This window comes from Onychostoma macrolepis, chromosome 22 (genome assembly GCF_012432095.1).
Source record: "Onychostoma macrolepis isolate SWU-2019 chromosome 22, ASM1243209v1, whole genome shotgun sequence".
Taxonomy (NCBI): domain Eukaryota; kingdom Metazoa; phylum Chordata; class Actinopteri; order Cypriniformes; family Cyprinidae; genus Onychostoma; species Onychostoma macrolepis.
This window is the reverse complement of record NC_081176.1, coordinates 13,872,693-14,132,908: the sequence shown is the minus strand read 5'-3', so window position 1 is coordinate 14,132,908 and position 260,216 is coordinate 13,872,693. Positions and strand designations below refer to the sequence as shown.

Below are 260,216 nucleotides of genomic sequence, written 5' to 3'. Positions count from 1 at the left end.
CAAATGACACACAGACACACTGTGCCTGCAAGTGTAAACTGAGAGGTTTTACACACATATTAGGCTGCTTTGGACTGCATATCTTATATAAATACACAAATTGTGAAAATTCTTTCACCAAAATATTAGCTTTAGCATCGCTGGAATGATGTAAAGCTGCAGTCTGTAGCAACAGATGCTATTATGCAAGACTTTGCAATGATCTGTCATGCGTTTACTTTGAAAAAACTCTCAAAAGTCAGTACTTTTCCATACTTAAAAGTCTTGTGTGTTTTTCACCCCAAACACTCCTCCCTCTGTTCCTCAAATCCCACCCCGTCCTGCCCCCCAACTTCTCAAAGAGGACTTGTTTGGATCTGTAACTATTACTGTTCACATCTAAGCGTAGGGCTCGGATAACAGCGGCGTCTTCCACGATAGGACGATGCTAATATGAGGGGCTGTCATCAACGGCCATTTTAAAGGCTTCCTGCTCTCTGATTGGCTGTTGCTTTGGCTAATCAGGTAAGTGTGTGACAACAGGAATGTCTGTTTTTGCACTGAGAGAAATCAAAATACCCCTCTTCCAACCCTCCTTAGTTTTACACAAACACAAATATGAGCTATGGGGCAAAATATAAAAAAAAGAAGGAAAGGGGATGTGTCGACTGGCACTAAAATTAGCAGTGTTTTATTATGCTTGTTGCAACAGGCTGAGTTTTATTTACTCAAAGGCATATAGTTAGTTAAGGGGTGTGTCACTGTGCGGGTGGATCTTGTTGCTCAGTAACAGTTAGAAAATCTGCAAATGTCTTCACTTCAAGCTTTAGTCTTTGGTTTCATGTGTATTTGTAGTGTAGTTCTCAATGTAAAAGCTTAAACTTGAAAGACATGAGGACGATTTCGTAAAAGCTGTACTGAATTTTAATGTTAAAGATGCAAACAGTGTGTTCCAGAAGTTTGAAACTACTAGTAAAAATTCTTCTATTTTGCATCGTTTTCATGATGAATCATATTTTAACCATACAGTTTTAGTAAAAAACTGAATTGAGTTAGAATTTAATTTAGTTTCTTTGTATTTTGTCATATTTTACTTTACCTTATTTCCAAATAATTACCCTTTTTATTTAATAGCTATTCATTAGTGATGACAGTGAATCTAGTAAAGATACTAGTGCTGTCAAATGATTAATCGCATCCAAAATAAAAGTTTTTGTTTGCATAATAGGTCCCACTGTATATTAGGTGACCTTAACTGCTATGTAATTACATTTAAATTAATAATTTGGTACAATGTGCTTATTGTGTACATACATGTTTTTACATTTGTACTGATATTTTTTAAAATACCTATATGTAATTACATCTGTAATTAATTTCTGTAATTACATTTATAATTACACTGTTGACCCATCCCTTACACCTTAACCCACCCTTAAACCTACCCATACCACCAAACCTGTCCCTAAACTTACCCGTATCCCACCTCAATAGCAGCAGAAGTGTTTTGCAATACAATATGACCACAATGTTTGATGTAAGAACATAGTAGTTAAGGCCACTTAATATAAAGTGCGACCGCATAATATATGTGTGTGCACTGTGTATATTTATTATGTATAAATAAATACACACACATACAGCATATATTTTTAAAATATGTACATGTATTTACATGTATATATTTATATTCATATAATTTATATTATATTATAAATATATTTAATATATAAACATATTTTTCTTAAATATATACATGCATGTGTGTGTATTTATATATACATAATAAATAGACATAGTACACACATATATCATGTAAACAAAAACTTTTATTTTGGAATGCGATTGATCACGATTAATCATTTGACAGCACTAAAAGATACTCAAACTTTTTACTACAAAAGGCCAAAAATTTAGGGCTGTGGGTTGAAATGTTGCATTGTATCTAATGGTATTATTGTATTTAACCTTTTTTTTTTTAAATTAAATCTCAAATTCTCTAAATTTCAATGCAAAAATTAAAAAGAAAAAAAATGATGATCTTGCAAGATCATCCATGCACACTTTTGATGTTTTACTGTAAACTTTCATAAATGTGTTACTTTACAATTTTACTGTAAACTGTCCAACCCATTTGTTTGTAAGCATTTAAAAGTGTTTAAATGCCTTTAAATTGATGCTGATTTACTGTGCAGACATCGTAATTGTACTCCTTTGAATGACTTTAAATAATTGTGATGATCGTAATAAAGCATCTGTTTCCTGTGGAAGACATTAGATGAGTCATTTTGAAAATGCCTTAAATATCCAGGAACCACCTAAAATAATACAAACACTGGCCTGTTAGTGAAACCATTTACATTAAAACCAGTTAGCGAGCAGTAATGCAACGAAATGTATCAATTTACTCTCCAGATGTACAGAAAATGTTCTCCAGCCATGATTTAACTGTTTTGTCCATGTAAAATTTGCTTTCTCAATGCTGTACTGTGTTGTGGTTTGTTACCAGTATTGCTATATGCAGCTGCTAAGATGTTCTGAAGGTTTTTAGCATGTTGCTACATGAACCATGTGGTTTTTAGCTCTGTAGATATGGCTCAGGCCAAATCAAACTAAATATGAGAAATGGAAACAGTGATGCTTCCCTTAACACCGCCTAGGGAAACACCTAGAAATATTAAGGATTCACCTAATAATACTATTGATGCCGTCAGATTGTCTTCTTGGAATCAAAGTGGTTCATTTATAGAAGTGAGAATCACATCCATAAAATGACGTCAACCGTAACTGCAGCTGGGTACAATGTCACAGAGGGAGAATCCAAAATAACAGTGTTGACACGACAGAGGTATTGTTACACAACAGTGTTATTGTTAGTGAAACTATTAAAAAATCTGTTTTTGTTTTTTTTGGTAATTGAAAATTACAGCATTTTTTTTTTTTTTTTAAATAAATTACAATAAAACAAAAAAGATCAAATTAATTTTAAATAAAATTAAAATTACTAAAACTAAAACTGAAATAAAAATTAATTAAACTACATATTAAATATAACACTTAACAAAATTGTTGCATTTAAAACTAAATCTGAAAATAAAAAATAAAAGCTAATTCAAAATATTAATAAATACTATTGCTGTCAAACGATTAATAACGATTAATCGCATCCAAAATAAAAGTTTTTGTTTGCATAATATATGTGTGTGTACTGTGTATATTTATTTTGTATCTATAAATATACACACATGCATGTATATATTTAAGAAAAATATGTAACGTTTATATATTAAATATATTTATATATGATAAAAATTATATGAAAATAAATATATACATGTAAATATTTTCAAAATATATGCTGTATTTGTCGTATTTACAGTATATATACATAACAAATATACACACACACATATATTATGTAAATGGGGAAGCTGTGGCCTAATGGTTAGAGAGTCGGACTCGTAACCCAAAGGCCGTGAGTTTGAGTCTTGTAGGTGAGGGGAGTGAATAACCACCTCAATACCACGAGTGAGGTGCCCTTGAGCAAGGCACCGAACCCCCAACTGCTCCCCGGGTGCCGCAGCAAAAATGGCTGCCCACTGCTCCGGGTGTGTGCACTTTGGATGGGATAAATGCAGAGCACTAATTCCGAGTTACCATACTTGGCCTCATGTCACTTTCACTAAACAAAAACTTTTATTTTGGATGCGATTAATTGTTTGACAGCACTAATAAATTCTATAAAAATATGACCCAATGCCAGGACACATTTTTTCTATGGATTTTTTTCTTACAGTGTATAAATAATTGTAAAATAACACAACTTCAGGAAAACAGACCTGTTGTAATGTATAAAGCCTACATTTTTGGATATCTCTGTTTTATTTAAAGTCATATAAAACGTTTTTTTTAATCAGTGTTCATCAATCTAATATGATATTTAATAGGGGATGCCCAAAGCTCAACAATTTCTTCCTCTCTGACAATGAAAAACCCCATTTTACTTTCAAAAGCTGGTGCATTTCTGACTAAAACAGTCCCGTTGGTCAAACACCAGCACTCAAACCACTTCAGGCTGACAGAGACAGATCATCGGCATGACACAGGGCCGTTTCTGTCGCATGATTTGCTCAAAATTGGGTGTAGGAGGCACTTTATTGTCAGAGACGTCTGTGAAGGAGAGGAGAGGATATAGAGGGAAAGGGAGGGGGCGTAAAACATGAAGCGCAGCCTTTGGGCCTGTTAGGAGATTAAGCTACGTGCGAGAGGAAGAGAGCGAGCCAGCAGGAGGGAGAGAGTCGATTGGGATTGAGTGTTCTCTTATATCATTATCTTGCTGAATAATCCTGCTCGCAGCGTCTTTGGCAGCGGGGGAAGGGAACGGACCCACACATTCACAGCCTATGGGTCGTGCCTTCACCTTATCTGCTGCGGTTGCTCTATGCTGCTTTTGTTGCTATTTTAGAAAAACAGACGCTGCGTGAATGTTGTTCAGCTAAAGTCATTCACATTTATGTATTTGACAGACACTTTTATCCTAAGTCATTGGGTTGAGTCATTCACAGTGCATTCAAGCTATGTTTTTAGCAGTTCATTAGCACTTAGAGTTAACAGGGAAATAATCTTAAAATGCAAAAGTCATTGATTTAAACAATAAGGTACATTTTTCCATGCTGAGAAAAAAAACTGCTAAAACTAGTCATGCTGGTCGGTTCATCTTGTTGGTTCAAGCTGGTCAGGTCAGTGTTCCACTGGTTTTAGCTGGTTGGTCAGCTGGTCTCCCGCTCTGACCAGCTAAGACCAGCTTGGCCAGCAAGTGGTCAAAAGCCTTCTAAAACCAGCCTGCAAACCAGCTATGACCAGGCTGGAAGACCAGCTGTTTTTTTCCAGCAAGTTAAGAATGTAGTTAAAGGGACAGTTCACCCAAAAATGAAAATTCTGTCATTTATTACTCACCCTCATGTCGTTCCAAACCTGCAAGACCTTTGTTCATCTTCGGAACACAAATTTAGATATTTTTGATGAAATCTGAGAGCTTTTTGACCCTCCATAGACAGCAAAGGAACTGCCACGTTCAAGACCCAGAAAGGTAGTAAGGACATCATTAAAATAGCCCATGCTAATTTAATATAATGCTATGAAGCTACAAGAATACTTTTTGTGTGCAAAGAAAATAAAAATAGTGACTTTTTTCAACTATTTATTTTCTTCTGTTTCAGTCTACGCCACTCATTCACAAGAGTATCATGACACATGCTTGTGTTGCTGCTGACGCAGGAGCTGGTGTTCTGACGTAGAACATGCATGCGCTGTGGCTTGTTTTGAATCAGAAGAATGCCCACATATGTGTCATGGTACTCTTGTGACTGCACATCGAAGACTGACACGGAAGAGAAGAAATTGTTGAATAAAGTAGTTTTTTTAATTTGTTTTCTTTGTGCACAAAAAGTATTCTCGTAGCTTCATAACATTACGGTTGACCCACTGATGTCACATGGACTATTTTAATGATGTCCTTACTATCTTTCTGGGCCTTGAACGTGGTAGTTGTGTTGCTGTCGATGTAGGGTCATAAAGCTCTCGGATTTCATCAAAGATATCTTAATTTGTGTTACCAAGATGAACGAAGATCTTACGGGTTTGGAACAACATGAGGGCGTATAATTAATGACAGAATTTTAATTTTGGGTGAACTCTTTAACAACTGCTTTAGCTATAATAATTCTTACAATGGTATAGTGCTAACTTCTAATGAACTGCTAAAAATGTATCTTGAACGGTCTTTTTTTTATAAAAGCGTCTGTCAAATACATAATTGTAAATGTCCACTTTAGCACAGCAACTTCTATGCAGGGTAAAAACAAACAAACAAACAACCAAACAAAAAGTTACTGATTTAAGCAATAAGGTACATATTTATGGTTAAACGAATGTAGTTAACTACTCCTTTATCTATGATTATACTCACAATGGATGTAGCATCAAATGCTATAGTGATAACTGTTAACAAACTGCTACAAACATAGCTTGAACACACTGTAGGTGCGTCCCAAATCGCATACTTATGTACTATTTTATGGCGTTTTGTAGTATAAATAGAGCAAATAGTGCGTTCACACTGAAAATCCCAAAAAGAAAAAGTGCACTTAGAAATGGCCGGATGATGTACTTAAATAACCAAACAAACTAAGTGTGGAAGGAAAGAGGGGAAGGGCTATCAGACTCTGATGATGAATGACAAAATAAAATTCATACACTACACAGTTGAGTACATAGTACATAAGTACATAGTATAAGTGTATAGTGTGTCATTTGGGACACACCTTGTGAGTCAATTTGGATAAAAGTTCTGTCATATACATAATGTAAACGTCAACGACTTCAGTGCAACAACATCTGCACAGTGCAAACAAGAAAAGATTACTGATTTCAGCAATAAAGTACCTATGTATGGCAAAAGGATGTAGTTAGCAACTCCTTTAGCTGTGATTATACTCACAATGTAGCATAGCCTCAGATGGCACTAACTGCTAATGAACTGCTAAAAATGTATTGAATGGTCTGAGAGTCACTTTTCATAAAAGTGTCTGTCAGATATATAAATATAGATGTAGACGTCAATGACTTTAGTGCAACATCTATGCAGTGTGAAGAAAGGTTACTGATTTAGGCAAAATACATGTATTTATAATGTTAAAAATATATCTTCAATGTACTGTGAGTCCTTTTGGATAAAAGTGACTGTCAGATACGTAAATGTAAATGTTAATGACTTTAGCACAACAACATCTATTTTTGACAGAAACTTATCCAAAGTGTGTTTAAGATACATTCTCAGTAGTTTATTAGCAGTTAGCGCTATACCATTTCAAGCTATGCTGCATTGTGAATATAATCCCAGCTAAGGGAGTTGCTAACTTCACTCTTTAGCCATAAATATGTACCTTACTGCTTAAATCAATAACTTTTTCATCTCCAAACAATCATATAGCCATTTTCAAGGAAAAAAAGGTGGGTTACTTTCTAAAATGCTTTGTTTTTAAAGCACACGCTTACATTGCAGGATGATTCAGTGACATTTGATGGTGTAAAAACACTCTGGATCATGACAACGTGCTAGTTTGTATTGATAACTCGCTCGGCCTGTCAAACAATTATGAGTCAGTCTGACATGCCTCTGGTCTTGCATGTAATGACATGTCATTGAGAGAGAAAAAGAAGACGTGACTGTGCACCTCTTCCACCCAAAGTTTACACCATGGGTCACAGATTTGTTTCTATTGCAAAGGCCTTTGAGAGGAACCCATCCCCCACAAAACACACACATCCACCCCAGCCCTCAACTGTAGCCAGGCTCTCCAGCATTTAAAGGTACAGCGCACATTTTAGTTTGCATGTTAGTAAGCATGTAAAGTTTTTTCCATTTTTTCGGTAGTATTAGCCTGTGCAGATTTTTGCATTTTCCAGTCTTGACCACTGTTGGAATTGACTGTAATTGATCTGTTTTTTAATGTTTTATATGCAACCAAAGTATAACTAATTAGGATTTATTCAGCATCAATCTCCATTGTGGCTTGTTTTGCTTTTAATTCGTTGTTTATTTAATCATTTTTAACACATACAATATTTTTGCCAATGACAAGTGTCTCATCAAAATCTAGACACATTTATCTAGACATGTGATTAATGTAGGAGATATTGTTATCTAAAGCAGCTTATTAAGGATTTTTACAAAATTTGATGAAATTGCACAAAGTTTACAAAGACATTTTTTTATTTGAGTAATGTGTACTGATTAACCATGCACAATAGCATGAGGAACGGGTATTAAATAAGGTCATTGTTCATGCAACGTTGGCTTTCATAGGTATTTCAGTATATAAATATGAAGTACTTTTATAAAAGATAAAGAAAAGGAGAACGAGGCATGCATGGAGAGCCAGGTTTAACATTACTGACAGAATCTTGTGTTTACTAAAGTTCCAGCTTGACTGTTAGCAGTCGTTATTCTGTTCTTCCCCTCCTCCCACCATCAGTGTCTCATGATCAAGATCTTCTGCTTCTTTGGTACCTTATCCTTCCTTATTTGAGAGTTTCAGTTTGAATTCTATATTGGAATTATACATTTCCTCCCAAAATGTCATTGACATAATGCATATGAAATAATGATCTTTTTTTATTAACTTTGTCAAGTACAAGTATTCCATGCAGTTTCTGAATCAGTATGTGGTCATAATACCAATGTGAGGTCATTATAATTATACATGAATTATGAATATGATGCAAGACACTGCCCAGACATGTCATGCCATCTGCCCATTTTCAGAATGGGAGTGTCCTTTCTTACAGTGATCTAGATGTTATATCATGTTCATTTTACATTATGAGTTTGATGTTAAACCGCTTTGTTTACTGATTAACTCCTCCGCCAACCTTGATAACAAGCCACAACACACATTTGATCTAACACCTTAAGCTCTGGTCCAAAGGGCGGCTTTGCCTCATTCGACACTTGTCCAGTCCCAAAATCTTGTTCCTTGCATAAAGCGTGTTTAATCTTGAACCAGTTGGATAATGTGCATGTGTTTGAATAGAACAATAGAGGTAAAAAGTTCAATGCACTGCACTGAGAAAGTGTTCTTTTATTACGGTTTAAGATTGAAATGATATTACTGTTTAAGGGAAAGTGTGCAGTTTTTAGGTGCTGTAACTGGCCACCAAATTTACTTTTTTTTTTAAACTATTTTAATTACTAACAAGAGTAAAGTTCATGAAATCTGTCATGAATGCCCATGCCACATTTAATCACATCTATCTATGCAAGTTAACACATTTCTTCACAATCTTATGACTGTAACGAATAAAATATAAAAATATTTATACACAATTTCATATTATAGTATTTGTTATACTGTCCTTTATTTGTGCAGATTGCAGTAAAATCTTTGTATTGTATTTTTTTTATTTCACAGTACAAAAAATGCAAAATTACAATTATTTTAGTATTGAGATATTGTAGTATTTACTAATATTTTAAATTATTATTATTTATTTTCCCCTTTTTAATTTTAGTTAGTTTTAGTAACTTTATTGTGTATTTTGTCTTTTTTTCATTTTTTATTATTACTATTTTTAAATGTCTATATAATTTTTATTTATATTATTTGGGTTTTAGTTATTCATTATATTTATTTTCAGTTAACATTTATTTCAGTAAAATAACTTTTTATGGTTTTGGTTTTAGTGAACTATAATAACTAATGAGTAATAATGAAATGAAAATGTCTTTCTGAAAATAATGTAAAAAAAAAAAAAAAAAAAAACTCTTAATGATCGATTATAGATCGGTTGTAGATAGATAGATAGCCTATATGTGTATGTGTGTGTGTGTGTGTGTGTGTGTGTATATATATATATATATATATATATATATATAAAAGCGTAGAAATATTACATGAATATTAGAAACATTTCTCTCAATTAATGTGAGGTCATAAAAATAATACTTATACAAGAATTGTATTAAGTTTTTTTTAAAATATATATATATATATATATATAGTTTTAGATAGATCATGCCACACCTGCCATGTTAACTACTCAGAAACACTCTGAAAATCCATCTGAAAGTCTCTTTTCCCATCTCAGTAAAATCTTTATTTCATTTATCGGCAGTTAATGGGCTAGAAATGAAGCCAGGGGATTGAACACACAATACTGCTGGTTTGGTCGAAGAAGTTGCACCACAATTATCTGACATGCAGTTGGCAAGCTGCACAGGAAAGGGGCTGAACCGCTGCTGATCAAAACACTCTGGGCTCTATTCACGAGAATGATTTCACTGGAGCCTTTTTGTCGAACCTTTTGCATTTTTATTGACTAGTGGGGCTCTAAATTTCCTTATTAACATCGATATCTTGTCATGTACAAAGACCAGAGATGATCATAGGTCTCCTTGTGTGCTGTGAAAAAGGAAACCCAATTAGTGACGCAGATAATACGGTTATATAGACTCTTTTGCACACACACACACACACACACACCTTGTCTCATGAGCTTTGCTATTGTTCTTGTGTCAGATCTCAATAACCCAGCACTGCTGTACTAGAAGGGTGTGTATGTGAAGGCTCTTAAATGTTACACAGGCATCATATTTCTGTTACGCATCTCCTTCTTTTGTGACCCCAACATATTTGGATTACTGTGCCATTCTTTGTAATGTTATAAGACACAGTATATTGATCTACTATTCAGTTTCAACATCATTACAAACATAAGCCATGCAAAGGTTGAGAATAATTATCTCTGACAAGTCATTCTATACATTTTATAACTGCAGGTCATTATTTATTGTGCAAAGTACATCCAAAACGAATCACGTAATAAAAAAAATCTAGACCAAGTGTAGCAAAATGTCGATTTATTATGAAAAACATTCACATAGGATTTAGTTTTGCAGTACAAACCGCTGCTATGTTTGTCAAGAGCGAGCAAATGAGCTCGATGGTGATTGGCTGGCTGGTCACACTCCTACTCTGGACCCTTTCCCCCCCCAATCATAACACATCACAGAACAAACAAACAAAGAAATGCCTCTCACATTGCAATCAACAGATTTAGTTGGTAAAAACAGTTCAGAAATCCACCGAAGTGATGTAAACACGTTACCTGTGGCAGGTGTCTAAATACATGGTGCCACAGTGTCACAGAATTCTTTGAAGTCCCTTTGCATGAAGTCTTCGCTTTGCATCATATCGTCTTCTGATGGGAAATACTGCATGCTTTCCTCTTGATTGAAGCTGAAGAAGGAAAACGGCTGGCATTGGTTCCTCTGTCGAGCGTAAAATGTGGGTGGCGAAGGCAGATCTGGACTGTCCAAAAGTGCGCCTCTAGCGTTCTCCAGAACGCCCAGGTACGAGTCCATATCCGCAAAGTCCATTTCGCAGTCGGACCCGCTGTCGGTGCCAACAGAGTCCGATCGCATGTGCATCATCTGGTATTTCTCGTGCATGAGGAACTGGTTGGTGTTCCTGGGCGCTCTCATGCCAGGCGCTCGGTTGCCTTGAACGTTGGCAGGACGCAATGAAACCAGAGTGCCAGACCACCGAGACAATCTTGCTCGATTTCTGCGCATTTCTGGATAGTGCGCCCTTCTCCCAGGCCTCCTTCCCCATTTTTGCCACTTCTGTTTAGCGCCGCCGTTGGTTCTCCTTGACACGCTCTTGGGTTTCTCCGTCTCCTTGATGGAGGGTCTATTGCTGTAGACCTCCCATTGGCATATCATGCCCCTTCCGCACATTTTCTCAGCGTCTAGCATCAGCTGTAGTGCGCTCTCACATAATCTGGAGGGCAACAAAGGCTGTTTCTTCTCCTTGCTTAGGGGTTTTGGTTACTCGTGCCTCTCTACACGATTCACCCCCTCGGCCGTCTACCTTTTTACAATCTTTTCCGATTTTTTCTTTGTCACTGGCTTTAGATGGCACATAGCCTGGCGCAGTGACCTCTGTATAGGCAGCTTGACGCGCGTGTGGCTCTGATCTGAGATCAGTCACACCCCTCCTCAGCTTTTCCGAGTAACCAGTGTCTTTTTTGCTTCAGATTAAAAGCAGAATCGTTGCCTAAATGTCTGAGGAGTGGAAAGATATGTTTGTAGTTCGTTTTACTTTGGATAAGTGCCAACAAACTACGTTTTCTCTCCGTCTCAGACTAGCGTCTATCTCGAAATGACAGTTGACATCTACAGAAATCCGCGTCTAGTGGGCTATTTATAGTGTTGGGGCGAGTCGAACTGCTTCGAAGGGACAGGGGCGTTTCATTCTTTCTTGAGGTGGAGTATTTAAAATATGACTAAAGTATTATCTGACAACATCATGTATATACTAATTTAGATTTATATTTGTTATACTTTAGGAAAAAAAAATCTCCTTTTGCCTGAAGAGCAGCGACAACGCCGTTTTTTCGACCCCCCTCCGAGAACAGAATGGTTTGTTCCATCTCCTCTTCGCAGCTGCTGTTCCAGGATCAGTTTTTTCAGTCATAATCCGCGTCTCTTTCATATATGGTCAAGAAAGCACAACTGCCCTTAGATCAGCTGAGAGACGACACCACGACAAAGAGCGTGAATACGTGATGTATGTGAAAGATGCGAGGAGGACAACAAACTAATGGCTGTTCTGTGAACGGTTGTTATCTTTTAGTCGGTTTGTTTATGTCTCAGTTCAGTTTTAGGCTTACGCTAAGACGCACGCTCGATTACCTTATTAAGATATGAAATGCACTATAAATGTATACAAACTCAATCTCTGTTTATTTATCCGTGATGACTAAGATTTTCCGTCGATGTGGCATTTGTTAAATCAAGTCTAAAAGCGTGAACGGCATGAACGATTATCATTTTAGCTGAGACACACACAAACAATAAAAAAATGCTTATTTATGACATAACAGCATAAACACACCTGTCATTGTGCTGGATGAAATTGCACTTTTTCCATGCAACCCGCCTCGGAAAATCCTTTGAATAACAATTAAAGAGATATGTGTTCCTTTAACACAAGCAATGAGTTGCATTGCTCTTCTGTATTAAATAACGAGATTAGAGAACCGTGTAAAAGATGGTTCCCTTCATAAAATAGCCTGACTTGAATAAATAAACAAATAAATGAACGAGTGAATGCATTTAATACGCTTTCACGTGTAGCAGGAAAGTAGTGAGGAATGAATGAACTCCACATAGATAGATAGATAGATAGATAGATAGATAGATAGTACATATAAGTCTCTTTTAACTTGTGGAGAATAGATCATCCCAGCAAACACAGAACGTGCCCCTAATGTTCCCATATGGTTCGCATGCTTTTTGAAGGGAACCAAATAAGAACGTTTGTGGGAACCAGAAACTAACGTTTCCGAACATTCTGAAAACCAAAATTTGTGATTTGTGTCCAATGAGGTTTACCAACCCTCCATTACTGAATTTACATATGTGAGCCTATTTATTTATTTCATGTAAGTTACATCTTTTGTGAAACAATTAATAGCATTCTTTCTCGCAGTCATTGTAGCTAAATTATTATAAATATTTATAATAATACGTGACCGATAATTTATTTCATTTATATAGGCTATACCCATACATAAATAGGCTACATACGTATAATTAAAATTAATTCATTATAATCTAATTTACAGAATTGTTACAGTTTCTATGGTACAATTTGTGTTATTTGTGATTATTTATTTAGGTTTTATTTATTTATTTTCTAATGTATAATTAGTTACAATCTATTACTTGTCTCTGAAGCCCCTAGAGGTTCATTGTGAAATTTCAAGGGTTTTGTGGGATTGTGATAAAAAGACTAACATTGCCCTATGTTCTGTATACGTATGCATTTTGTGAATATGTATTTGTATATGTGTAGCCTTTTTAAAAATGTTTAATAAAATACAAAAAAGCAATATATATATATATATATATATATATATATATATATATATGTGTGTGTGTGTGTGTATATGTATATATATATACACACACAGGTGCATCTAAAAGAAATTGAATATTGTGAAAAGTTCTTTTTCTTGTAATATTTCAAAAAGTGAAACTTTCATATATTCTAGATTCATTACATGTAAAGTAAAACATTTCAAAAGTTTTTTATTTTAATTTTGATGATTAGAGCTTACAGCTCTTCAAAGTCAAAAATCCAGTATCTCAAAATATTACAATATTTACATTGGAGTTTCATTAAATGACCATCCCTTCAGTATAAATTCTGGGTATCTCTTGTTCTTTGAAACCACAATAATGGGGAAGACTGCTGACTTGGCAATGATCCAGAAGACGAACATTGACACCCTCCACAAAGAGGGTAAGTCACAGAGGGTCATTACTGAAAGGGGTGGCTGTTTACAGAGTGTTGTATCAAAGCATATTAAATGTAAAGTTGACTGGAAGGAAGAAATGGGGTAGGAAAAGGTGCACAATCAACAGGGATGACTGCACGCTTGAGAATACAGTCAATTACAGCTGATTCAAACACTTGGGAGAGCTTCACAAGGAGTGAACTGAAGCTGGAGTCAGTGCATCAAGAGTCACCACGCTCAGACGTCTTCAGGAAAAGGGCTACCAAGCCACTTCTGAAACAGAAAGAGTCTGGAGGAAGACTGGAGAGACACAGAATTCAAGCTGCTTGAAGTCCAGTGTGAAGTTTCTGAAATCAGTGATGATTTGGGGTGCTGTGATGTCTGCTGGTGTTGGTCCATTGTGTTTTGTCAAGTCCAAAGTCATTGCAGCTGTCTGCCAGGAGATTTTGGAGCACTTTATGCTTCCATCTGCTGACAAGCTTTATGAAGATGCTGATTTCCTTTTCCAGCAGGACTTTAGCACCTGCCCATGGTGCCAAAACCACTTCCAGCTGGTTTGCTGACCATGATATTACTGTACTTGATTGGCCAGCCAACATGCCTGACCTGAAACCCATGTGGAATCTATGGGATATTTTCAAGAGAAGGATGAGAAACAGTCGATCCAACAATCCAGACGAGCTGAAGGCTCAATAGTCCCTCAGCAGTGCCACAGGCTGATCGCTTCCATGCCACGCCTCACTGATGCTGGAGTTTGTGCTAAAGGAGCCCCGACCAAGTATTGAGTGCATAAATCAGCATCCTTAAAAGAACTTGAACTTTTCTGTTTTGCAAATCCTTTTTTTGATTGATCTTAGGAAAAATTCTAATATTTAAGTAATATTTAAGGTAAACATTTCTTGTAAATGCAGATCAGTCCTGCACAATAACATCAGGTTTCCTCCTTTGAACTGCTTGCTTCAAGTCCTTCCACAACATTTCAGTTGGATTAAGGTCTGGACTTTGACTCAGCCATTCCAAAACATTAACTTTGTTCTTCTTTGACCATTCTTTGGTAGAACGACTTGTGTGCTTGGGGTCGTTGTATTGCTGCATGACCCACTTTTTCTTGAGACTCAGTTCATGGACAGATGTCCTGATGTTTTCCTTTAGAAATTGCTGGTATAATTCAGAATGTATTGTTTCACCAATGATGGCAGGCTGTCCTGGCCCAGATGCAGCAAAACAGGCCCAAGCCATGATACTACCACCACCATGTTTCACAGATGGGATAAGAGTCTTAAAGCTGGAATGCAGTGTTTTCTTTTCTCCGAACATAATGCTTCTCATTTAAACTAAAAAGTTCTATTTTGGTCTCATAAATGTCCACAGAACATTTCTCCAGTAGCCTTCTGGCTTGTCCACATGATCTTTAGCAAACTGCACACGGGCAGCGATTTGTTTTGGAGAGCAGTGGCTTTCTTCTTGCAACTCTGCCATACACACCATGGTTGCTCAGTGTTCTCCTGATGATGGACTCATGAACATTAACATTAGCCAATGTGAGAAAGGCCTTTAGTTGCTTAGAAGTTACCCTGGGGTCCTTTGCAACCTCGTGGACTATTACAAGTCTTGCTTTTAGAGTGATCTTTGTTGGTCGACCATTCCTGTGGAGGGTAACAGTGGTCTTGAATGTCCTCCATTTGATTCACATACTTTTGCCACTCACAGATATGTAATATTGGGTCATTTTCCTGAATAAATAAATGACAAAGAAATATTTTTGTTTCATTTGTTTGATTGGGTTCTCTTATAAAAATCGGATTATGTTTTGGGTCATACTTATGCAGAAATATAGAAAATTCTAAAGGGTTCACAAACTTTCAAGCAGTACTGTATGTGTATATGGACAAAACATGTCCAGCAATTGTAACTGTAAGGTTTAAACTATAAGGTTTAAAAATAAAAAATATATATTTTCAATTGTAAATGTTATGGGGATTAATAATATAATGTATTTAACACAACTATCCCCTTCAATTTAATTTTATCATTATTATGTGAAATCTATGACACTTATTGTCTTCTCACTACATCTAAAACAGTGTGTCCACAGAGAAGGGCTCAATCATTCATATGCTATAAAATGGATAAAAATGTTTTTTAATGATGAAAAAGACCTTGTTTTATGAAACGCAACACTTAATAATATCTCATATCAAAGCAAGGTTGTTTTTCAGTGACACATGCATGTTTCATAAGGTTTCAAAGTTGTGTCCCCACTTTTTGTCAACACTGTCAGGCATTTATTAAAATGTAATAAAATCAGGTTATATCAGGGGCAGCTGTCACTCTAAAGGCCACAATCCACCTCTGCAGAGTATATTAATGTCAGATAATTTAGACAATTTAACCTGCTCCTGAAGCAGGTTCCATTAGCATCTAGCATCAACAGAAAAAACAAAATGGCTACTATTTGATAGTTAAAAAGACTACAAATTCAGGTTTTCGTCACCGCTGTCAGATGTGTCAACTCCGTCAGTTGAATATTTTGATAATATTTCATTATGATATTTTATATTTGTTGTGGAATTGTTGGTCACATGTGAAAGTGTAATCTGTCTGCTAGCATGAGAATGTGTTTTGAAATGTTAAAAACATCTTGAATGCTATTAAAGATAAATTATATTACACAGTCCAAGATTTTTACACAGTTATATTTTTTTGTGAATTTTTTAAATAAAAGATCAAAAGGATTAACAATGCAGATTATATATATATATATATATATATATATATATATATATATCAGTCATTCTTGAGAAGTGGGACAAAACAGGGTGCTAAATTTAAAAAATAAAACCTTGTACTCAGACAAATAAAACTACATTTATGTATCTTATATGTACTAAGCTATATGCTTTGATACAACCTCCCAACTTTTCTCTTGTTTTAACAAAATGTGCTTTTTACCTTGGACTGTATATATAAAGATTAGACCATTACATGAAATATCAGTGGGTAGACCTACTTCATAAAGTAAATTGTATACTCTCACTGAATTCACCCTAATTTAGATCACTGAAGTGATAGTGTTGATATCTGTAACTGAAGATCTGCTGAGGATATAATTCATCGAGTAGTAGGCTCCGCATGCGGTAGGGGGCGATAAAGCTCTCTCTGCGCGTGAGCGCCGCGGTGCGTGAGAAATACGAGAAGGCGCTGCTTCGCTCCAGTTAAACCACAACAAAGATGGAGGCGCTACATGACAGCTAGGTTTGCATTTTTCATGGCGACGCTCTCAAACTCGCGCTGAAGTGAAGATGGACGCGCCGCATCTACCGGAGCCGAGCGCGGAGAAACGCGTCCGTATCGTCGGATCCGAGCTGGTGGAGAATTACACGGTCAGTTTGATGTGGTTCGTTTTTAGTCGCTTGTTCGGTGCATATTCATATTCGTGATACCAGTTTTTGAATAAATTGATGAAAATGATTTATATTATTAGTTTTGGCGGTCAAAATATATTTAGTGGATTAATAGATTAGTTGTGTAAGTTAACCTTTAAGATAAAGTAGACGGTTTTAATAAAGCATTTGTGTTGCATAAGAGTGAACGTTTGTTAATAAAAAAGAAGGGAATTATGTATCAATGTTTAAAGGAATCGCGTGTTAAATTGTTAATAATAATAATAATAATAATAATATAAGCGGTTAATACAGTGACAAATGCCACTTTAATTATTTGCATGCTTATTTGCATAATGCACAATATGAGTTATATATTGTTTGTATGACAAAGTGGAGAGGTGTTTGTTGGTTTGCAGAGATTACCCATAAATGAATAAATCCATATTAATTATGAAAAACAAATTTTTAAACAAAAATGTGTTTTTCAGGTTTACATCATAGAGGTGAATGTTGGAGATCACAGTTGGACTGTGAAGCATCGATACAGCGACTTTCACGATTTGCATGAAAAAGTAAGTCACATCGCCTAAAACAACAGATCAGACCACAGATATTGACATTTTGTTCATAGTTCAGAGGGAGTGACTGATAAAACTGATGAAATGTTGTTGACTTCAGCTCACTGTGGAGAAGAAGATCGATAAACATCTGTTGCCACCCAAGAAGATCATCGGCAAAAACTCCAAAAGCCTCGTGGAGAAGCGACAAAAGGAGCTGGAGGTTTATCTCCAAACGCTCCTGAGCAGATTCCCTGCATCGACCCCTAAAGTCCTGTCTAACTTCTTACTCTTTCACTTATATGTAAGTTTTTTTTTTTTTTAATGTGCTTTGTGTTTGATAAGAAGCAGAAGATTGTAAACAGAAGATTCTTCTGCTTTATATCTGTCACATGCTGGTTAAATGTTAACCGGAGTTTGTATTCATCCAAAGCAATTGCATGCAACTCTTACTCTTTTGCTTACTTTCATCCTGTGAAGATGAATCGTGTTGCACTGCATTCTCTCATCTCAGCCGTATAAATGGTTCTAGGAACCAGCAGGGCCTGTTATCTGGCCATCAGCGATGTTTTCGGCCTGACAGTAGTGGTATTGATATTGATCTCTGAAAGGCTTTTGTCTGGAATAGGCATATGACCGGACTGAGTTGTTTTGGAGAGCTGAAGTGCTTTATGTTTATGCATTTGTCCTTGATTAGCATTTTTGTTGAATTTGTGCACATCAGCATGCATTAGAACTAATTTACTCAGAATATGTAGAACGAAAAACAGGGTCTCATGAGGAAATCAAGAGTTATTTCTGCATTTCTGGTGAGATCGTTCAGGAAATGAGTTGAAGAAGCACCAGCAGTAGTTCGCCCAAAATAAAGATTTGCAGAAAATGTCCAGATGTAGATGAGTTTGTTCCTTCCTCGGAACAGATTCGGGGAACTTTAGCATTGCATCACTTGCTCACCAATGGATGTGAATGGGTGCCGTCAGAATGAGAGTACAAACAACTGATTTAAAAAAACAATTCAACAGTTAATCCACACCACATCAGTCCATCAGTTAACCTCTTGTGAAGAGAAAAGCTGCATGTTTGTATGAAACAAATCCATCAAGACATTTTTCATTTCAAACATCCATGTCCATGTCCAAAATGTGAGTCCTCAATCCATAATATTGCTTTCTCCAGTGAAAAAGTTGTCTTTTCTGAATCAGGAGAGAAATATGCACAGACGAAGCACCGTTTGCAAGCCAAAAACAGTCCTAAACAAATATGTTGTGTGGATTATTGCTTAGTTTTTATCAGCTGTTTGGACTCTCATTCTGACGGCACCCATTCACTGCAGAGGATCCATTGGTGAGAAAGTAATGCTAAATATATCCACATCTGTTCTGCTGTGGAAATAAAATCATTTACAACTTGGATGGCCTGAGGGTGTGAACATTTTCAGTAAATTTTCTTTTTTGGGTGAACGCTTCCTTTAGACAGGATGTCATGAGGAAATCAGAGTTCTGCATTCCCCTGGTACAATCTTTCAGGAAATGAGTTGGCGAAGCACATGCAGATCATTAAACTCATTCCAGTGATGTTGCTGTTTTGGCTGAAGCAGTTGTTGCACTTTAGTCAATGAACAAGGACACTGATTATAATTTGTGAACGTTTAAAATGAGCAAATGTAATAGTTGAATAAGGTTTGTTGTGAGAGTTTCCGTCTTTGACTTGAACTTATTATTTTCAGGAAATCAATGGAATTGCTGCTGCGCTGGCTGAAGAGCTCTTTCATAAGGGTCTGTTGTTATTCATTCCTTGAGTTGTTATATGCATGAAACATTTAATGTATTGGCAGAATAACAATGAAATGGGCAGTATTATGAATCTATACTATTATAATAATGCTCCAAATGAAACTTTGGCATGCTTAAAGTGAAATCAGGTGTCAAATATTTGAATGTACAAATGCAATCTGATACCTTTTAAAAATTGTGTTATTCATATTGGGCTCACAATAATATGTTATAAAAAATGATGTGAACTGATTATAAAATAACACTAGATGCATTTTCTACAGTCCCCATGTCCATCATTTTTAATTTGCATAATACATTAATATGAGCAGTTTTACACTACACCGTTTAAGTTTGAGGTTGGTAAGATTTTGTAAAGTTTTTTTTTTTTTTTTTTTTAAGAAATCAAACAAAGGCTGCATAATTCACTCCCGTGATGCAAAGCTGAATTTTCAGCATCATTACTCCAGTCTTCAGTGTCACATGATCCTTCAGAAATCATCCTAAAATGTAGTAGTTCTGTCTTTTCCTCTAGGTGAGCAGTTGTTGGCTGGAGGCGAGGTGTTTCTCCTCAGGCCGATCCAGTTGTACGCCGTCACACAGCAGCTGAAACTCGCCAAGCCAACCTGTGCCAACGGAGATGCCAAAGCCGACCTCGGACACATCCTGGACTTCACCTGCCGCCTCAAGTACCTCAAGGTTCGAGTCTATCACTTTACTAAAAGTCATGAAATACTATAGTGCCAATATCAGTTTATGTATAAACTCGTTCACTGTTGGTATCTCAACTTTTAGATTCTCTATTGAAAATATAGTAGTGGAAATAGAAAAAAATAGCAGAAAAAGTGTCATGTTTTAACCAGTGTTGACATTAAATCTTCACACTCAGATCCCTGGAATGAAAGCAGCGGTGGGGACGAGTAACATCGAGGAGAAGAACCTCCCGTTTGACCTGTCCATCTTTAAATCGCTGCTTCAGATCGAGGTGAAGAGACTCACGGTTTGTGTTTTGTGAGGGTCCGTGGAGGGCGAAGTTTCTAACACTTAATGTTCATTCTCAGATCAGCGATTGTGATGATGAACAGATCAAAGGTCTGCCTTCCCTGAAGCCCACACTGGCCACGCTCAGCATCCATCTCTCCGCCAGCAGCATGAAGGTACGCTAGGTGATTTGTTAGAAAATAACAGGTTTTTGAATCTCAAGAAATAAAAACGGATGGTTTTAGGGTCTGTTAAAAGGTTGCGACATTTTAGTTTTTGCAAGTAAGAATTCTTAAAACCAACAAACTTCTAAACCATTTCATTGGTGCTGAAAGTTATTCGAATGACTGTGTGTGTGCTCCGTCTTCAATAGGAAATCTTAGTTCCTGAAGCATCCGAATTTGCGCAGTGGGAACCTGAGGGTGTTGATACAGACAGTCCTGTGACGGCGATCATTCCCACGTGGAAGATGCTCACTACTTTGGACATGAGCCGAAACTTCATACGCTGCATTGATGAGTCGGTGGTGAGCCACAGTTGTACATTATATGAAATACATACCAGTTTTCATTAATCTTTCCTTGTTGGTTGTAAAAGTTGAGCTTTTCCTGATCTTTTTGGTACAGAAACTGATTCCTGAAGTCGAATTCCTTGATCTCAGCCATAATGAGTTGTCTCTAGTGGAAAACCTTCAGGTGTGTTGTCTCTAGATAATTTCATAATATTATTTTTAAAGTGCAAAGAAGGTTTGACGATGGATTTTCATGATTTCTTATTATTTTCACTGCAGCATTTGTACAACCTGGTTCATCTGGATCTGTCCTTCAACAAACTCAAGGTGCTGGAGGGAGTTCACACTAAACTGGGGAATATCAAGACTTTGAATCTGTCTGGGAATCAGCTGGAGACACTTTCCGGCCTCAGTAAACTCTACTCATTGGTTAACTTGGATTTAAGCAGGAACAGATTAGCACAGGTAGTTTATTACAGTGTTTGCTTAGACGTTATTTTCTTGACTCCAACGTACTGTAATTCTCTGTCCTCTGTATTTTTTGTAGCTGGATGAAATTAAACACATTGGCACTCTTCCCTGTCTGGAGAAACTGTCTCTGGCTGATAACCCCATGTGCATCATCCCAGATTACAGGACTAAAATTCTGGCCCAGTTCTGTGACCGGGCCTCCGAGGTATAGAGCTTTTTGGTCTGTTTGCTGCACAGTTTTGCAGTATTATTACACCAAGAAGAAAAAAGATTTTTCTGGATTATTTCAATTTTCTGGATTTGTTTCTAATTGATATATATATAAAAGTATAATTCATGCTTGTCATGCAGGTGTGTTTGGATGGTACAACCACCACAGAAAAAGAGATCGACACGGTGGAGGTGCTAAAAGCCATTCAGAAAGCTAAAGAGGCCAAAGACCGAATGGCAAACAATGAGAAAAAGGTATTTTGAAGATTTTATATTTGTTTTTATTTTTTAAAATGTAAATTAAATGAATAAAGTATAATTTTGTTCTATTATTATTATTATTATTATTAACAGCATTATTATTATAATTATTACAATATAACAACATTATTACTATGAACATTTTTGCTATTAACATATTATTATTTGTCTTTTTTGCTTTTGTTTGGAAGGAATTAAAGAAATAAAAATTACATAAAGTCGGTTGACAATGGAAACAAATTTACGTAAAAGCCCTGCTGAATGAAAAGTTATGTAAGAGGTTCTAATTCAGTCTGTTTTATCTGGCAGGTTAATGGTTTTCTGAGTAATGTGATTACATTTGTGATGTATTTATAGTGTTTTAAAGGAGTGTGCTGATGGCTTTCTTTGAATTCATTGTGACAGTTTTTTAGGTGTGAATCGACCCAAACCTTGATATCAAGACATGAGAAATCAACAAAAAGATGATTCATTTTCTGGCTTTATATGCTCACATTGATGCATTGTCATGTCAGCATCTATTACATAACACAAATTTTCCAGTGGCAAGACACGAGTTGTGGCGCCTTCTCCTGGCCAGACTCTGATAGTGACTGGATATCATCGACACTTCACATGTCTGCAGTCATGCTTTGTTAAATAAATGTGATTATGCATTAATTTAAAATGTGCATATGCTATTGTAATATTATAGTATATCTTAAACATTGCAGTGCACTCATGACTCTACTAGAAGATGCTTACTACATCAATAGAGCTATTCAGGTTTGAGTCTAAGGATTTGTATTTATTTATTGTTGATTTAAATAGTTATATTATTTATGTATTTAAATAATTTTCTTTAAATTTAATTTTAAAATCAATAAAGCATATCAGGCAGAATCATCTATAATAAAATGGCATGTAAAATGGTTCCAAATATAATAAAATGGCAGTGAAGCTTTGAACTGTTATGGGGGGAAAAAAGTGCTAAAAGTCTGCGCTTTTATTAAATTAAATTGTAGTTATGGTAATAACACGAATGCACTACTTTGCAAGAACTAACATTGTGTCCTAACCAGGCATGACATTTTGAGCATCAAGTAAGTGAAATTTTGCATTAAATCCACAGCCAATCAGCAGTAAATATGTGATGTTTTTTTATAGAGCAGGATTTGGACCAATGAAATTTCAGTGTGGGTGGAAAAACTGATTAAACATGGCGATTTATGGCTCATCGTTCTGGTTTGGACATGTTATAAAATTTTAAATGAACATTAAGACGTTTACGATCCCTCACACCCTTTACATTGACCTCCAGGGGTCTTGAATTAGTCACACTGTGTTTTTGGCTAAAGAGGAGCCTGATGTTATCGTTGTCAGGTGAGTGACGTCCTGGGACAGGCCGCGGGTGGGCCACAGTCCTCTTCGTCCTCTCTCGTGGCGCCGCCCTCCTCTTCCTCCCCCTCTCTGTCTCGTTCCACCTGCTCCAGTCAAGGTAATCATGTATGTATCGCGCTGCTGGGACGAGGGGGGGACACAAATGGAGAATTAAAAGTGAAGTGTGTTGTTTGGATAAACATATAGTCTCACCTAAACTCGTTGTGTCTGCATATTAAGATGGGAGAGGAGAATACACACTTCACCTTTAAAATGAAAAAAAAGGCATGTCGTGATTAGATAATTAGCATGCTCTCTTTGTTGCCATCATGTGATATTCTTTATGATTGTAAATGAATAATCAGACAGTATTGAATCCTTTTCTTATGACAATCTGAAGCTATTGAATTGGATGGATGGTTTTCTTTGCACCAGTGATATCTAAATCTCATTTCATTTACATTTCTGTTCAGTAACTCCTGCATACTGACTTATTGCAGCTCTGCCGCTCGTAATTGCGTTTCAGAGATTTGGTGCATCCGTGTCTGCATTGCAGATGAAATAAATCAAGTTTCATCAGCGTTCCTCAATGATTTTTTTCTCATATCTTTGCTTTGAATGAGTATAATGGGCATCCATTTCTTTCCTGTGCAGTGTCAAACTAGCTTAAACATTGAATTTTGTGGTGTTTAATTTGCATGTGTTGCTCTAATAGCGATTGGGCCTGATTTATAAAGCATTTGATCTCCATATTTGTCTCTTGAGTGTTAGTTACTAAGCAACAGCCTTGGGTGCTTTGATTGATTTTACGTTTTTTGCAAACAGCATCTAAATATTCAGCGTTACGCACGCCTAAAAATGTGATTTAAATAATGTTTCTCAAATATTAATGGAATATTATTATACTCTGTTGTAATCGTAATAATTTATACATCAGTTCGTAATCTATACATTCCATTTCATTTATATATAAAACAGAACGCACACATTATATGGAATTGTATAGCGTTTAATAGTGTAACTAATATACAGTGGGTACGGAAAGTATTCAGACCCCCTTAAATTTTTCACTCTTTGTTATATTGCAGCCATTTGCTAAAATCATTTAAGTTCATTTTCTTTCCTCATTAATGTACGCACAGCACCCCGTATTGACAGAAAAACAGAATTGTTGACATTTTTGCAGATTTATTAAAAAAGAAAAACTGAAATGTCACATGGTCCTAAGTATTCAGACCCTTTGCTCAGTATTTAGTAGAAGCACCCTTTTGATCTAATACAGCCATGAGTCTTTTTGGGAAAGATGCAACAAGTTTTTCACACCTGCATTTGGAGATGCTCTGCAGATCCTCTCCAGTTCTGTCAGGTTGGATGGTAAACGTTGGTGGACAGCCATTTTTAGGTCTCTCCAGAGATGCTCAATTGGGTTTAAGTCAGGGCTCTGGCTGGGCCATTCAAGAACAGTCATGGAGTTGTTGTGAAGCCACTCCTTCGTTATTTTAGCTGTGTGCTTAGGATCATTGTCTTGTTGGAAGGTAAACCTTCGGCCCAGTCTGAGGTCCGGAGCACTCTGGAGAAGGTTTTCGTCCAGGATATCCCTGTACTTGGCCGCATTCATCTTTCCCTCGATTGCAACCAGTCGTCCTGTCCCTGCAGCTGAAAAACACCCCCACAGCATGATGCTGCCACCACCATGCTTCACTGTTGGGACTGTATTAGACAGGTGATAAGCAGTGCCTGGTTTTCTCCACACATACCGCTTAGAATTAAGGCCAAAAAGTTCTATCTTGGTCTCATCAGACCAGAGAATCTTATTTCTCACCATCTTGGAGTCCTTCCATGCGGGCTTTCATGTGTCTTGCACTGAGGAGAGGCTTCCGTCGGGCCACTCTGCCATAAAGCCCCGACTGGTGGAGGGATGCAGTGATGGTTGACTTGCTACAACTTTCTCCCATCTCCCGACTGCATCTCTGGAGCTCAGCCACAGTGATCTTTGGGTTCTTCTTTATCTCTCTCACCAAGGCTCTTCTCCCCCGATAGCTCAGTTTGGCCGGACGGCCAGCTCTAGGAAGGGTTCTGGTCGTCCCAAACGTCTTCCATTTAAGGATTATGGAGGCCACTGTGCTCTTAGGAACCTTAAGTGCAGCAGAAATTTTTTTGTAACCTTGGCCAGATCTGTGCCTTGCCACAATTCTGTCTCTGAGCTCTTCAGGCAGTTCCTTTGACCTCATGATTCTCATTTGCTCTGACATGCACTGTGAGCTGTAAGGTCTTATATAGACAGGTGTGTGGCTTTCCTAATCAAGTCCAATCAGTATAATCAAACACAGCTGGACTGAAATGAAGGTGTAGAACCATCTCAAGGATGATCAAAAGAAATGGACAACACCTGAGTTAAATATATGAGTGTCACAGCAAAGGGTCTGAATACTTAGGACCATGTGATATTTCAGTTTTTCTTTTTTAATAAATCTGCAAAAATGTCAACAATTCTGTGTTTTTCTGTCAATATGGGGTGCTGTGTGTACATTGAGGAAAAAAATTAACTTAAATGATTTTAGCAAATGGCTGCAATATAACAAAGAGTGAAAAATGTAAGGGGGTTTGAATACTTTCCGTACCCACTGTATACACACACACACACGCATGGAGGGGGGGGGTTTAGTGTCTGACTCCAAGCTTATTTTATTTTTAACAGCAAAAACCTTGATTCAACATGCAACCATATGTGGTCTGAAATTAAAATCTGATTTATTTTTCTTCAAGCTGTTTCTTCAGCTGCTGCCAGTTGTTGTCTGCCAGTCTCTTGGCATCATCCTGACATTTGCATTGTTACTATATCACCCAACATGGATACAACAGGCAATATGCCTGAACAAACAAATCAGATCATCACCATCCAGTTTCATCATCACCGCATCGAATTGTGCTGTGTGAACTAAACTAGTGACTAAAGAATGACTTTTTGCTTTCCGTCTATCTCCCTTTCAGAAATAACTACTTGTAAAGAAAAAGCTTTTATTACCAAAGAGATATTAACTCCTGTGGATTCTACACTTACCCAGAGATGCTATGATGTTTACAGCTCTACCTGTGATGTCATTCCACAGGTTGGTTTGTATTATAGCACAATTAATTAATTAGTATTTTAGTTTCAGCAACAAACAAGAACACAGCACTGGTCCTTTTTTTGCAGGTGGAAACTCAAATTGATTCCAGTTTGTCTTCGGAGGTCACCTTTGAAAGCAGGTTAGTTCTTATATTCATGTTTTGTTTCTGCTATGCCAAAACATACTTGTATCCGATAAATGTGGAGACTCAATGGAGTTGACCTAGCCGTTTTGTCTATGTTTATATCCTTAAGTAGAGTACATTTTTTGGCCTTATAACTTTTTATTGACTTAGGTAGTAATGAAAATGAAGTTACTAAAACATTAAACTTCCAGTCTTTGAAGAGTAAGTACAGGTGGTTGCTGGTGTTGAAGTGCTAAAAGGATGAGCAGTTATGGTTTTGTGTTTTTAAGACTCCAAAGCTAAACCAAAAACGTTTCATTCCTCTTTAGCCCCTGTTGCTGTGAAGAGGAGTGGAAACCTTGGACCTCAAGTCTGTTAAATCTATTTGTACCTCCTTCCTTACTGTCCTACACTACCACCAACCAGGAGTTTACCAACCAGCTTTCTGCTCACATCAGCCAGACTAATAGAGAAGAATCAACTCCGATACCTTGCAAAACCATGTCTCTTGAGGGCACAGACCAAGGCAGTCCTCAATCTGGAGATGGGTACTTTGAGATGACGATAGATGACACCAACGAGATCATGGGTTGTTCCTCCTCGTCTACCATTCAGGAAAAGATGCCAGATGATGTGAAGAAGGAATCTGCAATTGATAATGTAAAAATGGTGGTTTGGTCTCTTTGCATCAGTGTTGGAGAAGGTTTGAGTCAGCGGCCATCTTGTTTGGTGGCAACGGACAGCTCGCTTGTGGTCTTCCACACAAGGTCAGAAGAACCAGTGAGTAACTTGGAAGAACTAATGGAGAACCTTGAGACAGACTTGGTTGTGCCATACACCAACATCGAGACCTTTCAGTTTGATATTCCAGAGGTTTGTTTCTCCTTGAAGGCCAAGTCAAGCAATACGCGATGGTTCTTTTTCTCAGGCGCCCAAAGTCTGAAGGAGATGCACTCTTGCATTGTTCCACATGTGGACCAAACTAATGAGCAAGTTTTGAACTCCTCTAACACTCAAGTGTTTATCCGACAGTTTCTGAGCTCTTGGGACTTTGAGGAAAGTGAGGGCATCGTTAAAGGCGGACACTTGATCCATTTCCTTGATCTAGACTCATCTACCTCTGACAAGAACGTCGCAAACAACCCACAGTTTCCAAAGAACTCTGCAACCTTGGATGTATTATCCCAAATCGGCTTGTTTGAAAGCAGTCAGAACCAAACCTCAAATCCCATGATTCTTTTCCTGACCTCTCGGCACCTCTGCATTCTCAAGGTAGACTTTGTAACTCTGGCATCCCGGGACCCTTCGGAAGCAAGTGCGATGCGGAGCTGCTCCAAAGTAACCCGTATCCCACTCTCATTCACACTTCTCGACCCAAAGCAGTGCCGTTCGTGTAGGGCTGTCTCAAACTCTCGGCGCTTCTATGATGAGTATGTTGTAGAACTGATGGCGGGTCACGAACGTCTGACTGTTGTTTTTGCCCTTCCACAAGACAAGTTCACATTCCTGAGAGAGTTCACACAGCTTCGGTCCAATCTGAGGGAAATTAAGACCATCGCTCTCCAGCGCACCAAGAAAGGACACTCAAAAATCAACAGTTGCCCCACTCCTGCTACAGCCACGGAAAGAATACCTACCAGCAGGTAATGGGGCTCATTCATTACCAGTATTTTCAAAGATATGTATAGATGCCATTATAACTCCAGTCCTAAGCTGTAGACTGGAATGTTTCTGAAATGTTTTAGGTTCAAACCTGGCAAAGACTATCAGCATTTGTGCCTTTTAACAAGACAATTTCACAAAGAATATACTGGACTACATGTGGCTACAGTAGCTTTCTACTGGCAATAACTTCAGTGTCCGCCAGTTAGTGTTGGGATTTGGCACCATCATATTGTTTAAATTGCAGCTATAGCTGTTAGCATGAGAATTGTCAATAAATCTTAACCAGAAGTTCATCGGACTAGACAAGAAATCCCAGCTCAAAAATGTTAATTTTTAAGACTTTACTATCCCTAACCAGTCTTTTAATTTACCCTTCGCCGGTAGTTTGACTGGCAGGTGTTCTGACCAATCATAACGCCGAATCTTCCATTTTGTTTGACAAACAGACCAGACAGGAAAATAGATTAACATTGGTGGACTTGAACTTGAAAAATGGTGTCTATATTGACTTCTTCCCGTGATTGAAACAAGATACCTTCTGACGGTCATTCATATGTATTTTGTGCTATAACTAGTAAAGAGAAAGAGATGGTCCTTTCATGTTGTGCTTGAAATAAGGCGCTTTAGCGATCTGTCACAACACATTAAAGAGACGCAAAATGGTAATTACTGGTACTGCAACAGTAACTAAGGGGGGCCGATCTTTGCAGATGGTTAAATCTAATCCCTGATCCTTAGTTTACAGAAGAACCATTTTTACCACCAAATGCAGCAGAGGAGATAAAATGCATCTGTTTAATGACTACTCATTTTTCCTAAGGCAGCATTTGTTAATTAGAAAAACCTTAATGCTTCTTCTTAGCTGTTTTAACAGCAGATATACTGCACTGTTTTTTTGTTTTTTTCCACAGCGTCCCTCAGGAGGTGCCAAGGCCCCATCTGACCCTGTCTCTGCTGTATCCAGCCAAATCCCTCATTCAGCAGCTGATGGAGGACAACCAATGTCCCTCACACCTCTCGATCTCCTCCTCATTACTCCTCATCTCGTCTCTCAAGGGAGACCAGCTCGTTCACTTCTTCCATGACAATATTGCAGAGGCAAGTTGTTTGCGCATTTTGCAGATTTAGATCCTACGAGGAAATTTCCTGGATGGTTGTGCTGTAGAATGTTCCCTACGGAAGCAATCTCTTGGGTTTTTCTTGTGGTTCTGTTGTTGTCGTCGTCACACTGTATATTCCTCGATTTGTCCTTCCGGTCAATCCCTCTCTTCCTGTGTACGCTCTTGGCTCCTTTGCGTTCGTTTATTTACTTTGACTCTGTTACATTTGGCCAGCTGCCTTGTTTTCAAGACGGCTATCTGAGCCTCTTTCCACTCATTCCTATTCAATCAGCGTCTTGTTTTTACAGGATATCCTGGACTGAATTTAAACTGTAAACAAACACGCCTAACATTTGAAGTTTGTGACATGATCAGTATCCCTCACTAGAATCGTTAATGCTCTACACTTCATTTGAGGTGTTTATAGAGTATGTGGCTGTTTTCCTGGACATGTCCTGTATTCTTCAAAACGATAAATTGCGTGGTTCAAGGTATCATTCATGTTCATAGCACAAAATGCATGGAAGATACAATTCTAACCCTACATTTGAGCAATTGTAATCCTTGGCTAAGCAAACACTGCTAAATAAACTGCAGTATTATGCAATGAAGAGACAGAACACTTAGGGTGTTTATCTCACCGTTTGCATGCAGATGGAGAATGAGGAGCTGAAACACATCCTGTGGACATCGGTGCTCTTCTACAGATCTCCTGATGTGGAGACGAGCGCCTGTGTCCTGCTGTCCACCAAAGCCATCTACTTCATCCTGGACGATACAGCATCCTCACTCACGAACCAATCAAGTGGGCAAAAATTTACTTTACATTTGGAGTGACAATTTTATTCTAATCTCATATTCAGTTTTGTTGTTCATTTGATATACTAATTTATATTTATTTACATACGCTATTCTATATTCTGTTCTAGTCAACAGTCTAGATAGAACATTAAAATTGATTCATTAAATTGATTGATCTTGCAGTGATGTGGACCTGGCAGCCGTCCGAGCACAAGGACACTGATTTCCTCTTCTCCTTCTGCTTCACCCTAAAACTAAAAGACCTGCAGAGTGTCAATGTGGGCTTGTTCGATCAGTACTTCAGAGTCGTGGGTGAGTTTGTTTTTACCATGATCAATTCTGGTCAAATTTTCCATCCAAAATGAGTCAAAGATATATGTGATTGGATGATTATTATGGGAGTGACCTAATCCTTTAAACAAAAGGACTGCCAATATATAATATATACAGTGGTGGCCAAAATTATTAGAACACTAGTATTTTCACCAGCTGAAACATGGTTTGACGTCAGTTATTTCTATCTTTTGCTGTAGTGTGTCAGTAGGAAATATCAGTTTACTTTTCCAAACATTCATTTTGCCATTAATTGTAATAATCCAGTGAGATTTTTGTTTGCACAAGGAGTCTGACAACAGCCAGTGCTCCACACAGAGATCTGATCTGATCATCATCCAGTCTGTCTGGAATCACATGAAGAAACAGAACAAACTGAGACAGACTCAATCCAGAAGAACTGTGGCAACGTCTCAGATCAGATCTCTGTGTGGAGCACTGGCTGTTGTCAGACAAAAATCTCACTGGGTTATTATACAATTAATGGCAAAATGAATGTTTGGAAATGTAAACTGATATTTCCTACTGGCACACCACAGCAAAAGATAGAAATAACTGACTTAAAACCATTTTTTTGCTGGTGAAAATTCAAGTGTTCTAATCATTTTGGCCACCACTGTGTATAAGTGCACGCCGTTTAAATTTTCACAAGTCCATTTCGACGTCAGAGTTTGGCTGGTTTGTTTTGTGCGAAAGCTCCATGAATTCAACTCTGCTAAGGAACTAAATAGCATTTCATAGTGTTGCTTCTCTCTGGAGAAAATGTGAGATCACATTTTTGGCATTTGTTGTTTGGTTATACAACCCAAAAGAGTTTCCAGTTTTAACTTCTTCTCTGAATTAGTTGATGCTGTAATGAAACTGAGATTGAAAACACTTAAAGTTTAACCTTTCTCTTCAAAGGGCCCTCGGCTGATCACATCATATCCTGTCTGACCCGTGACGGTTACGGCACACATCGGTTCCTGCAGCAGCTGATGATGGTTTTGTCCTTGCTTGAGAAAGTTCCCTCTCCTGAACCTTCTGAGCTGGATTTCTACTCGCAGTTTGGAAACAAAAGCACAGGTTTGACTACTTACACTGAATATTCAATATATCGCTCATGCTTACCTGAACATTTTGTCTGGATGTTTAGCAAACAATATTTGATGTTAAAATAGTTGTATGTCCCCATAATTCAGGTAAAATGGAGAACTACGAACTGGTCCATTCCAGCAAAGTGAAGTTTGTATATCCAAGCGAAGAAGAGATCGGAGACCTCACCTTCATCGTAGCGGAGAGGAAGACCCCTCAGGCACAGTCTCACTCCTTCAACATCCTTTTGTATGTACTGGTATTCCAGGTCCACGTCATTCCAGGCCAGACTGCTCAAAACCAGACTGTCCTACAACCCAAGACTCTTATACTCACCAGCACAGACGTCTTCCTCCTGGATGAAGACCACATCAGCTACCCGCTACCCGAATTTGCAAAAGAGCCTCCGCAAAGAGACAAGTACCGCCTCACGGATGCCCGACGAATACGCGACCTGGACCGTGTGCTAATGGGCTACCAGACTTACCCACAAGCCCTAACGCTGGTGTTCGACGACGTCCCTGGACCGGATCTTTTGTGCCACCTTACCATGGACCATTTTGCAGAGAGTGATGGGAGGGGCGACAGGACGCAAGGGGTCGGAGGAGCCGAGGGGGAAGTGCAATGGTGTATTTTTGTACCGGGAGCGGACAGTAGAGAGCGGCTAATATCGCTCTTGGCTCGCCAGTGGGAGATGTTGTGTAGCCGAGAACTGCCGGTTGAGCTAACAGGCTGAAGTAGGAAAAACATTGATAATTTGCAGTATTCACCTACACAGTATGATGATCATTTCTTTTTACGAACGTTTTTTACAGTTTTGACACAATGCATCCTGGGAAGCTGTATTGTAGAGTCCACACGAGTGTAATATATATATATATATATTTTGTCTCAGGCTTCAAACTTTGCTTTTTTTGCTGCTTTTCATACATATTTATCCGCTGCTGTGTACAATCGGCCGTGCATCATGAAATGTGAAACGTCTGTTATACAGTTTTGTGCAGTTCAGTGTTATTTTAAGTAAATTTGTTGTTCTGTGGCAACAAAATGATTTTCAGATGGCTTTTAATGAATGGAAAAAGAGATGTATATAATCTTTTGTGGTTTTTTTGCTGGTTTTAACGTGTTATTTCAATTTTAGAAAGTATTCCCGAGACTAATCTGTGCATTTATTTGTACAAATTTGTACAGATATTCAAACGGAAGACCACCGAGCACATGTTTACAGAGCGCTTTTAACTTCATGAGATTATTCACCATGGGAATTCAGACTGATTATGCACTTTGAATTTTTTAAAATAAATGTGAGTAGATGTAAATGCTTTTTTTTTTTTTTATCCCTTTTTTCTCTTCATTTAATGTCCAAATATTTCGTCTCATCCATAAAATGGAACAAAATGCTAAAGCAGAACTAAAAGCCAGTCTGGAAAATCTCCAAAACAAAATCTGGAGAGAGGTATATATTCAAGCTGTGAATATAAAAACAGTTTTTGTTTGTCATGTGTTTGTAAAAATAATTTCGGTTTCTATAATATCTGTTTAAATAATATTTCTTTGTTGTCCTGTCAAGAACACAAATTTTACATCCATAAACACACACGCACATACAGTTAGGTCCATAATATATATTTGGACACGGGCCCATTTTGTTTTTGTTTTTTTAGCTGTTGACCAAAATGTATTCAAGTTACAGCTATATAATGAATATGGGCTTAAAGGGGTACTCCACCCCAAAATGAAAATTTTGTCATTAATCACTTACCCCCATTTCGTTCGAAACCCGTAAAAGATTTGTTCGTCTTCGGAACACAATTTAAGATATTTTGGATGAAAACCAGGAGGTTTGCGACTGTCCCATTGACTGCCAAGTAAATAACACTGTCAAGGTCCAGTATGAAAATTATGAAAAGCATCATCAGAATAGTGCATCTGCCATCGGTGGACGCAAACTGCGTACACTGTTCTGTGTCAGCCGCGCCACCGGATACGTTTTCTACGCTTTGATTTGAACGAAAACAGCGTATCCTTGTGATGCGGCTGACACAGAACAGTGTACGCAGTTTGCGTCCATCATATATTCTCCAAAATGGCGCTACGCTGACGCAGAGGAGATGATTGTTGGATAAAGTCGTTATTTTTATTTTCTTCGCATACAAAAAATATTCTTGTCGCTTCATAAGTCAGATTGAACCACTGATGGCTGATAGACTATTCTGACGATGCTTTTCATACTTTTCTGGGCCTTGACAGTGTTATTTACTTGGCAGTCAATGGGACAGTCGCAAACCTCCCGGTTTTCATCCAAAATATCTTAAATTGTGTTCCGAAGACGAACGAAGCTTTTACGGGTTTGGAACGACATGGGGGTAAGTAATTAATGACAAAATTTTCATTTTGGGGTGGAGTAACCCTTTAAAATGCTCACTCTGAGCTTTAATTTGAGGGTATTCTCATCACAATTGGAGGAAAGGTTAAGGAATTACAGCTCTTTAATATGTACCTGCCCCCTTTTTCAAGGGACCATAAGTAATTGGACAGTTGACTCAAAATCCATTTCATGGACAGATGTGGGCTATTCCTTCATTATTTCTACATTAATTAAGCAGGTAAAAGGTCTGGAGTTGGTTCTAAGTGTGCCATTTGCATTTGGAAGCTGTTGCTGTGAACCCACATCATGTGGTCAAAGGATCTTTCCATACAAGTGAAACAGACAATTGTTAGGCTTCAAAAACAAAACAAATCCATAAGAGAGACAGCAGGAACATTAGGAGTGGCCAAATAAACAGTGTGGTACATTCTGAGAAAAACGAATAACGCACTGGCGAGCTCAGCAACATGAAAAGGCCTGGTGGACAACAGTGGTGGATGATAGGAGGATCCTCTTCATGGTAAAGAAAAAACCCTTCACAATATCCAGCCAAGAACAGGTAGACGTGTCACTGTCAAAGTCTACAATCAAGAGAAGAGTTCACCACATGCTGCAAACAAGGCCAGATTAGACTTTGCCAGAAAACATCAAAAAAAAAAAGAAGCCAGACCACATCTGGAAAAGCATTCTTTGGGCGGCTGAAATTAAGATCAACCTGTACCAGAATGACGGGAAGAAAAAAAGTATGGAGAAGGCTTGGAATAGCTCCAGATACAAAGCATACAACATCATCTGTGAAACATGGTGGAGCAGTGTGATGGCATGAGCATGCATGGCATCCAGGTGTTTATTGAAGACATGACAGAAGACAGAAGCAGCCGAAAGAATTTTGAAATGTACAGGGATCTACTGTACTCTATTGAGCATGCATTTCACTTGATGAAGACAAAACTAAAGGCAGAAAAACCCACAAACAAACAACAACTGAACTGAACAGCTGCAGTAAAGGCCTGGCAAAACATCACAAAGGAGGAAACCCAGTCTCTGGTAATGTCCATTAGTTATGATTTAGATTATGGATTATCGGATGGATTATGATTTATTTGTCCAATTACATTTGAGCCCCTGGAAATGGGTGGACTTTGTGTAAAAATGGTTGTAATAACCTTTTTATGTTATACAGTCATGGCCAAAAATATCGGCACCCTTGGTAAATATGATCAAAGAAGTCTGTGAAAATTAATCTGCATTGTTAATCCTTTTGATCTTTTATTTAAAAAATTCACAAAAATCTAACCTTTCATTGGATAATAAGAATTTAAAATGGGGGGAAATATCATTATGAAATAAATGTTTTTCTCTAATACACATTGGCCACAATTAACAGCACCCTTTTATTTAATACTTTTTGAAACCTCCATTTTTCAGTTTAACAGCTCTGAATCTCCTCCTATAATGCCTGATGAGGTTAGAGACACCTGACAAGAGATTAGAGACCATTCCTTCATCCAGAATCACTCCAGACCCTTTAGATTCCCAGCTCCATGTTAGTGCTTCTTCTCTTCAGTTCACCCACTCATTTTCTACAGGGTTCAGGTCAGAGGACTGGACTGGCCAGCAGAAGCTTGGTTTTGTGCTCAGTGACCCATTTTTGTGTTGTGTTTGAGGTTTGTGTTTGGATTATTGTCAGTCACTTATTGATTTTTTATCTGTTGGTATTTGATAGAATCCATGATGCCATGTGTCTAAACAAGATGTCCAGGACCTCCAGCAGAAATATAGGCCCACAACATCAAAAATACAGCAGTATATTTCATTGTACACATGGGGTACTTTTTATCCCTGTGTTCACCAAACCCATCTTGAGTGTTTGCTGCTAAAAAGCTCATTTTTTAGTTTCATCTGACTAGAAGCCAGTCCCATTTGAAGTTCAGTCATGTCTGATAACCAGGGGTTAAATTGCGATTTGTTATGTGGGGGGGCTCTATCGTATCGAGCATATATATATATATATATTTATATATTTACATTTAGAAATGTAACAATTTAGCAGACACTTTTATCCAAAGCGACTTACAAATGAGGACAATGTATTATGTGTGTGTTTGTTTTTTTTGCAAATATGATTTATTCTAATGCAATATTCTCATCAGCTGTGACATAGGCTATACATCTGCATGTTTTGTTTTATATTTTATGCAAGGGCATTTTTTTTTTTTTTTACCTTTTATAGAGAGCATTTTCCCACTAATCTCATTTACTTTCCTTTCAAATTCTTACATTTGATCTATAAATTAAATTATAATACTGTGATTGTTATTATCTATACGTTATAAAATTAAATAATTTACACTGAAAAATACAACTACATTAAACTATGAGATTCTTTAAAAACAAAAATTGAATATAGCTGCAAGCAGCGATGGCGGGCCCAAGCCGTCAGTGCAAACGCCACCCTGGTGGCATCAGGAAAACTGTGCCCAGCGGGCACATGCATTACAGTAACCCTCTGGCAGTCTGGTTTTGATGGATACAGCAATGAAAGGGTTAATCCAAACTATCAAGACTGTGAGAGAGAGAGAGACACACACACACATACACACAACAATATATACAATTTTGGTAACACTTTCAATAAGGTTTCAGTTATTAACATTAACTATATTAATTAATATGAACAATAATTATATAGCTTTTATTAATGTTAGTCTTTCTCTATCCTCTCTCTCTAACACACACTCTCTCTCTCTCACACACACACACACACACACACATAAAGAACAATATGTAAATCTTTTGTAACACTTTTCAACAAGTTTTTATTTTTTAACATTATATAAGTTAAAGTTAGCATGAACAATAATTTTATAGCATTCATGAATCTTGGTTAATGATATGTTCAAAATTGACTACTACATTGATGTACATTAACAAGAAATTTTAATTAACAGTTACTGTACCATGAACTAACATAAATATTTTTTTTACTAACACAAAAATATAGTAAAACATATGTTGTTCATACTTAGTTTGTTAGTTTTGAATTAACTAGTGTTAAAAACTATATTATTAAACTATACCAGTTAGCATGAACAATAATTATATAACATTTATTAATGTTAATTAATGTTAAGTTAAAAATGTATTAATATATTATTAAAATTTAAAGTTGTATCTTAACATTAGTTTATGTTCTGTGAATTAACATAAAATTAATATTTTTAATGTTAGTATTAACTAACATTAAATGAGATTAATAAATAATTTTAAAATATATTGTTCCTTTTTAGTTCATGTTACTTAATGTAATAACTTATGTTAACCAAAGAGACCTTAATGTAAATTGTTACCAATACTTTTAATATTCTATAACTATTTAAAAAAAATGGCCTCCATCTGGTGGTCATCCTTGGTAATACACTCTTCACCTTTAAACCAATTTCAGTGATATTTTTAATTGTTTTGTGGCCCCTGAGCATGATACATTTTTGAAACTAAGCATGTTTCCTCAGAATGACTTGTTATATTTATGTAAAAAGTTTTGAAGTGTTTGGAAACTGCACTTCAAAGATATAAGAAAATTACTGCTATTTTTTTTTACTATTACTTTAATAAATCACCATTGCCACACCGTTCGAGATATCCTAAATCCGTCCGCAATTTAAAATCTTCAGTATATTGGCATCATGTTGACAAAGTTTGGTGTGAACTACTTGTTTCTGCTTGGAGGAGTATGAATTTATTTACAGCCTGTTTTCTCAAAAAACAAACATTAAAATAAAAATAGCCGACTTCCTGTTGGTCGTAGCTAATGACTGTAAATTAGAAAGTTGTCCAGCTTAATAAGAACAATTTATGTACCGAGTTTGGTGTCTGTAGCTAAAACCAAACCCCCCCCCCACTTTTGTGATAATGACACATTTCCTGGTGCCAGTTGGTGGGGCTATAACTTTTACTCATAATAGTCACATCTATTCGATCGGCATCGTACAACGAACAAACCCCTGAAGTTTGATCAAAATCAGACAATGTATGTGGCTGATATTAGACTTTTTGTCTCTCATTTTTCGCCATAATTTCATCGCCTCGCCACGGGCAAACCGTTCGAGATATCAAAAATCCCTCCGCAATTTAGCATCCTCAATGTCTTGAGATCATGTTCACCGAGTTTGGTGGCAATCGGATGGAATTCCTCAGAGGAGTATATCAAATTCCAGAGCATACGCTTTTTAAACAACCCTGAATAGCCGACTTCCTGTTGGGCAGAGCCTATGACATGCAGTGCGAAAGTTGTTCGGCTCAATGAGATCTATATTTGTACCAAGTTTCATATGAATAAGTGCAAGTATGTGTGAGCTATACATCATGTTTTCAGACTGTGTTCTAGGGGGCGACGTAGAGCCCCTGTGCCACGCCCGGGTCCCAGCCTCGGCGGTGTCCTAATGGCCGCGGATTCCAACGTGTGTGCAAATTTTCAAGAGTTTTTGAGCACGTTAAGGCCCCCAAAACCCCCGGAAAGGTTGAAAAAAAATAAATAAATAAAAAATCCTTAGAAAAACAATAGGGCCCTGCGCCATTCTGGCTTGGACCCTAAATATACAAACAAGAAATGATGGTGGAAATTATACTTTTCTGAACGAAATTAAAACGCGACTAGGTGCCAGTAGTGAACGTTTAATGAGTGAGTCATTGAGTCGTTCATTCAAACGATTCGTTCAAACGGCAGATTCATCAGATGTTTATGCATGGGCTAATGAAACTTTGACTAAACCAATTCATTCAAAACACTGAATCATTCAGCAATGAATCGGATGGTTGCTTTGAGATGCGCTGTGGTTCCGCCAAAAATGTAAGTGACCTAATATTATTGTATTTGCTCATTGAACTGTTTATAGAACTATTAAACAGTCGTAATGGTGAAAACGTTGAGTGATGTTGCCTAACTAACTGTATTTTAAATATAAAAACTTTCCATTTTGAATTTTTACCTCAGTATTCTGAGTTTCTTAGTGTTTGTTGCATGTTTTGATTTCTCCTCGAGAGGCTGCGTGAACCTCGCCTCAGCAGCGCAACCTTATACTGTCAATAGATGCATTATATATAGTAGCTATATCCAGTATTCGCCACTTACTCTAAATGTAATAAAATCAGAATAATACTTGCATTTTGGTGTTTACATAGTTATTTTTGGTTAGTGATGTTTTAATCATGTTACTTGTCTGGTGTTAATGAAGCGTTAATGGCCCCGGACGGCCCCGGCCCAATTTAAACCCTGCTGATAACTGAATATGCTGGAGTTTGTTTTTGGATGAGCGAGGAGAATTTTTCTTGAAACCCTCCCAAAGAACATGTGGTGATGTTGGTGCTGTTTGACAATTTTTTTTTAAGGTTTTCTGACCCCGAGACCCAACTATTTTCTGAAATTCTCCAGCTGTGGTCCTTGGAGAGTCTTTAGCCACTCAAACTCTCCTTCTCACCGTGCATTAGGACGATATAGACACACGTCCTCTTTCAGGCAGTTTCCTAACATTTTATCTTAATTATTGCCCTGATAGTGGAAATGAGAATTTTCACTGCTCTAGCTCTTTTCTTAAAGCCACTTCACTAATTTGTGAAGCTCAATTATCTTTTGCTGCACATCAGAAATATTCTTTGGTTTTTCTCATTGTGATGGATGATTAAGGGAATTTGGGCTTTGTTTTCCCTCCTATTTATATTTCTGTGAAACAGGAAGCCATGGCTGGATGATTTCATGTTCATAATCACCCTGGAGTGGTCAAAATTGTGAATATGAATGGAAATATACTTCAGAGATATTTTACTCACAAGAATTTCTAGGGGTGCCAATAATTGTGTCCAACGTGTATTTGAGAAAAACATTTATTTCATAATGATATTTCCCCCCATTTTAAATTCTTATTATCCAATGAAAGGTTTTATTTTTGTGAATTTTTTTAATAAAAGATCAAAAGAATTAACAATGCAGATTAATTTTCACAGCCTTCTTTGATCATATTTACCAAGGGTGCCGATATTTTTGGCCATGACTGTATTTTTGTTCAACCCCTTGAATTAAAGCTTATAATCTGCACTTCAGTTTCATCTTGATTGTTTCATTTTAATTCTGTGCATACAGAGCCACAATTATGAAAATTGTGTCAGTGTCCAAATATATATGGACCTAACTGTATAAATATATATAGAGAGAGAGAAAGAGAATTATAAAATCAAAAGTTTAAAAAAATTTGAAATATAGTATTCATATAGATAGAATTTATTTAATTTAGGAAGAACAATTGTAGTCCTTGGAATTTGGTAGTAAAATTGGACTTATTTGTCAAAATTTGCAAAACCAAAAGAAAAAGAAAATCTTAAATGTTTAGGACTAAAACTAAGATTCACTTTTCAGGTATTTGGTCGACAATCTTGTCCAAAGAGTACTTAACTTTTTAATGTAAATTTTTGTTTATTTAATTTTTTTTGATGTGACAGTGCTGATTATAAGTTCAATGAAGGAATATGTTCATATATGGCACTAAATCTACAGTGAGGAAAATAAGTATTTGAACACCCTGCTATTTTGCAAGTTCTCCCACTTAGAAATCATGGAGGGGTCTGAAATTGTCATCGTAGGTGCATGTCCACTGTGAGAGACAATCTAAAAAAAAAAATCCAGAAATCACAATGTATGATTTTTTTAACTATTTATTTGTATGATACAGCTGCAAATAAGTATTTGAACACCTGTCTATCAGCTAGAATTCTGACCCTCAAAGACCTGTTAGTCTGCCTTTAAAATGTCCACCTCCACTCCATTTATTATCCTAAATTAGATGCACCTGTTTGAGGTCGTTAGCTGCATAAAGACACCTGTCCACCCCATACAATCAGTAAGAATCCAACTACTAACATGGCCAAGACCAAAGAGCTGTCCAAAGACACTAGAGACAAAATTGTACACCTCCACAAGGCTGGAAAGGGCTACGGGAAATTGCCAAGCAGCTTGGTGAAAAAGGTCCACTTTTGGAGCAATCATTAGAAAATGGAAGAAGCTAAACATGACTGTCAATCTCCCTCGGACTGGGGCTCCATGCAAGATCTCACCGTGGGGTCTCAATGATCCTAAGAAAGGTGAGAAATCAGCCCAGAACTACACGGGAGGAGCTGGTCAATGACCTGAAAAGAGCTGGGACCACCGTTTCCAAGGTTACTGTTGGTAATACACTAAGACGTCATGGTTTGAAATCATGCATGGCACGGAAGGTTCCCCTGCTTAAACCAGCACATGTCCAGGCCCGACTTAAGTTTGCCAATGACCATTTGGATGATCCAGAGGAGTCATGGGAGAAAGTCATGTGGTCCGATGAGACCAAAATAGAACTTTTTGGTCATAATTCCACTAAATGTGTTTGGAGGAAGAAGAATGATGAGTTCCATCCCAAGAACACCATCCCTACTGTGAAGCATGGGGTGGTAGCATCATGCTTTGGGGTGTTTTTTGCACATGGGACAGGGCGACTGCACTGTATTAAGGAGAGGATGACCGGGGCCATGTATTGCGAGATTTTGGGGAACAACCTCCTTCCCTCAGGTAGAGCATTGAAGATGGGTCGAGGCTGGGTCTTCCAACATGACAATGACCCGAAGCACACAGCCAGGATAACCAAGGAGTGGCTCTGTAAGAAGCATATCAAGGTTCTGGCGTGGCCTAGCCAGTCTCAGACCTAAACCCAATAGAGAATCTTTGGAGGAGCTCAAACTCCGTGTTTCTCAGCGACAGGCCAGAAACCTGACTGATCTAGAGAAGATCTGTGTGGAGGTGGGCCAAAATCCCTCCTGCAGTGTGTGCAAACCTGGTGAAAAACTACAGGAAACGTTTGACCTCTGTAATTGCAAACAAAGGCTACTGTACCAAATATTAACATTGATTTTCTCAGGTGTTCAAATACTTATTTGCAGCTGTATCATACAAATAAATAGTTAAAAATCATACATTGTGATTTCTGGATTTTTTTTTAGATTATGTCTCTCACAGTGGACATGCACCTCGATGACAATTTCAGACCCTCCATGATTTCTAAGTGGGAGAACTTGCAAAATACTTATTTTCCTCACTGTAAATATGTATTCATATATATTTGTTTTATGGATTTTTAATATTCATTTGTTTATTTATTTGAATATATTTATTTCAATATATTATTATTATATTAATATAATATTATTATTGTAATATATTTCTTATTATTTACTGGTTTTATGTTTTTGTTTTAGTTTTTTTCCTATTAATTCAATTAATAAAATCTTTAAAATGCTAGGTAAATCTGGCTGTAACTAAGTTCACATCTTTAATGCTAGCTGTGTAAATAACAGAAAGATTTGGACAATCAAAAACTAAAGTGTCGTGTGACCAATCACGCAAAGGCCTAGTTGAGCAAACGAAAACGAAAAAAAAAAAAACCTCTTCTTCAATCTCCAGCCCATGTTGTTCCCTCGAAGACAGAGAGTCAGCAATATTAGATCCTGCTTTGAAACCCAGTGTGCATGGGGCCTGTTACTGAAACATTGACGGTCTGATTGTTTGACCACTAGCAGATCACTTACGAGCACGCACACATGGTCATGCAAAAAAAAACAGTGCTTCGGGGAAACTGACGAAGCTGGTATTTTTCAGCACTGTAATTTAAAACACTGCATGTCGTACAGAAGTCAAAAAGGGCAGGAAACATTTGCTCTGTGCTTGCTGAATTAATGTATCCAGCGCTGGTATTGTCAGTCTGACCCCTTCACTTCCTGTTATTTCTTGGTAGGCAAACTCTGGCCTGAGTGAAGGTCATGCTGGATTCACTTAATGCTTTGTTTCTGGGGCATTTTCAGTTTTAAAATATTGTCCATTGTCTTTGTAGCACTCTACAAGCCTTGTGACTTTGTAATGTTTTCTGCCTGTTATGTTTGTGTGCAGCTGAATGAGTTTGACAGATTAACCCATCTGTAAAATATGGAAGCCCATCTCCTTCACTTAAAGAAAAAGGTGCAACATTTTACCTCGCAATACGGGTTATGTGCAACAGACTTCCATATTCTGCTACATTTACATTTACATTTAGCAGACGCTTTTATCCAAAGCGACTTACATTGCATTCAAGTTACAGTTTTTACATTTTATCAGCTCTTGCTTTCCCTGGGAATCGAACCCATGATCTTGGCGTTGCTAGCGCCATGCTCTACTATTTGAGCTACAGGAAAGCTAACCAGGTCTCGTTGCTTCCGGTTCACATGTTTTGCAAGTGCCCGTTAAATATGAAGCTTTTTTACTCAAGATGCCTTCAAAGTAGACACTAAAGATAATCATAACCAATGTCCATCACATATGTGGATTGATATATAAATGTTTACAATTTTTATTCTTTTTAATAAGATCTATATACAAAAGTCGAATAAAACGTCAACAATAAAAACAGCTAGCTGATTTAACTGATTACCTTAAAAGTCCATTGATATCGCCATTTTTTAATACTGCTATTAATACGTTCTCCGACAAGCGGAAGCGATGAGACCTGTTTTCCGGGTTTGGTTAGGTGACGTTCGACATATACCCAATTATGACTTTTTCTTGCGTGATATAAACCCGTAGTTGTAAGTTTAAAAGTCAGAATTGCAAGATACAAACTTGAAATTGTGAGTTCATTAGAGCCCGTAATTTAGATTTTTTATTTATCACTGAAACATGGTTAAACGCTGGGGATATGTCTGTTTTTGGAGAAGTGGCGCCAAGTAACTTTGCAGTATTTAATACTTCCCGAGAAACGGGAAGGGGAGGTGGTGTGGCCTCTATTTTTAAGGATACTTATATTTGTACCAGACTCAAATTTGAGGTTTTCTCAAGTTTTGAATTCCAAGTTTTTGAAGTCCGGCTGTCAGCTCCTGTGCTATGTGCTGTTGTCTATCGACCACCGGGATTTAATAAGAATTTTATTCCAGAGTTGTCTATGTTTTTAATGGACATTGTTGTGAGATATGACAAAATATTAATATTAGGGGACTTTAACATTCACATATGCTGTCCGACAAACTCCTTTTCAAAGGATTTTTTAAATCTCATTGATTCTGTTGGCCTTCAGCAAATGGTTAATGGTTCTACTCATACCTATGGTCACACGCTGGACTTGATTCTGTCACTTGGTTTATCAGTCAGTGACATTATCATAGATGATCTCCTGGTGGCTGATCACAATCCTGTTCTATTTACTGTCTTCCCTCGATGTCAGCTGAAGAAAGCTTGTGCCATAAAGAGGTTGGCTCGTTCGATAAAGCCAACTACATATGTGGACTTTAATGAAACTTTTATGGTTTCTCTGCAGAATGTAAAAATGGACCTCTTATCACATTACCTTAGCGTGGAGGAGGCGGTAAATAGTTTTAATTCTGTCTGCCTGGATACACTAGATCAAGTGGCGCCTCTAAGGCAGGTGCATAGAAAGCACAAGTCAGCTCCATGGTTAAATGAATATATCAGGTCCCTAAGAAGGGATTGTAGAAGATGTGAACGGAAATGGAAGAAAGATAAACTACAAATCTCTTATGAAATTCTGAAAGAATCGTTGTCTAAATTTCAACGGGCTGTGAAATCTGCTAGAACAAGCTATTTTGCAAATGTTATTGAGAAAAATCGCCAAAATCCAAGAGTTCTTTTCTCAACGATTGACTCTGTTTTGAACCCTAAATTAGAGGTGTCTGCCGATACGTCTGTGGAATTATGTGAAAGTTTTTTACAATTTTTTGTCAGTCGAATATCAGAGGTTCGAAATAATATTCAGCAGTGTACATATGTGCCTTTGAATGCACCAGAGACCCCTGCTATGCTATCTGAATTTGAGCCTATCTCCATATCTACTTTTAATGACATTATTTTTAAATTGAAAGCTACATCTGCCCCCCAAGACATTATTCCAACAACTTTGTTAAGGCAAATTATCGGCACGGTTGGTCCATATATACTTTCTATAATAAATAAAAGCTTACTCCTAGGGATCGTTCCCGAGTACTGCAAACACGCTGTAGTTCAGCCTTTGTTGAAAAAAGAAAATTTGGATAAGAGCGTTCTTTGCAATTATAGACCAATCTCTAAACTTCCATTTCTGGCTAAGATTTTAGAGAAAAGTGTTCTTATTCAACTGGAGTCATTTCTTGATGATAATGATATCTGTGAAGTGTTTCAGTCAGGTTTTAAAAAGCACCATAGCACAGAAACTGTATTATTAAAGGTTTTAATGACATTTGTTTGGCAACCGATCAAGGCAATATGACAGCACTTTTGCTTTTAGACCTCACAGCAGCGTTTGACACAATTGACCATCATATTCTTATTTCCCGTCTTGAAACTTGGGCAGGCATCTCTGGAAATGCCTTAAACTGGTTTAAGTCCTATCTGTTAAATAGTAGTTTTTCTGTTTGTTTGGGTGAGTGTACATCAACTTCCTCACCTTTATCATGTGGTATTCCTCAAGGGTCCGTTTAGCACCGCTCCTCTTCTCACTCTATATGCTCCCTTTAGGTTCGATCCTGCGTAAATACTGTGTGTCCTTTCACTGTTACGCAGACGATACTCAACTATATGTACCATTTAAGTCAAGTGATTACACTGCCATGGAAAGATTGCTGGCTTGTCTTGATGATGTCAAGGCATGGATGTCTATGAACTTTTTGAGCCTAAATGAATCGAAAACGGAATTGATTGTCTTTGGTCCCTCTGAACTTGATAATGCGTCTCAAACTAAGTTGGGTCCCTTGAGCCAAGTTAGGAAATATCATTTAAATAATTTGGGGATGATTTTTGATAGCGCACTTAAATTTGACAAGCAGATAAATGAAATCGTCAGAAAGAGTTTTTTTAAACTGAGGATGACTTCTAAGATTAAGCCTTTTTCTGATCTGGAAAAAGTTATTCATGCGTTCATCATCTCGAGATTAGATTATTGCAATTCATTATATTATGGTACTCAAAATAAAGTTTTAGACAGATTGCAGATGGTCCAAAATGCATCTGCAAGATTGCTCACAGGTACGCGTAAATTAGATCACATTACCCCGGTGTTAAAAGCATTGCATTGGTTGCCCATTTCTCTTAGGATTAACTATAAAATCTTATTATTTGTTTTTAAATCGCTACACAGTTTAGCTCCGTCTTATATTGCTGATCTAATCAAGGAACAAAGGACAACGAGATCCTTACGATCCCAATCACAGAAATTTCTTGTTGTTCCTCGGTCTAAGCTGAAATCTAGAGGGGATCGTGCGTTTGCGGTCGCCGCACCTAAATTATGGAACAGCTTGCCGCTTTATATTAGGGATGTACCGACACTTGGTCAGTTTAAGAGCCATTTAAAAACATACCTTTTTATGATAGCGTTCGATCTAAGATAAGTGCGAAGGTTGCTAGTGTTATATATGGTTTTTCTGATCTTATTTAAAATGTATTATGATTGTTTTAAGGTCTCTGCTATATTATTCATTTAGATGGATATGATCCCTTTTAAATGTTGTCTCCTGTTCATTGTGTTACTGTTTGTACAGCACTATGGTCAACCTTGTTGTTTTATTCAGTGCTTTAGAAATAAACTTGAATTTGAATTTGAATTTGAGTTATAAAGTCAGAATTGCAGGACTTTTTTTCAGAATTGTGAAATAAATTCGCAGTTCTTACTTTTTTTCTCAGAATTGCGTGATGTAAATTTGTGATTCTGAGTATTTTTCACAACTGCGGGTTCATATCTTGGAATTATGATTTTTTTTTTTACTCAATTCTGACTTCTTTTCGCAGAACTGTGAAATATAAACTCGCAAATCACCCTTCACATAAACCCGCCCTCCTTAGTTACTGTATCTATCTATGGTTGCCCTACGTGCGTCCTGAGTTCGAATCCGGGCTCGTGGACCATTTCCGATCTCGCCTCCTCTCTCACTTGCTGTCGTTATACTGTCCTATCTAAATAAAGGCAAAAACATAAAAAAACATCTTTAAAAAAAGAGTGGTTTAATTGCATTGCTAGGCATTTTAATATGGTTGCCAGGTTGTTGTTATGTAGTTGTAGTAATGAGCTTTGAGTGGCTTTTAGCACGTTGTAGGGGTGCTGTTGGAAAGCGGTTGCCAGAGCAGTACTTTATTGTTGCTAAGGTGTTTTGTGGTTTCCAGGGTGTCCTGATTGTTTTTTGTACATTGCCAGTGCTGCTGCTAAGGTGTTGTGCGTTGTTGCTATGGTATTGTTCTGCTGGAGCATTCCAATTATGTGAACTGCTGTGTAGTTGCTAGAGGTTTTTACATGGTTGCTAAGTTGCTTTTAACATGTTGCTGGGGTGCTGTGAGTGGTTGCCAGGGCAGTGCTTTATGGTTGCTAAGGTGTTCTGTGCATTGTTATGCAGCTGATAACACATTGGAGGTGGTTGCCAGGGTGTTCTGCGTGTTTTTAGGTCTTTGCAATGTGTTTACTATGATGTTGCTATGCCGTTGCTAAGGCTGTGTGTTTTTTATGCACTGCTAAGTAGCCTAATTGATAAATTGTTAATGTGTTGTGATGTGATTGAAGTGGTTGTGGGTGGTTGCCATGGTGATGTTCTAGGATCTGCTGGAGTGTTTGGATTGGTTTTTAGCGCATCCTTATGTGGTTCCTAGGGTGTTGCTTGCTATGAGTGACTTTTCATGCTTTGCTAAGCTGGTGCTAGGCTTTATAGCTGGTTTCCAGTGTATTCTGAATAATTTTAGTGCACTGTTATGTGGTTACTAGGGTGTTGCTATGCCGTTGCTAAGGTATTCTAAGTGTTTTTTTTTTATTTTATGTATTGTTATACAGTTCTGAAAACGAATGCTTTCTGTCTCATTTTTAGTGCATGTCTAAGGAGATTTTAAAGCATTATAGGTGGTTTCCAGGGCGTTCTAAATAATTTTTAGTGCATTGCTAGGTATTCTGAGGGGTTTTTCATGCATTGCTAATGGGTCGCAACGTTTTCTCTGTGATTTTTAATGCATTGCTAAGTAGTTGCTAAGGCATTGTAGGTGGTTGCCGGGGTGTTGCTATGTGGTTGCAAATGTGTTCTCAATAGTTTTTAGTGCATTTCTGCCAGTTGCTAAGGTGTTATGACTGTTTTAAGTGCATTAATTATTAATTTGCTAAGGTATTCTGGGTGGTTGCATACTGACATAGAGCTCAAATTCAAGAACTATGTAATATTCTGGTCTCTAGATATGGCCTGAGTCCCTTTTTCTGTCTGTTTTATCATTTGCCATTAAAGAGTTCCGATACAATCATTTAGAAAAGTAAAAAAGCTAAACTATTATATGTCAGGACAGGTTGATATAAAATGAGTTTAATATTTAGCAAACATCCCAAATTATTATGTGGCACAAATAACAGTTAACTAAATAGTGATAACAAAAAGCAATATAAAAATAATGACCATTTTAAACCTGATGCCCTCATAATTTTGTGTTCTTTAGTAAACTTTTTTTTAAATCTCTGTCAATAGTATCACAATTCAGCAGACAGACAATAGCAGGAACTCTCAAAGTCTCAAACTGATGACACAGCAGTGCTGCAGGGTGAACGCAGCTGTTTTTTTCCTAACTATATAGAATGTCTGCTTTCCAATTTCTATCTACTGTAATCTAACTGAATTTAGCCATTCAAATTACATTTGTTTGTTTTTTCAACAGCTGCATAAAATAAAATTGTACAAAGAATAATTTTCTTCAAGGTAAAAAGGAGATATAAAAGTTTATGATTGTTCAAACTTCATTTTATCATTCCTGTGGCTCAAATGATAGAGCAACGCACTAATGACTTAAAGGTCATGGGTTCGATTCCCACAGAAAATGTCAACTGATAAAATATTTTAGATAAATGTGCTATTAAATGTGTGAATGTCACTCTGTAAATATCTTGTTTTTTTTTTACAAGTTTCTCACTTTTAATAAGAAGTCAACCACAACTCTAACCCTAGTGGTGCTGGCACTATTTATGTGACCCTGTGAAATAAAAAAATAAAATAAAAAAAGTGCTAATTCTCAGTGTTCCATTTTCAAATTCTGCTGATCTTGTCAGCTGACAAACATGGACTTCCCAAATCATCACTGAGGCAATGTGGTAGAGGAAATCCGGTGATTTTCCTGTCAGGAAAAGATGTTTTTCTCACCCTTTCTCTTGCTTGAAGCTGCTGTGTAGTCACATCAAACCTCTCTCACTCAGTGGCAAGCTGTTCAACATGCAAACCCTTGAAAGTACATGAGTGACAACATCTGAAGAGGTTTTTCTGGAGATGTTAGAAATCGAGATGTCCTGTTGTGTGCATTGACTGGAGATAGTGGCTGGTCTCGGGAGAGGCAGTTCTGTTTGTGTTGCATGTTTATCTGACGACTTTTCAGGATTTTTTTACTGGCTTTGGGGAAGCAGACATGTCTTATCTTCTCATTTTGGGACTCATGGTACTGTGGACTTCACACATTCAGGTAAGTTGCATGAAAACTGTTTGCTTACGTGTTTAGGTAACTTTTTACATGATTTGTTAAAAGTTTTTTTGGACATGTACTGTGGTAATACCAAGGTATTCATTGAAAGACCATGTAAATACTATACTATGTGAATATGGACTAAAAAGTACTACGGTATTGCCATTACAAGTACTGCCATAGTGTCCAAAACAAATTAATACTGCCATGGTACCATGTCTACTTTTTAGTATTTTTTTGTGATTGATCACTGTACCATGGTACTGACCCATTACACTTTTGTAAGTGTCATATAATTTTTAATTAATAATACTTTTTTGGACATGCACTATGGTAATACCGTTGTATAATATGTAAATGCCGTGGAAAAAGTGGTGGTACCATGGTACATTGCTGATATCAGATGGTAATACAATGGTACTTTGATTCATAGTATAGTTATTTACTATGATAGATAGTATGCCAGATACATTCAGGAAAGTTGCATGACGTTGTTTACGTCTTTAAGTCAGTATTTATATGATTTATTAAAAGATTTTTGTACATGCACGGTGGTATTTATTTAAGGGCCATGTAAATACTATACCATATAAATATGCACTTTAAAAAAATACTATGATATTTTTGTATTTGGACTTTGGTAGTACAAATTATAATGGTATTTACATGGTACTCCAAGGTACTTCCATGAATACGTTACACTAATACTACATGCCCAAAACAAATCGAAATAGTCTTAGTCCCATGCATAATCTTTGGTATTTTTTGTAACTGATTGCTGAACCATGGTACTGGCCTAGAATGTTTTTGTAAGTGTGGTATAATTTTTAAATATATAATACTTTTTGGACATGTACTGAGTGGTTTTCTTTGAAATGCTAATCAAATGCCTAACAAAAAGAGGTGTCACTCCTCACTAAAAATGGTAGGCTACTTTACCACAGAGTAGCCTATATTCGTGTTTAAAGAATAGTTTTCCGCTTACGTTTTTAATACATTAATGATTTTTCTTAATGTTTTACGTGAATTTTGCACAACATTTTGCGATATGAAATGCATGTTCTCGAGCCACCTTTTGCTTTTTTTGTCATTCCAGGCCATTTCTAATCGCTGCGATGCGCCCGTTACAGTCCGTCACAGTACTCCCTGCACATCCTGCGCCGCTTCCGCCGCCATCGTTTGCCCGCGAGGGTTCAGGAAGATCACCCAGAACCCCGATATCTGCAGGTGTGTGATTATCCAGGCTTTTCCTTTCTGTTCGCTCAGAAAGTTTGTGTTCAATGCGTTCTGTGCTGTTTCAGATACGTTGTGGAGATCGGCAGTCACCAAGTAGAGCTGTCAGGGTGCTCTCATAGCTGTCAGGGCGTTACGACAGTCCATCACTGCTGTCCTGGCTTCTGGGGGCCCCTGTGCTTGCGTGAGTTACCATGGCCTAAAAAAGTGTTTCTGCACTTGAGATTTTAATTAGTGCTGTCAACGATTAATCGCATCCAAAATAAAAGTATTTGTTCACATATGAGTGTGTACTGTGTATATTTATTATGTAGGCCTATATATAAATACAAACACATTCATGTATGTATTAAAGAAAAATATGTTATGTTTATATATTAAATATATTTATACATAGTATAAAATATAATAATATAAATATATCAATGTATATGCATGTAAGTATTTTCAAAATATATTTTGAATGTGTGTGTATTTATATATACATAATAAATAAACACAACACACATAAACGTATATTATGGAAACAAAAACTTTTATTTTGGATGCGATTAATCACGATTAATCGTTTGACAGCACTCATTTTAATATGTCATCTCTTTATATCCTCCTGGGGCAAGGAATAAACTTTTGTCCTCAGACGCGCAGTGACGAATTAGCGCTGAAAAGGAGTGGACACAGTCATCTTTGCACCTGACCTTACTGAATATGCATTTCTAGGAGTTTCCCTTTCAGAAGCAAAATTTATGGGAGGAGAGTATTAAAATGAATCACGCAACGAGATTTACTAACGTTTGCGCACGGCATTTGCGATATTATTTAACGCTCAAAAAAAGCATGTCTTAATCTATTTTGCGCTTGAAATGGATGCAATTTGTTGCTAGGAGGAGACAACGCAGAGAACAGAGAGCGCGTAGAAGTGAGAGGATTTTTTCCTCATGTATTAATTTATTTTGAATGCCAGAATTATCCGAACATATCGTTTGCCAAGCCATGTTATTTTTAATTTTCTTCAGGAAATAAAAGTAAACTTGGAACCCTCAACTAGAGTCATGCAATACCAGGTCTATCAAAACTGTTGCCCTTGATTTTTTGGCTTCTGGTTCTTTTCAACGTACTGTGGCTTATTTCTTTATTGTTTATTCGTGACTATGCTAATTTGCACTGCGCTTGGTATATTGTGTTGGTCAATATGTAAATGAAATGTTGCCTGTGCGCGTTGTTAGTAAATCACCCGCAGAAATTTCCCCTCCCATCGGCGCTGTTTTGGAATTGCGTTCTCGCGCCAATTTGCCCTGTTTACCAAAGTCCCTTTAAGGCAAGTCATGTCACTCGACGGCCATCTTTGAAATGCCTCTCGGGCATGGAAGTGCAACTCTTATCTCTTTGAATGGGGGGAAATGCGCATGTCTCAGAACGCTGACTGTTTCTATAGCAACCGGGACTTCTAACGGCAGCTGCAGTGACATGCTGACTTTACCGATTAGCGATTGGCTCTTTCATTCAGAAGGCAGGGCTTCCTGCAATAGAGCAGCCATATTGAACATTACATTTTTCCCCATTCAAATCTATACAAGTGACACGTCTTGGGTATTGTATAGTAAAACTGACCCTTAAGCTGGGCTCACACTACAGGATTTTTAAAATCCTAACCGATTATGAAATCTGGTTGCAGCACACACATAAGGAAAATCTTTGCAGATTGTCTTCCCTCAAATCTTAAACATGCACACACTACAAGATTTGAAAATCGAGGCGCATCGCACACTGCAAGATATTATTAAGAGTATCATGCCAGAAGGAGCGCCTCAAGTGATCTCATGCGGCAGATCGTCATTGATATTTCAGCGATGTTTACATATGTTAGCTAGCATGCTAGAGGCTTTCTGCACTCACCCGGTACATTCAAAACTGAGGTCACCCCAGCGCTTCTCTTTCTCCTTACGGTTGTGATACGTTTTTGACACATTACAGACAGCCGTGTTACTACAAAATGTCAAGAAGCATTTTCCTCCATCTCCACTATCCAATGGAGCCATACAGCAGCTGTTTTGCGGACGCGCACTGGCTATTGTGAAAGTACAGATATAATCATATAGCCGTCATCAACATGTTTGATATGATCGGGGTGGCCCCGATTTGTGTACTAGCAGATCGGGAGGTACAAGAGTCGATCGGTGAACACCTCACATTACCAGATAATCTGCGCCGAACATCGGGACCAATCGAGGTGCTCGACAAGATTTTTCCTGCGATTTTCAGGAGGGGAAAGTAGTGTAGAGTGAGCCCGGCTTTAGTGATCAAATGTAATACTCTAAAGCCGGGCTCACACTGCAGGATTTTTAGCCCCGATTTAGCCCCGATTTTCCCCTCCCGAGAATCTTATAATTTTACACACATATTTCATAAAATGAAATGCCATGAACAAAACTTTTTTTCCCCGGGTTCAGGAGGATATGAAATATAATTTATTATGACAAATTAATAAGAAATTTAAAATACATTAAAATCTATATGCTGTAATTGTCCTAACAGTTTTTAGTATATGCAGTTTCTTCTGAACTAGTTAAGTATGGTTATGGTTAAATGTATGAACAGGAAACCCAAAGATTGCTGCTTTAAATGTACTTTGCTTTAGGTGAGAAAGTATCTACTAAATGATGAATTTTCTAATCAGTCCTGTTTGTTTTTCCAGCTTGCCCTAGCTGGTCCGGAAAGATGTGTAATGGTTATGGTACATGTGACTCTGCAAATGGCACCTGTGTTTGTAATGTAAGTGTATATGAGTTCTTTTACTGAAAGTAAACTTATTCATTCATTAATTCATTCATTCCAAATAAACAGACAATATAAATAGATTATACTAATAATGTAAAATAGACTTACTTTTAAAAAATATATTATGAAAAGCAAAAAACAAATCCCGCACACTATCTACGCAAAAGGTATCACAATATTTATTAACAATGTTACAGAAATGTTGTTAATAAATATTTTGATACCTTTTGCATAGATAGTGTGCAGGATTTGTATTTTGCTTTTCAGTTTTTGACCTGGCTGGACTTTGTCTCCAACGCACCTATCGATTGCCGTCAGGCGTGCGGAGATTAATTGTTAATTGAAAAAATATATTATGAAATATTATGTAAATTCAAACATTTTTGTTGAAATAGATACATATTTATTAAAGTTTTATTAAAGTGATATAAAATTAAGTTTTACTTTGACATATTTTACAAAATTCTGTAATTCTGGTTTTTGATTTCACAATTTTTTAATCTATTATGTATTTAATAGTGCTGGGCAACGATTAATCGCGATTAATCGCATCCAAAATAAAAGTTTTTGTGTACATAATATATGTGTGTGTATTGTGTGTATTTATTATGTATATATGAATACACACCCATGTATGTGTATATATTTAAGAAAAATGTGTTATGTTTATATATTAAATATATTTATATATCATATAAATTATATTAATAAATATATACATGTAAATACATGTAAATCTTTTCAAAATATATACTGTATGTGTGTGTCTTTATATACACATAATAAATATACACAGTACACACAGATATATTATATAAACAAAAACTTTTATTTTGGATGCGATTAATCGCGAATAATCGTTGCCCAGCTCTAGTATTTAAGCATTGTTGTGGCAAGTAATATCACAATTAAAAATAGTAATAAACAAACAAATAAATATATAATATGTTCTTTTACTTTAATTTTATGTTAATTCAATAGTTTTTCATGAAATATATGTTCATTTATTTATTTAAATCAGCTTTATTCAATGACATTTGTATCTAATACTATCTGTATTACTACTACTACTACTACTAATAATAATAATAATAAACAATTTTTCAGGAGGGATATACAGGTTTTGCATGCCAGAATTGTTTGAATGAGAACACCTATGGAGACCACTGCCGTTCAGGTCTGTTATTTGTAGTGATTTCTGATATCACAAGCTTATAATCACCATGTTTGGAGATAAAATTGTCTAATTGTATAACTGCTGTAGAGTGCAGCTGTGTGCATGGAAAGTGTAATTCAGGACCAGACGGAGATGGCGAATGTTACTGTCAGCCGCCATTTTCAGGACCAAAGTGTGATAAAGGTAAATTAGGGACAATTTCTTTAAGCTTATCTACCCATGGTGCAATAAATATCCAGTTATTCCTAGTAAATATCATCATGTTGATTTTGTTAAATCACACTTACTGTTTCCTTTGCAGTTTCTTCATCTTGCTCAAACTGCCTGGCCTATTCGTACTGTAAGGGAGACAACACAAACGCTGTGTGTGAATGTATACCTGGATACAAGAAGATTGGAAATACATGTATAGGTACTTCTAATGTTTAGCGACATGTTAAATATTACATTATATGTTTGTTTTGTGCCACGTTTTGAAAATGTAGGTTAATATTCCGCTAATTTTAAAGCAGGACGTCCCAGGTGAATAGGGTAAAAAATCAACTTACAGATAGCACCATATTTCCCCAGCTGATTGATTACAATGAGAGTTTCAAGCATTTTTTATCTTGCAAGTTTTCAGAAATTTTATGTTTAATGAAATATTTGCTTACATTTTCCAAAACAGTGGAAGATGCCAGGTTCAAAATAGATGTTTAATTTTATTGACATATTAGAGTTAAAGCTTTTTACTGAGGGGATTTTAGATATCTCTTTTTATCACTTCATAAATCAGAAAATACTGTCGACAGCCAGAAAATATACATTTTAACCATGTTTTTAGGAATAAAATGTTGTATAAAACCAAGCGAATGATATATGAACAAACCCCACAGTAAAATCCTTCAGAATATAGATGGGAATAAAACTGTAAGTTTTGGTGCGCACAAGTGCTACTGAAGTGGAAGAAAAACTTTTTTAGATAAAACGGCTTTTAATATATGTACTGTAACAGACACAAATAGATAAACTGCAATTAAATAAACACTCAAAAGTATTTTTTTGGATGTTTTCTTTCCTTTAGCCTGAAACAACTTGTTATGAAAAGCCAAATAACCCAAAATCTCAAAATTGAAAACAAAGTTTTTTCCTGTAGTGTCTTGACTTCAAGTTTCTCAACCCTTTTAGAGGCCAGTTCCTATCCATCATCTGTTTCTATTCTGTTCCAGGCGTGTGTTCGCCTGGAATTTGCGATGCTAACGCGAAGTGTTCATTTAGCGGTGGGAAGTTTCAGTGCAAGTGTGAAGAGGGATTCAAGGGAGACGGTAAACACTGCCTTCCCATCAACCCCTGCGACACTAATAATGGGGGCTGTCCTGCAGAGTCCACTGTCTGTGAATTCACAAGCCCAGGGAAGGTGAGCAGTGCACTGTGGGATAGAATCTGAAACTAATGATGAATTCAATGCATAATTGTTATATGAGTTTTGTGTGTGTTTCTCTCCAGTCAAAATGTGTTTGTTTGCCTGGAATGGAGTCGTCCGACCCGTTGAAGGGTTGTACGCAAAAATCGGCCTGCACACTGGGTTCATGCCACGTCAGCGCCCGCTGCGAGACCAACTCAGACGGCACACCCAGGTCTGTCCCGGTGCTTCCCTCATGACAAAGGCAACTTTCACTTCCTTCAACACCACCACTGTAATGACTGAGAGAATCTTACAAAACCTGTCCAAGTCCATCTGGGTCACATTTCACCCCCAACAATAAGAATATTGAAAATTAATCATATTCTTGGACCATTTCAATTTTCAAATTTTTTAATGATATTTAAAAAAATTTTTTCACACAATCCAAAAAGGGTCCTAAAATAGACTTAGAAATTATATTTAGTTTAATGAAAATGAAGCTTATTTTTTAGATTATTGCAATGTTTGGAATTGGTTTAAATATAAATCAGCATAAATTAAGATTAATTTGTTTATTAATTTTGTATGCATTGTAAAAATATTCATTAGAATTAAGCACATTTCCCACTAAATTCTAATCACCATAATGCAGATAAATCTAAATTTCATTACTGTAATTTGAAACACATTATTTAAAAAAATAAAACATAAAATAAAAATTAAAGTATCTAAATGCATGTGTGTAAAAATTATTTACACACATGCATTACGCTAACATAAAAGGATAAGAATATAGAAGAAAAAAATGTTTAATTGCAATTTTGAATAAGGTTGCAATGCTCACCTATGTTTGTCTATAATCTCAATTGAAATGATCAGAAATGGGGCTTTATTGCCTTTTAAGTACTAAATATTAAAAATGCATGTTTTTAATCAAACTTCTTCTTAAGGGAAGTTTCTTAAACATCAAAAACTGAACAACACTCCCCTGAACATTATGAAAATGTTATGTAGACATTGCATTAACTACTCAGTGGCTCTCCCTTGGGAGAAACACTCGTGTATGGCATCTTTAACAAACATCTGTGTAGTAATATACTGAATTGTGTTAATTATGAAATCATTGGTAGAAAAACATCTGAATCCCTTATGAAAATTAACCATGGTTTTATTAAATTAAAAGTGTAGTAACCATGATTTTTTCTGGCATATTGATTACCATTTGTATAACCACAGTTTTACCACAAATACCATGGTTAAACTATGGTTAGTGTAGCAAAACCATGGTTAATTTGGTTTTACTATAGTAACCATGTTTTTTTTTTTTTTTTTGTAATAAAACAAGGTTAATTTTCAGGAGGGATGACCTTGCAAAGAGATCAATAATGAGAGATTCTGTTGCGTCATGAATAGCTGAGATGCTTTGCTCAGATGCTCACAGAAGGCCAGGGGTATAAACCGAGACGTTTCATTCTTTCAGCTGCCGCTGCAATGCTCAGCAGATCAGCGATGGCAGACGTTGCTATGGTAACCTCATGGAAAGAGTTCTGGAACTGGACAGAGAGGGCAGTCAGGCAGGAAACCTCACTGGAAGCGTTCGGTTCTTTGGTGGGTCCGCAGAGATCACCAGACCTGCTTTCCCGCTCTTTTTTCTCATCCAACATTGAGTGAACAATTTAATTTGTTTTATCAGTTTGAAAGCAGCCAGCACTGACAGTGTGTGGTGTTTTTCAGAGCAAGCGTGTGAGTTCACACTCAGCCAGCATGGCCCGTTCACTGCGTTCATTCCTGCGGGACAGAATCCTTTCCAAGTGGGTTGAAGCAGACTGAAAAACACCCAAACAGTGGCCTGGCAGTTTGTGTTTCACGTCCTCATAATGTTTCCTGTTTTTTTGTGTGACAACTTCCTGTTTGTCGCGACCAGATATTTACATATGCTGTGCTCTTCAGACGCTTGCAGGAAAATCCTCGAGCAGTGTCCTGAACACAGTGTGCAAAAATCACCTCATCCTCGGACAGAAACTCTACAGTGATCTGGAGGGGAAAGACATGTGGATGTATGGAGGAGAAAAGATCAGATTCAAAACAAAAAAGGTGTCCATCCATCCATCCATCCATCATCTATCTATCTATCTATCTATCTATCTATCTATCTATTTATTAGGGGTGGCACGGTACACAGATGTCACGATTTGGTACGTACCTCGGTTCGGGGGTCACGGTTCGATACGATTTCGGTACAACGGGGGGAAAAAATGTATTTGTTTATTTTGAACAGACAGTAGTACAAATTACTATTTTTTTCCACTTAGATGTGAAAATAATAGTGTCAACGTTAACGCATGCGAATAATCTAAAAAATTGTAACGCATTAATATTTTTTTTAACGCAAATTAATCGTTTGATAAGGTTTGACCCCAATTTCTTGCCGTCATCTCAGCGCGGAAGGTCATCTATCATTGTGTGATGAGGGTACAGCAAACCAGTGTTGCCAGGGTAAAGACAAGTGGGCTATTTTGAAAATACAGTCGCGGGAAAAATTACAGAGCAGTGGGTTACGGTTTTTTGGGCTACTTTTATAATCTACCACGGCCGCCCAAGGTGTATATAGACAAATAAAAATTTAAATAGATCCTTTTACTAATGTGTATTATACTTGAAATGTATACCTGGCAACTTAAGAACGGAGAGGCGGTAACATCACAAACAAGTTTCAGCAGAGCAGCAGAAATAAACATGACAACAGCCACTATAGATTATATAAGATAATAAACACACGATTACTGTAGGATTTTTGTGTACATCTGAAATGCTAATTTGTGCAGCGATATAAAAGGCTATAAATAGCATATTTTAACAACAGTGAACGACCAAATTCCACATGTGATCGTAAAAGGAAGTTATTACAAACACTCGATGGTGGTTTGAAGTGAGTTCTGAGTAAAATGTACTATTAATCTCATAAATTGTCTTATGTAGCATGATGCTAATGTTAGCTCTAATGCATCTGCAGAACAGTTCCAATTCTTCTTTATAATGCATTTGGTCATAATACTTCACGTAAGGTCGCAAGAAAATGTTTTGTTGTATCGATTTAGAAATACTTTTGATAATAGTTGGGTAAATGTATACTGGGATTGAAGCGATGTGGAACACACACACACACAAAACACATCAGTTCCAGCATTGCTAACTTGACAGCACAGTTGGTACTTTATCAAAATAAATTACAGTGAACCAAACATCAGCGCGCGCCTCTGTATCACCGTTGGAACACAACTGAAGTACAAAGCCTATCATTTACCGTATTGACCCGAATATAAGACGATGTTTTTTTCTTGGAAATACATCTGAAAAAACGCTGTCGTCTTATATTCGGGGTCTAGACTTTGACATGTCAACAATAGGTGGCGCCAAAAACGCATAAAACGAGTGTTCCATGAAATATGTAATGTAATGTAATGTGTGCTGTAAAGATCGCGAGTGAAAACAAAATAAAAAGAAAAGCTTACAGCAGCACGAGTCGTGACTGTCATGTTAGCCTGATGGGACCAAACTTCCTCTGTAAGTGATTTAAAAACACTACCCAGATTTGAAGACTACAATAAGATTTCACTTCTACTGATAATAAAATTTTGGTAGGCTACTATGAGATGGATAGCCTAAATGTTGTATAATTCAGATGGGCTACCTGTTATTTCAATGGTATATCAAAAAGTGTATATTTTTCAATGTCATTGTTGGTACATTTTACCAGTATTATTTACCATACTTTCAAAACAAAAATTTAAATAGGAAAAATATGCAATTTGAAAATAATTTAAGAAAAAAGAGTTTTACAGAGAGAGAGAAAAAATAGAAAACAAGATTTGGTTTTCAAAAAGCCTTTTTCCAAAAGGTACATCTGGAAAAAGGGGGGTCGTCTTATAATAAGGGTCGTCTTATATTCGGGACAATACGGTACATAATAAATAATAGTTTAGCATTCAGATACATTACATCGCAAATATGGAAATATTATGGAATATTTGGATTTGTGCCGAATGAGAAAGGTAGGATACACGAGCACAAAGCTCCATTTGGCAAACAGTTGAGTGCGCAAGCATTTAAAGTATACTCCCTTGTCAGTGAGAGATGCATTCACAATCAGCACATGGTCACTGTCTAGGGGGCTTTGTTTTCAAGTGCGCAACTCGGCATTCGCTGTTCTCCTGCTGACGGTTATCAAACAGCGTTGCATTACTGCGGGCGCCCCCTTCTGGATTGGGAGTGAATTGCCTGTATTCGTTGTAAGGCCTCATGCACCGAACTGAGATGCCCGTACCGTGACGGTTCGGTATGAATACATGTATCGTGCCACCCCTACTATATCTATCTATCTATCTATTCTATAGTTCGTTCTATCTATCAATCAATCTATCTATCTATCATTCTATCTATCGTTCTATCTCATCTATCTATCTATCTATCTATCTATCTATCTATCTATCTATCTATCTATCTATCGTTCTATCTATTCTATCGTTCGTTCTATCTATCAATCTATATATCTTTTGTTCTATCGTTTGTTCTATCTATCGTTCTATCGTTCGTTCGATATATATCTATCGTTCTGTTTATCAATCTATCATTCTATCAATCTATCGTTCTATCTATCGTTCTGTCTGTCTATCTATCGTTCTATTGTTCGGTCTATCTATGTATCGTTCTATTGTTCGTTCGTTCTATCTATCTATCTATCGTTTGTTCTATCGTTCGTTCTATCTATCTACTGATCTATCTATCTATCTATCTATCTATCTATCTATCTATCTATCTATCTATCTATCTATCTATCTATCTATCTATCTATCTATCTATCTATCTATCTATCTATTCATCTATCTATCTATCTATCTGTCTATCTATCGCTCTATCTATCTATCATGCTATCTATCTATCTATCTATCTATCTATCTATCTATCTATCTATCTATCTATCTATTCTATCTATCTATCTATCTATCTATCTATCTATCTATCTATCTATCTATCTATCTATCTATCGTTCTGTCTATCTATCGTTCTATCGTTCGTTCGTTCTATCTATCGTTCTATCTGTCTATCCATCTATCTATTGTTCTGTCGTTCCTTCTATCTATCTATCGTTCTGTCTATCTATTGTTCGTTCGTTCTATCTACAGTATCGTTCTATCTATCTATCTATCTATCTATCTATCTATCTATCTATCTATCTATCTATCTATCTATCTATCTATCTATCTATCTGTCTATCTGTCGTTCTGTTGTTCCTTCTATCTATCTATCTATCGTTCTATCTATCTATCTATCTATCTAGCGTTCTATCTATCATTCTATCGTTTGTTCTATCTATCATTCTATCGTTTGTTCTATCTATCTATCTATCTATCTATCTATCTATCTATCTATCTATCTATCTATCTATCTATCTATCTATCTATCTATCTATTGTTCTATCGTTCTATCTATCTATCTATCCTTCTATCTAGCCTTCTATCTATCTATTGTTATATTTTTCCATCTATCGTTCTATTGTTCTATCGTTCTATCGTTCTATTATTCTTTTGTATCATTCTATAATTAAGTCTATCATTCTATCTATAATTTTATCTATCATACTAGCTTCCATTCTACATCAGTCATTCTATCCTACTGTCTACCATTCTGTCATAATATCTTTCATTCTCTTTGTTGTGCTGTCTATCATTGTATCTATCATTTCACCTATCATTCTATTGTTCTATTTATCGTCCTGTGATTGTCTACTGTTTTAACATTCAATCTGTCGTCTTTTACGTTGTTCTATCTATCGTTCTATCATTGTATCTATCGTTCTATCATTCTATCAATCTTTATCCTACTATCATTCTTTCTATTGTACTAACATTCTGTCTGTCATTATACATCAATCGTTCTTTTGTTCTGTCTATCACACTGTCTATAATTCTATCATTCTTTATATCGTTCCATCACAGTATCTATCATTCTATCATTAAAACATTCTATCTGTCGTTCTGTTATGTTGTCTACCATTCTTTGTTCTTTATATCATTCTATTTATCATTATGTATGTATCATTCTATCATTCGTTCTATCTATCATTTTAACATTCTATCGATCGCTCTGTCCATCATACTGTTTATATTTATTTTTTTCTTTCTTTATGTTGTTCTATCCTTCTATTGTTCCGTCTGTCAATCTATTGTTCTGTCTATCATTCTTTATAGCGTTCTGTCTACAGTACTGTCTTCCATTTTTTGTCTATAGTATCTATCATATTATACTATTTATCGTTCTGTCTATCATTCTGTCAGTTTGTCTCTATCATACTATACATCGTTTTTCTATTGTGTTATCTAAAATGCTGTCCTTCTGTCTGTGGTTCTATTGTTCTTTCTATTGTTTTGTCTATCATACTATCTATGTCTGTCTATTGTTCTATCCATCATTCTCTCATCAGTCTATTTTTCTGTCTGATCTATTCATGTATCCATCCATTGATTTGTGCATGTGTCTGCAGCACTTTATCCTGATGAGGGATCCAGACGTGTTGTTTACTGTACTTGAGAGCGATATCCCAGCATCCAACGGAATAATTCATATTATTGACAAGCCCTTTACTCTTGCTCATATCGAGTCTTCAAACAACAACATGGAGGTAAATCTGTTCAACCTGTTTGACTGAAGCTGATATAATAATATCTGATGAATGACACACAGCACCAACCTCAACACCCTCTAATGTAGATGTTCTAATGTCTCAAGTTCTCCTCAAAGACCATCGGAGAGATTTTCAGAGAGGATGACAGGTTCAATCGATTCCTGTCTCTGGTAGATGTGAGTGATCTCCTCTCCTGCTCTTTTTCTGCATTTCTCTGCTGAACCCAAGCACTGAGAACATTTTTTCTCTTTCTGCTGCAGAATTGTGGAGCCCTGTTGCCTGTCAGAGGTTCAGGTCCGCTTACAGTGTTTGTTCCAACCAACACAGCCATAGACAAATCCAGAGATGGAAGTCTTATGTACATGCTGAATGAAGTGAGCTGCCATTATATGCTTTCTGCCTCAAATGAAGTTGGATTTGTATAAACAAATTATTCAGAACAAATATTTACTCAGTGTTTTAATCAAATCTTTAGGATATTCATATATTTGTTCATATAACACACTCTGATCTTTCATCTCTTTGTTTTAAAGGCCAAACCAAAGCTTCAGATGCTTCTGAAACACCATATGTTCTCCCTGGCCGCTGTAAGTCTCCTTTGACATACAAACTCATTTCCCACAGTTCATTTGACTTTAAAATGAGGCATTTATGAACGTTGCTTCCCATGAAATGCTTTGCTGAATGCAATTTTCTTGAAATTGTAAGTTTATTTGGACATATTTGCTTTTTGTCACACTTCCAAAGCTATGATTTGCTACATGCTAATGCTAGTCATTTGTAGGTTATATTAAAAGTAGGGACATTCCTATTCTAGAGAGCATTTGATTGGACAAAAATGTGTATGCCTACGAGTTTATTTGGGTTGTTGGGGCAAATGTTTAAGGCATGTCTAGATGCCTAGAACCTCATTCTGTGAAGCTCTTGCGAAATTAGCATTTGCTGCTAATTTGCTGCTCAGCATACAATTTCATAAGATTTTTCACAAGAATGGAGTTACCAATTAGATATCAATACCTTTGATCCATTTTCCAACCGCTTTTTCAAAAGATAGCTGTATTTGTCAAGTGTTTAGCAATGCACACATTAATTAAAATCTTTAATCTAGGATGTAAGTGCAATATTTGTATAAACCTTGGGTCAGTGAGTTTTAAAATAATATTAAATGTATGTTTTTAAACTAGTCTTAAACCAGCACGTTTGGTGAAATTTTTGGCCCAGTTTCATAGTTGTGAAATGGATAATATACATCATGTAAAATATCTTTGCCTTAGGTTACTGTGGACCAGCTTGCTAGCATGTCTGAGATTACAACAATGGCCAGTGAGATCTTAAGGATCAATGCCTCTGAGGATGTAAGTGAATGTGCTTTTATGATTGCATTGACTGTAACTCCTGATGGGAATGAGAAATTTTTATGAAATTTGGTACAAATGGGTTGGGCCTCATTCTGTTTTTAAATGAAAAATTTGGTGACTTAGTGACATTGTAATAATGGGAAATTGGAAAATGACAAAACTGTTGGTTTTACACTCTCTCAATCAATCCACAGGGAAGAGTCTTCCTGGGCGATAAAGGAATACCTCTCGAAACGAAAGACATTGTCGCATCTAATGGAATCATTCACCTAATTGATGGAGTTCTTGTACCTTCCTCTATAGTTCCCATAATGCCCCATCGGTGTGACATTAATGGGAGTAGGATCTCTTTTGTAGGTTTCTTTTAATGCATGACTACACATAGTTGTTGCTAGCAAAACAAATATTCAACACCCTAATTCTATTCAACATAATTTCATGGATAATAAAACATCTGTGCAACAAGATTTTCTATGAATCCTGTGAAAAATGTTGCTTCGTTTCTTAGGGTACCTGTGTCCGATGCAGCCATATCCATGAGACACAATGTCCGCCTGGAAGTGTTGATCTGGTATTTGATGTTTTCAATTATTTATGAACTATATCAGCATTTATAATCAATATATACTTATTAAAATACATTTTAAATGAATGTATTTTCAAAATTACAACAACCAATGAAGAAAATCTAAACATAGCCACTGTTTACAGCAGAGCTGCATAATTTATTGACACGAACACTGGATCTGGGCTTTATTCACCTAGGGATATAATTTAAGAGGCTGCGAACCAATTCCTGATCGCCGATGGTCATATTCTTTATTCGAGGAAGGCTGTGCCAAATACTGCAACATTACTGAGAGGGTATGAAAACAAGGTCTCAGATTCCACATACAAACACAACCTTCCATAAATGTCTGCAATTGTTGTAAAATTTCAAAAACTCCATTAGTTTTCTACATGGGTAAATAGTTTTTTATCGATAACTTATAAACCTTTCAAGACAGATCTATGCTACAAGGTTGATCATCAATGGTATATACTTCAGATGAAGCCATCAACCTGCATTATTTCAACTTATTTTTAAAGTAATCCCATTTAGCAGCAGAATTCATGATAAAACTACATTACCTATGATTCTGTACAAAACATACTACAAGAGCTTGTAAATAAACGCATATTTTGCAATAAACTCAAAATATATTGTTTCTACTGATATAATCAACAACTTTAAATGAATAGTTTTATATTTTCAATATTGTTTAATTTGATTATGTCATTCGCAGTGGTTCATGGGATTGTAGTTCCGTTAAATACACAGTCTTGTACCTTTGTCTTTTTGTACAGTTTTTTGGTCTTTTTTTCCTTCAAATCAAAGTTTGTAATGTTGTGATTCTTCTCGTAGCTCGTTGGCTAAGTTCAGGGTTTGTAACTTTTTAATGATATGACTTTTTTAAAATTCTTTTGGGGAAAAATAAATAGCAAAAATGCTTCTGGAACCGATACCACTGAAACGTGTGACATCCTGTTTTCAGACGCCACAGTGTTGCAGTGGTTTCTATGGGCCAGACTGTAAACCGTGCATTGGGGGTTTCCAGCACCCGTGTTATGATAAAGGGACTGTAAGTATGCAAATATGAACTCACTACGGTCGTGACTGGAAGTTCTGGTGTTTATTTGTCATGTGTCTGTTCGTAGTGTTTTGACGGCATCAATGGGAATGGCTCCTGTAAATGTGAACCAGCGTTTACGGGTGTAGGCTGCCACCTCTGCTCAAACCCCAACAAACATGGAGAGAACTGTGATGAAGGTGAAGTTATATACCTTATATACTTTCATAATACCTCCTCTTCTGTCTCTTTGTCTAAAGCATAAATCTGCTGGTACAGTACCAGCGTTCCGTGACCTTCTCCTCTGCTCGTGCTCTGTTTGCTCCTGTAGATTGCCGCTGCGTCCATGGCGTGTGTGATAACAGGCCTGACAGTATGGGGATGTGTAGAAGAGGATCCTGTCAGGAGGGGTTTTCGGGGGAGCTTTGTGACCAGACCGCTACCCCCTGCAATTCAGACGGCATCCTCGAGCACTGCCACATTCACGCTAAATGTGTCTACCACAACGATCAAACCATGTTAGTGTCACTTGAGCATGATGTGTAGATCATTATAGACTGCACTCAGGTATTTTATTTTAATTTTGGCAAATATAATTTTTTTGGCAAATATTTTATTTTTTGCTTTAATTTATTTTATTTAGACAAAATTATATTTTTTACAGCCCACTACTTTTACTCTGCAGTGCACATTATTTTTTATTTTATTTTATTCTATTTTATTACTTTTTTAATTTTATTTTGGACAAAATGTTTGGCAAATATTTAGCTTTTTTTTTTTTTACAACCCAATACTTTTACTCTGCAGTAAAAGTACTGGGTTGAAAAAACAAAATAAAATAAAATTAAATAAATATGTATTGCAGTGCCCACTGAAGCAAGCATGTTAGTAATGCCAGTTTATGTGTTCGCCATCAATCTTTGGCATGTTATTGATCTATCGTCCATTGTGCTAGGTGTGTTTGTCTGCCTGGATACGAAGGAGACGGTTACACCTGCACTAAAACCAATCCCTGCCTCCAGCCTCAGAGAGGAGGCTGCGACGTCAATGTGAGACAGATGGATTTCCTTTTTCCAGCAGTTTGCCTTTAGCCCTCACATGTAGAAATCTGAAATCTGAAGTGATGTCTGCCTAATTTTTACTAGTACATCAGAATTCAGAAGTGATTTAAAGTTGCTCCTTGGATTCAAACTGACACATGAAAATGATTGCATTGGCTATGCCTTAAATAATTCTAATTATAAAAGTAATCATTTTGAGCTTAACTTTTTTGTTTTGTAGGCTGGATGTATGTACGATGCAGGAAAGGTGAACTGTGTTTGTATGGAAGGATGGACAGGCGATGGACGTTTGTGTGTGGGAATCAATAACTGCTTGAGTGAGAGCCGTGGTGGATGTCATGAAAATGCACAATGCACAGTCACTGGACCAGGACAGGTAATACTGAACAAGCTGTGAGGATACAGTTAACCTGTAGGACAAATAATATCACTGGAGCGCCTGTTGAATGTCTTTTGCATCTTGGAGGTTCTTGTCTAGCCCTTATAATGCTCTTCGTCAATTTGACACAAACACATATTTTAGTTGTTGGAAATTCTTATGTTTTTCTTGAAATTGTGTTACTGTTTCTCATTTACGACCAAGTATTTTGTTATGCCAGTTTTTCAACTACCTCAGCATTTATACTATTGATAGATGATTTTATTTGAATACATCTGTCAATATATACATACATATATGAATATATACACGCTGTGATGAAGACATACATTTTTAGTTTATGCATGTACATTTTGCTGGGAATCAAACCAATGATGATAAAAATAAATAAAAAAATATTTAAAAAAATGTAATAAAAAAAAAATTAATATACTGTTTATATAAAAAACAGAACAGTTTTACAGTTAAATTTTTTTAATTAAACTGAATTATTACTTCAATGAAACATAACCGAGAACTTAAAGGCTTAGTTCACCCAAAAATGAAAATTAGCCTGTGTTTTACTCACCCTCGAGGCATCCTAGGTGTATATGACCTTCTTCTTTCAGACGAATCTAATCGGAGTTATATTAAAAATTGTCCTTGCTCTTCCAAGCTCTATCATTGCAGTGGAGAGGGGGTGGTGGTGTTTCTGCACAACAGTCCAAGAGACGTTAAATAAAGCATGCACATCCATAGTAAAACGTGCCTCACATGGCTCCAGGGGGTGCATATCTCACAGACGTGTGCGCTACGCATACTATACATCCTACGTCATCCGCTGGAAGAGCTTGCACATATGATAGTCAGCAGAAGTCAGAGAAAAGTGTTTATTACGTTTGAAATGGGGATATTTTTCTAACAAAAACGCATCGATTCGAGGCCTTTATTCACACCCCGGAGCCGTGTGAGGCACATTTATTATGGATGCACACACTTTATTTAACGTCTCTTGGACTGTTGTACAGAAACACGCTGACTGCAATGATAGAGCTTAGAAGTGTCAGGACAATTTTTAATATAACTCCGACTGGATTTGTCTGAAAGAAGAAAGTCACATACACCTAGGATGCCTCGAGGGTGAGTAAAACACAGGCTAATTTTCATTTTTGGGTGAACTAACCCTTTAAGTATAAAAGAAAAATTACTATTGCAAACCCAGAACTGAGTTTTGTTCAACCTATTTCTCTGTTCAGAATGAATGTAGCTGCAAGAAAGGCTTCATGGGAGACGGCGTCGTCTGTAAAGTCGTCAACCCCTGTTTGTCAGCTAACGGAGGCTGCCATTCTCGGGTTTGTATTTCATGATTGCAGATTTATCTGTTAAATACATCTGTAAATCTCTGAACAACCTGTCAAAATACGGATGCTGGTGAAATTATATTTAAAGGCTAACACTCCTTTATACATGCAAGAGCTAGCGTGTAATGTGGCGTAACAGTATGATAATGTGTTCAGGCCACATGTAAATTAAAGAGCCCAGGAATACGTGAATGCGTGTGCCGAAACGAATACGAAGGCGACGGACTCACATGTTACGGAAACATGCTTGTGGTAAGATGACGCATTTATGCATTTATTTAATTGTAAAGATATAAATTAGTTGTCAACATTTAAAAATGCGTAAAAATGGTTTACTAATAAATAATAGCAATAAATGTATGTATTTCATTTTTTACATTTTATTTAAATGATTAAAAGTTAGTACTAATAACAAAACTAATTAAAACATACATAATTGTTTTTCATTATTTTTTTCATACATTATATTTCAAATGAACACAACATACACAAACCATAAACAAACAAAATTATGTTTTGACTGAAAAACGGCATACAGTTCTGTCAGTTAGAATGAGAGTTCATTGATCAAGGAAATGGAAAAAAAATGTTTTCATATTTCTAAACAAAACAATATTTTTCAATTTTCAAACACAAAAACATTTCAATATAACATATATGGACTCATGCACAACAGATTTGTTCATAAAAACATTCAAAAGCATTCAAAATCGAAACGTATTGTTAAGTTGTTCATCTTTTTATTGTTTTTATTTTCAGGAGCTAGATGGAAACTCTGAGTTTTATAATTTCAATCGCTTCCTTCTAGTAAGTTCATCTTTACCCAAGTAAACTGTCAATTAATTAATTTACAATAATTTTTTAGTAACATAATGCGAGTATGTACACAAATAATATAATACAACATTTCTGTGTTCATCTGCAGAGGCACAAAGTGATTGACAGCGACAGAAGAGTCACAGCTTTGGTTCCATCTAAAGCTGCTTTCAAAAACCTCACCGATTCAGAGGAGTCGTTTTGGTTCGATTATTACAGGCTTCCTCACCTTCTGCAGTAAGTGATTGGATCGACATCGCAAACTGATTTCTGAGGTTTAAAAAAAATACAATAAAAGCATTTTTCATGTGCAATTTCTGTCTAGAGTTCATTTTTTAGATGGGATATACACCTCTGAAGACTTACAGCAGATGGTTGGTAAAACAGTACAGACTCTAGGAAAGACTAAATGGGAGGTCAATAGCAACGGCAGGGTAACTGTCACACAAACCCCACCACTCGGATTAATTAGCACCTTAAACTGGTCATCTTTAACTGTTCTGATGTGACCTGTTAACCCTCATGTTCCCAGGAGCTCATGATCGGCAATGCTACCATCATCGCTCCAGACCTCAAGGCAATAAATGGGTGCATTCACATCATTGACACGGTAATTTAACTTAAAGCAAAGATTGTGTCTGTTTTTTTTTATTTTATTTTAAATCAAAAGTATTCAACTTTGTATTATTACTTTACAATAAATGAGAACATTTGTTTGAGTTGCATGGAAGGAGGGAACCAAGACATGTCTAAAGACTACATAGCAACACCCTAGCAACAACATAACAACACCCCAAACACACTTAGAACACTTTAGCAACTGCATTGCAATAACATAGCAATAAAGTCCCTTTAAGACAAGTAATTTCACTCACCAGCCATCTTTGAAATGCCTCTCAGGCATGCAAGTTCAGCTCCTATATCTTTGAATAGAGAACCATGAAATTCTCCAAAACTGTTCACGAAGCTTACGATTAAATTTCATATTTGAAAACACCAATGAAATCTGACAACAACAGTCCCATAAAGCTTTCTTATGTTCAAATAGCATTAAAAAAAGCTTGTTTTTCATGCTATACCAGCCAAAAAGCATGTGCAGTCATGACTTTACTAATCAACGATTGGCCCTTTCATTTAGAAGGTGGGGCTTATTCGCCATATTGGGCGTTGCACTTTCTCCCATTCATAAGTAATAGGAGTGCATAGTCTTCCTGTATGTAAAGTCTTTGATAGCAATGCACACAAAACACTTATTTGTACATGAAAACACCCTAGCAACAACAGAGCATGCCCCAAAAACACATAGAACACCCTAGCAACAGCATAGCAATGCATTAAACACAGTTAGAGCACCTGAGCAAATGCATGGCAACACCCTAGTAGCTACATTGCAATGCCCTAAAAACATAAAGAACACCTAAGAAATGGCATAGCAATGACCTAGCAACTACTCAAAACCCCCTGGCAACAACAAAGCAAAGCCCTAAACTCAGAACACATTAGCAGCTGAACATAGCAATGTTCTAATGGTGTGTGCACACTAAAAGCAAAATTAAATATTAGCGCAAATAGATTACATAGAAAGTCATTGCAAATATGTGAACAAATGCAAATTCACGCCAGTTGATGTGAAATACACAAATTGGGTGACGCATTTGGCGAGAAATGCACGATATTCGCCTCAATCTCATCTTCCACTTCAGTTAAAAAATGTAAAGTTGAGTGGAAAATTCGCATTGTACACGCTGTCATGCAAGCCAATCATCGAAGAGCTTATTGACATGTCTGGTTTGACGCGTCCGGTTGTATCAGAAAATGCGTTTTATTTATTTTATTATTTTTTTAAAGGTTTTATTTATTTATTTATTTTTTTGCCGTTTTTATTAGGATAGGACAGTATTTAGACAGGAAGAAAAGTGGGAGAAAGAGAGGGGGGCGGAGCAGGAAAGGTCCACGAACCGGGACCTTTTTAAATTGTTTTTATGTTTTTATTCACGAGAGTGACGTGAAAAACATCTAGTGAGTAATCTAGAGTGAGTAATGCAACGTAAATATTCGCTTTTGGCTTTTGGTGTGAACACACCATAAGATCACATATAACACCTTAGTAATTGCATAGCAACACCCTAGCATTAACAAAACATGTACAATGCCTTAGCAACTGCATAGCAACACTAAAAACATTTAGAAATTCTTAGCAATGCCTGAAATGTTTTGTCTAGAAACACTCTGATTTCCTTCTAAAAATGCTCTGGCCTAGTTTGGCCATATTAATCCACTTGGTCTCCGAAATATGAAACATTTCTAAATTTTACATTTTTACTGTAACAATTTTGCTTACAGGTTCTTCGACCTGCTCTATCTGATTTCCCTCCACCTCCTCCTGGTTTGATGGAGTTCCTGAACAACACGCCAGAATTCAGCCTTTTCAGGGAGGCGGCGCTGGTGTGTTTGATCTATAAATATAACTTACTCAATTTTTTCAAGAACTGTACAAGAGTTACAGAATAACTTTGTTACATAAACATAGTTGTCTCTGTTTTTTTTTAGCTCTACAACTTGGAAAACAATATCCCAACTAGAGATTACACCATTTTTGTCCCAAATGACAATGCCATGCAAGAGTACCTGAAAAAAACAAACTCGACACAACTGGTGAGTGGAACGTTTTGAAATGATGCTAAACATTCATACTCTAGTGCATTGGTATCAAACTAAATTCCTGGAGGGCCACAGCTCTGCACAGTTTAACTCCAACCTTAATCAAACACACCTGATCCAGCTAATCAAGCTCTTCAGAATTACTAGAAACTTTCGAGCTGGTTGGAGCTAAACTTTGCAGAGCTATGGCCCTCCAGGAATTGAGTTTGAGACTACTGCTCTAGTGAGACACTCTAGTCTCACTCTTAAAATTAATTGTTGAAAGTGTCTCTTTTCAACAGAGCCTAGACATTGTAAAATATCACATAATTCTTGGCGAGCAACTCTTTCCTGAACACTTGGGCGAAGGAATTTTCAAAAACACGCTTTTGGGAAATGGCACTCAGATCATGTTTTTTGTGGACATTGATAATCAGGTATTGCACAACCAACAATAGTTCATATTCTGTACAATACTTAGATGAAATTAGTCGTGACTAACTAGTCCTAAACTCCAGACAACGGCCAATGACGTTCCCGTAAACGGAAGCTTCACTGAGACGAGGCATGGCACTGCATTCGGCATCCCACGTGTCTTAGACCTCCACAAGAACCACTGCAGTAAAGATGTGATTTTAAAGATTTCAGTAAGTTTCTATTTGAATTTTATGAGGTGAATCTCAAAGTGGCATAATGGACAACGTTAAGGAACGTTTGCTTTCTTTGCAGGGTCGCTGTGGAGATTGTAACACTGAACCTAAATGCCTCTATAATGCCAAACCTGTAAGATAATATAGATTCCTTTGTTGTTTTAGTTTAACGTTTAAGTGAAAGGAATTGTATGATGCATCCTTCTGTTAATTTCTTCAGGTGCAACCAAAGTTCCCTCAAAATATGAGGCCAAACTGTAAATACAGGACAAGAGTTGAAAGAAAGAGAATGAGTGTGCCAGGCTGTTACATGGACTGCTTGAGAACAACAAAGGTACTTCATTTTCTACTTTTTAACATCAGAAGCATACTAAATAAGTGCACAAACTCAGATGCAACTAATTTTCCAATGCTTTCCAACATGCACGGTCGTGATGTACGTACTTGAGGGCACTTAGACTTGAGTTCCACTTCAGATCCTTCGATTTCAAATGGGAATGAAATCTGTTGAAAGGTTTCTGTCCCTCCACTGAAGCCTGTTTCTAGGGCCACTGTCCTAAAGGCTGCGTTTACACTTGGCATTAAAATACGATCACCGTGATCCAATCAAGCAGATCGGATCATCAGTCAATCAGAACACGGCGCGTTTACACTTGGCAACATTAGCTGACTTCTCTATCTAGATAACCGATCGGATCTGTCTTTCCCGCACAATATTTAAATAAGTCCGCAGAGAATGGCCCCGGTGCAAAGTCAACCTGAAGTGGTGGGTTTTCTTTTCAAAAGCATTTTCAGTCGCGGGACTTTTTTTCTGACAGTTCGCAAGAGAGGGGGCAGCATTTTGCGTGATGTCGACACGATGACTGGATTGCGTTTACTTTACACTGGGATCCAATCACAATGCGTCCTCAACTACCTCTGGTGCAGGACACACTGATCGGATAACATTCTGATCAGAAGCGCATTTACACTTGTCTTTTCAATGTGTATGTAGACAACATCCATATACAGGTCACATGTTAATGCCAAGTGTAAACGCAGCCATAGATTTAGCTCCAACCAGCCTCCAACACATTTTCCTGGAAGTATCTAATGTGTCTGAAGACCTTGATTATTTGGTTCAGGTGTGTTTAATTATGGTTGGAGCGGAACTCTGCAGGAACAGGTTTGGACACCCCTGTTTTATATCTTCAAAAGTTTCTTGTAAAGATGAACTGTCTTGTGGGTTTGGAATGAAATGTGAAATGAGTAAATTACAGAATTTTCATTTTTGGGCAAACTATCCCTTTTAGGATGTTGAGTTAAAATGCAAGAGTTTGCAAAAGTGACACTCTTCAGAGATTTGGACATTTTTATCTCCATTGGTCAGTGAAAATTTCACATACTTGGATCAACTTGTATTCATTAAATTAACTGACCTAGCTCTATCCACAGCCTCATAAAAAAATCGTACACATTTGCTGTTAAACAGTTTATTTTTCAGGTAGCTATAAACATGTTGATACTTGCTCCTCAAGATATCTTTTGAACTGTTCCTCGGTCTTGATAGTCGTTGACCTGAAAAGGAAAACTAACTATATAAGAAGAGTATAAACTAGTCTCTGCTACAGCGCCTACTTGTGGTAACAGTGAAAATGCAAGCCATTCTTGCACTCTGAACATGCATGAAATCAAGATTGCACTGCTAGAAATTCCTGCAATTATGTATTTCGGGCCAGAGTTTTATGCACTGGTAGTGGGTTTACACTTCTAAATTCAGATTCAAAGCTGATTCAAATTCAAACCTCATGATAACTTTCTTCTTAGGACCATTCCTGCTGTCCAGGATACTTTGGGCATGATTGCTCCAAATGTCCTGGGAGTGTGGATAACTGGTGCTCCAACAACGGTCAATGTAAGGATGGGTTGTTTGGCAGTGGGGAGTGTCTCTGTAATGAGGGCTTCCACGGAACGGCCTGCGAGATGTGTGAACCTGGGAGATATGGAAAAGACTGCAAGTCTGGTAACATCTACGAGCAATCTTTCCGTTCTAGTCTTTCTGTAGGCATTCTGTTGAAGCATTATTCAACAAACCCTTGGTTTTCATTTGACAGAATGCCACTGTGAACATGGCAAATGTTTGGACGGTATGGAGGGAAATGGGCAGTGCATTTGTTTCAAAGGTTGGAAGGGAGTGAATTGCTCTGTTGGTCAGTATTAAGGTCAAACTTATTTTATGTCAGATAGTGTGTTTCTCACCTTCATGCACTTGACGTCATAAACGTTTCTCAATTTCAGCGGTAGTTAATGATGCCTGTGGTGGAGTTTGTGATGTCAATGCTAAGTAAGTATGGAAAACATACAGTAAATATAAGACACATTAACACATTCATCACTGTTTATAATGCAACATTTTTCTTCCAGCTGTATCTCAGGAGGTTCAGGAGCTCCTCCAACTTGTTCCTGCATAGCTGGTTATAAGGGTAATGGGACATTTTGCAAAGGTTTGTTTGTGGTTCTTTGCCAAGTTTGTCATTTAAGTTTTTTTTTTTTTTCCTCTGTGAAATTAAAATTCAACCTGTTTACTTTCCCAATACATATTCCTGGTCTTATTGTGAATGATTTGTGTTCCACAGAATTTGACCCATGTACCACAAACAACGGAGGATGTTCCATAAATGCAAACTGCACAAAAACATCGCCTGGTGAAAGGAGCTGTACATGTAAAGCTGGCTACATTGGTGATGGGGTTATGTGTCTTGGTAAATGTGTGAATCACTTTCTTTAATATTTAAATGGGTAGCGTGGACCAGTGGATTCATGGAATTTGTGTTTTAGATTTGTTGTTTAAATGATCTCTTTATTGATGCCTTGTTGTTTTTTTATTCAGTTGGTCTTAGCCTGCTTTTTATGGATTCTTTGATTTTAGTTTAGAATTATAATCAGCCTTGATTAAGATTTTTTTTTTGTGCTACATGGTATGTGCTTAGGGTATGCCTCAGGGCTCTGTATTGGCCTCAATTATCAGTTTTGCATCATCTGTATGCATTTACTTGTTTAAAGCTGTGTAATTGTGTTTTCACTACAGAAATGGATGCCTGCTTAGTGGACAATGGAGGATGTGACAAAAATGCTTTATGTATGAAAACTGGACTAAACAGGGTTTGTGTCACTTATTTTAGTATATGCTTAACAACAAATGTTAACATTATGAAGTCAACATTAAAATGTTGAACATTACATTTGTTTCAGGTTGCATGCGCATGTAAGCCTGGCTTTATTTCTCAAGGTCATAGATGTCTGGCAGTTAATCCTTGTCGGAAGGTAACAGAATTCACAAACAATATTACGGCAAATAATTGTATTAAATCATCATCTGATATTAGGTATTTTTGTATGCAAATCATTTTTATTTTATTTTATAACAGAATAATGGCGGCTGCAGTATTAATGCTGTTTGCAGATACCTCGGGGATGGGGAACGTAATTGCACATGCTATATTGGCTACAAAGGAGACGGTTTTAAGTGTGCAGGGACTGTCAGTAGAGTAAGTATCACTTAAGATTAATTTTAGGCTAATTAATAATGATTGACAAAACATGAGAAACAATAACTTCTGCTTTTCAAATTAATCTTATAATTGTTTATTGCAGGAGCTTCTTCGTATGCCTGAGGCAGCATGGTTGAGGAGAAATATTGGTGTAAGTGCATGTTTCAATTTGTGAGAGAATATGCTAATTTCTTGATATAATCGAGATATATTAACAATAATAATCTGTGTTATAGGTAATTAGAGTCCGAGATCTGTACAGTCAAGGCCCTTTCACTGTATTTGTTCCTCATGCTGATTATGTGGCAAATGTTTCGGTATGCTGCACTGAATCACACCTAAGTAATATAACATTATAAGTATTATATCGGTATTGATTGAATTATAAAAAGTAGGCAATACATAACAAATTTAGTTTTTCAAATGTTGTGTTTTAAAAGTAATGCTTGCAAGATTGTGAAAGCAGTTTTCTCTTAGAAATAGCATGAACCATTGAATCATGTACATTTGCACAAATCGAAAATTTCATGACTTCCTTACTTTTTCTGTTGTCATATAATTTCTTGTCATGACAGACACTGCAGATTGAAAAGTGGACAAATACAAGTCACAGTTCAGACCTGCTGCGGTACCACATTGTCACTTGTGAAGAACTGCGCGAATCAGACCTCAAATCTGTTAAAGAAGTGGCTACCAGTAGCGGATATAAATTACGCTTCAGTGTTAGAGATGTGAGTCCTTGAAGTTTCAAATGCATTTTATATTTACAATATTAGATAATTATCTAAACGAGAGTCAGAACTTAAAGGGATAGTTCACCCAAAAATCAAGATTCTGTTGTCATTTACTCACTCTCAAGTTGTTCCAAACCTCAGTTTCTTTCTTTTGTTGAGAACGAAAGAAGCAGTTGACTGTAGCTATTGACTTGCACATTATAGAAAAAAATACCATGGTAGTCAATGGCTACTGTCAACATTCTTCAAAATATATTCTTTTTTGTTTAGCAGATGAAAGAAACTCATATGGTTTTGGAACAACTGGATGGTGAATAAATGACAGAATTTTCATTTTTGGATGAACTATTCCTTGATCGATGGCAAAAATGCCACCAAAATGAACAAAAATGCCTCCCAAATTCAAGATTCTGGGATAAAAATTCAATTCAAGTTTATTTGTATAGCCCTTTTCACCATACAAATCATTGCAGAGTAGCTTTACAATTTTTTTTTAAAGTTTCTACATTATATAGGAGTAGATTATTAGTTGTGACTATGGCAGAAATGTACAGTAAAAATCAAGCAGTTAGTTACAAATTACATGTAATCAAACAGATGGTGAACATTACTAACTGCGATTACATTACATTACTGTTGCGATTAAGCAAAATTTGGTACACAATTATTCTATCTTAGAATAAAGAATAGAGACAGAATAAAAGAATAAAACATCATTAAACATACTGTAAATTGCCAGACACAGCTTCTGTGCCACATTGAAGGTAAAGATGGCTTTTTGTTGATTAAAATTTTATTGGAAACAGCCTGACTGTTGGTAGGTATTCTGACTGATTAATTAGATTAATTGAAGAAATATAATAACTTGACATTTAAAAGACAACACAGATCCATTAATAAGCTGATTATAAAAGCTACCCTTGTAAATCAGTTTCCCAAGTGGAAAAGTTATTTTCCGACCCTGATCTGAAGTGTCTGCTTTTGTCTCCCAGGGTGTTGTGTACCTCAACGATAAGACAAAGATCATCACCAGTGATGTTGAGTGCTCCAATGGAGTCATACATTTCATAGACAAGGTCCTCTTTCCATATGATCTAACGGGCAAGGCAGATATCAACACTGATGTATGTAACTCAACCAGTGTCCACCATTTTGTAAGTTCAGAAAAGTCATAAAAATGTCATTCCACTAAGTAAAACTCAATTTATGTTGCAGTTGAACATTACCGCAGCTGCTGAACAATATGGCTTCAAAATCTTCAGCAAGCTCCTACAGGTAATATTTATGCTGCACTTCAATCTTTTTTGGACCATATGCATTTTTCTTACAAACATCTTCCAAACAGGATGCAGAATTGATGCATGTGGTGCAGCATCGACCCTTTTACCCATTCACCATGTTCTGGCCAACGGATGACGTTTTTAACAGTCTTCCTGAGGACAGAAAGAAATGGCTGTACAGCGAAGACCATCGTGATAAGTTACAAGCCTACCTCAAAGCTCACATAGTCCGTGACCAGAGGGTATGAGACTCCAACATCAGTGAAACTGATTTAACTGAAATCGATTAAGTTATATATCAAAGTACCATGGTGTTGCCATCTGATAGCATCAGAACGGTCACAAAACGGATTTGGATGTATGTTTCCAGGTAGTTGCTGTTGCTCTTCCTGCTGAGAAGAGCTTGGAAACATTGTTTGGATCTGAGCTCACCTTCAGTTGCAGCAAAAATTTAATTGTAAGTATTGGCAAGTTGGCAAAACTTTCCTTCAAAACTCTCACATTTGAAATGTTAATGATTTATTTATTGTTTTTGATATTGATGTTTTAACCGTTATAAAAGTATTCATAATGTGTGTTATTGCTAAGTTAAAATGCATTATAAAGACTCAAATCTAAGATTGGAAACTACATCATGCATCGTTGCGAATTAATTTGCCGTGATTCATTGCCATTTTAGTGACTGTAAATCAGTTTGATAGTAAATCTGCTCGCCTCTTATTGACTGAATTTCAGGGCGACATATTAATCAATGGAAACAATGCCAGAATAGTAGCACGGAACATGATGTTTGATTCAGGAATCGCTCATGGGATTGATCAACTTCTGGAGCCACCAAGCATTGGTGCTCGCTGTGACAACTTCACAAGCATAGAGATAAAGGTACAAAACTTTAAGACTAAATCAGATTATTTATATCATCAACAACTGAACAAAATAAAAAGTAAAGCACAAATTAAAAAAGCACAAGTGGGAGAGACCATCTAGTTATTCATCAGTTCAATTTAGTTCCACTACTGGTGCAACTGGTGTTTCAAAGTGATTTTAATATTAAAACAAATGAGCAGTCCTAATGTTGTTGTACTGTTGTTTGTCTTTAGGGACTCTGTGGTTCTTGCGGTGTGCCGCCCCGTTGTCCCATTGGATCAGAGGACTCAGTGAGTGGATCTGCATCTTGTTGATTTGTGGTTCTGTTTATTAACAAAACTTCAGCAACAGCACTTTATTGACCTTCTTTTTGTTATTTTTTGGTTCTGTTTTGTCAACAAAACTTTAGCAGTTAGCGCTTTATTTACTGACTTTTTGTTATTTTTTTGGTTCTGTTTAACTAACATTTTTAAAAATCAGCGCTTTATTAACTTGCTTTTTGTTATTTTTGGTTCTGTTTTGTTAACATTTTTAGCAGTCAGTGCTTTATAGACTTATTGTTATTTTTTTGGTTCTGTTATGTTAAAACTTTAGCAGTCAGTGCTTTATTGTCTTACTTTATATTATTTTTTGGTTTTGTTGCATTAACAAAACTTTCGCAGTCAGCACTTTATTTGCTTACTGTCATTCATTCATTCATTCATTGTTTGTTTGTTTGGTTAGTTCTGGTATATAAAAAAAAAATTAGCAGTTAACACTTTATTGCATTTTTTTTTTTTGTTCCGTTGCATTAACAAAGTTTTAGCAGTCACCACTTTATTGACTTTCTTATTTTTTAACCAACTCAAATTGTATTTTCTGTGGTAGCATGCCTTGATCCAGACTGATCTCTTATTTACAGAACAGAACTAGCATATGTAGACGACCTTATTCACCTTACATGTACAGACGGCCCAGTTATTATGGGTTGTACTCGTACGGTTATGGATACAACTCATACAGAGATTGGCTTGGCTGTAATCGGGTATGCACAAAAATGACGTGGGCTGTTAAATGCTGTAAAAACCACTTTGGAAGAGACTGTCAAGGTGAGTAATTTAGCACACAAAAAGCAATAAGTTCCTTGAATGTTACATGAAACGATGTAGCCAATAGGTATTAAACAGTGTGTTGGTTTGTGGTTTAGTGTGTCCTGGAGGACTCGAGGCACCATGTGGAGAGCATGGAGACTGTGATGACGGGCGCACTGGCACAGGGACGTGTAAATGTCACAAAGGTTTTACAGGCACAGGCTGTGAGCTGTGTGAAAGCAGTCATTTTGGGCCGAACTGCACAGGTAACCATGAATCATGTTCAAAACCATGAATTTTTCCTAAACAGTCTCCAAATCCTTATCCTCGTGTGTTGGTGAAGACTAAGTGAAACAGGCAAATCAGACAACTCAACTGTAAGAACAATTATGCAAATAGAGCACTACACAAAATGCAGGATCCAGGTTCAAAATTAGCAATAGAAATTGGCTTTGGGAAGGAGAAAAAATAAAGCTACTGGCCAGTTGGAAAGCAGTATTTTGACTGCAATATAAAACGGTTTAAATGTAGGCACTTTTGGCAATTTGTGAATAGTTGGCTTTTTTTTCTGGTAATTTTTTCATTAACAAAATTTAGAGAGGTTTGTTTTAACCCTCTGGTTCTGTTCAGTAATTTTTGACTGAAAAGTTGTACCTTTTTTAGAATTTTTTTAGTTCTTCAGAATGCTACGAAACTTGGTAAAGGTTTCCGTGTGTTTACTTGCTATGTAAACACACGGAAACACCCTGAATCAAAAAATTTAAATGGTCGTGAAAAAGCAGTCACAATTATACTGTTTGTGGTTAAAAATGGCCACATTGGGAAGCACATTTTATCTGGTGGAAACATTTGGTACTGCATCCAAACAAAATCTTACTGAAAGCCTTTTTTTGAGATATCAGCCTCAAATTTGGAACACAACTTATTTAGATTCATGGCTTTCATTTTCATGTAGTTTTAGAGTAAAACATGTTTTGGAATATACAGTCATGGCCAAAAATATCAGCACCCTTGGTAAATATGATCAAAGAAGTCTGTGAAAATTAATCTGCATTGTTAATCCTTTTGATCTTTTATTTTAAAAAAATCACAAAAATCTAACCTTTCATTGAATAATAAGAATTTAAAATGGGGGGAAATATCATTATGAAATAAATGTTTTTCTCAAATACACGTTGAACACAATTTTTGGCACCCCTAGAAATTCTTATGAGTAAAATATCTCTGAAGTATATTCCCATTCATATTCACAATTTTGAGCACCCCAGATAGATTATGAACATGAAATTATCCAGCCATGGCTTCCTGTTTCACAGAAATATAAATAGGAGGGAAAACAAAGGCCAAACTCCCTTAATCATCCATCATAATGAGAAAAACCAAAGAATATATTTCTGATGTGCAGCAAAAGATAATTGAGCTTCACAAATTAGTGAAGTGGCTTTAAGAAAAGAGCTAGAGCAGTGAAAATTCCCATTTCCACCATCAGGGCAATAATTAAGAATTTCCAATCAACATAAAATGTTATGAAACAGATAAACAGATAAAAAAATCAATAAGTGACTAAATCAGTTAGAAATCTTATAATGGGCCATGTTTGGATCTTCCAACTGTACAATAATCCAAACACAAACCTCAAAAACAACACAAAAATGGGTCATTGAGCACAAAACCAAGCTTCTGCTATGGTTCCAGTCCTCTGACTGATAGATTGATGGAACAATAGATAGATAGATGATGGAAAAACATAGATAGATGGGGGCCCTAAGCAGCCGCTTAGTTCACTTATGCCTTGGGCCGGCTCTGGAGCTGGGAATCTAAAGGGTCTGGAGTGATTCTGGATGAAGGAATGGTCTCTGATCTCTTGTCAGGTGTCTCTAACCTCATCAGGCATTATAGGAGAAAATTCAGAGCTGTTAAACTGGCAAATGGAGGTTTCAAAAAGTATTGAATAAAAGGGTGCCGTTAATTGTGGCCAATGTGTATTAGAGAAAAAGATTTATTTCATAATGATATTTTCCCCCATCTTAAATTATTATCCAATGAAAGGTTAGATTTTTGTGACTTTTTAAAATAAAAGATCAAAAGGATTAACATTGCAGATTTTCACAGCCTTCATATTTCATATTTACCAAGGGTGCCGATATTTTTGGCCATGACTGTATATATTTCATATAAAATATAAAAATTGTATTTTTTAAAAATAATAATAACCTTTAAAGTAATATCATTTTTACAAAATAAAAAAAATAGCTATTTGGTCATTTTTGACCACCATGCAAACAGCACCAGAGCGTTAAACAAGAAATAAGCCAAAATATTAAGATAAGATAACTTTAAGATTTATTCACTGAAAGTGTTTTTTCTTCTTCTCATGTAAATTTATATAGTTTTAAGTGAGTTTACATGTAGACAAAATGCTGATTAAGAAAAATGTTTGCAGTGTAAAAAAAAATGAAAAATGCTGTTTTTTTAAAGTCAGTAATATCAATAAACAAATAAATATATAGAAATATACACAGAAAATTACACTAAAATTACATTACTTGTCTACATTTACATTTATTGTCAGATCAGTATAAATGTTTTTTGTTGAAATTTTATTGTATTAGTACTACTCAACTACTCACAACTACTGACAGCTATAATGAACAGTTTATTCATCTTTTCTCACAGCATGTAACTGCACCAGCAGTGGCATTTGTGATAGCGGCCTGGGCGGTGATGGCAGCTGTTTCTGTCAAGAGGGGTGGATGGGTAAATACTGCGAATCAAAAATCGGTAAGAGCAGGCTTCACATGGAAAACTCTATCAAATGTACTAGATCTATAAAAGACATGCGTAGTGTTGTAGAAAACCATAGAACATATTTTAGACTTGCTCAACAGCGAAAACACTCTCTTTTGCTTGTTATTTAACAGAAGTCAAGCCGATTTGCTCGCCTGCATGTGATCTCAATGCAGTGTGCCTCCCTGAAAATAACTGCAAGTGTGTGCCGCCCTATGGAGGAAATGGCATTAACTGCACGGGTATGAATTGCGTCTGTTTTATTAGACTGATTGTAAGATGCCTGTCCTGGATTCAAATGGCCTATTGCCACTTTTATAAATATAAAAGAAGAGGGAGCTCAGATTCAAACTCAAGACGTTCACATGAAAATCACACTTGAAACATGTGGCCACGGCTCAAATATATATAACAGCTTATATCATGTAACCTAATGGCATGTAATCCATGCTGCTGAATCAGTTTTATTAAAATGTATTAAAATTAAGTGGGTTTATGCTTGAACAAATACTGTATGTATGCGAATGGGGGAAGAAAAATAGTCTTGTTTTTCCTTTGAATTGAGTATATTTTTCTCACCATATTGACAGATAGATTTTCTTGTTTTAGTGTGTACTATATTTCACTTAGATGTTTTTTATTTAACTATTTTTGGGCGATTTTATGGTATGGTAATTTAAGTTAAATTGTCATAAATCCTTAATATTTTGGAACACAGACTTAAGTTTGGACTCTTTGTAAGAATCTCACTTAAGATATTAAGGGCTAGATTTACTAAACAGGGCAAATTAGCATTAGAGTGCAATTCCATAAAAGCGCCGATGGGAGGGGAAAATTTTGCAGGTGATTTACTAATAATGCGCACAATAAAGAACACAGACGCAGCCAGATCATTTCCATAATGACCAGCGCAATCTACCAAGAGCAGTGCAAATTACCACCTGCTTTAAGACATGCTTTTTTTGGGCATTAAATAATTGCGCAAATACCAGTAATTTGATGAGCGCAAACATTAGTTTGGTTCATTTTAATACTGTCCCTCCACAAATTTTGCGTCTAAAAGGGAAACTCCTACAAATGCATATTCAATAAGGTCAGGCGCAAAAATAACTGTGTCCACCTTTTTAGTGCTAATTCTTCAGTGCGCATAGTTAATCCTGAAAATACTATTTTACCGCCAAACACTGTTTGCGCTGGCACAAGCTGGCCCTAAGTCTTTTTTTCTGAAAAATATATCAAAATGAAGTCCATTTTTCTTTTTAGGTAAATGTATCTTGATTTTAGAATTCTTAGATGTTTGTAATAAAAAAAACATGACAAAAATACTAATTATGAAAATAAGTTTTTGCAGTGTATAAGTTCATAATAGTCTTATTGTGAATGCTTTCAATGAATAAAATCAATTTTGATTTTGAAATGTGTTTCTAGCCCCAGATTTTTGCAGTGAATATAACGGAGGCTGCCACGAAGCAGCTGACTGTTTGCAGAGCGGTATCAATGTTACCTGTTCCTGTCAGGCCGGATACTCTGGAGACGGATACGTCTGCTCGCCCATCAACCGATGTGTAGAGGAGGCGAACGGTGGCTGCAGCGATTTCGCAGAATGCATTTTCACCGGACCTGTATGTGGAACTTCTACTTTTTGTTAATGCAATCTGACAAGAGTTTTGGATTAACAAAATGTGTAACATTTACCTTGTGGCAGAATGAGAGGCGCTGCGTATGTCTCGAGGGGTACGTGGGAAATGGAATCCAGTGTTTGGAGAAAGTGGTGCCCCCTGTTGACCGCTGCCTGGAGGACAACGGCGGCTGCGACCCCAAAGCCACATGCAAAGACCTTCATTTCCACAGTACGACTTCACAGTGATTTAATTGGCAGTTTAATATTTTGAGTATTCAAAAACAAAGGCTTTTATTCTTACGTTTCAGCAAAAATGGGGGGTGTTTTTCACCTGCGCTCACCTGAGGGGAAGTATAAACTGAACTACAGCCAAGCACAGGAAGCTTGCAAGGCTGAGGGAGCTACTCTTGCTACATTCAAGCAGCTCTCTGATGCCCAACAGGTGACTTTTGAATGCGAACTTAGCTGTACACATCTTGCATTTATGCTGTTGTGACGAATAAGAGCAACAGTCTTTGTGCTTAATGTGTATGGTCACGTTAGTGAATTTCACTGACGAAAAAGGTCCATTGTTCATAGTCGATAGGTTAGCGATGCATAAAGCACAGCTCACACTAAAGTCACTTTCAAACCAAGCAGCTTGGTTTTGTTGGTTAATGTGGTGAATTTTCATGACCAATTTGAACATGAGCGAAATCTGCATGATGAACTTTGTCGACCTCACGTGCAAACTCCCGAATGCGCTATTGAAAATTGACTAGATTTCACCCACACAATTTTAACGAGCAACGGTAAATTTGAACACACCTTTAAACAGTGTTTCTTTTCAAACAACTTGTCAATTGGTATTTTTGTTTTACTGTAAAAATTCGAAATATTTATTAAATTGGAATGGAATTTTCGTATCCACAGCATAATGCATCTTAAAATATTTTTTTCTTCACCACTATTTAGTAGTTTTTCTATTATACATCACATAAAAGTTTGTTAAATTCAGCTGGAAGTTTATTAAATATTACATTAGAAAATAAAGCTTTTTTTCAACTTTCTATTCATCAAAGAATCTGTTTTCAACACTGATAATATTAACACTTAAGACTGGAGTAATGGCAGGTTAATTTACATTATAAAACAAAGCTTTTTTATGGTTCCAGTTGGGAATGCATCTATGTGTGGCAGGATGGATGGACGACAAGAAAGCTGGCTATCCAATCCGGTTTCCTTCTGCTAAATGTGGTGATAATCATGTTGGTATTGTGCTGTACAAAGAGCCAGTCAACGCCAGTTGGCCGTATGACGCATACTGCTACAGGATGAAAGGTATGACCGTCAGGAAATCCTTCTTAGATGAAATGTAATTTGAAATTTTACTGTACCTGAACAGTTTTGATGTAAAAATGATGGCAGTTTTTCTCTTATACAGAGGTGTCTTGTGAATGTAAACCTGGATACGTTGGAAATGGGGAATTCTGTAACGGAGACTTGGCCTCGGTTGTTGCCACCACTTCCAATTTTTCTCTGTTCTACACAGTAAGTATCCATGTACTGTTGTTTCCTTCTACAAATAATTTAGATTCAGATGGAAAGAGAGGACACAAACTGACATAAAGTTAGTTACCTATTACAACATATTTATAACAACGATTTGTTATAATCATTTTGAATAAGGAAAGGGGAAAAAACAAATCAACTGAAGTGATGAAAATCAACTGAAGTGAAACCAATTTAAAATTTTAGTAATAATAATTGCTGTCAATACAAATGAAGTCCTGTTCAAAGAGAAATATCCACGTAATTTCGTAACAATGGAGTCAAACATTTCCTGCCGGTTTCCTCCTACAGACTTTACTGAAGTATGCAGAGGAAGGTGAGGAGGGCAAGAACCTGCTGAAGTCCCTGTCCGACAAATCATTAAACATAACAGTTTTTGTACCTCAAAACAACGGTTTCTCTGCCAACAAGGTGATTATCGATATAAGCCAGAATAAATTCTCATATGAACATTTTTGAATTGCATCTGATTCAGAGGAAGAAAACTTGCAAAGAAAGTAGGAACCAGTTGGACACGCTTTTTCTCCCCTGGCCTTGAATCTGCTGTTTGTTTCCTTTTTCAGACCTTATCATGGAGGGATTTGCTATATCATATATCCAGCATCAATAGTCTGCACTTCTATGAAGACTTGAAGCACAACACCATAATCCCGTCTCGTCTGGGTTCTGATCTAGTCGTGACGATTCCCTCCAATTCCACTGGTCAGGCTGAGGTAAACAAACCTTAGCAGCTTCACACCGCTCAGGCCACATTTACTGTACATAGTCAAGAAAACTGTATTTTTATTGGTTTCACAGGACTCTCAACCTCAGAAATTGGTGAATAAGAAGGTCATATTGGCCTGGAACATTCCAGCCATCAATGGTCTGATCCATGTCATTGATGGGCCTTTCAGAGCTCCACCTGTTCCAGTAAGTGGCTGCTTTTGTAGAAGTACAATAGAGCATATTAGAGAACCGCTTTGCTTTATGGATGTACAGGCAGAATTTATTTGAAAAATTCATGAGTAATTGCATTAACACCAATGGATTAAATTGCAGCAGTTTTCAGATAGAAAACGTACTCCCAAGCCTTCTGTTGAGCAATGAGAATTTTTGCTCATCATCAGACAAAGATAACAACTATGACTCATCAGACTAGCTAAAGCAAGTCAACATCCTGTTTGACTAACATGGACGTCCGTCTAGACTTTTCAAAGCAGTAGTAGACAGCCATGCATAGCTTTGCCAAAAGCTGGACTTCACTTACAATACCCAGTTCATTTATTAAAGTCATCAATGGTGTTGTCTAATTTTTAGGTGCCGGCAGTTCTTCCAATCTCACAGTCCAGCAGGGTCGCAGTCACCACTGTGCTGATTGTCTTTGCCATTGTTGCTATTGTTGCTGGGCTCGCATACTACGTCCTCAAGCACAAGAACGACGCCTTTCGTTTCCAGTATTTTAAGGTTTGTTCACGTAATAGAGCTTCAGATATTTAGGTTGACGAACAAAGACACTTTACCGTTGAACAAAATGTCTGACTCTAACTCTTCTAGAGTTTTCTACATCTATCTGTTGTTCCATCCACACTATCTATCTATCTATCTATCTATCTCAGTGGCGGCTACTGGTCTTTCAAAGAGGGGAAGCTCATTTTCGGCCTACATCATAAAAATTGTCCATTTATTTATACGTAAATTCTGCCCTACGTTCCTTTTCAAGAAAATGCTCTGTGACCCTGTCATACCAACTAGGTGTCTTTTCCAGTGACACTAGCCTACTGTATGAATGAATGAATGAATGAACAATCAAAAAAAAAAAGATATTAAACTCGACGGAGGAAATGTGGGAATTAGGTTAAACTGAAACAAGGAATGTGGTGTAGCCTATAATAGGGTTGTCACGATACCATAAACATGTCTTACGATACTATACCAGCTTAATTTATAATTCAGTTCTACAAAATGAATCAAAATTTAATAAATAAATAGATGTAAGTGAAAACAGACAATATTATTCTCTGAATACTTAATTAATGTGAATGAATGACTGGCTATTGTTATCCATGAAATGATCTAAACAAAACTCATCTCAGCACTGCACAGAAGCTGCATGAAGTGACATTTAGATGTGACATTTATTCATTTAGACTGTATTTATAATTGCATAAATAATGTTATGAGATTAATGTTTTAAATACTAAATTCTGAATATGGAAATATGTAGGAAAATAATGTAATATGCCTACTTTTAGACGGGAAACTTAAAAACGGCCAGCAGGTGGCAGAAGTTCGTGATTGAATCACTGAGTCATTCAAATGATTCTTTCAAAACGGCTGAATCCTTCAGGAGTGAATCAAATGACTGTTTTTATGAATGGCTCAGTGAATCAGTGATTCGCCCAAATCAACGCGGATTTGGATTCGAACACAAACAGCACTCTTGTTGTATTGCCTAAGTGTCAGGAGCATTTTTTGCTCGCATATCTTGAAATTTCCGAGTTAGCAGCATGTATATTAAAACATAACATTACAAATGAATATATATAAAATATATATAATGATTGATAAGAACCAAGTGCAAAGCCGCTGTGGGACTGAGCTCGAATAGCTTCAGCGTCAGCGACTTTTTATAGTACAAAATCGCTGTCAATCAAAAGGAGATGCAGTCTTTCGACAGACCCTCCAATCATCACGCAGAAGCCCGGCGTCCAGACACGCCCACTCCTCCATTCACCTCCAGAGACGCTGAGCGTCCGTGGGCGGGACATAATCGCAGCATTTATCCAATGACCATCAAGTTTCGAAGCATTGAAAAAAACAGTTCAAAGCAGCTCCATTGAAGTCAATGAACGCTGGGCTTCAACGGGGAAATACACTGACGCTACGGGAATGTATGAGAAGGAAATCGAGTCAGCGACCTGCAGCTGATTCTGAACGAACTCGTCTTCGAGATGAACGTGTTCTAACGCATTTTTAGTCGATAAAATGTTAACACAATAGTATATATTTGACCATTAATTTGACATTATAGGGGAAGCCGAGCTTCCCTTGCAGTCTTAAAGAAATCCCCACTGATCTATCTATCTATCTATCTATCTATCTATTCATCTATCTATCTATCTATCTATCTATCTATCTATCTATTTGTTGTTTCATCTATCTATCTATCTATCTATCTATCTATCTATCTATCTATCTATCTATCTATCTATCTATCTATCTATCTATCTATTTGTTGTTTCATCTATCTATCTATCTATCTATCTATCTATCTATCTATCTATCTATCTATCTATCTATCTATCTATCTATCATTCCATCATCTATCTATCTATCTATCTATCTATCTATCTATCTATCTATCTATCTATCTATCTATCTATTGTTCCATCATCTATCTATCTATCTATCTATCTATCTATCTATCTATCTGTCTGTCTGTCTGTCTGTCTGTCTGTCTGTCTATCTATCTATCTATCTATCTATCTATCTATCTATCTATCAGAGGACTGGAATGGCCAGCAGAAGCTTGGTTTTGTGCTCAGTGACCCATTTTTGTGGTGTATTTGAAGTTTGTGTTTGGATTATTGTACGGTTGGAAGATCCAAACATGGCCCATTATAAGATTTCTGAGTTAGTCACTTACTGATTTTTAAAAAAAAATCTGTTTATCTGTTTCATAACATTTTATGTTGATTGGAAATTCTTAATTATTGCCCTGATGGTGGAAATTAGAATTTTCACTGCTCTAGCTCTTTTCTTAAAGCCACTTCACTAATTTGTGAAGCTCAATTATCTTTTGCTGCACATCAGAAATATATTCTTTGGTTTTTTTCATTGTGATAGATGATTAAGGGAATTTGGGCTTTGTTTTCCCTATTGATATTTCTGTGAAACAGGAAGCCATGGCTGGATGATTTCATGTTCATAATCACCCTGGAGTGCTCAAAATTGTGAATATGAATGGGAATATACTTCAGAGATATTTTACTCATAAGAATTTCTAGGGGTACCAATAATTGTGTCCAATGTGTATTAGAGAAAAACATTTATTTCATAATGATATTTCCCCCCATTTTGAATTCTTATTATCCAATGAAAGGTTAGACTTTGTGAATTGTTTAATAAAAGATCAAAAGGATTAACAATGCAGATTAATTTTCACAGCCTCCTTTGATCATATTTACCAAGGGTGCCGATATTTTTGGCCATGACTCTATCTATCTATCTATCTATCTATCTATCTATCTATCTATCTATCTATCTATCTATCTATCCATCTATCAATCATTCTATCTATCTATCAATCATTCTATCTATCATTCTATCTATTTTCAGTTCCAAAGTTCTAGACTGTCTTTATAATTAAAAGGGATCATTACAATATAGTGACCCAGAAAACTAAATCAGGTACATTTAATTTGTTATGTATCATAATCTACTTTCAAAGATGAATGAATGTCTTATTTATCATTCAACAGAATGATGATGAAGATGGTGCTTCCACAAAAGGTGGTGGAAACCCTGCTTTAGTATCCATCCCAAACCCTTTATACAGTGGCTACAGGGCATTTGCAGAGCCGTTTGGGGTAAATATAGTAAAACATCCTTCTATGTGCTTGTAATTTTATCTACATGCATTTCTTTGATTGCTACTACTGGTCAAACACAGTTGTCCTAATCAATATTTGTTTATTTCAGGATTCAGCTGCTACAGACACACCCAACCTCATGGACTAGCACAGACATCAGCGCCGACCTCCTCTCCCTTTCATTATCTGCAATCAGCTGGAGGGCCTGGCTGGAGGAGGTGGCCTCAACACCTTTGTATATGGTTAAACCTAAAAATAAAAGACTTAAATGCCCTAATTATGTCCTAGACAACATCAGCCAACCGTGGTGCCTTCAGTTCAATAAAAATATCTGCTAAAAACACTGGGTGCATTTGTTAGTTTACCTGTTGTTTTCTTCTTGGCCAATCACAAAGGAAATCAGCTTTCCAGGGACTAAACCTGGGGTCTAATTAATGTCTCCAACTGCAATGCATAATCCCAAAGGTCTCGTCGACATAATAGAAGGGTATTTTTGTCTTGTTCGATCATACTAAAGATGACTGAAGCGTAACGCAAGATGGGTGAAGATTTCCCTGAGGTAAACGACCACCTGTTCCTACTACTTGACAGGAAAACAACATTGTTGATTTTGATCGGCTGTGGACTGGGGACGGAGAAGCTGGTCAGAAATTGAGTTTAGTGTGGAATTTGAGGACTTTTTTTTTTTTTATGACAAATTAGTTCAATTTTCATTGTTTTCTGCTCAAATGATTTTTTTATTAACTGAGGTAGGTGCACATTCAGTTATTCATGAATTAAAATTACATTCACACGTTTGACTGTTATAAAGGCAAGACCAATCACAACCGAATATGCATATTAATTCAAGAAAGCAGATCAATCACAATCATTGGTTTGATTTTGAATTCCAAACATTTCAGTCAATAAGAGATTTTAAAACTTCAGTCTTCATTTTTTTTAAAAAGTGTAACAGTTAAAAAAACACACAAACAGATAACGTAACCACAATAGAAATAATTAAAAAACACAGTTTAAAAGGACTGCGTACCTATATTAAGCAGCTCAAGCTAATTCATCATAATAATTGTAGAGACAATGTGATTAATTGTGGGGATGATATGTTTGATTAATATCAATGCAGTGCATTGCAAATATTGTAGTAATAATTTAGTCCATCAATCATTGACAGTGAGTGTGTTAGGCCTCATACAGGAAGCTTTTTGGCATACAAAAACAGAATTAACAGCGTTATAGTTCTTAAAATGGAATGTAGCTATGTAAGACTGTAAAGATTGATTTTTAAGTAATTTTTTGTGCTAATTTTTGTAATTTGGGAATCAGCCTGGGGACTTTAGGACCCAGGGCTAATGAGGACTGCAGTGAATTCACAGCTGGGCTTTCCTCCATATTTCCAGTTCCACTCATCTCCCATCCCCCCATTTTCATCACGCTCTTTTACAACAAAGCATGACACCCATCCCCACTCTAGACAGAGCGGCTTCTGGGTCACACACAAATGTGTCGCATCACACCTGTCATGGTGTTTGCTTTGAAATGTATGAAAGGAGGAGACTACAATGTAGTCAAGATGGCATGTGGTGCTTGTCTGTAAGATAAAAAACTTTGAAGCAAATGTGGTGAGGGGGTCAGGTGTTGAAGAACAATTTTTTGAAGAAGAAAAATCAAAATGCACCTGTTGTTCAGTGAGCAAATGTCAACTTTGGACAGAAAAACAAGATGTTTGGCCAAAGATGAGTTACGTAGAAGTCCAAGCACTACATTGAGCAAAGACACATATATATATATATGTTAAAATTTGCGTCTACGAAACCTTGCAGATAATGACCAGTATTGGTTCCAAAACATCTTGCCAATTACATGATAAATAGTTACATTAAATTTGTTGTTACAACGTCTAACTGTTTTTATTACGTTTGCCATCGGTTTCTATGAATGTGGCCAGAACTGGCCGTCCACCAAAACCACATGCCCAGAACAGACGTCCCAGAGGCCTTCGGGAGCCACTGAGAGGCGTATGTTTGCTCTAAAAAGAAGTTGCTGTCCTTTCAATAATTCAGTAATCTGAAGTTCTCTTGTGCCAACCAGAGTTCCTCAAATGCCAAAGAATGAATGCGGTGATGAGACCAGACGTTTAGGCCTTGTGTTGGTTTGGTGGATTTGGTTCAATCCTTACATATTTATTGTCACAGTGCAGAATTGTTTTTGTTAGTGTGAAAACCCAGGACTTATTTTTTATTATCTTTCTAGACAAAAACACATCTTTGAGCCCAAACAATAAGCCCTATAGACAGAAAATTTGGTAGAATGGAAGTACTCCCTGACCAGTGCAATGGTTCAGCCCAACTGGGAATGCAAGGGCTTAATGTCATTGGATTCACGGAGTAATTTTTTTGCAAATGCTACTTTTGTAAAGTAATCTCTCCCCAAACCAGTTAAGCCCCGCCCACAAATGATTCTAAAGATTTCATTGGTCAACTCAATCACAGCGTTGATTATGGACACAATGCTGAAACCCATACTAAACCCTAACCCTGACATTAACCCTAGCATTACTGTTAGGATTCATACATGATTTTCATACATGAAGTCAGAATTTTTCTTGATGGTTGACTGTGATTGAGTTGACCAATTAACTGCAGAGAAAGGGTTTGTGCTTACCTGGTTGGGGGGGAAAAAATCATGCAGTATGTTCAAGGCTGGTTGCCAGATTGTAATCACACTACATATAAGTATCAGGTATGGCTATATGACTATAACTCTTGAACAGAATGAGTTATTTTCTTAAGCTTTGGTACACCCAAGGAAGGGTTCACTTTGAGAATACCTGAAAGATTTGATGGGGCTTAGCCACTTGTTGGCACTAATATGGTGCTAAAACTGTGGGACTGTTTGTCCAATCAGTTTGAAATTTTGTGTTTGATATTGAGAAAAAGCAATTCCATCATTGATGGGCCCCCTCATGCCAAACAAGAACTATTGGTGTTCTTCATATCATTTCAATTTTCTTTTTAAATATAGACTCACAGTAAAAATATGGCCCTACAGTAAATGTCAATTATTAATTCTTGCAGCTTTATTTTAATCTGGTCAGACTGGCATTTCTCCAAATTCACATGCCCAGACCAGAAAAGGCAGGGAAATAGAGGCCACCAAGAGGCCTGTGGCAACGTCAAAGAAACAGCAGTCCTCCATGACGGATGTTTGAAATTATACACAACACAACAATGTCACACCCATTTCATTAATGTAGAAGAAAGCTTTTGTTGAAACATACTACTTCCTGGCTGGAATTTGCCCAGTGGCAATGCTCTTAAGAATAGTCTTAAGCTTTGACTTAAGCGCCAAAAATCTTAGTAAAAAGTAGGACTTTTCGAAGAGTAGGAGACTTTTATAAAGAAGCTAAAAGCAACTTTCAGTAAAGTCTAAGACTGATTCTTAAGTGTTGACTGAGGTGACACTTAAGTGTTGTGAACTAAGGACTACAATGATGTCAATCCAAAATGGCTGACCTCGACTTCTGAATCAGCCAATAGTGAGCCTGCTCATGTGACGCCACAGCAGCACAACACCAATCATTTAATGTAACTACAATAAAATCATTTAATTAAGACACTGAAATATTTTTAGTATTTTAGGATTAGTATTTTTTTTTAAATGCTTTGCATTGTGCAAAATTATCACAAATTATTACTGATGCTTTGTTTTCTATTGGTACGTCTCCTCGTTTACAGTTGGAGCAATGATGTGAACATGAGTTCCATCAACAGCTCCACCAACTCCAGGAAAGCCCACAATCCTCATAAAACTGGCTTGTTTTTGCAATATGGTTTGGCGGTTAGTTGGAAAGTCAATAAACTGCCATATAGTAGTGGCCAAAAAGTGATGTCCGTCCTAGGAAATTTGACATCTTCAACCTTAATAAAAAAAATGTGCAAGATTTTGTAAGCATATTGCATAGTTGCTTAGAGTCTATTGTTTTATTTGTGATAATAATGCAATGAAACATGCCAAATTATGCGGTCATAATTTATGGCCATGCTGTCATACAAAAAAATTATGAACACATGCAAAAACAAGAGGACCAATGAAATGTTAATCACTTATTTTGTAGTCAATGTGCCAATGTTGCCAATTTAGTGACTTCCTCATCCCTTTAGAGACTTTTTTTTTTCAAAAGCCTAGCAACAAAATCAATTTCTTGGACAAACCTTTTCTACATTCCGAGACTCTCCCATTACGTCATAACGGCGAGTTCACTGATCTATATAAATATAAATCAGTGAACTCACCTTTATACAGTCATCTAGCAACATTAAGTGACCAGTTTTAGCTACTTTCATTTGAAAGCAGTTGGCAACACTGGTCAGTGTTTTTTTGAACTTTGTATTTTAATGGTTTAAGTGAAATGTGGGGTCATAATTTTTTTTTAAACTCTCCACACATCACTTTTGGCCACTGTTGTGTTTGGTGGGGTTAGTGCCACAATATACAAGACCCTGCTTACAGTGTCATCACCGGTGCATTGCTGGATTTTTCCAATTTTCCAGCGAAAGAAAAATGCAGTTACTTTCATTTCTGCAGTTAGAGCATTGACTTGTTGAGTGGAAGAGGTTATTACATTTCTTACTTTGTCAGTTACAAAAACAAAAAAAACAAAAAAGACTTTTTGATCTTGACAATCAAGTTTGTATCGTTTTATCAACTCCATATCATCATATGACTCCATTATGTCATATCTTTGCTGGAAAGTGTTTGTCTCCTCTTTGCTGCCATCTTGTTACTCCTAACTAGGTTAGGAGACCTCTTCAGCTCTCTTAAATAATTTAGGAGCTGAGACTCAACACTTATCACTCTTATTCTTAAGTCTAGGAATAAGAGTAAAATTATGTCATTCTTAGAATTTTGACACACTTAGGACTAAAATTTTACTCTGAGCAGCTTTATACATACGGCCCCAGGGTCCATATTCACAAAACATTTGATCTTACCACTAAGAGTTCCTAAATAGCAGTGAATATTTTTAGCGAAGCGTGTCCTCTTAAAACCTATTTACAAAGCTGCTGAGACACATTTTTACTAAGGAATAGAGAGAAGTCTTAATCTAAGACTAAGGGCGGGGTTGACCTAGTTGCTATGGATGATGTCAGCAAGCTTACTAACTATGCACACAGTGATTGGCTGATAAGAGAGGGGAGGGGTCTCTGTCAGAGATTTATTCATAGAAATACTGTAGAGCAACGCAATATTATGTTGCCATATTCAAATAAAGGTTAAAAAAGAAAAATGTTAGTTGCCACATTCAAATAAAGAATGTGTCACTAATTAAACAAGTACTGTATATGTTCAGCTAATTGTCAGCCTCTTATATATGCTTCTCGTAAACAATTAGCGGATATGCATATAAACAGCCTTTTAACTAACAGAGTAGAATAATCATGGCTGATAGTAAGACATGTAAACATAAAAGAAAACCAAACTTGACGCTAGAACAGCTGTTACTTCCTGCCCAACTGATTAATGAAATCAAGGATATAATCGAAGGAAAATTTAGAGTTGGGATAACCTCCAAAACCAAAGGCGATACCTTTTTAAAAGCTCATTATCGTCAAATGGTTCTAAAATTTGTATGTTCCGAGGCAGATTGCTGGCAACAGCCATTTTAGGAATAGTTTGTGGCACGTCCTGATATTGCCAAGTGCGACGTGTTCCTGGGTCAACATCTTTGTGATTAACCAATCAGATTTCAAGAACCAGTTTATAATTTTTGTAAAGTTTAGGATTACAATCAGTGTTTGGTGCCTGTACATCAGTGTAATTCATCTATCAGTTCCTCTGATTTTAGGGATTACTCATGGGTAAGGTTAGGTTTAGGTGTAGGAATATGGTTAAGATTATATTTTTGGATTAAAATGTTGTTCCAGGGTCAACAAAATATGTTGACCCAGGAACACGTCGCACTTGGCAATATCAGGACGTGCCTTTGTGACTTCACTACTCTTAACATTTCACAGATTTAGGAGCTAGTTTTAGCGCTGAAATGCTCTTAGAGCAAAAATTTAGGACTGACGCCCATTAATTTTAAGATTTTCTCTAAAATCTCAGCAAGTTATGAGCTACTTTTAGCCTTAAGATGTTAAATGAATATGGGCCCAGATTTTTAAAAATGTCCATGCCTTGAAGATAATCTCTTGGTTGGTTTAGTTTTGTGAAAAGAATGGTGGTGGCAGCGTTTGTTTTAAAAAGTTTCTCTTTTGTAAGGATGGAAGACTGGGAAATGGTTGGGGCAAAGCACAGAAAAATCCTGGTGCTGCACTGCATAAAAACACTAGAAAAGAAACGTTCATCTTCTAACACCATTAAATTCCAACTTGGAGTCTTAGGGTGAATCCCATTTCTCTGTCTTACCCCTTCCCCTTAGTTTTGCGTGTTCACGTGAGAATAAGGGCTATCCAAATTCTCGTTTTGATCGAGGGGTAGGGCTAAGGGGAAGCGGTAGATACCCCTTAAAACCAAGCATTTTCGCGAGCTTACTTGAAACCAAGGGGTACCCAGAACACACTGCGCAACCGGCAACAATGGCGGCCAGATCATCAAGTATTCAAGTATTTTCGGCTTAAATAATTTATTTAAAAATTACGACAGTCCTGTACATATATATTTGCAACCATGTTCTTAATTGAAACGTTTTTAAAAAATCGCTAGTTTGCTACGCTAACGATACATTGCTGATTTGCATAACAGTCCCACAGACTAGCCTTGAATGGGCTCCATGCATGTCTACAGTTTTAACAAGTTTGTAAAACGATCCAAAGTTTGTGATCAACACTTGTCGGCTCTGGTGACGTAGCAGCCAGCTAGCGACGGTGTATGATGACGTAACCGTAACCAAGTGGTGTCTCATTTCATAGGGGTATGTTTTCACCCCTAGTGCTTACCACTCGGTTTCGAGGGACAAGGGCTAGGGGTAAGACGAAGGGGTAGGGGAAGGGAGAGGGGTAAGACAGAGAAATGGGATTCACCCTTAGCATTACAAGACCAACAGTTCAAAAGGATTGAATACATTCAATTGTTTCTGACCTTGAATGGATTCTTTTTTTTCTGGCCATTGCGTGGTAAATATTGCATAATATGGTTGAATTAAGAAACAGAAATGGTTTAAAATATTAAATATTTATAGGTACTATAAATAATATTATCTAAAATTTTCAAAGATACAGCTGTAAAAATAAACAACAATCTTACACTAATTATTCTCAGAGTTAGTACAGCAATGCAGCAGGAAAAACCAAGCATTACTGTTTTTAACACTTAAGAAATGCTGTTCGGCACATGAAACAGTACATAAAACCCCTCTTAACTGTGGCAGAAACATCAATATGGCAACGCACACCAATGTTCAAGAAAAAATTAAATATATTAGCAACAATAATCACAATAAGCAATTCGTCTGCTAAATAACATCTGCCAAGTTCATTAGCCAAACTATAAGTCATTTACGGTTGCCAAGCAACTTAGCATATTAATATAATACTGAATTTGTGCCGTTTTTGTTGGTGTGCACATTAGCCATTTCAAAAGTGCTTTTAACGTGGCTTATCCAGTCAGATTTTATAGCAGGAACTACTCATTTCTGAAATGGGATTTAACGGCATTGGCCATTCAATATGCAACTATGTCCAGACCTGGAGATGTCGTTGAGCCATAATTTGTTTCACCAATAATGTTGCGTGTTCATTAAAAAAAGAAAACAATGAGACTCCAGTAATCCACACCAAAAATTTCTCAAACATATTTTAATTCACAACTCGATAACAGTAACTAAAGATACAACACTGACATTTACAGCTTTTGAGTGTCACAGATTCAACTGGATGAAAATAAAAACTGATTAACAGGAAACCAAATTCCGCTTGTATTTTGCATGTGAATGAATTTTTTTGAATGAAACCCATATGTTGGTTAAGTCAAAACTTAAATTTATAACAATTTTTAAGTGTTTGCCTTGTGGCGCCAATAAACAGCTGCATCTTCTACTTTAGTTTGAATGGGACCTTATGAACCAAAGGCCTTAGATTAATTCTCGCATATCGCTTCCTCCTTTTGCACAAAAAGCAAGCATTCATCCTGTTGTGCCTTAAAATGATTGCTCTATGCACATGAATCATCTTCAACAAATGAATCCTGGCGAGGCAGAACAATGACCTTAAAAAAACACCTTGAGCAAGATTTAATAGATAACCTGAATGATTCTTTCCTTTTCCAATTTGCTACATTCAAATGTTGCCTTAATTAGTGCTGGATCAAAACCATCCTATTGAAGATTAGTTTGCAATTTACAGAATTTGGTTAAATATGTAGAAGGCGATCAAGATGGCCACAAATCATCAAACATAAACATGAACCAACCAACTAACGGATTTATGGAATGAACAATATTAACTGCAGGATTAATGACGACAACATGTTCGTATTCAAGTGTTTGAGGTACGTTTAATCAATGGACAAGCAAGTCCACTGCTCGACGGGATGCTGAGAACTCAGAAAATGAAGCATTTTTTTTGCAATTCTTTGTGGTCATGGCACCAACAAAACTGTAAAGAAACGAAAAACCAGGGTTGGCACATTAAAAGAAACATTTGAGGAATTTATGAGAAGTGGAGTGCAGAAAGAAACAAGTACATCAAGAAGGAAAGAGTACAAAGATTCAGTTAAATTTCACTCTTCTCAAAGTATAAGGCCATTTATTTTGCCCTGAAATTAAATTAATATGCAAAAGTGCCCCCAATTTGAACATGTTAGAGTCTAAACAAAAATATCATATGCAGTCTATGCCGGCAGACTAACATATTACAAAAAAACAAAACAAAACTGTTGATGTCAAAAAACCCCTGGGTGACATTGACATCAGCAGGATCCAAGGACTCTACAAATTCAGTCTGTTCCCATGATCCAGTGAGACAGCAGTCCATGCCCACGGTATTCCAACACAAGGAACATTCTGGGAACTGCATAGTCATAAATAAGGGTTTGTCCATCAGTCTAATCCTTCAGAAGTTAGATAAAAATACACAAAAGAAAGGTAGGTTGGGATGTTTCAGGAAAACAAAATACTGTGAGAGCAGAAAAAAAAACATCCCATCTTTGGATTATGTCGTCAGTAACTACTTGATGATAATGTAAAATTTGGAGGTAACTGCAATGCTCCCATCCAGAGATAACCTAGGGTTTGTTTCCACAAAATGCAACTTTACAAAATGAGAAAAATTAACAAGAGGAAAAAAAAAATAAAAAATTCCCAAGTAAGAGTCTATACAGAGTCAACAAGGGGATGGATCTGTATCACAGGCGACAAGTTAACTTGCAAGATTTTTTGTGCCTTCCTTCTCACCTCCTCGTCTGTGACTGAATCGTCTACTTTTATAACCTTCCATTCAAGACCATTCAGTCTAGAAACGTCTTGGCCATTGGTGAGTGTAGACTGGGACCAGTTATAGCTTTGGAAACGGAGTCTCCTCACTGAACCATTGTCCAGACCACTGGTCATCACATCAGGTTTACCTGATACAGTTTCGATCTTTTTATAAATGCTACCATCTTTAAGACCGAAACCATTTTGACAGACGACTGGGGCAGAGTCTCCAATAAGGGCATCGTCTACTTTGAACGGACATGACAAAACACGTTTGTTGTCCAAGGCAACTACATTTGATGTCTGACTGCCATTTTCCGTTGGAGAGTGCGGAATTCCGGAGCGATCCGGTGGCCGTCCTAGAGCAAAACTGGGGGCGCTTTTAGAATCCGAACCAAAGTGAATTTGCAACCTTGCGGTGTGGCCTCCGGTCAACCCCTTTATGTTTGTTAGCTTGAGGCACTGCTGCGCTTGAACAGAATGATTATCTAGCATTGCGGTTGCAACATTCTGCTTAAGACTGTCCACCGAGAGATTGGTAAGCATGATCTTGGGTTGGTTTTGGAGAATGTCCTTTGCCGCTCTACTGAGCATCGCGTAATTCACATCCTTGGACTTGCTCAAACCTTTCCTCCCTCGCTTCTTGCAAGGTTTCTGCACTCTCTGAACCTTGCTGCCGATCCTGGAAGAGATTGGTTCCGTGGTGCAAGACGTGTATCCATATACATCTTTGCTCCTCAAAATCACAGGCTTTGCTCCCTCTTTCCTCAGCTCTTGAAGAAAGGACACCATTTGTCTCTCGGTGTCCGACAGATCCTTGGACATGGGGTTAAAGACCCTCAAGGCCTCTTCGAGGGCAGTTTGTCCAGCTGGGGCAAATCTGGCCCAGGAATGGACTACCCTCCCCATGCCCTGCTCTTCACAATTCATGGTGCACCTTCACAGCTGGTATGCATAAGGACTTCAGGTGTCTGTGAATATGAAAAGGATATTAAAAAAACCCCACATGAATTACAGTTTATATTATCTAATATGAAAAGCAGTGTAAATTCTGCAACACTAGCACCCAATGGATTAGCAAAAATATAATTTTTGATCAAAAAACAGGTGGTTTTATTCCAAGCACACAACATTGATTGAGCTAGCAGTCCAACTGGATTATACATAACATGCTTGTCTGAAAAGTCTGCTGATAGTTATGCTTGTATCTTCCTAGATGTAGACCTAGATTTAAACCAAATTATCCCTGCCAGTCTTGACTGATGCAGTTTGGCAAAACAATGTTTTTTATTGTTTGCTTTGGGTCAAAACAGTACCATGACTCAACTAATCACAACATTCTGGTTATACAGTTTGAACTGTCAGTTTTTCAACAGTTCTTTAAAAGTGACCTTCAACTATAATACTCCACTAAATAAAGTAGCCTATGCGTCGCAAAGTAAAGTAGCTGGTAGGGATTTTATTTCACACAATCAAAGTTGCATGAATAACAGTCTCAAGAATATTTTGTGGTTGAGAATGACTTCAACTGTGAAATGGGGATTTACAGGTGCTCAGGTAGTATGTAAAGTATTAGCCTCAGACTTCATTTCTTACAACAGATTACCTACAGGAACACTGGCCAATTTAATTTTTGCAAACTGTTCTAATTGCCTAAGATTTTTTAAGAATCTCTCTAACTATCCATCCATGGGAAATGAATCTGAACTCACTGCTTTCCACTTCAAAACAGTTCTACAATTTCAACCAATTGCTTATTAGGTTCTTTGTCCTATTGTTAAGAGCAATGACTTTTGATAGACGTAGCTTTCTGATAGTTGTTTCAACACTGCATCTACAAATGCTTAGTAATATTTATATAATTTAGTTTATTGAACAAACATACACAGGAAATGTTAGAAATAAAAACAAGAGCAAATTTGATCCACATAATAATTCAATAGTTCCACATAGGAAAGGGCATTTGCAAGGCTTGTTGAATGTTTTACCGCATGAGATTCCACCTTTAGCAATTAGGCATCAGTGGATTCATAATTTTCTTCAAGGCAGTTTCTGAATTTCAAATCGCCTTACCAGGAAAACTACAACAGGACACAATGCAACTGTATTCAAGAAGCTACATTAAAGAAGCACAACACAATGCAGGTAATGGTAATCAGTTCTAAGAAAAGTAAATGTTTAAAGGGGTCTTGACATGAGAAATAACATTTTCCCTGATCATTTGACATTTGACTTCTGTCACCATACTATAAAAACATTTTGTAAGTTTTATATCTCAAAACTTCTTCATTGCTCCAAAAACAGCTTTCATTGAAACCAAGCATGCAAAATGACTCATTTTCTACTTCCACGTTTTTAATTATGTAATACATCAGCACAAGTCTTCCTGCACAGATACTGATCAACACCTACTTCTATATCATTGCTCCTTTACAGTGAAGGAATTTATTTTGCAGTTCACTGTAAAAATTGTAAAACTTTTAAATGATACAAGACAGTAAAAATTATATGGTACAAAACTGTTAATTGGTTAATAAGTTCTCTTACTATAAACAATGAAAACTAATGAATCTAACAGGATTTTATTCTAAAATGTACAGATTTTAGAAGTTAAATAGAGCAAGTCATCTTATAGGCCTAATTTACAGTGAAAACCGTGAACTGACATTCCCATAATTACCTGTATGGCATGTCACATTTGATGGTTTTGATGGCTTCTTTTTTCTTTTTTAAATTATATCTTATGGTACTGACTTAAGAGTTAGCTGCATTATTTTATGTATGTTACCATGATGGTGTTTCGTATTTGTGTGGTCTTATATTTTAAGCATTTGCATCAGCTTTTGGAAAAGCTACTTGTGGTGAGCTGTGATTCATCATGTTGCTCTCGCATTACCACCTCTGTTTTTGGGTGGTTGTCAGTATACTATATATTATAAAAGGTACAAAATCAGATTTTAGTACTTCAGGAGGTTGGTATATTAAAAGGTTAGTTCACCCAAAAATGAAAATTAGCCCATGTTTCACTCACGCTCAATGCATCCTAGGTGTATATGACTTTCTTCTTTCAGACGAATTCAATCAGTTATATTAAAAATTATCCTTGCTCTTCCAAGCTTTATAATGGCAGTGGGTGGGTGTTTTTTATTTTTTCAACAGTCCAAAAGAAGTCAAATAAAGCACATCCATCCATAATAAAACATGCCTCACATGCTCCTGTTAAACTTGCGAGACTAGAATCTCTTAAAGGGAGGCAAGCATCTCACAGGCGTGTGCGCCAAGCATACGTCCTATGTCATCCGCCTGGAATGACTTGCATGTCCCCCATCCCCCAGCACTGGAGCCAATCAACAACTGGCTGAAGACCTGAATGAGTTTTACTGCAGGTTTGAAAAGCAAAAGTCTGGTCTGACACCCCACACCCACTCTGACGGTTTGACATCACAGCCATCAACACCCTCCCCCTCCCTACTGTTTCTCAGCCTGTACTCAAGATCTGTGAAGATGTAAGCAAAGTCTTCAGGAGACAGAAGATAAGGAAAGTCAAAGGCCCAGACGGTGTCTCTCCAGCCTGCCTCAAAGCCTGTGCTGTCCAGCTATCATCCCATCCATCTTCAACAGATCACTGGAGCTGTGTGAAGTCCCCTCCTGCGTCAAACGCTCCACCATCATCCCTGTACCCAAGAAACCAAAAATCACAGGACTTAATAACTACAGACCTGTTGCTTTAACGTCTGTGGTGATGAAGTCATTTGAGAGGCTTGTGTTGGCCCACCTGAAAGACATTACTGGACCCCCTGCAGTTTGCTTACAGAGCAAGCAGGTCTGTGGATGATGTAGTCAACATGGGATTGCACTACATACTCCAACATCTGGACAAACCAGGAACTTATGCAAGGATACTGTTTGTGGACTTCAGCTCCGCTTTCAACAACATCATCCCAGGTACCCTTCAGAATAAACTGACCCAGCTCTCTGTACCCACCTCAATCTGTCAGTGGATCACCAGCTTCCTGACAGACAGGCAGCAGCTAGTGAGGCTGGGAAAACACACATCCAACACCTGCACCATCAGCACTGGAGCTCCTCAGGGCTGCGTTCTCTCCCCACTGCTATTCTCCCTCTACACAAATGACTGCACCTCTAAAGACCCCTCTGTCAAACTCCTGAAGTTTGCAGATGACACTACAGTCATCGGCCTCATCCAGAACGGCGACGAGTCCGCTTACAGACAAGAGGTTGAGCAGCTGGCTGTCTGGTGCAGTCACAACAACCCGGAGCTGAACACGCTCAAAACTGTAGAGATGATCGTGGACTTCAGGAGAAACCCCTGCACTCCCCCCACCATCATGAACCGCACTGTGGCTGTAGTGGAGTCATTCAAGTTCCTGGGAACCACCATCTCCCAGGACCTGAAGTGGGACACTCATATAGACTCAATCGTGAAAAAAGCTCAGCAGAGGTTGTACTTTCTTAGTCAACTGAAAAAGTTCAACCTGCCACAGGCGCATGAGACACAGTTTTACTCGGCTGTTATTGAGTCTGTTCTGTGCTCCACTATAACTGTCTGGTTTGGGTCAGCCAGAAAATCAGATATAAGAAGAGTGCAGCAGACTGTTAGGACAGCAGATATGATCATTGGCGTCCACCTGCCCAGCCTTCAGGACTTCTACAACTTCAGAGTGAAGAAATGGGCAGGTAACATCATCACAGACCCCTCTCACCCCGGACACAACCTGTTTGCACTTCCCCCTTCAGGCAGATGCTACAGATCTCTGTGCACTAGAACATCTAGGCATAAAAACAGTTTTTTCCCCCCATGCCATCTCCAACCTTAACAGCTAACACAAGAATTATTACCCGTGTTCTGTAATTCAATCTCCCTCTCTAATTATTGCCTCTCTCTCTCAAGTACTATGTAAATACATATGCATATTTTCTATACCGCTGTAGAGTAAATAATGCACAAATCTGTACCTAAATCTTCTGTGCCAGATTCATACACATTATTGTTAAGTCTTATTTAAATGTTTCTGTTCTCATGTCAGAGATATATATATATATATATATATGAATGCATAACAAGAGTTTCTTAAAAACAAAAAAAAACAAAAAATTCCTCGTGTGTTTGCGCACACTTAGCCAATTCTAATTCTAATCTAGGTACAGTGGGGGAAAAAGTTATTTGATCCCCTGCTTATTTTGTACGTTATTGCAAGTAAATGATCAGTCTATAAATTTTAAATGGTAGGTTTATTTGAACAGTGAGAGACAGAACAACAACAAAAAAAATCCAGAAAAACGCTTTAAAAAAAGTTATAAATTGATTTGCATTTTAATGAGTGAAATAAGTATTTGACCCTTTCCCAAAACATGACTTCGTGCCTTTGATGCGGTGCAGTTGTCCTGTCCCCTTAGCAGAAAAACACCCCTAAAGCATAACGTTTGCACCTCCATGTTTGACGGTGGGGATGGTGTTCTTGGGGCAGCATTCCTCCTCCTTCAAACACGGCGAGTTGAGTTGATGCCAAAGAGCTCGATTTTGGTTTCATGACCACAACACTTTTGATGTTCATTGGCAAACTTCAGACGGGCTGTACATGTGCTTTCTTGAGCAGGAGGACCTTCAGGATTTCAGTCCTTCACGGCGTAGTGTGTTACCAATTGTTTTCTTTGTGACTATGGTCCCAGCTGCCTTGAGATCATTAACATGATCCTCCGGTGTAGTTCTGGGCTGATTCCTCACCGTTCTCATGAAACTCATGAAACTCCACGAGGTGAGATCTTGCATGGAGCCCCAGTCCGAGGGAGACTGACAGTTATTTTGTGTTTCTTCCATTTGTGAATAAATCGCACCAACTGTTGTCACCTTCTCACCAAGCTGCTTGGCGATGGTCTTGTAGCCCATTCCAGCCTTGTGTAGGTCTACAATCTTGTCCCTGACATCCTTGGACAGCTCTTTGGTCTTGACCATGATGGAGAGTTTGGAATCTGATTGACTGATTCTGTGGACAGGTGTCTTTTATACAGGTAACAAACTGAGATTAGGAGCAGTCCCTTTAAGAGAGTGCTCCTAATCTCAGCTCCTTACCTGTATAAAAGACACATGGGAGCCAGAAATCTTGCTGATTGATAGGGGATAAAATACTTATTTCACTCATTAAAATGCAAATCAATTTATAACTTTTTTGAAATGCGTTTTTTTCTGGATTTTTTTGTTATTATTCTGTCTCTCACTGTTCAAATAAACCTACCATTAAAATTATAGACTGATCATTTCTTTGTCAGTGGGCAAACGTACAAAATCAGTAGGGGCCACTGTAACAGGTACGGCAAAGTTGCAACCATATTTTTTATTGTGAAGTTCTGGCAACCACAGCTCTGAGCTCCACTTCACAAGCCTCAATTGACGAGCTATGCATTACCAGGGTAACGCTGAAGCTGATGTTTCACCCATAGAGATCAATGACATTGATTCAATGCTAGGGCTGGGTATCAAGTTCAATACTTTTTAAGCACCGACTGAACTGCCTCGCTACTATCAAGTATCAACAAATGTCGTCTTGTTCAGTACCAAATTTCGATACCTAAGGGGTTAATCTCATCAATGTCAGTGAGCCAAAAAGCATGCAGCATGTTTGATGTGCCTAAATCAAGTACTGGTAATTGGCTCTGGTGAGGCATCACAGAAAAACACTAGTTTACGTCAGTTATGCCCAGAGACGTGGCTCACACATGAGGCTGTAGAGTGTAAGCATCCCAACCCCAGTAGCTATAAGGCTACATTTACACTAGTGCATCTTCATTTTAAAATTCAAAGTGAAAATTATCTTAGTCCATACTGACATTCCCAAAAAGATCTTCATTCACACTACACGATCGAAAACGCATGTTACGTGACCAATGTAGCAAGATTATACTGCGCTTTTACTCAAAACTCACTTTAAACCATCAATTGTTTGTAAACATTTCTGATTACAAATTATATGCTTTGGTCATATGTTGCTGAAATGTTATTTGTAGCCTTTTATATCAAGATAATAGCTACACTTGCTTAGCATTTCTTAGGTAAACACCCTGTATTGTAATGAAAATAGACAGAACCCCATGAAAATCATATACTATCGTAATCATGTGTTTATTAGCTTAAAGTGCATATTGCAGGTTTAAAAAAAATTTCCAAATGAATATATAAACTTGTATGAAAATACCATATGAACCATTAATGCAGGATTTGAAAATGTTTTACAAGACGTGAGTGCACAAATTTAGAAGAAAAAGTGACGCTTTCCTTGACGGCTCTCAAAAAACGCTTTTTTTTCAACATCGCGTCATATTACGTCACATAAGGGAGTCGTGTGCCGCGCTCTGCTGGTATTCAGTGGAGCGGGCACGAGTCAGTGTGTTTTCGAGAGTTATTTTTATTTCAATTTATCATTGTCATGGTAAATTGTGTTTGTGGAGGAAACACTAACTCCAGCCTGTCAGGACATCGAGTCCACAGGTTTCCTAACAAGAAATAGGACGGCATCTTCACTGATGCATCTGCTTCGAGAAACGCGGTGGGTGTGTAGCTTAACGATCACTTTACACCGGAGGATTATCATCCCGGCGATATGAGTTCCACATGGGATACCGAAGCAAGAGCCTAGTGAGACTGCACACAGCAGCTTCATCGGGTCCCGGTCCGCCTGTGTTCGGCCGCCGGCGGGAGACATGATGCTCATGGATCCGTCAGAGATGCTGCTCCACGAAAATGTCAACTGTGCACCGTAAGTCTTGTTTTTTAACATTTGCTAACTATCAAATCAGTGAACATAATTATTTAAATAATGAGACACAACGAGATGTGTATAAGTTGTTGAAAATCACCGCAGCTAACGTTACCTTGTAAGCATTAGCAAAATATTTTTAAAAACCGTGTAAAAATGTTACCGTATGAGAAGGCATAACTGGTAGGTTAAACTCAGTTTGCTAATATTATAACCATCAAGTCTAGTTACAGCTTAGTGTCATTGTTTGTACAACTAATTGGTAATTTTTTGTCATGTGGTGTGTTTATAAGGCTTTAGAAGATGGGAGTGTGAAGATCTGAAGCAGTGGAGGCCAGCTGTTATTAACCACCTCTGCTGGACTGCAGCTTCACTTCTGATGGAGATGCAGATGTGATGGAGGCCGAGTGGAGAAGCATGGTCAGCAGTGAATGTGATCTTAACGTCCCAGACAGCAACATAGTGTTGGCCCAGATCCGGCCCACATCTGGCCCGTGTGAAATCCATGCAGGCCAGATGTGGGCCGGATCTGGGCCGACACTGCTTGCTGTCTGGGTTGCTTCTCCCAGCATATGTCTCTGAGAGAAGAATACTGCAGGTCACCTCAGGCTCCACGAGAACACAGCACTGTCTTGTCTTCCACTACACCTGCTCCTCTCTCCAGATCCCTCCAGAGGATCAACAAGATCAGGCTGATGGCGTGTATCTAGCACAGCATTCACCATTTAACACACGTTAACAACACATTAGTGTGATACCCAGACTGAAAGGCTGTTAAATATTTTTAAATGTGTCAGATGGTATATTTTTCTTTTGGTAGTATATGTTTGGTACATCTACACACATACACATACATATACATATATATATATATATATGCAAGTTGAAACGTTGTGTTTTGAGTTAGGTATTATCAGTGCTATGAAATATTTGTTATAATTTAGTGCTGCATAAATAAAACCAAATTGAATTAACCATAAATGCATATCTGCTTGATATATATATGTAAACTTCATAAATAAGTTTTTATACAGTAAAACAATTTGTGATTGTGATTATTTTTTATTGTGACCAAAATGGGGCCATTCAAAATCTTTATAAATTCCTCCTTCCTTTATAAAGTCTTCTAAGGGTTGACACAACAGCCATTGCTTGATGTGCCTGCACAGAATGCCATAGGCCCCGCGGACAACTTGCCTGTATGCTGTCTATATTTATTGTGTTATACCAATAGGATCAAGAAGTGTTATTTACTGGTAGTCGTGACCTAAATATAGGCAACCTGTAATTGAGAAACAAAATTATTTTTTAAAAAGTTTAAGTATTCAAATCTTTAACTTACCATGTATTTATACATACAAATATTCAGCTCAGACTAATAATTGATCTCTGCCCTAAACATACATGTGTCTTCTGGCCTGGAGAGGTCCATGCTCCTGTCTGAAGTGCATATATAGGCTATCTGTAGCACATACGGGTTCAGACAGCAAGCCTCAAAGCCTGGGTGCAGACTCAGACACTGCACATCAAGTGTGGGGGTCACATTCTCCACTAAGACCCGGTGTGTAACGCATCTAACTCCCTGCAGCACTGACTTTACTCAGCTGTGACCACGGCCTTGCATTTACCACAAGCTACACCTAACGTTAGTGTCGGATATTAACGAGTGTGACGACTGATCAACGCTTATTAGTTTCTGTTACTAGTAAGTATAAATACTCATAGATGACCAATACTAGCTTTGCTATTGCCTGATTAATACATATCGTTAGTTAAGGTGTGTGTATATCTGTAAGCTGACTGGTCTCTCACCAAGACACCTGTCCTGTTCTCCTCACACATCAACTCAATCCGTCTCCTCTGACCGTTGTTCTGTCTAATCCTGTCCCTGCTCTCTTGGCTGCATAGCAGGCTCATAATTTTATCTGTGGTCCGTCATACGAGTGTAAATAAACATTTAAAATTTCCTCAGCGTCCAAACTGTCATTGCGATCCATTGCTTTCCTATGGTTAACATGCACCGCTCTCCCTTTTGATGCGTCACTTCCGGTTTTGGCGGTTTTCAGATGCGGAAGTAAAATTTTCTCACAAAAACGACTCCAGAAGCCTTAAAAGCGTATTTTAAAGTTTATTTTAAAGAAAATCTAGTTCCTACATTATTTTTCTATACATCGACTCACTGGCGTCTCTAACCTGGAATATGCCCTTTAATGTTTCATCTGCAGAAATGTTTTTTTTTCTCCTAGGTTTCTTATCTACAGAACTGAACGTGGAAGTGTAACTGACATTCATCATCAGAGACAGGGCAGGTTATGAACACGTAATATGATTGACGTATGAGCAGGGAATGATCTTCCTCTGAGTCAGAACAGTGATCGTGGAAGAGAAAATGCAGGCAGACAGCACTGGAAGTAGCTAATGCTCATTATTAATCAGTCAAAAATGCATAGAAATTATAATTCTCTCTAAGCTACGCGTTTTAAAACAAAAATGCACTAATGTAAACTAGGGATGGGAATTTTTCAAAAATATTCTTTTCAAATATTTGGGCTCATTAAAAAAAACAAAAACAATATTTGATTATTTGAATGAGGTTTAATGAGAGATGTTATTTTTAAAATCAAGTTGTCGTCACGATTTCTGAACAAGTTTATAATTAGGCATTATACAAAACAATGTTCTACAACAAAGTTATGTTATATCTCAAGGTTTTATTCTGGTTGAAAATGTGTGTAAAAAAATAAAATAAAAATACATATAAAGAACAAAAGCATTCAAGCTCAAGCAGAGCAAACAGAAAAAATAATAGGACAGGAAGAGCTAAAACTCATCAGTGCATCTAAACCAACAACATGTTTATCAGATCCTGTACCCACTAAACTACTGAAAGAGTTGTTACCTGTAGCAGAACATCAATATTATTAACTCATCGTTATGTCACGTCCCAAAACCTTTCAAGCTGGCAGTTATTAAGCCTCTTATGAAGAAACCACAACTAGATCCTAGTGAACTGGCAAATTACAGACCCATTTCAAATCTTCCATTTATGTCTAAAATTTTAGAAAGTTGTCTGCTCAATTGTGCTCCTCCTTGCAAAAAAATTATCTCTATGAAGAATTTCAGTCAGGTTTCAGGCCCCACCATAGTACAGAAACTGCACTTTTTAAAATTACAAATGCCTTGCTTCTTGCGTCAGACCAAGGCTGCATCTCATTACTTATTTTACTTGATCTTACTGCTGTGTTCGACACTATAGATCATAACATACTCATAGATCGATTACAAAACTATATGGGTATTCAAGGGCAGGCTTTAAGATGGTTTAGATTAGGCATGGGACGATAACTGGTTTCAAGTTATATCGCAGTTTGGAAAATTCACGGTTTCAAAACCACAAAAAGTTTCCGTTATACCGTTCCTGCGGTATGCACAGTTTTTTTTAACGTGTCGTCAAAGACGGAAAGTGTAGAACTCTCTCAGTTGCGAGTAGTGAAGAGCGTAATGAGTCACACGACCCCTCCCCCTCCGGTTGGTGCGAGCGGTCAGTGAGAGTAACCGGTGTGTAGAATGATGGGCGAAGGAGGTGAATCCCTGGAACTTTTTCCCCCGTAGAAAAAGACGAAGTCTGCCGTATGGGAATTTTTCATGTAACGTAGACTAATGTTTCTGTACAAAACGATGTTCCGTACAGATGACGTTTTGGCGCTGATCGCTAAATAAATACTTCCAGGTCGTACACAAACAATATCTTTCATCTTCATTTCTCCCTCTTTCACCCTCGATCAAGACAGAGACCCATTCGCCGGTTGTTTCAGTGTTGAAGTAAATTCTATTTGGCTTGCTACCGAGGCAGATAACATGGTAACTAGCTAACGTCAACTAGTTTCCTACCTCACATTATTTCACAGAGCGGGGAATAGCAGACTAAAGCACTACGTTTCTGCGATTTAGTACAATAATTAAATTTAGCTGGTATCACGTCTATAATTTTAAACCTCCTGCCATTGTTTACATCTGCTCAAAATCACGTCATTTAAAAAACAAACAAACTGCTGGCTCTCAGGTGTCTTTGCCACTGTTTGTGAGAGAAACACACTCGCGCGCTCTCCTTGTGTATGTGCAGACATCTTTGTACCTCACCGCTCATAACTTGGACTGAAAGATGAATGTGTAGAAAGTGAGCACGTCTCCAAAAACCTTGTTGAGCTGCAGGTTTAATGACTGCATTTATTTATTTATTTTTTTACAGAAAATAAATTATGTTCTGATTATTGTTGAGCTGCAGGTTTAGGCTCACTTAAGTGACTGCACTTAATTTAATTAAAATAAATAATTGAATTCTTGTTAATTATTTAGCCTGACATGTTTAAAGATCCAAAATGTTCTATATGTTTCTAAAAAATTAAATATATTGTGTTCAGTGGAAAAAACTTTATTGTTTTTTACCCAGACATTTAAAAATAACATTTTAGAGCTGTAATCGCAATACCGTGAAATTTTTATCTAAGATTATCATACCGTCAGAATCTCATACCGGCCCATGCCCAGTTTAGATCCTACCCGTCCAATCACTACCACTTTGTTTATTTAAATGGGGAGTCACCTCAATTATCACCAGTAAAGTATGGAGTGCCACAAGGATCTGTCCTAGGTCCTTTGCCATTTTAAATATGCAAAGTGAAAGTGAAGTGATGTGTGGCTAAGTATGGTGTCCCATACTCGGGTTTGTGCTCTGCATTTAACCCATCCAAATGCACACACACTGTGAAGACACACCTGGAGCAGTGGGCAGCCAATGCTGCGGTGCCCGGGGAACAGTTGGGGGTTCAGTGCCTTGCTCAAGGGTCTCACCCCAGTCGTGGTATTGAGGGTGGAGAGGGCGCTGGTTATTCACTCCCCCCACGACAATTCCTGCCAGACCTGAGACTCGAACCCGCGACCTTCGGGTTACAAGTCCGACTCTATTAGACCACGACTGCCCCAACATACAATGATTAGTTTTCATTGTTATGCTGATGATACTCAACCGTATATCTCAACAAGACCAGATGAAACTTCTAAATTATCCAAGCTAACAGAGTGTGTTAAAAATGTAAAAGATTGGATGACCAATAATTTTCTCCTATTAAATTCGGATAAGACAGAGATATTACTTATTAAAAGACCAAAAAAAAAAAAACAGTACACAGTAATTTGCAACTAGACGGATGTACTGTTACTTCCTCTACAGTCAAAAATCTGGGTGTTATATAAAACGGCAAGTTGTCATTTGAAAATCATATTTCCCATGTTACAAAAACAGCATTCTTCCATCTTAGAAACACTGTCAAGCTTCGAAACATGCTACCCGTTTCTGATGCAGAAAATCTCTAATGCACTGCTAGTTGTCCTGAATCTTCAATAAACAAGCTACAGGTAGACCAAAATGCAGCAGCTAGTCTTACCAGGTCAAGAAAATATGATCATATTACCCCAATTTTACGGCCTCTGCACTGGCTACCCATTAAGTTCCGTATCAGTTACAAAATATTATTACTTACCTAACAGGCCCTTAACGATTTAGCTCCTGCGTACCTAACTAGTCTTCTATCTCGCTACAATCCATCATGCTCCCTAAGGTCGCAAAACTCTGGACTTTTGGTAGTACCTAGGATAGCCAAGTCCACTAAAGGAGGTAAAGCATTTTCGCATTTGGCTCCCAAACTCTGGAATAGCCTTCCTGATATGAGTTCAGACACACTCTCTCCGTTTAAATCTAGATTAAAGACATATCTCTTTAGCCAAGCACTCATATAATGCGTCTCAATCTTGTACTGCAGTTATATCTGATCAATTGCGCATTATTATTCTTTAGCTTGGGTTAAACAAATCATTTTTACTTGGTTGGAACAGCAGCTACGCTAATTATGTCTCTATTTGTTTCTCTGTTTCTGCCACGGATGTGACTAGAAATTACACAAGCTTCAGCTACTACTACACAAGCTACTACTAAATATATTCTAGAAACTTAATTTCCTGTAAAGCTGCTTTGCAACAATTTGTATCGTGAAAAGCGCTATACAAATAAACTTGAATTGAATTAAAAGCCACGTCCCAAACACTTCAACATAAGCAGCCTAGTTTGAATAGTGTATGTTTTAAAAAATAATTTTACTCTCCTATTAACAAATTATGTTCGGTGTCTGTCACTTCGAAGCCAAAGTAATCTCATATTACATAACATTTTCTTTAGTATTACTTTGCCTGACTATTGATCTGACCTTGTAGATGCCATAATCCCACTCGCTTTCTATTTTTTTTGCCACTCAAGGCTAGCAGTCATGCATTTGCGTTTGATCTGGAACAGAGAATATCGCGTCCACATCGCAGGCTTTGCGATTAGCAAATCGCAACATCTCAAATCGCGATTCGATTTATCGCACAGCCCTAGAACAAACATAATATTACAACTTGTATACAAAAAGATGGAAGTGCACAAGTTATCTTGAATTAAGTTAAGCGCTAGTCAGATGTGTAACTCGTGGATGAGCTCTTGGTTCTTCCTGTAACAACGTGCTGAAACACGGCAAATAAACCCTAAGAATTCACAACTTTTTATTACGGTAGTGTTCTCTTTACAATGTTATGTATATGACAGTCCCAGTTATAGTTATTAATTTTGTGCACTGCTGTTCAAGCTGCGCGAGCTGAAGCTGAAGAACTGAATGAACACTTTTAGACTGTAGTGCTTTGCTAGCAGCTTATTTAACTCAAGGAAATGCATCCTATGCGATTAATCATATATTTATACAACATAAACATAATATTACAACTTATATGTACAAAATGACGCAGGTATTGTGTGCTATAGTCTGAATTTGTAACTCCTGTTGTAGACGTGCTCTTTGCTCTTCCCGTAACGTGCTGAAACATGGCAACTAAACCAAAGAATTCATAACGTTTTATTAATATTCTCATTAGAACGTTATATACACGACATTTCCAATCATAATTACTAATGTTGTGCGCTGCATGCACTGAGCTGAAGATCACAGGTAAACTGAAGCACTCTATTATTTTATCCAAATACGTTATATACATGAGATAAGTCATATATATATATATATATATATATATATATATATATATATATATATAAATAAACAATATTACAATGTACAACTGCACAAAAGGCTGCAAATGCAAAAGCGAACTTAACTGTCATGGAGGTGTAGCTTCGTTGTGGGCACGCTCAATGCACACACAAAACAGGGGCGCACAACAATTCCACAAAATTATTTACAGTAATGTTCATATTATAATTTTATGTAGCCTTTATGACAGACTTGCCCTGTACATGTTGCACTTAAGTGTATTGCCTTTTCAAAGTGACTGCAATCATATTTCAAGCATTTCAAAACCATCATGGCGAACAGGAAACAGTGTCTCTGAAGGAAATAATACATTATATATGGGCTTTAAAATATCATTTTCTTATCGGGCCGATACAGATAACTGTAAGAATGAACATTTATCGGCTGATATACTGTGCATTTATTTTTTTGGACGAACTATGCCTTTAAATGTTGAAAGCATGCTAAGACAAAGATATTGCTTTCACCTTTGAACAACTGATGGCAAACTGAATTATTTCACAAATATTTGACTAAACCTGAAGAAGGACAGACGTAGGTAATCCCACACGCTTACTTGATCTTTCTGTATATTTAGGATTGTTGAGTGCAAATTTATGAAACCTCTCTACAAATCAAAATGGTACACAGATTTTTAATAAAAATTAAAAATGCAGTTCATCACCTCTTAAATTACAAAGATTATCAATAACCGTTTTAACCTGAAAATATAAGCAGAGAAAAACAATGTAGATGACTTATTTCCCAAAAATGGGTCTTTAATACAAGTACATTTTGTCTTACAGCAATTGGCAGATTTTTAATTTGTTTCAAGCATAAACAAGTTAAAAAAGTGAAAAGATCTGCCAGTGCAGTTGAACAAAACACACCAGATAAAATCGATGAAGACAAGTTTTAATATCCGAAGCGGCATTGCTTCCCAAGTAAATTTATGAAGTCCATGATGATTGATGATTCAAATCATAATGATGAAGGAATGCATTTGGGACATGATACTCAAAATTCTAAGAAATGAATCGCAATACCTACATCACTGAGATTACTTCATCATCAAGCAATAAAGAAGAAAATTGACACCTTGGCGTCGCCTAACCACTAGGGTGACCTGACCTAGAGTAGTCCTACAGAACATAGGAAGAACAGATCAATTTTTCACTTAGTTTCATTCAAAAATCAGATCTGTTTGTCTGATGAGTTCACTCATTCAAAATGGATGACCAGACAAAAACACATTGGCACTGAACAGCAATTATGATATCCAAAGTACAAATACTCGCTTTGCAACCAACCAATCTTTTAAACCAAGATAGACATGCCACCATCACATTGATGAAATAGGACTGTTGCGCTCTTGGTGTAAATAGACATTTTGTTGGACCAATTGTTCTGCAGCTTGTGTTATTACCAACTTAGCCAATTAAATTCATGCAATTCACAGAATGACCACAAATTACAACAATCAGCGCCATGCTCTGACTCTGCAGGGTAAAAAGGTCAGACTAGCCTACTTTTGTGCGTTACAGAAAATAGGTGACCATAGGTTATGCGTTATAACCAATCACACACACGATTCTGTTGAGCTTATGAATTCAATGGCCAATCAGAGGTGTTCAGACGAGTCATCGCTGAAACACCCATATGTTACTTGACTGAAAAGATGTGTGTAGTTAATAGATTACATTAACATTATGCTGCTTTTAACCTTACCTTGGAGTTGGTTCACTCCCAGCTGTGAAACTAAGTAAATTATTAAATGAATTATCACGATGATATCACGTATCGGTGACCTCATAGGCTGACGATAGGACGGTATGACTAAAGAGTAGGGCTGCATGATTAATCGAATGCGATTTCCATGCGCATTTTGTCAGTAAAGTCGGTTCTGTGATCAGCAGTAAATCTCCATCACGTGCTTTCAGATGGAGCAGCATTTACTACACAGAGATGTAGTTCCAGGGCTCAACGTTAAGGATTTTTAACGTTAAGGTCAGACCAGTGGTTCAAATTTTTACTTGCCCTGCCAACATTTTCACTGGCCCGGCTACAAAAAAATAAAATAGTTGCTGTTATCATTGTTTTTGATCTAGGTTATCTTGTATTCCAATAAATAAGCTTATATGAAACCAATATTTTAGATACCAATTAAATTTTACAATTCTCGATTTCAATTTTACCACAGCAAAAACCACTAGCTATAAATATAAAGTTCAAACATTATTAAAGACAAGTGAACCGCCAGTAAACAAGAACAAATTACAAGTAATAGCACAATTAAATACAGAAATGAAATGATGCTTTAGGTTATGTTTTTAGATGTTCAGGTACAGAAATTGAAAAAAAAAAAAAAAAAAATTAACAAAATAACATTTGCATATTCTTCACTATGCAGTGCACCTTTATTCTTCATAGCCATTTGAGATTAGAGGCAACCACTGCATTTTAATCAAAAACAAAAACAAAAATGTGCAACCTTTGATTTATATTAGACTGTATAATTTCAAAATCTGAAGCAAAAACAGAATGGTCTGACTCTAGCTTTGTAAAATTATGCTGCATAAAACATTGCACAAACAAAAAAAGCAGATGGGCTGAGTGAGACGCAATTTCACTCTCTGACAGCAGGTGGCGCTTAACAGCAAGAATACAGCGTTTCCTTGGTTACCACTGTTAAACAGTAGCACTGCACATTAACACTAATTTAAATGCGTTATAAGGAGGCAAGATGAAAATAAAACCATGTAAACTTTTCTGAAAATAACCAGTTCCCCTTAGAAACACATTCATATAAAATTCAATATTTGGATTTTCGTCCTATAGGGTAAACGTTAGAGATGTTCCGATACCCCCTTTCCCTTCCCGATACCGATACCTAGGCTCAGGGTATCGGCCGATACCGAGTACTGATCCGATACCTGGGTGTGTATCCATCTGGTTATACAGCTGTATGTACTACTTACTAGCCCTGTATGAATTGATACAATTATTTTATGGTGTGCTTCACCATAGATAGATATAATAACTATAACTGGGACTGTCATCAAAAAATATAGTATATAATGTTTGGAAAATGGCAAATCTTTTTAAATATCTAAAAGTACACTCTTAACATCAGTCAGTCAAGCATTATAAATATATTATGATAATCAAGTATAATTTAATGATAGAACTTTAGCAATTAGAATTAAAACTTGGTAACCATATGAATGCATATTAGTCATTTTAACTGAACTTAGGACTGCTGGTGGTGCTTTTTTGGTCATTCAGTGTTTCTGTAAAAATGGGGAAAAAACTATCAATAATACTGATAAGATAATAATCATACTATGAATTCTACTAAGAACAATATAAAACGCACTAAGGATTAACGAGCTGCTGGATTCATGAATATTAATCACGTTGCCTGCATTGGCTCGAACTGATTTGCTGAAATCAAAACAGGGACGATAATAGGTGAGCGCCAGCCAATGGAATCCAAAGGAACTCCGTTATTTTGACAGGAAAATACAACAAAGAATATCGTTTACATACCATTTGGAATTGACGGAATCTGCGTGTGAGAAAGAAAGCAAAGCGACAGCAAGTCGTGCGCTTCACACTAGAGCTTATGGTTCGTCAAATACAGGTGTGCTACGCATCCATTGAGATGATCTGAAAAATAGATCGCTTGACGGAGAGTGAAACTCTGAAGCGCTCAGTCAGAGTGTTTGGCGAGTGACAATATATCTGCGTTAAACTTATACATAGCCTCCAACTCACACACTGGCGAGTAAAATCTGATTATTTATTAGCCAGTGGCTAATATTAGACATCATTTAGTCGCCCAGGATGAAGATTTAGCCACATACGCGAGTGATTTACTGGCAATGTGCTAGCACGTTTGCATTTCTTCTTCGCTGCTCTAAATAGTGGTTGCTTGTGGCAACACAGCAGAACTTCCTGTGTTTGCATTTTGAGCAGCGAAGAAGAATTGATTTCCGATTTGCAGCGTTAAGCAAAGCTAGTGCGCATAACTATAGGTCTTGTTTAAGAAAATGGTATCGGATCGGTACATGGGTTCAAGTACTCGCTGATGCCAGAATTTTTTGCGGTATCGGTGGAATAACCCTAGTAAACGTACCTATTAAGCTCACCAAAATCAACATTGACACATTTTTAGTGCACAAGATATTGGTTTCAGTACAAAAAGTTATGTTAAAATAAAATAATTAACCTCTCACACAAAATTGAAATGCTTTTGTAATTTAAAATAAAATTAAATATTAAGACATACATCATTCAATTCAAAAAGTCTGGCTGTGCTTAATGGGTACATTTTTGTACCCTTTAAGCACACCCCTGTTTTAAGCTCACATTATGTTTTATTAAAAATTCTTGTTTATTTTAAGAACTTTTTAAAGAATAATTGTAAAAATATATATTTTTTGAAGGTACAAAGTCAATCCCAAAAAAAGAAGAAAAAAAAAAGAACACTAAAAATCAAGCAATACGACATTCATTCGATCAGTTATATATTCACAGTGAAGTGTCATTTAAGCACATTGCAAACCTCTTTTTAAATGGATGTCAACTTATCTATAGTCTCTTAAGGCTGGAATACACTACACGATTTTTGCCCTGATTTTCCACAGATTTACAGTCTGGAGAAGTTGATGCTAGTTGGAGTACATCTGCAGATCTGAGTTGACAGAATCCATAGAAAATCGATTAACTTAACGTAAAGTGACAACCATCAGTTTATATGTAAAGTCTGTTTATGAAGTATTTCCATAGACGTTCAATGTGGAAGAGCGTAAAGAGAGCACACTGAGCTTAATTGGAGCAGCAACCATTTTTAATAAATTTCATGTAATATTTATTAAAATGACAGGACTTTTTTCTAAATAAAGAGTCTAGGTCAGGGGTGTCAAACTCAGTTCCTGGAGGGCTGCAGCCCTGCAGAGTTTAGTTCCAACCCTGCTCCAACACACATACCATGTAGTTTTCAAATAAGCCTTAATGACTTGATTAGCTGGATCAGGTGTGTTTAATTAGGGTTGCATCTAAACTGTGCAGGGCTCCGGCCCTCCAGAAACTGAGTTCGACAACCCTGGTCTAGGTCATGTATTAAATTCATACATATTTTAATATGAACTACTATTATTAACAATATCCATGAAATTATATTTTTTCTTATTGATGTCACACTGAAGCTGTGTGATTTTCATAGTTGTGCACCCTTTAAGCTCACCTTAAAATAATATGAAATCTTTAAAAATTACAGCACTGTAAAACCACAGACCAGCAATAAACTGTCAATTTATAATATTATGGATGTAAAAGTACAAGCCAGTAATGCCTGTGAAGTAATATGTTAGCGTAGCACACAGTCTTATACAGCTAGTCAGCTGTGTTCTGTAGCATCTGCGCTATGTTGCTAAAATTATCTTTTGGATCTAATGTAATTATTTCCCACATCCAAGTTCCAGGTTATAATATGCATAAATCTGGACATTAATCTCTTAATTTTACAATAAGTAGCACATTTAAGGGGTTCCTCTTTTGGTGAAAGTTTTTAGACTGCTTTCAAAATGGCCGCCAGACAGTGTGAACACATGGAGACCCATATCTCAGTGTGCAATGATCTGATTGACTTGAAATTACAGGAGGTATATAGTAACAAACATATCAATTGGTTAAGACATCAAGTAGGATAAATTATTTTTTCTTTTTATAATCTGACCTCAAAAATGGAAGTGTGCTTAATGAGTACGTGAGCTTAATAGGTACGTTTACCCTATTTCGCGCATTGTGAACAGTGACCTTGTTCTGTCTGCTACAGTATTTTCTCCTCTTTGCGTCTGTCTTCAACGTCTCTGGCCTCTGTTAATGGTCATTTACAGACTAATAATAATAACGTAATATTTCCACACAAATGGCATTTTGGAATATTATTGCAGTGCAGTTTGTGCAAGCACTTAACAGAAGGTAGTCTGAAACAAAAACAAAAAATGTCCGGTCGATCGGTGCATCTGTACTCCACTGCAAGGCTCGAAATTGCAACCATTTTGGTCGCATATGCTCCCATAATTTAATCTGCGCGACCTCAAAATATATTTGGGCACATTTGTGCGAGTGCATATAATTGTTGTAGTGCGACCTGTTTTCATTTCTCTAAAAACGTTCACAGTTATGTGCCTTCTGTGTGCTGATACGGTGACCGGTCTGCCGTTCTATCAAACGTTACATAACTTCATCTTTACGTCCTTAAATTTAATGCAGATTTAAGCTGAGAGATTTTATACAGCAGTTCAATAAACAAGTTAATGTTAAGAGACTTACGTTGTAGACACCAAATTTCCTGTTTTTGCTCCATTTCGACAACAAAAATAATTCCAAACAAAGCCACAGCACTGTTTCGCATCTCTGAGCAACATGACAGTGTTTCGTTTCGTTCCTGAATGAATCAACCGTTTAAATGATTCGGTTCAATCTCAGTGACTCACTTATTAACAGTGACTTGATGCCACCTACTGGCGATTGTAATTCTACATTTAAAGTATCATTTAATTTTTTAAAAATAATTTCAAATATCAATATTCAACGTTTTATGTTTACAGTATTAAAACATTATATATGCATGTGTAACTGCAGGTTAAATGCATTCATGTCCTGCATTAAGCAGGGTGTAAGTGCATCTAAATGCCACTTCAGAAATTAAAAATTCAAATTCAAAGATGAATTTTGTTGGTACTGATTTAATTTGCTTGATAACAGCGCAAATGTCTTATTCTAATTGACTGATTAAATGTAAGAATTTGACTCAAATGATGTACACTTTTAGAAAAAATGACTTAATTGTGAAAATGACCATAAAAGGTAAAAATCAATTTAAACTTATTGGAAAAGATTAATTTCTATCACTGCTGTGAACTGACCACACAGAATATGAAGAATATCAAAATCAGCTGTCCACGGTAGTCCTTAAGACTACCATCACAATAACACAAGCAAAATATCGTCTAATTCTCGTTATCGATAAAATCCTAGAAAATAGAGATATAATATTTTGTCAATATTGCACACCCCTAGCTGCCAGCCGTTCTGCGCAACTGGCAGAGCTGAATGTAAAATTTAACACGGCATACACCATCCTAACCCTCGCCAAAGAGGAGCGCTCTCTCTGTGTTTAACCAAACTCAGATTAACTTCGGTGGTTTACGAAAGAAATCTGTCAGTGTTTCTTTTCATTTTCTCTCTTCTTCAGCCCTTTGCATTTCCCGCGGTAGTTAGCTCCCTGACACCGGAAAGCAGTGAGTGGGTGATTGACAGCTAGTGTATTAACCAATCTGCATTAAAGGTAAGAATGTAAAGATGAAATCTGTTAATATATAATATTATAATTTGTAGTTATGGTGCTCATTAATTTTTGGTGGGTGCTCCTAAATTTTTGCTGGTGCTCCTAACTTTTTTTAAGTTGGGAGCACCAGTGCTACCAAGTAAAAAAAGTTAATTTCAAGCCCTGCACTGTACAAAGTAAATATAGATTAATCATTGTTAAATATACAAAGTTACTTGGCAAGACGGTTATTTTGACATAGGCTACTTTTGTTTGCATTTACCCATTCAGGCGAGTAGTGAGGAGTTGTCTGTCGCGCCCGAATGCTTTTTAAATCACTTGACCTTTTAAATTAACAAGACTTAAAAACACATTCAAATGATAAACTTTCATGATTACGCTGCAGTGGCCCGATCGGGCAAGTGACAAATCAGTCTACTGTCCCAAGCGTCCTTCATGCTGGCCCCGGGCCATCGGGCACTCATTGTCAAGCCCTGTGACAAGTTACGCAAAAAATAAAAAGATAATAATAGTCGCAGATGATATTATTGCATGATTATGAAATCGAAGAAATCGTTCACGATAATGACAGCTGTTTGCATAGCTTCTCAGTGAACTATGGCTCTGTGTAGTAAATGCTGCTCTCTCTGAAAGCATGTGAAAATACCACATTTAATAACATGTTTTTGCTCCAAACTCACTTCATAACGTCAGTCGAGTGTTTGAAATAAATCCTTCTGTGAGATGATTTGGCTTCTTACACAGAATAAGACACGCAACATATTTCATAGTATTCTAAGCAGTGATAAAGGCATTGCATTATAAATGTACTTTATTATAATGAAAATTATAATAAGAACTCAGATAAACCATAGACCCCTATATTGTCATAGTCGTGTCTTTATTAGTCACGTTGAATCAACGAAAACAGTTAAATCTTCTGTTTATCCAGATACCACTATAGAGATTTCCTGGGTTTCTTCTGCAAGGCGTACTTTCTGCACGAGAACGCCCCCTGGCCTTCAGATGGAGATCTACTACTGATCACAGAACCGCTTCACTGAAAGATACGCACGTCAATCGTACTTTTTGTCTAATAGCGATTTCGATTTCATTTCTATTTATCGTGCAGCCCTACTATGGAGCATATCGCCCAACACTAACCGTTTACACTAAATGTGAGATGAATCACATCTACATCTAAAAGGTCTATTCACCCCAAGATGAAATGAGTGTTTTCAGCTGGTCTGGAAACAGAGAAGATGGAAAAGATAGTCAAATAGCTCTACAAGAAATACAGTAACACAGATCAAGCATTTGATGCATTTTGAGAGATATAGTCTGTGAGTGAGCTCATTGAGTACTGAATATTTTACTGCGAATACCAAAAGAAATGCACAAATTTATGCCCCTCCCCCCATGTTGCAAAGACAACAGCAATCCAATCAATGACAACTGACAAAATGGCTGCCACTAAAACGATATCAGCAGTGGCTCATGAAACAGGAATAAGCTCACATGACATTGGTTGGCCTGTTTTCTTTGCATAACTGCAATTTTTTAAAAAAGTTTATGTAAATCGTGTTTCTGAGATGTCTTGACCAGATCGCAAAGCATTTTGGATCTTGTTTACACATGTGTAGCCCCATCCGACAGAAATGAATGTTAATACTAGGTGTAAACAACCAATGAAGTACACCAGCTGAAAGACTCCGATGTTTGCACCCACTTCACTCATTTTTAAAATGTAAATGAAGTTCACAACTGAAAACTTGTGAAAAATCATATTGCAAGCTAGCTTAATGAGTCTCCTTTGCTATTCGTTTAGGGTATGGAATGTTTTAACGTATCGTAGACAACCTTTCACTCTAAAATGTCATTTACCAAATGTAAATACACATATTGAACAGACATCTAGACTAGAACAAACAGGGCAAGAGAATGAATCAATAACTAGAAATTACTGGTCAGTGAAGTTTTGTTAATTTACAAAAATTTGTACTGTACTCGGTCATCAACAGAATGCTCATCCTGGGTGTGAATAGTTCCTTTGGAATGCATTGTTCCTATTCAAAGTTTTGTTTGTGGTGAAGTCAGGGCTATTGAACTCTAGTCCTGAGTGCCACTGTCATGTCGGGTTTTGCTCCAACCCTAATCAAACACACTTGAAAAAGCTAATCAAAGTCTTCAGGATTAGCAGAACATAAGAGGCAGCTGTTTTTGATTAGTGTTGGAACTAAAAGCTGCAGGAAAGTACGAAGTATGCAAGAACTAACTATGAAAGCTTGGCTAGTTGATGCATTTTGCAAATACACGTTGCTTTTCCATCAATACCACTAGGGGTGCTATAGCGCTAACAATCTTTTACTGTCAGTTTTCTCATTCGAACAAATGTTTAAAAAAAGAAACACGCTGAGCAAGTTGAAAGTTGCTAGTTACCGGAAAAATAAAAAAATTGGTAAATTTATGGTAGCTTTTGTAAAGAGATATTTTTAAAAATCGTTAAGTGTTCAACAGAACCCTCACAGTGTTTTTGTCCAAACATTCATGTCTATATAAAGTATTTTTCTTGCCTTAAAACGTACATGAATCCACTGTGTTTGTAAATGTAGTGTACAAACACAACTTACTTAAAATAATGTTATGATTTCACAATAAAGTGCTTTAAGACACATATCAAACGTTCATGCGACTACTGGAGTCCACAAGTCGCGGAGATGACTATTTGCTATGAACAAGTGTTAGTATTGAAAATATAAATGCAATATTTTTGTACAAAATAACTGACAGATGTTGTGGCACTTGCTTACTGGGATTTAACCTTTCCTGTGCATTTACATTGCCAAGACATCTAAATGATGCGTTTTCATCAATTTAGAGTGCATTATCATCTGTAACATCTAGAAAATGTAGCTAGTTTTTAGAAAATCAGATGTTAAGAGCCGTTCACACTCAATGCACTCCTGCATTATAAAAACTGGAGTGCAACACAAGGCAAGTTGAAAAGCTTTTAACATTTGCAATTTAACGGAAGTCGCGACAGATTTTTTTATCTAGAGATGCACATTTGAGCAAAATACGTTCAAAAATAAATAAATAAATGAAATGTTGGATAGAGATGCGGTTCTATCCATTGTTGATTGGATGAATGCAGGTGTGAATCAGAGTTTGCAGTCAATTGTAAGAAAGGGGCGTGGTTTAAGTGCACTAAACGATTTGAAGAAGTTTACCGTAAGTCATGAAAGTCTATTCCATTGGAAGAAAAAAAGTATTAAAAAAAAAAAGAAACATTCATTGGTGAATTGTTCACAATAAGATTAATTTAGTAAACTTCAGGTAAATTTATGCGAATTCTCATTTCTTGCCGACTTTAACTGCCGTTCACCATTATGTAAACAAACAGTTTAGATTAGTCCTTTGTCTTAAAAATGACACATAAGCTGCCATGTTGCTTTTCAAAACATCTAGCATTTTGCGGTGCTTGTGGTGCGAAATGTTTCGTAACGGCCAAAAACGCCCCTATAGCAAATATTTAGAGTAACAATTTAAAATTCCTCAAACAGAACACAATAACAACAACACAATGACTCCTAAAAGCCCTTAAACAGCGGTTTTCGCAACATTTACATTTTAGAGAATGCAAATTCGCTCTTTTTTTTAAATGCTCAGATAGTAATTCCAAATAAGAACAATGCAGCGCTACATTTTGTCGTTAATTAAGCTTATTGCATCTAAATCACAAATTATTGTAAATTTGCAGTTCATATACAAATCTGATTTTATTTAGTTGAATAAGTAATTTGCCTAAATCAAAACAAGTCAGGCAAATTATAACAATTTTACACGACTAAAAAATAGGCATGCCTTTTGTTTCATGTTTTTTTTTTGGTAATGAAATCTATAGTTTAAATCTATGTCTGTTTTTAAATTCACAACACATACACGAATGCAGACACGTCTTTCTAGTAGCTAGATCGCGCAGCGCCCTAAACTGCGATACTTCACGAGGTTTGACGTAACCGAGAGCATACGAAAATACACAGATCCGGTCTTTACACTCTAAATTAATCTTCCTTAGCAACCAAAGCGTTAAAGCAGATCGAATGATAAGCAAGAGGCGAAGTGATACTGCGAAACCAGAGGTTTGTAGCAGTAAACGTCAATAATTTAGAATTACATTCAATACGTTAACATTTCAAATGGCGTTGTAACAATACAATAGAGGAACGTTCAGCTGGCGAAAAGGGGAGATAAACATTCGTCTGATACTTACCGGTTGAATATTACCTCGCAGATGGACTGAATAAAACGTTTCAAAAACAACAGACGTTTTTCAGCCCCACTTTGGGTGTCTACTTGAGAAAAACTAATACGCAAAAAGCCAGGCTAAAATGTAGTTGAGCATAAGCCATACATGGAGTCTTTACGGCGAACCTGCTTGAAGTAAATGTCATACTGCTGTAAGTCCGCGCTTCCTCCTCCAAATAAATACATAATTTTTAAAAAATGTCTTACCTTTTACCGAGTCCCCTCTGAGAGCATTGAAATGAGAGCTGCCGAGCTCTCTGCCTTGAAACAAAAATGGCTCTCAAAGCTTCAGAGGGCGAGCGTTTCGGAGTGGCTGACTGGAAGAAGGGGCGGAGCTATCGCGAAAATAGCTAGCTAGGTTAAAAAATTGTTTATGTTAAGTGCAAATGAAGATTTTCATGTTGTTGTGGACAATGGTGCAAAAATATGTATGTAACATAAAAGGAAAAAACAGACCACAAACCTTTAAATTATTAAACATTTATGTATAGTGTTAATATTAATATAGTCACGAACTTGATATACATATGTATAAAATATATGTAAATATATATTTACTAAAAAATATCACAAAAGGGTGATTATATTCCTACAGGATTTGTAGTTTGGCAGTGGGGGATGGGCGAGCAGGAGCCCAACCCCCACAAATGGGATTGAAGTACATGCTCAACAATAATGATAGGAATGTTGGAATTTACAACTATGTACTTGGAAAAATACAAAAGAACACCACTAGAAGTTGGACTGTCAAGCACGTTTTTCACATACTTTGCAGAAATGTATGACGTCACATTAACATGGCGGATTTCAGCAAGACGATGAACATTGAACAGCAAATATAATTCATCAAACTTCCCAAAAACAACCTCTTCAGCCAATATTTGTATAGATTTCTAAATAAAGCACAACAAAATATCCTCCATATTGATAATTGTAGACCTGCACGCCATACTACCATTGCATCGTTTACCCTCAACAATTTGGTTGCTTGGAGTTTTTTGGGGGTTTTTTGATGATAATGAACCGCAATGCTAATGACAGCATTGCTATGTTGTTTCCTTACGCAAACATTTATCGGATAATAGAATGTCTTTGTGGTCAAAAGTTGGAATATTATATATCTTAGAATGAAGTATTTGAGTGTAGTATTTTCTTTACATACTATTTATACCATTTGACATGCCTAGTAGTGTGGGACTAGTCAACTAGAGTTTTTTTTCTAGCTTATGCAATACTGTTGCTTACTCCAGCATAAGATGGACAGTATACTGGCTTTATTAGATAGAAGATTCTAATGGCCATATAGCACTTTCTCCTAAATGTTTCCACTTTTTCACTTTGGTTTGGAGGGACATCCTTTCAGTCCTTCTGATGGCGGCCATTTTATGATTTGGTGGATAGGTCAGTGCCAGTCAACACAGAATTAGGACATGTTCTGCAATGAAGAAAGCTTAAATAATAAACACAAATGAACAAAGAACATGCACAATAAATAATTTTTAAAACACTGGATATTATAGTATTTGCTGAATTGTAATGAACATGATACTGTATCTTTAAAGAAGCATTAGCATCTTAGCATTAGCTTTCTTTGCTCTTTTTGCAGGCAGTTGGTGTAGTTGCAGCATCTGCCAGGAGGAGCTGACTCTACCATGCTAACCAGCTAAACTTTGGCCAGCTAAGCTGGTCCAGTAATGGCAGAAAGGCACGGTGGGGTGCACAACATCCAGTAACTGGATTATTCTAATCATGTCATTTGCTGAAGTGTCCTGTCAGTTTTCTTAATTAAGACCAGCTAGGCCAAAGATGGACAAAAAAAAATTCATTTGTATTGAAGGGAGATCTCAAGATCTAGAGACAACGATATCATAGAGATTTGGTGGTGGGCTATTTTTTACTGAGGATAGTGAGCAACCACCTAGCAACCACCCAGAGCAACCTAGCAACTGCATAGTAATGTGCTAAAAACAACTACGTTGCAATGCCATGGCAACCACCCTAGCATAATACCGGTGCCTTTTACATGAGCAAACACCACTTACCTTTTCTTCAGAAAAACAAACTGCTACAGAATAGACACAATATATTAGACAACACCAAAATAGAACTAGCACACCTGCACACACACATTACCGGTAGACATCACTTTTAGATTTCTGGCAGCGCCACATATCCTGAGCAACTTATCAATAAAACCACAATGCTAGCTACCAGAAATATTCTAAAGCTGTTGGTACTAATAGGCCATGCTAATTAATCTAGAAATGGTGAATCTTGATGCTAGTGGCCATTGTACAAAGCTTTTTATGATTAATGAAAAATCAGGGGAAACATGGCTAATGAGTTACCAGTTACCTGCTTCTTTAGTGGTTAGTTACCATAATTCATTTAACTACTGATCCTGTTGGTATATTTAAATGCTAAAACTGCAGTATGCATAAAGAGATTATATAAAGGGATACTCCACCCCAAAATGAAAATTTTGTCATTAATCACTTACCCCCATGTCGTTCCAAACATGTAAAAGCTTCGTTCGTCTTCGGAACACAAATTAAGATATTTTAGATGAAAACCGGGAGGCTTGCGACTGTCCCACTGAATGTCAAGTAAATTACACTGTCAAGGCCCAGAAAAGTATGAAAAACATCGTCAGAATACTCCATCTGCCATCAGTGGTTCAACCGTACTCCCCAAAATGGCGCTACGCTGATGTTACGGTGGCGAATTGTTGAATAAAGTTGTTATTTTTGTTTTATTTCTGTACAAAAAGTATTCTCGTCGCTTCATAACGTTACGGTTGAACCACTGATGGCAGATGGAGTATTCTGACAATGTTTTTCATACTTTTCTGGACCATGACAGTGTAATTTACTTGGAAGTCAATGGGACAGTCACAAGCCTCCCGGTTTTCATCTAAAATATCTTAAATTGTGTTCCGAAGACAAACAAAGCTTTTACATGTTTGGAACAACATGGGGGTAAGTGACTAATGACAAAACTTTCATTTTGGGGTGGAGTATTTCTTTAAACAAATTTCCCTAGTTGTCATTGATCAGACAAACATCCCTCACCCCGAACTTACACCATTGGTTGAGTTTTTGTTGCTATGCAACACCACTCAAACAAACGGACTGAAATTTCATTTGGCGTCACTAGTGGCAGAGAAATACACACTGCAGCTTTAAATGCCATATTCACAAAAAGAGAAGCATGTTTATAGATTTTCATAAATTCAAGATTATGACTAATACACTAAAAATAAATGATACATATTTCAGATCTGCCATTTTCAACATCTAGCATAAGTTTTTTTTTAAGCAAAATCAAATATATTTAGATAATCCAGTTATTATTTATTCAAGTTATTGCATTTGAAAGAGTGGCACCAAAAGTACCTTAAAATATTCCATCAGAATAATAATTTAAATTAATTCCAATAATAAAACTAAAGGTTCTTCCAATCAAATGTTATTCAAAGGCATCTACAACCAAATAAAAACAATGTATGATGAAACTCTTGTTTTTAATGTGTAGGTCAAATTCATTACACACATGAATGAACTCTTCAATTTTAATAGATGATCTCAGCTTCAAAGATGCTAACCTGAGTCTTACATGCATTTTGAGACTAAAATTAATTTTAAATGGGACATTAACTCCAAACTTTGGTCTGGTCTAGAAGCTGGTCATAAGAGGTATTGTTTTGCTCAAAGCTTTGGGCAAAGAAACATATTGAGCATCATGCAAATTACATAATTTTCACATTTCAAAAGGGAAATATTACTGAATCAACAATAGTGCAGATACCACAGAATCATGCAAACCATTTACAGTCGAAGGACTCAATCACAGGACAAAATATCTGCAGAAATGCTATAAATACAACTGAATACTGTATATTTAACACTGATGCATTATATATATTAAAATTTCAGATTTAAAGGTTGCATATATGGATTTGACAATTAAGAAAAAAAAAATGGGCCACTTGTTCCAGGTATATGAGATATAGTAGTTCTAAAAATTGTTCACGTTCCTTTTGTCTATAAACATCTGAAGTGGGTAAGAAGATGCATAAAACACAATACGAAGATGCATAAAACCAAATACAACAGAAAACATTTTCATTGTGTTCATTACAGGCTACCTCAAACAGGATCTGCAGTGGAGATGTGATGGGTTAAGGTAATTTCAGAATTACCTTAATTATGAGTTTGCAACTATTAAAAATCACTCATATCTTTGTTAAACTCGTAACTGCTCAAATTGCTTTGAATTTCACCAAAATAATTAAAATTTTAATGTTCAGACATGAATGCAGCATCAATCAGTCTTCAACTTTCTGCGTAACTCTACAAAATGTCCAGTGATGTTCTACCGTGTTCTCATTGGCGCGTTCACTCATGTGATGCACCCGCGTGTTGCGAATCGTGAAGCCTTGCTTGGAGATGTACTCCACCAGATGCACCCGAAGAGAAACCTCTTGGTGGTAATCACATGGTCCAAAGGTAAAAGACACTTGAAAGTCTCTGGTGTCCATCATGTGTTTATTCCATCTGGTGAAGTTGTTGGAGATGCCTTCAAGTAGCGCGTGAACTTTGGTGGTGACAGTGAGTTGGGTGATAATGACCGCCACCGGGTTCGAGTACTTGGACAGCTTACGAGTACTTGAAAGTTCTACCACTTGCTCAAAAGTGTCCAATGGATAAAGGGGTTTGGTGTCTCCTAAACACTGGATCAAGGGCTCGATCTGATAGAAGTCTGCTTCCTTCCGAAGGAGCTCTGTTTCTTTGAAGTCACATGGTAGCGTCAGTTTCGAGGTTCGTAAAAAGTTCAAGATGTAACGGAATAGAGGGCCGTCTCGATCTATGAAATAGTTGCCCTGGGCGTCTCGTGTGGTGGGAAAGTCACCACGAAACATGGCGCCCAACATAGAGTCCGGATAACGTTGGAGGGTGGAGAGCGATGTGGTGTACAAATGGCCACCAACGTTTAGGGTAACCGTATCCGTCATCTACAACAAAGAAGAACACAAATATAACATGCATTTTGTTCCTGCTGAGAATGCCAAGATGGTGCTTGTACTGATACTACAAACACTCAAACAATTCCTGCTGAAAATACCACTTTAGACCAGCATGAATTGCCATGCAGATCCATTGATTTGGTGCGGTTCTAGTTGCTGACCTTTAAACTTATGTTGTTTCCCAGCAGAACTTCAACCGGCTTGGTTTTTCTAGCAAACTGTTTGACCACGGAAGATTTGTTGGGGTCCAGCTTTGAAAACAGCATTTGCTGCTTTCACTACCCTTAAGAACGTTGGTTTCTATGGAAACCTTAGTATGTAAACTAAAGCCTCGTTCAGACTGTCAGCCCAAATCCAATTTTGTGCATATCCGATTGGAATCTGATCTACACGACTGTCCACACAGTTGCTGCGTCCCAATTCGCCTACTAATAATATGCCCTAAAAGTATGTACTCTTTTTGTGAAGAAAAAATAAATACTTTTAAGTATGTAGCAGAATAGTAGGCAAGCTTTGAGACATACTACTTCGTCATAACTGCGTCTTTAATGGATGCCCTGTTGCTTAGTTACGTGCATTCTGTTACCATTTAAATTGCACTGTCAATCATCTTGTCAAAGTTGACATTATCCATATTTTGTTTAATTTGATTTCCTACCATATTGGAGAAGTGAAGAGGCACGTTGATCTGCCAGTCATGGGTCTATCATGCCGAGAACTCTCTTCATATGTTTGCATAATGATACATTTAAAATTTAATGACCAAACGAATCACTATAAAAGTGATACATATATAGCGCATAACATAAATATTTTTTAATCAGGTTAGACATTGATTATCACTCAAACCCCTTTCCCTACCTGCCCGTCGGTCTCGCAGATCCGATATGTTTGTAATTTTTAAACACTTTTTATGCGTGTTTGTAGTTCTAATCAAATCCTCATCCACAGTGTTGTGGGCAATATTAGCCATTAGTGTGTATTGATCTGCACTTTGAATTTTAATCTCAAGCAGTAGACCATCCGGGAATCTTTGGCATAATCTTTTCAACGTACTACGATTTGGGTATTACTAATTCTATTTTCGAATACTATTTAGGATGGATAGTATACGAATTGGGACGCAGCAAGTGTATCTCAATTGTTCATTATCCGATTTTTGTGTCCAGAAGTGCTCTTTCACTTTACGGAATGTGCGTTGGTTTATAGGGCAATGCCATTGCATTGTTATGCCTACGCTAAAAACAACAATAACAGCAATACAGTTTACAAAACAGATTGTCTTGTTGCCATTGCCATCTGTGCTGCCGTCTCCGCTGGTTTCAAAACTCAAAAAGCACCCTACACTAGCAGTATATTGTCTTTTCCCACTTGACTTGCACTTCGCAACAACACGAGCATGTTTTCTACAAAAACGTCTGACATGTTTATGGTTTACGTGGCGTGAGAACATGAAAAAGCTACGCTAGATCCAATTTGACCGGTCAGACTGAAATGGATTTCCAGGAATGTGATTTGAATAGGATTCCAAATCACATATTAATGTAGCTTGAAACAGATTTGCAAAAATTGGATTTCATGTAGTTCAGACCACCTAAATATGATTGGATTTCAATCGAATTTGCACAAAAATCGGATTTGGGCTGACAGTCTGAATGAGGCTCAAGGCTACCTTTATACTAGTGTGTTTTTGTATTAAAATGCATAACTTTCACTATGGTTACGCCTATCATTTACACTACTCTGGCATTTTCGACCATCTAAAACGGAGATTTTCAAAAATGCTGCAGATTAATTAATTTGAAACTCTGGAGTTACATTTTAGTGTTAACGGACCAAAACGGAGACTTTTGAAAAAGATAACATGGCTGCCCACATTTGCTCTGTGTATCCTTGACGACCATGTAAACAATAACATCATGCGCATTGTAGTACCTGCCAGTGACTAGCAACCAACTTCCTAACTGCGTCCCAAATCACACACTATACGCTAATATACTATGTACTCAACCATGTAGTGTATGAATTTTATATGGTTATTTTGTCATTAATAATCAGAGTCTGGTAGCCCCTCCCCCTTCGCGACATAATTAAAGCTGCGACAGTTGAGTGCACGAAGTGTCCAACATTCCACACTTAGTTTTTTCGGTTATTTAAAGTGCACTTTTTCTTTTTGGAATTTTCAGTGTTAACACACTACTCACACTATTTATATTACAAAACGTCTTAGAATAGTACATGCATAAGTACATAAGTACATGATTTGGGACGCACCTCCTGTTTACACTATTACACGCATGCCCAGTGTGCATGAATGGTCATGTGACATGCGTTTTAGGTTGTGTAGTATGGATGGAGATTGTTTCTAAAATGTAGTGAAAACACCAGTGTAGACGAAGATCAGTGTTTTAAAATGAAAACAAACTAGTGTAAACAGGGCCCAAGCTTCAGGAAGTATGGGTTGCACGTCTTAAATCACCGCATGAGACTCAAATTCAGCCATGTTCCTCATAAAACCTTGTGCTCAGACAAAATGGACCACTGGGATGAGACAAAATGGCTGACCCTCCAAGCTTGTTTTCATTTCATTTAGAGTCTTTGGAGGTCCTATTCTTCAGGTGGTAAGCAACCATTTAATAATGCCCTAGCTACTACCCAGAACACCCTAGCAACTGCCTACCAACAGCTAAGCAATCAACGTAAACAAGTAACTGTATCCATTATCAACCACCAAGAAGAACATAAATATTTGATGTTCAAAGCACTGAATGTGCATTTTGTACCTGCTGAGAATCTCAAGATGATACTTGGACTGATATGAACGACCATTTTAGACTAACACAAGTTACCACGCAGATCCATTGATTGTGTTGTTGGACCATCAAAACCAATGCTGTTCCTAGCAAAACGTCAACCAGCATGGTTTTCCAGCAAAGCTGGATGGCCACGGACGCCTTGAAAACAACATTTGCTGCTTTCAGCTGAATTGACAATACCCTAAGGAATATTGGTTTCTATGGAAACTCAAATATGGTAAACTGAGCTTCACACCAGTAGTATGGTAAATGTCACATGAGAGGTTTTCAAATACTGAGTTACTCTCAGACAAATTGGACCATTATCTTAAGACAAAATGGCTGACTCTTCAAGCTAGTTTTCATTTCCTCTTTGAATTATTGGAGGTCCTGTTCTTAAAGTGGCAAGCAACTGTTCAGTAACACTTTTATTTTACAATAAACTACAAAGCATAGAAAGTGCTTGTTGAGTCGCTGAAATAATATTATTATGACTTCTCTGTAATAATACAATATTGTGACTACACAATGCGTTGCATTTAGCGTTGCCTTGTCATATTTTATTCAATAGTACGATTTAATCAAATATGTTTAATTACCATCATGATTATTCATCTCTTCTTTGATATCTCTGATGAAATCTAAAAGCTCTTTGTTAACTACCCAGAACACCCTTGCAACTGCTTAACAATAGCCCCTTTCACACAAAGTCTTTACTGGTAAATTACCGTTACGAGATCATGTGTGAACGGGACCTTTTCAAAAATACTGGTAAATTCCTTTCCGACAATTTACTAGTAAGGGAAGTTGTAACATTACCAGTAAATTACCGAAATGATTCAGAAAGCAGAATGAAGATTACCGATATGATCAAGTACGAGTTCAAAATGCGCTGACGTAGGACGTCTACTCTGGGTCAATCGTAACATTCTGAAACAGATGACACATTTAGGCCCAAACCCATTTCTACCCCTTAGCCCTTCCCCTTCCCCCTTAGGTAGGGGGGTCTCGATTCTCTTTTGGTTGGAGGGGTAGGGGAAGGGCCAGATAGCCCTTCAATCGGGACCACACTTCAAACAAAGGGGTATGAGAATTATCAGCATAAACCGGCTACAGCGGCAACATGACTGCCCGAGTGAACAAAAAGACTCATAAAGAGATAGAGAGAAAAAAGAAAGTTGCATGCATGTTCGTCTCTCCTTACAATGATTGAGTTTACTTCAGAAACAGTGATTTTATCCTCTCGTTGCTGGAAAATATAATGTAGTGATTTAGTATTTAAACTGTTATTAATAAAAGTCGTGGGGCAGCCTTGACAAGTTTCTTTGCTCCTGGATTTGTGAGCTGCGCTATCTCCGATGTGTGTGTGTGTGTGTGTCAGTAAGCAGCACATTAATATAGAACGGCAAGGCTCTAATGCACACCAGCACACCAGGTGTGTGTAGGAGCTAGACGACGTATGATCACGTGTGACGGTATAGTAGTGGTGTCCCAATTCTTAGGGGAATATTTTCACCCCTACCCCTTGACACTATGTTTCAAGGGACAAGGGGAAGTAGTAGGCGGAGGGGTAGGGGAAGGGAAAGGGTATAAATTAGAATTGGGATTGGGCACTGTGTAGTTCGGTTTGAACGATGTCTCTGGGCCAAAAGCGCTGCATGAATGTGAACGTTTGACACAAAAATGAAAACATCATAAACGTTTACTGTGTATACCCCTCCATGTTTACAAACACAACACTGGGAGGCACAGCAATTTAGAGGTCATTTTTCTGGTTAAGGATATCACAGAATTTAGAAATTTTTATTTTGAAATGGATGTCTGAATGGTGCTTTACTGGTACAAATACGGCACATCGTTGCCTGTGTGAACAGCGCATTTTTGTATTTACCGGTAAAGTGGTTTCAGTAATTTTATGGCAATTTACTAGTATTGCTGTGTGAAATGGTCTAATGTCCTGAAAACTACCGAGGGTACCGAGCCTAGCAAGAGGGTGTCCAAACTCAGTCCTGGTGGGCCGGTGTCCATGAAACAATCGTGGAGAATCAGCAATCGGCGCGATTGTTTCACGATGCCAGTCTTTCGTCTGGGACAGCCGAAAATCGTGCAGTGCGTCTAGGGCTTAAAAAGGGAGGGGTGAGCGGGGGACTGGGTCATTGGTTGCAATTCGTAACCTCACCGCTAGATGCCGCTCATATTTACACACTGCACCTTTAAAATGCATCACATTAATATTTTACATCAAAGGTGTCGGCTGACAAAAATATTTGTGAATTCTTGCACTACTAGAACATCATAAAGACATGGGAGTTTTTACTTGGAGCAATTATTTAATACCCTAACAACCGCCTAGCAACACCCTAGCAACCACCCAAAATGTCTTCTTCTTCTTGTTTTGCACATTATTCTGTTTGTATTTGTACAGTAAACAATATCGACACGGTTTTGGGTTGAGAACCGTTGCTTTATTCTGTCCGTTTATATTTACCATGTGTGCCCAGTCTCCATTCTCCATGTGGCCAATTGTTCCTCTTCAAAGATGCGATGAATGCAGGCCTTTGTAGGGTATAAACACTTCACCTGCAGTGAACTAAAGAAATATACACACTTCTTTACAGTTTAGACGGCATTCAAGAGTAGTTGAGATGAAATCACCGTAGAAACATTAAAAACCGTGAAATGAATGACGCATGTGAAGGACACCTAAGGATTTCCCAGCACATTTATATATATATAATTTTTTTTTACAACGTCTCAATAACAAAAACAAGAAAAAATATAAACGTAACTAGCTACGGAAAGCAGCAATCTGTCAATATTGATGAAATTATAGATAATGATCAAAGATGATGCAGCACGCGCATAATTTGCTGCATACCGTATTAATGAACACAAAAGACGCGTAATCAACAATGTATCGCTTAATGCGAATAAAAACGGATTGCTTATATTTACCTCGTTGCAAATACGTTAAGTCTCAGGGATTTAGTCTCTCCTCCTCGTCCGATGGACTTCAGTTGTTTCCTCTCGTTCAAAGCATCAGGATTATGGAGGATATGGGAATTAAACAGGGTTAGTTTAGAGGCTTTTCGTGACTTTTTCAAAATATAAGTACATTTTGAAAGCCTTATGTTCAAAAGAGACTCGCTTGCTTGAGTAAAGGCTGTGAAATAGCGGTAATGTTTATGTTGTGGATTCACACAGAGCAGGACAGACGAGAGGGACATGGGATGAGCGGAAATGACACACCCACGAAACAAGCCACGCCCATTACACAAATCCCCGCCCCGTCTGAATCTGTAACGTTCATCCAAAACACTTCAATCAGCAGAATTCATACTGGACGAGTTTAATATGATTCTGACAAAGTTTAATGTATTTATGAATATTTCTCTTGTCAGATTTGTTCAGTACAGTACCGAATCAATACAGTATTTCAACATTTTCTCTTTTTGTTGTTAAAAGTGTCCTTATTTCTTTTTAAATTCGTTTTAATAATACTTTTTATTGTAATATTCTGTATTATGAAAAATCTATCGTGGATATGGTTACACTTTTAAGCTCTAAATTATATTTGAGTAAAATAAATATAAACCATTACATTTCTGTGAAAATGATCATTAACTGTTAAACAAATAACAACTGTCCCTCAACTGTGTCATCATTTCTACCAATTTAACAACAATGCACTATAAGACTAAAATCCTTATAATCTCATGGACAGGCAAAGCTCTCCTAAGTCTGCATATGTTTACACTAAACAAATATCTGAAAAGTTCAAGGTCAATCAAAAGAGTAAATATTGAACTAAATGCTTAATTATAATTACTGATTATTTTTATTTGTTACTTGCAAGTAGGAAAAATATAACTTTACAAAACTGTAAAAATAAAATGCATTTTATAGACATTTTGGTGTTGCAATCTTACAAAGCTCTCTTAAATGACTACGCTTAAAATTTAAACACTGCAAAAATGTAACAAGATGAAAGAAATCACTACCATTCTTACAACCCTTTGTGATAAAAGTTTATTACTTTAGCTTACAGTAGGAATTTACAGCATAATACACATGGTTGGTTGTTTTATAGCCATAATAAATGTTACCATCATGACAAAACCTCATTTTTGAGTCAAAATGAGAAAATCATTTTAATATAGTGCCAATGAAGGAAGAGCCATGTAACAGAAAGACCTGTACAAGATGAAAGAGTACGTCCTATTTCCCAAAACATTGATGGAGAAACTGGAGAGAACATGTAGTATTTCATATTTAATGTGTCCTGGTAGGGAAATCTATTATTTCTGTTATGTTAAACATTCAAAGTCTTTTTGATGGAGAAGATGATGTCCTTGATTTGCGGTATGCTGTTGTCCTCCAAAATCTTGGCGTATGGCATTGGAATATCTACACCAGTGACTCGGACCGCAGGGGCGTCGAGGTAATTGAAAGCAGGACCTTGAATTAAAAAAAAAGAAAGAGAATTAATAAATCCATTTACTGAGGAGAAAACGACGATGGGTATGTTTGCAATGACACACTCCCTAATATTTTTGAAAGTACATAAGTAAAATTAATCATCCACCATAATGAGGTCACGCAACAAAAATACAGCATACTGTTGTTTAAATATGTTTATGCAGAATACACCAAATAGCGTGATAGCATTCCATTCTGAACACAGCGATTGACTTCAAATGAGCATTTTTGCGATATTGATAGATAGATAAAAATTTGTAGAAGTCATGTTATAGATATTATAAAAAAAACAGATAAAAAAAAAAAAGTACCCTCCATAATCCGGGCAAGAATCTCTGCCCCGATGCCAAACTGAGGCCAGCCGCCCTCCACAGTGACGAGATGATTCGTTTTCATTATGCTTGTTTCAATGGCTTCCGCATCCAGAGGCCGGATTGAGCGCATGTTGATCACCTACAGACGAAAACAGAGGGGTCTAAGTTAAACCAGATTCTATTGAAATCGTCTTAGTTATTTCAATAAGTATGTATAAATTGCATTAAATGTGAGATTATATTCATTTTCTTTGAGCAAATGCAAATGTCTCGATATTTGTTTTTAATTTTTGGAGAATTTTTCACTACAATTTATATAAATACAAAACTGGTTCATTCGTTTACTATGAATCAAATCAGCTCTTTTGAATCCTTAAAAATGCATATCAAGTGTCTATTTTACCCAAACTGGAAATGGCACTTAAAACAATTACACCATGAAAAAAGACATCATACCTCGCATTCAATCCCTTCCTTGGCCAAGACAGCAGCAGCATCGAGACACAGACCGACCATTCGGGAATGAGACACCAGCGTGATGTGATTTCCTGCATCAGACCGACAACATTAATATGCAGAAATCAATTCAATGGCTGGCAATTAATTGTCACTCAAATAATACAATTAACAGTAGCAGTTACAGATTTTTCACAGGGTAGAAAAGGAATAATAATATGTTAAAATATAAATCAAAAATAACATTTAAAAAATGTTAGCATGTATCAATAGTAAGCATTTAAGCTAATTATACATGTATATGGTGTCTGTTTCAGTCTATTTAAAGGGATAGTTCACCCAAAAATAAAAATTCTGTCATGAATTACTCACTCTCATGTCATTCCAAACCCGTTAGACTAGTGTTAATTTTGTCAGCTATTTTCAGTTGAAGTCATGTCGGATAGATCGTATTTATGAGTTGAACGCACATGAACAGTCCCTCACAAACATGTCGGATGCAATGGACGCAGCCAAAGACTATAGATATGCAGCATCTGTATTGATGGTAAATTTGTTGAAATTAATAAAATGGGTTTTTTTTTGTAATGTAAGTTACATACACCAAAATATTGTATTACCACCATAGAACATATAATGATTCAGTTTACATCACCTTCATAAATTGAAGAAAAACAGAAAAAAGCAAAATCGCAATGATGCACATTCTTTATTCATCATTTTGTAGATGTAGACTTTAAAAAATCATTGAATTTTATGTAGAAAAGCATCTTGTTCCGACCAAAGTGACTTGAACACATTTGACGTCGTTATTATGATTTGCCAACTCGAAAGTACGAACGTCCCTGGAGGACTTGAACGCAACATTAGTGCCGTGTTAAATGTCCTTGTTAGTTTTTATCATATTTAGTCAACTTCATCCTATTTAGTTTTAGTCAACAATGGCCCGGTTTCACAGACAGGGCTTAGACTAAACCAGGATTAGGCCATAGTTCAATTAGGACATTCAAGTAATTTTTATAAACATGCTTTGAAAAAAAAAAAAAAAAAAATACTGGGGTGCATCTTGAGACAAAACAAAGGCACTGATATATTTTAAGATCAGTCAGCGGAAGTTTATTTCAGTTGAAACAGCTCAGACTTACATTTTAGTCTAGGACTAGGCTTAAGCCTTGTCTGTGAAACCGGGGGTAAACGTCTGAACATTTTAGTCTAGTTTCAGTCAAAGAAAACCTGAAGTTTTTTAGTCTAGTTTTAGTCAATGAAAACCTGACATTTTAGCAATAAAGATTATTATTAATTAACCATACAGCAGTATTCAATTTGGCGTCACCCTATAGCGCCATTTTGCCGCTATTAGTGTTGTCAAAAGACCCGGTACTTCGGTACCAAGTCGGTACTAAAAAAGTGAAAACGTCACGGTACCAGGTTTTTTTAAGTACCGGTGGTACCGAGTACCGTCAACCCGGTTCTTGACGCCAGACGTTCGATGATTTCCGCGATGCAGAAAACGCGGACGGAATCTCGGAATCCAGTTATAAAAATGGAATTTACAGTTTAGCACGGAATTTGTCAACGTTTGGATGAATTAATCAAAAGTAGGTCACTGCACTTAAATCAAATCGCGACGTGGACTAGTATCTGTAAATATTAAGCCGCAAAAGTCGATTCAAATATGAATCCCGCATGTTCTGCGAGTCTCTGTGTGAGGGAATGAATGGCAGAGACTACACACACTGAAGCGCGCCTGACGCTCGCGGTGATTCATCATCTGCAGTCTCAATGAGGACATAAATACATAAACAATATCTACATAACTGCTCTGAGAGTCCCCTCGCGAGCATTTTACCGTTTCATTGAGTAAAACCAGCGTCATATCATATAGCTACACACAGAAATGTAAAGGTATTCACGGCAACCCGTCAAAATAAAAGTTTATCTTAAAGACATTGTGCCAGAAATATAATTTTTTTTTTTAAAGAAATCACACAATATTTCTTCCATATTTTAATTTTAATAGTAAATCCCCTTTATTTACCAAAACAATACAATGTGTTTAAATTTAATTAATTAAAAGACAAATTAAATTTGGGTGAAACTTGTTTACTGTTTTTCATACTTTCATTACTTGCGGGAAAACTTGAAACACAATTTAAATAAAGTATAAAGAATGGCATTGATTTTTGTACATTTTTATTTTTGTTTGACTTCATTATTAAAAATAGTGTGTTTTTTTTAATTAGCATGTGGTACCGAAATTGGTACCGAGAACCGTGGATTTTGACTGGTATCGGTACCGAATACTGAAATTTTGGTACCGTGACAACACTAGCCGCTATATTGCTTTATTCAATGGTTGAATAAAGTTGTTATTTTTATTTTCTTTTGCACACAAAAAGTATTCTTGTAGCTTTGAAAAATTATGGTTGAACCACTGATGTCAGATGGATTATTTTAATGTTGTCCTTACTATGTTTCTGGGCTTTGATTGTGATGGGACCCTTGCTGTCTATGGGAGGGTCTGAGAGCTCTTGGAATTCATCAAAAATCTCTTAATTTGTGTTCCGAAGATGAACGAAGGTCTTACGGGTTTGGAATGACATGAGGGAGAGTAGTTAATGACAGAATTTTCATTTTTGGCTGAACTATCCCTTTAAGTTGTAACACAACATACAGAGTGCTGGGTATTAACTGATTACATGTAATCTGTATTACGTAATCAGATTGCAAAGATTAAATACTTGTAATTAGGATTACATTACGTTGTAAAATACTCAGACTACAGTTTCCCCCCCCCATTGATTACATGATTTATTAATATTCACAAAATGGCAGTAAGTTAGTAATAATTCATTGACTGCTACTAATTCTTCTTTTTTTTTTAAATCTTTAAATTTTTCCTTTCCTTCCTCAGAAAGTTTTCCCATTAATAAATAATTCATTTTAAAATATTATTTAAAAAATATATATTTATTATTGTTATCATTATTATAGATAGATAGATAGATAGATAGATAGACAGTAGTAATAATACTATTATATCACACTTAATTCTACTTCTATATACTCAACTTATAATACTCAAAACATCACTCACCCTGTCTTTCAATCTTAGCTTTTCCGATTGGGATGAGGAAGTCTTTTGACTGAACCTCTTCAGACATCTCAAATGGCACACCATACATCAGCTCGTTCTCCAAGAACACCACTGAAAGAGACACGATACGACAGTCAGAGCCGCCTTCACTTCCTGTGATCATCAGCCTCACGCGGTGAGGAACTCACCAGGGTTGTCGTCACGGATGGCTGCTTTTAGAAGGCCCCTAGCATCCTCTGCACTCCAGGGACTGACCACCTTCAGACCGGGACAGTGTCCATACCAGGCAGCGAAGCACTGGGAGTGCTGAGCCGCCACACCGGCCGAAGCGCCGTTGGGCCCGCGGAACACAATCGGGACGGACTGCAGGCCGGCGGACATGTAGTAGGTCTTGGCGGCTGAGTTGATGACCTGATCGATGGCTTGCATGGAGAAGTTGAAGGTCATGAACTCACAAATTGGCCTCAAACCAGCCTGAAAGAGGATGTGATGAGTTAGTTAGGGAACATGATGGAGTTTCACATTCTTTTATCAATGTTGTTACAGTTAAACTCACCATGGCAGCACCAACAGCAATGCCAGCAAAGCCCATCTGAACAGGAAAATCAGGAAATTTTATTAAACATAACAATTAAATACATACGTAGATGAATTTTGGACAAGTTTATCATCATTCTCACCTCTGTAATTGGTGTGTCAATGATGCGTTTGTCGCCGTACTTCTTCCAAAGGCCTCTGCTAATCTGCAACCCAACACAAGCGACTTTAAAAAAAGATTCTTGGGCATCGTTGATAGCTGAAATATAATAAAAATATTTGCATCTAACCTTATATGCACCATCATACTGTGCGACTTCTTCTCCGAGGAGGAAAACCCGTTCATCCCTCTCCAGCTCTTCATCCATGGCCTGGTTGAGGGCATCTCGCACTGTTATCTGCAACAATTATACATATCTCACATGGTAAAACATGGTACTCTAATATAAAACATGTTACTGAATAATAATTGTATTCATATACTTTGAGTTTTACATGGAACTCCAATATACTGTAAGGAAAAGCACGGTAATACCATAGTACATGTCCAAAAGACAGTAACACAATGGGACATGTAAAAAAAACAACATGGTATCATTAAAAAAATTCTCATAAAACCATTATATACCAATGTATATGTAGACATAGTAAAACCATAGTAAATATACATAGTAAAGCGCCATGGTAATCCTATGAATCCAAAAACCAACAAGATATTATCATTATACATGGCTTTATAAAAACCATATGGAAGAACTATGGCATTCAAGGGCAAGAGAAGTATTTCATATATATAAAATATATAAAAATTAGCCTACAGAATGCAATGCAATAATTATATTTTGTTATGAAACATGGTACCAAATAAAACCCAAAATACAGTAAAGAAAAGAATGGTAATACCATAGTACATGTACATAAAACATAGTAACACTATGGTATATGGAGAAAAAAGGTATATCATGGTAATCATGGTAAATTTAAAAAAGAAATTATGGTATCATTATACAATTTCTATAAAACCATAATATCACAAGGAAAATGTTAAAAAATAAAAGTAATATACAAAATACAATGGCATTTATATAATATGTGACCCTGGACCACAAAACCAATCTTAAGTCGCTGGGGTATATTTGTAGCAATAGCCAAAAATACACTGTATGGGTCAAAATTATTTTTCTTTTATGCCAAAAATCATTAGGATATTAAGTAAAGATCATGTTCCATGAAGATATTTTGTAAATTTCTTACTGTAAATATCAAAACTTCATTTTTGATTAGTAATATGCATTTGCATAAGAACTTTATTTGGACAACTTTAAAGGTGAGTTTCTCAATATTTTGATTTTTTTGCACCCTCAGATTCCAGATTTTCAAATAGTTGTATCTCACCCAAATATTGTCAGATCCTAACAAACCATACATCAATGGAAAACTTATTTATTCAGCTTTCATATAATTTATAAATCTCAATTTAAAAAAATTGACACTTAAGACTGGTTTTGTGGTCCAGGGTCACATATAAATAAAAAATTACCATGGTACACAACAAAAACAAACAAACCATGACTTTACCTTGGTATTACTACTGTAATTATGGAAAAACTATTGCATAACCATGTAATATTCACAAAGAATGTCCATTTAAACACTGTAAATGTTCAAATTACCATAGTATTACCATGGGACATAAAATAACATGACTTTACCATGGAACATATGGAAAAAAATATGGCATTGCCATGATATATTCCCCAAAACATGGCAAATGTCCAAAATACCAAGGTTTTACCATGGTACATATAAAGAAAAACTCAAAATATGGCTTCACCATGGCGTTTGTGGGAATAAAAACTATAGAATTATCATGGAATATTACCAAAGAAAGTAAATGTTCATAATACCAAGGTATTACCACAGTACACACCCAAAACATGCCATTATAATGGCGTTTTTGTTAGCAGTTCTGTGTGTATTGTTGAACTCAACGGTGACCGTTAATGGGTTGAGCAAACATGCTAATGTTCGACACATCTTACAGGTGTTTTCTGAAGGTTTAGTGTTTAGTATCATGCAGCATCTGTTGAAGGTGAGAGCCGCAGCATCACTGACCTGCACCGCAGCCGGCGGCGTCCCGTGAAACTCCCGCCGCAGAACCGCTGCAACGGCATTCTGACACACAAACACAACGCCATATCAGTCTCAAAACTCTCATCTTAATATTATGAGCGTACTATGTTGTTAATATGTCATATTTCCGCACAAATACCTTCCCCGAGCGCAGGAAACACCTCAGAGACGCCATGTTTCACTGTCCTCTGTCTGGAGGCGGGGCTGTCATGCCAGCGGATTCGACCAATCAGAGGGCGCGTTGCAAAATCAGAAAAGGAAACACAGTGACAGCGGCCAATCAGTGCAGCTGAATCGTGACAGAGCGGAAGTTGCCGTCAGACTGTCGTCGGGCGTCCAAGGGCAAGAGAAAAATCTTTTTATAGAAACCCAAAAAATCAATGATTTCTAAATAAATTGCTTCACTATTTAATAAAATGGACAAATATGCAGTTTTCATTAATGTTAAAAGATGGGACGTGGTCATGTTGAAAATGGACAAAATGGACAAAACTAAATTTAATTGTTGCCAGATGTCTAAAATATTCCATAATAAAGAGTCGATAAAGTCAAAATAAATGTCAAAAACATTTTATTTAAACCAATATCTAAAATATTGACAATCATAAACCATATGTAATCATAAACCTCAAGATCTATGTGTATTATATATGTATATATGCCTGAAATATTTACATGATACTTTTAAAATTACAATATATCATTAAGCTAATAAATGTAAATAAAATTAATAAAACATATTAGTTAAAATAATATTAATAATAAATATAATTTATCATATATAACTCTTACTAATAATATTAACTATAATTTGTCAACTACATTTACAGTGTAATTATAATTCACGAGATCTCTACATATTTATTCATTTGAATATATATATATATATATATATATATATATATTGTACAATATATTATTATTGAAGTGAATAAGTGAATAAATGTTGATTAACAAAGCATATCGTTAAAAATACAACAGAACTCTAATTTTCACAATATTTTCTAACTTATTTGTAAACCAGATGAGATATGCACATATATTAATTGATAATAAAAATATCTGAAATATTTACTTGTTTTAAAATGTTATAATATCATTTATAAACATGCTAATAAAGGTCAGTAAAGTTCAAAATCTTATATTATTAAAAATAATTATTTAAAATATTAAAAATAAATATAAAATATATCAATATAAATATACAAATTTAAAAATATATATAGAGTTATATTTTATTTCAAAATACAATTTAATATAATTTATTTTATTCACAACATCTATACATAATAGTTATTCATTTATGTTAGTTTGAAGAAAGAATTTAACCACACGTGATCTGTTCCATTGTCTTTACTTCAATGTTCACAACTAAAAGCACAAGACCATTCTTTTAAAATATTGTCAATACAAGTTTTTCAGAACATTGAAAACTATTTTGTAGCATTTTGAGGATGTTCACCTCCAGTGCTTTGAACAACGGTTGTGGCAATTGTACAGAGGCAAAAATCAGTGGCAATTTTCTTCATTATCAAACACACTGATTCCTCTCCTGTCCTCAAACATACATAAATCTCTGTGTAAACTTTTGAAGATTTCTTCTTCTCCAGACCACTGCTAAATATTCAGCGGTAAAGTGCTGTAGCGAAAATGAAAACATTATTAAACTCTTCCCCCACGATAAAGCCGGGAATACATATTACGGTATATAGCTATAATGTTTTCAGTGTCTGTATGAATCTATATACAAATGAGTTTACTGTTACAGGAGGTACATCATTCTAGATTACAAATGGATCTGGTTTTCAACAGGACCCTGCGATGAATTTGAATTATAGAAGTTTCTTTCTCTCTATATGTGTGCAAAACAAGAAATCACTTCCATTTACCACAACTTTCTCGTCTCTGATTGGCTGAAATTCTATACCGGGCTGCAACAGCCAATAGGATTAGACGGCGTAAGTGACATAACAACGGTCATTATACAATCACGTCAGTGGTAATTCAAAGCCATCGTTCATTGTGTCATTAAGGGGCGTAAATGATAAACGCATCGTATAAATGTCGCTATTTGCGCAACATATTGATTGTGATCTTGCAGAACAGGAATGCAAGTATTACTTTGTTCTGAAAGAAAATACGAACAATGTAGCTCAAAATTTCCGCAGGAAAAAAACGAAGAGAACAAAGAATGCTCTCAGCTTTTGTAGGCACAATGGTAAATGTGGCAAACGCCTAAAAAGCATCATCCCAAACCCATAACCAAAGTCGAATTAAAATGTCAGAATCAAATATCACTCGTTTTATGAACCAACAATAAAATCCAGTTACGTTTTCATTCATAGTAAATGTGCTGCCCGCATTCTCCACCATCCTGTGCCTTCGCCTTCAGAAGTCAGTACTTTAAAATGAAGATTTTTTTCGTCCAAATGAGTGTGCAAGTCCATTGTTTAAATACGACAGTTGGTCCAAGCAGAACTGTTTAGGTTACATCGAGCAGCTTAAAACAAAACAAAAAATGCAGGGCTGTGAATAAAACGAACGAACAAAACAAACACTGAAGAAGTTCAGGTACAAAAAGTCACTTTTCACCGCTAGACGCAAGTTGCTAAAAGACTTCGAGTGGACAAACTGCACTAAAACAAAGACGAGTGTGTGTGTTTTTTTCTTTTTTTCACAAACGTGGGTTGCTGCAGTCAACAGTATCTGATTTTTTCAGTTTGCCTTTATTGAAGGACTGGATGGAGCTGAGGAGGGCACTCCTGCCCGCGCCGTTGCCACCGGCAGGCGAGAGGGGCGGAGGGACGGGTTCATTCCCGGGAGGAGGTGGAGGAGGAGGAGGAGGAGGATGAGCAGCGGGGGGAGGAAGAGGAGGTGCTGGAGGTGCTCCTGTGGGAATCAGAGGAAACAGTCAGTCACAATCAGCTGAATATAACTAATAATGTTTAGTTATATCGAATATAACGAAACGAAACGTAATATAGCTACCCAGAATCCTGTGCCATATGTAAACAGGAAGCGATAAAGTACAACAGCTGTTCAGAATGATACACTTACCACAAGCAGCATCATTTAAAGTCAACATGAAATAATTGAATATCTTTAAATTTATTTATATTTAACAGATAAATTCACAATAAATTGCAATATTTACACACACATAAAATATAATTCAAAATTATATCATTACTAATTATAAAAAATCTAAAATGTAATATTCAAATTATAAATATTTAATAATAATTTAATACCCAACATACTGATATAAAAATATACTGATATAAAATATAATTATTAATTATATCATTAAAAATACAAAACTTGCAATATTTATAAATATACAATAGATCACGATAGAAAAACATAGTATGATATCATTGAAATGAAATTGAACTATGAAATATAATTCAAATAAATATATACAAAATATTCAAATACTTAAAATATTTTTAAGAAGTAAATATACAATATTTCATAATAATATATAATATAAAATAACATATTATAATGATACATTATAACCATCTATTATATAATTATAAATGGTTAATTTCTTCAATATAAATTAATTATACAATTAATTTAAAAGATTTATATTTCATAAGTAAATATTGTATACAATAAATTATGATACTAAAAATATAATTATTACATGAAAATATGAGTGATTAGAAAGAATACTACCATTTCATGTTGACTAAATATCTTGCTGCTGATTTGTCATTTACTGACCAATCACCTTCTTGGAAATAAGTGATGGACAGAATGACTCATGCCTTCTGAACCAATCAGCAAGATGCAAGTATCCTCAGCATACTAGTTATGCTTAGCTGTAACTGCTTTAAGACCACTATTTTGTTTTTATTCCTCATTCAAAAGCACATATAATAATAGTATCTTAAAAACGAGTATTATCATTTACTAATATATTTCATATATAATAATAATAATAAAAAAAACATCCATCACAATCCACAAAACCAGTGTTTTTTGTAAAAAACAAAAACGAAAATAAAGAGAATTTACCCTCAGAAAAGCCCTAAAAAAAAAGAAAAAGTCCAGAATGAAGCAAGTTTTGTGCCTAAATAGATAATTGCAGATTGTGAACTGTTAAAGTTGCATTAACCCTTCTCAGTAGACTAGAAACAGTCTGGACCATACTCATTTGCATGCATTTGCATGCATTAATATTGATGAGCAACAGTTTTGCTGTGGGAACCTGAATGTACTACTGAGGGAGGGTGAGCTGCAACTTTACGGTGGAAATAGATTATTATTATTGAATTACTTTACCCCACACACGTTCAAAATGGCGCATGCTCTAGTTTTGAAGACAGCATATAAGAGAGAGAGAGAGAGAGAGAGAGAGGCACACACAAGTTACTGATCATATCAGAATGAGGAGACACATCGGATGATTATGATCTGGTAAGATGAATGGAGATTGCAACCAATTTCATGAGGAATTTGATGATTGATTATGGAAATGAGAAAGATTAGGTCTCTATTGGATCCAAAAAAAAAAAAAAAAAAAAAAGATAATGCGCCGGTGAGTTACAATCAAAAACATTTTACCACATCATGCAACAAATACAGTATTATACTGGGAAAACTGATTGTTGACATGGACATAGTGGCTGTGGAAAGGGAATGTTTGGATAAAACCAGGAAAAACAAACTCTTCTGATGTATTTTATATAATGATTAAGGATGGACGGGACATTTTAAATGGGACGTACCTGATCCTGGTAAGGGAGTGGGTGAGGACGGGCAGGTTGGAGGTGAACTCGCCCCAGAACCTGCTAGAAGACAAAAAATATGATTTTTTTTTTTTACTGTGTTCTTTTAGTGTATTTATACATTGAAAGCTGCATCTTGAATCAGGTCACAATAAAATTCAATAGAAGGGTCCTGGTAGTGAAAAAACATTTTTGCAATAATGATAAACCTTTGAAAGTTTGCGATGAACACCAAGGTTGTTTGTGGCAGTATTTGTGCCTTTAAAAGTCTTAAGTTCACATCAAAATGCACCTAATTAAAAAATAAAAATAAAAAAGCTTTTAATTTCCAAATTCTGGGTGAACTAGACATTAAAAATATGTCCTTTTCACATTTTTCAAAAACTTTTTGGTATTGGAAGAAAGTTTGTAATGTTGCAATTTATCCGAAGCAGGTTTGTTTGGTTCATGGTTTACAACTCTTTACTTAAACAGTAATTTCATCTCAAGCAGTCCAAAAATTGTAAAGTTGGTTGCTTGACCATTTTTAATTTCCTTTTTTATACTTGATTTTTATCATTTTTTAGTATTGGTGGTTTTCCTTTTTTTTTTTTTTCTTTGAGATTTGCTACATAATTTCTTTTTTATTTTACTATTAAAATGGTTCAACCGCACACACACAAAAAAGGAAAATTAAATATGGTCAAGCAACCTTCATTGGATCATTTGAGAAGGACTGACCCTCAAGATTTTTCCAAAATCCCTATGGAGAAAAATACTCAGGATCCCAAAACACTAAACATGTGACATTAAGTTTTGGCATTAAATTTACCGTTGTTTATTAAAATTATAGTTCACCCAAAAATTCACCCAATAATTTGCTGAAAACTTTCTCATTCTCAGGACATTCAAGATTTAGATGACTGTTTCTTTATCGGAACTGTTTTAAAGAACTGTAGCACTACATCACTTGCTCACCAGTGGATCCTCTGCAGTGAATGGGTGCCGTCAGAATGAGAGTCCAAACAGCTGATCAAAACATCACAATAATCCACACCACTCCAGTCCATCAATTAACATCTTGTGAAGTGAAAAGCTGCGTGTTTCTAAGAAACAAATAGTTTTTGACTTCAAAGCATTGCTTCTGGCCAAAAAGAGTCCATAATCATAATAACACTTCCTCTAGTGAAGAAATCCATCTCCTGTTGTCCTCTCACATCAAAATCCACCAAAATATATGTTTAGAGCAGTTTTGGACTGTTTTCACAGGTAAACGGTGCTTGATCTGTGCAGATTTCTCTCCTGATTCAGATGAGAAGACCTTTTTTTTTTTTTTTTAACTGTAGAAAGCAATATTACGGATAGAGGACTCGTATTTTAGCCGGAAGCATCAGTTTGAAGTAAAAAATTCTGAATTATGGATTTGTTTCTTACAAACATACAGTTTTTCACTTCACAAGTTGTTAATTGATGGACTGGAGTGGTGTGGATTATTGTGATGTTTTTATTAGCTGTTTGGACTCATTCTGACGGCACCCATTCACTGCAGCAGTGTTAATTATGACAGCAAATTTTGATTTAGTATTAGTCATAGTCTTTTGACTAAAATGCCATTTAGTTTTAGTCATATTTTAGTCATCTGAATTGTTTGTAGTTTTAGTCTAGTTTTAGTTGACTAAATATCTTAAGATTTTAGTCGACTAAATCTACAGTAAATTTAGTCGGCTAAAATCTAATGGGTTTAGTTACAGTGTAATGCATTTATTAAGCATTTCCAAACTCATTATATAGGTTTGATATTAAGGTTTTATCATGATAGACACCGATTTAACTGCGGTGACACACAACATGCCTTTAGGTTAAAATCAAATAAAACCACTTCTCATAAAGAACAAGAACATGGTCTTCTTTTCAATTAAACACCAAATGGTTATGCAGGCTAATTATGCATTCTTTATAACAACTTGTTTGCCATATTCTTCATTTTTTCAAGCAGACATATTTATTTCTATAAATAAATTTAGATTAATTCAGACTGATTCAGTCAAGAGCAGTAAGTGATTTTCTGTCTTTCTTTTGTTGCTTGATTAACATCAATGACTCGGACAAGAGTGACTAAATTAGGCAGCTGTCCCTTTAAAACCGAATGCACAGATGTAATGGATGCAATGTACTGATAGACGTTCTCCCTACTGTTTACGTTCACTTAAGATGTAATGGACTGTGTTTACGTGAATACTCGTCAAAACTGACAATTCAACATCATTTTGTGTGTATTTCTCCGTTCATGCGACGCGAAAGAGTACTCATGTGCTGTGTGAGATGCGCTTTCTGTGCGTGTATGCGCTCAGAAAACTGGACAGAACTGAGTTCTCTCGTGTCGTCAAATTTATCCATATGTCTGCTCTTCTCTTACTCCCACATACTGACATTTTTGACGTTTTGTGAGACGTGCAGCAAGTGTATGTTAGCTTATGTCCCGCCGGTTCATATGTACGCATCTAACCTCCGAACTACGCAGCAGATTCCTTCTGAATGAATCTCTTCCCAAATCGTCCCTTCCTAACATTTTCATCTTGTTTTTATCCGTTAACAAAAATGTCAATAGATTTTCGTCATTCAAAATTAGTTTTAATTCGTTATCGTCTCGTTTTCAGTGAAATTAATGTCGTTGACGAAAATTATTCGTCAACGAAATTAACACTGCACTGCAGAGGATTTATCAGTGATGTAATGCTACATTTCTCCAAATCTGATGAAGAAACATACTCATCTACATCTTGGATGGCCTGAGGGTGAGGTATTTCCTTTTAATAAAGGAAAGTTTAATAATAAATGAAACCTACCAGAGTTGTTATTGTATTTGACAGAAAGATCCTCCTCATTTTCATACGTTGACTGTCTCGATTTCTGAAACCAAAACAGGCGTGTTGATTTTAACAAGCATTATGTTTAGCATAAAACAGTGTGATTGTTCAGTGTGAATCATAATTATGGGAAAGCGCTCAAACTCATTTACCTTTCTGGCCAAGATCTTCCTTTTCCGCTTCTCTTCCTCGGAGCCGTGGTGCGACTGCGCTCGCGTCAGCCTCTTGTGCTGGTGAATCTGAAAACACACAGGTTTCGTTTATGTAAACCTAAATCTACAGGATTTTAAAAAAAAAGTCTGATGGAAATTCCTGTTGTAAAGTATTACATTTTATTCAGCTTATATCATCAAGTCAACTTTTCTAGACTGAAATGATGGAATTTGTGTTTGCGACACTGTTGTGTAATGTTTCGTAAGCAAGCCAAGCTAAACGTTTGTTGCACAAGAAACCAAAAGTGAATAAAGCAATGCTAACCGTCCTCTGTTCCTCAACTAGGCGCTTCTCCAAGCATTCCTTGGACGATTTCAGAGCCTCCTTTAATTTGGAGCTGATCTGGAGTTTGGAAAGATGGAAGATTTAACCAAGTATTTAGTAAAACAAAAACAAAAACTGGTTAGGTTAGTTTTTTACTTCAGTGTGTTTACCTTAAACTGGGGTTTCTCAGAGTTAAACAGCAGCACGTCATTGAATAACCTGTTAGAACGAGAGTTAAACTCAGCAGTGGTTCGTGTTTCAGTTTTAAACAATGTCAACATTTACAATTACCACTGTAAAGAAGAAAACCACATGCTTTGGGTTCACAATAACGTGACTTAGTCATAAAATGAAGACTTTGTGCTCTGTACATATCCTTAGGATGAATCTCACAAAATTGGTCAAGAACAACTTCAGGGTCATATTTCACCCCAAAAACCAACAGAAAAAAATATTACATTGTATTTTGGTCTGCGCCAACATACAGCGTCGTTGCGCTATGGGTGTCCTGAGTTCAAATCCCGCCTCGAGGACCTTTCCCAATCCCGCCCCCCTCCGCCAAAAATAATTATAAAAAAAAAAAAAATTATTTTGAAAATGAGGCCTTTTTTTGCACCACATCAATCTGGCAGAATTTTCAGGATATTATACAATAAATGAATTAACTCATGACAATTATACCAATAATTTTATTTTTAAAATGATTTTAATTCTATAAAAAAATGTAAAAAAAAAAAAAAATGTAATATGTAAATAAAAATTTAATAAATATATTTAAAAATATCCCCAAATAAAATACTATATGAAATATATGAAGAAAATTATATAAAATTAGGGCTGAAAAACGATTAATCGCGATTAATCACATTCAAAATAAGCTTATTTTGAATGCGATTAATTGTTTTGCAGCTCTAAGTAAAGAAAATAAATAAAAATACTTCAGGCCCCGAATGAATAAGATATTAAATTTAGCATATTTGCAAATAATGCAATTTGACATTATTTTCATGATATTAAGCAATAAACAAATTAACTCATGACACTTGATGACACTCCAATAATTTTTGTTTCTAAAAAAAAAAAGTAAATTATATTTAAAAAAAAAAAAAAAAAAAAAAAAAAAATAGTAATAAAAATTTAATAATAAAACAGCAAAATTAAACAAAAAAGACAAAATAAAATATATGTAATTGCAAAATTAGTCCCAAAAGGAATAAGATATTTTTGTGAGATTCCCTCCTGAGCACAAGCAGGCCTGAATATCATAACTCACGGTGTTTGTAGGAGTTGGGAAACGGTTGGCATTCCTGTTTTGCAAGCTTCCGTGGACAGGATGGACTGAAGCACAGAGACTGTGGGAAAACAGAAAACAAGTGGTTACGTATTACATAAAACCATTAACTACAAACGTATGATCCACAACACTACAACACAGTTTGAGATTACTGCTGTATGGATTCAACTATCGTATAAAACTGAACAACAGCCAATGTTCTGTAGCTTAAACTGGAAATTCAGCTTACTAAATGAACTTCAACTATTTAGCCTATTACAATACGACATTCATGCTAATAAAAGCCTGTAAACGCCGACACATGCTCCTAGATGAAATATTTTGACTAATTTGATTATGCTTCCAGTTTACAATAAGAGACTACTACTCTCAGATTTAACTTAAGCATGTTTAAATGCATTTGTTGGACACTTTAGTCTAAAGTGAACAGAAGATCATACTGACCTACGGATGAGAACGGAGCCGGAGGATACTGATCCACAGGCACAGCGTCAGGCGGGCGGCCGTACGTCATTTCATACAGCAAATGTCCAAATGAGTAGACGTCTATGCTTTCTGTTGTCTGATAAAATAAAAAACATCAAGTTTTTAAAATCACATATCTTAATTACTAATATTTCAATTATTTACTACAAAAAAATTAAATAAATAAGGTTATCTTACATTAATTTTCCTGAACTGTGTTACATAGGGTCGGTAATATGACGGCAGTCCCAGTAAAGAATTCTCTATATCCAACAATTTACACGTGTTCTCCTCGATCAGGACGTTAGACGCATGAAGATGCCCATACGGAAAACCCTTGTCATGGAGAAATTTTAGTGCCTGGAATAAAACAGAAAATTGCATATTTACACAATTATAGGAAATTACATATTTACATTTCCAGAAAGAAGTATAGCAGCATAAGAGCAGTTTAAAGTTTGAGGTGAAATAAGAGTTAGTAAGCTAAATGTATTTTTTGGTGTGTTTTTTTTAAACATTTTTTGAAAGCAATTTATTTGATCAAAAATAGTTATATTGTGAAATATTATAATTTTTTTGTAAACACCTTTTTTTGTATTATCATATATTTTAAAATGCAATTTATTACTGTGATGCAAAGCTGAATTTTCAGCATTATTACTCCAGTCTTCAGTATCACAGGATCCTTCAGAAATCATTCTAATATGCGGATTTGCTTCATATTTTTGTGCAAACCATGATGCAGGCACATTTTTTCAAAATTTTTGCTGAATAGAAAGGTCAAAAGAACAGCATTTATTTGAAACAGAATTATTTTGTAACATTATAAAATATGTCATTTATGAATAATTTAATGCGTTCTTCAAGTATTATTTTTTTCTCAAAAACTATAAAAATCTGACTGACCCCAAACTTTTGAACAAAGCATATGTGGATGAATAAAGAGATGCAAAACAGAAAAGATCAATTATAATTCTGTATGCAAATAGAGGCAAGAAATATCAATTCAATATGCAAATATTACAACGACATCACTGTTATTAGTGTAGATAATGAATGCAAAAAACTGACAGCAGTGTAAGTCACTTTAACCTTTCTTTAAAAATGTCTCAAGTGTAAAACCTAATTAAGCTGTTCAGGCTGAAAGTTGAATATCTACGGACATAGAGGTTTAAAACAAACCTTAAACAGGATGTTTGAGAAATATCTACAGCGCTGCCTTAGCACAGGAAAAAAAGTCTACAAATTCCTGTAAACTGGTTATTATGAACATGAACTGTTATCCAAACCTCCAGAATCTGTCTTCCGTAGGTTCGGATCTGCTGCTGCTCCAAACCCTGGATCTTTTTGGGATTGCAGTACTTCTTCAGAAAGGGCTCTTTGGGCTTCACCTGAAGAATCCACAAAATTCAAGACAGAATTACAAGAAATACAAGTATGTTGCAATTTATAATATTTGATCAGTCAAGTTAAAGAAAGCAAACCTTGCAGATGTGATCCCTAAGTGTTCCTTTCTCGCTGAAAACTCGAATGACTAGAGCAGACGATTCACTGGTTGTAGCGAAACTGACGGGAGAGATGTTTGAATGCTATGGAAAAATACAAGAACAGCTGCAGTCAGACACATACAAACACTCGCAGTGTTTTTGTCCATGCAAAAGATACTTTAAGGACAAGGACATGGAGTTATGAGGGTATTGCTATGCGGTTGAATTCAGAATTCAGATTTCTGGCATGTTTTCCCATGAGCCTCATGGTCAGAAATGACTGTGTCATGCTTTCCTGATTAACGTGCATCTCGGTTGGATTGCTTTAATCTGCTCATCTGGAATGCAGACGTCAGACGAACTCCTCCATCTGACTGATCATTTGTCTTCAAGTAACCCTTTTCTACGGCATTACATGGAATATTATCTAAAACTAAAGCCATTAAAAATAATACTACTCGAAATAAAGCTGAAATAAAATAATACAGAAATTTTTGATGAAAAACTATGCCTCAGCACCAAACTGAATTAAGTTTAAGTCACAAAAAAAAAAAAAAAAAAAAAAACTTTAAAATTTAAAAATAATTATACATTATGGATAAATTTATGCTTTCATATTTAACAATAACAATGCATTTTTCCGTAAAAGTATAATTATTAGTTATTTAAACATACCTATTTGACACGTTACATTATATTTAGTGCTGGGCAACGATTAATCGCGATTAATCGCATCCAAAATAAAAGTTTTTGTTTATATAATATATCTGTGTGTATTGTGTATATTTATTATGTGTATATAAAAGACACACACATACAGTATATATATTTTGAAAAGATTTGCATGTATATATTTATTAATATAATTTATATTTTAATAATTTATAAGAATTTTAATACTATTACAAGTATGAAAAACACTGCAAACTTTTATATTTAATGTCTTAATCCTAAATATCGATAAAAACTACACTGTGTATTTGTATTAAATTAAGAACCAAAATATAAAAATAAAATCAAAATTTTAAAATATTTAAAAAACTACACTGTATTTTTGTATTAAAATGAAAACCATAAATATAAACATAAAAGACAATTCAAAAATATTAATAAAAACTACGCTTTATATTTGTAAACTAAAATATTTTAAAAATATCAACTTCAGGTTCTAATTTAAAGTAAGGTTAGTGGAGTACACTTTAAAAGAAAATACTAGTTCAGTCTTTCTACTTCTACTTATTTGCTGTTTCATTGTAGTTAATTGATACATTTCTATCAATTTCTGAGAGAAAATTGTTTCTACACCAAATTTGTCAGTGTATAATAGTGTATAAATAACAGGGTGGATTATGTTCGAGTGTCTACACATGATTTCCACTGCGAGTTACTGGAGTCTTTTGTAGAGCTGTGTTTCTCTCAGTGATCTGTTTAATCTCGCTGTACGGTTGCTGACGTTGAGGAAGCAGGAAAAACAAGAGCACATGACAGCGTTTGCGCACAAAACATCCAAACATTCGGGTCTGTACACAAAGACAGGCTCTTTTAGTTCATTCCCGACAGCTCGTCGGCTCTACTTAACAGCTTTACACAGTAAAATTTAAATTATATACTCTTATTCGTTTTGCATTACAATAACAGCAAGGAAACAGTGTGTAATTGTCATGAAAATAATGTCTATTGTCAAATGATTACTACAATATCATTACACTACACTAATATATATATTTTTGGCATTTTTATAGCCTTTACCATGACATGACAGATCAGAACTGACAGGAAGTGAAGTGGGAGCGAGATGGGGGCGGGATCAGGAAAGGTCTTCGAGTTGGGCTTCGAACTCGTGATGCCCGAAGCGCAACAGCGCTGTACACTACAATAATATTTTTACTATTTTATTTATGTTAAATTGAACTGCAATCTAAATGGTTTTACATTTGTTTTAGGCCCTAAAAACCAGCCAAAACTTCCTAGCAACACCATATAACCTCTCAAAAAATTTTTTGCAACCATATAACAACGCTCTAGTAACCATCAACTTTTTAAGACTTACAGACAGAGTTGGAAGCAGCTTCATTGCAGACTGGAGATCTTTGTCGGACAGGAACTTATCTGGACCCAAATCCACCTATAATTGGTAAAGAAATGCATTATGGTCGGTACAAGGGTCACACAAAGCTAATTATAGAAGAAAATTAAACACAAATATGTCAGGAGAGATTAGTAGGTTAGTAAAGTTCTTTGTGCAGCCAAACAAAGTGGCGTTGAATGCGATCAACAGGAACAACTTCATCAGGGTTATACAATAATGGGAATTAAACACGCTGAGGGTCAAAGTACTTGATTAACAGAGCAGGAGCATCCAGGAAAAGGTTTGGTCTGTGTTTGTATGGGTCAAAATAAAACTTACCCAACTTAATACTTGTTTGTCTTTGGGTTGATCTTTGTCTTTGACTAGGAAGTACCTCTTTCGCAATCGCCAGCCTATGATAAGACAGATATTAGATGATTGGAGAAATTTCATGTAAGAATGTCACATTTTAAAACAATATTAGAAAATGAAAACATTATAATAATAAAATATAACAATTTTTGCATTGAGAAATTCATTTAATCAAATTAAGCATATTTTCTGCTTTAAATTTTCATTACCGTAATGCGTAAAATCCTATTCTTTTTACTATAATACTGTAATAAACGTTTATTTTTTTACATTTTAAAAACTATACTTTACAAACTTACATTTTAAATGAAATAATTTTGAAATAATATAGTATATTTTGCATTACAGTAATGACGATTAAGGTAATGACAGATTGCAAGAAATTACCTTAATTTTTCTTAAAATAATAACACTATAATGGAAAAAGTCTTACATATAGCCTTTACTTTCTTTAAATTAAATATAATATTCTATTTTTCCTTTAGATTTTGAGGTAAAATTACGAAATTTTAACACGTCAAGGTAAATGTTCCATTTTTATTAACGAGTCTTCCGCTAATAAAAACAAAAGAGCAAGTTTCTTCTCAAATGTGTCTCGGCTGTGAAACTCAGGCTGTTTTTAGGGGATAAAAAATTTCCCATGAACCTCTGAAATCCATCAATGTGTCAGGAATACTAAATGTGTCAAAGTAAACCAATGCCTGGTGCTATATTATAAACTGAGTCATTGGGAGAAACAAATCAATAAAAGTTAAATCATTAACTTTTATAGTTGTGATGGAGCTCAAGGCTGACAGCATAATCATTCATGGTCAATGTAAAAACCAGTTCTGTCCCATATAAATAAATGAAAATAAATAACAAAATATGCTATAAAATATATAATATAATATGAAATGAAATTGGACGGAAGTAACTAAATTGCTTTACTCACCAATGTCTTTTAACGGCTCAATAACCTCCCATTTTGGATCGGATCTGAAGAACATGGACACCTGCTGTAAGGCTATTTCTGAAAAAAGAAGGAAGGGGAGGATTTGACTAATAATTGCAAACAAATGCAAAAACACATTTTTTTAGTGTTAAAATATGCCCTGGTTGCATTACCTGTGTAGTTTACTGAGTAATTGTTAGTGTCGAGAAACTTTTTGACCAGCTCACAGCTGGAGAGGATGTGGTGACGTGTGATGTAGTTCAGATAGGCCTGGAGACCCTTCTGACGCTCGGCTATAAACTCTCGGTCCATGTTTCCTAACAGCTTCTTAGGAGGAAGTGGCAGGTTGAGGCCGGAGATCTGTGAAGACAGAGAGACTGACTCATAGTTACTCTTTCACTGATGGGAAGGCTAATGTTAAAAGCTTTCTGAGGACTGTGAGTTTTTGAGGACTCAGCAAGAGTGAATCATTGTCACTGAGATGTCAGAGGAATGCTTTTCAATTTATTTTGAAACAGTAGCTGTCAAATGCTTATATGGGAAGAACGGATGTTTTTCCAGCACAGACTTGTTCTAATGGTCCACTTACCAGTAAACTATTATTCAGCATGTCAAAATCGCTGTATCTGCGGATGACCTGTGAAAATCAGAACCAAAATAAATCATTCTGACAATAACAAACATGAGAGAGAGAGAGACAGACAGACAGACAGACAGACAGACAGACAGATAGATCAATCTAGATGACATAGACAGATAGACAGACGGATATACAGGTGACAGACAGTTGGACAGACAGACAGACAGACAGACAGACAGATAGACAGATAGATAGATAGATAGATAGATAGATAGATAGATAGATAGATAGATAGATAGATAGATAGATAGATAGATAGATAGATGACGGGCAGGGGGATAGTCCGATGGACAGATACACAGATCGACAGTAGATGGATAGATAGACAGACAGATAGACAGCTAGATAGATAGATGGACAGATAGACAGCTAGATGGATAGATAGACAGACAGACAGACAGACAGATAGACAGCTAGCTGGATAGATGGACAGACAGCTAGATGGATAGATGGACAGACAGCTAGATGGATAGATGGACAGACAGCTAGATGGATAGATGGACAGACAGCTAGATGGATAGATGGACAGACAGCTAGATGGATAGATGGACAGACAGCTAGATGGATAGATGGACAGACAGCTAGATGGATAGATGGACAGACAGCTAGATGGATAGATGGACAGACAGCTAGATGGATAGATGGACAGACAGCTAGATGGATAGATGGACAGACATCTAGATGGATAGATGGACAGACAGCTAGATGGATAGATGGACAGACAGCTAGATGGATAGATGGACAGACAGCTAGATGGATAGATGGACAGACAGCTAGATGGATAGATGGACAGACAGCTAGATGGATAGATGGACAGACAGCTAGATGGATAGATGGACAGACAGCTAGATGGATAGATGGACAGACATCTAGATGGATAGATGGACAGACAGCTAGATGGATAGATGGACAGACAGCTAGATGGATAGATGGACAGACAGCTAGATGGATAGATGGACAGACAGCTAGATGGATAGATGGACAGACAGCTAGATGGATAGATGGACAGACAGCTAGATGGATAGATGGACAGACAGCTAGATGGATAGATGGACAGCTCTAACTCACCGTCCAGCTGTTGTCTGTGGAAACGCCCCTCTGTACACGAATGATGTACTCCTGTTAACAGAGACAAACAATGAGGACCGAATCCACAGCAGCAAATATACATTAACTAGTAATAAAATAAAGACCCTGCTGAAAAAAACAACAACAAAAAACAGGTTCAGCAGGTCTTAACCCCTGACTAGTGGAAACCAGCCTAACAAGCCATCTTTATTTTCAAGAGATCAAAGTAATGTTGTCACAGATTTGTGGTTTTTACAGCAGAATTGTGAAGCAAGACCAAAGCAGGAAGTGAAAAGGCCAAATGTAACAGAGTCTCCAAAACCTCACGCTGACCCTGACGCTTACAGCCACGTCTTATCCACATTAATGTTTGACTCTCCTTCAAAACGTCACCTGATAGTTTCCATTAGACTGAAACAAGTTTCCATCCGCAACACTATTTCAGACCACATCCGTTACTGTGGTTGATTATTTTCACACTCCTCACGTCTTAAGACACATCAACATTGTGACTTTCAGCTTTCAAAGTAACATTAAATATATATAATCAATCATGTAACTGATGATTACGGTCTAGTTGTTCATCTTCCCGGAATCTACTCTACTCTCCAATAAAAAAACAAAACATCTAACAGCCTGTAAAGTTTACGCAAGATAGAACTGAAAGCAGTTTACTAGATTGCACTTTCATATGAATGACTACAAGAACCGAATAAATGAATAAATGTGAAAGGAAACACCAGTTTCTCTTGTGGCTTTGGTTTCACAGCAAGAGGAAATGTCTTTCTGCACAAATGCAAATGATAAATTTTCAATTCCGCCTTTAAATCAACCTGAACAGATCCAGTCTACATGAGATCTACAGTATAACAGATCTTTTTTGAAAACAGCCTACTTGTATGTTGTTTAATCTCATTAAATTAATAAACTGATAGATACAACCGACATCAACAAAGTAGCTAATATTTACATATCACTTTCTTTTAAAGTCGATTATGTTGATTATATCATAAATTAAAATAAAATGTCTCGTTAAAGAATTTCAAACGCCACTATTGCTTCATCGCTTGATTCAAATTTGATATTTGTTTGTGTAATGTTTAAAATAAAATGTTATTTGCTGATATTTCTTAATCATTTAAAAGGATGTTTTTATATTTACAAAATGTACGTTACACGAATTGTTCCAGTATTGACTACTGAAAATAACATTAAACAATCTCATTTTATACTGAAAATAAATGCGAATATTAATCGACAAATAATCGAGAAACAACCAGGTTAATAATAAAATAAAATAAAAAACGACATGCAACCTAAAGTTTTACGTTAAACCCTTTTCAATCTTTTTTTACTAACATTTAAATGCGTATTTGTAAACAATATCAAAGGTTTAATGGATGCGGATCGGTGTAATCCACAGCGTCCGCGTCTCCGCGCGAACATAAACAGCGATCCGCTCGGCTCCGGTTGTGCCGTTTAACGTTACCGTGTGTGACTGTAAACTCTGGCTGGCCTCGATCACGGCGATCAGCGGCACGGTGTCGTCCAGCGGCGGCTTCCTGCCGGACAACGGCTGCGGCTGCTGCTCCATGAACGCCATCCCGGACCAAAACAACACCAAACAGCCCCGGTTCGACAGGGTTCGGTAACCGAGAGCCCGCCTCGGTCGGTAAAGGGATGTGGCGGTTCACTGCGCGTCTCTGCTTGTGACAACGTGGGAGAAACGAATCAGAAACTGCCAGTGAAATCTGACGTAGATGTTTCACCGGAGAGCAGCTCGTCCACTCCGTAGTGCGCACTATCGAGTGAAAGTGAACGACACCGCATTTTTAGACTGATATAAACATATACGTAAAATTATTTATATTTGTATATAGTGCTTGTGATGTGTCCTCCTTGCAATAAAAATGAGAGAAAAAAAGACTGGCGCCATGTTTTAGTAAATATACCCTCAAACAGGAAACCTCATAGGGCTCACGGCTAAATTCAGTCATATCATTTCTTGTGGGGCTCGGAATAAAATGAAACTTTACAAAGTACCAAACAAACCATTTTCAACTTTATTTATGCGACTGTTGTTATGAATTTTCATTTGGAGTTTGTAACACAAGCGTTGCATCTTTACGAAGCTGCTAGCAGAGAAGCTAAATGTTGTCAAGGGGACACCATGTGACCAGTAACATGTGATTCAATGTAAACAGCACTCGGTGAGTTCTCGTTTCTGTGTTTATAGTACGATTACTTTCATATAACGTTCAAATATTAGAATATAGTTTTCAGAAATAGATATCGTCATTTGCACATAATGTACAAACATAAAGCAGAGGCAAATATTTAAACAAAGTCTGAGAAAAATGTATGTATGCATGTACTAATATGGCATTAATATATACATGTAGGTATCATGTATGTATAAGTTTTTCCACTAACCCAAAGAGAAAGAATGAGAAAAGTTAAAGGACTGATAACTAGGACAAAGGTTATTTGAATTTATACTGGGGAAAAGTTCAACTGATTTTGTTTGAAAGTTGACATTAGCTGGTTCATTTCATGTAATTTTTCTACTATTATGTTAACCTTGTGATTTTTAAATGACGATTTTAAATAACTATTTGAAAGTATTTGAAAATGATCTCCTTTTTGAGGTTAGACACAGACAATTATTGCCCACACCAAACAACGAAGTCAAAAAGCTGTTTATTTTCTCACACCATTTTTATTCAGCTTCTCAGAGAACAAAAAACAAGGAATATTTAAGCTCTAAATGAGCGTTACATTTCAGAAGAACAAAAATAAGCATTTAATTCCTGGAAGCACATAAAAGACTGAACGGCAGCATTCACTGAAATTCCTCATGATTGTTGTGCGTCTTGCGGCATCATGACCATGACCTCTCCCTCCATGACCACTTTGTCTTTGACAGCGCAGGACACAGAAATAAAAGCAAAGGACATTTTGATCTTTTTGACCTCCGCTTCTGCCACAACCTCCTCTCCGATGTAGAGGGGTGCCGGAAAGCGTATTTCCTGGTAGAGAAACACGCAGCCTTTGCCAGGCAACTTGGTCCCCAGAATTGCTGAGATCAGACCATTAATCAGCACTCCGTGAACAATGGGGGTCTCGAAAGAGGTTGTTTTGGCATATTCGGGGTCGAGGTGGAGAGGATTTGTGTCCCCCGTCAGCTCAGCAAAAAGTGCGACGTCTCTGGCACTGAATGTTTTGTTTAGCGAGGCCCGTTCACCCACGTAAAGCGACCTGTGCCCTACTGTGAGGGATGTGGGAACCGTCAATGCTGAGTTGACAAAATGGTATACATTTCTGCTGAAAATACTTCTTCTGAGAAAAAATGTCATTTTTTCCAAGGTATTTTTTGTAGGCCCACCTCACAATGTCAGCTGGTCTCCAAACTGCAGCTCACGGCTATTCCCGGACAATGCTAGCAAAAACGGCGAGACCTGCAATGATAAATAAAAAATTAGAGTTGCATTTAACACTTATTTCTGTGACATGGATTAGAAGTTCAGTGGGGTTCAGTATCTAAAATGAGATAAACCGCCACCACAGTAACCGTCCATCAGTAATCTGACGCAAATTACAAAGTACACACACTTTGGCTGACAGAATGCCAATGGTCACGTTAAAATTGTGTCTAGTCATTCCTGGCAGATTTACAACTGAGCCACAAGCTTTTTACTGACATCTAGAGCCAACAGACTGCAAACTCAGGACAAAGTAATGTAGAATCAGCTTCAACATTGGGGAAAACGTACCTGCGTGACTCTGAATGCACACGCCTCATTCTGATATGATCCCAGTAAAGTTAACGCACTCCACAATTTCACCAGCCCGCTGAGATAAAGAAACAACAGAATATTAAGACTGAACATAATTAGACTGACAAAATGGGTTGGACAAATCCATAAGTGGATTTTTTTTTGGACAAATCCCCAAAAAAACTGTCTGCTATGCAATTTCAAACACTAAATTTTGCATTTAAAAAGGTCCTAAACTTGAGCCCTGAGGGACACCCCAAGTTTCTCCATGTTTATAAACAGCTCTGTACCTCAAGTAAACCTAGGGCTGGGCGATATGAGAAAAAATTCACATCTCGGTATTTTTTGGCTCATTTGCAGTATACGGTATATCTCGGTATTTTGTATTTGGATTAAACAAATAAGTGAATGTAAGTATGTAGGCATATATTATGTGCAAAAAAAGGTTAAAAAACACATTACATTCTAACACTGTAACATTGCAATCTAAAAGCAAAAATAATCCTTTTAAAGCATAAGTTAAATTTACTAAATGAAAATAAAAAAATTAGAGTTATTGCGCTCGTATTTCATTGCGCTCTGTCTGTTTGGCGCGTGGCGGCGCTCGTTCTAAATGAAGTATGTGAAGTTTAGCAGAGAATCGCAAAGCAAAAGCTCATGCACTTCTGACTGCAAAATGGAAATATTTCCACGGATTTCTAACATTTACAGATGGAGAATATACCTGTGAAATGTAAGTTATGCATTAAGGAAAACAGCACATCTCAAACACATTAAACAGCGCGAGCATTTCTGTCATCCTGCATCTGCAGGCGAGCCGCTTTAAACTGAAAATATAAACTATAGGCTACTATATCTTGAGTTTTTTTAAAGCCCTTCATATAAAGCTTGTCACATGTTTAGAACTAATTGTATTATGCACTTTCTCTGCAGCAGTTCAGTCTGTGTCCTCCCTAGATATTTTTTCAGATGCGCTCATATCAAACTACTGTCGATATTAACGGTATTGCTTCATACCGTATCGCTTATAAAGAATATATTGATATATCGTACAAACTCGATATACCGCCCAGCCCTAAGTAAACCATTTTTAAACACTTTGGCCTAAATGTACAATATTTGTTTTATGAGCATGTCTTACCTGTTGTACACTCTCAGTATCCCGGTCAGTTCGTTCTGATCAAACTTAAGCAAATCAAATGGAAAAGAAGCTCCAACCTGCCATACAGAAAAAAATCATTATACACAGTCAGGAATCAGGATAAAGTCAAAACAAATGACTTACTACAGCTCATATTATATACAACACAGAAAATGGTTTATGGACTGTAAATTAATTTTTTTTCTTTATTTTATTAGTTTTCTTATATTTTATTAGCTTTCTAGTAATTTATATTTTTATTATATAAAAGATTTGATCATTAAAATATTTCATTCAAAATTAAAACAATTTATTGATTAGCCTAAAGAATTTAAGTCATTTATTAATTATTATTACATATAATTATTTTACATTTTGGCATCATTTATGATTAAATGAGCAATTCTCAATGTAGTATGCTTATCCAAAATCTATTTTTGTGCCCTCTACAAAAAAATAATGAATTGTAGCAAACCAAATCGACATGAATTCTAATATCTCAAATTTCAAGATGCATTGCATTATTTTGTAAAGAATCATAACTGCATTGTTAAACTCTTAAATTTAGAGACATACTATGTGCTCACCTCTCCGTACAGGTCTTTAAGTCCACAGACGATCAATTGTTTGAACTGTGCATCAGTAATATATTTGTTTCCATTTTCCAAAACTCTAAAAATAAAGAATGCCAAAGAAAAAAATTAAGTGGTTTGACCATTTTATGTTCACCATATAAATATTGGATTAAAAATGACCAGATCAAAACTGACCTGTCTCATGACACTTACAGAGATATCTTCATATAATGGTAAACTGAAGCATTTTTATACACATATCGCTCAAATTTTGAAGGTTCCTCCATAACTTGCAGTTTGACACTGAAATATTTTCAGAAGGTCTGCGAGTATGCTTAAATAAAGAAAGATAAAACTCAAAATTAATTCAGATCAATTATCAGTGCTGATTACTACAAGAATATGTCAATGCATACAAAAGCTGACTTCCATATTCAGTAAGAATATAACTTAGTAACCATTCAGTAACAAGATATACGACAAGCAACAATAATCAGAGTAATTCACACATTTATGGAAGCATCATGTCTTCCAGCTCACGTGCAAGTTCTGGTATTAGCTTCTAACTCTAAAAACACTTATACTAGTTAAAGAGTCTCTATCCGCTATGTAAAACAATATTCTGCGTTTAAATATTAAATTAAACAATCAACTGTTAAGTGGTCAGAAAACAGATAAACTTACAGAATTATACAGGTCGTGTTTGTCCTTTATTCACAGCATGCGCAGCGCCATGAGCCCTCTCGTTCTGTCAAATCTCGCGAGAACACTTCGATAAAAGTCAACAAATGAATAAAACAACAGCAACAACAGGGAAATTGTTCATAACGTGATGACGGTTTTTTTTAGACAGATTCAGCGAAAGCTAACATATTTATTGATAACTTTTTGTTAAAATACTTCGTTTTTTTAGTTAATGGTATTTTTTATTTTCCAGTTCATTTTAATTCTTTGTATATTCTGTTTTGTCGTTGTTGTTGTTTTAAACTATTATTATTATTATTATTATTATTTTATAGCATAAATCCTACAGTGAACTGAACTTAATCTGAGAATGTCTTCCGCATCTGTTTTATGAAGTTGTGCAATTCTCTGTAGACTTTCCTGACTGAGAACTTCCTGATAAACTTCGTTTCACTTTTCATTTCTGTAAAACTCTCTGAATTTGAGACGAGCACGGATGTTTTGATCACCACTGTATCCTTGAAAATACGAATACGAACACGAAGAGTGTTTTAAATACTGTTGTCCTATGGTTGGTAAGTTTATTTCCACATGTTTTTTCACTGTCTCTGCTGTTCAGCTGAACGAGCGCGTTACATGTTTATTTAGCTGGTTAACGTTGGTTGGTTACATAAAGGCTAAAAATACGTAGTACACTTTTATGTATGTATATTGAGTATTTCTATTATGATTTTATTAAAACTTACATGAACAAAAAGTACCTTGGTGATGAAGGCATCTATTTTAAACATTTCTGAGTGTAGTACCATGGTATTCTGGAATTACCATTCTGTACCATTGCGTACATAAAAAATACCATGGTACGACCACAGTACTTTTTTAGATGGGGATTTAATATCTACAAAAAATGTCATGGTATTGCTTATGTGGTTTGGACATACTTATGTGGTTTGGACATACTTATGTGGTTTGGACAGATGTACTTTAATATTAATAACTATTGCTTTGTTGTTTTTTTGTTTGTATATACTATAATTTACTATAGTTTTGGACATTTACTATAATATAAATTTGATATTTAATATTTATTTTAATAAAATATTTAAATATAGTACTTATTTAAAACAATTTAAAGTATAAACCATGTTTTTAATACGGTAATATATATATATTATGTATAATATAAAACTAATGTTTATATTTGAAATGTATTTTAATGTATAAAATAAATAAATAGTTATATTTATTACATTTTCAATATTTAGTAATTTTTTAGAAACTATATTAACTTTAAAATAATAGTTTTTCCCTCTTTTTAAGGTTTCAAGGTTAAAGTATGGCTTCCCTAGATGCCTCTAAAAATATACAAGAAGGTGAGTGTTAGTAAATGTATTATACAATAAATACATATCATAAGACCCATGTTAACATCACATCTTTGCTGTCTCAGCGGAGGATGCAGCTCAAATGCTGAGTGACGCTATCAACTCCAGAGAGAAAGATGAAGCGACCAAATACCTGAATCAACTTTTGGATCTGAACCTGCCAGTGTGTGTCAAGATAAATCCTGAAGCGTACTCTAAAGACAGCATCAGGTATGCTGTTAGACTGGTTCTTTAGCGGTGAGGAACACTTGTTGCTGGGGATCTGTAACTATATTTGATGTTTTGTTTTGTGTAATGGCAGGTTGAGAGTAGGAGTGGCGGACGCTGCATCAGACGCCCACATCCCAATAACAGTGATGGTACCAGTTTACATGACAATCTCAGAGCTGAAAGAAAAGGTAAAGAGTGTTCGTGATGGACCTGAGAAGAAAATTCTTGTTTGAAACCGAAACCCAAAATTATAGTTTAACTTGGGCCCTCATTCATAATTTGTTTTTCAGATCAATCATGACTATGATTTCCACCCGGCCCTCCAGCGTTGGGTGATCGGGAAGCGTCTCGCCCAGGACAAAGAAACCTTGTATCATTATGGGGTGAGAGACCATGACGATTCGGCCTTCCTCTTCATCCTTTCTGCCCAGAACGCTAATCTGAGCCGTGAACAAGAGAGAAAAGAGAAAGAGGACAGACGGATTGATGGTACCTGGTCTATATTTATGATAAAAAAAAAAAAAACAGCTTGTATATTAAATAGGAATTTACTGAAGCGCGTTTCTTTCTTAATGAAGATATAATCGAGATCATTGATCGCCCACCTAATCGGCCACCAGAGCTCGTCGCCAGAGGAGCCAGTCGCCCTCCTCTACCTCCCAAACCTCAGGTCTGTCTGTCTATCGTTCTGTCAATTATTCTGTAGCTCTATCGTTCAATCTGTTGTTTTATTTGTCTCTATATCTATATACAGTGCTGCTTGAAAGTTTGTGAACCCCTTGCAGAAAATGTGAGTAATTTTAACAAAATGAGAGAGCATACAAAATGCATGTTATTTTTTATTTAGTACTGTCCTGAGTTAGATATTTAAATGTAAACATCTGAACAGTCAACATTTAGTCAACAAGACAAAAACATTGCTTAAATTATTAAAATAACCCTTGGTTCTTAATACTGTGTGTGGTTACCTGGATGATCCACGACTGATTTGTGTTTTGTGATGGTTGTTCTTGAGTCTCTTGTTTGTTCTGGACAGTTAAACTGCCTGCTGTTCTTCAGAAAAATCCTCAGTGTGCTGAAAATTCTTTTGCATATTTGAGCCCTTTCAGAAGTGACTGTATGATTTTGAGATCCATCTTTTCACGCTGAGGACAATTGAGGGACTCAAACACAACTATTAAAAAAGGTTCAAACATTCACTGATGCTCCAGAAGGAAACAGGATGCATTAAGAGCCAGGGGTGAAAACTTTTTGAATTTGAAGATCAAGGTAAATTTTACTTAATTTGCCTTCCTGGAAACATGCAGGTATCTTCTGTTGCTTCCGAAGGGCGGTACTAAATGGAAAAAAATGATATTTCTACAAAATAAGAAAAATGTGGACGACATCATCCTGTTCAGAAGTTTTCACCCCCCGGCTCTTAATGCATCGTGTTTCCTTCTGAAGCATCAGTGAATGTTTGAACCTTTTTTAATAGTTGTGTTTGAGTTCCTCAATTGCCCTCAGTGTGGATCTCAAAATCATACAGTCACGGTTGGAAAGGGTTCAAATATGCAAAAGATGCTGGAAAACTGAAGAATCTGCAGGACACTGAGGATTTTTCTGAAGAACAGCAGGCAGTTTAACTGTTCAGAACAAACAAGGGACTCACGAACAACCATCACAAAACACAAATCAGTCGTGGATCATCCAGGTAACCACACACAGTATTAAGAACCAAGGGTTGTTTTAATAATTTCAGCTATTTTTTTGTCTTGTGGACTAAATGTAAACATATTTTATGTAAAATATCTTACTCAGGACAGTACTAAATAAAAAAATAACATGCATTATGTATGATCTCTCTTATTTTGTCAAAATTACTCACATTTTCTGCAAGGGGTTATCATTCTATCTGTTGCTCTATCTTTCACTTTATCTATTATTCTATCTATCACTCTATTATTCTATTTGTTGTGCTATCATTCATTCATTTCTATCTATCTATCTATCTATCTATCTATCTATCTATCTATCTATCTATCTATCTATCTATCTATCTATCTATCTATCTGTCTGTCTGTCTGTCTGTCTGTCTGTCTGTCTGTCTGTCTGTCTGTCTGTCGTAATTGTAATAATTTTATTTGGTTTTATAGTCAGTTGGTTGGTCATGTCCTGGCTGCACGTTCCTGAATAAACCAACACGTCCGGGATGCGAGATGTGCAGCACAGCGAGACCTGACAACTATTCAGTGCCTGACATATACCAGCCGGACGAGGTAGAAACCAGGAGACTCCAGCAGGAGGAACTCGCCAGCCTGCAGTACGAGCAGGTTAGCTGATGAGACACAACATACTGGACAACTATGAACTGTTAGATTGGACCGTGGGATGAAAACCGCTCAAAAACACCAGGTTTACATCCATGGAACAAACTTTGGAAATACCTAACGTTATGCCTGCATCAACAAAGCTTTACTGTTTAAAAAGATGAATGGAAAGTGAAAATGGGGAACATTTAGAGAGTCTTCATATGGATGTACTTTGCAGCAAAAAAGTTCCTATTTTGTTGTTCACTGAACAAGTGAACAAAAAATGAATGTTTTCATAATTGAAGCAAACCTTAATGAATTTTATGCATGAATAAAAAAAAAATCCAGATGAGGATTGCTTTTTTTTTTTGTTTTGTTTTTTTGGTGGAATGTGGATCTTAAAGGATCCTGTTGAGAATTTTGGTTCCCAATTAGTCATTAGTGATATCTACCGATATGATAAAATGCTATATTAAATTAATAATTAATACATAATTATAGTTATATCATTAATATTAATAGGTATATAATAAATAATTGTAATAAATTACTTTTTAGTAATTATCAGTTACATTTTTATAGTCAGTTACATTTTTATAGTCCTATTAGATATTGTGTAATTTATAAATGATAAACATATATTTTGTATATATCATTTAACTTATAAATTATATACAACTTTTTCCTCTAGGATAAATTTAAATGCTTTGATTTTTAGATGATTCCATTAGCATCTTTTAGAATTGCAGAAGGATTTTTTTTTTTTTCCTCTTTTCATTTATTAATACTGCATAATAAACAGAAATATAATGCATGTGGCCTATCCGTTTATTTATGTAGTCTGTGAAGGATGAACGGGAGAGGAATTTCCGAGAACTCCTGGAAACGGATTCCCGCAGTCTGGTGGAGAACGTGGATGAGCTGGATTGCGCCATCTGCTTTTACACCATCAAGCCAGGAGAGGGCGCCGTGCTGAGAGAGTGCCTGCATAGCTTCTGCAGGTGCTGTGAGACTGTTTATCAGTTACTATAAACAGGAAGTTCCACTAAAACACACTGAAATACAACTTTGTGTATCCTACAGGGAATGTCTGAAGGCAACGGTTCTGAACTGCACAGATGCCGAGGTGTCTTGTCCTTATGGAGACAATGCTTATTCCTGTAACTGCAAACTTCAAGATAGAGAAATCAAATCAGTAAGATCAAAAATGCTGTATTATTTAACCTTGAATTATTGCGGTTACCTGTTGGCTTAATAAAACACACCAAACTTTACTGTTTTCCAATAGCTTCTCTCTCAGGACGAGTACCAGAAGTTTCTAGAACTGAGGCTGAACATCGCAGAGTCCCGCAGTGAGAACAGTTACCACTGTAAGACGCCCGACTGCGCCGGCTGGTGCATCTTCGAAGATGACGTGAACGAATTCACATGTGACATCTGCAACAAGACCAACTGCATCCTCTGCAAGGTGAACACAAAGTTTGTTTGTGTTTAGTTAAAGGGATAGTTCACCCAAAAATGAAAATTCTGTCATTAATTACTCTCCCTCGTGTCGTTCCAAACCCGTAAGACATTCGTTCATCTTCGGAACACAAATTATGATTTTTGATAAAACCCGAGAACTCTCAGACCCTCCCATAGACAGCAAGGATCCAGAAACATAGCAAGGACATCAGTAAAATAGTCCATGTGACATCAGGGGTTCAACCGTACGCATGTGCGTTTAACGCAAGCAGCAGCGCCATGTGTATGCGTTGTTTACATGAAGCGGAAGCAAGTGCATACGTCGAGATTATCTCTCTACAGTGGCAGCGTGCCACAGCATAAGGGATGAGGAGGAGAAAAATTGTCGTTATTTTTGCTTTCTTTGCGCACAAAAAGTATACTTGTAGCTTCGTAAAATGGACTATTTTAACGATGTCCTTTCTACTTCTACGGATCTTGAACGTGGTAGTAACATTGCTGTCTATGGGAGGGTCTGAGAGCTCTCGGATTTAATCAAAAATATCTTAATTTGTGTTCCGAAGATGAACGAAGGTCTTACGGGTTTGGAACGACATGAGGGTGAGCAAATAATGACAGAATCTTCGTTTTTGGGAGAACTATCCCTTTAACGTCTAGTTTTGAAGTGCATGTAATGGTGACCTAAAGGACTGTGCTTGTACATGTCAAGGCTATTCACAAGGGAATGAACTGCAAGGAGTACCAAGACGATCTCCGTATTCGAGCGCAGAATGACGACGCAGCCCTACAGACCACGCAGATGCTGGATGTAAGTGAAAATTTCATTAGTTCAACTTTTTTAGTTAATATTTGGTTATTGCAGTTGTGAAACATCACCCACTATCGATAGGAATTGTTAAGAATTTCCTTACCGGTATTTCAGTTTTTAACAGTTCAACTAACAAATTAATTAAATGCAATTGCATTGCAAAAACTGAGACCATTATAATAAGAAGTCATTTTGGACTACACTGGTTGTGTTGTATGTTTTTGATCGACTAAAAAGAGCTTCATAAGAGTCATTTATTTAAGGATCAGACTACACTGGCCGTGCTGTCTGTGTTTGATTTACTAAAAAGAAACTATTCATAAGATAAGATTCACTTGTTCAGGAATCGGACTACATTGGTCGTGCTGTATGCGTTTTATTTCCCAAATAAAACTGCAGATTCAAAAGATTTTTTTGAGGATTAGACTACATTGTTCACACTGTGTTTGATTTACTGAAAAGTGTTACTTGTTTGAGAATCTGTTGTGTTACCAAAAATGAGATTATTTTAATGATACATAAATATACAATAAAGAGAGCTGGTTCGTAAGAGTCATTTGGTAGAGGAATCAGACTAACACTAGCTATGTTTCATCATCCTGTTTTAATGCGCATTTTGAAGTAATCGCATCAGAAATGAGAGATGGAAACGCCAAATTTCGAATAGAAATCCCTTAAATAGCAAAAAAGTTTTTACGCTCACTTGAGGTGGTTATTGACTTGTGTGAAAAGGGGTTAATGCGAATCATGGAAGATGGAAACGCATTTGCCGAAAAAATCCCTCCATGCGCATAAAAAAAAAAAAAAAAAAAGTCATGTGACTTTGCGTTGTGGGACGACGAAACCTGACTAACCAGTGTGAGGATCTCGTTCCACAGCATCTGAAATGTTGTTATGGTCGTTCTAATATGACTGAGCAAAGTCTGTCGTCCAAGTATTTCTGTATAATTGCCTCCCAGAGTCGTCTTACATGACTGCATTTCCAAACAGCAGGGATCCGCCTCCGAAAGCAATTACCAGAATTTATTTTGTTTCATCTACTTACTCCAAGTCATTTATTATATATGAAAATTATTATATTCAGTGGCTTCTCCTACTTTTCTTAGTTATTTATAGTGCCAGTTTATTAGGAAGTGACAATTTTGTTCTCTTTGACTTATTGGATGGAAATGGTGCTTGTTCGCAAATGTGATATTCCAATTTTGCGCTTAAGTTAAATTCGCAACTGGATGAAAACCCAGCTACTAATCTTGCTGTATGTGTTTGATTGACTACAAAGAGACGGTTCATAAAAGGGAAAAAAAAAAAAAGTTTGCAAATCAGACTATACTGGTCACACTATATATGTTCGATTCAATAAAACAGAGTCACTTGTTCGGGAATCATACCAGATTGGTCAGACTGTATGTGTCCGATTCGCTAAAAAGAGACGATTCGTAAAAGTCCTTGTTTGGGAATCAGGCTACACTTTTTGCGCTTTATGTCAGATTCCCTACGAAGAAACAATATTCATAAAATTAATTGGTTCGGGAATCGGACTTCACTGGTTTTGCTTTGTTTTCAATACACTAATAAGAATCAGCATTAAAATGTGTGTTACCTATTGACTGATTTCCTTTCCAGCAACTCCTGAAGAACGGCGAGGCGATGAACTGTCCCAAATGTCAAGTGATCGTCCAGAAGAAGGACGGCTGTGATTGGATCTGCTGTCTGATGTGTAAGACCGAGATCTGCTGGGTGACCAAACAAGCCCGATGGGGACCTCAGGTCAGACACAAAACTACATAAATCATTAGTTCAGTGATTCACAAGCATCAGATGGCTAACCTGGAGCTGGTTTTGTCTCCTCAGGGTGCTGGAGACACATCAGGTGGTTGCAAATGTCGAGTCAACGGAGTCCTCTGCCATCCACGCTGCCAGAACTGCCACTGAACACCGGCGGCATCGATTCAACAAACAAAAACCTGCGCTACAGCAAAAAAACACTTACAAAACTCCTTAAAATAATTCAGGTGGGGCTGATGTGCAACATACAGTTTGCGATTATAGCTTTAATATGTTCATTAAATCTAGTCATATCACTGGCACATTAATCCAGACGTCTGTATGAAATGTTCTATGACTAAATATTCAGAACATGTTGAGTTTTCATGGGATAGTATGAACTGATGAAAAAGTGACATTTTTAAAATATATGTGAAACGGTCTTAAATCACTACCATTTTCTGGCAGACTGATGCTCTGGGACTTTGTGCAATGATATTGTAAGAAGAAAGCATTATTGTGTTTGAATCTTGATAAGGCAATTTTGGTTTAGAATCCAAAGATTTGTTGTTGTAAGATGATAGCAAAATATGCATTATGGAACAATGAAGAACAGAAGAAAACAACATATTCAAGATTAATTTAAATGCAGGAAAATGCAATAGATTGTAATCAAATTATGATTACATGATGTATCAAAAAATGCTTAATTACAAATATTCTAATATTTTCTTATATTCAATTTTTTATACATGCTGAAGCATTTTCAGTATGTTGTTGACAATATTTGTTTGTTTACAATATGATTCAATAAAGCTGGTATACAAAAATGGAGCTAATGCTAATTATTTTATATAAATCATATTAAATCACCTTTAAACTCCTCAATGTAAATAATAATTCACATTAAAACCAACGCAGAATTTATCTTTTCTGTTTATTTAAACATATTTAGCAACATTGTCAACTGTGACGCATTAACTTGAGTGAACCAGAGACAACTTATGACAATCTCTCAAAGTGCAAAAAATAAGCAAGAAGCGGGTTCTTTAGTGCAAAATTAATGCAAAATAAAAGCATAAACAGTAGTATTGTGTGGATGACAGCATGTTATTTCAATAAATCATGATTCAAGAATGTTTTTAACCAAGCAGTGTTAGAATCCTGGAAAATATCACTTGAATGTTACTCTAAGCTTAGAAGCTGATGTTTAATGGAAACCATCAGCATTTATTAAACAACAAAAAACAATGTGCCATGATTCAACACCGATCTGGAGTTCAATTAGAGAAACTACCTAATTCACATTCACCGTTTACACACTCCAGAATCAAGTTTGTTATTCCGAAGTGGTTTCGATTCCAGCTGAGATTCGTGAAAACTGCACGTTATATACTAAGATCAGCACTTATCACAAAAATATTGTAATTAAGGTGATTCGGAGAAAAAAAAAAAAAAAAAAAAGTGAAATGTAGTGAAAAAATAACCTCAAAAAACATTAACATACAAATTATGAACATAATAAGAAGATGGTTCGTTAACTGCTTTCGTAAATAGTTTCTTTCCTAACTTTACATACACTTATATAAGATTCCTGCCCATAAGGGGTCCAGAACCAGATTCAATTTCCAATTCTACAAACAAGGGCTCTAAAATTATTTTGGTCTCGATATATTAATGTTTTTTAATTTTAGCAAAGTACATGCCGTCTCAAACATGAACCACAAGTTGAGCAAATTTCTGAATACATTTCTAAAAAAAAGCTCTTGTAAAATTGTTGCTTTTGAGTGAAAATTTACACAAGATTGTTGTTTTTGTTTGAATGTTGGTTTTGTACGTGAATTTCAAACATAAATTGTCGCAAAAAGGAAAAAGCTTTACAAAGGATTTTTATACGAGCGTACTTGCGCAAACTATTGAGTTTGGTTTGACAATTTATGGAAAAAATGTTTTTCAAACATTGTACATAAATGTTTCAAAACAAGAACTACTTTAAACTATTAAGTACATAGTTCACAAAAATATTCTTATGTAAACGGTTTGCATTTAGTTTGAATTTAAAAACAAAAATTCAAACTATCGATACTAAATTTTTGCATTCAATTTAGTTTGACAGTTTAGATAAAAATTGTATTATTAATTCAGTGTGACATAAAAATGTTAAACAAATAATGCACATGAATGCTGAAAGAAATAGTTCCCCCCAAAATGAAAATTTGCTGAAATTTTACGCACCCTCGGGCTGTCCAAGATGTAGATGAGTTTGTTTCTTCATCAGAACAGATTTGGAGAAATGTAGCATTACATCACTTGCTCACCAATGGATCCATTGCAGTGAATGGGTGCCGTCAGAATGAGAGTGATGTGATGTTTTTATCAGCTGTCTGGACTCTTGTTCTGACGGCACCCATTCACTTCAATGGATCCATTGGTGAGCAAGTGATGTAATGCTAATTTTCTCCAAATCTGTTCTGATGAAGAAACAAACTCATCTATATCTTGGACAGCCTGAGGGCGAGTAAAAAGACAAAAAGACATCTTCGTGTGAAAGACAAAAAGAATGTTACACAAAAATTTCAATCTCAGATCGTGTTTCATATATGAGACGTGAAGTGCACATACCTCCACTGTACATCCAGGAAACATTTTCATCGTCTACTGAAGGAAGTGGTATAATTTGCTCAATATTCGCGCCTCATTCAATGGGGAAAAAAAATCTTGTTTAATTACAGTAACTATCCACACAATATTTTATTTATTAGTCTGACACGTATAAATATTAAAAAAAAAAAAAAAAGAAAAAGGCAAAATAACAATTTTCAGTCCTCAAATAACTCCTCAAAATAAGACGCTGTGGTTTGGCTCCTTCACGGGAAGAGTAAGTCTAGTTTCGGAGCCCATTCCAGGGCAGAGTTTACCACGGCTAACGCGGCGGCCCCCAGCGCCACAGTCAATCCCATGACCGCCAAACGCATGATGCGGCGTGCCGTGGGCTGCACGACTGCTACGCTTCCTCGCTGCGACTCCAGTGCGTGCTGCTTTTGCTGCTGCAGCTCTTTCCGTCTCTGCCGGAGCACTGTGTCTGGACGCTGCTGCGTCGACGCCAATTCGAAGTCTTTGAAGGTGGAGACGGCCGTCCTGGACAAAAAAAGACAATGGTTTGTGGGACATGTTTGTTGTGAGGGAAACATTCAGAGCGAGGGAGTTAGGCTTACAGCTGATTGCGCTCTCTGGCCAACTCAGACGGAGGGAACTGGACGAACAGATCTCCGGCGCGACTGATCAGAGTCTCGTACGGAAGGTCCTCTGGGATGCGGGACAGGAGATGGTGCATCATGGCCATGTCACACTCACAGTCCAACACCTCCTCCTCTCGATGCAACACGATCTGAAGAGAGACAAAATGACGCTTGGTTTGAAATTGAGTCAGAGTGCACTTTTGTATTTTGTATTTACAATTTACTTTACAATTAAATATAATCTAAATTTATGCTACTACTAGAAAATATTTAATGAAAATACGATTTTTGCATTGTGGTAATTACAATGAAAATTGTAAATTAAATAATATCTAATTTGTTTTATGTAAATGAGATTTTTTATTATGATACAGACAATCATATTTTTAAATATCAAATATCATCTCATGTTACTATAAAGAATAAGGTTTTTGCATTATGGTAATAATGATTCTTAAAAAAAAAATATTAAATAATATCTTGTTTTATGTTATGTTAATTTTTGTGCATTATGAGACTGACAGATTTTTTTAAAAATATTAAATAATATTTAATTATATGTTACTCTAATGACAATGAGTTTTTTGCATTACGGTAATGACATTAATTGTTTAAATATAAAATAGTTTTTGTTATAGTAATGATGATTATATAATATTTTATGTTACCTAATAATAATGAGTTTTTTTTTTTTGCATTATAGTAATAATGATAAATTTAAAAAAAATAATATCTCACTTCATCCTACAGTAATAACAGTAATTGTTTTGCATTATGTTAATGACAATGTTTTTAAAAATGATATTTTATATTACTGTAATGACAACGAGATTTTTTTCATTATAGTAATAATTTTATATTAAATAATATCTCACTTCATGTTACGGAAATAACAATGAGATTATTTACATTATGGTAATGACAATAACATTTAAAAAAAAGAAAGAAATAATCTCTCACTATATTCTATAGTAATAACAATGAGTTTTTTGCATTGTGGTAATGACAATAATATTATTTTTAATAATAATAATATATTTTTAAATATAATATTTTGTGTTAATGTAATGACAATTAGATTTTTTTTTGCAGTATAGTAATAATTCAAATAATTTTTTCCCCCCATTGTATCTCATTTTACGGTAACACTTTACAATAAGGTTCATTAGTTAACTACATTAGTAAACATGAACTAAGAATGAACAATACTTCTGCAGCATTTATTAATCTTAGTTAATGTTAATTTCAGCATTTACTAATGCATTATTAAAAATCACAAGTTGTGCTTGTTAACATTAGTTAATGCACTGTGAACTAACATGAACAAACAATGAACAACTGTATTTTCATTAACACTAACAAAGATTAATAAATAGTGTAATAAATGCATTGTTCATTGTTTGTTCATGTTAGTTAATACATTAACTAATGTTAACAAATGACACCTTATTGTAAAGTGTTACCCATTTTACAATGAAATTTTTTAAAATATTAAACCAAAATCTTAACGATCCTAAACTGGGCTGTTTAATTTTATTTATGCAAAATATAATTTCTTCGTTATTTTTTTTGTTTGCTCTTGTGGTGGAATTCACTCTATATAAATCAATTAGTGTTTAGTCCCTGACCTACTTCTTCTCAAACATCAAAACCCCAGGTTTATGAAGACTGCAGGTGGCAGAACACAGTACTTTACTGTTCAAAAGACAAATAGTCTCGACATGACAGATTGTGTCAATTATTTATTCAAACGGAACAACACAGCCTGATTCACACCTAAAAATAGCTGCAGTGAAACTGCTGACCCACTTCTGCTGAACATCAGAAACCAGAGACTCAAAGCTTCAGAAGATGGTTTAGATGAAGACAAACGGAAACGTACCACAGCAGCAAAGTAGATGGGCATGAGGGGATGGCAGGCCAAGAAGAAGTCGTATAACCGAACCACATGACGGAAATCTGACAGCACGTGTCCAAACCAGGTGATGAGCCAGCTGAGGGCGAAAATGGTGCCGACTTCGGCTCTACAGACAAAATAAAGGCATTTATCTCAAACTATACAAGCCAATAAATAACACTGGGCATCATTCTTTCAGGAAATGCTGTTTACATAGTGATGAATGAGGGGAAAAAAACAATCAAACCATTGTGCTTCAACACACAGACAAACATACAAACCAAACAAAAAGAAGTCAAACAAGACAGACAGGCGTCTACTCACTGCTGCATGAAGTCGTACACTTCAGGGTTGACTCTCTCGATTATGGGCATCAGGTAGTTCAGGATGTGTTTGGTGTTGTCCATAGTGGGGTCCATAAAGTCCCTGTAATGTAGATTAAATGGATGAAAACTAAAAAATAAAACAAAAAATTCTCTCAAGACGATGATTTGTCCTGTCTATAATAACTGAAGATTTTTTCCCCATTTATTTTTACAATAAATGCAGAATAAATGCCCATACAAGAAATGTATAAATAAAATATGTATAAATATTTTCAAATGTAAATAGAATTTAATTATATGAATTACTATTTAATAATAATAACAATATATTTTTACAGTGATGAGATTCTTATTTCAAAAATAAATGAAAGATGTATTGATGTAATGAATATAATTAAATTCTATTTAATATATTGTTTATACATTAAATTGAATAATTAAATAGTAATAATAATAATAATGATATATTTTTAAATTACAGTAATAAGAATGAGATTTTGTTGAAGGTAACTGTGCTTGATTATCTTGAAAATAATATCATCATTTTAAAATTTAAACAATACTGGATATAATTAAATTTAATCTAATACATTATATGTAGATTACACTTATTAATTAAATAATAACACATTTTTGGAATACAGTAAATTAGATTTTTGTTGAAGTAATTGTGCTTGACTATCTTGTACATAAATAATATAACTTAAAAAATATTTAATAATAATGATAATAATTTTCTTGGAAATAACTGCACTTCATTATCGTAAAGAAATGAATGTATAAATATTAAAAAATAAATTTACATAAATAATATTGATTATATGTCAATTATATATACAAATAATAAAATAACAGTAATAATATTAATAATATATTTTTTTTCATTACAGTAATCATAATGCACATTTTTGTTTGGTGGGAATTGCGCTTCATTATGCTGAACAATGTCAGAATTTTAAAAAAGCAAAAATAAATAAAATTAAAATAAATAAGTAAATCCCTTTTTGTCTGTGTTTTGGTCAAGTGTCCAGACACATTGTAGCCATGTTTGTCGTCTGCTGCAGGCCCACCTGAGATGGTGAGTGGAGAGTTTCTCCACCAGGGCAGTGGCCAGTCGTTCCCCCAGCACCAGCAGGAAGGTCACCACGATGTCATGGTAACCCTGATAATAGTGCAGCTGCGGGTTTTTGACGAGCACCCGCAGGATAATATCGATCAGCTCCTCCTGAAGGCCTTCTCGCTGCTCGTCTGGCATCCCTGCGTTCATTAAACACAGCAAACAAACAGAGAGCAGCTTAGACACAGACCGAGTCCAGCTGAAGACCGAGGAAGCAGCGGAGAGCGTTCTGCTCACCTGGAGGGAAGCGTCTGAGCGATCTCTGAACATCTAGAAGCACTTGGTTGAAGTCCTTGTTATTGTCTCGATCGACCGGCTCTGGAAATAAAAACTAGATTTACATCTACAGTATATAGGTATGTTTTTTTTTTTTTTTTATCAGCATAAATTAAAGCACATATAAGAAATATGTAAATAAAAGATGTACAATAATATTTAAAAGTGTAAATAAATAATATAATTAAAGGATGTTTGATGAATTATCAACTATATTATATATATATATATATATATATATATATATATATATATATATATATATATATATATATATATATATATATATATATATATATTCATTATTAAATAATAATATATTTAGAACATTACAGTAATGGGAATGAGATTTTGTTGAAGGTAATTGCAATTATGTATAATATTTTACATTTTAAATAATAATTAATATAATTAAATTACATTTAATAAATTATTTATAGATTAAATTGAATAATAATTGAATAATAATTATTTTTAATAATAATTATTATTATTATATTTTCCAAATTACAACGAAGAAATTGCGATTTTCTGTTGAATTCATATTTAATAAATTATATGGAGATTATATTTAAAAACAAATTAAATAATATTTTTCACATTACAATGATGAAAATGACTGTTCAAAGTAACTGATTATCGTGATGGTAAAAGATATAAATATATAAATATTATATAACAAAATAACAAAATAACAAAATAAAATTCTATTAATAAATAATTTGTTATTGTATATTTGTATTTTATTTAATAATAATAATACATTTTTCACATTTCAGTGATAAGAATGAGTTTTTGTGTGAGTCAAATGCACTTGATTATTTTGAACAAATTAAAGATGTATAAAAATTATCAAAATAATATACTTAAATTATAATTAATAAATTATAAGTAGATTATATTTAATAATCAAATAGGAATATTTTTCACATTATAGTGATGAAAATTAATTTATTTAAAGATTTTTTTTGTTGAAGGTAACTGTGCTTGATTACATTGAACATGAATAAAAGATGTTAAAATATTTTAAAAAGTAAATAATATTTAATGTAATCATATTTAATAAATTATACAAAGACTATTTAATAATAATTAAATACTACTACTACTACTTTTTTCACATTACAGTGATGAGAATGATTTTTGAACTTTTTGTTGTAGGAAACCGCATTAAAATTATATTTATTCTCCAGAAAGTGGACTTCCTTTGATTTGAATCGCTCTTACCTAGTTGCTCAGGTATGTTTTCTACAGACACGTTGAGCAGTCTGGGCCACACCTGGCGGCGGATCTCGTCGCTCAGCAGACCTCCTTCACTGATGGCCATGCGTCTCAGAGCGGCCACATCCACAGGCGTCATGTTCAGCGCCTGCGAGATCTCCGCCATCTTCCTCTTCCGTCTGGACTCAGCATCTGTCAACATGACGAGCGCGGTCAGCACCTGAACACTGAGCTATCACGGGCTACACACACTTCAGCAGAAACGTTCACTGGTAATGGAGAAGTTGACTAAGATCTTCCACCTTTCCCCTTCATTTGCGCAAGTGTTTTTGTCAAAACATCCGTTCCCAGAGGAACGACACGCTTAAAAGACTTGATATTGTTTTGAAACAGTCATGTCCCAAACATCTGATGCAGTTTGTGTTAGTACTGTAACAGATATACAGTACATAATGAGTGCACATATTTTATGCACAATAAATCCTTCAATGTTATGAATAATGTTTAAAATATGAAATAATGAGACACCTTTAAATGCGAAAATAGGCCTAATTCACAGGACACTCCCACAGAAATAATTAAAGGATTATGAGGCAGAAATGAATTATTCTCACACCCAGGGGGAAAAAAAGTGTATATACACATATATATAAATAATTGTATAATCTACATGTAGAAATATAATTTATATTAATGTAATAAATAAATTTATGTATTTATTTATAAAATCCCCAAATTTCAGACTGTATAACTAAATATATATATATATATATATATATATATATATATAAAATATACAGACATAAATGACACATTATAGATACACACAAACATATACATAGATTACATATATATAGCTAGATAGATTAATCTAAAAATACTTTCAGTATTGTATAAATCTAAATCTACATAAATATATAGATATATAAATTGTACATACATGTGTGTGACTGTGTGTATATGTAGAAAGATAAATAGTTATTATATATATATATATATATACACACACCGGTATATATAAAGTCCATTTTGTGGACATTCCCACAAAGATCAGTCATTAGTCAGGTGGTGACAACATTTGAACATTGGATTTACAAAAATCCTTTCAGGTTTAAGAAGGGTTTCAACATCGCATCAACTACTGATGAACACATTCAATTTCATTTGAATTATTACTCTGTAGGTTTTTTAAACATGTATTATTAATTATAACTAATTAAAATGCACATATTCATGTTATTTCTTAGTAATGCAGGCATTCCAGAACTTTTTGTCATTTAAACCTTATTCACCAAATATATTTGCTTTGAGTACCCCTTAGATTTTAAAATAAATATTTCAATAATTAAGTATCACATTTGCATGTTCACGGTTTCTTGCATGCAGGTAAATAAAAATATTTCATATTTTTTAGCAAGTGTTTTATTTAAAACAAAGACTATAGAAATATAAAGACGGTTCTCTCCTATACTTATGAATGAGAGAAACTGCAACGCGCAATATGGAGGAATAGTCCCACCTTCTAAATGAAAAAGCCAAATTTCCCATAGAAACCTGAGTCAATGCACATGCGCAGTATAAGCACGTTATGACTCCGCATGCATATTGGCTGGTCTAGCCTGAAAAATAAGCGTTTTAAACACTATTTGAGCATAAGAAACAACATTCATGGGGCAATTAATTTCAGATTTTTGTTGCTGATTTGACATATGTAATTTAATTGTGAGTTCAGCGAGCAGTTTTTGAGATTTCAGGATTCCCCCATTCATTAAGATAGGTCTTGTAAGAGCTGCCCGGAGGCGTTGCAAATATGGCCACAGGGTGAAGAGACTTTCCTCGAAAGGGAGTTTGTTTTAAAATGATTTATTTTCATTTAAAATTTTTTATGATTTAATTCATTGTCAGCTTTTCATTAAACTCCTTTACGAACCCTAGTTTGGGAAATCTTGATGTAATAATATAATGTTTAATGCACTTCATGTTGTAAATTACAATGAATGGAAAAAGTTTTCTTACTCTTTGCATTTTTTACATTATTATGGTACAAGATAATGCTATTTAAGTCAATGTTATAAACGAGTTAAATCAAAAGTTATCTGATTATATTACCTAAAATGAGTAACGTAACGGATTACGTTACTTTCTACAATTTTTGTCATGTAATCTGGAATCAGTAACGGATTACAATTTGTAAGTAATCTACCCAGCTCTGCTTATAATACTGAAAACATTCTTAGATTTATCTATCTAGCAGTAAACAAATAAATATAGTGTGTGTGTGTGTATATATATGTAAACTGTCCATACATTCATATAGATTTGTATATACATATAATACTGTAAATATTACTGTTTAAATTTTGACAAATTTTCTTATGTCTTCTTGTTATATCTATTTATATGTAGCACAAATAAAAACGTATAAACTGTGACATTTAATCATCGACCGTTAAAGTCAAGCAGTGAAATCTCCCATCATAAATGACCACAGCTCAATAAAACACACCTTGTTTTCCGAGTCCGTTGAGCGGGGAAGACGCTCCGACGCTCCGGGACTTCTTCAGATTCATCCTGTCGCTAAAGTCTGTCGCTTTCCGCGGCTTCACATCCAGCTACATCGTTTTTTCTCACTGAACCGCGAACAGCTGATGGGCTTCTATTTTAGCCTGACAGCTAAAGGCCACATCTTCTCCTTCAGGCCCGCGTTAGCTGGATAAACAACTCATGGCGAGTGGAAATCATCTTTCTCTCCGGTCTGTGTCACTCATGTCAAGGGTTTTACATCAGTGAGCTCCGCCGAACCGAAGCGGCGTCTCTGCGCCTCTTTTGTGTCACTTCACGGGAAGCGCTTGAGAAGCTCCAGCTGTAGTATCCTCTGGGTTGATGTTTACGTGTGAGTGAAGGATTCTGGGAGTTGTAGTTTCATTGGCTCACCAAGAGGCGGCGTCTTAGCGACCCTTCAAAATAAAAGTCACACACCATTAAAAAAAACACAATAGACACATAAAAAGTATTAAAAATAAACAGACACACACAAAATAAACACATTAAACGTTAAAAACAATCATTTTTGTTGTACTCCCATAAAAATAGGCTGTTTGTGCCTACGAAAAGACAAGTTAATTACACACAAAACACAAAAATACATTTCAGCTATGTACACTTTTTGTGAATAAGATAGTTATCATTCAGTCAGTCAGTTGTTATCGCTCTGTGATATAAAATATATATTTTTAATAGTTTAACTTTTATTTTGAAACGACGTTTAAAAATATATTATACGTTTGTCCCTCTGCGCTTTCCGTATGTTTTCGAGATGCTTGTCATGTGAGTCCAGGGATTGTCAAAACGTTTAGAGAAAATTGACTTTATCAAATGAACATATTTTATTTTCCATTACAATAAACGGTCAAAATGCTCTCCCGTTTATTAAAAGAGCACCAAGCGAAACAGAACGAAAGGAAAGAGTTGCAAGGTATGTGTTTCTGTAAATCTCTATTAACTAGCTGTGCCAGGCCTTTGATATAATATTAAATGTAAAGATAAAGACGCATCTTCATATTTGTCTGTTAAAGCATTGCATTTAAGAAAAGATAGAGTTGATGCATTGTTATAAGTAATAAAATTCGTTATTCATTTGCATTTGAGTCACAAATCCTGTTTTCTGTAATTTCCTGTTTACATTGCTTGTATTTTATGTGTAAATGTAAGAATAAAAAAACGAATAAATTCTTATATGTTATGAATAAATTAATAATGTAATAATTTTTATATATTATACACTTTTGTTATATATATATATATATATATATATATATATCATTAATTGAAATTTCCTGTCAACCACCTAAAACAAATTTTATCAACCTCAGAATAAAGTGTTTTGTCAATACAAATCAAGTGATATGAAATAATTGCTTATTCTTGTTAATGCTTGATAAAATGCTTCTATACGGCACAGAAAGACGAAGACGAGAGGCCATAACAGCTGCCACATGTTTAACAGAAGCCCTGGTGGATCATCTCAATGTAGGGTGAGTCGGATACATTTTATATGTTTGTAAAGGTGTGCAGGATTATACGGTCAGTTCATGTGATCACTGTGGTCATAATCCCAGTCTTTGTGTGGACGTTATGATGAAATTCTGTGAAAGCAGCTTAGAGTTGCATGGTTGGATGCAACGGAACATTTTTCTTGCAACAGACAAATTTATGCATACGGCACTGGAATAAAAACGTAATAGTTTACCCAAAAATGAAAATTTGCTGAATGTTTACTCGCCCTCAGACCATCCAAAATGTAGATGAGTTTGTTTCTTCATCTGAACAGGTTTGGAGAAATTGAGCATTGCATCACTTGCTCACCAATGGATCTTCTGCAGTGAATGGGTGCCGTCAGAATGAGAGTCCAAACAGCTGATAAAAAAAAACTAATCCACACCACTCCAGTCCATCAATAACCATCTTGTGAAGCGAAAAGCTGTGTGTTTGCGAGAAACAAATCCATCAACACATGTTTATCTTTAAAAAAAAATATGAGTCCTCATAATATTGTTTTCTCCAGTGAAAAAGTAGTCTCGTCTGAATCAGGCGAGAAATATGCACAGATCAAGCACCGTTTACAGTCCAGAACAGTTCTAAACATATATTTCGGTGGATTTTGATGTGAGAGGAGCTTTTTCACCGGAGGAAACATTATTATAGATTATGGATTCATATTTTGGCCAGAAGTGATGGTTTGAAATGTCTAAACGATGGATTTGTTTCTTACAAACACACAACTTTTTGCTTGAATAGACATTAATTGATGGACTGGAGTGGTGTGGGTTATTGTGATGTTTTGATCAGCTGTTTGGACTCTCATTCTGACGGCACCCATTCACTGCAGAGGATCCATTGGTGAGCAAGTGATGTACATGCTACATTACTCCAAATCTGTTCTGATAAAGAAACAAACTTATTCACATCTTGGATGGCCTGAGGGTGAGTACATCTTTAATAAATTCTAATTTTTGGGGTACTATTCCTTTAAGACATTGTAATGTATAAGTGTTTCTGCTCAGGGTGGCGCAGGCGTATGTCAACCAGCGCAAGCTGGACCATGAGGTGAAGACGCTGCAGGTTCAGGCCAGTCAGTTTGCCAAGCAGACAGCTCAGTGGATCAACATGGTGGAGAACTTCAACCAGGCATTAAAAGTACACAGGCTTTCCTTTACATATCGATTCATGTGGGATTGAAATGATGGCAAATTTAGAGAACTGTGCAGATTTAATAGCAGATTATTCTTTATAGGAAATCGGAGACGTGGAGAACTGGGCGCGAAGTATCGAGATGGACATGCGGACGATCTCGACCGCTCTGGAGTATGTGCACAAAGGCCCGGTTCAGTCCGCGTCTTCATGATGCTCCAAAATGGACAGAAACGCTGAGGCTTTTCCTCCAGTTATTGGTGAAACTTGGACACTGTTATTTGAGACATTTGTGTCTTGTTTATTCCAGTAAAGGATTGCTGGAACATCTGTTTGTTTCTGATTCGGTTCATTTTTATTTAGTTTTACATAATATGCTTGCATAATAAAAAATATATGTTGCGCTATAACTGCTGCGTTGGTATACTTTATAACATTTTACCCCAAAAAAGTTCCCTTGTACACCTGCAAAGATTCGGTGTCCTGCTTCGAACTTCATACAAACTGTTTTGACCAACATTGGGCAAGTGTTTTCCATTTAGCCTCAGTAATGAACGTATAGTACCAGGATTACAAATTTTCCCTGTCCCTTTTCAGCTTTTATAGATGTAACAGTGAGCTAAAATAGATTTTATACGTTTTTGTGGGATTTCACAGTTTGTTAATTTTTACTTAACCCACGTTAAGCCGAGCACACACTGTGACGCTACATAATCCACATTTACAACAAGGTCTTTCAGCCTCAGGATTAACATAGGAGAAAGAGTAAAACGTAAAACTAAGATAAAGTGAAAAGTAAGAGCAGAATGTTGTGGTTTTAAGTCCACAACATGCCAGGTTTCAAATATTTGCCTGATGGGACTGCTTAAAATATAATTTTTAGCTCGATTTTCCAATTGTTTCAGCTCTTCAAGACCATTTTCACCATGATTTTTAGGCATATGAAGTTTTAAAACTCAAGATCCACAAACATATAGTATATATATATATATATAACAGAGTTATAAAACTAAAACAATAAAATTAAACAGGGTTATACAAACTAAAACTTAAGAAAAAACATTTTCCTTATTTGAAATAAAAATAAAATATGAATATGAATGAAATTATGAAAACGTTAACTAAAATTAATAAAAAATGGTTGAAAATACTGGAAAAAAAACTAGTGGCTAGCTCATATGAGATGAATAATTTTTTATATATTTTTATAAAAATACTAAATATTTCTTATATATAATGTATATATTGGACTTGTATATACTTGTATTCTAATTTCAATTTATTTTATAATTACTAATATCCATGTAGTCGCTCCATTTTTACGAGGTCATAAAACCGTCACACACAATCATTTGAACAAAAATAGAAATTGTTGAAAGCTGCTGTCGACAAAAATGTCACAATGTCGCATCACTGGACGCTCCCGTCATTGCTTGAAGTTTCCTGTCAACCTCCCAAAAATTTTATTCAATCAGCCTAAAAATAAAGCGAATTGGCATGATTCTCCTTAAAAGTTCCTCCCAGCCCAGCTATTTGTGGAGCACGCTTACACAAGTGCACAAAAAAATGGCCAAACAGCAATACAGTGAGATTGGAGATTAGAAATTGCGGCCCTGTCTGAGAGGATCAGCTTTAAGGATAAATCTGAGACGTAGACCCACTTCAGATCACTCACCAAACGCGCTCAGGACCTCCAGCTCCAGAGCCAAGAAGGGAAAAGTAAGTCTGATAATTGACTACGTTAACTGATAGCAGAATTTTTTTATGTTTATCCTCAGTAAACAATGTGAATTGACATTTATTTAAATATGTATTTATTTATATAAAAGGGGAATTAATTGGCTTTAAATGTTTTACTAAATACTTTTACTTGCGAACGTACAGTTTATTCATTTTGAATTATTCATCAATTGGAGTAATAATTTAATATCCTATGTTTTTTGTTAAAAATAGTAATTTATTTGATGTGTGTAATAAATTATGTTGATAAGGGACTTCAGTTAAGTAACGTTTTCTTATTTTTTTGGACTGTGGTATGATTGGATTTGAAGTTTCAGTTAATAATAATTAAGATTCTTTAGCAATTTTAAGTCATATCATCTGAAAAAATAATTTTGAAATATTGTATGTTTATGCTTTTATGCAGTAATTATCGGAAGGCACATAAATAATTCTTAGATAAAAGCGCTGTTTGTTTGATAATTAGTATACATTCCTCAAAGCATAATATGCATACAGGAGCTTAAATGGTTGGTTTTGTCTGATTCGTTATGTGGTAACACAGAGATGAATCCTCCACTTTTCTCTTTGCTAATTAGTCCCTGCAGCTAATAGGTTTTGAGTTTTGAGAAGCTTATAGTGTTTCTGTGGCGCTGGATTTTCAATTTTACAGCATTCTCTAAACCTTTACGCTGATACTAAAGTCTCCCTTTGTTTCATAAGAGCCTTAGCTCAAGATTTCTCATGTGCTCTGAAAAAACGACAGCGTTACGTATGTTAGCGCCCTGTGACTACATAATCTAAAACCAAAGAAGAGCTGTGCACATGGGTCAATAATGTTCAATAAGCCACCAAATACCATGTTACGTCATTTTAACACAAGTCTTACTATTTCTGGCTATTTACCAGATTTTTATATTTGTTTAATGATAGTTTTACGCACTATAGACACAACCACATCAAGAAATGATAGCTAAGGGTGTGTAATTTAAACATTAATTTTAATTAAAGAAATTCTACAAACAAATTAGCCACAGTTTATAGTTATAAAATAGTTAGAACATTTTAGAAACACGTAGAATACATGATTAGAATTTTTAAATAAGTTTCTATAGGTTTTATCTACATTCACAATACCTTTTTGAACTGGTGTTTGTTGGGTTATGGTGCCCCCTGTGGTGATTTAAGGAATTGCTATCTGACGCTTCATAATTAAATCTGCATTGTTGTGTTTTTTCTTTCTTTTGTGTCATTGGCGTTCTACCAAAAAGAAATTGTTTACAAAACATCTTCGCAGAAGCACTCTGGAGGCAGAAACGATGTACGAGTACTTGAGGTAAGAACGTGTCTGATTAAAATACTATCAAAATATTTACATTTATGCATTTAGCAGGCGCTTTTATCCAAAGCGACTTACAATGCATTCAAGTTACAGTCTTTACATTTTATCAGCTCTTGTTTTCCCTGGGAATCGAACTTATGATATTGGCGTTGATAGCGCCATGCTCTACTATTTGAGCTACAGGAAAACAACCAAATAAACCAAGAAAACTCATAAATATGTACATTTTGTATGCCTTTGTGCTTACAGTAACAACTGTACATGCACATACGTCTTGGGTGCATTCGTGCTGCTGTGGGTTCTGGTGTGGTTCTACCGGGACAACCTGGAGATCACCAAGGTCTCGGAGAAGCATGTTTTTGTGACCGGTTGCGACTCTGGGTTTGGACACCTACTGTGCAAATGCCTGGACAAACGTGGTTTCCGAGTCCTAGCCGGGTGTCTTACGGAAAAGGGCGCAGATGATCTGAAGAGGGCGACAGGACCTTTCCTGAAGACCTGCATCTTGGATGTGACCAGCACGGCCAGCATTCAGAAGGCTTTGGAATGGACCAAAAAAGAAGTTGGAGATAAAGGTGTGTTTCAGGTGAGACGTCGAAATTAGTTTTTGAAACATGCGTGACATCTTTGTTTCCAACTTTCTAGGACTTTGGGGTCTTGTGAACAACGCCGGACGCTCCCTTCCCATGGGCCCATCAGAGTGGATGAAAATCGAGGACTTCGAAAGCACGCTCAAAGTCAACATGACTGGCGTGATCGAGATGACCATGAACTTCTTCCCTCTCGTCAAAAAAGCCCGTGGACGAGTGGTGAATGTTGCATCAGTGCTGGGAAGAGTGGCAGCTAATGGCGGAGGGTATTGCATCTCAAAGTTCGCAGTGGAGAGCTTCTCTGATTGTCTCAGGTATTACACTACAATGAAAACAATGTTTTTTATGTGGCTGTAAGTGTCAGTTTGGACCGTTGAAACCACCTCTGCATTCAGTCGTTATTGAAAACCTCATGATGTAATTTCAGGAGGGACATCCAGAATTTTGGGGTCAATGTGTGCATCATTGAACCTGGTTTCTTCAAGACGCAGGTGACCAGCTTGGACCCCATTGAGAGGGAACTTCATCGCCTCTGGAACCAGCTGACCCCTGAAGTGAAAGAGAGTTATGGAGACAAATACTTGGATAAATGTATGTTATTTAAACCAACAACTAACATTTTCTCCATTTCTCCAAACATCTTAAAAATAATTGCTCCATCACGCAATAAAATAACTTTTTAGTGAACAGTTCCTAAAAGAACCACAGTGTGACGAACATTTAATAATCTAAAGAAACTTTTTCCACTTTAAAGAACCTTTTGTGCATTGAAAAGGTTCCATGGATCTTAAAGGTTCTTTGTGGAACACTCAAAAATCTTTTAAGAATGTAGTCCATTTAGACACTCTTTGTCTTTCCAGACATCAAGATCCAGAGGCTGATCATGAACACCATATGTGACTCTGACCTCAGTAAAGTGACCAACTGCATGGAACACGCCCTGCTGGCCGTCCACCCAAGAACACGCTACAGCGCAGGCTGGGATGCCAAGCTCTTGTGGATTCCCTTGTCTTATATGCCCGCTTGCTTTGTAGATATTGCGCTGAAACTGGTGTTGCCAAAGCCTGCAAAAAGTGTCTAAATTTGCAAGTAATTTTAGGCCAGATATGTTTAACTCTTACCTTTCATTTCCCACTTACGATACACTGGATGACGCTCTGTTTTGGGGTCTTACTAAGCAACTAGAGTTTACAAACACTATGTGTCTGTAAATTGAATAGTGTATTTATGATGCAAAGTTATCTGGTAACTGGACACTATCAGTAATTTTGTATATTTATGAACCATTATACAAAGTAGTTATAAAGTGCCTTGAAAATGCATCACCAGTTTGTGCCTGTTGGTTATCTAATGTAGATGGGTTGCTAGAGTGCCACCAACTTTGACTATTGGCATTATATTTGTATGAAACTGTCAGTTAGGCTACTGTTTTGCAGGTAAAAGGAATTCATATAACTGTATAAAAATAATTCAATAAATGTTCTAAGAATATTTTCTGTGCACCAATCTCTTCCCAGAAAGTAAACTCGCCATTTTTGCTCTTCGTTTTTGTTGTTTTTTCAGTTTCTTTGAAAGTCATGATCTTCCTGGTAGGTTGAGACAATTTACTTAAAATTTAACAACACTTAGTAAATATGATTTATTCATTAAACAATCTGTCCCATGATGAAGGATTATTAAACTGTTTTCCCTGACCTTATCACCAATAAGCTATGTTCTGACTGTAGGCCTTTTACAATATAAATAAACATTAAATTTGTAAAATTACTTCATATTTTGTACATTTATATTATTCAATGCCTTGGTATCTTTTTTTCCACTAGGGTAAAGTTGTCAGAAGACGAGTTAAAGTCACGCTTCTGTTTTTTTAACCTCAGATTGTTTGAATGGAAGAGTTGTCACATGAATCTAAGCTTATAAACATTTCAGCTGACTTAACATGACATGACTTGAAGTCACTTCTCCCCTCGATGTTTCAACAGTGAAAGTTATCCAGTAATCTGTGACAGTGAACTTGAGCTCAGTGTTGGTAAAGTGCCTCTGGCGCTGACCGGATTCCTCGCGCACCTGTCTACGCGCCTCAAAACAAACCAGACGCGCGAGACACCGGAGACCTTTATTTGCGACACAATTCCCGTTTTAACGCTTCAAACTTTAGATTTTGTCTTGTGAGATTCTGGAAAATGATCTCTTTCAGGATCCTACGACTGACTAATGTCGGAGTTATTGGTTTACTGGCGAAAGACATCGCAACGAGCAGCTCAACGTGTCAGAATACGGCGAGGAGGTCGTTCAGTTTATCTTCGCGGATTCACGCGAATCAAGAATTGATCGCTCCTGCATCGGCGGATCTACCTATATCTAAAAAGTGAGTCACGTGTATAATAAATAAAGTAGTATAAAAATAGTAATGCATAATAAAAAAATGATAAAAATGCCAATAAACTGAAATACCTGAAATACAATATGTTTGGTGTTAGCATGTGTAATTTTGTTATATTAAAGCAGACACGTGACCAATAAAGATCTGTTCTCTGGACTAGAGGACATGCTTTTCTACACTATAACTGAAGGAGCAGAGAAAGTTCCTGTGTCTCATTTCATTGCTGTGAGTTTTTATTTACATAGGCTATACACACATAATCATATAGGCTACACACAAGTTTTAACTAGATTTGAAAATCTTTGCACTGGGAGTTTTCCAAGTCTGCTAAATGTACAATATCACTGTATATGGGCAACAGCTGCTACATTTACTCAGTTGCGTGTTATGGGCTCAGTTACTATCAACCCCCTACCTTTGGGTTCACGAGAAGTCTGGGCCAAAACACACAAATGTTTATCCAGACTTTGTGGAACTGGTTTGTGTCATCAGTTATGTAATAATTTATAAGGATAGTCAATAAACAGTAATATAAATGAGATTAATTTTTTTAATTAGATAAAAATCTTAGTTTGCCAGCAGCTAGATTTTTTTGTTTTGTTTATGTTTGATTATTGTTTATTCATAGTCTTGTTTTGGTTACATTTACATATACATTAGTGTTTAATGTTTGCGCAACAAATGCATTGCACAGTGGCATTACATAAAGTAAACTGAATGATTGAGAAAAGCCAGAACAGTATTTTTCCCATCTTACAGGCAGTAAAAAGCACCGGCCTTCTGACCTCTGACCCCAGATTGCGCGAGTGCATGGAAAAGATTCGCAAAGCTGTCCAGGAATCAGGCGGTGAAGTCATGATGGACCGTGAGCTGTTTCGAAAGTGAGTATTCTGTGAGGCCAGACAAATACAGATTTGCAAACGTCCCGCAGAAGAGGAATATTTGTTAGTTTACTAATTGCGAAAAATTTCTAATATCGTGACAGGTGTGTGGGTGGCAACATAGTCCTGCTGAGTCTTGCTTTCAGAAGGAAGTTTATCATTCCAGAATTTGAGGCGTTTGTGGGTGTCATCAATGATATTTACTACACATCAAAACTGCAACATGATGGACAGGTAGGGATGATTTTAATCCATTTTCCTCACTTATTTGTATAGCTATCTATATAATCTTATAATCTTTTTTTAGGTTGCAAAATACATTCCCCATCTGACCAAGTTTAGTCCTGATCTTTGGGGTGTCTCTCTCTGCACAGTGGATGGACAAAGGTGAATATATAAATTTGACCCCAACTTTTCTAAAATACGAAGTGATGGTTTTTAAATCTGCTCTTTGATTTCAGGCACTCAGTGGGAGACACAAAGGTCCCGTTCTGCTTGCAGTCGTGTGTGAAGCCGCTGGAATATGCCATCGCGGTACACGAGCACGGCACGGAGCGCATTCACCACTACGTCGGGAAGGAGCCCAGCGGATTCAAATTCAACAAACTCTCCCTAGATGAAGAAAGTGGGTGGGAAAATGTCATAGATTAGCATTATCAAATGAGTTATCTAGAATATTTTATTTGTTTTTGCTAGACAGAACTTTGATTAACTAAGAAAAATCTCAGAAAGAAATGATAAAAATAAATTAATTGTTATAATTAGTGCTGGCAAACGATTAATCGCGATTAATTGCATCCAAAATAAAAGTTTTTGATTACATAATATATGCATGTGTAGTGTGTATATTTATTATGTATATATAAATACACACACATGCATGTATAAATTTCAGAAAAATTTTATTTTATATATTAAAAATATTTAGTTTTAATTTAAATTATATGAATATAAATATAGACATGTACATACATGTAAATATTTTCAAAATATATACTGTATGTGTGTGTATTTATATATACATAATAAATATGCACAGAACACACATATATTATGCAATAAAAAACTTTTATTTTGGATGCGATTAATCATGATTAATCATTTGACAGCACTAGTTATAATATATTTAAAAATCCATAATGACAAAAAAGAACAATTCATTGAGCTGACTGGTTTTCTGTTCTTAGATAAACCTCACAATCCCATGGTCAATGCTGGAGCAATTGTCATCAGTTCACTTATCAAGGTAAACAAATAATAAAAAAAAAATACTAATATTTTTTGGCAAATTGTATATAAAATATTTTCTGGTGAATTAATCGGTTTCAATTATGTTAACAGTATTTGCTTGTCTGTTAATCAATTCTGCACGACTCCCAAACAAACACTGATATACGCACATGTATTGACATGCGGACCAGGCCAAGAATTCATTTAATCTAACAAACCTTTGACCCAGAATTCAGCTCTGTGTTGACAGACCCAGCGCGTCTGCTACACGTGCAGCAGACTGACCTTGTGAAGCTATGAGTAGGAGTATTACTGGTCTGGACTAAATCCAGTCTATTAAAAGTGCCCTTTACACAAGATGTATGTGGCTTGTGCATTCTAGGTTCCCTGATTTCTTCAGTACAAGCTAGAATACACAAAAATCATGCATTGGTAAATTTTACTGTTGTTTTTCTCGTTCTCTACAGCCAGGTGTCAATAAGGCCGAGAAGTTTGACTATGTAAGTTATAACCTGTTGGATATTGCCATTTAAAATAAAAAGTAGTACATACTGCATTTCAGATATATTATAAAAGTCTAGGAGTATTTTTGTTTTAGCAAAAGACTGTAATTAGTTATTTACCAAAGTTATTATTCCATGAAAATATATGTTTTTTTGGGTGTGTATATTGCCGTTATTCCAAAACTGGACCAAATGTGATTTCAAACTCTTTACTGTTACTGCTACAAAAATGTGAACCTGTACCACAAAACCAGTCATAAGGATCAATGTTTTTAAATTGAGTATAAATAAGCTTTCCATTGATGTATGGTTTGTTAGGATCGGACAATATTTGGCTGAGATACAACTATTTAAAAATCTGGAATCTGAGAGTGCAAAATAATCAAAATATTGAGAAAATCGCCTTTAAAGTTGTCCAAATTAAGTTCTTAGCAATGCATATTACTAATCAAAAATTAAGTTTTGATACATTTACAGTAGGAAATTTACAAAACATTTTCATGGAACATGATCTTTACTTAATATCCTAATGATTTTTGGCATAAAAGAAAAATTGATAATCTTGACCCATACAATGTATTTTTGGCTATTGCTACAAATATGCCTGTGCTACTTAAGACTGGTTTTGTGGTCCAGGGTCACAAATAAGTATAATTTTATTGGGTCTCTTTCACAGGTGATGGAGTTTGTGAAGAAAATGGCAGGCAGGGAGTATGTGGGTTTCAGCAATGCAACGTATGTCTTTCAAATTGTCATTTTAGACTTGTTTTGCACCCAATATCATTGCTTTTGACTTAAGTTTAATTTTCGTTTCACCAGGTTCCAGTCTGAGAAGGAGACAGGAGACAGAAACTATGCAATAGGATACTACCTAAAAGAGAAGAAGGTTTGTACTTCATCATCTTTAGCAAACTAGCAAGATGTTGATTGTCTGCAAACGCAACTGTGATGCCCTTCTTTACAGTGTTTTCCTGTAGGGGCGGATATGATCGATGCACTGGACTTTTATTTCCAGGTAGGTTGACACTTTTCGCTGTTAAAACAAACGTTAAGTACTTCTGGCAATCCTATCAGAATTTCCCTTCTGTCCCTCATAGTTGTGCGCCATAGAGGTCACGTGCGAGTCTGGCAGTGTAATGGCCGCCACATTGGCTAACGGAGGCATCTGTCCAATCACAGGAGAGAGAGTTCTGAGCACAGAAGCCGTACGAAACACATTGAGTCTCATGCACTCCTGTGGGATGTACGACTACTCGGGACAGTTTGCTTTCCACGTGAGTAGAAGGATTGTTTCCACTCTAGTCATGTGCGAATTATATAACTTATTTTTAAAATAATTTTTATAAAAAATTGTTTAGTAAAAGTAAATTTAAGAGTGCAATCTGTTAAGATTTTGCGCAACCTCTAGTTATTATAGAACTTTAAATCTAGTCAATGTTTTTTAAATATTTTTATTAAAAAGTGCTTATTTAAAGTTACTTGTTAAAAACGTTACATATTTAAATGTAAATTTAAGTGTTCAGCCTTTTGAGGTCAAACATATACAGGTGCATCTCAATAAATTAGAATGTTGTGGAAAAGTTCATTTATTTCAGTAATTCAACTCAAATTGTGAAACTCGTGTATTAAATAAATTCAATGCACACAGACTGAAGTAGTTTAAGTCTTTGGTTCTTTTAATTGTGATGATTTAGGCTCACATTTAACAAAAACCCACCAATTCACTATCTCAACAAATTAGAATACTTCATAAGACCAATAAAAAAAACATTTTTAGTGAATTGTTGGCCTTCTGAAAAGTATGTTCATTTACTGTATATGTACTCAATACTTGGTAGGGGCTCCTTTTGCTTTAATTGCTGCCTCAATTCGGCGTGGCATGGAGGTGATCAGTTTGTGGCACTGCTGAGGTGGTATGGAAGCCCAGGTTTCTTTGACAGTGGCCTTCAGCTCATCTGCATTTTTTGGTCTTTTGTTTTTCATTCTCTTCTTGACAATACCCCATAGAGAGTCTGGTGAGTTTGCTGGCCAGTCAAGCACACCAACACCATGGTCATTTAACCAACTTTTGGTGCTTTTGGCAGTGTGGGCAGGTGCCAAATTCTGCTGGAAAATGAAATCAGCATCTTTAAAAAGCTGGTCAGCAGAAGGAAGCATGAAGTGCTCCAAAATTTCTTAGTGAACGGGTGCAGTGACTTTGGTTTTCAAAAAACACAATAGACCAACACCAGCAGATGACATTGCACCCCAAATCATCACAGACTGTGGAAACTTAACACTGGACTTCAAGCAACTTGGGCTATGAGCTTCTCCACCCTTCCTCCAGACTCTAGGACCTTGGTTTCCAAATGAAATACAAAACTTGCTCTCATCTGAAAAGAGGACTTTGGACCACTGGGCAGCAGTCCAGTTCTTCTTCTCCTTAGCCCAGGTAAGACGCCTCTGACGTTGTCTGTGGTTCAGGAGTGGCTTAACAAGAGGAATACGACAACTGTAGCCAAATTCCTCGACACGTCTGTGTGTGGTGGCTCTTGATGCCTTGACCCCAGCCTCAGTCCATTCCTTGTGAAGTTCACCCAAATTCTTGAATCGATTTTGCTTGACATAGGCTCATCCTCATAAGGCTGCGGTTCTCTTGGTTGGTTGTGCATCTTTTCTTCCACACTTTTCCTTCCACTCAACTTTCTGTTAACATGCTTGGATACAGCACTCTGTGAACAGCCAGCTTCTTTGGCAATGAATGTTTGTGGCTTACCCTCCTTGTGAAGGGTGTCAATGATTGTCTTCTGGACAACTGTCAGATCAGCAGTCTTCCCCATGATTGTGTAGCCTAGTGAACCAAACTGAGGGACCATTTTGAAGGCTCAGGAAACCTTTGCAGGTGTTTTGAGTTGATTAGCTGATTGACATGTCACCATATTCTAATTTGTTGAGATAGTGAATTGGTGGGTTTTTGTTAAATGTGAGTCAAAATCATCACAATTAAAAGAACCAAAGACTTAAACTACTTCAGTCTGTGTGCACTGAATTTATTTAATACACGAGTTTCACAATTTGAGTTGAATTACTGAAATAAATGAACTTTTCCACGACATTATAATTGATTGAGATGCACGTGTATGTTATATATACAGGAGAGCATTGAAAACTTCTAAACAATATGATATTGAGGACTTTTCTGGTAGCTTCTTGTAATAAATTTTTATTAATTTTGTCGTACTGACACTTGTCATAGTAACAAACCATATGACTTTATATACCAATACATGTCAGGTTGGATTACCTGCTAAGTCTGGTGTGTCTGGTGCAGTTCTTCTGGTGGTGCCAAATGTGATGGGTGTCATGTGTTGGTCGCCCCCTGTGGACAAAGTTGGGAACAGCGTCCGTGGAATCCGCTTCTGTGAGGTGCTTCAGTCATCGTCCTGTTGGTTTCACACCCTCTTTTTAATTCCATATCATAAATTTAGTCTAAATAACTAATTTTGTAACACATTCTGTAATTAGGAATTGGTGTCTTTGTTCAACTTCCACAATTATGACAATCTGAGGCACTTTGTGAAGAAGCAGGACCCTCGCAGACAGTCTGGTGATGACAGGGTAAATCTAAAATTAGAAAAATAGTTGCGAAAATACCCTACATTAAGCTCTTTTTTAGACTGATTATTATTTCCATCAATTAATGCACCAAATCATTTATTTTCTTAGAATAAATCAGTGGTGAATCTGATGTTTGCAGCTCACAGTGGAGATGTCTCAGCTCTGAGAAGGTCATTTTATACACGTCACAATGTCTTTATCACTCCAAATTTATGAGTGCTACTGAAATATAAATTACTTACTGCCCTCTTTCTCCATTGTTGCTCAGGTTTGCCCTTTCATCTATGGATATGGAGCTGAAGGACTATGACTCTCGTACATCTCTTCACATAGCTGCTGCAGAGGGTAGAATCATTTTCTACAAACATAAAAGAATTCAGTCCCAAACATGATTTGTTAAAAATAAACGTAATTTGCTGTCTATGTCTTCTCTGTTTTAGGTCACATGGATGTTGTGCTATTTCTGACACAGTCCTGCAAAGTCAACCCTTTTGTGAAAGACCGGTACAGAGCCCTTTTCTTTACACATTTACTTTCAGCTTCATCCATCTGGTGATAATTAACCTCATATCTCTTATTCAGGTGGGGAAATATTCCTCGGGATGATGCACTGCAGTTCGGCCGTGAGGATGTGGTGAAGGTCTTGGAAGAATATGAGCAAAACTACAGTCTGCAAACATCTCAGACTGACACAGAAGACCACAGTCATCAATCCAAATGTTCATCTCTGGAGGGATGAGTGTAATCTGCTGTGAATTTAATCAACTTAAGGACTATAGATAATGTCATCAGATATTGTGAAAATAAGAGCACATATATGGAAATGTCTCTGGACAGAGATTAAAAAAAAAAAAGCTAACTATGTTTTTTTTTTTTTTTGATGTGTAAATATGACATTTTTGTACATAATTTGTGTTATATATATATTGTAGTTTGACATCCTCTTGGAAACTGCCTTGGTTATACAGTGTAGACTGCTGTACAGTATTTGTGACTAATAAACAAAACCAACCATGACAACAGAATCTTATGCTGATGAGATTCTCTTACAGATTCTTATTCGGTAATGTTAGCCACACTATAGATTTAAAAAAAAAAAGGTTACAATAAGGCCTTCTGTATGTAAAACATAAACCTATAACCCAACAACAATTTAGAACAGCCTCGCAACCACACACACAAAAATATCCAAATAATTAAATAAATAAAACCAAATACAGAAGACCTTAGCAACTGCATAGTAGCACTATTCTGAAGCCAAATGTTGTTGAGCAGCCTGTATTTTAGTACATCATCAAGGTAGATCTGATTAAAACAGATGTATTGGATAATATATAGGCCTAGTAGCCTACACTTGCATCTGTAAATGAAACGTGCACTTTAGCACATTCACCCCCTTCTGCCTCAGAGATCAGACGGAAGTTGGCTACCAGAGACTGTAACAGAGGTGTCAGCCTAAACGTTTGTTCTTACCATACCTAACCTTTTGTTCCTACCGGATTATTTACATTATTCAGTATTTGCAGTGTATAATTCTCTTTGAACACGACTATCTTGAGAGGATAACGTCCTGCTAAACGGATAAAACACACTGGCTGGAGTTAGTGGTGTTTCGTTCGAGAACGACTCGCTGTTGTTGAATGAATCTCAAAAGTGAACGAATAGTTCTGAACCAATTCATATTTTTCGTTTATTTAAATCCCTTACTCACGTCCGCCATCTACTGGAGAAACTATATGACCTCTAACACGGTTAGCATGAAGTGGAGAAGGGTCCTGTGGACAGGAGGTGACTGAGAGAGCTCTAACCGCAGTGCTGCAGATGTGCTTCGGCCTTGCACGCACTAGAAACCTCACGAATCATCTTGTGAACACAATGCCCATGCAGACTTTTGTGCTTAGCAACAAAAATAAGTTTGATGCTTTTTTTAGTCTTTGGTGTGGAGAACATTAAGTAGCTATTTCTTTCACAATTTAGGAATATTTTTTAAATGTATTAATCACTCAGACTAAGCTGCAAAGTATATTTTTACAACATGAGAAATGTTTAAAAAGAGCATCAGTAACCTGAGGAGATAAAAGCTTTTGGTAGGCTACATTCAACGATATTTAAACAATAATGATGCTAAAAACCAATTTGATGTGTCCATTTTGGTCAACTCTGACTGATACTTCCTCATGACAGTATGAGCGGTCATTGGCTGAATCTTCACCACATGCTCTGTTTGTGAACTGAAACCTCAGTAACACCACTTGCACTTCTAAGATGCCCCCAAACAAGCTGGGTTTAATCTTGCTCTTCATTTGTGTTGAAGGTAAGATGTCTATTGCTACTTATTTATTTGATTCATGTGTTTTTGTAAAAGTTTGGTGGGATTTTTTTATCTTTTCAGAGGTTTTCAAAGAGTCAGTGAGCATCAGTGGTTGCCACTAAACTGATATGTTCCAAAACACATATTATTGTATAAGGTTTAACTTTAAATTACTGAATAAAACTCATCTAATCATTATAGAGACATGGTCCAATAACCAATGGTGGAAACCACATCCTGCCATATCTCTGTGTTAAATGTTTAAACAATAAATATGCTAAATAATACATTTTTGAAGGTTTTCAAGATCTCTCATTTCAGTCAAAGATGTCCTGAATGTGTTTCAGGTGTGTTTGGTGCTGATACAGATGTAATGAAGTCAGTATCAGTAACTGAGGGAGATTCTGTCTCTCTAAACACTGATGTTACTGAAGTACAGAGAGATGATCAGATACTGTGGATGTTTGGACCTAAAGAGACTCGTATAGCTGAACTCTATAAGCAGAGCATTGATATGTTTAGCAGTAATGAGATATTTGGAGACAGACTGCAGCTGGACTCTTTCACTGGATCTTTGATCATCAGAAACATCAGAACCACAGACTCTGGACTTTATAAACTACAGATCCGGAGCGACAGAGGAAACTCAGACAAGACATTCAATATCACTGTTTATGGTAAGACAAATATGACTTTAGAATATGTATAAATGGATTTGAAGCTTATTATTGGACTGATCGTGAATCAGGAATATAACAACTCTAAAAATTAAGGTTTGTTAAAAATGAAATGTATTTCCCAACCACTTGTTTTTTACGCCAGTAAACTATAACCCATTGCCCTTTCTTAATATAGAATGAATTAATCTTTTTTTTAAACTAATATTTAATGCAGCCTTTATTATGTAAGCTGTCTTTCTGTTTTTATAATGTGAACTTAATCGATGGTGATAATATTGTGTAGCTCAGTTCTGATTTCCATGTTTTGGATATTATTTTGATTATTGTTCTGCATCGTCTGCATTTGGATCCTGCTGTCCCTCATGTCTGAGTTTGCCCACAATACAACAATATGTTTATTTAATTTACATGTTTTTCAGCTCGTCTGCCTGTTCCTGTCATCACTAATAACTCTTCAGACTGTTCTTCATCATCATCAGTATCATCAGTGTGTAAATGTTCACTGCTGTGTTCGGTGGTGAATGTGAGTCACGTGACTCTCTCCTGGTACAAAGGACACAGTTTATTGTCCAGCATCAGTGTGTCTGATCTCAGCATCAGTCTCTCTCTTCCTCTGGAGGTGGAATATCAGGAGAAAAACACCTACAGCTGTGTGATCAACAATCCCATCAGAAACCAGACTCAACATCTGGACATCAGTGAAGTCTGTCAGACATGTGGTAGCGTTCATCAGTGATATGTCTTTTAATGTAACAATTCACCCAAAATTAAAAATAATGTAATTTTATGCTAATTTTTAAAGCAGTTTAAAACCCGTTTGTTGGTTCACCCTGGTCGAGTTTTCAATTGACATAAATAGTGCAAGCAACCAATCATCACAAGATGAAGCCAGTAGTGAAGTATTTTTACTTTACTCAAGTAAATTTAAAAAAGTACCTGTAGTTTATCAGAATGTTTTTCTTTGGAAAACTTTACTTCACTTCACTACATTACAAAGCATAATGTCATACTTTTTACTGCACTGCATTTCATAAATAAAAGTTGTTGTTTGTTTTACCTTTAATACTTAAGAACATTAAAAATGTAGTACTTTCTTGTACTCAAGTAAATATTAGAATGACTTTTACTTGAGTAGAATAAAGAAAGTAATAGATTTCTAATGTAACTAAGTATTAAATGATATTTGAACAGTAAAATGTACAATATTATACTTTGGAGTGGTGTGAAGTAAAGTTTTCTAAAGAAAAACACTGATAAAGTACAGATGTTACGGAAGGAAGAGAGGAAGTGTTCGGATCCATCTGCAGATCTTTATTCATAAACATGGTCAAAACACAGGCAGGGTCGAACAATAGCAAATGGTATGGTATAGGCAAGACACAAGAGTAAACCTAGGGCAAGCATGGGTCTTCGATCAGCGAACGTAATCCAGGGAGCAAAACAAGAGAGATAATCCGTAAACATGAGCAAAGGTTCAGGCAGGAGCAAACTGAGTCGATAGAGCAATCCAAAATAAACAGGCAATAATCAAAACACAGGAAATCCAAGCAAGGAACTAGACTGAGACTAGGACTAGAAAATGAGCAAAGACGAACAGGCTCCGTAGTGTAGCTGCACAAAGACAGCGATAATGCTAACAATACTCAGCAGTGAGAAAGAGGAAGTCCATATGTAGCATGTTTAATTGAAATCAGCTGTGTGTGTGTAATCAGTGCATTCAGCTGTGTGTGTGTCATCAATGCAATGGATGATGGGAACTGTAGTCCGAGGTGAAGTGCAACAGTTAGTGTATTGCAAGAGTCCATGTGGTGAGCGGGTGACCTCTTGTGGTGAAAGAACGGAAGTTCATAAACCAGATTCGTGACAACAGACACTTGAAAAGTACTTTTAAAGCGGAGTAAAAATACTTCACTACTGTCCGCCTCTGGATGAAGCAACTGGTGCTCTCTATTGGTCAACACACACACACACACACACGATGGTTTATGGGGACTCTCCATAGGCGTAATGGTTTTTATACTGTACAAACTGTATTTTCCATCGCCCTACACCTAAACCTACCCCTTACAGAAAACTTTGTGCATTTTTACTTTCTCAAAAAAACTCATTCTGTATGATTTATAAGCCTTTTGAATTATGGGGACAATGGAAATGTCCTCATAAATCACCTTCTCCTTGTAATACCTATGTCATAGGCCTACCCATGTCATTATACAAATTTGTGTCCTCATAAACCACATAAACATGCGCGCACACACACACACACACTTGTCAGGCACTGGTGCTTGTTCTTTCGTGCCAGTTTAAGTGGGCACTGTGACTGTCCCTGCAAAATGTGAAAATTCAGAGTTGGAACAATCCATTTAATTTTTTTCATTCAAACATAATTTTAATGAGCAGAAGAGTTAAAAAACAACAACAACAAAATTTGATTCCTCAGTGTTTTTTTTTTTTTTTTCTCCAGGCTTTTGTGGCAATTTTGTGAGTGTGACTCCATCCCTGATTTATGCTGTGGTGGGCGTGGCCGCTGTTGCTCTTCTTGTTTGTTATGTCAAATCAAGGACGGATTGGAAAAAGAAAAAGCCACCATCACAACCTCACTGACGCGATTCTCTCCTATAGACACCAGGTGGCAGTAACTCATAATTGTTCAATCAAATCATGTACACTTCCCAATGTAAATAAAATATGGCAAACGTGCTTCTTTGTAGTCTACCAAAATAATTTTTTCATTAAATAATCAATTACACTGTATGCAAGACTGCAGTCTTAAACGCAATATGTCCAGCTCCCATAGCAGGTACAACAAAAGTTCTAATACAGTGATTTTCAGTTTTGTACCTGCCGCTTTAAACCGTCTTAAACCGACTTACAAACACAACCACGTTAAAGAGTTCATCTAAAAATGATAATTTACCTTTTTTTATTTATTTTTATTTTATTACTCCACACTTTGAAAGTCACTGACCTAAATAATCAACAAACAAACAAACAAACACCAATGTAATTTGAGGATCATTGTCAATTTCATTCCACAATTTAGGAATTCATATACATTCGTCTCGAAAATAGCCAGCTGTTAATATTGGTGATACTGAAAATGGAAACAAAAAAAGAAGAAGAAGAAGAAAAAAAAGAGTTTAACAAGACAGCAGAGAGCTCGGTCAAAAAGCCTGTGAGTGTAAAGCAATAGTGTATGACAAGACATGTATTGACTTGCAGTGCTACAGGACAGAAAGGTAAGAATTACGGGAACAACAGCAGGGGTTGGGGTAGAGTCTTGTGGCTTTACATAAGAACCCTGAGGACATGAATAACTGCCAGTTTTTTTGTGTATCAGAGCTGAGAGAACATAAACATGGCATTCATGAAGCTTCTGATCTTAATGTATCACATACTGTGCTTTTGTACAATAATGAAGTAATCTCTCTGTTTAAGTCAGTAGTTTTTAATGGCCATTTTAACTCTGCTGTGTCTCCTTGCAAAATGTAGATTTGTTAGAGGGGAATTTGGATATGCAAAAAAAATAAATAAAAAAAACACCATTGTTAAACAAGTTCGTCTTTCATTTGCTATATATTAGACATGTTGGTTCTGCCACAATCTGATCAACTTATATCAACTCATACCAAGCCTATGAAGAAGATATTTTGAAAAATGTCTTTTTTTTTTTTTTTATACAATATTTTTTATACACATTTTATACAATAAGAGTGAATGTGGCCCAATGTTGTTTGGACCCCAAAGTTCTTTAAAATATTTTCTTTCATGTTAAAAAGCAAAGAAAATCAAGAGCAAATCAGGTTTCCCTCTCCTTAGTCAAGTGTTGAAACGCTGACAGATGCAGGTGTGCAAAGCCATTGTGGTGAAATGAGAGACTGCTGCTTGTCTGATCAGTGTTTATTGACGGTGGAGTATATGGTCTCTTCTGTCCCATTAGGCTTCTGTAGGACAACACAGACAGAAAATAAGAAGACAAATACCAGGAGGCTCATTTTTATAGCGTTTCTATAATTATGTATAGCAGTCAGTTCTTACTTCGAAACACATTTTAAAAATGAAAAGACAGAACACATGTATATAGTATTTAGTGGATGCTATTGTTGATATTTATAGCCGAAAAATGCTATGCTTTATTCATTCCAGAGTAATTGCATACTGAAAATCTTCATACCAGAAGCTGGAAAAGTCATAAGGAACAAGAGTGTTGTTTTCTTATTAATGTGCTGCTCTTACAGAACTATTCCAGCAACAGTATACTGCCATTGTTAAATGCAAACTTTTAAACTTTGTTGTTTTTTTTAAACACAGCAAAACATAATTTTATCATTTTCATCTGGTGTAAAAGTGAACATGCCCATAGGAGTCATACCTTGTTTTGTACATTAGGTAAAAATGTTGTTTCAGCATAAGCTACCTCACTGTCGTCTGTCTGAACTGTTTCAGGTGCATGTGCAGATGGTTCAAAATAATTAGCTAAATTCAATAATAAAAAAAGGAATAAAATCATTAATAGCAATCATAAAAACATGAATGCACATATGCTTGTTGCATTAGCTTAAGATAAGACCTGCCTTTTGGCCTTGATTTTCCGTATTTCCTGTAAAGACAGCACATCACAATTGCTAGTACAGCCAGAACTACTGCAGATATTAATGCTGCAACAACAAGCCTTGGTGAAATGCAATCTGAAATTGAAATAGGAAAAACAACAATTATCATTCTCCTTTAAAGAAGAAATAGAAATAATATTTATGAAAGAGAAATGATATGAAGACAGAAAAGAAATTCAAATGTTTTTTTTTTTTTTTAATTTACATGCATGGTACAGAATACCCTTTAAAAAAATTCAGTTATAAAAGTACTAAATATTAGCACCTTGAAAGTATTTTAACTCAACCTGAAATACCTCCACCTGCTTATGGTGAGATTTAAACTATAAATGGTATTTGGTGAAGCTATAGCTTAGTAAAAAAAAAAAACCTTGATGTGGACATACCTTTACATTGTTACAAAATACATATCACTGATGAACGCTACCTGCACATGTCTGACAGACTTCACTGATGTCCAGATGTTGAGTCTGGTTTCTGATGGGTTTGTTGAGCACACAGCTGTAGTGTTTTTATCCTGATATTCCACCTCCAGAGGAAGAGAGAGACTGATGCTGAGATCAGACACACTGATGCTGGACAATAAACTGTTTCCTTTGAACCAGGAGAGAGTCACATGACCCACATTCACCACTGAACACAGCAGTGAACATTTACACACTGATGATACTGATGATGATGAAGAACAGTCTGAAGAGTTATTAGTGATGACAGGAACAGGCAGACGAGCTGAAAAACATGTAAATTAAATAAACATATTGTTGTATTGTGGGCAAACTCAGACATGAGGGACAGCAGGATCCAAATGCAGATGAAACAGAACAATAATCAAAATAATATCCAAAACACGGAAATCAGAACTGAGCTACACAATATTATCACCATGGATTGTGAAAAGGCCCACAAAGCACAAGGAAACACATGGTGTATAATTTGGGAAAGACAGATATGAAACAGAACCTATTACAAATTAAAAAATCAATATAAGTTTACAGTAAAAAAAAACAAAAAAACACAACGACAGCATACATAACATTAAATATTACTTTAAAAAAAGATTAAGGTTTTAATGGGTTATAATTTGTTAGCATAAAATACAAGTAGTTGAGAAATACATTTTAATTTGAACAAACCTTAATTTTTACAGCTGTTATTCATGATTCTCTACCAGTCCAATAATAAGGTTCATGTCCATTTATACACATTCTATGTTTTTAAATCATATTTGTCTTACCATAGACAGTAACATTGAATGTCTTGTCTGAGTTTCCTCTGTCGCTCCGGATCTGTAGTTTATAAAGTCCAGAGTCTGTGGTTCTGGTGTTTCTGATGGTCACAGATCCAGTGAAAGAGTCCAGCTGCAGTCTGTCTCCAAATATCTCATTACTGCTAAACATATCAATGCTCTGCTTATAGAGTTCAGCTATACGAGTCTCTTTAGGTCCAAACATCCACAGTATCTGATCATCTCTCTGTACTTCAGTAACATCAGTGTTTAGAGTGACAGAATCTCCCTCAGTTACTGATACTGACTTCATTACATCTGTATCAGCACCAAACACACCTGAAACACATTCAGAAACATTTTTGCAAAATTAATTGTAATGAACGTTTACAAAAAGAAGAAGAAATTTATAAGCAGAATTTACTAGTAGTAATAGCAATACTAATCATTTAAAGTGATACTGTAATGTTTGTTAGATTTGCAGGAACAAAACTATATTTTACTATTCCCTGTGTATGTAAATAAATTGTATGATGTTAACATAACAAGTAAAAAGTGAAATGAAACACTAAACACACATTTAACATGTACAAAATAACATAAAATGCAACATAAAGCACTCACGTTTGTACTATTTCATTTTCTTTTTCTGTTAAAGTTTCTTACAGTTTTTACAGTAGTTAGTCTCCACGTCTAAATAAGTTCTCCAAATAAGAATTATTCTTAAGTTTATTGATTTTTGAACGGTTATACATTGGCAATTAAAATCAACAAAACAATTAGGCCTACAAAACAAAAACAGCCACTATATTGCAGAATATTACGTAGACTGTGTAAGGGCGGGTGCTTATTGGGAATGATAATAACTGTTATTTATATTTCTGGGTTATAATTACGTTTAGTGTTAATTAAACGTGGTTATGTTAATCTGTGTCGGTTTAAAGTACCCTCGTGGAGATAGTGCTCCCTTTGTGATCCTGTTAAAGTTTGATACGTATGTGCGCAACATTAAAAGGATAAAGAATGTTGTGCTCTTCTAGTTTCCCAATGATCCAGCAGTTCAGCGCAACTTCCGTCAAAACACATCTAATACATTACGTAGATTGTTTGGTGGGCAAGCCTAATCCATCCCATATTTTTTAAATTCACAGGATTTTTCACATTTAATCCTAACCTTCGGTTTTGGTCACAATCTTTAACGTGTGATATAACAAAGGTGCAGATAGATGATGCAGCGCTATCTAAAGGAGAATAGGCGAATAAATATCATCTTTCTGTTTTAAACCTAAAAGACTAAAGTCGAAGTGACACAGTAAAACACTTACCCATAGCCAACAGGAAGAGACATAAGAACGTTGCTTTACTAATAATAATAATCCTCATTTTGTCCGAAAGGTAACTGAATTCCACATGATGTGTTATACGAGAACCGACAAGTGTCCGATGGACAAAAGACAAGAACAGGATCTGATGCGGATCCAACGCATTCAAACGACCAAAGTCTACAGATTTAATTCACACGATATAATCAAATCGATGATTAAGAATTTTTTTTTCTTGACGAACCTACAAATTAAAAAAGAAAAAAGTTTTCATATGCAGAGCGTTTGAGTCGACCTCAGTTTTTAGTCCCGCCCTGACTATAAGAGAGTGAAGTAGTTTACATCATAGGCTTCTGTGTATTTTGAACTGTTTCAGGCGAGTTTTTGAGATAAATAGTAGTTTTTGAGGAAAACTATCCCAGTTTTATTTGTGTGAAAAATTGCGCAGTTTTCGAATTATAAATATTATTAACTATTAACTATTATTATTATTATCTTTTTGTTCTGTTCTGTTTTGTAGGATTTCATTTACTCTCGTTGACCTTGAAAATGGTTACTGTGTTTTGGAATAAAATTGGTTGGGGGCTTGTAGAACATCTTAGACCAGCAAGAAACCAGCCGCCAGCCGATCACATACACTCTTAAAAATAAAGGTTCTTCACGATGCCATAGAAGAACCTTTTTGTCTAAATGGTTCCATAAAGAACATTTAACATCTGAAGAATCTTTCTGTTTCACAAAAGGTTCTTTGTGGTGAAAGAAGGTTCTTCAGATTATAAAAAGGTAAGAAAGAGATGGTTCTTTAAAGAACCTTTGAATTTTTGGAACCAAAAATGGTTCTTCTATGGCATCACTGTGAAGAACCTTTTGAAGCACTTTTATTTTTAAGAGTATAGTTGCCAAAGCTGTTTTTTGGAACATATCGACATGATTGTATTGCAACTAACATATGCTTGATGCACTCTTTAAACTTTAGTATTTGCCTCTTCTCAGCTTTTGTTATGTGAGAAGAGGCAGTATTAAGATCAGGCCATCAGAAGCACCTCATCCACCTACACCTTGCACTGGTACCGCACATGCACACACCACCACGCATCCATCTCTAGAAATCATTGTCATGCACAGGTTGCATATTCCACTGGTACAAACCACACTTTGGTACACAAATTACAAGTACAATACCCTGACCTAGATTTATAATAATACATTTATTGAGGTGGTTAAAAGTTGCACATACACAATAACAATTGTTTGAAGCATTCGCTTAATTTATTGGACTTCATTTGCTAAGTCTACTAAACATAATTCATACACATCTGTAGTTGAAACATGCAATGCAAACTCTACAATCTGAATGATAAACCATGTTACAGTCTAATCATCGCTGTGGTTTTCAGCTCTTCTCTGAACCCAAAGCCCCTTCCTCACCTTTTTCACTCTTCTACAAAAACCCAAAGCAAACTGGGGCCTCTGATCTGACTAAACCATCTGAGATCTCAATGATGTCTTTGTGATGTTTGCAGGAAAGAAAGATGCAGAAGCTCTCACCGCTCAGGCCTAAAAGTTCCCTTCAGTGCAGCGCAATTCGCAACAGATAGTTGATTCTTATAAAAATTAAAACAAGAAACAACAGTGTACAAAAATAATCAGATTAGCACAATCGCAAACCTAATTAGGTCACTCGGGCTGAAGCGCCTGCCATGAGACTGTATGTCGCATCACGTACAGAGTGACCACCACTTCCTGCTGAGATGCAACAAAGATCAAAGAGGTCAAAACAAAAATGTTAGATGCATGCAGTTGTCCTTTTTCACACGACTAGTCACCCTTGTGTTAATGTCAACTTTCTGCATTGTGATTGTAAAAGACAAAATGTGTGTAGATAGTATATTAAAATGCAATACATTTTTCGCACCAGTTTTTTAATAGCATTTGTAACTGCTCAGTTCAAAGTAAATTACTTCTAAATGTCCTCAGTTGTTATTCATTTATTTAATTTTTTTTTTTTTACCATAAAATAAGCATTATATCCAGTATCTGCTTGATTATCATTTTGAATTTGGAGTTTAATATCATCCCGCATCCGTGTTTCCAAAACAACTGAAGGAAATGTTTCCATTGCTACCCCTGATATCAGGAAAAGCAGTTTGGGCAGTTAGGATATAGTTTAAAGATAGCAGAGCTGTGTATTATAAACATGTTTCCCCAACAGAGTGTTTTAGAACCAGTTTGGACATAAAGTCCCAAATTATTGTCCATGTAATTACTGCGTTTATAGAATTATGTACATTCCTTTTACAGACAAATTGCTAATAGCTGCCACAGACTGAACTAAAACTTAATGTCGTAAAACCCTCAGTTCACACTTTTTTCACACGTCGGGTTCTGGTAGGCCACCATTTCCTGTAGATCAGAGAGATAGCATTCTTTCCCGCGGTCCCATTAGATTTATGCTGAGCAATATCATATTTATGTACTGAACTCTAATTGACTGATCAATTGCTGTCAGGATTTGATCTTTCGTCTTTCATCCCATGTTTTGTGGTCATGATTGTGATTCAGACTGACCAAACCTGCTTGTATCTCCAAAGAGACAGTAAAGTGAAAGGGCTCCAGTGTTTTAACTACCTTATTGGTCGAGTCGGTTGCCAGGTTGGTTGCCAAGTTACCACTCCCAGATGGCCGATGATATCTGATACGTGCACCAACTGTCTGTTGTTTGCATACAGTGTGATATATTAAAAACACAAAGGACAGGGGGAATTTTGGATTCTGTGTGACATGGACAACAGAACCGTAGTGTCCACCAGTGCCTACACACTCATTTCCTATTTCTAACAATTAACATACTCAGTAAACGAGAAGGTCCATAACACAATCAGAGGATGTTGGCCTGGTTAATGGCAGTCTAAGGGAGGAGCCCAGTGTTTATACTGTAACTTGATCTGCCTCCAGTATGTGTGGTCTGATTTACATGTTTACAATTGGTAGGGTTTAGTCTGGGGCTCTTGAAGGTAGGAAAGTTTTGTACATAAAAAAGTGGGATTCCCTGATCTTTCCAGTGTTCAGTGTGGTTTATTAAGATACACCATTATGTAAGCAGCTGGTTATGTAATGGAAGTGGGCTGTAGAGTTCAAATTTTGCTTAGAACTTATATATCAGTTCCTCATTTTAAGACCTCCTACTTTCCTTTCAGATGTTTCACTTCCTTGTTTTACAACGGTTTTGTCTATTAGAGATAAGATTCATAATACCGAATCAAAAATGAAACAGGAAATTAGGAAAACGTGCGAGGTACAAGAGAAACTGCAGACCTGTAACCGTGCATCAATACAAGTTTCGTATTTTTATCTTGGTCTGTCACTGTTTCACTTAGCAAACCGCATCCTGTGTCAGAGGTCTCAAGACAGACCATGTGAGCCGTCACAGTTCTTTAAAAAGACCCAGCTTCCTGTGACAATGAAGTACAGTCTACCATGTTTGTCCTTTCCTCTACAAATATTGACATCAGTTCTCTGTTCAAAGAAAACACACCTAACCTACAACTGTGGGAACGATACAGTATGGTTAAACACAGAGTGACAATTTCTAGCAAAGTTTGACACCAGAAAAAAGGATCAGCAAAAGGATCCATTTTTTTTTCTTTCTGTTCCCTCCCCCTCACTCCCAGTCTTCTGCGCAGTGTTTATCTCACACAAGGGAAGAGGGAGCTTGGGGATTTCCATTGGAAAACAAGTGCAGTTGCTTTATCTGACATTACAGAAAGCAGAAATTGAGCCTAGGGGTTCTGATGCATGCCATAAAACCACAAGTTCACAAGAAACATACAATAACAGAAATAGTTAGCTAATATATTGTAATCATTTCTTTAAATAACTAAGCAGTTTTCCATAAAATACATATAACAATGAAAAATATACATAATTGCGACAAAAAGCTGTTCATCTTAAAGGTCCACGAAGTATTTTGTTTACTTTGCTCTAACCCGTAGAGTCGTCTTTGCTTACAAAACCCTCACAAGTCACAACCCGTTACTGAGGAGTTATTTGCCAGGGCAAACTATTTTACAAAATAGGTGAATCATAAGATAAATATATGTGACATAGACACTATATATGTGTACACCCTGTGTCACAATAAAGAGTTTAGCATGAAACTTAAATTTTTTGCTTGTAGTAGCCTAAGTAGAACTAAAGGACTGCCCTCATCTCGAAACCCGGGAAAAGGCTCTTTATTTTCCCGCCGGCATCAAATGTCAAACTCCCCCGCATTCTTTGCCGTGCTCCTGAAACCCGCAGTGAGTTAAGGTAAAAGATTGCATACGTTAAATCGTTTCTGCCACCTTCTGGTCGCTAAATGTTATTATTTCATAGTGACGAGAAAGACAGAAATCACACAGAAATCTACAAAATAAAATATATAAAATATAACTTCAGCTGGGAGAAATAAAGTTAATTTAAAATAGACTTTTTATTTATTACGAAACTAATAGCTTACATTTTCCCAAACTCAAACACAATTACACCCACAATATTTAAAATGATGAAAAACAAACAAACAAACAACAACAACAACAACAAACAAACCATAGTCAGCTAATATTTGTATTGCTCAGATATTATAACCATATTTTTTTCCCCCCTTACACATCATATTTCCCATTTCAACAAGACTAGATTTATGTTGGAGCTAGAAGAAACACTTGATGCTAAATAACTAGTATTACTGGGCAAAGGAAAAAAACAAACAATGGCAGATATATGCCCAACTATTTTTATTTATTTATTTATTTTTAAATTTAGAAGATGATCTACTTTCGTCTAAAATGTACTCAATAGCTTGCATGCAATGTTACATTTACTATCATGCTGCCAAGCTCTTGTTCTGTCAAGCTAGCTTAGTATCAGAAAACTAGCCATCCCACATTAACAATGCAGGCTCATTAGATGGCCTATTATCAATCTCACAAATATTTAACAATTCTGTAAATACAAAACATTTTTAAATATACAGTTCTAGAAAATGCCTTTATTGTTGCTGAAATTGAAAATATACAGGGTGTTTAGTCTAAACTTTGCTGCCACCAACTGGAATATTTGAGCATGCGACAACTAATATGGAGCATTGTGAGGGAAAAGTGCAAAAATAGTGCTAAAATATAAACTAAAAGGTGCTGAAATACTGATGACACTGAACCTTTAAGCTATAAGCAACCTTGATAAGCAAAATTTTATTTTAAACCTGTGTACAAACAGACTGGAGCCAGATGGTTGAGCTGGTTTCTGAACAGTATTTCATCAGAATGAAGAAAATACAAGTTCAGACAAGATATATTAGCTTGACGTTGCAGGAAGTTGTTATTATGATCCTGTTGTGCTGAATCGACTTTTCAAGAATAGATGATTCAGAATTGCAGAAGTGTCTTGTGGTTATTGCATGTCCCCAATTTAAAACAAATAAATTAAAATATGTTAAAACAATTTTCAAACTAATGGACTTCTGGATTCCCAATTCATGTTACAACACTTGGAATGGCTTCCTGCAAGAAAAAACACAAAAGACAGTAAACAGACGGACCGGACCCTGTCTCCTTCTGCCACTTTGAATGTGAAGTTGTTGTGGTAATATTGTTTATGGTCCATGTATCATCCAATCATTCATTTTTTTTTTTTTTTTTTTTTGATTTAAGAAAAATCTGAAAATCCTTTTTCGTTGAAAATGAATCAAAAATGAATGATCGGATGATACACGGACCGGGAGAAAATAAACAAAGAACTAGAGTTTACACTGTAAAAAGTGATAAGTTGACTTAACTTAAAAAAATTGAGGAAACCCGTTGCCTTAAAATTTTTAAGTAAATGATAATTAAAAGAATAAGTTAATTGAATTGTCAAGTTCACTTAACTTTAAAAAAAAAATTATTATGTACTTAATAATTTTAAGGCAACGGGTTTCCTCAATTTTTTTTAAGTTAAGTCAACTTTCACTTTTTACAGTGTATCCATTCAAAAAAAAAAAAAAAGTCACGTCAAACTATGAATATTGTACCTATAGATTCCACTGTTTCTATAAATAAGCACTAGATTATACTTGCACCCTCGTATTTGTTTCTTCTAAATCCAGTAGAAAAAATATTCCAAACTGCCAGAACAACTGGAATCAGTGCTCAAAAGATAGAATAGTCATGTAGGGTCTGCAACAGAGAAACATAGCAACTTTTACTCAAAGTTGAATTTCACAATAAAAGTAATGTGTCTACTACAAAAAACATCAGAGCTATGAATATCCTCACTGACATACCTGGACATGGCTCACAGACTTCACTGATGTCCAAATGTTTGGTCTGGTTGCTGATGGGATTGATGATCACACAGCTGTATGTGTTGTTATCCTGATACTCCACCTCCAGAGGAAGAGAGAGACTGATGCTGAGATCAGACACACTGATGCTGGACAATAAACTGTTTCCTTTGTACCAGGAGAGAGTCACATTACTCACATTCAACACTGAACACAGCAGTGAACAATTGGTTATCCTGATGATGAAGAAGGACATTGTGAAGTGTCTCTGCTGATGGCAGGATCAGGCAGATGAGCTCTAAAACATGAGTATAAAAAATGTTATATCCACATGAATGTCCATAATATAATGCACACACACACACACACACACACACCCATACCCACACACTATTTCATATCCAAAGAGAAGACTCACCATAAACAGTGACATTATATGTAGTTGACGTCATTCTGCTGGGATCAGAATAAAATTCTTTGAGAATTTTAACAGGTGAAATCATGAACATAAAAATGTATTAGCCTACCTAAGAGACGTGAGAATAGACAGAGCAGCAGAAAAAGGGATATTGTAAATGACCATTAAATCCCCAATCATTGAAGTGGGTCGACACCTTTACTTCCAGCCATAGAGGGCGGTGTTGCCATGGAATAGTCAAGAAAGGACTTTATTATTAAATTGAGCCAAATGTTACTAAATAACTATTTATTTGTTTATGTTTTGGTTGTCTGGTGATTTTCACAGAGTGCTTTGTGTGGACATTGTATTCCTATTTGTTTTACAAGAGTGTCTGCATTTCTTGCCACACACTTTTATTTTGAAATCTGAAAAGGAAGTGCAGCGACGCTGTGTGTGTTATGTTGGCGCACTTTTTCGTACGTGAAGCGTCATTCTGATTAAGGTTACCAGAGAAGAAAGGTTCATGTTTGGGTACACGTTGTACAGTTATAAGTTTAAAAGGTTTCTCCCTATCTCTTAGCTCCTGGCTGATGAAGGGCACAAGGTACCGTTTTAATTTCATGCTGTGTGGTCAACTTTGAAAGTCTTTGAAGTGTTTATTTTAATGATCTTCTCTGAAGCTATTAACTAATGTCTAGCGAGTCTTTAGCATATATGAAAGTTTCGAATATCAGTGATGACCATTTAATTTGCTAATGTTGTAATTCAGAGAATGTGTATTCTTTCATTTATAGGCTTATGGACATTTATATACAATTTGCAAGCAGATGTCTTATTTTGTTTGTTTGTTTTTATTCAGCTCTTACAGTGTTTTTTTTGAAGATTAAATCCTGTATAAACATCAGTTCCTGAGAGTAAAGTGCATCTGTTCAGCTGGGAATGCTACAGATATTCTTCGCCCCAAATTCCTGAATAATTAAACTCCATTTTGTTTCGTTTACATTTGGGCCAACGTGGAAATGAAATGAAAAACTATGAAGGACGACAAAAAATTAGTTGGTCAAGCAAGCGCACCTTTCAGCGCGGGTCAGCGTGCGCGCACCTGAGTGACCGACCTCATTGCACATGGCACCAAGATTTTCAAAAAAGGCTACATCTTGTTTGTACGTTTATTTTATTTACTTATTAAGTGTAATGAGACCAATGCTAGTAGGCTTCAGCATGTTCGGGACCAGTGTTGGGATTGGGAACTACACTAAGGAAAATTATAAATGCAATACTTTTGTTTTTGCCCCAATTTTTCATGAGCTGAACTTAAAGATCTGAGACTTTTTCTATGTACACAAAAGGCCTATTTCTCTCAAATATTGTTCACAAATCTGTCTAAATCTGTGTTAGTGAGCACTTCTCCTTTGCCGAGATAATCCATCCACCTCACAGGTGTGGCATATCAAGATGCTGATTAGACAGCATGATTATTGCACAGGTGTGCCTTAGGCTGGCCACAATAAAAGGTCACTCTAAAATGAGCAGTTTTATCACACAGCACAATGCAACAGATGTTGCAAGTTTTGAGGGAGCGTGCAATTGGCATGCTGACTGCAGGAATGTCCACCAGAGCTGTTGCCCGTGAATTGAATGTTCATTTCTCTACCATAAGCCGTCTCCAAAGGAGTTTCAGAGAATTTGGCAGTACATCCAACCGGCCTCACAACCGCAGACCATGTGTAACCACACCAGCCCAGGACCTCCACATTCAACATCTTCACCTCCAAGATCGTCTGAGACCACAAACTGTCAGAAACCATCTCAGGGAAGCTCATCTGCATGCTCGTCGTCCTCATCGGGGTCTCGACCTGACTGCAGTTCGTAACCGACTTGAGTGGGCAAATGCTCACATTCGATGGCGTCTGGCACTTTGGAGAGGTGTTCTCTTCACGGATGAATCCCGGTTTTCACTGTACAGGGCAGATGGCAGACAGCGTGTATGGCGTCGTGTGGGTGACCGGTTTACTGATGTCAGCATTGTGGATCGAGTGGCCCATGGTGGCGGTGGGGTTATGGGCAGGCGTATGTTATGGACAACGAACACAGGTACATTTTATTGATGCCATTTTGAATGCACAGAGATACCGTGACGAGATCCTGCGGCCCATTGTTGTGCCATTCATCCACGACCATCACCTCATGTTGCAGCATGATAATGCACGGCCCCATGTTGCAAGAATCTGTACACAATTCCTGGAAGCTGAAAACATCCCAGTTCTTGCATTGCCAGCATACTCACCGGACATGTCACCGATTGAGCATGTTTGGGATGCTCTGGATCGGCATATATGACAGCGTGTTCCAGTTCCTGCCAATATCCAGTAACTTCACACAGCCATTGAAGAGGAGTGAACCAACATTCCACAGGCCACAGTCAACAACCTGATCAACTCTATGCAAAGGAGATGTGTTGCACTGCGTGAGGCAAATGGTGGTCTCACCAGATACTGTGAGGTGGATGGAGTATCTCGGCAAAGGAGAAGTGCTCACTAACACAGATTTAGACAGATTTGTGAACAATATTTGAGAGAAATAAGCTTTTTGTGTACATAGAAAAAGTCTTAGATCTTTGAGTTCAGCTCATGAAAAATGGGGGCAAAAACAAAAGTGTTGCATTTATAATTTTGTTCAGTGTAGTTACATGTAACGGAATTGCGTAATTTAATTACAAAATAAAAGTAATTGTAATCAGTTACAGTTACTGAAAAAAAAGTGTAATTAAATTACAGTTACTTATGAAAAAGTTAAGGATTACAAAGGGGGTTACATCTGATTTTTTTCACACACACTCCCACATACTGATTTAATTGATCCCCAAAAATTACTGCCAGATTCTGGAAGATACATTCTTCAAACAGTGGTACAAGAGGATGTGATGCTGGTCCTTCAAGAGTCACTCTCAACTTATCTGTCCATAAATCCTATACAAAATCAGTCTTCATGTATTTCACAACACTTCAGCATGTTATTCATATTAAGTGAGGGTCATTTTAAAGAATTTTTTTACCCAAGCAAAGTCTCTGAGAACCTGACACATTCCACTTCTGGAGACTCCAGGAAGGTTGCAGTTCTGGAAAATGATGGTGCTGGAGACTAAATGATTCCTGATGATTTCTCACCTAATTCTTAATTCTTTTGCAGTTAACGTGTCTTTTCTTCTCCACCTGTTTTTTTCTGACCGTGCTGACCCAATGAGCATTTCGTAGCCCAATGATCATGCCTTAACTTTGCTAATTCTGTTATTGCATTAGTATTGCATCCTTCTCATGGTCATTTGATAATTTATTTACTTTTATTCTTGAGTTCTATCTCTTTTTTGGCTCATTTTATCTGTAAAAGGAAACCTGCCTAATAATTCAGCACACCTGAAATAAGGAGTTTTTATTAAGATTGATGTGGTTTGGAATTGGTAAAATGATCTTGAAAAAAAAAATATGACCAGAATATCAACTTGCCTAATAATTCAGCACACACTATATAATTGATTTTTAAGTAAATCATATGGACCTTAACATCTAGGCCTATGTTTGTCATATTTTATTTATTTAAAATTTAACACTGAAACATTAGAAAATAACTCTTGTAAATACGGCATCGGTTTGTTTTAAATTAAATTAACCCCTGAAAGGTGCTGTAGGGGGCAGCACTTACATATTATGTAGAAGTGCAAAGCAATTCTTTAATATCTGAATTCAAGACAATGGAGATAAATTAATTTTGTTCTTTTTCAACTGTATGTAGAAATCTGCATTAAAAAAAAAAACCTGCAGTAATTTTAGCATGAAGAATGGCAAGTTAAAGGCAGAGAAAAAAAGAGCAAAAACAGCCTTTATTAAAAGCCATTTTGAATTTATTTATGTGTGATCCATACAGAGATACGTTTTAGTCAGGTCATAGTTAACTGGGTGTAAAATGATGTAACTAAATGATGTTATGATGTAAATGATGTTACTTTGATATAAAGTATATGCAATGCAGACATATAACTGCAGATGGGATTCAGGATGTCATGGGAAAAGACAAGCACCTTAATTACAAATCTTTCCTTTATATAGATTACTGTGATGATTTTTTGCTACTACATAACATCTGGAATGATCATAACCTGTGATTTGAGTGCTTAACCCCATACAAGAGGATGCCATTTTATTTGAAATATAGCAAAAAACAAACAAACAAACAAGTTGTTTCAAATTATTCTGTTTATTTTATTTGACTGCTGGAGTGACTGCGTAAAACAGTGACATTTTTGTTTTATAAATCCTGATGTGTACTTGTAAAATGGCATGGCAAAGGTGTCTGTAACTATTTGCAGCACAGATTAGTTAAACAGATACGTTCCTTTGGTGCCCTTAAGGAGGGTGAACCGGGAATCAAATTTTCATTGTCCTGTTCATCATCGCTGGTGTCTGGTGTGTCCCCTCTGGATGCCACTGTTACATAAAACATATTTTAAATGCACTTCTATGGTATCAAACTTGGTTTGTATTGAGTGTATTTGGAAAATACATTTCTCCTGTATCTAACCTGGTGGGGAATTTTGACTGGTCTCAGTTCGACTCCTGGTATCTGCTTAACACAAATTGATCAGATTATGAGATCTTCCACCATCTGACTTACCCACAGTCTTTCATTTTGCAAAAATGATGTTACACACATTTTTGTATTTATATTTTCTAACAGTGTGTGATGTCCAAACATGCTAAATCATAAAACTAAAACCACAAAGGCAAAAAAGACAATATTGTGGTGTCTCATTTTAACTATTTTTGCAGTCATGTATCAGCTGTAAGTACTTGCCATTTAGATTTGCTCGTCTACAGACTTTCACAACAACAACGATGAATGGCACAGACAATAAAACCAGAACAACAGTCAAACAACTTATCCCTATCACCTGGCTCTGATCTGTAACAAACATAAGAAAAGAGTAATAAGTGCAAGGCAAGCAACAAGATAAACTCACAGAGTAAATACAGCAGCATGAATTTATTTGTTTATTTTCATATATTTTGGTCTCTATACATCAGTTGGTGTTGTTTCATAGTTTTAATGTTGTGACTATTAAAATATGTTAAATAGTCATAAAGATTGAGTGCGTGTTTACAAATTTTAGACTAGTAGTGTATGGTTTCTTATGCTATTAGCTAATTACTGCCATATAAGCTCACTAAATGAACACTAATATAAGATGCTGGCAAACCTGAACAGAGCTGACAGATGTCCAGTTGTGTGGTCTGGTTGCTGATAGGGTTGTTCACCACACAGCTGTAGGTGTTGTTATCCTGATACTCCACCTCCAAAGGTAGAGAGAGACTGATGCTGAGATCAGACACACTGATGCTGGACAATAAACTGTTTCCTTTGTACCAGGAGAGAGTCACATGACTCACATTCACCACTGAACACAGCAGCACATATTTGGACATGAATGTACCTTCTGATGATAAAGAACAGTTTGTGTTTCTTATGGTAGGGATGGGCAGGCGAGTTGTAAAAAATAAGAATATTAGAATATGAGTAAATATTACAACACATATCCAGAATACTTACCATAAACAATGACAGTAAATGTCTTGCCCGTTACTTTGACCCTGTAATAAAGCTTATCAGGATCAACGATATCTAGATGATAAGTTCCAGAGTCTGTGGTTCTGATGTTTCTGATGGTCAGAGATCCAGTTGTGAAGTTCAACTGTAGTCTGTCTCTGAATGTTTCAAAATTAACATGATTAAGTTTAGCATTCACGCTAGAATAAATGTCAGCAATGCGGGTGTTTTGTGGTTTCAACGTCCATATTATGTGAACATCTCTCTATTGCTTCAACTTTGGTGGGTAGAGTAACAGAATCTCCTTCCATAACTGTTAATCTTGTATCAAAACCTGAAACACAGACAATACGCTGTGATCATAAACGAAACCCCCCCCCAAAAAACAAACAAACAACAACAACAACAACAAAAAACCATTAGGCCTACGAAAAAAAAAAGGTTTTATAAAAACTTTTATAAAAACATTCTTCCCTTACGAAAAATAAGTTTATTCAAGTGTGCTATTAGTATACTTTTTTAAACTAAAATAGGAAAGTATACTTTTAATCTACTTTTTATGTACTTCTCAGAAATGGGCTTTATGTACTTCTCAGAAATATACTTAAAAATGACATTTTAGTATACTTGACACACTTACTTGTGCTCTTTGAATCCGTGATTTCATTGTTATACGGTAGGGGGCGCTATAGTACACATCTTATGTACAGAATTTCCAAAAAGACACAAGTGAAGAAGAAACCAAAACAATAGATGCTTCCACATGTAATCTAACAGGATCATCAGACATAAAACAACATCAAAACTGTGTAACCTTATGGAATAAAATGTCGACCAATGAAGAGGTAATAATGACTGTCAAGCTTTGGGGTGTTGATCGACTCCGTCTACATTTTGATTATCATTCTGAATCCAATTCATAGTCTTTTTTCAGCTTTTTGTTCAAAATGTTGTTTATTTCTTTATTTTTTATTTATGAAACGTACCCACATTCAAGTGTTTAAAAAAAGAATGCAAGAAGCTAGAATAAAATGTTTTTGTTTACAAGCAGATACTGTTCTTTCTTTTGATGTTTTGTATGTTCAGATATTCATATAACAAAATATATACAAATTAATACCTAAATAGGGACATGGTAGTATACCTAAAGCATGATGTAAAGTTCACTTAAAAAAAAAAAAAAAGGATACTTTCAGTATAAAAGTACTAAACTAGTTTACTGAGACTATACTTCAAAGTGTACTAAAAATGCTACTACTAATGAAATATTAGTAAGCTGTCAGCATACCTATAAGTTCACTTTTAGTATTGTTGCAGTACAAACTAAAACATTGACGTAAACTAGTTGTCTACTCAAAGTATACTTAAAAGCAGGGCTGTTTCTAGCCAATTTGACGCCCTAGGCGAAATCCCCAATTATATATTTATTTATTTTTATATATATATATATTCTTTTCAGACACCAGTTTCTTGTTACATTCAAATTGGTTGTCATAGTAACGACACTGATTTGTGGAGATTGAGTTCCACAAATCTGAATGCATTATTTGTAAATTGACTTAAGAAACATTTTGCACAATTTATTATCTGTAATATCATTGTGTTGCCACTAGATGCCTGTATAGCCCTATGTAACAATCCCTAGTAGCCAAGACATTGCACATAATTTACACATAAATCACACATAAATTAATTTGATTACATTTGGATTTGGATACATATTTAGATACTATCAATGGCTACTTTTTGTCTTTATCTGTTTTTTGTTCAATTGTTTTGTTGTTGTTGCTTGAAACATTGATTTAAAGTGTCAGTTATTGCATTATTATTTCAGTCAAACCTATAAAACCCTTTGTTGCCCCAAACTACATATAAAAGCCTGATCAGTGGCATAAAAGTAATCAATGCAGCTACTTAATAATCCTTTGCTACTCATTTACGCGTGAACTTCCCCTTTAAATAACGCGACGCTCTGCCCTCTATGTGTATGACGCATCTCCCATTAAGTGCTGTGTTAGAAGTGAATTAATTGATCAGCATTTCGACACCTCCATAAGGATGTATTAAACTCGACAAAGCGGTTTAATAAAGGATGTATTGATCTTGTGAATTAGCTTTTTTTTTTCTATACCAATATTTTTTAATTGGCTGTTAAAGTTTATATGGGGATATTACATGACACGCTGATCCTTTAACAATGCATTGGCGTTTCAACTGCCACAAATACTGCCTAAACAAAATACTGATTTTGTGCACTTTATTTACTGTATCAATATTTTAAATTGGCCTTTGAACTTAGCTTTATTGCATGGCAAAAAAAAAAAAAAAAAAAGAAAAGAAAAGAAAGAAAAAAAAAAGCGTTACCTTGCCAAAGCACTAACAGAGCCCATTGATCTAATGGCGTTGATGAGCGCTCCAAATGCAAGCATGCAACGATCAGGCAGCAATTGACAGCGCTCTGATCCAATGGCATACAGGCATCGTCAGATTGACAGTACTCTAGCCCAATGATGTTGGAGATCCAGTGGGGGCGGCAGTCATATTTTAGGGTGACCGTGCCACTCTTTATCACAACCCTGTTAAAATATAGTGCCAGTACGTGCGCTCAATGGCGCCCCTCCAGCTGGCCTATGCCTAGAAACGGTACTGCTTAAAAGTATACTTTTATATACTAGAAAGTGGGCCAATTTAGTCCCAAGGAGTATTGAGGTAGTGCACTTACAAATATACTACTTGTACACTGATATTTGTATACTTACTACATAAAGTATACTTAAAATATACTTGAATTTTACTTAAGTATACTTAATAAAATAAACTTGAAGTATACTACTTTTTGGAAAGGGTTGTTCTACAAAGCAACATGTGAAAGCATGACGAACATAAAGTTTACCATCAACGATCCGCAAGAACCAACGTGACACAGCAGCAGAAATGAGAGATCCATATCGTTTCCAAACGTCAGGAATAATTAAACGCCACATTTGGACCAGCCTACTTAAATCTGGGCCAACACGGAAATGAAATTACACAATAAACCGAAACTAAGGAACTATGAAGGATGAAAAAAGTCTAGTGAAGCGCTCCCCCTTCTGCAAGAGTCCGAGTGACTGCAGTTACAACCACTGCAAAAGTCAAGTTACGAGAATTGATCTATAATCAAATCACACAAGTCTTCATTATCCATGTCCATGACATTTTGTTTTATTTAATTATTTTATTTCATTTAAATTACAAAAAAGCTGTTATAAATAGTGTGGTTTTAATTTAATTTAATTTTAAAAAATTGAATAATTAAATTGCCTGTAAAAATATTTGGACAACATCTGAAAGCTGGTATAGGGACATATCATCATTGCATATATTGTGCAAATGCTCTGAAGCAGCGATTGTATGCTATATACGTGCAAAAATACTGCTGGAAGGTATGGCGGGCAGAATAGTCAAGTCAAACATTGTTTTATTGGTCATTTGTGTGGCTTACTCGTTTTTTAAAAGAGACTCATTTCAGAACATTAACAGTAGAGACAATTGTGCAATACATGCCACAGAGAGTGTAAACAATAATCTATAAATTGTATGTGTGTAAAAAAAACCTTTAATATCTATATGATAATTTAAAATAAAATAAAATATTATGTGAAGAAATACAACAAGAACACACTCTGTACAACTGTAGCTTACATACTGTAGAAATCAAACCTGCATTTTAAACAATAGAATTATGTAATTTTACAGAATTACACAGAATAAGCAGATCAATCAATCAATCAATCAATCAATCAATCAATCAATCAATCAATCAGTAGCAATAGTCCAACTTATCATCAGTGATTCTGAAGTTTCAGTGGCTCTAATCATCTGGCCCTGCAAGGTACTAAGCAACAGCATAGCATCAGTGACCAAGACTAAGCAAATTTAACAATTTGAGCATTCTGCATGTGATGCTGTACAGAAACCTCACAGTGAACCTGCTGGATAGTCTTGGGCCATATTAGGCAGGATTAGGCCATAGTTCAATCAGGACATTTAAGTAATTTTTTATAAAAGTCCCTTGGAAAAATCATAACTGGTGTGCATCTTGAGACAAAACAAAGGCACTGATAGTTTTAAGATTTTTTATTCAGTTTTCTTTCAGTTGAAAAAGCTCAGACTTACATTTGATGTCTGTGAAACCGGGGCTAAATGTTTTAAATGCTACATTTTGTTTTTAAGCTACACCCCATCAAATCAGTTTACCCCAAATAGTATGTACTTATACCTTCTGAAAAGGTACCACGTCACTGACAGCTTTTGTACCATTTTTTGAGAGTGATGTACAGAAATAAATCACAATGTACTTTTAGTTTTGCGAAAAACTCTTGTTTATTTCAAAGTGTTCATTGCTCCTTTACTTAAAAATCACTTAAAACACTTAAAAATCTGAACTGCTGCATCTTTCTACAGTTTCTCCTCACCACTGTCGCCTTCAGTGTCCTCTGATGGAAATAGTGTGCAGAGCTGTAGCTGAATAGTTAGGTCCACAACGCTACTGTATTTTAATGTTGGTCATTATGGTGGTACTTGGAGAGCCAAATATTTTCTGAGGTGGTACTTGGTGTAAAAAAGTTTGAGAACCACTAATTTAAGTTAGACACACAATGAGATCAGTTCGCTAACAGATGATTGTCATTATGAACATATAACAACCAACTACTGATCATTTTCTCTGGGCTTTTGAGTTATAACAAATATGTTTGAGGAACACATGGTTACAACAGCCAGAGAAAAAGAGGAGGGAAAAAAAAAACTAAAACAGAAGTCAAGGGTCAAGAGCCCAACTAAAGCAGACACTGATCTCTAACATGGTTACTTCAAATGAAACAATAAATCAACATCTAAACCTTAGTTAATTCTCAATATTATTCAACATCTTATTAATTCTCAATAAGATCTTCTGTAGATGTCTGACAGAAATAAAGTCAGTCTGATTATTAATAAGTGGAGCTGGTGATGCTGTTTGTGGGGTTGTTTAATCAGGTCTTGAGAGATTTAGTGTATTTTATTTCAGTTGATTTCATCTAAGGCTGTGACTAAAGTTAGTTGTTCTTGTGTTTCTTTTTCTTCACTGATTATGTTTGTTAACAGCAAGTGTTCATCACTAATGCTCAATTATTACTCAATTAATCACTTAATTGCAATGTATATCTTATTTTAGTGAACTCAACTGAAATAAGTTCAGAGCACTCATAATTGTTAGTTTTAAAAACTTAAATGGTTTAAGGCAATAAGTTTACTCAAACAGTTTGAGTTAACCTAACTTGTCGGGTTTTACAGTGCACAAAAATAAGTCAAGCAAACTTTTAAGTTGGCTCAACTTTTTTTTTTTTACAGTGTGCCAGTAAGTTAGAACTTAAAATGTTAAGTTCACTGAATTAAATTGGTCTCCTTGAATTTCAATAACATTAAACTGACTTAAAAAATCAAGTTGAATCTAGCATAACTTACAAAAAAAAGTTGAAATTGCTTAAATTATTTTTATGAGTTAAAGTAACTTTAAAACATAAGTTGTCATGACTTTTTCATCATATCATTTTTTACAGTGTATATCTAAAAATTATGTCTGAAATATATTTCCTACTGTTTTCAGCAATAGGGAATATACACACAAGGCCATACAGGCAGTGGCTACACCATGGTATTACAGATTATTTGTCAGATTGCACTTTTATGCCTCCATTTGTTGGATTTTCAATACTTTTGTTGTATAACTTAAATACTGCAATAACTGAAAAATATTTTTAGTTTAGAAACAAATGTAAAATTATTTGAAGGTAGATATTGTTTTCCCTGAAACTTTAAAGTAAACATTAAAAATATTATTGAACTAAATATGGCTCAACACATTGATTTAATTAAAAATACACTAATTATAACAATCAGTACAAGTGTAATATTTAGAATTTTTATTTCCCTAATGAAATAATGTTTCATGAATATGGCTCTGTAGTGGACTGCTGGAGCTGCTGATGTCTGTTGCTGGCTGACAATAAAGTGATCTCTCTGGACTTACCTCATCTTTTGAAGGTGTGTAAATAAGTGAACAATTGCGGAGAAACATCAGAAACCGATCTAAAACATTCAATTACTTATAGTTTATATGTTTTATTTTTGCTCCTGATCCTGCTGTGCTGGACTGTATATGATTAATTGAGGTAAGTCTGAGTTTGTGCATTTTCAGGTTTACACACACACACACACACACACACACACACACACACACATATATATATATATATATATATATACACACACATATATATATACAGTGGTATGCAAAAGTTTGGGCACCCCTGTAAATTTTCATGATTTTCCTTTATAAATCATTGGTTGTCTGGATAAGAAATTTCAGTTAAATATATGATATAGGAGATAAACACAGTGATATTTGAGAAGTGAAATAAAGTTTATATGATTTATGGAAAGTGTGCAAGAATTATTTAAACAAAATTAGGCATGTGCATAAATTTAGGCACCACAAAAGAAAAATTAACTCAATATTTTGTGCATCCTCCTTTTGCAGAAATAACAGCCTCTAAACGCTTTCTATAGCTTCCAATTAGAGTCTGGATTCTGGCAGAAGGTATTTTGGGCCATTCTTCTTTACAAAACATCTCCAGTTCAGTCAGGTTTGATGGTTTCTGAGCATGGACAGCCCGCTTTAAATCACACCACAAATTTTCAATAATATTCAGGTCTGGGGACTGAGATGGCCATTCCAGAATGTTGTACTTGTTCCTCTGCATGAATGCCTTAGTAGATTTTGAGCAGTGTTTAGGGTCGTTGTTTTGTTGAAAGATCCAGCCCCAGCGCAACTTCAACTTTGTCACTGATTCCTGGACATTGTTCTCCAGAATCTGCTGATATTGAGTGGAATCCATGCGACCCTCAACTTTAACAAGATTCCCAGTCCCTGCACTGGCCACACAGCCCCACAGCATGATGGAACCGCCACCAAATTTTACTGTAGGTAGCAAGTGTTTTTCTTGGAATGCTGTGTTGTTTTTCCGCCATGCATAACGCCCGTTGTTTTGCCCAAATAACTCTATTTTAGTTTCATCAGTCCACAGCACCTTATTCCAAAATGAAGCTGGCTTGTCCAAATGTGCTTTAGCATACCTCAAGCGACACCGTTTGTGGCGTGTGCAGAGAAAAGGCTTTTTCCGCATTACTCGTCCATACAGCATCTCCTTGTGTAAAGTGCACTGAATAGTTGAACGATGCACAGTGACACCATCTGCAGCAAGATGATGTTGTAGGTCTTTGGAGCTGGTCTGTGGGTTGACTGTGACTGTTCTCACCATCCTGCGCCTCTGCTTATCTGAGATTTTTCTTGGTCTGCCACTTCGGCCTTAACTAGAACTGTGCCTCTGGTCTTCCAATTCCTCACAATGTTCCTCACAGTTGAAACTGAGAGCTTAAATCTCTGAGACAGCTTTCTGTATCCTTCCCCTAAACCATGATGTTCAACAATCATTGTTTTCAGGTCATCTGAGAGTGGTTTTGAGGCTCCCATGTTGCCACTCTTTAGAGAAGAAGCAAAGAGGAGAAACACTTACAATTGGCCTCCTTTAAATACTTTCTCATGATTGGATTCACCCGTGTATGGAGGTCAAGGGTCACTGAGGTTACCAAACCAATTTTGAGTTCTAATAATCAGTGCTAAAGGTATTGAAATCAATAAAATGACAAGGGTGCCTAAATTTATGCACATGCCTAATTTTGTTTAAATAATTCTTGCACACTTTCCATAAATCATATAAACTTTATTTCACTTCTCAAATATCACTGTGTTTATCTCCTATGTGATATATTTAACTGAAATTTCTTATCCAGACAACCAATGATTTATAAAGGAAAATCATGAAAATTTACAGGGGTGCCCAAACTTTTGCATACCACTGTATATATATATATATATATATATATATATATATACACACACACACACTAAAAATTAGGATATCGTGAAAAAGTGTTTTTTTGTAACTTATTTCAAAAGTGAAACTTTCATATATTCTAGATTAATTACATGTAAAGTAAAACATTTCAAAAGTTTTTTGTTTGTTTGTTTTAATTTTGATGATTAGAGCTTACAGTTCAAGTCAAAAATCCAGTATTGGATTGCTGCAGTTAAAGCTATTGCTATTCAAATCATCAATCTTATTGTCTCTAGCAAAACAAATCATTACAGCTCCAAGTGAACCATGTTCGACAGCTCACCAAACTATTGTTCAGGCTTTAATGTGTGTTGCTGCAGACACACGGAATTTGTACTGTAGGGATGGTCATTTAATTCAACTCAAATGTAAATATTTTTGGCTTTCGTGACCTGTAAGCTGTAATCATCAAGATTAAAACAAAAAAAAATATTTTTTTGAAATGTTTTACTTTACATGTAATGAATCTAGAATATCTGAAAGTTTCACTTTTGAAACAAGTTACAGAAAACAATTAACTTTTTCACGATATTCAAATTTTTTGAGATGCACCTGTGTATATATACATACACACGAACACATACATACATAAATACATTCAAATATACATACACTGTGTGTTATTGCAATAGATACTGCATTGAACTAGTCCACAACCATTAATCAGTACACTAATATAACAAAATACTCATTTTTAAGATACTCTGAATAAAACCATGTGCTAAATGAATAAATGTCAATATTTTGTTATTAAATTTTATGTTAATCCCTCCTTTTTCAACGAACTACACAGAATCTTACACTAACTGTGGTAATGGAGACCCATTTGGTGAGAGCAGCACTGCAGATTTTCCTGATGGTGAGGAGCTACTTGCTGACGAACCTACCAACATGATTTCACCTTATAAGTGCCTTTGTTCTATTCAACATTATACAGAAAAGCTGTTAAACGTACAGCAAAGTGTACTATTTTTCTGCTGCTATTTGTTGGGTATTCAAGAGGAGATCATCAAGCTACCTACAGCTGTCTTGAGGCTTATCAATTTCTTAATTTCCTGTGTGAATTTTCCCAATCTGTGACCTCCATTTAGAACAAGAAAGAATGTTATCATTGACTGCGATGTACATTAAATTTGCTCATTTGAATTGTACTATTTTTGAGGTATGATTGTTTTAAAGTTCTAAGATATTTGAGTCACATTTATTTGTTTATGGTTTTGTCAAAGTGTAAGTTTTTTTTATTTATAACAATATTAACACTGGTGTTCCCATGAATTTGATTGTGATGTGCAGTATTGATTATTTATTTGAAACTTCTATGGATATTGTTGTTGTTAATCAATAAACAATCTTTGATATGTATTCATTTTAGTTTTTCTATTTGTTTATTAAAATAATTAAATGTCAATAGCAGGAACAATAAACTAGAGGGAGGGAGAGGGGAACAAATATTAAAGAACTGAAATTGAGAAATGGTGCCTCGAAGCACCAAGGTGGTTCCTGACCATTCTTAATAAAAGAGTTCCTCCAGGAACCATTAAAAGTTCCTCAGAGAACCACCCCTTTTTAAAGGGTGCCTAGAGGCTCTACAGAGGGTTCCGCCACAGTGGCAAAGTGAAGAACCCCAAAAGGTGCCTCCAGGAACCTTTAGTTTTTACAGTGTACACCAACCCTACACCTAAACCTACCCCTTACAGGAAACTTTCTGCATTTTTAGATTTTCAAAAAACTTCATTCTGTGTGATTTATTAGCTTGTTTACCTGTGGGGACCTCAATTTAGGAAAACTCAAACACACAATATAACTACCTCGAGAATCGATATATATTCCTGTCACACCAGAGGAAACAAAACCTTAGACCATGTTTACACAAACATGGCTGGAGCTTACGTTGCGACACCCCTCCCCCACCTGGGACAGTCAGATCACCTTTCTTTGTTCCTCACCCCAAATATGCACCCCTCATCAACCGTGTGAAGCCATCAGTGAAGACCATCAAGGTGTGGCCTGCGGGGCAGATTCCACACTCCAGGAAAGGTTTCTACACACAGACTGGAGTATGTTTGCTTCTCAAGCCACCAGTGGCGCTCACACAGACATTGACTCTTACACCTCCTCTGTATTGGATCATATCAATATCACCATTGACAGTGTTACAACCCAGAAACAGATCACCACATATCCAAATCAGAAGCCTTGGATGAACAAGGAAGTGCGACTCCTGTTGAAGTCACGCAACACTGCCTTCAGATCAGGAGATGCACAAGCCTACAGCACATCCAGAGCAAACCTGAAGAGGGGCATCAAAAAGGCCAAGCACTGCTACAAGCTAAAGATAGAGGGACACTTTTCCAACTCTGACCCTCGACGCATGTGGCAGGGCATTCAGGCCATCAGTGACTACAAACCCACCCACTCCACCCCCGCAGCCACTGATGTCAACTTCCTGAACGAGCTAAATTACTTTTATGCTCGCTTTGAAAGAGACAACAGAGAAACTGCCACCAAGCTCAATCCCTCAGATGACCACCCACCAATCATACTCTCCTCCACAGATGTCTGCAAGGAACTGAGCCGGATCAGCGCGCACAAGGCTGCTGGACCAGACAACATCCCTGGTCGTGTTCTCAGGGCATGTGCGGAGCAGCTCGCTGGGGTTTTTACAGACATTTTCAACCTGTCTCTTGCCCAAGCAGCCGTACCAACATGCTTTAAATGCACTTCCATTGTGCCAGTGCCAAAACACTCTAGTCCGAGGTGCCCTAATGACTACCGCCCTGTAGCACTCACACCCATCATCATGAAGTGCTTTGAGCGGCTGGTCCTGGAACACCTAAAGACTCTCTACCATCCACATTGGACTCACACCAGTTTGCCTACCGTAGCAATAGGAGCACAGAGGACGCAGTTTCCATGGCACTGCACTCTGTGCTCACTCACCTGGACAATAAGAACACTTATGCACGTATGCTGTTTGTTGACTTCAGCTCAGCATTCAACACTGTCATCCCAACCAAGTTAATAGCCAAACTTGGAGACCTGGGCATCAATACCTCAATTACTTATAGTTTATATGTTTTATTTTTGCTCCTGATCCTGCTGTGCTGGACTGTATATGATTAATTGAGGTAAGTCTGAGTTTGTGCATTTTCAGGTTTACACACACACACACACACACACACACACACACACACACACACACACATATATATATATATATATATATACACACACACATATATATATATATATATATATATATATATATATACAGTGAGGAAAATAAGTATTTGAACACCTGAGAAAATCAATGTTAATATTTGGTACAGTAGCCTTTGTTTGCAATTACAGAGGTCAAACGTTTCCTGTAGTTTTCACCAGGTTTGCACACACTGCAGGAGGGATTTTGGCCTCCTCCACACAGATCTTCTCTAGATCAGTCAGGTTTCTGGCCTGTCGCTGAGAAACACGGAGTTTGAGCTCCCTCAAAGATTCTCTATTGGGTTTAGGTCTGGAGACTGGCTAGGCCACGCCAGAACCTTGATATGCTTCTTACAGAGCCACTCCTTGGTTATCCTGGCTGTGTGCTTGGTCATTGTCATGTTGGAAGACCCAGCCTCGACCCATCTTCAATGCTCTAACTGAGGGAAGGAGGTTGTTCCCAAAATCTCGCAATACATGGCCCCGGTCATCCTCTCCTTAATACAGTGCAGTCGCCCTGTCCCATGTGCAGAAAAACACCCCAAAGCATGATGCTACCACCCCATGCTTCACAGTAGGGATGGTGTTCTTGGGATGGTACTCATCATTCTTCTTCCTCCAAACACGTTTAGTGGAATTATGACCAAAAGTTCTATTTTGGTCTCATCTGACCACATGACTTTCTCCCATGACTCCTCTGGATCATCCAAATGGTCATTGGCAAACTTAAGTCGGCCTGGACATGTGCTGGTTTAAGCAGGGGAACCTTCCGTGCCATGCATGATTTCAAACCATGACGTCTTAGTGTATTACCAACAGTAACCTTGGAAGCGGTGGTCCCAGCTCTTTTCAGGTCATTGACCAGCTCCTCCCGTGTAGTTCTGGGCTGATTTCTCACCTTTCTTAGGATCATTGAGACCCCACGAGGTGAGATCTTGCATGGAGCCCCAGTCCGAGGAGATTGACAGTCATGTTTAGCTTCTTCCATTTTCTAATGATTGCTCCAACAGTGGACCTTTTTCACTTCAGCTCAGCATTCAACACTGTCATCCCAACCAAGTTAATAGCCAAACTTGGAGACCTGGGCATCAATACCTCAATTACTTATAGTTTATATGTTTTATTTTTGCTCCTGATCCTGCTGTGCTGGACTGTATATGATTAATTGAGGTAAGTCTGAGTTTGTGCATTTTCAGGTTTACACACACACACACACACACACACACACACACACACACACACACACATATATATATATATATATATATACACACACACATATATATATATATATATATATATATATATATATATATATATATATATACACACACACACTAAAAATTAGGATATCGTGAAAAAGTGTTTTTTGTAACTTATTTCAAAAGTGAAACTTTCATATATTCTAGATTAATTACATGTAAAGTAAAACATTTCAAAAGTTTTTTTTGTTTGTTTGTTTTAATTTTGATGATTAGAGCTTACAGTTCAAGTCAAAAATCCAGTATTGGATTGCTGCAGTTAAAGCTATTGCTATTCAAATCATCAATCTTATTGTCTCTAGCAAAACAAATCATTACAGCTCCAAGTGAACCTTGTTCGACAGCTCACCAAACTATTGTTCAGGCTTTAATGTGTGTTGCTGCAGACACACGGAATTTGTACTGTAGGGATGGTCATTTAATTCAACTCAAATGTAAATATTTTTGGCTTTCGTGACCTGTAAGCTGTAATCATCAAGATTAAAACAAAAAAAAATATTTTTTTGAAATGTTTTACTTTACATGTAATGAATCTAGAATATCTGAAAGTTTCACTTTTTGAAACAAGTTACAGAAAAACAATTAACTTTTTCACGATATTCAAATTTTTTGAGATGCACCTGTGTATATATACATACACACGAACACATACATACATAAATACATTCAAATATACATACACTGTGTGTTATTGCAATAGATACTGCATTGAACTAGTCCACAACCATTAATCAGTACACTAATATAACAAAATACTCATTTTAAGATACTCTGAATAAAACCATGTGCTAAATGAATAAATGTCAATATTTTGTTATTAAATTTTATGTTAATCCTCCTTTTCAACGAACTACACAGAATCTTACACTAACTGTGGTAATGGAGACCCATTTGGTGAGAGCAGCACTGCAGATTTTCCTGATGGTGAGGAGCTACTTGCTGACGAACCTACCAACATGATTTCACCTTATAAGTGCCTTTGTTCTATTCAACATTATACAGAAAAGCTGTTAAACGTACAGCAAAGTGTACTATTTTTCTGCTGCTATTTGTTGGGTATTCAAGAGGAGATCATCAAGCTACCTACAGCTGTCTTGAGGCTTATCAATTTCTTAATTTCCTGTGTGAATTTTCCCAATCTGTGACCTCCATTTAGAACAAGAAAGAATGTTATCATTGACTGCGATGTACATTAAATTTGCTCATTTGAATTGTACTATTTTTGAGGTATGATTGTTTTAAAGTTCTAAGATATTTGAGTCACATTTATTTGTTTATGGTTTTGTCAAAGTGTAAGTTTTTTTTATTTATAACAATATTAACACTGGTGTTCCCATGAATTTGATTGTGATGTGCAGTATTGATTATTTATTTGAAACTTCTATGGATATTGTTGTTGTTAATCAATAAACAATGTTTGATATGTATTCATTTTAGTTTTTCTATTTGTTTATTAAAATAATTAAATGTCAATAGCAGGAACAATAAACTAGAGGGAGGAGAGGGAACAAATATTAAAGAACTGAAATTGAGAAATGGTGCCTCAAGCACCAAGGTGGTTCCTGACCATTCTTAATAAAAGAGTTCCTCCAGGAACCATTAAAAGTTCCTCAGAGAACCACCCCTTTTTAAAGGGTGCCTAGAGGCTCTACAGAGGGTTCCGCCACAGTGGCAAAGTGAAGAACCCCAAAAGGTGCCTCCAGGAACCTTTAGTTTTACAGTGTACACCAACCCTACACCTAAACCTACCCCTTACAGGAAACTTTCTGCATTTTTAGATTTTCAAAAAACTTCATTCTGTGTGATTTATTAGCTTGTTTACCTGTGGGGACCTCAATTTAGGAAAACTCAAACACACAATATAACTACCTCGAGAATCGATATATATTAAATATATTAAAAATATAAAGCAATAGTTGAGCATGTTCTTTTGCATGGAATGAGCATAAGGAAAGCTGGCCTGCAGGATCATCTACTTACACATTACAATTACAGTACATAGCAGTACTTCAGATGAGAGAACTTTCACTGTTCTTTGTACTGTAAATACTGTAGCACACACCCTCAAACTCGTAACTGTTGAATTGATTTGTAGCCAAGTACTTTTTACATGTATTTGTGCAGAACTGAGAGTCGACTCTCTAGGGGAGGCAGAGAAAGTCTTTTCTCAGAAGACTAAGAAACTGCTATAGTATAACAAATAAGGATATTACCAATACTGTAATGCAACTTGGCAGAGGATGCTGTATTTATTTATTGCTGTACAGTAACTGACATGATATTCCAATGTGTGTTTACTGTATATTCAGTAGTTTGGTTTTTGTACTTTTCTCTTCTAGTGCTTTTCATTTACTGTAGGATCACTTTACAGTAGTGTAATAGAATTTATTGGTGAATTTTACTGTATTTGCACAACTCTATTTATGCTGCATACTGTAACAGAGATTGACTTGCAAGATGTTTCCTGTTTCCCAAAAGGAGGTTTTTGTGACAGTGTTTGGAATTGATCTCACTAGTGTTATCTTGTCAGGAAAATAGTCTGTGTATTTGACAGCTTTGTGTGTCATCTGAGGCCAAAGATTAGATTCTGACAAAAGATAATATGTTTTTGACTAAAATGTTTGACTTTTGTCTGAAGTTTGCACAAATTGGTGTGTAGTTTTGAGATTGTGTTTATAGTTGTGAGAAAATGGTGAATTGTTTCATGAATATGACTGTAAACATCACATAAACTATTCATGCTGTGTATCAGCATGGTTGTGGATGCCTTGTGTTTTCACCACTCCACAGAAGAGCAGCAACAATGATAAATGTGAATGATAACACTGTATTCACTACAGAGAAGAAAACATATCTTTCTTTTTTTTAAACATCAGTTCAAATATCAACAATTCCAAAGTTCACATACTTTTTGCTACACTTTTATTAAAATGTACATGAAACGTGTACATGGACAGACACACATTATACTATGCCTATATTTTGCATATTGAAAATAAAATGGAAGAACTATATTGAGAAAATGAATTGTTAGGAAAGAGAAAGAATGGATATTTAAGTTCAGAAAAGACATCAGCTTGGTATTGCTGGACATTATAGTGTTAATTATCGTCTTCTGCTGAATCAACTATTTTACCATCAAGTACATTTGTTGCATGTCCTCAACTGGAAAAAAAATATATATATACAGTGAGGAAAATAAGTATTTGAACACCCTGCTATTTTGCAAGTTCTCCCACTTAGAAATCATGGAGGGTCTGAAATTGTCATCGAGGTGCATGTCCACTGTGAGAGACATAATCTAAAAAAAATCCAGAAATCACAATGTATGATTTTTAACTATTTATTTGTATGATACAGCTGCAAATAAGTATTTGAACACCTGAGAAAATCAATGTTAATATTTGGTACAGTAGCCTTTGTTTGCAATTACAGAGGTCAAACGTTTCCTGTAGTTTTTCACCAGGTTTGCACACACTGCAGGAGGGATTTTGGCCCACCTCCACACAGATCTTCTCTAGATCAGTCAGGTTTCTGGCCTGTCGCTGAGAAACACGGAGTTTGAGCTCCTCCAAAGATTCTCTATTGGGTTTAGGTCTGAGACTGGCTAGGCCACGCCAGAACCTTGATATGCTTCTTACAGAGCCACTCCTTGGTTATCCTGGCTGTGTGCTTCGGGTCATTGTCATGTTGGAAGACCCAGCCTCGACCCATCTTCAATGCTCTAACTGAGGGAAGGAGGTTGTTCCCAAAATCTCGCAATACATGGCCCCGGTCATCCTCTCCTTAATACAGTGCAGTCGCCTGTCCCATGTGCAGAAAAACACCCCAAAGCATGATGCTACCACCCCATGCTTCACAGTAGGGATGGTGTTCTTGGGATGGTACTCATCATTCTTCTTCCTCCAAACACGTTTAGTGGAATTATGACCAAAAGTTCTATTTTGGTCTCATCTGACCACATGACTTTCTCCCATGACTCCTCTGGATCATCCAAATGGTCATTGGCAAACTTAAGTCGGCCCTGGACATGTGCTGGTTTAAGCAGGGGAACCTTCCGTGCCATGCATGATTTCAAACCATGACGCCTTAGTGTATTACCAACAGTAACCTTGGAAACGGTGGTCCCAGCTCTTTTCAGGTCATTGACCAGCTCCTCCCGTGTAGTTCTGGGCTGATTTCTCACCTTTCTTAGGATCATTGAGACCCCACGAGGTGAGATCTTGCATGGAGCCCCAGTCCGAGGGAGATTGACAGTCATGTTTAGCTTCTTCCATTTTCTAATGATTGCTCCAACAGTGGACCTTTTTCACCAAGCTGCTTGGCAATTTCCCGTAGCCCTTTCCAGCCTTGTGGAGGTGTACAATTTTGTCTCTAGTGTCTTTGGACAGCTCTTTGGTCTTGGCCATGTTAGTAGTTGGATTCTTACTGATTGTATGGGGTGGACAGGTGTCTTTATGCAGCTAACGACCTCATTATCTAATTTAGGATAATAAATGGAGTGGAGGTGGACATTTTAAAGGCAGACTAACAGGTCTTTGAGGGTCAGAATTCTAGCTGATAGACAGGTGTTCAAATACTTATTTGCAGCTGTATCATACAAATAAATAGTTAAAAATCATACATTGTGATTTCTGGATTTTTTTTTAGATTATGTCTCTCACAGTGGACATGCACCTACGATGACAATTTCAGACCCCTCCATGATTTCTAAGTGGGAGAACTTGCAAAATAGCAGGGTGTTCAAATACTTATTTTCCTCACTGTATATAAAAATTAAAACAGATGAACAAAAATATCACTGATGATCTTTCTGATGTTATAGTCTCTTATAGGGGTCGATGAGGAACCTTTAAAACAATAGTACATTGCAACACTGCCTTCAGATCAGGAGATGCACAAGCCTACAGCACATCCAGAGCAAACCTGAAGAGGGGCATCAAAAAGGCCAAGCACTGCTACAAGCTAAAGATAGAGGGACACTTTTCCAACTCTGACCCTCGACGCATGTGGCAGGGCATTCAGGCCATCAGTGACTACAAACCCACCCACTCCACCCCCGCAGCCACTGATGTCAACTTCCTGAACGAGCTAAATTACTTTTATGCTCGCTTTGAAAGAGACAACAGAGAAACTGCCACCAAGCTCAATCCCTCAGATGACCACCCACCAATCATACTCTCCTCCACAGATGTCTGCAAGGAACTGAGCCGGATCAGCGCGCACAAGGCTGCTGGACCAGACAACATCCCTGGTCGTGTTCTCAGGGCATGTGCGGAGCAGCTCGCTGGGGTTTTTACAGACATTTTCAACCTGTCTCTTGCCCAAGCAGCCGTACCAACATGCTTTAAATGCACTTCCATTGTGCCAGTGCCAAAACACTCTAGTCCGAGGTGCCCTAATGACTACCGCCCTGTAGCACTCACACCCATCATCATGAAGTGCTTTGAGCGGCTGGTCCTGGAACACCTAAAGACTCTCTACCATCCACATTGGACTCACACCAGTTTGCCTACCGTAGCAATAGGAGCACAGAGGACGCAGTTTCCATGGCACTGCACTCTGTGCTCACTCACCTGGACAATAAGAACACTTATGCACGTATGCTGTTTGTTGACTTCAGCTCAGCATTCAACACTGTCATCCCAACCAAGTTAATAGCCAAACTTGGAGACCTGGGCATCAATACCTCAATGTGTAACTGGATTTTGGACTTCCTGACCAACAGACCCCAGAATGTTCGATCAGGATTCACCTGCTCCACATCCATCACACTTAACACTGGTGTACCACAGGGCTGTGTGCTAAGCCCGTTTCTCTACTCCCTCTTCACCTCCGACTGCAAGCCTGTGTATGGATCTAATTCCATCGTCAAGTTTGCAGACGACACCACAGTGATTGGCCTCATCAGTAACAACGATGAGACTGCCTATAGGGAGGAGATCCAGCACCTGGCCACATGGTGCACTGAAAATAACCTGCTCCTCAACACCACCAAAACGAAGGAGCTCATCGTGGACTTCAGGAAGGAGTCAAGAGGCACACACGACACCATCCACATCAATGGAATGGCTGTTGAGCGTGTCTCCAGTTTCAAGTTCCTGGGGATCCACATCTCGGCGGACATGTTGTGGAAAACCAACACCTCCAGCCTGGTCAAGAAGGCTCACCAGCGCCTCTTCTTTCTGAGGACACTGAGGAAGAATCAGCTCTCCTCTGCTATCCTGGTGAACTTCTATCGCTGCGCAATAGAAAGCATCCTGACCAACTGTGTCACAGTATGGTATGGGAGCTGCTCTGTTGCGGAGCGCAAGGCACTGCAGCGGTGGTGAAAACTGCCCAGCGCATCACAGGGACTCCACTACCTGCCATCGAACACATCCAGAGGAAACGCTGTCTGCATCGAGCTCGCAGCATCCTTAAGGACTCCTCTCACCCAGCCCACAGACTGTTTTCTCTCCTGCCCTCCGGTAGGCGTTTCAGGTGCCTCCGGACCAGGACCAGCAGACTAAAGAACAGTTTCTTCCCCAGAGCTGTCTCTTTACTGAACTCTACCCCCCGTTGATCCACTTCCTCATATATTATTAACTCTTCTCTCCTACCTCACATCTGCCTTATTTGCACTACTGAATGTAAATTTTTATTACAGTAACAACTGTTTACTTTTGTATCTTGCACTACCATACCTAAATTGGATTATGCTCATTTGCACTGCCGACTGTTGTTACATTATCAATGCTTACATTAACATTTTGCACCGTATGTCTAATTGTAATATGCAATCACTTCCACTGCACTTTTACACCTTGTTTATAGTAATAGTCATCTGTATATATATTATATTGATAGTACATATCACCTGTAAATTCTGCTTATAGTAATAGCCATCTGTATATTTATTCACTATACATATTCACCTGTAAATTCTGTATATTTATTCACTATACATATTCACCTGTAAATTCTGTATATTTATTCACTATACATATTCACCTGTAAATTCTGTATATTTATTCACTATACATATTCACCTGTAATTTCTGTATATTTATTCACTACACATATTCACCTGTAAATTCTGTTTATATTAATAACCATCTTTCTATATATATTTATACATATACTCAGTACATATCCTTGTCCTGCACTTATTCAACCATTGTATATACTGCACTTGCTACTATTGCACTTCTGGTTAGACCTAAACTGCATTTCGTTGCCCTGTACCTGTACTTGTGTAATGACAATAAAGTTGAATCTAATCTAATCTAATATTAAATATATTAAAAATATAAAGCAATAGTTGAGCATGTTCTTTTGCATGGAATGAGCATAAGGAAAGCTGGCCTGCAGGATCATCTACTTACACATTACAATTACAGTACATAGCAGTACTTCAGATGAGAGAACTTTCACTGTTCTTTGTACTGTAAATACTGTAGCACACACCCTCAAACTCGTAACTGTTGAATTGATTTGTAGCCAAGTACTTTTTACATGTATTTGTGCAGAACTGAGAGTCGACTCTCTAGGGGAGGCAGAGAAAGTCTTTTCTCAGAAGACTAAGAAACTGCTATAGTATAACAAATAAGGATATTACCAATACTGTAATGCAACTTGGCAGAGGATGCTGTATTTATTTATTGCTGTACAGTAACTGACATGATATTCCAATGTGTGTTTACTGTATATTCAGTAGTTTGGTTTTTGTACTTTTCTCTTCTAGTGCTTTTCATTTACTGTAGGATCACTTTACAGTAGTGTAATAGAATTTATTGGTGAATTTTACTGTATTTGCACAACTCTATTTATGCTGCATACTGTAACAGAGATTGACTTGCAAGATGTTTCCTGTTTCCCAAAAGGAGGTTTTTGTGACAGTGTTTGGAATTGATCTCACTAGTGTTATCTTGTCAGGAAAATAGTCTGTGTATTTGACAGCTTTGTGTGTCATCTGAGGCCAAAGATTAGATTCTGACAAAAGATAATATGTTTTTGACTAAAATGTTTGACTTTTGTCTGAAGTTTGCACAAATTGGTGTGTAGTTTTGAGATTGTGTTTATAGTTGTGAGAAAATGGTGAATTGTTTCATGAATATGACTGTAAACATCACATAAACTATTCATGCTGTGTATCAGCATGGTTGTGGATGCCTTGTGTTTTCACCACTCCACAGAAGAGCAGCAACAATGATAAATGTGAATGATAACACTGTATTCACTACAGAGAAGAAAACATATCTTTCTTTTTTTTAAACATCAGTTCAAATATCAACAATTCCAAAGTTCACATACTTTTTGCTACACTTTTATTAAAATGTACATGAAACGTGTACATGGACAGACACACATTATACTATGCCTATATTTTGCATATTGAAAATAAAATGGAAGAACTATATTGAGAAAATGAATTGTTAGGAAAGAGAAAGAATGGATATTTAAGTTCAGAAAAGACATCAGCTTGGTATTGCTGGACATTATAGTGTTAATTATCGTCTTCTGCTGAATCAACTATTTTACCATCAAGTACATTTGTTGCATGTCCTCAACTGGAAAAAAAAAATATATATATATACAGTGAGGAAAATAAGTATTTGAACACCCTGCTATTTTGCAAGTTCTCCCACTTAGAAATCATGGAGGGGTCTGAAATTGTCATCGTAGGTGCATGTCCACTGTGAGAGACATAATCTAAAAAAAAAAATCCAGAAAATCACAATGTATGATTTTTTAACTATTCATTTGTATGATACAGCTGCAAATAAGTATTTGAACACCTGAGAAAATGTTAATATTTGGTACAGTAGCCTTTGTTTGCAATTACAGAGGTCAAACGTTTCCTGTAGTTTTTCACCAGGTTTGCACACACTGCAGGAGGGATTTTGGCCCACTCCTCCACACAGATCTTCTCTAGATCAGTCAGGTTTCTGGCCTGTCGCTGAGAAACACGGAGTTTGAGCTCCTCCAAAGATTCTCTATTGGGTTTAGGTCTGGAGACTGGCTAGGCCACGCCAGAACCTTGATATGCTTCTTACAGAGCCACTCCTTGGTTATCCTGGCTGTGTGCTTGGTCATTGTCATGTTGGAAGACCCAGCCTCGACCCATCTTCAATGCTCTACCTGAGGGAAGGAGGTTGTTCCCAAAATCTCGCAATACATGGCCCCGGTCATGCTCTCCTTAATACAGTGCAGTCGCCTGTCCCATGTGCAGAAAAACACCCCCAAAGCATGATGCTACCACCCCATGCTTCACAGTAGGGATGGTGTTCTTGGGATGGTACTCATCATTCTTCTTCCTCCAAACACGTTTAGTGGAATTATGACCAAAAGTTCTATTTTGGTCTCATCTGACCACATGACTTTCTCCCATGACTCCTCTGGATCATCCAAATGGTCATTGGCAAACTTAAGTCGGCCCTGGACATGTGCTGGTTTAAGCAGGGGAACCTTCCGTGCCATGCATGATTTCAAACCATGACGTCTTAGTGTATTACCAACAGTAACCTTGGAAACGGTGGTCCCAGCTCTTTTCAGGTCATTGACCAGCTCCTCCCGTGTAGTTCTGGGCTGATTTCTCACCTTTCTTAGGATCATTGAGACCCCACGAGGTGAGATCTTGCATGGAGCCCCAGTCCGAGGGAGATTGACAGTCATGTTTAGCTTCTTCCATTTTCTAATGATTGCTCCAACAGTGGACCTTTTTCACCAAGCTGCTTGGCAATTTCCCGTAGCCCTTTCCAGCCTTGTGGAGGTGTACAATTTTGTCTCTAGTGTCTTTGGACAGCTCTTTGGTCTTGGCCATGTTAGTAGTTGGATTCTTACTGATTGTATGGGGTGGACAGGTGTCTTTATGCAGCTAACGACCTCAAACAGGTGCATCTAATTTAGGATAATAAATGGAGTGGAGGTGGACATTTTAAAGGCAGACTAACAGGTCTTTGAGGGTCAGAATTCTAGCTGATAGACAGGTGTTCAAATACTTATTTGCAGCTGTATCATACAAATAAATAGTTAAAAATCATACATTGTGATTTCTGGATTTTTTTTAGATTATGTCTCTCACAGTGGACATGCACCTACGATGACAATTTCAGACCCCTCCATGATTTCTAAGTGGGAGAACTTGCAAAATAGCAGGGTGTTCAAATACTTATTTTCCTCACTGTATATAAAAAATTAAAAACAGATGAACAAAAATATCACTGATGATCTTTCTGATGTTATAGTCTCTTATAGGGGTCGATGAGGAACCTTTAAAACAATAGTACATTGCAACGCTATGTTTGTGGCTACAAAACAAGCAGACAAAACTTAAATTCTGTAATGTAATGAATTTATTGTTTTAAAACCTCTCAGATTAGGCTATTTCATCTTAGAATACACATCCAAAATATTCACTATATACCGTGACATTAAATGTTATTGACTGTATTCCTCGATAGACGATAATTACATAGTAAAGCCCAGAGTCTGTGGTTCTGATGTTACTGATGGTCAGAGATCCAGTTTCATAGTCCAGCTTTAATCTGTCACCAAATCTCTCAGATTTAAATGAATAATCATCAATGAAAAGGATACATTTCAGCAACAAACGTGCGTTCTGATCCAAACTTCCACCTTAAGTGAACATCTCTATTTAATTCAGTAACATAGAGTGACAGAATCTCCCTCCATCACTGATACTGACGTCAATTCATCTGTATCAGCACCAAACACACCTGAAACACAGACAGGAATGATCGATTGACAGAAACAATCTGCTGCTAACTAGCATATGCAACAAAGTAGGTGTTTTTACAACACTGGTTTGAATAAAATATTGAAATATTGGATGAATAATAGCCTAAAGGATTTTGTATTATAAAACGTTTTTTTTAAAAATTTAAATTAAAAGATTATTGTTCGAGCACAGAAAAAGTTGATATCTGTAAGAACAGACAGAGCAGCAGAAAAGAGAGATCCATAATTCTTCAGTTATTCACCCAAAAGTCTATAATAATTCAACTCCACTTTGATCTTCTTAAATCTGGGATGAGTCAACAGAAATAAAATTAACCAGCAACTTGAAACTGCATAAACTGTGAAGGATGGAAAAAAACTTTGTAGTGGCAGTGAACCCTTCTGTGCGTTTCCATGTGTGTGCTGTGCACGCCTGAATTCTTATGTTTTTGCCTATAGCACTGCACAGCAAACACCAAATGACATACTCCCAGAAGAGATGCTGGAGAAGGCTGTGCACCATTAGCAGGGGCGGCAAAATGAGGGAAGCTTAGGAAGAGTCCAAGATTTCTACTGAGGAATTTGGGTAAGGGAATAGAAACACATGCACACACGCACACGCACACGTGTTTGTGAGGGCATTGCACAGACTTCCATTGATTTTATTATTTTCTATCAGATTGATTTTCTAACCGAACCTAACCCTACTGTTACTCATCACAAGAACATGTGCAGAACACTAGATTGAAATAAAACATCTTTTGGCTGATTTATACGCTTTTTTAACTAGTGAGGACCAGTAAAATGTCATCACTAGTGACTTGTCAAAGTATTCCACAATATAAGTGAGGACATTTGGTCCTATAGACGTAATGGTTTTCATACTATACACAAACTGTATTTTCTAACCCGATCACTAACCCTATTCTTGTAGGGATATCTGATTCAAGGATATATAACTAACATAAAAATAAATGATTTATGCAGATAATATATCTATAGCCAGTACAAAAATTAAACATGAAAATATACAAAACATACAAAATGTTGACAAAATTATGCAATCAGTTATGCGTTAAACCTCAGACAAACTCACAAAAACCTCACAAAATTGAGTATTAGCACACTGTAAAAAGTGATAAATTGACTTAACTTAAAAAAATTTAGGAAACCCGTTGCTTTAAAATTATTAAGTAAATAGTAATTAAAAAAAAACGTTAATTCACTTAACTTATTTTTTTTTAATGATCATTTACTTAAAAATTTTAAGGCAACAGGTTTCCTCAATTTTTTTAAGTTAGGTTAACATCACTTTTTACAGTGTACAATATTTATGGTATTTATTATATCGTAAAGCACAATAATCCACAAGTCTATAGTATTCTGTATGCATTGCTGAGCTCAAACACACATCTAAAATGTCAAATAATGTTGAACAGATTAGAGCTCATTAAGCAGGAACAAGAACTAACAACTCATGAAACTAACAGAAGGTTGGAAGAAAATGGTGGACTTAAAAGAGCTCTAAACATTCATGCTCTGGAGGAAAATAACAACAGTTTCTCTTTAAATATCATTTAAGTCAGAGGATTCTTGTTATACTCAAAAAAGGATTGCACATAATTTTTTATATTAAGTAAGAATCAATAATATTCATGTATAGCATTATGTGACATGGGATGTCAGTGCAAGAGAAAATCTTGATACCAAAATAGTGACATATTTATAACAACAGGGGGCGTCCTCAAACCAAGTTCATGCTTTTGCTTCCTGAATGATTTTAGTCTTTCATAAAACACTGGGTTTTGAGTTCTTCATCTTCCTCTCCTCTAATCGACTGCCTGGTTAGTAGACAAATCCAGACAACATAAATGCAACAGTTTGATCAGTGTCTCATGACAATCCTGGAGTATATTGTTTCCTCTGTCCCGTTAGCTTTCTGAAAAACAACACAAATTTACTGTACGAAATGAGGCTCACCAAACAAATGTTCTCAACAAGTTAAAGGCATTCATTTCACCATGACAGGAAATACAAATAGTGTGTCATTGTTGTGTTTGTACTGCAGAGAGAAAGAGACCTGCAGGATTTTCCATTAATGTCTGATCAAAAATAATAATTGTTAGTGTTTAATGCAGACCTTAAAGTCTAAATGCTCCTGACATCATGCACAGAATGTATTCTACATTTTGACATTAAAGTGATCATTATTTTATAGGAAGAAATATTTTGCATGTAAGACAACTTAAATTTCATTCTGTTCCTCACACAAAGCTATCATATGACTTCAGAAGACTTGGAATATCACACAGTCATCTGGACTATATTTGTTTTTGTCATTTTGCAGCTTGACAGCTAAATCCTCAGAAAAGAGTGTCCTGGATAATCTTTAGAATTTCATCTTTTATGTTTCACAGAATAAAGAAAGGCTTGTGAGTTTTGGACATGCTAATAGATGGTGTTTAATTAAAAAAAAAATCGTACCTTTTTCTGATCATTTTGTCTAAAAAATCCTGTTTCAGCATATTGTACCTCTTCATCTTCTGTCTGGACTGTATTCACTGTATTCACACACGGTTCAAAACCATTTCCTGAAGTTTTAGGGTTAGGATAGAGTTAATCTCTCAATCATTAACATCAGTTATATAAACTTAATGGATGCAAAAGCATTAATACATTATTCTTGTTATAAAAGCAGAAGATAAGACTTACTTTTTTGTGCCGTTCTTTTGCGTTTCCTGCAGAGAAAGTACATCACACTCACGAGTACAACCAGAGCTACAGCAGACATACATGCAGCAAGGACTTTATTTACATGAAACGATTCTAAAATGGAAAGAAAGCAGTTAACTTTGGCTTCACATCAACAGTGCATTTACAGACCCAGAAACAATATTCTTTCTATATACTTGATGAAATTAGTGTTGAATTACCTGGACATGTGTGACAAAATTCAGTGATGTCGATATGTCTTGTCTGGTTTCTGATGGGATTGTTGAGCACACAGCTGTAGGTGTTTTTCTCCTGATATTCCACCTCCAGAGGAAGAGAGACTGATGCTGAGATCAGACACACTGATGCTGGACAATAAACTGTTTCCTTTGTACCAGGAGAGAGTCACATGACTCACATTCACCACTGAACACAGCAGTGAACAATTCAATGATCCTGATGATGAAGAACATTGTGGAGAGTCTTTGGTGATTATGGGAGCGGGAAGAAGAGCTGGAAAATATCAAACAGAACTAAAATATTAATTCAGGAACAAACAGTGATTGACATCTTAACAATTTAGACATCTTTAAATTAATATTATCACACATGCTGGTCGTCATATCTCAATACCTATATTGTTAAAAACAATTTAATGCAGCAGATTTTAAAGGGATACTCCACCCCAAAATGAAAATTTTGTCATTAATCACTTACCCCCATGTCGTTCAAAACCCGTAAATGCTTTGTTCGTCTTCAGAACACAATTTAAGATATTTTTGATAAAAACCGGGAGGCTTGTAAATTATACTGTCAAGGCACAGAAAAGTATAAAAAAACATCGCCAAAATAGTCCATCTGCCATCAGTGGTTCAATCTGAATTTTATGAAGCGACAAGAATACTTTTTGTACGCAAAGAAAATAAAAATAAAGACATTTATTCAACAATTTGTCGAACGAAGCTTTTACGGGTTTTGAACGGCATGGGGGTAAGTGATTAATGACAAAATTTTCATTTTGGGGTGGAGTAACCCTTTAATTTGTACCTGAAAGCTATTCAGCCTGAACTGCTGATTTTTTGTTTTTATCAAAAACATTATGATTAGAATTAAGCTTAGATAAAGAGAAAAACTCTCCCTTTTGACTTTTATTTTCAACATTCAAAATCTAACAAATCTTTTATAACTGATATTGTACCTAACACTTGAACACTGTCTTTTGCTTTCTTTTAAGCGCTGGTATTTCCTTCAGGATTGTAAAGCAAAGGTACATTAGATTTTTTAAAATAGGCTGTAGAAATGACTTTTTGTCTGTCTTTTTCCATTTGAAATATTTATGAATCACCAGGGAAAACAGTTTCATTTTTGTTTCATCACAGTCTGGATCATAATGGGCTAATTTACTCACCATAGACAGTAACACTGAATCTCTTGTATGAAGTTCCTCTGTTTCTGAGGATCTGTAGTTTATAAAGTCCAGTGTGTTCAGTTGTGATGTTTCTGATGGTCAGAGATCCAGTCTGACTGTCCAGCTGCAGTCTGTCCCCAAATGTCTCATTACTGCCAAACATATCAATGCTCTGCTTATAGAGTTCAGCTATACGAGTCTCTTTAGGTCCAAACATCCACAGTATATGATCATTTCTTTGTTTTTCAGTAACATCAGTGTGTAGAGTGATAGAATCTCGCTCAGTTACTGATACTGACTTCACTTCATCTGTATCACCAAACACACCTGAAACACAAACAGAATGTCCCAGTCAGTAAATAAAAACCTGTTTCAGATCAAACAGAATGCTATTAAGGAGGATCCGCTAAAACCTTCTTCAAATACAAGGTGGAAAACTTTTTACTGGGATTTTACTAATCCCAATAGAAAAAGAAACATGTTCCTCATATTTACTAAAAGGACGTTTAACATGTATCATATTTAATAAAAGGATGTTAAACACGTACCATTCATGATCAATAAACACAGACTGAATAAAGTAGCGTTGTGAATCATCTTCCATTTATGAACTCTCCGACATATAATCATCTGTTCTGCTTACAAACAGAGTTATTTTCATGCTCATATGTAGTTACCATGCTCTATATCTTCAATTACAAAAAAAAAGAAAAGAAAATCCACAAAAAAGAATTAAAAGCATTTACATGTGAGGAATAATCCAGTTGTGTGAAGGTGGTTCGTAGGAATGAATTTTGAGATCTATGGGTTTACTTTACGCACACTTTCTGTTCCTCCCTCCCCCTCCACCCCTGCTTGCACTCTTTAATTTCAGAATTTTTTTCTCACAGTGTAAATACACCATAGATTTTACGATCAAAGTATGCTATATATTTTATTATATCAGCTATTTATTTTCTCACGTTAAATTATTTTTCTGTTGCTATTTAACTTAATTTTCTAATTTCTTTTTTTTAATTTCCTGTGGAGATCAATTAACATTCTTATAATATATTAATATGTATGTAATATTATATAATATTAATTATATAATACTTCCTTAGTGATATGCTCTATTTAAACAGCAATATAGCTGTATTGAAATCTAGCTGTTTAACTAGCCATTTTGCAAGTAATTTTATTTTAAAGGGGTCATATGATGCGATTTCAAGTTTTCCTTTCTCTTTTGAGTGTTACAAGCTGTTTGTGCATAGATAAGATCCCTAAAGCTGCAAAGACTAAAGTCTCAAACCCAAAGAGATATTCTTTATAAAAGTTAAGACTTGACCACGCCCACCAAAAACAGATAATTCAAACATGCTCCCACATGTCTACGTCACTGTGTGGGGAGATTTGCAAAACATTGGAATTATTATTCTCGCTGTAGTATTGTTGCTGCAGTCGGCGCCATGTCCTAGAGACGCTGTGTTTTGTTGTGAAAGCGAAAGTACTTTGTTTGGGCTTCCAAAAGAGGACACAACTAGAATCAGTGGTTAAGTTGTATTTACAACACTGTTCCAGAACAGTTCAACCCGAATTTTCGAATGTGTGCAGCGCATTTTACAGAGGACTATTTCCTGAACCTGGAAGAGGAGCATACAATGCTGGCTTGCACAAAGGCTGTTTCTATAAAGTGGGGCAATTCCAACTTTGCAAGGACAGTCAGGCGCTTCTGACTCACAGCCTGTAAGTATGTTTTCATATTTAAAGAATTTGCCACTGACAATTCAAACGTGAGTTTTGAGCAGTGTAGAGTAGTGCTTATTGTTTGTCGTTTCTCTGATCACAAATGCAGACATGGTAATGTTTATGCAGCACGATGCAACGCAACACGTAAAAAGACAGTATACTGTAAGTCATTGTCATCAGTCCCCACTGGATTAAACAAATGCCTCGTTTATAATGGGTTTTATTGTTTTTGTGTCATTGCCCTGGGACACGGCATCACAATACGGTAAGGGGCATAACATTTCCATCACACGCTTGAGGTATTCGGCCAATCACAACGCACTGGATAGCTGGCCAGTCAGAGCACGCCTCGCTTCTCAGAACGATGAACTTTGTAAAAATCGACACGTTTCAGAAAGGCGGGGCATAGAGGAGCAACAATAATGTACAGTATGTGAAAAATAATGTTTTTTTGAACCTTAAACCCCATAAACACATTGTATTTAGAGATGTTCCGATACCCATTTTCCCATACCGATACCTAGGCTCAGGGTATCGGCCGATACCGAGTACTGATTCGATACTGTGTATCTGGTTATACAGGTGTATGTACTACTTACTAGCCCTGTATGAATTGATACAATTATTTTATGGTGCGCTTCACCATAGATAAATAGATATAGATAGTCTGGCGAGTAAACAAAAAAAATAATATATAATGTTTGGAAAAAAGTACACTCTTAACATCAGTCAGTCAAGCATTATAATTATATTATGATAATCAAGTATTATTTATTGATAGAACTTTAGCAATTAGAATTAAAACTTGGTAACCATGTATGAATGCATATTAGTCTTCTAGTCTTCTTAGTCTGTTTCTGTAAAAATGGGGGAAAAAACTATCAATAATACTGATAAGATAATAATAATCATACTATGAATTCTAAGAACAATATAAACGCACTAAGGATTAATGAGCTGCTGGGTTCATGAATATTAATCACGTTGTCTGCGTTTGCTCGAACTGATTTGCTGAAATCAAAACAGGGACGATAATAGGTGAGCGCCAGCCAATGAGATTGTCGTTTGCGCATTAGCTCCGCCTACTACCGGAGAACCCGGCAGTTAAACTGAAGAATTCCAAAGAAACTCCGTTATTTTGACAGGAAAATACAACAAAGAATATCGTTTACATACCATCCGGAATTGACGCGCTACATGTAAAAGACTATCTCTCTCTCTGCGTGTGAGAAAAAAAGCAAAGCGACGGCAAGCCGTGTACTTCACACTAGAGCTTACGGTGAGTCAAATACAGGTGTGCTACGCATCCATTGAGATGATCTGAAAAATAGATCGCTTGACGGAGAGAGAAACTCTGAAGCGCTCAGTCAGTGTTCGGCGAGTGACAATATATCTGCGCTAAACTTATACATAGCCTCCAACTCACATACTAGCGAGTAAAATCTGATTATTTATCAGCCAGTGGCTAATATTAGACATCATTTAGTCGCTCAGGGTGAAGATTTAGTCGCATATGCAAGTGATTTACTGGCAATGTGCTTGCACGTTTGTACTTCTTCGCTGCTCTATATAGTGGTTGCTTGTGGCAACACAGCACAACTTCCTGTGTTTGCATTCTGAGCAGCGAAGAAGAATTGATTTCCATTTTGCAGCGTTAAGCAAAGCTAGCGCGCATAACTATAGGGTTTAAGAAAATGGTATCGGATCGGTACATGGGTTCAAGTACTCGCCGATACCGATGCCAGAATTTTTTGTGGTATCGGTGGAATTTCCGATACTAGTATCGGAATCGGAACAACCCTAATTGTATTACACCAAATACACAAAATAATGTTCTTTTTAGCAATGTCATATGACCCCCTTTAATAATTTACAAGTTTCCCATGTATAATATAGTCTTCTATAACTGCTTCTGCATACTGTTTTTCTTCATATCTGACAAATAAAACAGCAGATCACTGCACAATTACGCTGTTAGTCATCAGTTGTTTGCATTTCAAATGCTGTTTGACATGCAAATTATGATTTTCTTATGCTGTTTTGTAGATGAATAATTAGTTTTCTTCTGTTATACCTGGATTTTGATTGACCACCGAGAAGCCGTAACAGTTGCACTTCTGTCTAGAGGGGTTTTTTGATACCTTGGGTTCTGGCCACCATTTCCTTTACAGCTAAGACTCAACATCCTTTACAATTTTCTCATCAGTTTAAGGCTCTATACAGTGACATATTTAAAATGCTTTTGCACTCTTGGCGGGATTATAGAGAATGTTTTATCTAAATCATCAGTTGTGTCATAGATAACTGAGAAATTTGGGAAGGTTTGTGTCTGTACAAAACCTGATGAAATCGATATTTGCTATTCAAAACCAATTTTATGAGCTTCTGGTTACTACTGTGAACTTTGAGTTGCTTGAGTAAAATGTGTTTATATAAGCTACCCAACAAGAAGGATGTTGAACACAAATTTCATATTGCATCTCGTACCCATACAAGGAGATTAACGAACTGAATCTTGGATTAGTATTAATTCCAAAACTTTTGTGAAGCGTTCTCATAACATTTGTTTCCAGTGAAGTGTGGAGGTGTCTGTAGGGGGATTCACATGAGCAGAAACAGCCCTTTACCGACTTGTTTGTGGGCACATACAGACACACCAACACACTGTTACATGCGGCCAGTAATACATACACCCCTGCACCTGCTGCTGCATTCAACCAACAACACAAAACCACATGGACAGCCGATAGACAACAATGACCACAGCAGGTATCATTCTGACTCTGAAACTGAGCTGCTAGTAAGGCATAAAGCATTTTCATTCTGCATTAAAAAAGAGGCCTTGTGCTCAACTGCTTCAATGCAAAAACACTACTGAGATTGATACTCACATATGAGTATTTTTCAGTACTGGTAAATAATACCCTGTAAATTCTAGTACATTTCTAAAATAAAATATTTCAAAATATATCTATAAAGCAGCAATGAAGGGGCCAAGTACAACAGAGGCAAAATGAGGAGCTAGCATTTCTGGGAGCATCAGAAGAAACTGCAGCAATGACAAATGGCTGGAAATTCACAATCACTAGTAACATGATTTAATTGCTTATCACTTTTGCTCAATAGGTGGCACCGTTATCAAATTATGAAGCATTGTAGCATTGCAGAGTTGCAGCCTCAGAGTCAGTTTGGCGCCATGCCAACAATTTAATTGATGTGTTATTTGAGATTGGCTTGGTCTATCGAAAAGCTTTTAATAACTCTTTGCCATCTGAAGATGATCTGAGCTGATTTGGTGAAATCAGACAAACGATATAGGAGGAGTTAGAAACATTAGGATTTGAAAGATATTCAAAATTGCGGACTGCAAGTTCGACGAATATGGCATAATTGGTATTGGCTTGATCCAAGGAATCCATCAAGACCAGTTTCATTCAAATAGGCAAAAGCTATTAGCATTTAAAAAAAAATAATTTCCTGTACTTTTTGAATACAATCAGATATGGTGCCAATGACCAATGACACATACTGAGTTTCGTAATGATACGCTAATGCGACAAAATTCAAAATAGCCGACACCCAAAATGGCTCATATGGGAGTATAGGTGCGTTCACGCCATTTCGTAATAACCGTAATTACGAGATACCAACTTGTAAAAAGTGTTCACGTCCTCGCAGAACTGGTAATTACAACTTGTGAACTGGGAGCTTTCTGAAAGCTACGGCTTGTACCACATGACCGCTACACCTAACGCGGAACCAGAGAAAAATGCCGGCGCTTTCAAAGAAAGCTATATTACTGCTCTAAAAAAAGAGGAAAATAGATGCATGTATATACTATAATGTCCTATAAAAAACATACCGTGTTCGTACTGTTATTTTGTTGTTGTTCTCAACATTCTTTCGCGGGCTCATTTTGTTGACTGTCGCTATAGAAACAGATAATCCCCAGTTGGAGGACGTGAACAGCCCCGAGTTGAACGTCACGTGTTGTCATCTCGGAAATACGGTAATTACGATATGGCGTGAACGCAGCATATCAATTCGAGTATCAATTGACAGTTCGCAAAGAGCTTGATTGACAGGTGATCTGCCCAATCAGAACGCGGATATTATGTGCCGCTGCTGCTATCCGCCATCTTGCCCCACAGCTACACCCTGTCTCCATAGAAATCCAAGTTAAAACAGGGTAAAAATGATCGACTGAAGTGAAACTTTTTCAATCTAACTAAATATAAAAATGTGCGGAGGGTTAAGCTGTGCTGTTGTTGGCTGCCACAGTAACGGTAATAAGCTAAGGAATTCCTTTAAAGTACTTGTTTTGGTACCAGAAAACCTGTCATGTCCGGCGCTGTATGCATGGCTTTCAGCGCTTAAGTTTTAAAATACTGAGTGTGAAATAATAAAATAATGCTAAAACGTGTGCTCTTCCCTGCTACAAAAAAACAATAAAAGCCCAATAGAAACCATCACAGAAATTCCAATGGTTTCCATTAAAATACCATTATAAACCATTAGCTTTAAACCATTAAAACTTTTTTGTAGTGTGTTTTGGGCATTTTTCCAATAGGATTTAACATCCCACCAATAGAATCCATCACATACCAGTAGACACCATTATAGTTTCCATTACATTTTCTATTGTGTTTTGGGCAGGGTTCTATTGTTTTTTTCAGAGGGTTATCATTCGTGAACTTCACCCCAAATGGGAGCTTTATATGCACATGTGCACTCATATGTTTTCAATGCAGGTTAACCTCATCGCTTCATGTCATCTTCCCACTCATTAAACTATGACAGGTCCTTTACTGCAAAAAGACCGTCACTGCGACACTCTATAGTGAAACTATGGCACAATGTACTTTTTAAAAAACATTTTCATAGGTTTCACGTTATAATGTTAGCTCGGAAAATATGTAAATTCGCATGCTCAGTAGCTGGACTTGCACTTGAAAAATGGTGTGTTCCGTGGTTGAAATAAAACCAGTTTTTATGATTTTTGCATTCGACTCAGCAAGAGCCAGGGAATCAGAAGAAAAAAAGAATTTTGCTTCCAGACCTTACTGTTCAAAAGTTATTAGCATGAAAATGATTCCAAGTTTGTTGTGGTTAATGTTGAGAGTGTCCTCTATCTGTGTGCCAAAATTTCATAACTGTCCCACAAGTGATTCTGTGAATTGTGCAGTGCATTTTACCTGAAGTTAGGAGGCAGAATCAGAGTTGGTTAGTTTTCCATATGGAGACTTGAACATAAAATTATTAACAGTAGTCTACTCTAATTAAGTTTGCTGAAATATTAATGTTTATGATGTTGTGTCAAGTATGATGCTGTCTTACAAATATTGGTACAACTCTTATTTACTGAACACAGGCAAGTTCCACATACAGTTTTTTTTAGCCAAATCATCAGAACCATAAATCAAATCCTCAGCAGGGAATTCTTCAGATTGAATAATAAAACAATGAAGATACAGAAAATTGAACACCAATATGATGACACTGTGTCTTAACACTGTTATACAAATGAATTTGTTCTTTCCCAAGACAATCACAAGTCCACAAAGATGTTTGCTTGGTTTTGTTGGCAGCACTCTTTAACAACAAGATGAACATTAGCAGAGGTACACTCAACAATGCATATACATTATAATAATTTCCCCATATTTCCCCTATTTTTTCTCGAGATTTCCACTATGTAATTCTGGGCAAACAGGAAAGCTAGAAACAATTTGCAAAACCTTCTTATAAATTAATTATTCAAGGATAAACCAACAGAAAGTAAGTGTTAGATTACATGTTTAAAAATAGTGGCACCTGTTGACCAAGGTTGGTAATGCCAATATTAGCTAGCCATTTTTTTTTTATTGTGTTGCTTTTTGAGAAAAAAAAACAAACAAACAAAAAAAAAAAACATCTTAGAACGTGGGCTCCGTAAAGATAGGATAAAAGACACTATTTTTACACCTCAGTTTTTTTTTTCATGGTTCAGGGCTTATTATATTAGGTTTATTATCCACAGTTATTACACACTGGAGTAAAACCACACATGTGATCAGTGTGGGAAGTGTTTTAGAGAAAAAGGAAACCTAAAGATGCACATGAAAATCCACACTTGAGAGAAGCTGCACACATGATCATTGTGGGAAGAGCTCCACACAGAAGGAAACTCTAAATCCCAATTTTGTTGGTGACACAGAATTATGATTTAGCATATTTATTCCCAATTAAATCAAGTTATTAATACAATACACATGAATAAACAAAATGTATCAAATAAATAGACCATTTGCCAGAATGGTAACAGGGTTGCAAATTTAAGTTAAGTAAAAGCTGATTTATTATTTCTGGTTGTGATGTTTTGCAACTGCAGGCAGTTTAATTATAATAGACAAAAATACCAAAATCAAAACATGAGGAAGATCACTCAACTTGAGAAAAAGGCAAACATGCAACAGGTAACATTCAAGTTAAATCAAGAATGGACACGGAACTGTAGTGATGGCCGATTTTGAAACAGTGCTTCATGAAGAATTGAAATCTTTGTAAAATTTTGTAAAACAATTTTTTTAAAAGGAGGTAATTTTTGTTATAAATGCACTGGGTTGATATTACTGCTAATAAATTGTTCATTAAAAAATAAAAAAATAAATAAATGAACAGTTTTGTCATGTCAAAACTGGAGAAAAATCTTGTTCACATACTTTCAGCTCACAGACTGAAAGTAAATTTTTACTAAGAGGAGCCACAGAAAAGTGCATTGTGAAGGATCATATGTGCTTGAATTGTGGGAAGACTTACTATAGCTGACGGATCAAATCAGCACCAGAGAATTCACAGTGAAAAAAACAATGTACAAGTGTTCACATTGTGTCAAGAAATTCAAATAAAATGGAAAACACATGAGAGGATCCACACTTGAGAGAAGCTGTATCACTGCCCTTCATGTGGGAGGAGTTTCACTCAATTATCTTCTCTACCCCGTCATACAGTACAAAAAACACTTCATGTTCAGGTCCTGCACTCTCAAAGGCAACGCTGCATCCTCGTCAAACGTGACACAGAAGTGTGTCCAGCAATAAAAGGTTTCTTCCAATCAAATCAGGAAAAAGAAACAGCATCCAAAGCATGAAAAAAATTCATCTTCAAGACCAGTTGATTCAAGTGTGAGACTAAGATCATCTGAACAATGGAGTTTCTCTGAAAAAACAAAACAAAACAAAACAATATCTTAAGTTTTATTCTCCTTTATCATTTTGCTTTATGAAATTAAATCATCATGCTTAATTATGATTTCTGTATTGTTCAATATATGTTTAATATTCTCATAATGCATGTATCAATCTTAGTTCATTTACTTTTATGAAGAAATGTGTAAATTAGTTTTTACATTTACGACTTGGCGCAAATTATTTTTCAAATGGAAGAGGCA

The 260,216-nt window shown here is 36.3% G+C and overlaps 16 protein-coding genes and 2 pseudogenes across 30 annotated transcripts; 7 read left to right on the top strand and 11 right to left on the bottom strand.

The window, feature by feature from the left end:
• Nucleotides 1-10,382: 10,382 nt before the first annotated feature.
• wu:fb55g09 (coiled-coil domain-containing glutamate-rich protein 1) lies at nucleotides 10,383-11,729 on the bottom strand. The gene has a single exon (XM_058759424.1). It carries the CDS (start codon nucleotides 11,294-11,296, stop codon nucleotides 10,661-10,663), a length of 636 nt encoding a protein of 211 aa, XP_058615407.1. The 5' UTR covers nucleotides 11,297-11,729; the 3' UTR covers nucleotides 10,383-10,660.
• Nucleotides 11,730-17,024: 5,295 nt separating this feature from the next.
• nisch (nischarin) lies at nucleotides 17,025-32,879 on the top strand. 5 transcript variants are annotated; one of them, XM_058760725.1, is made up of 21 exons: nucleotides 17,037-17,228; nucleotides 17,720-17,803; nucleotides 17,910-18,092; nucleotides 19,515-19,563; nucleotides 20,096-20,259; nucleotides 20,450-20,545; nucleotides 20,622-20,717; nucleotides 20,915-21,067; nucleotides 21,168-21,236; nucleotides 21,332-21,517; nucleotides 21,600-21,728; nucleotides 21,875-21,988; nucleotides 23,357-23,471; nucleotides 26,345-26,463; nucleotides 26,550-26,602; nucleotides 26,917-28,230; nucleotides 29,164-29,350; nucleotides 30,007-30,157; nucleotides 30,337-30,465; nucleotides 31,390-31,551; nucleotides 31,668-32,879. In XM_058760725.1, the coding sequence occupies exons 1-21, from the start codon at nucleotides 17,148-17,150 to the stop codon at nucleotides 32,294-32,296; spliced, it is 4,263 nt and encodes a 1,420-aa protein (XP_058616708.1). In that variant the 5' UTR covers nucleotides 17,037-17,147; the 3' UTR covers nucleotides 32,297-32,879. The 5 variants fall into 5 exon arrangements, 4 of the variants coding, with proteins under 4 accessions (XP_058616709.1, XP_058616711.1, XP_058616710.1 ...); XR_009268394.1 differs by lacking the exons at nucleotides 26,917-28,230; nucleotides 29,164-29,350; nucleotides 30,007-30,157; ... (1 more) ...; nucleotides 31,390-31,551; nucleotides 31,668-32,879 and having other exon boundaries at nucleotides 17,025-17,228; nucleotides 23,357-23,479; nucleotides 26,550-26,571; XM_058760726.1 differs by lacking the exons at nucleotides 26,345-26,463; nucleotides 26,550-26,602; nucleotides 26,917-28,230; ... (3 more) ...; nucleotides 31,390-31,551; nucleotides 31,668-32,879 and having other exon boundaries at nucleotides 17,025-17,228; nucleotides 22,400-23,479.
• A 16,252-nt stretch (nucleotides 32,880-49,131) lies between these two features.
• On the top strand, nucleotides 49,132-90,890 carry stab1 (stabilin 1). 3 transcript variants are annotated; one of them, XM_058760986.1, is made up of 69 exons: nucleotides 49,139-49,427; nucleotides 50,524-50,654; nucleotides 50,729-50,844; nucleotides 53,356-53,432; nucleotides 54,546-54,615; nucleotides 54,703-54,798; nucleotides 54,917-55,027; nucleotides 55,824-56,011; nucleotides 56,101-56,231; nucleotides 57,480-57,607; nucleotides 57,734-57,810; nucleotides 57,950-58,093; nucleotides 62,541-62,678; nucleotides 62,786-62,857; nucleotides 62,942-63,055; nucleotides 63,215-63,268; nucleotides 63,956-64,036; nucleotides 64,234-64,392; nucleotides 64,548-64,610; nucleotides 64,805-64,903; nucleotides 65,575-65,661; nucleotides 65,738-65,849; nucleotides 65,981-66,167; nucleotides 66,605-66,698; nucleotides 66,931-67,086; nucleotides 68,325-68,420; nucleotides 68,586-68,681; nucleotides 69,189-69,236; nucleotides 69,355-69,482; nucleotides 69,571-69,679; nucleotides 69,778-69,855; nucleotides 71,589-71,690; nucleotides 71,796-71,900; nucleotides 72,188-72,322; nucleotides 72,404-72,532; nucleotides 72,615-72,668; nucleotides 72,756-72,869; nucleotides 74,342-74,537; nucleotides 74,629-74,724; nucleotides 74,813-74,858; nucleotides 74,939-75,018; nucleotides 75,151-75,276; nucleotides 75,603-75,676; nucleotides 75,767-75,838; nucleotides 75,943-76,062; nucleotides 76,169-76,216; nucleotides 76,302-76,382; nucleotides 76,641-76,796; nucleotides 77,792-77,923; nucleotides 78,015-78,074; nucleotides 78,145-78,321; nucleotides 78,450-78,536; nucleotides 78,815-78,961; nucleotides 79,180-79,236; nucleotides 79,848-80,034; nucleotides 80,133-80,282; nucleotides 82,693-82,797; nucleotides 82,938-83,045; nucleotides 84,232-84,425; nucleotides 84,509-84,653; nucleotides 84,733-84,866; nucleotides 85,579-85,744; nucleotides 85,848-85,954; nucleotides 86,267-86,386; nucleotides 86,539-86,688; nucleotides 86,774-86,887; nucleotides 87,275-87,421; nucleotides 90,439-90,546; nucleotides 90,659-90,890. In XM_058760986.1, exons 1-69 carry the CDS (start codon nucleotides 49,374-49,376, stop codon nucleotides 90,695-90,697), a joined length of 7,662 nt encoding a protein of 2,553 aa, XP_058616969.1. In that variant the 5' UTR covers nucleotides 49,139-49,373; the 3' UTR covers nucleotides 90,698-90,890. The 3 variants fall into 3 exon arrangements, 2 of the variants coding, with proteins under 2 accessions (XP_058616969.1, XP_058616971.1); XR_009268445.1 differs by lacking the exons at nucleotides 86,539-86,688; nucleotides 86,774-86,887; nucleotides 87,275-87,421; nucleotides 90,439-90,546; nucleotides 90,659-90,890 and having other exon boundaries at nucleotides 49,132-49,427; nucleotides 85,604-85,744; nucleotides 86,267-86,298; XM_058760988.1 differs by lacking the exons at nucleotides 49,139-49,427; nucleotides 50,524-50,654; nucleotides 50,729-50,844; ... (4 more) ...; nucleotides 55,824-56,011; nucleotides 56,101-56,231 and adding an exon at nucleotides 56,245-56,261.
• A 7,434-nt stretch (nucleotides 90,891-98,324) lies between these two features.
• ccdc71 (coiled-coil domain containing 71) lies at nucleotides 98,325-126,824 on the bottom strand. Of its 2 annotated transcripts, none has more exons than XM_058761294.1 (2): nucleotides 126,697-126,824; nucleotides 98,325-100,932 (listed from the first exon to the last, which is right to left on the bottom strand). In XM_058761294.1, the coding sequence occupies exon 2, from the start codon at nucleotides 100,889-100,891 to the stop codon at nucleotides 99,860-99,862; it is 1,032 nt and encodes a 343-aa protein (XP_058617277.1). In that variant the 5' UTR covers nucleotides 100,892-100,932; nucleotides 126,697-126,824; the 3' UTR covers nucleotides 98,325-99,859. The 2 variants fall into 2 exon arrangements, with proteins under 2 accessions (XP_058617277.1, XP_058617278.1); XM_058761295.1 differs by lacking the exon at nucleotides 126,697-126,824 and adding an exon at nucleotides 126,455-126,631.
• A 3,174-nt stretch (nucleotides 126,825-129,998) lies between these two features.
• kctd6a (potassium channel tetramerization domain containing 6a) lies at nucleotides 129,999-137,560 on the bottom strand. 2 transcript variants are annotated; one of them, XM_058759453.1, is made up of 3 exons: nucleotides 137,266-137,560; nucleotides 136,799-136,917; nucleotides 129,999-131,503 (listed from the first exon to the last, which is right to left on the bottom strand). In XM_058759453.1, exons 2-3 carry the CDS (start codon nucleotides 136,823-136,825, stop codon nucleotides 130,817-130,819), a joined length of 714 nt encoding a protein of 237 aa, XP_058615436.1. In that variant the 5' UTR covers nucleotides 136,826-136,917; nucleotides 137,266-137,560; the 3' UTR covers nucleotides 129,999-130,816. The 2 variants fall into 2 exon arrangements, with proteins under 2 accessions (XP_058615436.1, XP_058615435.1); XM_058759452.1 differs by having other exon boundaries at nucleotides 136,799-136,900.
• A 761-nt stretch (nucleotides 137,561-138,321) lies between these two features.
• pdhb (pyruvate dehydrogenase E1 subunit beta) lies at nucleotides 138,322-145,564 on the bottom strand. The gene is made up of 10 exons (XM_058762214.1): nucleotides 145,466-145,564; nucleotides 145,309-145,368; nucleotides 143,484-143,591; nucleotides 143,337-143,399; nucleotides 143,213-143,248; nucleotides 142,845-143,130; nucleotides 142,657-142,767; nucleotides 139,560-139,651; nucleotides 139,101-139,242; nucleotides 138,322-138,768 (listed from the first exon to the last, which is right to left on the bottom strand). Exons 1-10 carry the CDS (start codon nucleotides 145,499-145,501, stop codon nucleotides 138,623-138,625), a joined length of 1,080 nt encoding a protein of 359 aa, XP_058618197.1. The 5' UTR covers nucleotides 145,502-145,564; the 3' UTR covers nucleotides 138,322-138,622.
• A 1,100-nt stretch (nucleotides 145,565-146,664) lies between these two features.
• On the bottom strand, nucleotides 146,665-163,633 carry pxk (PX domain containing serine/threonine kinase). 4 transcript variants are annotated; one of them, XM_058761126.1, is made up of 19 exons: nucleotides 163,206-163,633; nucleotides 161,717-161,767; nucleotides 160,598-160,645; nucleotides 160,182-160,368; nucleotides 160,009-160,086; nucleotides 159,042-159,115; nucleotides 158,685-158,759; nucleotides 156,632-156,736; nucleotides 156,437-156,538; nucleotides 155,346-155,507; nucleotides 155,127-155,244; nucleotides 154,662-154,740; nucleotides 153,559-153,607; nucleotides 153,389-153,466; nucleotides 153,064-153,150; nucleotides 152,891-152,954; nucleotides 150,066-150,125; nucleotides 149,620-149,647; nucleotides 148,025-148,215 (listed from the first exon to the last, which is right to left on the bottom strand). In XM_058761126.1, the coding sequence occupies exons 1-18, from the start codon at nucleotides 163,317-163,319 to the stop codon at nucleotides 149,631-149,633; spliced, it is 1,548 nt and encodes a 515-aa protein (XP_058617109.1). In that variant the 5' UTR covers nucleotides 163,320-163,633; the 3' UTR covers nucleotides 148,025-148,215; nucleotides 149,620-149,630. The 4 variants fall into 4 exon arrangements, with proteins under 4 accessions (XP_058617107.1, XP_058617106.1, XP_058617109.1 ...); XM_058761125.1 differs by having other exon boundaries at nucleotides 150,066-150,128; nucleotides 163,206-163,630; XM_058761124.1 differs by lacking the exon at nucleotides 149,620-149,647 and having other exon boundaries at nucleotides 146,665-148,215.
• A 763-nt stretch (nucleotides 163,634-164,396) lies between these two features.
• On the bottom strand, nucleotides 164,397-165,072 carry LOC131530838 (hydroxyacyl-thioester dehydratase type 2, mitochondrial-like). Its single transcript, XM_058761309.1, has one exon. It carries the CDS (start codon nucleotides 165,070-165,072, stop codon nucleotides 164,572-164,574), a length of 501 nt encoding a protein of 166 aa, XP_058617292.1. The 3' UTR covers nucleotides 164,397-164,571.
• On the bottom strand, nucleotides 164,848-168,049 carry rpp14 (ribonuclease P/MRP 14 subunit). Of its 3 annotated transcripts, XM_058761312.1 has the most exons (7): nucleotides 167,893-168,034; nucleotides 167,422-167,542; nucleotides 167,221-167,305; nucleotides 166,634-166,710; nucleotides 165,490-165,568; nucleotides 165,102-165,174; nucleotides 164,848-164,984 (listed from the first exon to the last, which is right to left on the bottom strand). In XM_058761312.1, the coding sequence occupies exons 2-6, from the start codon at nucleotides 167,493-167,495 to the stop codon at nucleotides 165,103-165,105; spliced, it is 387 nt and encodes a 128-aa protein (XP_058617295.1). In that variant the 5' UTR covers nucleotides 167,496-167,542; nucleotides 167,893-168,034; the 3' UTR covers nucleotides 164,848-164,984; nucleotide 165,102. The 3 variants fall into 3 exon arrangements, with proteins under 3 accessions (XP_058617295.1, XP_058617293.1, XP_058617294.1); XM_058761310.1 differs by lacking the exon at nucleotides 164,848-164,984 and having other exon boundaries at nucleotides 165,038-165,174; nucleotides 167,893-168,049; XM_058761311.1 differs by lacking the exons at nucleotides 164,848-164,984; nucleotides 167,893-168,034 and adding an exon at nucleotides 167,718-167,877 and having other exon boundaries at nucleotides 165,038-165,174.
• Nucleotides 168,050-168,328: 279 nt separating this feature from the next.
• rbck1 (RanBP-type and C3HC4-type zinc finger containing 1) lies at nucleotides 168,329-176,648 on the top strand. Its single transcript, XM_058761308.1, has 13 exons — nucleotides 168,329-168,467; nucleotides 169,213-169,265; nucleotides 169,343-169,487; nucleotides 169,579-169,675; nucleotides 169,778-169,976; nucleotides 170,066-170,157; nucleotides 171,623-171,799; nucleotides 172,619-172,779; nucleotides 172,862-172,973; nucleotides 173,067-173,246; nucleotides 173,952-174,050; nucleotides 175,674-175,817; nucleotides 175,902-176,648. The coding sequence occupies exons 2-13, from the start codon at nucleotides 169,229-169,231 to the stop codon at nucleotides 175,980-175,982; spliced, it is 1,524 nt and encodes a 507-aa protein (XP_058617291.1). The 5' UTR covers nucleotides 168,329-168,467; nucleotides 169,213-169,228; the 3' UTR covers nucleotides 175,983-176,648.
• A 1,622-nt stretch (nucleotides 176,649-178,270) lies between these two features.
• Nucleotides 178,271-186,801, bottom strand: tbc1d20 (TBC1 domain family, member 20). Its single transcript, XM_058759907.1, has 8 exons — nucleotides 186,397-186,801; nucleotides 183,897-184,082; nucleotides 182,631-182,711; nucleotides 182,347-182,533; nucleotides 181,275-181,376; nucleotides 180,936-181,077; nucleotides 179,030-179,202; nucleotides 178,271-178,952 (listed from the first exon to the last, which is right to left on the bottom strand). Exons 1-8 carry the CDS (start codon nucleotides 186,458-186,460, stop codon nucleotides 178,682-178,684), a joined length of 1,206 nt encoding a protein of 401 aa, XP_058615890.1. The 5' UTR covers nucleotides 186,461-186,801; the 3' UTR covers nucleotides 178,271-178,681.
• Nucleotides 186,802-187,176: 375 nt separating this feature from the next.
• On the top strand, nucleotides 187,177-189,484 carry bloc1s1 (biogenesis of lysosomal organelles complex-1, subunit 1). Its single transcript, XM_058759927.1, has 4 exons — nucleotides 187,177-187,365; nucleotides 187,852-187,924; nucleotides 188,954-189,086; nucleotides 189,184-189,484. Exons 1-4 carry the CDS (start codon nucleotides 187,305-187,307, stop codon nucleotides 189,292-189,294), a joined length of 378 nt encoding a protein of 125 aa, XP_058615910.1. The 5' UTR covers nucleotides 187,177-187,304; the 3' UTR covers nucleotides 189,295-189,484.
• Nucleotides 189,485-191,962: 2,478 nt separating this feature from the next.
• Nucleotides 191,963-193,812, top strand: rdh5 (retinol dehydrogenase 5 (11-cis/9-cis)). The gene is made up of 5 exons (XM_058761550.1): nucleotides 191,963-191,977; nucleotides 192,347-192,716; nucleotides 192,787-193,045; nucleotides 193,159-193,322; nucleotides 193,592-193,812. The coding sequence occupies exons 1-5, from the start codon at nucleotides 191,963-191,965 to the stop codon at nucleotides 193,810-193,812; spliced, it is 1,029 nt and encodes a 342-aa protein (XP_058617533.1).
• A 910-nt stretch (nucleotides 193,813-194,722) lies between these two features.
• On the top strand, nucleotides 194,723-202,355 carry gls2b (glutaminase 2b (liver, mitochondrial)). Of its 2 annotated transcripts, none has more exons than XM_058759904.1 (18): nucleotides 194,723-195,099; nucleotides 195,240-195,339; nucleotides 195,874-195,995; nucleotides 196,100-196,229; nucleotides 196,303-196,382; nucleotides 196,457-196,620; nucleotides 197,183-197,241; nucleotides 197,693-197,725; nucleotides 198,405-198,463; nucleotides 198,548-198,614; nucleotides 198,693-198,743; nucleotides 198,826-199,002; nucleotides 201,002-201,133; nucleotides 201,233-201,325; nucleotides 201,434-201,495; nucleotides 201,594-201,670; nucleotides 201,766-201,829; nucleotides 201,908-202,355. In XM_058759904.1, exons 1-18 carry the CDS (start codon nucleotides 194,915-194,917, stop codon nucleotides 202,062-202,064), a joined length of 1,812 nt encoding a protein of 603 aa, XP_058615887.1. In that variant the 5' UTR covers nucleotides 194,723-194,914; the 3' UTR covers nucleotides 202,065-202,355. The 2 variants fall into 2 exon arrangements, with proteins under 2 accessions (XP_058615887.1, XP_058615885.1); XM_058759902.1 differs by having other exon boundaries at nucleotides 195,237-195,339.
• A 137-nt stretch (nucleotides 202,356-202,492) lies between these two features.
• LOC131529914 (SLAM family member 5-like) lies at nucleotides 202,493-207,078 on the top strand. The gene is made up of 5 exons (XM_058759917.1): nucleotides 202,493-203,412; nucleotides 203,510-203,639; nucleotides 203,984-204,313; nucleotides 204,736-205,035; nucleotides 206,781-207,078. Exons 2-5 carry the CDS (start codon nucleotides 203,591-203,593, stop codon nucleotides 206,918-206,920), a joined length of 819 nt encoding a protein of 272 aa, XP_058615900.1. The 5' UTR covers nucleotides 202,493-203,412; nucleotides 203,510-203,590; the 3' UTR covers nucleotides 206,921-207,078.
• A 132-nt stretch (nucleotides 207,079-207,210) lies between these two features.
• Nucleotides 207,211-211,789, bottom strand: LOC131529909 (uncharacterized; annotated as a pseudogene).
• Nucleotides 211,790-222,493: 10,704 nt separating this feature from the next.
• LOC131529917 (natural killer cell receptor 2B4-like) lies at nucleotides 222,494-226,364 on the bottom strand. The gene is made up of 6 exons (XM_058759925.1): nucleotides 226,140-226,364; nucleotides 223,779-223,933; nucleotides 223,429-223,665; nucleotides 223,026-223,133; nucleotides 222,753-222,794; nucleotides 222,494-222,658 (listed from the first exon to the last, which is right to left on the bottom strand). The coding sequence occupies exons 1-6, from the start codon at nucleotides 226,202-226,204 to the stop codon at nucleotides 222,531-222,533; spliced, it is 735 nt and encodes a 244-aa protein (XP_058615908.1). The 5' UTR covers nucleotides 226,205-226,364; the 3' UTR covers nucleotides 222,494-222,530.
• Nucleotides 226,365-248,243: 21,879 nt separating this feature from the next.
• On the bottom strand, nucleotides 248,244-251,816 carry LOC131529907 (SLAM family member 5-like; annotated as a pseudogene).
• Nucleotides 251,817-260,216: the final 8,400 nt, after the last annotated feature.

What these genes read in the sequence shown, in the direction of transcription:
- gls2b (XM_058759902.1), top strand. Translation starts at nt 194,915, where the DNA reads ATGATCTCTTTCAGGATCCTACGACTGACTAATGTCGGAGTTATTGGT. An exon ending in CACTGGACTTTTATTTCCAG is followed by an intron (nt 198,744 to 198,825) that starts GTAGGTTGACAC and finishes TGTCCCTCATAG; the next exon opens with TTGTGCGCCATAGAGGTCAC. An exon ending in TCACATAGCTGCTGCAGAGG is followed by an intron (nt 201,671 to 201,765) that starts GTAGAATCATTT and finishes TCTCTGTTTTAG; the next exon opens with GTCACATGGATGTTGTGCTA.
- LOC131529917 (XM_058759925.1), bottom strand. Translation starts at nt 226,204, where the DNA reads ATGCTTGCATTTGGAGCGCTCATCAACGCCATTAGATCAATGGGCTCT. An exon ending in TCTGTTAGTGCTTTGGCAAG is followed by an intron (nt 223,934 to 226,139) that starts GTAACGCTTTTT and finishes TGAAACATTCAG; the next exon opens with AGACAGACTACAGTTGAACT. An exon ending in ATTTACTGTCATTGTTTATG is followed by an intron (nt 223,666 to 223,778) that starts GTAAGTATTCTG and finishes CTTTATCATCAG; the next exon opens with AAGGTACATTCATGTCCAAA.
- LOC131529914 (XM_058759917.1), top strand. Translation starts at nt 203,591, where the DNA reads ATGCCCCCAAACAAGCTGGGTTTAATCTTGCTCTTCATTTGTGTTGAA. An exon ending in GCTCTTCATTTGTGTTGAAG is followed by an intron (nt 203,640 to 203,983) that starts GTAAGATGTCTA and finishes AATGTGTTTCAG; the next exon opens with GTGTGTTTGGTGCTGATACA. An exon ending in ATTCAATATCACTGTTTATG is followed by an intron (nt 204,314 to 204,735) that starts GTAAGACAAATA and finishes CATGTTTTTCAG; the next exon opens with CTCGTCTGCCTGTTCCTGTC.
- wu:fb55g09 (XM_058759424.1), bottom strand. Translation starts at nt 11,296, where the DNA reads ATGCTAGACGCTGAGAAAATGTGCGGAAGGGGCATGATATGCCAATGG.
- kctd6a (XM_058759453.1), bottom strand. Translation starts at nt 136,825, where the DNA reads ATGGAGAATGGAGACTGGGCACACATG. An exon ending in ATGGAGACTGGGCACACATG is followed by an intron (nt 131,504 to 136,798) that starts GTAAATATAAAC and finishes TCTTTGTTGTAG; the next exon opens with ATGACGGATACGGTTACCCT.
- rpp14 (XM_058761310.1), bottom strand. Translation starts at nt 167,495, where the DNA reads ATGGAGGAACCTTCAAAATTTGAGCGATATGTGTATAAAAATGCTTCA. An exon ending in TTAAAGACCTGTACGGAGAG is followed by an intron (nt 166,711 to 167,220) that starts GTGAGCACATAG and finishes TCTGTATGGCAG; the next exon opens with GTTGGAGCTTCTTTTCCATT. An exon ending in GTGCATTCAGAGTCACGCAG is followed by an intron (nt 165,175 to 165,489) that starts GTACGTTTTCCC and finishes TTATCATTGCAG; the next exon opens with GTCTCGCCGTTTTTGCTAGC.
- nisch (XM_058760725.1), top strand. Translation starts at nt 17,148, where the DNA reads ATGGACGCGCCGCATCTACCGGAGCCGAGCGCGGAGAAACGCGTCCGT. An exon ending in CTCTAGTGGAAAACCTTCAG is followed by an intron (nt 21,237 to 21,331) that starts GTGTGTTGTCTC and finishes TTTTCACTGCAG; the next exon opens with CATTTGTACAACCTGGTTCA. An exon ending in TCTGTGACCGGGCCTCCGAG is followed by an intron (nt 21,729 to 21,874) that starts GTATAGAGCTTT and finishes CTTGTCATGCAG; the next exon opens with GTGTGTTTGGATGGTACAAC.
- LOC131530838 (XM_058761309.1), bottom strand. Translation starts at nt 165,072, where the DNA reads ATGACATTTTTTCTCAGAAGAAGTATTTTCAGCAGAAATGTATACCAT.
- bloc1s1 (XM_058759927.1), top strand. Translation starts at nt 187,305, where the DNA reads ATGCTCTCCCGTTTATTAAAAGAGCACCAAGCGAAACAGAACGAAAGG. An exon ending in GTGGATCATCTCAATGTAGG is followed by an intron (nt 187,925 to 188,953) that starts GTGAGTCGGATA and finishes GTTTCTGCTCAG; the next exon opens with GGTGGCGCAGGCGTATGTCA. An exon ending in ACTTCAACCAGGCATTAAAA is followed by an intron (nt 189,087 to 189,183) that starts GTACACAGGCTT and finishes TATTCTTTATAG; the next exon opens with GAAATCGGAGACGTGGAGAA.
- rbck1 (XM_058761308.1), top strand. Translation starts at nt 169,229, where the DNA reads ATGGCTTCCCTAGATGCCTCTAAAAATATACAAGAAG. An exon ending in AGAGGACAGACGGATTGATG is followed by an intron (nt 169,977 to 170,065) that starts GTACCTGGTCTA and finishes TTCTTAATGAAG; the next exon opens with ATATAATCGAGATCATTGAT. An exon ending in CCAGCCTGCAGTACGAGCAG is followed by an intron (nt 171,800 to 172,618) that starts GTTAGCTGATGA and finishes TTATTTATGTAG; the next exon opens with TCTGTGAAGGATGAACGGGA.
- tbc1d20 (XM_058759907.1), bottom strand. Translation starts at nt 186,460, where the DNA reads ATGAATCTGAAGAAGTCCCGGAGCGTCGGAGCGTCTTCCCCGCTCAAC. An exon ending in AAACATACCTGAGCAACTAG is followed by an intron (nt 182,712 to 183,896) that starts GTAAGAGCGATT and finishes TTTTATTTCCAG; the next exon opens with AGCCGGTCGATCGAGACAAT. An exon ending in CTCTCCACTCACCATCTCAG is followed by an intron (nt 181,377 to 182,346) that starts GTGGGCCTGCAG and finishes TCTACATTACAG; the next exon opens with GGACTTTATGGACCCCACTA.
- stab1 (XM_058760986.1), top strand. Translation starts at nt 49,374, where the DNA reads ATGTCTTATCTTCTCATTTTGGGACTCATGGTACTGTGGACTTCACAC. An exon ending in ATTATGTGGCAAATGTTTCG is followed by an intron (nt 76,383 to 76,640) that starts GTATGCTGCACT and finishes TTGTCATGACAG; the next exon opens with ACACTGCAGATTGAAAAGTG. An exon ending in TCTTCAGCAAGCTCCTACAG is followed by an intron (nt 78,075 to 78,144) that starts GTAATATTTATG and finishes TCTTCCAAACAG; the next exon opens with GATGCAGAATTGATGCATGT.
- ccdc71 (XM_058761294.1), bottom strand. Translation starts at nt 100,891, where the DNA reads ATGAATTGTGAAGAGCAGGGCATGGGGAGGGTAGTCCATTCCTGGGCC.
- rdh5 (XM_058761550.1), top strand. An exon ending in AAAAGAAGTTGGAGATAAAG is followed by an intron (nt 192,717 to 192,786) that starts GTGTGTTTCAGG and finishes CCAACTTTCTAG; the next exon opens with GACTTTGGGGTCTTGTGAAC. An exon ending in AGCTTCTCTGATTGTCTCAG is followed by an intron (nt 193,046 to 193,158) that starts GTATTACACTAC and finishes ATGTAATTTCAG; the next exon opens with GAGGGACATCCAGAATTTTG.
- pdhb (XM_058762214.1), bottom strand. Translation starts at nt 145,501, where the DNA reads ATGGCGTCTCTGAGGTGTTTCCTGCGCTCGGGGAAG. An exon ending in CGCCGCCGGCTGCGGTGCAG is followed by an intron (nt 143,592 to 145,308) that starts GTCAGTGATGCT and finishes TAATTGTTGCAG; the next exon opens with ATAACAGTGCGAGATGCCCT. An exon ending in CATCCGTGACGACAACCCTG is followed by an intron (nt 142,768 to 142,844) that starts GTGAGTTCCTCA and finishes TGTCTCTTTCAG; the next exon opens with TGGTGTTCTTGGAGAACGAG.
- pxk (XM_058761123.1), bottom strand. Translation starts at nt 163,319, where the DNA reads ATGGCGTTCATGGAGCAGCAGCCGCAGCCGTTGTCCGGCAGGAAGCCG. An exon ending in AGAGTTTACAGTCACACACG is followed by an intron (nt 161,768 to 163,205) that starts GTAACGTTAAAC and finishes CTCTGTTAACAG; the next exon opens with GAGTACATCATTCGTGTACA. An exon ending in GGAAGATCTTGGCCAGAAAG is followed by an intron (nt 152,955 to 153,063) that starts GTAAATGAGTTT and finishes TTTTGGTTTCAG; the next exon opens with AAATCGAGACAGTCAACGTA.